Below are 243,793 nucleotides of genomic sequence, written 5' to 3'. Positions count from 1 at the left end.
TTATTAACCTATATCGCGCCATCGATTTTTCGATAGGATTTGGGCTCAGGAAAAAAAAGTTCCATTACGCATACCCAAAAAAAATAATTTTTGAGCCTGCAAAATTTCAACGACTTTTCGATTTTTTATGCATTTTTTCATTTTCAAGGCTCCAAATCAGTTTTTATGTATTTTTTTCATGTCAATTTCTTTTATGGACATTTAGAAGAATTTTGATCGAAAAATCGATTTTCTTTTGCAGACTCAAAAATTATTTTTTTGGGTATGCGTAGTGGAACTTTTTTTCCTGAGCACAAATCCTATCGAAAAATCGATGGCGCGATATAGGTTAACTTGCGTCCATACAAATCGACCCAGGTAGAAAAAGAAAAGAAAAGAAAAAGTAGTTTTGAAAAAGATAAATAGAAATCATATATGCTAACCCAGCAGCTATTTTCTCACTTGGCACAATTTCCGCACTCAAAACAAATTTTTTCTTCTAACTAAGCACTTTTTACTTAATATGTTTCCCCATCACTCCACCCACACCTTTAATGCAGGGATGCACCTTAACGTTAAGCTAATCGTTTATCAAAAAATTTCCACCGTTTCTGTTGAAACACTTCGAAATATTATCGATAAAGAAATTATCAAGATAAATTGTATCTCGTTTTTAAGCGAAACGAAAACCTTTCGTTAACGTTAAAAACTTTAACAAAAACATGATACTTTATGTTTGAATTGTGCTGGCAATGCTATAGCCATGGTGAAGCCGTAAGGTGGTAACAGCGAGCGGACATACACACAAACTGCATGTAATTTGTTTGTGTAATTCGTTGGTTGTAATGTCAAAAATACTCTGAGAAATGTTCGTACTGTTAAAATTCATGAGAAAAGTTGCAATCAGCTTGGCTAATGCTTTCACCTTTAATGACTCCGCCATCAATCAGCTTTGCCAGCATAGCTTGAAATTAATAATCAACATAAACGATTTGATTTCGTTTTGATATGGCAGAAAACGAAACAAAATCATTTCGTTAATTTGACGTTCTTAACGCCAATAAACGAAACGAAATGACTTTGTTTCGTTTATTAACGTTAATTATCGTAACGAAATGATATCGGTTCGTTGGTTAAGCATGCCTGCTTTAATGATTGAAATATAACTACATATATATTTCACAAAAAATATACTATTTATTTTTTAAACTATTTCTAACGGTTCTGATCTGGACTCTTTTGCCGGATGGTGAGCACACAATAATTTATTTTTAACATCAAACAAATGTTGTGTTGTGTCTTATTCCAAAAAGACAACTGCCACATACTTTATCTACACACTATATGATAAATCTATTAATCGTTGTGAAGTGTGTAAAGACCTGGGTGTAGTTTTTGCCTCCAAACTCTCTTTTTCAAGTGTCATTGACATCATTGTTTCAAAATTTGTTGCAATGGTTGGGTTCAGTAGACGTAACACCAGTGACTTTAAGGACCCTATGACGTTGAAGGCACTTTATATATCCTTGGTCAGAAGTGGTCTTGAATATTGCTCAATAATATGGAATCCTTTCTATGAATCTAACTCCTATAAAATTGAGAAAGTTCAAAACATTTTTACAAAAATTGATTTACGTATGCTTCCCTGGCCAGACGGCCTCCCATCATATACCAGCAGGCACAAATTGCTTGGTCTTTAGGCTTTGCATGACAGAAGGGTTTTGTTGCGCAACGGGTAGGTGAGGTAGACAATTGGGTTGGAGAAGCTACCCAATTGTCAACCTCACCTACCAGTTGCGAATCCTGTTTCATTGACAGCCGAGGCTCTGGCTACACCAAGTTCCTCATGGAACTAGGGGGTGGGCAGGGCGGTATGACCGAGATGGTTTAATCTGGTCATATAAATCGTTCCCGAGATGGTCGGACGGATAGTTAGGTTAGGTTAATAGTGCTTTGTTACCGGAACGTACCGGATCTATATCCGGCAAAGGACCATTGTAGGGTTTATAATTCTACTTTACTTATTTCAACTTTGTTAAATTAGAAAAATATAGATTTAAGTTATTTTTGAATTGTTATATCAAAGAAAGACAATTGTTGATTACTTTGATAACTAATATTAAAATATAAAAAAGATATTTAAAATCAAATTTTCATTTGATCATAACATTTCGAATAAATTTCTCGTTTTGGCGTTCCTTTAGAAATAACAACAGATCAGGGCACTCAGTTCGCATCAAATTTGTTCTCGGAACGAACTAAATTACTTGGGAGTCATCATATAACAACATCTGCCTACCATCCTCAAGCTAATGGAATGGTGGAACGTTTTCATAGATAGTTAAAATCATCAATTATGGCTAGAAGTGGGCTCAGAGATTGGTATCAAGAGTTGCCTATAATACTTCTAGGTTTACGGTCAACTTTCAAAGAAGATATTTTGGCTACACCTGCAGAAATCGTTTATGGTCAAAGTCTACGGTTGCCTGGTGAGCTTGTCTCGGTTAATGAAAACATAAGTTCATCAGACAGATATCTTAAATAGTTTGCGTGAACACTTACAAAATTTTAGATCGAATCTAGTCCATCATCAAAATTCTTCTAATATTTTTATTCCAAAGGACTTAAAAGATTGTAAGTTTGTTCTTGTGCGTGTTGTAAACAAACATGCCTTACAACAAACCCTACAACATCGGCAACACTCCACAAAGCCTCTGGGAGTGTCTTAATTGTTAATACAACAACAACCATAACAACAACAAAACATATACTTTTAGGCTGAATGAATTAAATAAATAAATAAAATGCGCGCACAAAGAAATGACTGACTAATGTCAAATTGATATTATTGACAGGTTGACTTAGCACATTTTTTTGTGAACAGTTGACGACTTAGCACATTTACACATCATTGCCCACAGCACGTAAATATGAAAAATAAAAACATTTTTTTTTTGTGATCGATGTATTTTGAATTCAGTTTTAAAACTGCATTAAAATACAATTTTTCAAAAAAAGTGACTTAGCACATTTTCACATTAAGCAAACGATTTGTGCGCGAGAGTCGAACATTTGTTAGGGCCATGATGACTACGATTTAATTATCATAAGAAGAGATTCTTAATCTAGGTTACGCGGATCTCAAGGTTAACAAAGGTATTCCATGTGGGTGCCTTGTAACTATTTGTTGTTAGCTCTAACGTTTACAAGAGATCAACTTCTATACTAATAACTTGGGAACTCGAATAAAATGTTAAAAACCCATTTTCACTTATTAGCTACTTTTTGCAACATCTGTTATTAAAAAGTTGCATAAAAATTTGTTTTTCATACATTTTCGGCAGCGGTAACAGTGATAAATCAATCATCATCTGTGCTTTCACATTTTCCAAGTGAAATTATTTTTCCCACTTTTCTAACATTTTTCACAGTTAAAAACTGCAATTTAACAAATGAATAGGACACAAAATATATAAGCAAGTATTTTCCTTGTTTATTGAGAATGTTTATAACAGTGCTTCGCGAAGTTTTGTATGTGAATGGGCAAGGCGAAATAAACTTCTGTTGCTAAGTCTGAAGTTCCTTTATATTTACAAACGCAACGGCCATGTTACTGGAATGCATAAGCTTGTGTTAAACGCATCTACTTATATGAAAAAAAGGACAAGGAAACAAATACAAGCAGGATAGCCTAGTGGTTAAGCCAACTGCAGTTTCACCGTGTGATTCGCCGTTCGAATTTCAGTGAAACCATTGATAACATTACGAAATTGCCTGATGATGATTATGTGGCGGTTTTCGAAATGGTACCATCGTAATATGCCAGTAAATGTTTCTTTCCTGCTTTTCAGTTTCTCTTAGAAAAACATAATAATTGAATATTCAATTATTATAAGCCGGTGTTAAGCTCATGAATTCTAAATAATAAGTACCTATATGAAAACTTCATTGTGTCTCGGGCTTAATAACATAATTTTCACAGGCAGCAAAGAGGCCATATAGAAAGTCGCTTCGTTGATTGTTTTTTATGCGAAAGTCGTTTTTGCGCGATTGATTAATTTTCATTCTTGTGTGCAGGCCATTAACTTGAAAGTTTGGAAACCCCTGTCCAAGCATACTTACATACTTACTTCCATACATTCATTCTCTCATAAGTATGTGTTCACAGTTTGCCTGCCGAGTGTTAGTGAATACTTAAGTGTGAAAGTTTTTACACTCTTGCGCTGGAGGGGTTATGTTGTTATCGTGATAGTGGGCAGTTAGGCAAGGTTATCAATGTATATGGGAGCGTGAGTTTTTGGTTGTATCATTGGTGTAGTAAATTAATGTGCTATTCTCTGTTGATTGTAGGTACGCATGTATTATTTCTTCTTTATTATTTCGATAAGTTAAACACGCCCCTACCCTTACATACTATGTGTAGATATATCGAGTGAAAGCACGTGGAATATTCGAACAATCGAACAGAATTAGTTCCTCCGGATATATAAAATATATATTTATAAGTGTAATATGTATGAATGCATGTACATATGTACATATATATATTGGTGTAAGAATAAATTTCTTGGGATAATCGTAATTTATGGCGAGAGGGCCGCATAGCATAAACTTCCGCTCCGCATTACTTACCACATTCATACAAACATTTAATTTGTTTTTGTAAAACGCAACTGAAGTGAAATAGTTTTTCAAAAATGCGGAAGAAGTCGAAAACTATTTCTTGTATGTTGCTGCTGATTCATATTAACCCTTATGTTGCGCTGGGGTCAATTTGTGTAACACTTCTTAAACATGTTTTTTTTGTGTGCAGAAAAATGTGTGTTAAAAGTCATGAAAAATCTGACTTTACACATTTTTTAAAAAGCTAGACCAAACCGCTATTTTAGGGCCGATCCAATTTCCTAATTCAAAATAACAACAAAATTCCGTAAAGGGAGGATGTTATGAGTAGAAAAATTGAACTCACCGGGCTTTTCTCGCGACATTTTTTTCTTTTCAACAATATGATCTGCCGTATGAGTTTAAGTGGGGATTACCCTTATTGTTTTAAGTGTATGAAAACATTTATTTGAAGCAATTTTTAATTTATAATTTATTTAATAATTTGGGAAAAATTTAAACAACGTGACATCAGGACGGACTAGGCGTCATCTGTTTCGATTATACCTTGTAAATCTCTTCAAAGCCTTTTCTTCCGGGAGTGTAATTTGAACCCGCAGCCCTACGATGGTTGAAGTGTTACAAACGCATTCATCTACCATTTGCTGTTGTTTCAAGGTTTTGGGGGAGTATTAGTCTTGTTGATGTTCCTTTGCTGGATGTAGATTGGTTACATTCCAGTAACCAGAACCATTAAGGTAGCTGGCCGACCTTCTCGGAAACGAGTTTAAATGAACACTTTGAACCTTCTGGGCCATCTCACCCGCACAAAAACTTGGGGCCGCCAATGCCTTCCCTGCTAAATGTGTGTATTATACATTCATATAGGTAACAAGATTCACCTTAAATAGGTGGGTTTGATAATTGGGTTGGGGAAGCTGTAAAGCTCCAAAGCCTTAAATCCGAATTAATATGGTCTTATTTTCACTACCGCGAATAAGGCAACAATTCTGGTAAGGTTGGATAAAGTTTATATATCATAGAATACGAAACGTGAAGGTGAGGTGTCGTTTCCCCAGGCTTGTGCTCAATGGACTGCTCTGGAACTGTATGTATTACGGATAATTACGCTTCAAAGTGCTGGTTACTTCCAAGCATTTAAACGAAATCGTTGACAGATTCAATGCAAACATGACCAGCATCTGAACGTGGCTTGTGCAACACGTATTATGTCTACAGGCTAATAATATGGTGCGCTTTATATCTATATCAGGCGCTGCAGGACTGGTTATCACAGGAATGTGAGGAAGCACTGGGTACAAACACCATTATAGTCCGCGACGGATACAACTAAGCAGAAATTTGGGTTCAATTGATCCGTAATTCAGTTCATTTCGGTGCACCATTAGTCATGATATTCGCCTACGCTTTTAGTATAGAGATTGATTAGACACTATAGGGTACAGATGCCTTGCATTCGATACAGTAAACAAAAAAAAAAAAAAAATAGTTGAATCTGTTGTAATATCTGGAGCGAAGCTATGCCAGTGTAAATCCTTTTTAATAGAGCAGACTGTGTTCCCTGCGAAGGGTGGTGAGATGGCTCCAATTATAGCATTCAACTGGCTGACTCACATATATCTAGCTTTTTGGTACGCACGCGGATCCTGCTGCTGTTTTATGATTCATCTATTACTGAAATCTCACCAGTAACCCGAAGACGTTTCTAAAGTCTTAGGTTGCGAGAAGGCAACTCGTCCGATTTGAGTGACATCGGTCCCCGTAGCTTCCTGTTGATAAGTTTTCGAAGCTAGCCGCATATCGTATGCCAGTCGGTAGAACAGAACCGCTCACATCCGTCGTGAACATCCTACTCATGGTGTTAGTCGGTGACTCAGTCGAAATTCCCTAGGTGGAAAACTTGTAATAATTTACATATTTTGTAGCAAAGTTCTTCAATATTATTAACTGACACTATTAAAGTTGAATTAGTTGTTAGATCGCTTTACCCTGTTGTTTTACACAAAATTTGGTTAAATTAATATACCTAGATTCTGCTATTTTGAATGCTGATTTTTTACTATAGGGAAGAGTCTGGCCAGATGTAAACTCGAGGAAGATCCAGCAGTGATTCGAGAAATAGGATTTGTCAGACTAGTTCTTGCGCCGGACCCTCTGCTGTTGACAGAGTTAGATCAAGGACTTCCCCCAGCCTTGAAACCTTTGAGAACTAGTGAACATAAATGTGGGCAATGTGCCGGTGTTACAGATACTTAGATTAGTATTTAGGATGTAGTGTTTGCGAAGCCCATATCACATGTCTTGCCTTGGGATCACAACTGATGATCGTTCCATATTCGCCGCAGTTGTTTATGAAGTTTGTCAACTTTGGAGGAGGGGTCATGTAGGCCGAGGCCACGAACTTGGAGTGGTTGGTTTCACCCCAATCGTAAATTGTAGTTCGAATTAAACAAAAACAGCACACACAGTATTTTATCGGTGATACTTCCCAAAAATACTGACTCTTTACTACGAGTTAAAAAATAGGCGTTAGCAGCGTTCGTGCTATAAATGGCTGGAATTATTTATACATTTAGTACATTCATATATCCGCATATATCTACATTTCTACTTTACAAGTTATAAATAAGTGAAGATGAACAATGTGCTACTGCATTTAATCCATAACAAAAACAGCATTTAGAACAACAAAGTGGCCAATAAAATACGAGGGCACTTACATATATAACTAAGTCTTCAGCTGGTCGATCGCAGACACGTGGCTTCAATGAAGAATCGTTCAGCGTGCGACATAACATCACGACTTACCGCCATCCAGGTGTGGATATCGTCGTACGTGCATACACACATGCATGCCTGCGTGCTCCCCTAATTACATATATATAAACATACATAAGTACATACATCTGCTGAAACTATGTCAAGAGGGGAGAACAAGATGAACGCACTTCAATTTGACGAACGCTGCTGAGAAGTAACGAATGAAGTGACTGTTTTCATTATTTTTAGGTTATTCGAGGTTATTGACAGCCTGACAATACTAGGGGCAGCTCTGATTTCTCCAGTTGAAAAATTTTAGCGTACGCAACAACACAAAGAATGTGACAGTAGTTCGAGTTTATGTACGAGGGTGATTCGATTAACATGACGATTTTTCTCTTACCAGTTAAATTTTAAGCTCTAACCACATATTTTTACAGGGAATCCAAGTCAAATAGTTCCACTTACTTATTTAGCGCTTAACGGTTATGGCCGTCCAACAATGCGCACCAGTCGCTTCTTCTTTGGGTTAACTGGCGCCAATTGGTCACACCAAGAAAATTTATATCGATGTATATTGGAATGATTTTCCGCCATCCCTTGTCAAATTTGGTTTGGAGACAAACCGGTATCGGCGTTGCGCCATCATCGAGTGAAAATCGACAGGTATTGGAATATGGTTTGTAAATTCCCGTACCCTTAAAAAAAAAATAAATGTAAGGCGCGATAACCTCCGAAGAGATCTAAGGCCGAGCTTCTCTTCCAATTTGCGTCGTGCTCCTCTTGATTTTCCCTACAAATTGGCCGGACGGCAGATGAGTTTTCACTGAGAGCTTTTCATGGCAGAAATACACCCGGAGTGCTTGCCAAACACTGCCGAGGGGCGACCCCGCTTAGAAAAATTTTCTTCTAATTGAAAAATCTTATTTCTAAAATTTTTGATGTTGCTTTGCCCGGGAGTTGAACCCAGGGCATAGGGTGTGATAGGCGGAGCACGCTACCCATCACACCACGGTGGCCGCCGTACCTTCCCCCTTCCCGTACCCTTATAAGGATAAAAATTTTGTTTCTTTATCTTGACTTAGCTTGTGATTGAAGATCCGATATAAAAATTCCAGAGCTTGCAATGGTATATCGGCGGTAACTTCTATCTGTGTGTTAGTGTGGGTACCTACAAAGGTCTGACCATTTAAATATAAAGTGTGGTTTCCCATTATCGATTATTTGATCGTTATTTGACTAACGTCTATCATATATCGGGACGTCGTCGGCCGTCGGTCATCTTGACACTCGGTCATCTGGACATTCAGCAACTTTTTCGTACCAAGGCAGTGAAAAGCAAAGCGAGCTGGTTTATCAGTAAGCGACGACCGCACCAGCTGGCGACCAGAAACCGCGTTAGACAGCGGAGAGGATAAGGACAGCAACAGTTTGGCAGACGATCGTCAGAATAGATGGAAAACTGAGTGCGGCATAGGATCGAGTAAGTATCGTGAAGTATTTAAACGCAAATTGGGTAACAGCTAAGCGGCGGTGTAATATGAGGTTGCACCATTTGAGTAGTGTGGTTATTAAATCCGATGGTGAGGCTAAGGCGTGCGTACCGGTAGCGAGTTTCACTGATACCTGAGAGGCTACTGAAAGACACTATCCAGAAACATTTTCTGTAATATAGGAACATATACGGAAGAGTGAAACTTTATATTTTTTTATGTAATGTTCACATTCGGGATTCGGTATCGTCTGAACTGTATACTTCAAAATTCTGTAGTTCGGTATTTTGTAAGTTGGAATCTGCACACGGCTAAGAAGATTGGTGTATAAGAGAATTCAGCACCTTTCAGATATTGTTACGAAATTTAAGAATCATTGATGATATTCTATTATAGGTTCGTTCACTGAACTGTCAAATAAATGAACTCGAATACATCGTTTATTAAATCCTCTTTATTCGGTACTAGTTACTATGCTAGTAGATCTTCACAGTTTAATATTTTCGCGTGCTTCACTTACAACGTGTTAAAATCAAAGTGTTTAACTGTTTCTTTAAATTTCGCCGAGTGTTGCCTTGTAATTCTACTCTCCTGGGGCCTGGGCCCCTTGCGAACAGCCTTCCCGAATAGCTGCTTATTTACTGCTAGCTCTCCTGTGGCTATATACTTGTCTGTGTAGTTTATCTAACGTCCTGTTAAGCTGACTGCGCCCGCAGTTGCTGTGTACGTACTAGTAGTGGAATTATTTTCGAATAATATTCGAACATTATTTGATTGCACGAATAGTACTATTCTTTTCAAATAATTCGAATAATGAGATTCGCCACGGGTAGGTGAGGTTTACAATTGGGTTGGAGAAGCTATATATTGCGGCAACCCCTTTGAAAGGGTTGCGCTACACAACCCTTGAATCAATTAGGTATTTTAGTCGCCTCTTACGACAGGCATACATGCGCGGGTATATTCTGCGCCCCCTAACCCGCTGAGCATACATGTGTTCACGTACATATATTTCTGTATATAAGCAATGATCGTTTTTTTGCAAATCATTAATTGAATAGTAAGGTAAGGTATTGGAATAATAAGGTATTCGAATAGTAAGGTAAGGTATTCCAATGAACGATAAAAAGACCGAATAAATAATATTCGAATAACGTTTATTATATAAAGTTCATTCGAATAGTACCACCCCTAGTACATACCCGGTTTTATGAACATCTTTGCTGTGTGTGTAGCTGTTGTGTCTGTTTACATTATCGGTAGGCAGCGTTTACTTACAAGCGGTGTAGTGATGTTTCAAACTTGGTAATATTCGCCGCAATATTGATAACACTGCGGAACAAATTTCCACTTTTCAAATTTTTATCACAATAGATGTAATTTTGTGTGCTGATTTCATAAATCCTTTTACTTTTTTTGTGACAGCTCTAGTTTTCGAGATATTTTCGACTACCCGAAAACTTATGCCACAGGAGTAGAAAAGTGCAAAAACAAAAAATGCAACAATTTACAAAATACTTCATTTGTTATTTGCCTTTGTTCTTTCATTTTAAACTATTGGTTTTTGTATTTGTTGTTTCATTTAACGAAAATTAAAAAAAAAAACATACAAGAATGTCAATAAGAAGGACTCAGCGAAAATGATCGCCATTATTTTGTTTTAGTTCTTAAACTTTCGTTAAATTAAACAACAAGTACACAACAAAGTTTAAAATGAAAATGAAATTGAAGTTTGCGTATTTCGCTTTTGCACTTTTCAATTACTATTCGTTCGTATTGGCTTTGACTAAGAGTATTTATTGTGTTTTCTTATAACATCTCCAAATTTTTTCGTGAATTTTATTTTAAAATTAATACAAATAATTCTGATTCCAACAATGACCACAAGCAGACGGCGTTGTTTGTGGTGATGCAGATAGTTTGTGTGTTGTTTGTGGTGAATATACCTTCAAAAAGTTTCGTAAAGTCATCACGGGTGCCAAAAACTGCGTGCCAAAATTGTGTTGTGTCTCTGCGGCAATGGTCGAATGGAAAAAATCAGCTGTCAAATTTAAGGCACAAATGATTTGGCAGGAACCTACGAATCATCATGATGACTGCTATTTTTGTGTGGTAAACAATACTGGAATAAACTCGGCAACCTAAAACAAATGGTCCTATCCGACACACGTCATCAGCTTTTGAAATAGAAGAGCGATACCAAGGAATATGGACACGCATATGATGGCCGACTACTGCTGGAGTCTTTGTCGGGATCTTGAACAAGACTCACAGACAAGAAAGTCTTATAAAAGGCAATTTTGTGCTGATACGCGGTAAATCATTAAAATTAAGTATGTAAAAATTCTCATTTTTGTAAGAATTTAACACCTATACGAAAATTAAAAACTAGAGCTGTTAGAAAGAAACAAATCATTTCTTCGTAATCAGCACCCTTAAATTGACTTAAGACTAAAAAAAAAGTCTGGAAAATTTTTCGCTGTTGACCAGTGCAATTGGCTGTTGGTCGACAGCTGATGCGTGCTTTTTGAAGGCTACGTTACAAAGTCCAATATAGAAAAAAAATGAAATCTTCTACTAGGGAAGACGAGTCATCGTACTTACTAAACTACCCTCGTTACCAAATAGAGTAAGAGGAAGCGCCTCACACCGGCACAGAAATGTATGTATGTTGCTAAGCGCAAGCAAAGAATGAATGCCGACAAACCAATTGAGCTTGCGGTTGCTACTTTTGCTGTTGCTGTTGGGGGGATAACTTATAATAACCAGTGTCAGTATGAGTACGAGTACAACAATAACTACAATAATATACAAAACAAGCTGTGTGCTTGCGTGACATGCTGCATAACACCGCCGCTGCTGCAGTATTTGTGCTTCATTCAATTTATTTAGTTCCGCAATGTAGTTCGACCGGACTGTCTATTTTCCGTTTGTTTGGGGTGGTGGTGTTGATGTGCTGTGTGGGAATGTTGTTACAACGATTTATTGTTTCTTCTTTAATATGCACTCTAGGTGGTGCTTACAAATGTGCATGCGTTTAAGTGTTGCATTCTTTTGGTTGATTTATCTTAATCGTAGCGTTGCTCTCAGTTTGTCTGGCAACAACATGTTGCATGTCACACCTACATACATACGTAGAGTATGCAGGCAAACAGCATATTTTTCATATATACTTATCAAATTCGCTCACTAATACACTTACACAAATTAACACCATATTCTCATAAATTGATTGATCAAATTTGTTTCTCACAGCTACAAATGCGCCATTTCTATGCATGTGAATGTGCCATACGCCCCACTGTGGGCCGGAAAGAAATGACCGTATAGCCACTGCTGCTATAAATATTACGACTACTTCTGCTGACAACGCTGCTAGACAATTGCTAGACAAGCAAACGAAAAAATTAACAAAAAAAAAAAAAAAAAAAAAATGGGCAACTTGTTGAGGAATTTGTAACCCCGTTTACAGTGTGTAGATATGGCATTATGATTGCTCACACATTTACTAATAACTGTAACTTGTGTCACATACAGCCGTATATATGTACATGCGTATTTAATGAATATGTAGAGTATGTTAGTTATATACCACAAAGAAACATGTGCTTTGGGGAGAGAGAGTATCTAAAAGTGTTTATAATAAATTGGGGATACATACCACATACATATGTACATATATAAATATCAAATATGTACATGGTGTAAATATAAATGTGTATTAGTATATATAGACATGCATACATACATACATACATACATACATACATGTATTTGATTATACTTATGGTAAAAATCGGGTATAAAGATAAGAGTTTTTATTCAAACCCCAAAAAGGTTATTGAACTTTTAAATTTGTTTACCTCCTCAGGGTTACGCAAAATATACACATTTGATACAATAAATTGAAGCTTCAAGGATAAAGTATTTAAATTCAAATTGTCAAGTGTTAGCAAACGCATGATACGTGTAAATATGTATCGAAAAATTCAGGTTCGAAAAAATCTAATGGCGTTTTCTTTTCTGAAAATAATGCCGCCCTGCTGATTTTTCTCCCCTCTCTCGTGAATTTGCGCTTTTCGCACACAAAAGATTTTCCACTGAATAGGAAAATTGATCTCGTTACCTACAAATAAAGTCATTTTGCATCGAGCTAGGTGCCGTAGTTCACAATTTACTTGAAAGACTCAAGGGATTGTGTAGCGGTTACCAGCGTAAATAATAGCTTCTCCCAACCTAACTGTCAACCTCACCTAACCGTAGCGAATCTTTAGCAGGCGAAGCTCTAAACACCCTTTTCTTATACACTAGGAGGTGGCGGGCGGGATGACCCCGAACGTTCAATGTGGTCATTTTAAATCGTTCCCCAGATGGTCGGGCTTGTACTTAATGGTGCTTGTTACCTGAGCGTACCGCATGTATGTACATCAAAGAACCATGATAACACTCCTCAAAACCATCGGGAGTGTCTTTATGGATGCAACAATAACCTAGACCAAAAGTTAGAATACAAACGTGTTTGACAGCAGCTAACGGTGCGGATCAGCTATCAGAGCAGCCCATTCAATGGGTGCCACAATTTGTGACAATTTGTCAGCAAATTCCTCTGCGAGGAGTCCAAGGAAACTAGAAGTTCCAACACAATTCAACTGTAGGGATATAGCTTTTGGAGGCGTAGGTTCCACATTACAATTGAGAATATGGTTGGTGTCATGTAGGGACACATCGCACGCAGAACATACATTACGTATGTCGAGGTTGATTCTGGAGTAGTAAGACTTTAAACTGTTACATAATCCAGAACAAAGTAGGTGTCTGCTTTCTTTGCTAATGGCCTCCTAATAATGCTTATCTGGATCAAACGGCTGAGTAGGCAGATGACGAATCTCATCATAGTGCTTACGGAAATTAAAAGTGTCGTTTAATGTTTCCTGAGCTGAGCTGCGCATTACACCTAATAACTCGTTTGTCATAAGTTAGTAACGGTAAAATGAGTGTGTTTTGTATTCATACCTCATACATGTTATACGGCGATAGTCCCCAGCCGCAGATTAATTTAGAGCCGAGAAATAAGAAAGTGCATTTGGGTTCAGAGGAGATATTTAGGGCTGTGACGTTTAGTTTCGTCAAGTTGGAGTGGACAATTTTTATTTTTATATTTCTGTGGGATTGACTCCAGACCATTTTGCCCGCCAATTGTGAAACATCAAAAAGTTCCAATTCCATGGCTATTATTTTCCTCACCTTTTCCTGATAGCAACATCACGAAAGGCCCAACGAACTATGGTAGCACTTTTGCAAATCCATATGTAAGAATTTACCAAATAAAATAATTTTACCTAAATCGTCAAACTTGCTACATTACTCTTCAGTTAGAGTTGTACATCAAACTTAAGGGTAGTAGCGGTTACGACCCCCGTCTTTACCCAAACTGCTGCACACATCTCGTCCTTTCGTTAGATCGAATGATTCGTTTAAAATGCTAAAAGTTACTCATACGCCCCGTACTAGCAAATGTTAGAGACAGAAAAACATTCTTTTAACTTATATATTTAAGCTTGATGGTTGTAGCGTGCTTCGCCTACGACACCGAATGTCCTGTGGCGGGAAAGCAACATCAAAAATTTAGAAAAAAATATTTTCATTTAGAAATAATTTTTCTAACCGTGGTCGCCCCTCGGCAGTGATTTGGCAAAGACTTCGAATGTATTTCTGTCATGAGAAAAAAAAAACTGAATAAAATGGTTCTTCCCTATCTCGAGCGTTCGACTAAACAAAACAATACTTAATTGTGTTCTCCTATCAACCCTTAACTAAAATATTAATCTTCCTTCAGTGGGGTTTCGTACTAAAAAAAAGTAGCCGGATTTGTATCTTCAGGTAGCAGTCAATCCTAATGTCTTTTAAATGAACAAATGAGACGAAAGCTATATAACTAAGCTAACGCTTTGCCGTCGCGTCAAGCCATAACAAATAATGAACAAATGAAGTACAAGAAAAAAACAACTCACACTCACCAACATACACACATCTCAACACAAGTAATAAGTGAACTACTCATAAGTAAATAAACGCAAATATTGCGAGATGTTGGAAGTACGAGTGTGAGTATTTAGTAAAGTTATATGAGTATAGGTGATAATAAAGAGCGCACCATGGATCACGACAACTTGTAGCGATGGCCAAAAGTCAATTTCGTAAATCGACAAACGGAATATACGTTTTGAACTAGAAATAAGGAGGTGTGGGTTAGATTTAGAAAAACGATGTTTCTTAAGTTTCGAAAAAGATAGTCCTCATCTTGGACTCAAGTGTGATTCTCTAAAAGGCCTCAAACGAAGATACCAACGCAAGGTTCTGGGTTCAAGGGCGGGAAAAAGCCACTTCAAAATCTTTAAAAAAAATTTCGAAGCGGGGTGGTCACTCGGCAGTGGTTTAGCCACTTGCAGATGCCGTTCGGAGTTGGCATAAAGGTCCCATCCCGCAAATTTGCAGGTATAACGCCCCATGTATTTACTCATGTTCGGTGTGTCTGCTTGGAGAACATTTTTAATTTCAGTTTCACCTCAACTCGATATCCAATGTGGGATATCCAACACCGACCTCAGAACTAACTACATATGTATTTCACAAAATTTCTCAATGGTTAATGATGTTGGATATGAATTCGCGAACTATATTTCTTTCGTAGGCTGGAGATATATTTTTTTTGTTTGTTTGTTGCGAAGTTGTAGCGTGCCCAAACAAGAAAGGTTCAACATACTCAAATATCGTTTCGGGAGTAACCACCGTAATGGTGCCAAATTCCGATACATATCGAGTATACACTCTAAGCCTGCGAGATGTGTTGTTATCGCTACGCTATAACAAGAAACTCATTGTTGAAGAACACCAGAGGGAGGTGCGGAAAATCGGTATCAGCCTCGAATATGCATACTAGCTTTCTGAAAAAAATAACCCTTAAAAATTTGAATCTAGTATTTTGGTATTGGAGATAAATTCATAGCTGCTGTAACTATTTGCCAGCTAATTTATTTAACAAAATTTTGATTGAGCAGAAATCATCAAGAGCTACATATGTACCTGAAAGAATTGGTAATCCCATCAACTTCTAACCCAAAATTGGTTTATTAGCCTATAGTGCAGACGAATGTGTGAAACATACGTATGTATGTACATATGTACATATACGATCTCATGCATTCTTAAGTAAAAGTGAGTATAAAATCCATTCATTGAGTATTTGTTTGATGGCGTTGATGGTGGTGGTGGCGTTTTAATACACTCATACATGTAAACATCTCAGCATGAGTAAAGAGCAACTTTCGAAGAGTAGTCACGCCGTGTGATAAGTATAGATTGAATTTTGTGAATGAGTCTGTCTGAGGGGATGGTTGGCTGGCGCTGACAAAACTGTGGAAAACAAACAACAACGAAGTGCTCTTACGATAATTTGAAAAAATTGTGCATATAGATGTATAGTTGAAGGCGCTTTAAGGAGAGTGCGTGCGTATTTGTGTGTGTGTGTTTTCATATTAGATTTTACTCTATATTTGTATGAACTGTGTATGAATTGCATTTGAGCGCTTATATATATATTGTGTGTGTCTAGATTTTTATTATTCACACACAATACAAGATTTTTTGGAGTTCTGACCTTGCACGCTTCGAGACATGAACACTTACAATCAGACGGTAGGCGACTGTGAGTAACAACAGAACGTATAAGACACGACAAAACGCAAAGCCAATAAGCAGTAACTCAGCAGTGAGCTAACCAGCCAGCTATGCGACTATATTTAATAGATACATAGAGGAGATAGCCAGCTGGTCTGTTGTGAGTACACGATGATGGTTGGTGGTGGTATGGTGTTGATTGAGTGCATGATCGGTGGTGTTGGTGGTGGTGATTGGGACTACTCGTACGTTGGCCGTGTGTTTGGTACTAAATAGATGGCGTAGCTACGTTGACGGTTTGAGCGAATCACTTGGGTGTTCAGTTGGTTGGTTGGTCGGTTGATTGCTTGACACGCGCTCGCTTTTCAGCATTTGAATAGATTGTTGTCACTGTTTTTTTTTTTTTTTTAGTTTTAATTGTTTGTGTAGTTGAAAAGTGAATACTATGTACAATGTGCCATGTATTGAAACGACTGCGCATTAGTTTGAATAATTAGCGCATAATTAATTTTCATTGCAACAAAAAGTGCAAAAAAGCGAAAGAATACAAATTTGAAGAAATATTGTGAAGCTCATTTTTGAAACGTTGCAAGTATTTTCAAAATCTTGATTTCATTTGAAATTTTTTTGTGACAAAAAAGTTATTTAAATAAAAAAGTATACACATATTCAGGAAAGTTTGTTTACAACAACAAACGTGCAAACAGAAAACTTAAAAAAATTTATAACATTTTATTGCGTCTGAGAAGTGTAATTTACGCTTTAAGTTTGTAAAAAAAGTCCGACAAAGAACTGCAAAGTAAATAAGAACATTATTAAATTAACAACAACAATTAGCAATCAACACCAACTACAATAAAAAGTTAACAGCAAAAAACATAAATCAACAACAACAAACAGCAAGCAACAAAACCAACAATAGTCAAATAACAACATGAACAATCAACAGTCAACGAAAGTACCAATCAGCAATCAAGTTACCCAGCAACAACAGTGAAAAAGTGAAAAAAAAAAAGTTTTTGCAAACTACGCAGTTTGGCGAGCCATTTACGCCGCTACGCCAAAGCGGCCGTACACTGCAAAGATACCTACAAAGAGCTCAAAAAATTTCCAATTCCAGTGTAAATACAGGCATACATACAAACATAGTGCTGGACAGGAAGACAGCGACGACGACATCGTCCGATGGCTGCGGTTGCAAGATCCAAAGCGCCACAACTCATAACAAGGAAAAACTTTGACTTGAGCCCCTAACGTTCGGTATGCCCATCAGTGAAGTAGCCGGCGATTGCCATAGCTTGTGCGCTTTATGGGTAGGCAGGCAGCACCAGACTCATGAATGACCGAATGGAGGTGGTGTCGGTGGCTGCTATGAATGTAGTTTTTTGGTGGTCGTCGTTGTTCGTGCAATATACGATGATCAGGAGCGGAGCCGAACGTTTCAGTCGTTTGACGAATCCGTCGCTATTTAACGAGACAATACGATCAGCAAACTTGACGATGAACGTGTGGAATGTCGTCAATGAGGGGAGATATCGTTGTTATACTTGTTGTTGTCATGATCAGCTTGGTCGTCAGTGGCGTTGACGGCAGCTACGACTTTATAGCGCCATTTGCGCCACTTGAACAATTAATTTAGGGAAAAGGCAAAAACGGCAACACCAACGACACTAACATGTAACAAGTAATGTTACAACAACAATAGCAAAAAAGAAGAAAAGAAAAGCGAACGAAAAAAATAATAAAAGGAAAATGTGAGCTTTGAAACAAATGATTTTTCTATAACTACACTGTGCTCTACTTAAGCGGAGGCCTGCCATACAAACTTAGAGCAAATAGTCGAGCATTGAGAATAAAAAAAACGAAAAAGTGTCATGTACGAGCATATGTGTATGTAAACGTATGCGTATGTGTATAAATATTGACATCAATGACAATCAAGAAATTGGGACATTGACGACATTTTTTTGGTTTTGTATCTGGTCGGCCCAACGCAATATGGCGCCACACAATACCCATACAACACAACTGAAAATGATCAGTTTTAATTTCCTATTTACAAGTAATAAATATTTATATAGGCACATAAATATTTCCAAAGCAAATGAATGATATTTACATGTGATTTCAGTGGAGCTTGATATGAATTTTTTCACAAAAGACCAAGTATCTGATATTTCCTAGTATTTAAAACACTATCAAGGAGGGTGGACGTGCAAACTTGTCGTTTAAACAGTAAAATGATAATAAAACTGTAAAGAAGGTAAAAAACAGGAACCTGTTAGTTTTAAACTAGTCTCAAACTAGTTCACAACACTTTAAAACGCAGATAACTTTCATATAAAAGTGCTGATACAATAAATGCTGTTGGCATCAGCCGAAAAAGTTTTACCTTTAGACTAGATGCACACTAGTTATTTTGAGTCTAGTTGCAAACTAGTTTGTTTTTAACTCGTCCTTGTCAAAGTATATGCGTGAGAACTAAGTATATATTGTAACTAGTTAATTCCGGCCTTGTTGCACGCTACTTTTTTTGGAATAGTTGTAAACTAGTGCGTTTTAATACTTGACCTGCTCCAATCACATGCGTGACAAACCAGATTTTTATGTGCAAGAAAACCTAGATATTATGGTAGTTCGAAAAAGTGCAACAAATAATTGGACTAGGCGCGAACTAGTTCACCAACTTTGGAATACTGCAAAGTAATTGCTCAACTGACAGATATACATATATGGATATGGGCGCATATTCCTCGAAAGCGCTGTGTACGGCCTTGAAATGAATTTGGAACATAATAAAATAAGACAACTTACCCTTGGACTAGTCTTCAAACAACATTGAAACTTGTTGAATGTAAAATTTTGCTGTAAACAGGCTTAACTACTATATCATCGACAACCTTAATATTTGAAAAAAAAAAACAAGAAAAAAGCGTGAGGAGCTGCTATTGAACTATTAGCGTACTAATATTGCCTCTACCAAAGAATTGTAAATTTATCAGCATCACGGCAGTTTAGGTTGAGCTGGCCGATCAATAAAGACCAAAAAGGTAGCCTACTATATTAAATAATATAAGAAACAAGTACGGTTGTTTAGAAAAAAATTGGTTGAAAATAAAACCAAACATAGCCTCAACACTAGAGGAAAGTAGTTATTTTCGAACTAGTCATAAACTAGTTTAAAATATTGTGTGATGTTCTATATAAATGCTTGAAATTTCACGGATATGCGAAATATATGCAAAAAAGAATATTAAGCGCCGATGGGTATCAACTCAGAAAAGTTAATGAACTAGAAGTTCAAAACTTGTTAGTGAAAACAGATTACGTTTAAAAAATCTGAAGAGAAAAGGGAAGATTTGTAAAATATTATATTTACACTAGCTGTTATTAGACTTGCCGCGAAATATTTACATAATTATACATTGCATATTGGAAATTTGGTCTGTACAAATGCTGATACCAATATACAGTAAAATTCGGAACGAAAAAATTATAGAAAATGGAACTAGTTACTTTTAGACTGGTTTGGGGCAAAGGGAATTTCAGAATTAAGACGTCAAATGGCACATAAATATGATTAAGAGAAGTTAAAAAAATTTGGCAATAACTATTTTGGAGTAGTTGGAAACTACTGCTGTATGTACATAAGAGTCTAACCAACAAGTTTAAAATTTTACAGGAGAAGCAAAAATACATGTTGGTTTACATTCACTATATTCAGAAATAGCTTTTTAAAAGTGACATAACTCCGCTATTATTGGATCTGGGGGTGTATTTAAATATATCATAACAAAATCTGTCGAAAGCGCAGTTTCGAAAAATTTGTCGGTTAGGGGGCCTCTGTGAATTAAGCTAACGATACATAAAAAAATGCTGATAACAAAGCGCAATAAAACCCGGAAATAATAAATGACAAACATGGAACTAGTTACCTTTAGAATAGTCTAGAACTTGGAAACATAACATATTAACAAGCCGAAAAAAGGTGCTAAAACGTTTTTGAGAAAAATCAACAAAATTTGGTGGTAGTTATATTTGGAGTAGTCGGAAACTAGTGCTGGATATGTTAAGTAAATATTTATGTATATTTAAAATTGCGGCATTTTTATAAATTTCTCTAATATTGTACATAGGTATCCCACCGATAAATAAAGCTGCATTTTCTCAAGCTCATAACCTATCTTACTTACTACTGGGCATCTCTAAAGAAATGTAATTTTTAACTATCTAAATAAGATCGATATGTATGCAAAGACAAGAAATACGTACAGAAGGGGCAGCTCAAATACAACTACAACAAACAAACACAAATAAATAACAAAATGAAGCAATCAACAATAACAAATGTACAAATAATGATATTCAACAATAATCAATTAATAAAGAGCACAGCAATAAGGAAAGTAAAAATTTAAATTAAATAAATTTATGAGCAAAAATGAGAGCACCGCACAAAACATATTTAAAACGCCATCACCGCTCTACAAATGAAATGGAAATTGAAAAAGCTCCATTAGCAGCAAAAAAAAAAAAAACAATACCAACAACGATGGCTACGCAAAACACTTCCGTCACAGCAAAATACAAATAACGAATAGTTAGTATCATGATACAAGAAATGGAGGTAGTCCATTTAGTGTGACGTTAGCCACTTGACTTTTGCGGGGACACTGACAATTTCACCAAAAACAAGCTACCAGATTGAAAAATGTTACGAATTTTTCTACTTTTGATGGATTTCATATTAACGAATATGACTAAATTATTTTCGTAGTTATTTTAAATAAAAAATAAAAAACAATGAGCCCCATGCCTTGGAAATATTTTAATACGAAATATCAGCCTAGAAAAGAAGGTTTTTAATAAGTTTTTCGAGCTCCCGAAAATTGTTTTGGTGGAAGAAACATAGATCGAAGTATGCAAATCAAGGGAATATAGCCCGTAGGTTTGCTCAGAACATACACGTTTGCCAATTGCTTGCTCAAAGGAGGTCTTTATAAACCGACACCGAAATTTCTAGATAAATTGGCTACAGGTCCACATTTTATACTTTTTTATTTATTGTATAATTCAAACGTTGCGCTTTAGGAGGGAATTGTTAAACCATTTCTTAGGGAGAACATTACCCTGTAGCTCTCCAGGTTAGCCACTAGTTATGAGAGTGTTTTTGCCCGTTGTACCAGGGGTCATCTTGGGGCATCCCCGCCTATACACATTCTGTGTCGTTTTAGCATTGGAGGTACACTTTTTCTCAACATGCCTTGAGAAATATTCACGGGGGGCATGATAATTGGGCTATGCTAGAACAACAGGATTTTTCGTGTATTTTTTTTGTGTCTAGTGGTCAAGCTGGCATAAAGATATGAGTCATTAACTAATGTATGAGTCATTATCCACTATTTTTCAATAAAATTGCATGTTTTAATGTATTCTCAATCGATATGTATGCACATAAATCGTGCTAAAGCATATTATTATTGTCTCAGATGACCATTGCGTTTTCATCCTAAAGGAAACACCCATCCGGAAAAGCCACAATTTCGCCTTAAACAGTAACGGTATGGCAACGTTTCTGGCAAAACAACAAACATTATGAAACTTCAAAAATCCCCAAATACGTGAGTGGAACTACCTTCTTTTTTGTATCATGGTTAGTATAATAAGCAGACCCAAAAAAAAAATCAAACAAACCGATATCTTGAAAAAGAACTAACTAAGTAAAACAGACTTTGCACACCATTTTTCCAATGGCACGAGCGTCGAGAACATTGAACTATTTTCCACTTTTATTGATGGCACGATTATTTTGTTTTATATGGAAAGTGTTGGAGTACAAGTACCGCAATTCTATATGAATAACTACGTATATCATAGAGCAATCGGCGTTAATTTAAATAAATATATAAATATGTACATACATACACCTGGAGTAATTATAATAACATTTGGAACAAATCGACATTGCAGTATTACACTTACGAAATGAGATGATTTTGTTAAAGTTGGGCTTATCGCTTGAAGACCCGAACTGAAATGAGGTGAGTTTAGACGCTTAAGTAGTTGTATAAAGTTAAACGTTCGAAACATGTATTGATTTATTAGAAATTATTTTAATTTTGCTTAAGTTCTTAAAATGTATCTAAAGTGTAAAATAATTTGAACTATCTGTAATGCTTACTGGGTTGTATTTTAAGATAATAACTGTAGTATATAAAGCTATGAACACGAAAACTCCAGTGACAACTTTTGTAAAATTTGGTCAATTCTTCTTATTTTATTGTCGATAATTGAAGAGAATACTTTGATGAATTTTGTAATTGAAACTATGCAAACCAATTTCAAAAACGTTTTCTAAAATATACGAAAACTCCGAAAAAATATTCACGAAAATTTTGAAATTTTTACTTAGAGTTTTCGGACGTTTTTGGGTATGCAATTTTGAAGCACGAACCAATAAACAGATCCCGCATTAAAAAATGAGAGAGCCAAAAGATCATAGATAGCTGGGAAATAAATTTTATCGGCGTGACGTCACGCTTTTGACAACATGTTTCATTGCTGACGCAGTGTTCAGACTTTATTCCAATCGGATTATTTTGCTCCGCTCTTATCTCCTACTACATTTTTTATCTCAAAGGTTTATTTGGGTCGAGTTGAAAACTAAATAGTATCCCTACCTAAATAGTAATGTAATGTAATGTAATGTATTTATTTATTACGGCTTTTCTAAGCCTAACTTAAATCTATTTTACATGTTTATAATTGTCTTCTGGACTATGCAATCTAGAATAGTTACATCTATGTCCTACCTTGGAGTACTATGGATGGGAGACTTCCAGATCATGCGAACAAAGCGTTGTGCTTGTGTAGTATGTAGGCATTTTACGCATGTTAGTAAAGCGCGAAGGCAACATCTGCACGGCGATGCACTGAGTTAATCGAGTGATGCGCTTCAGTATGTGCTTCGGCAACCTTTTTTGTATGCGTACAAGAGCTTGGAAGTCTTGGCGCTACATAGCAATATAGAGTATAGTTTCGCTGCACTTCTATCGATGCTATGGAAGTCCGCCTGTCCAGCACTAAATTGGTAGTGTTCTGCAATAATTATACAATTTTTGTTTAAATTTATTGAAATGACATGATTTAATATCATTCGGTAGTTCATTATAGGATTTAAGACCTTTATAATACAGATTACATTTGTCTGCTTCAGTTTTATAAGCCGGCAGATTAAAATCATTTTTATTACGAGTATTTACAGAGTGTATATCTTTTACATATTTTATATTCGTCCTCAAATACGCAGGCAAAGTTCCTTCTATTATGTTTTTAATAAATTTTATGGTATAATAAAAAAGTTGCTGTCTAATGCTAAGCCAATTAAGAGAGCATAGCATGTCTCTGATAGGTGTGTCATACCGTTTTTGAGAATGAATCTCATAGCGCGGTTCTGTTGCTTTTGTAGCTTGTATATCTGACTATCTCGCAAGATGAAAAATATAGTTGGGCAATAAATAAAATGAGGTTCGATTATAGATCTGTAGACGATGATTTTATACCTTCTATTTAAATATTTGCAGGTTCGTTGTGTAAAATATAACTTTTTCGCTATTTTTCCTACCGTATAATCCACGTGCTCGTTGAAATTCAGCTTATCATCTATTTTTATTCCCAAGTATTTTAAGGTGCTGACTTTTTCAATTAGTTCGTTATTTATATTTAAGTTTTGTAGCTCACTGTTTTGAAAATTGCGTCTAGATATAACCATAAATTTCGTTTTATTGACATTCACTTTAAGTCTGTTTACGCATAACCAACCATATACGCTGTTAAGATCTTCTTGCAGCTTAGCATATATTTCAGTAATATTGTTCCCACTTATCATCAGCAATGTATCATCAGCAAACAATTTTATTTCACAGTGCTTAATGGAGCTAGTTATATCATTAATATATATATTGAACAGTATGGGTGCCAGCACAGACCCTTGAGGTAGACCAACAGGTACCTCCCTTTTATCCGATACGGACGTTCCAATCACTGTTCTTTGGTATCTGTTAATTAGGAAGTCTTGAAACCATTTTAGTTCTATACCAGAAACGCCAATGCAAGAAAGCTTTTTCAGCATTAAGTTTTGGTCGATCGTCTCGAATGCACGCTTTAAATCCAAAAACACAGCTAATATGTGTTTTTTCCTGCTTAAGTCTTCTTTCCAGTTAGCTACAACCAAATTCAAAGCACTTTCACATGAATGCTTCTTTTGAAAACCAGATTGTTGAGGTATAATAATTACATTATCTTCTAAATATTTTACCAGCTGATTTTTTACCACTGTTTCCAAAATTTTTTCATCACATTGTAACGTGTTAATAGGTCTTATCTCCTCAGCTTTGATGGTATTTTTAACTTTTTCTAATGGCACAACTATAGAAGATTTCCATAAACTAGGAACGAGACCTTTATCTAAGCTCTCATTAACAAGTTGAGAATAGAAGAAACCTGTATACGTTATGGAGTATTTAACGACTCCTTCCGACACAAGTTTCTTCCCTCCATTTTTATTTTTAAACTTACTTACTATATCAACTATCTCTGAAGTGGATACTTTCTGAAACTTAAAAACATTACGGCCATTTTGCTCATCTATAGTACCTTCATTACTAAAAGAAGTAGGAATATTCATGCTAATCTCCAATATACTATCAATGAAATAGTCATTCAAAGACTGCGCTATTTCATTTTCCTCTGTGTAGAGTTGGTCGTTTATTTAAATTTTTTTAATACCATTATTTTCTTTAGCCATGCTTATGGAATTTTTCAAGTTTTTCCACATGACCTTACTATCACCAGCACTATGGTTGATTTTGTTTTCCATGTACTTGGCTTTTTTTATCTTAATTAGCCGTTTATATTGGCGTTTCGCACTATAATATTCACTCCATTCTCCAGTGGATAGGCTGATCTTGTAAAGATTTAGCTTACGTTTATTTAAGTTAGCCAGCTCAAAATCATACCACTTGTTCATAAGTTTGACACTGACTTCTTTAGAGTATGTCAGGGTGGTCACTGCGCTTGATAGCGTATTATATAGGAATGTTGCCTTATTTTCGATGCTCAGATTTTCAAAGTCAGTGTAGTTAAGCTGGCGTAATTCATCAACAAGGCTGTCGCTTGTATAATTTTCCCAGGAAATTATTGTTCTCTTCGTTCTCATCTGAAATAACTTATGTAATTTGATTTTGAATTTAATCGTTTCATGATCTGAAATCTGAAACTCTTCTAATTTTAAACATGATATAGAGCTACTATCTGTAAATAACAAGTCGATCAATGTATCTGTCTTATCGCCCTTTCGTGTATAAAAATCTATTTTCTGATCCATAGCAAAGGATCGAAATAAGTCAACTAACTGTTTACTATAAGTTGTGCTCTTGTAAAGGTTTATATTGAAATCGCCCACGAAGATAATATTATCCTGTGTTACGCAGTTATTATTTAAAATGTCGTATAAGTACGTTATAAATTCTGCATCACTTGAGCTCGGTGAGTGATATATCAGAGCTATTTGATATTGGGGGAAAATATTTTTAACTTTTAGTATAATACACCAGATGTTCTTGTTTAATGTTCTGTTGTAACTTATTGAGTATTCAGTTGTTTCATTTATATATATTAGCACACCGCCTGTGTGCCTACTACTAATACGTAGGAAAAGCTGATTGTTTATAAGTGACGATTGGATGAAATGACGTGAATTCATTGTTCGTGACTTAAGACATGTTTGTTCACATTTTACTCACAGTTTTTGTACTTTTTTCGTATAGAATAATAGAAGGAGTAAAATGTAAGCAAAAAATGTGTCCGGAAGCGATCTGTAAATTCTGCCAAAATTCAACATACAGCAATTCTTGAAGTTTTATATAAAAATGATGTACGTTTAGTCAGTAAGGTCAGATAACCCTGTTCTGCGATAACCATTGGGAGCACCAAGCGAGGTCAAATCTTCCTCCAACTGTCTCTCCTAACTCAGTGAAGATCTTCTTTTTCCTCTATTTACAAACTGTCGGAGCGTATTAGTTCATCCGCATAACATGACCTAGCTTTCCGTTTTTATTCCCTGCACTCTCGTCATATCTGCGAAAAGCTCATATAGCTCATCATTATACCTCCTTCGATACCCGCCGTCGACATCACGGATAGGATTATAAATCTTCCGGAGAACCTTTCTCTTCAATACTCCAAGAGTCATCTTCTCTCGACACCTTCCATGATTCCGAGCCATACATCAGGACAGGTATGATGGATGACTTATAGAGCACGAATTTTGTTCGTCGAGAAAGGACTTTACTTTCCAATTGCTTAAAGAAGCACTTGTTGGCAGGAGTTATTATCCATTCGATTTCTAGGCCGGCATTGTTTTTGATTTTAATGCTGCTTCCCAAATTGACGAAATTCTTCACAGTCTTGAATTTATATCCATCAACGGTGTCGTGACTACAAAGGCCACGATGACAGCAAGTACTTCGTCTTGTCCATATTTACTGCAAGACCCACTTTTTTGCTTCTTTATTTTATACCCACTCTTCGCCTCCATGTTTGATCAGCCCGGCGGGTATCCCGTCATTACTTGGCACCTTGTGATTTTTTAGCCGTGATATTGCTATTCTCACGTCACCATAGTCGGATGTTGGAGCGTATTTTTCATCATCGGCGATCGGGGTATCGGGTTCGTCTTCCCCCACACTGTACGTCAGTTATCATGTCGCCATTATCGTTCCTACAGGAATCTGCCCCGGTCTTGCAACCGACTCCATGTGCACCTGATAAGGCAGATAACCTTTTTGCTGAGAAACATTTCATGGTAAAAACACAATCGAGGGGTTTGCAAAGCCACCAAATCAATTTGATGCTAGTTGTTCGTCCGCTTTCAAAATGGAAAAAAATATACTCCGAAAATTTAATTTTTACTCCGGCGTATTCGTTTACTTTTAGGTAACAGTTTTAAATACTCCGAACACTGGTAGCGAAATGTGAGAGAAATGTAATAAAACGAATAACTTCAAAAACGCTACGTCACCAAACTTTTTTTTTCAAATTCGATTACAAATACAACAATTCCGGAATGCGGGATCTTGGCTCATTTGTTTATGATTTTCAATTGCAATAAATTTTAGTAAAGAATAAGTTTTAAGTCTCGAAATTTCGGATGATTTTAGACAAGTTTTTTCTATAGATTTTAATTGACTTAAGTTAATAATTATTAGACTTAATTTCAGTACAAACGACATACTATGAAACTACTCAAAGATTTTTTCGAACTTCGAATTTTTTCGAACTTGAAATTTTTTGAAAACTTATGAATTGGTTGGTTTTTTTTTAACAGCAAAAATAAAAGAAAGAAGAATACGGCAACTAAAATTTGTTGATATTTTCGTGTGGACAGCTGTATGTTTTTGTTTGCCCACAGATAAGGGGTAGGGTGGGTAAAATTTTTGTGATAATAGCGTAAGTGACATTTTTGCTGTAGTGGTTTGTGTGTGATATCTGATTAAAAAAGCCTGAACAATTTTTTATTACTACATAATTCGCAGTGGGTTTTAAAATTGTAGAATATCGCAAAATAATTGTCCCTAAACATTTCATTTTTAGACTTTGACCCTCCAATATCGAAGCTTTCGAAAATTTTGTGTTCGAGATATAGAGTTGCTTAACAAAACAACATTCGCAATATGACGCTGCAACCTCAATGTCTTCCTGAAAAAAAATCAATAAAATCGTACAAAGAGAAATTTTGAACAAATGTTTCCTAAGGAACCTTAGGCTGAGTTGTTTACTAAATCAAGAATATTTGAAATTCGTCTTGTCCAGCATCTTAGACGTGTTCCAGCTAGAGCCGGAAATTTACACAGAAAGTACTCAACAGTCTCTATGGTAGCTCTGTCTTTACAACTTCTTCAGTGGTCATTACGCGGAATACCCATCCTTCACGCATGTGTATCTAGAGCCCAATGACCGGTTTAGACCGCTTTTAGTTTACGAGTGTCAGCCATAGTTCAACTCAGTAGATTTCTTGTCATTCTTCCATTTAATACTGTTTTCACACAGAAACTTAATGATCTCATTTCATCTGCTAAAGAAATCGTAAATTTTTTGCTTTCACACAGAAGTAACTGCTCGATTAGTATGAAGGATGAGACAGACAATCATGGCGGAACGATACAAGGTGGGAGCATGGTGACATACCTACAAACAAAAAAAATTCCATGTACTTGTAAATTCGATGGACAAATGTCAAAATCGTACTGCGCCGGTAGCTGATGTATCAAATCAAATAAAGAAGGTTATAATCAGCTGTTCGATGCGGCCACCTTTATCGTTCCGCCATGCAGACAATGACATTTGCTTTGAAAACTAAGAAACGGAAACGGAACGCTGCCAACAGAGTTGCATTGTGCTTTTGACTTCATTAGGCATTCGATTAGCTACTAATGAAATAATAATAGATTCGAATTTTGTAGGGAAGATTGAGCTCAATAAGCGTCTTAATGTAGAAAACTGCCTTTATTATTCAATAAGCCGTCTGTGTGAAATTAGTATAAGTCTGGCCAAGTAGCTCTTAGTATTGTGGTAATATAATGTGATATATTTTTCTAGTGCAGCTAATATTGTTTATTAAAATAAAGTTAAGAGAAGCAGAACAATATTTCAATAACCCCAAATACCCAGGGCCCGTAACATCACTTACGATCACGGATCGAAATTTATTTTCACTCAAGCGATAAAAATTAGGCTATCAAACTATTTAAAATAATTATAATATATATTATGGATCTAGTGGGTACGCGTTGTCCTTCGTAAAAAAGGCGTTCGATCACGGATCATATGTCACGATACGGATTCACTTCTTCAGTGCAATTTTAAATATGGTTTAACATTGCCAGCTGGCTCAATTAATTCCCGTGATCCCTTTTATGTCATTGAGGAGCGCTCATCAGGCTGTTCCAATAGTACCATACCGCGCTCGCGTATTGCCTACAATTGACGTGAAAATCTAAAGCATACATTAAGGCGCTTGTTTCGTATAGTCATATCATTGGCATAAAAATAGCCGTGGTATGTAGATACGCTACCATACTGAAGGTTCCAGTTTCAAATCATCATAGGGAGATGTCATCAAAAACACTTCAGAAATAAAAACGGTTTCAGCAGTGGCTTAATATTGCAGGTATCTACCACTAATATGTAAAAAAAAATTTTAATTAACACATTATAAGTTAAATTAGAAGTCTGGCCTTAATCTCCTCGCATATATCTTTCACCAATCTCTTAGTCTGAGCTTATCCATCAAAAAAGTTTTGTATTAATTGCCATTTCACTTCACTTCCATTGTTGCATGTTTTTAGGCGTTATGTTTTAAATGTAAATTTTCAATAAGAGGATTCATGGACAAAAGACCTAAAGAACTAGCATTCATGTGGTTATATTCAATAAATTGGTTGTATTAATTTGTCCAAAAATATATGGAGTATTGTAATAAATGTGTATTAGCAGAGCTTCAAGTAGTAGTTACATATGTATGTATATGTACGTATTGAGTATACATATGTACATACACATGTGTAGTTTATATGTAGAGCATTTAAATATTGCTTAAGGCAACTACTCTCGAAGGTTGATTTCGTTTTGTACGTACATAATAAATACCAACTTACATATGTATGTACATATATATGTACATATGTACCTCTTCCTACATATTGTCGCAGCTTATTTTAATGCGCAATAAAGATTTTGGAGGTTTGTAAATATTCACAATAACAGCCTGATTCTAATGTGATAACAAATTTCTTCACCACGGCAACTTTTTTCATGTGGTATCTTTTGTACCCTTTTGGTATTCTGCCCACGAAAGTAGCCGTATAATTGTTTACCCACTAAAATAGGTGGTAACATCGATGTAACCACACAAAAGCTGTTATTTAGAAAAAGGCAATACTGAAAAATAAAGAATTGTGAGCGCAAATCAGTAAACATAATAGTAAAAAAGTGTTGCCTCTTGCTATATATATTTGTTTCCATGTACTTTCACAGTATATATTACAATATAACTATGTAAAAACGTATGTATGTATGCACATATGGATATACACATCGTCCCGTTTATTCGTTAACGTCGTATCTACGAGTGACACATTTTCGGTAAAGCCATGGCGGAACCATACACGGTGGCAGCATGGTGACATACCTACAAACATAAATAAAAATTCCATGTACTTCGGTTTTTAAATTCGATGGACAAATGTCAAAATCGTACTGCGACGGAAGTTGATGTATCAAATTAAATAAAAAAAGTTTATATTCAGCTGTCCCATGCTGCCACCTTGTATCGTTCCGCCATGGGTAAAGCGAAGAAAACAAACTTTTAAATTTCACCACAGACACTGGTGAGTTTTTCGGTGATGACAGCGTTACCACTTTGGCTAGAATCGCGAATAAAACAACTGGTAACGATTTTCGGTTACATAATGTTCTGGGTACTATTTTACCGGTAACGCTAAGAATCGGGCCGTAAGAAGGAAGCTTTGATGAGTAATCCATTCTATGAATTTTAATATTGGCCTCAGATTAGATTGCTTAGTTTGAAATGGTCGGTGAATAGACTAAATGTGTCTATAGTGTTACCACAATTCGTTTGACGACAAAAACACCCAAATAAGGTACCAGGACTTATGTTAAAAACATTGGCATCAACTTTTGAAAGATTTTTCCATATTTTCCGATGATATAGAAAGTGTTGAACACTTCCTCTGTCTCTGTAGAAGTTCTATCACAATCACAACTGCATTCAACGGTATTAGCATAAGTGAGAAATATGCTCCAATGGCACATTACATCGTTCAGTTGATATCAAAAGCTTCACGTACATCTATGCAGAAACGAAGTCAATAGCGATAGCGTCACGTGTACAACGTAAAAAGGAGCTACCAACCGATTAATCAGTGAAGTATTTGATAATGTCATATGCGAATAATCCAGACGCTCGTAGAATTAAAAAAGTTAGGGAACTCTAGCACACTGACGGGATATATAAGAAGTGTTAAACCAACGCATGATGATCAGTTTGATTTTTAATCTTTTTATGTGGAATACGATAACAAGTAAGCAATAATTATCAAATTCGCTGCTGGCAATAAAAAAATTTAACAGTTGGCGCTTTTATCTCAAATTGATTTTATAGATGACACTGGCTTCGTGACCCCAAGTCGCCCATGTAGCTAATGAAAAGCCGTTTTTAGGCCACAACTCTGAATTATAAAAAACCTTTAGAATCCTTGCTCATCTCAGAAAACATTTGAATTTGTTCGAAGAACGATCGATCTCAGAATCTTCCAAAACGCCGGATTTTTCGATTTCGGAGTTAAGTATGGTCAGAATTTGGTCGAGTCTAGATTACGAAAGGTTAACATTTGGTCATATCTGGATTATGATTGGACGGGATTTGATCAAGTCTGGATTATGTGTTTCGGGATTTTATGCTTTGTAAGTGTGTAAATATACATGGAAGTCGCCTTTTCTAGCGCTAATTCGGACGATTGTCGATCTATAAAATATAGCAGTATTTTTTTGCTTATTTCTCATACATGTGACCACAATGAAATTGGAATGATGCCAAAATATTACAAGGTTTCTTCTTGATCTGCCAGTCATTTTGTATAACAAAAAAGCCAAAAAAGAATTGAAGGGAATACCAATTGCGGGTTTGAATCGAGCTCAAGGCCTAACAATAATTAATTTATCATTATTATTGATATGATACATTTTTTCTTAATTGAAAGATAACAATAAAAATTGTTAATACATACCAGAGCACGGGGAAAAGTGTCAATAAAATATGACACTATGGCCATCATTGCAATGAAACAAGTCCAATTTTCACAGCTATTCTGCAACAGATGTCGCAGTGCTGTGAATATCAATTGGCAAGAACCGAAACGTTGCCGATGAAGGAATTTAACAGTTCCCGAAATGGATCTATACAACGAGTTTTGGCAGTTGTCTAAATTTTTTCTTTCTTCTATTCTAATTTAAAATTTTTTCAATTATCTAAGAAAAATGTATCATAACAATAATAATGGTAAAATAATTATTGTTAGGCCTTGAGCTCGATTCAAACCCGCGATCTTACAACTCAGTAGGCCGATATAACAACAAAAATTGGGAATACCAATTGATTAATGCAAATTTATAAGAATGTACGATAATGAATATTAGAGCGGGTCAAATTGTATGGATGGATTTTTTTCCATCAGGAGTATAGCAAAAACGTAATCTACAGATCATTCCAAGAAAAATTGTTGAAGACACCATAGTTCTAAGTCCGATCTCGAGGTCCCGATTTTTGCAAAATAGATATTTTGCCATATGAATGTAGGGTTTGGCCAAAAGATCTTCATAGCTTCTGATAGAATTACATATAGGAAAATTATCATATTGGGCTTACTTTAAAGGTATTTTACATTAATTTCAGAATCTTTATTGATAACTATAGTGTTTTTGAGTTTTAGTAGAGATATCAGGCTTAACTTATGAGAAATTAGCCTAAAATGAAATTTTAACTACTATATCATCATTTTTAATAAGTTTCTTATAGAATTTTTTTGTTTTCTTTATAGCTTTTTGTATTTAAATTTAAAATGGATGAACCAAATCCTTCTACATCAACTGAATCCACTTTATCACATATACTTGAACACGATATTATCGCATTTGGTTTATCAAGTGAATTAAATAATCTGAATTTACCGTCTATTCGTGAAATTTTAAGATTTTATTTCTTTTTAAGTGATCATGCTAAAATTCAAAGTAAAATGTGTTCGCATAAAAATTTTACTCCTTATGTAATTGATAAATTGGTTGAAAATTGGAATAAACTTAATATTCAACTATTTGATAGACGTATTCTAAGAAAACTAAATTTTTTAATTGAAAAATATCACAAAAGCATTAAAAACAGAGAAAAAGTTCAGGAATTTATAGCAATCGTACTCTTGCAGTTTATATTCACCCCTATTCTGCATTTCGATTACGTTCCCGTTCTACGCTCCGCTTTAATCGAAGTTGGGTATTCTGCATTACGACGGAATCGTAACGAGAAGAGGAAGAGCAAATGATTTTTCGAAATCAGCTGTTTGTACGGAATGTGCGAAAATTGGAACAAAATAAATTAAAGAAAATTTGTAAAAAACACTGAAAAACGTTAATATTTTATTATCCACGCCATTTTGTACAAAAAAAAGCAATAGAATATATTGCCGCAGTGTTATATTTTTTTGAGTGAAGTGCTTTCATAATTGTAAGTGTGTTTTTGTGGTTCTTTTGGCCAATTCCCTGCCGTGGCCACCAAGTTTTGTTAAAACGGATTCCTGCACGAATATAATAGACATTTTCTGAATTTTATGGATGTTAATTTCATTACACTGGCCTAAAATACTTTATAAAGATTTATTTATTCTTTCCGCAAGGATTGTTTACGTTTTCGCTTCACCTTCCTCTACTCCGGCAGCTTGCTTTGGCATATAACTGGACCCAAAAAACAGACACAAATTATAGCTGTCTATTATAATGGAATCAATAGCCGCGGCATTATTTGTGGAGATGGAAAGCAACGCATACGAAAATGGCCAGGCGAGAATGGAAAGGCAAATATTGTGAGATTTGTGTAATCCAATTGAGATGAGTGACGAATTGTAAGAAATTAAACTTAAAAGTGGTAAAGTTTAATGACTTATTTTCTTATTTAGGTTCAAAAAAAACTTTCGACTTAATAAGGATGTTTCAAGTATGTGTTTGATACTTTTGCGGGGCAAATACATACGTCCAAGGAATTCGACATCGACATGTTGTTTTTGACCTGGAAACATGTAAAAAATAATAATCATCAAGCATTCTACGTTTCTTAACAAGTTTTACTTACATTTTTGTTAAAATTCCTTTATAAATTAATAAAAAAATAAAAAGAAAATATCTTTCCGCCAACTAATTTGCAACTTAGAAAAACGGAACTACGATCGAAATGCAGAATACACAAAATCGAACGATTCGAAGTTAGATCGAAAGAGATTGGAACACAGAATATCAAAATTGCCAAATCGAAAAACTTCCAATCCAAGTCGAAATGCAGAATAGGGCTGAATATCAATTTTAATGCTTTAGATTATAGTGATATGATTGATCTGCTTGATGATAATTTACGATCCGAACCGGCATTCACAAGAAATATTCCATACGATCACTTGGTACAATTCTTAGATTATGATGAGCCAGCACTAGATGATCCTAATATTTCAATGCATAAACAAGGAACAGAAAGATATGTACAGCTGTTCACAGCTGTTTCCAAACGTGTTATAGAAAAAAAGGTGAAGGTGTTATGGCTGTTACAGCAGAAAGTCGTGAAAAACAACCTCGAACGGAGCACAAAAACGATTTTAAAAAATAATAACATAACATTACTTTTATTTTGAAAAATACTTTGAAATGGCCAGTTCCATGGTTCAATTATATGTTTGGCTCATCTGTAAAGCAACAAAATATGTCTGTTCAATTTGTCAAAATTGTCAAAATCTGTGTATTGGTGTTGGTGCGAATTATATGGAATGGAAACATAAAATTTAGCAGTTTTTGTATGTGTAAGAAAATGTTGCCAATGTGTTGGTTTCATTTTGAGTTTGCCATCTCCTTTTGACAATTCCTTCGGCCATGCAATGAAATAAATCAGCTGATGAGATGAGCCAACCAAATAATTGAACCATGGGTCAGTTCGAAGTAAAAAATAATTTTTTAAATAAATTACATTAAAATTATAAAAATTGTGTTTTTTGCTTATTACTTGAAAATATAGGTTTTTTTTTTTAATTTTTCTCTACTAAAACGAATTCGACAAAAGAAAAACTGTCTGAATGAAAGTTGTTGGAAATATTCTGAACTTATTTTAGCTGTAAAGAAAAAAAAAATCCATAAGAAATTGTTAAAAATGGATATACATATAATAGTTATCTGATATCTCTACTAAAATTAAAAAACATTATAGATATTAATACAGATTCTGAAATGCGCGTAAAATACCTTTAAAGTAAGCCCAATATGATATTTTTCTTATTATTCTATCAGAAGCTATGAATATTTTTTGGCCAAACCCTACGTTCATATGGCAAAATATCTATTTCGCAAAAATCGGGACCTCGAAATCGGACTTAGAGCTATGGCGTCTTCAGCAATTTTTCTTAGAATCATCTGTAGATTACGTTTTTGCTATACTCCTGATGGAAAACAAATTTGACCCGCTCTAATGTATATTAAAACAGGAAACATGTATGTACTCAATACAAATGTACACTTGGATATTTTACTAAAATCAATATTCGTTCTTTTCCAAAATTTTTCATTATTTTTGCCTCTGGTATTCCCTCAATAGTTCTTATTTTGTATACAAATTGGTTTTCTGTTTTGATGACGCACAGATCAAGCGGCAACCTTGTAATATCTTTTGACGTCCTTTCATTGAGTATTATTTGGGATTTTTTTTTTTTTTTGTATGTGAAATTTCACCTTTTATTACGCTGACCCTGAGACAGTACAAATGCGATGGTGATGGTGATAAAAATATAAAAACGAATAATGAATATAAATTAGTACTTATGCATGCAGCTATTTAGTATGTAAAGAGAGCGAAATTGTACGTATGTACAATGAAAGTATCTACAACGTATCCGCTTTGGCTGAAATTGTTTTTGAGCAGGTGAAAAGCAGCTAAGGTGTGTAATCAACGTTGTCATAAGAGCTGGTAATCAATCTTCCTTTTTTAAGAAAAGATATTCAATTGAAGATTTGAATATAAATAAAAATTTTATTTTTGTGCTAAAATTTTCACTTATTTATTTTTGAGGTAGAGCATTGATGTTGATATTTTAACGATTTTATTTAAAAAATTAATTGGCCACATTGATTAAAATGTTAATTTCGGCCCTAGTATGCAATCCTGTTTCGCTTTTGAGCTAATAAGCTTAACACTTATCGAATCTCCTAACTTTTGCAACGTCGAACATTTTTATATAAATCAAAAGTGGAGCCCATCATGGGGCGCATTAATGTGGCTTTGATAACGATAATTGAGAGGAGTTCTATAGAAAGCCCATCAGAGTAGTAGGATTGGTCACTAATCATCAGATTACTAGGTCATATGATATCCTTTTGTCCCAATTGCATGTGTTTATAAGAGTTAAAGAAAGTAATCGATGATAAGTGCCCCCTAAAGAGGAGAGCTACACCTTCTTGATGACATCCCATAGCGGGGTAAAATCTACTCAGCCTTCCCCCCAGATGTATCTTGATTTTCCTTATCTTTTGCATCGAAAGCAACCAGTGAGTAACCATTGGTCTCATTTTCTTGCCCCTCATAGCAGGATCAAAAGCTTGATGCGGCTTGTTATTGAAAGCCACTGAGATACCATAATAGGTCAGGGTAATTTACCTTTAGACTGAAAAGCACTAAAAACAAGTAGATTGCTCTGCAAAGAAATTCATGTTTATGAGAAAGGAACTGAGGTTTTCGTTTCATAGCAAACCGATGTGTCGTCGATACTAAATCGATAACACGCCGATGACAGATCGATACATTTTCGGTAGTGAATCGGTCACAAATTGGTAGCACTCCGATAACGAATCCTTTTGATAACATATTAATATTTTTTCTAAAAATGACCGAAAACTTGTTGATAAATGAGAGATAGTTTTTTAAAAACAAATCGATAATGTTTCGATAAAACTTTAAATAACATATCGACAAAATCGGTAAATAATTGAACATTTTTTGATACTAAATCGATAAAAAATCGATAACTTTTGTTGTCAATATCAAGTTTGTAATACTTCGATAACAAATTGATAACTCGCCGTTCGATTTCGGTTTTGAATTTTAATATTTACTTTCCTTTCCCCTCCACACAAAACTTGTAACGTGCTCTGATTTTAAAACTTCCTATTACAATTTTATTCCAAACAATGATAGAGATATCTTAATGAAGAATATCGCTAAAAGTGCATCTCTTCTTTAGCACAACAGTCTACTCACCCCTTGATGAAGAGCTTGGTATTCCACATACCTCTTAAACTTACTACTTAACCTACATATGTATATGTATATATGAGTGATACATTTTATCTGCGCTGAAATGCTACAAAAACAGTTTTAAATAATATTTATAACACAATTAAATGATTAATAATGCGCAACTGAACTTTTGGGCCACCTATACATACAAACCTAAATACACGCATATGTGAACTCATTTGTATGTTTATACATAAACACGCTTGTAGGTCAGTCTGACGTCCGGAAGTGATACTTCTAAAAAGCATATTCAAATTAGTAAACGAATAAAAAAATAATAAAAAGTTTTATTGTTACTTTAATCGCAATTCCAATTCAAATTACTACAACAAGCGCATGTTTTAGATGTAGTTGTTGTTATAGTTCTTATGCACAAATGAATGGCACCCATAAGAATTGCCTTTGTTGTTATTGGGCAACTTCCTTCCGGTTAGTCATCTTGCGTTTGGAAAATACTTCAAAGTCTATAAATGTTGGTCTGACTGTTGGGTTTCGATACAATGGACAGTTGTTACCAAGGCAAATTCCTAGCCTAGCGACTGCTGAGTGGAATATCAACCTATCTCGGCTGTCATTTCAAATACGCTCTACTTCAGAGTTTGTTTCAGAAACACCTTATCCGAGCTTAAATTCATCATATTTTGGCGAGATAGGGTATTTTTGGAAGAAATCATGATATAGCGAATATATCGATGTTCCACCAATCCGACGAAATAGTCCGGAATACCTTTAAGAAATTTCAAAATTTAGCTAGGTTTATATTTACCTATATTTAGTTTCCAAAAAATATTATTTGCAAATAGGTAAGTCCATCATTAAACAAAAAATTTGTCAAAATTTGATAACTCATGAATAATAAATGAATGAATAGTGATTATCAATTGCATATGCAATTTATGCAGTTGTATAGCATGGTAGGCCAGTCTTTCCCACTTTACTATGAATTTCGCCAAGTACGAGTACAAAGAGAGATTAAGTCTCAGTGGAGATCTTCCCTTTAAAAACTCTTCTGCCAAATAATTATCAAAGTTCGTACAGATAATCGAAATTATTTACTTCCCGACTAATCCCATTTGATTTAATGATAATTTAGTTAACTTAGTCATCCAGAAACCTTGAGTAATGATTAAGTAATTAATTGTGGTATACTTACTATAGATTACTAAATTTTGGACTAACCATCATGTTATTAATAAAAAAAGTGGTAATAAATATCTGATTAATAGAGGTTTTTATTATTAAATGAATTATGCAAAAAACTATGGAATCATATGATTAATCATTATCGATTAATTTACTGATTGATTTCTTGACTGGTCGTATTTCGCTAACAATCATGATGTTATTCAAAAAACTATGTAATCAAAATATGATAATCACACAATATTATTATTCAGATTAATTATGCAGAAAACAGTAATCATATGATTAATTAGAAACAAATCATTATCGATTAATTAAACGCATTTATTTTTTAACTACTCACATTTTTGACCAATCATAGTTTTAATAAATATTATTACCAGAAAATTGTATTGCTCCGATCAATTAAGCAGAAAACTTCTTAGTATGATTAATCATAGATTAATCAATATGGATTATAAAAAAGGTTTAATATAATGGACCAATTTACTGGCTATTTTGTATCGTAATTATTTCAATATTCACAAAACAAGTTATCATAATATTATTAGTTAGATTAATCTTGTCGCATGTTTGCCAATCAAGATTTTGTTATTCACAAATTTGATTATTCAGATAAACTTGTGCAGGCAACTGAATAATCTTAATTTTAATAATCTGAGTATAATCATGCTTTATTATTCAAAAGGATTACTTTCTGATTACTTGCAGTTGGACTATTTTGTTATTCATAAAACTAAGTTACCTATATCTTAATATTTTAAAAAGATTTTAATTATTTAGATTAGTTATTCTAAAAAAGCAATTTAAAAATAACTAATCATTACGCATATTTTTGCTTTTGTTTTTACTGACTACTGATTTTATTGTCGTAATACCGCGCTATCCGGTTTATCGATACGACACTGTATGCACACATACACATACACACAAATATATTGCGTATTACTGCACAAGCCTCAGTTAAGTACTTCCATTTCCACTTTCATTTCTATTACTCTGCGATTGTTTCTATTTATTGTCGGATTTGCACTTCCACTTCCTATTCAGCATGGGAAAGACTTAAAATGACATGTCTGGAGGAGGTATTTATGTATGTATGCACGTTTCTTCATTTATCTAAGTCCAAAAAAGGAAGCAATGAATTCATGCTCGCAGACATGTAGCTACCGATACGTGTGAGTAGGGTTCCTTATTATCAGACAGCAGCAGCTGCGTATTAAATAAGTGCTGGGACTGCAGGGATTTTACTCAATGGTAATCATTTCTATCATAAAAAAATTGTCTGTGTTGTAGGAACGCGATTCTGCAATGTTCCCGGCTATCTTCAGAGCCCACAGAGTTTCTTTCAAACTGAGGGTAGCCATATTTTCCGACTGCCAGGCGGCTCTGGGTGCACCGGCGAGAGCATGGTTGATCAGTGGAGGGAGTGGGTCTTGAATCTGCCGATTTAATTTATCGACGAAGCTGATAATAAATGAAAACGATTGCATACCTGTTAAGTTTCTGGGAACATGTGGCCGTTAGCTATTTTTAGGCAGAATATAATGCATACATTGGGATCAGTTGCATTATTCACCGGGCAGTGAAAAATTTGGGTTCATCTGGCACGAATGAAATTGGTAGGAATTACCATAAGTCGCAGCTGCATTGTTGTAGAGGCGGCGCAAACGGAGGAGTCTCTACTGTGCGACTGTCAAAGTAGAATGAAGTTTCTTGGAAACCATTTTTAAAAGCCTCCTGGAACTCTACAACGGGATGGATTACGTGGAATACGTGATACCACCGGGGATCTTTAAAAATGTGTCAGTCTTCGTAGAATGTTTTTCATTACAAGCTGAGGGAACAAAGCGTTACCCAAAACTCTAAAATGTAAAAGTAATTGGTAATAAGGCCAATTGACCTTATGTGCGTTGACCTTATGTCACCACACCATCACATTGATGCAATGTCTTCAAGCCTTGACACGTGTGCAAAGTTTCACTCAAGTTTATGGCCATTCAAAATGGTAATAAGGCCAATTGACCTTATGGCCGTTGACCTTATGTCACCACACCATCACATTAATGCATTGTCATCGGTCCTTGATACGTATGCAAAGTTTCAAATTAATCAGACTTCTAGAAACCGGTGAAAATTAAGCTCAAAGATTCCGTTACATACATACATAGTAAAAACTAATTCAAACCGTAGTAATCTGAGCCTTGACCATGAATGTTAAACCTTTGTAACAGCAGTCGAATTGTTTTGATCTTCGTCCTCGTCCTAGCCTAGCCTTACTCCGATTATGTTGTTTCGTCTATGCCCACTCTCTGAGTCTTTCACTTGTCATCTTATTATGTTAACATAAACTCGTCAATATTTGGTCCTAGAGATTTTTTCCCCACAGGGTTCATATTACGCAACTTTCAATGAACTCCAATTGCAAGCCTGCGCTGTCTGTTGCATATTGGCACACACATACATTCATATCAACATATTTGTCATTTGACAATACAACGTGCTTCGACGATCACAACTGAGCCCCTCTATTCCTCGCTAAGTAGGTACTCGCATTATTTTCCTCAAATGTTTGCTATCATCAGTTAGACAGTCGACACAGTCAGTCAGTTGCACCAAAGCAACAAAGCATTGGCCAACCGCATTAAATTTGTGTTCGCATGCATTTGTGGCTCCAATTTATGTGCGCTTCCCACCGTTTACGCAGTTTTGTATCGATATTTTGTGGTTGTTGTAGTTGCATTCTCTTGCCCTGCTAATGCTGTTGGAGGTGGTGACAACATGGTGGAGGAACGGTGGCAACGACAGATCACTTCCTTTCGCGCTTCATTTCACTTTGCTGTTGCTGTAAACAACACAAATAATTTTTCTGTTCTCGGTTTTTTGTTTTGTTTTTGCTTTTGTTGGCATAGCGCCGTTGATGTTGCTGTCGTGGCAGTACCAGCGCACAGAGTTCACTTCCGTTGTCGATTTTTTTGTTGCTGATGTGTTGGTGTTGGCGTTGTCGTTATGCATTGCGATCGTTTTTTCGCTATCATTACGATTTGTTTTATTTTATTTGAATTTTTACATTTTTGTACAATTTTGAATGTTTATGTGTATGTGTGTATGCATGCGCCTTATAAAGATGGCTGTAGGTGTATGCATCTCCTATGTATTTGGGCGAATTTGTGGTTTAATTCATTCATAAATTCATACTTAACTATTTCAATTGATAAAGCGTCGCGACTAGGTCCGCATGAATGTATACATACATATCGCTCATTTACTTCAATAGTGTCATAACTCAAAAAACACAATTTTCCAGGAGAGCCATTGAAAGATTTTAACTGCCATATGTTGCGCATATAAAGGCATATTTTCATTTTTAAGGGATTACAAAGATTTTTTTATTCAACATAGATCATGATATTGGGTACGTTTGTATGGTATTAACTCAAAAGTCATGTTTTTTGAGTTATGACACTATTGAAGTAAATGAGCGATATGTAAGTGTGTGTGAAAAATTTGTATTAGGGTATCCCGTGTTATATGGATCCTTTCTTTAGGGTTTTTTTTTTTACCTACAATGATGAATGATCAGAACTTTGTTACGTCTAATAACAAACAAAACACCGAGTCTATACTCTCCTGATCATTCCAAATTAGTGGAAATCCTCTTCCCCTACTGCCAATAGGGTGGGAAGAACTTCTAAGCCGGAGCAATGTAAGGGACTTTTGATTCCGAGTTCTAAAGATTCGAGGTTAACCTACTATTCACTCGATCTTTCCAACACAGAGGAAGTCACTGCTGCCAAAGGATGTTAAAAACTGCTGAGCCGGAGCTATGTTACGGACTTTCGATCCTGAATCCTAAAGATCAAAGAACAAATCACTCTTATCTTGATCTTGCCAACCCATCTGTAGCCTTACCCTTTCTTTGCTGCCCAAAGCATAGGAAGAACTTCTAATCAGGAGCGATTGTAAGTACTATTGGTTCCCATTCCTAAGGACACATCGCTGATCCCTTGATCTCTCCACCTCAGTGGAAGCTGTCCACTTCCTCGACTGCCAATAAGACAGGAAGACTTTCTAATGCAGCGGTGTTACCGACTTTTGGTTACTTTGCATAAATACTCGAAGACAAATCGCTCTTCACTTGCTCTCTCCGACTCAGTAGAAGCCTTCCATTCCCTATGCTGCCAATTGGACAGGAAGAAGTTCTATGCCGGAGCGAGCAAAGATGTTGGGGTTTTATTCTTTTGTAAAATGGGTTTTGAGGAAAGGCTTTCCTCCCCAATTCTCGGTTGCATTCGATATCAAAGTTGTTTTGTGGGCAGCAGTCTTCCTTTCAGTTGCAATGCAATATTCTTCATTGCATCAGGTGTTTTCTCATGGCCACAATGATCCATTACCTTCCTCAATATATATGGTAGTAGCATGGACTCATGCAAATTGTTGGGTTAAGTCGTGTTCTCAGAAAGCTGGTATTACTAATGATCTGCAGCGAGTGTAGCTTTTCTAAGACTAACATTCTTTGTGGTTTTGTGCGCATGCGCAAAATTTTATTTGCCTATCGCAGCATAGACGGTTTGGTTGCGTGTTTTTCCATCAGCAACAGCCATATAAACTGGTTTTAGATGGACTCTGTTCCTTTTCAACTGACTTACTGAGAATCGTATGTTCTGACTACATATCAAGCCCTGCGAAAACAAATGTTTATAAGTGTCGAAAGAAAAAACTATAGAACTCTTGGTGGGACATTTCAGTTCGCTTAGATTACTTTAGCAAGTTGATCAGGCTACGTGATTTGGGCTATTCGCATTCTGACTCCAGTAACTTTACCATTGGGACGATTAAAGCCTTAAATCCAACTGACGTGCAATCGATAATGGTTTGGGAATACCTTATATCGCTAACGAATTCATCGAACTATTTTAAGATTAAATTTACCTGGGTTCCTGGGCAACTGCTACGCCGATCATATATCCCCGTGAGTAGAACTGAATTTAATGTAGACGTCTGTAGGAAATTTGAAGTCTAACTTGTCATTTGGCCACCATCACTTGTGAGTGAAGCGAGATCCCTCACCAAGGCTTATTTATCAATGGTTATAATACGGGTTTTGATCAATTTCAAATGGGGGCCTTGTGATACACCTTCATATACTGGAAAACGCTTTCAGCTGCAGTTGCATGGAATACCATGAGTTGAAATCATGAAGTCACTTCATGCTATACTATTCAACTTTCGTCAGAACTATGCGAACGTATTTCGGTCCCGGTTCCTTTTGGTACCTGCGGGACCATTCGTTTTTTTGCTTTCACAGTGCTCTCATGTAAGCTTCCCGCTACCGAGGTAGCTATTACTCAATACAACCTGATTATATTCATGTTGTAGCTACTTTTGAAGAGAGAGATTTTTTTTTTAAATGAAAACGCAGTGAAACGAGAAATCAGCATACAAATATGACAGTCTCACATAATCAAATGAATCCGGAAATATAAGAGCCAAACGGCAACGGCAGGTTTGATGTACTGGAGGCTCCAAAATGCTTTTGAAATGTCTCAATTAAAAAAAAAAAAACAAATAAGTGTTATCAGTGTTCGTGTGTCAATATGCCCATATGCACATATTATATGAAAGAAAATATGCATGCTGATTAGGCTGTCTGTTATTTACTAACTTATTTTTTTGATACACTCCTAAACTGATTAAGGTAGTTTTTTTTTAATTTCAAATCGAAATAATTTTTTTCAAATAAATTTACAACACCATTTTTAAATAAAAAAAATATATATACATTTTCCTGTAAAATTAATAATTTTATTTTTGTTGAAATTCAACTGCTCTACAAAATACTTTTGTCTCATGATAAAACAATAAGAGAGTAACTCAATTCTCTCTTGATCGACTCAAGTACATTCATTTGTTCCGGTTGATGGTTTCAGATTGAAACCGAAATATCGACCAATTATATAGATTATAATACCACAAAATATGTGGTGCTTTATTTATCCCTGCGGCCTCGAGCTCAATAATTAACCAAAAAGTTCAAATTTAAAAAAAAAATTTAAAATCACTCCCAAACATACGGACGGACATGGCTCAATCAATTTTTTTTTCGATACTGATGATTTTGATATATGGAAGTCTATATCTATCTCGATTCCTTTATACCTGTACAACCAACCGTTATCCAATCAAAGTTAATATTCTCTGCCTGCAATGCACGCTGAGTATAATAATGTGTCTACTTATCATTTTTTGTTGTGACAACAAAACGTGAGAACTTTACAATTTTTTCAAACGTCATTTGGTTCACACCGGTTTTACCTTGTAATATTTTTATCATGCTTTTGCCCAGCTTTAACTTGGGATAACTTTTGAATCAGCTTGTCGAAAGTTTGTTGAAATTGTAGAGCAATGACATTAGCAATTTCTTATTCTTCAGTCACTCCTCTTTAAATTTTGTAGTTCAAACTATAACAACCAATCTCCAAAACGTCTTTGAAAAAATTCGAAAATTTGAGAAAGTTTTACGAAAACATTTTGTTTAGATTGTATGAGTTAATCGGGGATTGCCTGTATTGCTTTAAATGTATGAAAACATTTATTTAAAGCAATTTTTTATTTTTATAATTTATTTAAAAATTTGGGAAAAATTTAAACAATGTGACTTCAGAACGGACAAGGCGACAGCTGTTTCGATTATACCTTGTAAATCTCTTCAAAGCCTTTTCTGTCGGGAGTGGGATTTGAACCCGCACTCCTACGATAGTAGGAAGTGTTACAAACGCATTCAGCCACGTCATTTTGTTTAGAGTTTTCCGAGATAATTTTGGTGTATGCACTTTTGTAGCCTATATTAATTTTAGTCTAATAAAGAACAAGTTTTTAGTCACTCAAAATTCGCATTTTTTCGAAGGCTTGTTATATGTTTAAAACACTCTTCAAAAAAAATTTCCAAAATCAACACAAGTTTTGACAGACCTTTAACTTGTACTTTGTTATCTCATTTTTCACACACTTTGACACATTAGCACAAACGTTAAGGCACATATTGTCAAAAAACAAACCAAGTTCATACAAAACGTTCACCCTAATGCTCTTATACACGCATGTATATTGAGCGCATTTATGAATTAAATTGTGACTTGCTCAATGAATTCATTCATTAATTTTTCCATTCAAACATACAGTACATTTAGACATACATACATATTTACATGCTTGCAACATAAGTGCAAACACAAACAAAATTATCTACCTACATAGAAACTTATATTTATACACATATCACTTGCCTGGCTTAATTTTTCAATATTATTTATATTTCGTTTTAGTGCGTTCATATTTGTTTACCGTAATCTGCAATCACCATCAATAAAGTACGAAACCACTAAAACTGTATAAGGGCTTATGGTAACATTTTATGGATTCACCCCGTCAAATATTGCGTTTATAATGAACGGGATGAGCACGCCAACGTCAGCAACATCACTGAGAAAAAAGTTACTTAAGGCACACAACTTAAAAATGATTAAAAAAAATACTAATAAAATGAAAACAAATATTGGAAATTATGCGCCGATAAGCAGAAAGTACCCACATGCGGTTATTGCTTGCCCTCGTTTCATCGCCCTACTGCTGCCTTCATGCACACGCGCGCACTCACATTTTTCAACATTCGCGGGTCAATATACGCTTCGATTGCTCCAATGCATCCGCTGGGCCATTCGTTTGACGGAGACCAACTGTGTATGCGTTTTTTCCACGCTGTTGTTTTTGTACTTATTTGCTGGGTGAGTGTGCCACTACTTCCGGTTTAAATATATTTATAGATTCTACACTACACATACATATACACACACAAACAAACTTACCCATGTATATATGCTTTACTTTTAATCTTTTGTAACCGAGTTGCGAAAATGCACTTCTTCGTAATATTCTGAAAATCTTTGGGTACTATACCCATAGTCATAATTAAATTTAAATAATTTTGTCATAGGGGTCTAGTTTCAAGATAATGTAACGAATTTAGTGCAATTCCTCTTATTTGTAACCTTCTGCTAACGTTCGAATCACTAAACTGTTGAATAAATAACTCCAATATTCAATAATGCAAAATGGTCATTATTAGAAAACTTTCACAATAACACTTCTACTTTTCAACAGGTAGCGTGCTTAAATCAAACTGATTAAACTGATTACTGCTTACTCAGCTTTAACTCCTTTTATACTCTGTGATGTCTCGTTCGCGTACTTCTAGGTGTTTCTATTTCTAGAATTTACTACTCGTTTACCAGCTATAACTACAGATGCACGATTTTATAGATTCTCGCATAACCATATGCGCGTGTATATGTGAGTGATACTTCCACAGATGATTGCCTACTTTTGGGAGTATTTCAGATATATGCATGCGTTTGTGCATTTCTCTCCGCTGCTTGTTTGGACATATGTATAGACATAACGATTGATTTGTTGATGTGCATACAAGTCACTGCTTAGTATTGGCTTAACGATGATAGTATCCCTTAGTGTTGCTAATATTCGTCACAATAATATAAATCTATGTTCTATACTTTGTTCATGTCTTTTAAAAATTCAAAAATTATTCGAAAACTTTATCATTTACATCTAAAGTTTGATGGCGCTATGCTGCTATAGCTGTAAGGTCTCAAGCGAAGCTGTCATTGATACTTTGTGTGTCGTTTAATTTGCTAACACTACACAACACTTCGCCACCAGGTCAAGAGGTGGCATGTGTAATATTCCTGCTATTCAACAATTCCCCGATCCATCTTGCTAAGGCTGGACGAACTTCGATGTAATGAACATCCATCCATAGTCCGTTTAGAGACATTTTGAAAGCCGCAGCAATGTCATCTTATTTCTGAAAAGAAAGTCAATCCCAAAGTACCTTAGTAAGAGCGCTCATCTGAATACGCATTGCCAATGTACCACTTAGTATAAAAGGGTTGAAACGCTTGTACCGAAACGGTTTGGCGGTTCAGAGGTACCCAGGAACCGGTTCAAGTTTTGCCTAAGTGGATTGAGGCCCTGGACCGAACCACGGTTTTTCCAAAGTTATTTTTTTTTTATTCAAGGAGATCTTACGCGAGCACTCTGTCTTAATAAATTTGAATATTAAAGAAAACTGTACTTCGTTTTTTGGATTTAAAATTTGACTTTTTTTTTGAAAAATCTTTAAAGTTTTTAAGACGGAATTATTGAATTTATGGTAAATTTACATAAATCTCTGTAATATGTCAATTCTAAGTGGGGTTATATATTTGAATTTGGGTACAGTGTAGAAGAATATTCTCTTATGAATACCAAGGAATTGTGCTGGGTCACCTATGGCGAAACTTCTCCCTTCTGGTAAATAGTATTAGATCATGTTGAACATCCACGTCGACAGTATAACGCTACCGACTGTCTTACCTCCAAAAATATGTAGATATATCCCCTTTCCTCTGCTTTCAAACTGTAGTGTCGAATGAAAAACTTTCTTGGCCGTAGCGTCTTCGTCCATTCGCATAACATGACCCCAGCGCAGCCTTTGGGCTTGTATTCGGTGCACTATCTTCATATGTGCGTAAAGCTCAGCATTTTACCTCTTTTCGCTATTGGCGGTCGACATTACGGACAGGACCATAAATGTTCCAGAGTACTTTTCTCTCGAACACTCCATCTCATCCTCGGCATCATCCATGATTCCAAGCTATACAACAGGACAGGTATTAGCGACTTGTAAATCATCTCAATTGCCTATTCAGTCCAAAGTACTTCGTATTGTCCACTTAAGGGCCACTGTTTGACATGGCGCTTTCCACTGATGGACTGACGTTAAAACTGTGATCCAAAATACTCGGAGGGCAATTGGAATTATAAATAAATAAATGTAAGGCGCGATAACCTCCGAAGAGATCTAAGGCCGAGCTTCTCTTCCAATTTGCGTCGTGCTCCTCTTGATTTTCCCTACAAATTGGCCGGACGGGACCTACATGTTTTATGCCGACTCCGAACGGCATCTGCAAGGCAGATGAGTTTTCACTGAGAGCTTTTCATGGCAGAAATACACCCGGAGCGCTTGCCAAACACTGCCGAGGGGCGACCCCGCTTAGAAAAATTTTCTTCTAATTGAAAAACCTTATTTCTAAAATTTTGATGTTGCTTTGCCCGGGAGTTGAACCCAGGGCATACGGTGTGATAGGCGGAGCACGCTACCATCACATCACGGTGGCCGCCATTGGAATTAGAAGTCTAAATAAATTGAAAGTTTCGGCGCCTTGGAATCGGAAACAAAGCTCCCAAACATCCCTAAAGTGATCGGTATGTTATGTTATGTTTGTATGGTGGCTCACCACAAACAAGTAGGACAAACGTCATTGACGCGACCAATGAAACCCCTCTGACACCACCATCGCTATCTACTGCCGAATATACCGCGACACCTCAGGCCACATACAACAAAAAATATATGTAAAATGGTATGACAAATGGGTGGAATGTCAACACTTGAAAAGAAAAAAGCCAAAATTTAAAACAATTTAAAATTAGCTACAAATGCATAGGGAGTAGGGAGGTGTGGAGGTAGCGCAAGTAGAACGCCGAATGTGATTTCGAGTATTTAATGAATCTGGTCTGTCTATGCTATACGCAGAGCGTAACGTCTTTAGTGGATAGACCTTCGTATCGACAGTTAGAATAGAGCAAAGCTTTGATCTTTTAACGATGTATCTTCTAACGATTTTGTATTCGTGTGCAGAGGGTTTTATGCTTATTTGGAAATGGCTATGGATGGCTAAAGTATCCGATTCCGCGCTGACATTTTCCAGGTATTAGGCATCGCTAATACAAATACTTTGGTTTATGTCTGCTGGGTATGCATGCAGGTTGGGGAAGCGCTGAAGTAAGCTAGTTACTTTTTCTAGTAGCAAACAATTCTCTATTTACGTATTTGTTGGCTTTAATTTCGCAAAGTATGCATAATGTGTCAGCATGTTGAAGTAGCGGTATCACTGCCAACAACACCTTTGATATGACCTCATCGAACCTTTTTGGTATTCAATCCTTCCGAAAAGAAACTGATCTTGGCTGTTGGATCTTACATAAGCTGGATGATACCTTGGCCAAGGTGGGCTCTAAACAGCTTTATGACTCTCTTCTTTGGTCGCCGAAGCCACAGTGAGAAGCTGGGTGAATATGTTACACAATCTTTTTCTCTACGGCGTCTGGGGTTTGCAGGTGGGCTTAACATATTATATCCATATTTTTTTCAGAGGTTCTCGATTGGTATATGATTTCATAAAGGAAACGAGACTGCGGAATCTGAGAAAGAATTTCTCTCGATGCAGGCATATGACTACTGAATCTGTCTAATGTGCTTTCGCTACCCTGAGGAGTTTTAGTTGGGAGTGCCACGAAATCCCAAAAAAAAAAAAAATACCCAAACACAAAATCCCCAAAGAAAAAAAAAATACCCAAACACATAATCCCCAAATTCAAAATCCCCAAAATCAAAATCCCCAAACACATAATCCCAGTGCTATGATAAACATCATGACCGTGTAAAAAATAGCAATATCTCTGTCCTCTTTCATTCATATTTATGTATGTATAACTATATATTCACGTTTTGGCAATACATATTTTTACTTATCCATATATAGGACTGCTAGTAGCGCTATTTCGAACAAGCTAACAGAAGCGTGTACTACGCAGAAGAACATCACCGTGGCGGTAACCACGGTTATACCACACACCCGGCCTTGGCATGTCGTTATTTTTTATTTTTTATAAGCGCGGCCGAAGGCCGCCTATGCAGAAAGTTGGTATGGATTATTAGCCTTTTTTGGTCGCGGCGATTTTATACCTAATTTGAATTTATTTCACACATAAAATGGGGATTTTGTGTTGGGGGTTTTGATTTTGGGGATTTTGTTTTGGGGATTTTGATTTTGGGGATAACGTGGTAGACCCGTTTTAGTTTCCAGACAAATTCAGATTAAATGTTATCCCATATTGATCCTCAGAGGTAGAGGAACCCCCCCCCCCCCCCCCCCCCTCCCCCCACTCCGTTGGAAGGACCCGGTGGAAAACGATTTAAACTCCCTTGGTGTGACCAATTGGCGCCGGTTGGCGGAGCGAAGGAGCGACTGGCGCGCCTTGTTGGACGGCCATAACCGTTTAGACGGTTAAGCGCCAATTAAGTAAGTAAGTAAGTAAGTATTGTTCCTCGGTGATATCCAATGCTGTTTAAGTTTCGGTCGTATTTCAATGAGGGCGGGAGGTAGTCTGATTTTACGTCCATGCCGGGAAGCTATTTGCAGTTGTCAGTTTATTCAAACATGATCCTGTTTCAACAGCCATACAATCTGAGTTTGTGCGCTATGGTTGCTGTGTAGTCCTGACAAACAGAGGTCGAAAATGAGGTTTACAATATTGTCTGCTCTAAATTATGCTTTCCTGATAGCATTCCTGGTAGACGTTGTCCTCCCCGAAGATTATCTCGCCTACATACACTAAATAGACACACATCTCTCTTCATCGCTCTCTTTTACTGTTTTCAGACAGACGGCTTATTGAATAATAAAGGCAGTTTTCTACATTAAGACGCTTATTGAGCTCAATCTTCCCTACAAAATTCGAATGTATAATTATTTCATTAGTGACTAATCGAATGCCTAATGAAGTCAAAAGCACAATGCATCTCTGTTGGGAGCGTTCAGTTTCTTAGTTTTTGGTGTGTTCAGTGCTTAAAAATGTCATTTGTCCAAGTAAATGTCATTGTCTGTCATATAGCATTGTCATTTTATTCGTTTGACATTTCATCCTTCATACTAATCGAGCAGCTACTTCTGTGTGAAAGCAAAAAATTTACGATTTCCTTAGAAGGTGAAATGAGATCATGAAGGTTATTGTCATTTTATTCGCTTGACATGTCATCCTTCATACTAATCGAGCAGTTACTTCTGTGTGAAAGCAAAAAATTTACGATTTCCTTAGAAGGTGAAATGAGATCATTAAATTTCTGTGTGAAAATAGTATTACTCTTTGCCCCCTAAATTGTCATCTCTGTGTTTTTCTTAGTATCTGGCTGCATAATCGTAAAACTTTTCTTCTACTTCGTCTTCTCGTCATCCCGCATCCATCCCTCCGCCCGCTTCCTCGCTGTCTCATCGTTACTTCCTACTATATAGTATATCTAGACTAAATACAATACAATGCACTCAATACTTATCTACAAGTTACTAGCCGACCCGACAATCCTTATCCTGCGCAAACTTTAGTTCTGTGTAAAGGAAAATCTCTCCATTTCTCCGCTTCTCTATTATACTTATCTCTCTTTTTCTTTCGTTCTTCTCCCGTCATCATCTATTCCTCTTTCTCCTTATTTGCAATATTTCATGCAATTCGGATAGTGTCGTAGTAAGTTCGAAAGATTCCAACATTTTTGATGTTAAATAAAGTGGCAAATCCTTTGATTTAACATAACTTTACCATGCCTCCCTCCAAATGCAAGCAATAGGTTGACGAAGTCTCATTGCTTTCCCATTAAAAGTTTAGCAGGAATAATAACGCACTTACAACGGCCTATAAAGGACTAAAATCTATTGAAACACTTATTGTCTAGTCCATTAGTCTTGTTCTCTTTTATATCAAAATTCTGAATAACCAGACGATTGGCGCATAAGCGTGTCACACCGACTACAGACCGCTGAAGTTGTACTGCAACTGAAAACAAACAAAAGATACAAATCAGGAAATGCTTTTAGGTTGCATTAGCAATTAAATGCGACAATTGTCGCTAACACAAATGTGGCACTGATTTGAAATGTTTGTCTTTTTTTCCCAACTGCGTTGCCTCTGAAGTGCAGTCAGCATCGTCATGGATTTAGAACTACGGCAAGTATTTGGCGGCCACCGTGGTGTGATGGTAGCGTGCTCCGCCTATCACACCGTATGCCCTGGGTTCAACTCCCGGGCAAAGCAACATCAAAATTTTAGAAATAAGATTTTTCAATTAGAAGAAAATTTTTCTAAGCGGGGTCGCCCCTCGGCAGTGTCTGGCAAGCGCTCCGATTGTATTTCTGCCATGAAAAGCTCTCAGTGAAAACTCATCTGCCTTGCAGATGCCGTTCGGAGTCGGCATAAAACATGTAGGTCCCGTCCGGCCAATTTGTAGGGAAAAATCAAGAGGAGCACGACGCAAATTGGAAGAGAAGCTCGGCCTTAGATCTCTTCGGAGGTTATCGCGCCTTACATTTATTTTTTTTTTTTTTAAGTATTTGCCATGTATAGCACGACAGATCTGAGTAATGTTGAAGAAGCACAGCTATACAAAGTCTTAGTATAAATGATGGGAGGTGGCATTGGCAAGCGCAGGCGCTAGCAAAGAATGCAATGCTTGATTAGTAGATCGGACGATGGATGATGCGCTACTATAAGATACCTTAGACACTGGCTACTAAATTTTAGCTAAAGTAGACTAAGTGGACAGTGGAGTCGAGCGGCGATCAAAGTTCGATTGAGCAAGGTGGAAGCAGTGGGATGATGCAGTGATGCTGCGGTGAATGAAAAACTGCGTTAATGAGCATCAACAAGGCACCACGCAGCCGGATATATTTAAAAATATTTGTGTTTTTGCTGTTGCATTAGTAAATGTATAATATTTATGTAAGAGTGCACAACCGATACATGTCTGTGTATACACATTTTTTTTATGAATGAAGCAGTCTTCTTAAGTGTGTATGTTTAGTTGGCCACCACAATGCGCCCACAATACAACTCAAATACTATAATTTGTAGATGCTGAAAGGCATTAAGCGCCACCTACATGCATACAAACAAATTACTGTATTTGATGTTGTTGTCATTAATGCGCCTATAGTCTCTTTGAATTATCAGTCTATGTATGGTCCAGTGTATCTCAGCAATGCATATTTTTATATATGCGTGTGTATAAGTGGGATGCTCTTTGCATTGAAATTGATAAAGAGAGCAATCTGCTGCAAGCTAAGAGTAATGATAATTGCGCTTTTGCTCTACGTGCAGCGCTGCCAGATGCGATTTTTTTTAAATAAAGTATTTTTCTAGCGTTTATTAGTAACGATTATTCAAATTTCTTATAAATATTTAAAAAAACTGGTCTATTCAAAATTTGGATTTTTAAATATCTACACCTGCGAGCAAAAAGGAATACTAAAAATGCTTAGCAAATTTAATATGTGAAATTCTTCTTGTATAATTAATTTCGAAATAATTTTTAAAAAAATTTTCGAAAGAATTTGAAAATTTCACAGAATTACATTCTGCATACAAATTTCCAGCTTTGATTTTTTAGAAGAATTTTGGTAATTTTTAATTAAAAAAGCAAAATTTTTAATTGTGTAACGAAAAGTTCTTAGCCGATTTCGAAAACATTTTCATTACATATGCATAAAAAATTCCAGATATAATTTTTTTTTTAGAATTTCAGAAGTTTTTTTTGAGTACGAGTATGCAGCTTTGTAGTCGAAAAAACTTTGTGTGCCAACATTTAAGAAAAAACAGCAACATTTTCTGCAAATCTTAATAACCAAAAAAAAATGTATTAATTCGAACGAAAACTTCGGAAAGATTTCAAACTTTCAACAAGTTTGTAAATTGCAAACTTTTTTTTTTACTTTTCTGAAACTTTTTGACTATAAACTGCACAGTGAAAACAAAAATATGTGTGGTACATATCTGCGAATAAAAAAGTAACAGCAATAAGTATTCGCAAAATTTATCAGAACTATCTACTTTCCTCAACGCAAACGTTTTCCATAAAGCTCGAGAGTTCCTAAAAATCTTCGTTTGTAGTCCAATTATTTTTGGTCCAACAAAGTATAAGTTTAAAGTCTCTCAAAATTCGACAAATTTTTTCCGCAGAGTATACGAAGAAAATAATTTTCGATATTCAAGTGACAATTTTTTAAAATTAAAAAAAGGTAAAAAATTTGATAAAATTGTAAATATTTTTGTTTTCAACTACTAACAGGGTACACATCCTACAGGTCTAAGGTGCTTTCTTTCATTTTCCGCTTCTAGCTTTGAAAATTATTGTTGGACGTAACTTACTGGCGTTTTGCTTGAAAAACTTTAGACGGCATAACAATATTGCTGAATAATACGCCCAAAGTTGTATATTTTGCGTTAAAATTTTTCAAATCACTTTAACTCATTTGCTTTTGCGAAAGTCTAAAAGTCATTGCTTAACAAAGAATAAACTAGTAGCTCCCTAGCACAACTTATATGGGACATATTCTTCTTTGCCCCACGTTGGGCGCCACTTTTTCCACGTAAGTGTAAAACAACGAAAAGGGTTTACAAATGAGTTACTATATGAACATTTCAATTACTATCAAAAAATATATTTTATTTTTAGAAAAAGGTGATAAAATTAATAAAATAAGATTTTCCTTAGAAACCAATATGTGAAAATTTTTTGGAAAAGAGAGAAATTTTTGATGCGGCTATATTCAATCGACGAATCTTCATAAAAATGCGCAGTTTTCTAGACTACTTCCTCTGGCAACGCTGACCATAGCATAGATAATCTAAAGTACATATGCACTTATTGATAACCGTACACCCACCCATTTGAAATATTTTTTTTTCATTCGCTTAAATTACAAGAATGCGGCCATGAGTAAAAAGATACAAAGCCGAAATGAAATACATATTTTTGCTTTTATTAATTTTGTTTAATGTGACTTACAGTGCTAGCGATGGGCGATTTCGAGTGTTTGAAGAACCGGCTTTGTTGACTCCGGTTCCAAGTTGGCACGGACTGCTACTTTTCCAATAAGTAAGTTAGGATTATTTTCGGGTATAATATAGTTGAGTCTCGGTACTTTGAGATCTGCTTTTCGTTTACTTCAGGCTCGAGTTTTTCTGCTTTAGTTCCATTTTTAAACCTTTTGGAACTTTAAGACTCATTCTTCGTGAAGTTTTTTTCTATAGACCAAATTCATGTGCGTTAAATAATATTGATTCATAAATACTCTTAAGTTTTCGGTTCATAATACGCATTCCTTGAGCCCCGAGATAATCTGGAACTGAGTTGCCTTTTATTTAGTCCCCAATTCTTTTCTTTTCAATACCATATTTCATATTTCCAGATTCGGTCTCGGTTTAGTGCATAACTACTACATATATGAATTATTATCTGTATGTATCTATATATATAAAAATGAATTGCTGTTCGTTAGTCTCGCTAAAACTCGAGAACGGCTGAACGGATTTATCTTATCTTGGTCTTGAATTATTCGTGGAGGTCTAGGGAAGGGTTAAAAGGTGAGAAAAATTCGAATACTTGCCGGGAAAATACTCAAAATCTAATATATAAAATTCTTCTGTCACGGTTTTAGAGGCTGAACTCCTCCGAAACGGCTGAACCGATTCTCATGAAATTTTGTGAGCATATTGGGTAGGTCTGAGAATCGGCCAAAGTCTACCTTTTTTTTCGCTACGTGTCTAGGGTCTTGAGATCAAAACGTGGACCCGGGTACCCCTAGAATGTGTTTATACAATATCGATATCAAATGAAAACTGTTGATGAGTGCTATAGTACAGGATAATTTTCATACAACTGGGAGGCTAGGGTCTCGAGATATAGCCCAAAAGGTGGACCCGGATACCCCTAGAATGTGTTTATACAATATGGATATCAGATGAAAGCTGTTGATGAGTGCTAGAGTACAGGATAATTTTCATACAACTGGGAGGGAATGGTCTCGATATATAGCCCAAAACGTGGACTCGGGTACCCCTAGAATGTGTTTATACAGTATGGATATCAAATGAAAGCTGTTGATGAGTGCTAAAGTACAAGATAATTTTAATACAACTGGGAGGCTAGGGTCTCGAGATATAGCCCAAAACGTGGACCCGGGTACCCCTAGAATGTGTTTATACAATATGGATATCAAATGAAAGCTGTTGATGAGTGCTATAGCACAGGATAATTTTCATGCAACTGAGAGGGTAAGGTCTCGAGATATAGCCCAAAACGTGGACCCGGGTACCCCTAGAATGTGTTTATACAATATGGATATCAAATGAAAGCTGTTGATGAGTGCTATAGTACAGGATAATTTTCATACAACTGGGAGGGAATGGTCTCGATATATAGCCCAAAACGTGGACCCGGGTACTCCTAGAATGTGTTTATACAATATGGATATCAAATGAAAGCTGTTGATGAGTGCTATAGTACAGGATAATTTTCATACAACTGGGAGGCTAGGGTCTCGAGATATAGCCCAAAACGTGGACCCGGGTACCCCTAGAATGTGTTTATACAATATGGATATCAAATGAAAACTGTTGATGAGTGCTATAGTACAGGATAATTGTCATACAACTGGGAGTCTAGGGTGTCGAGATATAGCCCAAAACGTGGACCCGGGTACCCCTAGAATGTGTTTATACAATATGGATATCAAATGAAAACTGTTGATGAGTGCTATAGTGCAGGATAATTTTCATACAACTGGGAGGCTACGGTCTCGAGATATAGCCCAAAACGTGGACCTGGGTACCCCTAGAATGTGTTTATACAATATGGATATGAAATGGAAGCTGTTGATGAGTGCTATAGTACAGGATAATTTTCATACAACTGGGAGGATAGGTTCTCGAGATATAGCACAAAACGAGGACCCGGATACACCTAGAATGTGTTTTTACATTATGGGTATCAAATTGAAGCTGTTGATGTATGCTTTAGTACCGGGTAAGTTTTACATCACTGGGTGACTACGGTCTCGAGATATAGGCCAAGACATGGACCCGGATACACCTAGAATGTGTTTTTATATTATGGGTATCAAATTGATGCTGTTGATGTGTGCTATAATACAGAGTAAGTTTTACACCGCTGAGTGACTAGGGTCTCGAAATATAGGCCAAAACATGGACCCGGATACCGCTAGAATGTGTGTGTATTATGGATATCAAATGAAAGCTGTTTCTGAGCGCTCTAAAGTTCATTGTGATTTTCGATTTAGTCGCATCAACCTGGCAAAAGTGATAAATATGCATGCGAAGCCGAAATAAAGACATGAATTAATAATACCCACGTACTTATTTGCACACGTCCTATTCCATTTGCCTGAAATTTCGTATATAAATTTGCCTATATTAGTATTAACGATGCTTTTTTCCGGGAAGTATAATAGAGATGACTGGGACTGGGATTAGGACTAGGACTGGGACTGAGACTCAGACTCGGAGTGGGACTGGCACTGAAACTCGGAATGGGACTGGAACAAAATACATACCACCCTCTGGGACTGGCAATAAGAGATGAAGAAGAAGGAGAAAAACTTGAGAGAAAAGAAAAGAGAGAAGGAGACTGAGAAAGAGATAGAATTAGACGAAGATGGAGATGAAGCGAAAAAGACGGAGGGAGGAGTGAATAAAGAGATTAGGAAAAAGTGTAGAGGGGTAGGGCAGAGTTAGACGGAAAAAGCTTATTAAAATGTATGCAAATAGGTCAAATTTAGGGCAGAAAAACGTCTGCCGGGTCTGCTAGTCATATATAAAAAAGATATTTTAATTGGCGTCATCAATGATTTGAAGTGAAAACTTTGCTTTTAATATCAAATGGGGTGGTTCGAAAAACACGTCTCGTTCTTAAGCCGTACATAATTTTTTTTTGTGCAAAATGATTTATTCTAAATTTTTATGAATTTCTGATACGTACACCGCTATTTAGCTTAAGATAAATATGTACTCCAGCTTAGGAAGTATCATAGTATGATGCACATAGAACAAATTTTTCACAAAAAACATTTTCGGATATAAAAAACTTACTACTTAGTATCACTATCACCTAACGTTTCCGGATTTCCTGAGGTTCAATTAGGTTGACCTAGCCGGTCCCTTAAAATCCTCACATAAATGGTATGGACACATTCAGTTTGGAAATTTGATCAAATTTTTAAACTTTATGAACTAAATTGGAAACCTCTTAACTTACTACTATTTTTTTTATAAGGTTTAAATTTTAAACTTATTTTATAAAATCTCGAAATTGTTTTAAAACTACTAAAATTTAAATAAGTAAGAAATTTTAGACTATTCTGGTCTGAAAACAAAACCAAAAAGTTTCAAAAGTCTAAAAATTGAAATTCCTATCACTTCTGGATTTAAAAAACCCAAAAGTTGAAACACATGAGGTGTTATGATATGTTTTTTTAAACAGATGTGATAACTCAGTTGGTGGAGCGCACTACTGTAATCCGGAGCACGTCTGTTCGAAACCTTGCCCCCGCTCACTAGATTATTATATTTTTCCAAATCCCAGTGTAGACTTCGCTGGTTTAGTAGCCCGTATAAACTAAATTTGGAACCAAATTTGGTTTGGTCATATACATATGTAGTACAAAAAATTTTCAGATTTAGGCTCAATTTTTTAACGCGTGTAGTGTTACTAGATGTTAATCCAATGAACAAACTAAAAAAATAACCTTCAAGATACTCGCCCTATTGGAAAATACTGAAAATTTGATTCGGCATAAGGACAAGGTGTCAGCATGTCAATAAAAAAGTTTACTCGACTGCAGTTTGCGCAGTTTTCTTCCAATATCTTAGCTGCTTTGGTGCCGCGGCTTCCACCTCCACCTGTATGATACTGTAGTGATCTGCCAGCTTGTACTATCTCCTTATTACCGGATCGGTACAGTACATAATAGTCAAAGTTCCAAAAGTTTTGTTTCATCGGCGCATACGTGTATCGTGTCTTCCGACATTTTCGCGCCCTTGCCCTACCTATACTCGGTCTCGAAGGTCATCGCCGAAGTTCATGCTTCCTTACATTTTAGAGCAATATTAAATATATCCACAAAAGTTGGATGAGAGAGTGAAAAAAAATTCTGGAAAATAACTCAAAATATTTAAATTTTTGCCAAAAATTACAAGACTCATTTTTTTTTTCATTAACTTTACAGTTCTTGCGAAGGAGAAAAAAACTTGTACAAAATTACGTAAAATGATTAAAATTTTTTTCAAAAAGTCGAGTAATATTAAAGTTTCAACGAAAAAAAAAAATTCTGAATGGCTTTTTTATAGTTTAGAGCTCCTGCCTTTTTTCAGAAAGTTTGTAAAATAATAAAAATTGCGAAAAAATTTTAAATAAATACTTTTTTTTGATTAAACGAAAACAAATATTCTCACTTTCCAAAAAAGTTTAAAAATTTTAAAATTTAAAAAACTTGTAAAGCTTTTCTAAAAAGTTTTCTTCAAACTACATTAAATAATTAAAAAATTTTCAGAAGGTCGAAAAATGTTAAAGCTTTAAAAAACATTTTCTGCGCAGCTTTTAGTAGTTGTAGACTTCCTAATAAAGTTGCGGTGGATTCACATTACTTCAAAAAGTCGAAAAATATAAACATTTCATAAAATTTTAAATAAAAACCAATTGAAAAAATTTTCAACATTTTTTAAAAAGTCGGATGTTTAGAAAAAAAACTATAAAAACCGTTCTGAGCCGCTTTTTAATGGTTCTAGAGCTCTTGAAAAGAAAAAAAAACTACGTCGAATATTTACAAAAATTCGGAAAATAAAAATATTATATAATTTTTTTTTGAAAACTTCTAAAAAGTAAAAAATTAGAAGAAAACTACGCCAAATATAGAAATTTTGGTGGAATTGTGGAAGAGAGAAAATTTCTATTTCATTTTGTAACAAACTTCTAAGAAATATAAAAAGTAAAATAAGGAGTTTTGCTCAAATAGTTCGGCTGTACAGCATATTTTTTAAAATAGTGTAACATTGGTCTTAAAAAAGCTTTGGGTTCTTTCCAGCATCATATTTAGAATATTCATTCATACACCTTTGACCTCACACCCAATATACCATTCAAAATCACTTGCTTTCAGCCACAACGACCCTCGATCAAATTAAATTGGCGTTTACAGCATCAAACATTTCATATGAAAACATAAACAAATATATTCGAATGTACATACATAAACAAACACGTATATACCACCTGATGTGAAAATTTCGTTAGGCCCTTTGAACTTTCTCAAGTTTAGTACCAAGTTACATCTCCAAAAAAAAAAAAAAAAAAATTGCTTTACATGGGTGCCACTTAAATTTCACTTAATTTATGTCTACTTTTCAAAGATCAAAAGGATTTTCTTTGATTAAAAATTCACAAGACGTTTGTTATGATAAAACTCGTGGATAAACTTTAAAATGTGAAAACTCGACCACCTATAAAGTTTGTTGTGTGCCGGATGCATTGATCTAGTGCAGTGTCGGAATGAGAAATGAGCAATTAACCTCCTGGCAGGTGGGGCATACAAATGTACATACTTACATATATATATACGTGTTGCCTTGAATTGATAAACAAATGTTGCATTGTTGTGCATTCGTATGTTTGTAAATAAAAGTATGTTTATAAATGTATGTGTGTTTGATTTTATATATGTATGGACGTACGTGTAACTACATCAGCTGTCTGCATGCGAAATCAGCTGCTTACTAAATATGTATTATATCGAAATATTTTTGTGTATGTGTAAACGTGTATGTAATACGTCTCTATGAATGTATCAGCAACGGATGATGTGAGTGAAAGCAGTTAAAATTAATTGCGGTAAATGAAAATGGTAATAATAGAAATTGCGCATAACAACACGAAATTTTTCATTGATATCTAGCTATATATATGTATGCACAGTCTCGTGCAGAAAAGCAGCATTATTTCTACTATATATACATAAATCATATCTGCAAATTTTAGTGTCGGCTTAAAATTGCGAAACGTTTTAAAAACTCTTAGAAAAGTAGCTCCTGTAGTCTTATTCATTCTCAATAGTAGAAAGAATCTCCAAGGCATATAAGGTGCGCATTAAAATGTGCAATATAAAAGAAATCCCACTAAATATTGCATGTTTATAGGAACATTTGATACACCTTGCAGCATTTTGGGCGTTGTAGTTCTTGCAGATTGGTTTTCGCATGCGCCCTCTGAAGCAGAGAAAGCATATTTCCTACGCCGTTGAGAACATTATAGAGTTCCTTGTGGTTGGTACAATCACTATTTGCCGTCCCGCTACGAAAAAGGAGGTAACCGAAACTTTGTTCCAAAACGCACACTTGTGATATGGCTTTAACCGGTCGTCAACTGACCATATAACGCATGGAGCGATGGTATTCCCTGCCTTGGACTTGCAGTGCAATTTTAATAAATTTTCTTTTTCATGGTCACATGAACATGGTAGGCAACGGGAACGCAGGCAAACTTGCAAAAGTAGGGGCATTTCTAGAAGCCACTGAGGTGGTCAAGATGCATCTTCCCCACATATAAATCATAAAAACATACATATATAATAGGTTTCAATAGAAGCGGTCTGTAACTGGAACTCTAGTTGCGACTGTATGATCAAATATAGTCGACTATCGATATGAAAACAAAATCTATGTATAGAATTAGTGCTCTAATCACGGGACACTAACCGCTGGGCCAACACGCTGCGAAAACATATGCTGGGCTGCTAAAGAGTTTTGGAACTTAAGCAAATAGCAGAATGAAGCGTAAAGGACCATCGATCTACCCAAAATTCGAAAGAAATGTAACGTAACAGCGGCAACAACAAATATTTTCAGGAAAAAGTGTACCACAATTACTGCCCGTTAGCTACTTGAGCCCAAGCGTTTATGATCGGACATAATTTCAACAAACGTAAAGGACATACTGTGTATACTCCAGCTATAGACAGGAAACCTGGTCCTGGTTCACCGCCCGACTATAGCAAAGTGATAAAAGCAATATCTGCGATTAAATTTAATCAAGCGCAGGCAAGCGACCGAATACTAACATATCTGTATAACAACTGAGGCGAAAAGTTGGTGAATGTGGCTTCAGGTCTGATTAATCTCGTATCGTTAAGATTTTCACGATACGCCAATGGCAACTTAAGTCGACATGTTAAAGGTTGCGGAGTGGCCATATTAAATCGTTCTCCAGATGATTGGGCTATTCGCTTCATTTCACTAGTATCCGGAACGTGCCAGATCAAGAACCAGCAGAGGATGATACTCCGCAAAACCTTCCGATAGTGCCTTTACGCTACAAGATCATTCGATTTTGCTCGTTTCACAGTTTTAACCACTACTGTTGTGAGTAAAGTCACAAACTAAAACTTTTTGTGTGACCAAAGCAAATAAAATGCTGTGTTTACATTCTAGTTTTAAGTCACTTGTTTCCTGCTGTAACCAAATTAACATTGAGAGTAAATTACAAAAATACATATGAGTGTATGTAATCATATAAGTATTCAAAGGCGCGAATAATTTTAACTTGTGTTTGCTCTACGCATCTTTATACGCATTAAAAAGTAACCATAAAATGTTAAATTTAGCTGTGCCTGATCGACATAAAAAATTATTATAACCTTTGCACAGGGTATGACCAGTATTTCCATTAGGAGACGAATGCAGTTTTCCGTTGTATAAATATTTTCTACACGTTCGACCCACGTATTGTCCGGTTAGTTCGCTAAATTAAACATTTTCCTCACTTATTCGCACTAAATTTGTGTACACTGTATTATGGTTGTTTTTTTTTTTGAAAAGGGCTCACCAGTGATTTGGATTCGGCATTTTGTTCACCAATATGCTCGTATTTAATATCAATGCAAACAAAATAATTATTTAATAATTTGGGAAAAATTTAAACAACGTGACATCAGGACGGACAAGGCGACAGCTGTTTCGATTATACCTTGTAAATCTCTTCAAAGCCTTTTCCCCCGGGAGTGGGAGTCGAACTCGCACCCCTACGATGGTTGAAATGGTTGTAAACGCATTCAGCTACGTCATGCCTGTTGTGAAGTCTTTCCCAATTGCCTTCTTTTTGCATATTTTAATCTTTTACACATTGCATACTTCGTATGCAATTATGTGTTAAAGCTATGCTTGGTATGGCGGTTTTCAAAGAAACTTTGGTTTTGTTGCTGTTTTCGTTCTATTTATAGAACTACAACGAATTAACCAATTTTGTCTGTTTTGTTTGTCATTATTAATAACTCTATTTTTATTTTTTTCCTGATTGAAAACAACATTTTTAGTACTAAAGGTTTTGTAAACAAAGCAATGTTTTCAAACTTGTCAGATCTCAAACATTTTTTTCGTAGATTATCCTAGAAATGGTTTTTACATAAGCTGTTCTTTAAAATTTCCGTCTGCAAGGCGGAGAAATTGTTTAAATATTCAATTGTTTATTGAAAATTTATTGCAAACCAACAACAAAAACAATTTTTGCAAAAAAATTTTTGTGCCCTGTACTTTAATGTCTTTTGAATCTATACCTAAAAAATTTTCCCATTTGGACGCTTACTTTCAATAAAAAATAAACAATTAATTTCCCAAAACAATCCAAAAATATTTAATTGCCAATTTAAAAAAAACCATGCAGAATTTTGCAACAAAATTCACACAGTGTTCTTCTCGACGACAAGTCTCGGCGCTGACCAAATAACATCGCCAAATATTGACTTTGGAGAAAACGGTGCTCAGTTGAAAAAGCCTTACCCTATATAAAACTAATGGCGGCCACCGTGGTGTGATGGTAGCGTACTCCGCCTACCACACCGTATGCCCTGGGTTCGCACCCGGGCAAAGCAACATCAAAATTTTAGAAATAAGGTTTTTAAATTAGAAGAAAATTTTTCTAAGCGGGGTCGCCCCTCGGCAGTGTTTGGCAAGCGCTCCGGGTGTATTTCTGCCATGAAAAGATCTCAGTGAAAACTCATCTGCCGTGCAGATGCCGTTCGGAGTCGGCATAAAACATGTAGGTCCCGTCCGGCCAATTTGTAGGGAAAATCAAGAGGAGCACGACGCAAATTGGAAGAGAAGCTCGGCCTTAGATCTCTTCGGAGGTTATCGCGCCTTACATTTATTTTATTTTTTTTATAGAAAACTAATAGCGTTTTCTTTTCTGGCTAAAGTGTTACACTTTTTGTACGCCGCGCAAGGGTTGTTGTCCTATTCTAAAAAACAGGCAACGCCTTTACGGGGTATTTCGTTCTTTTGTGAAAATTGTTGCCTGCTCGCAACGCAAAAGCGTTACACTTTTACCCTGTACAAAATGGCGGTGTGGCAGTGCAGCTCTGTGAAACTTTTAACTCGCTCTTAAGTTCCACATATACTCTGTTAATATGAGTGAATATGGTGAGTTGAAATGTTCTTTGTATGCACTATAAATGTTGAATATCTTCTGGGGTAGGAGTAACTCTATTAAGGCTTTACCATTTACTTAGACAACAATTTATTTCAGAAAAGAAAACGCTATAAATGTTTCCAGCTGTAGTTTGAGTGTACTTTTTGTGTGCAATTCCTTGACTTTTGTTGAAAATTTATTAACTGTTTTATTTTCTTTAAATAATCAGATATTGCTGATATATTTAAATTTATATTTATATTATATTATATTTATATCATATATATATATATATCTTTTTTATTTTTCCGCAAATTAATTGGACACAGTATATCATTATAAAATAAAGAAAAGTTCAATGCAACTGGATGCAGTTTTCTTGTCCATCACTGTAGACAGGGTGCCTACATATATGGAAATACTTTTTTTTTGCTCATTTTACTAACACATGCATATATCTGTGCTTGCCTGCATACATAAATATGTTCATATGTACGAAAGAGTGGGAAGTGCACTTGTTAGAAGGCGAATTATGGAATCAAGTAATAATTTTTATGAATGAAACACATGCGAGTTCATTGAACTAAACATTTTTTATGTATAGCTGCATAGCGAATATTATGTATATAAGTAGAGTATGTATGTACACTAGTTTGTACGTTTTAGCACATTTGCCTTAGGGTATATATGTATGTATATATGCATTTTGCATACATGTTTGTGGCACTGTATATATACATACATATGTAGATATATATGAGTATGTATGCTAGCAGACAGAAGAAATCATTTAGCCTTAGCTAAGACACAATTGTATGCTTTATAGGTGTTATGAGAAATTATTACTGTGCCATAGATGACTGTGAATAATAAAAACTTCAGAATTAGACAACTGAATTGCATTTCACATATACATAAATGCGCATAGTACATGACAGAAGAATCTTTATTTTAATAGTAGCTTCTCCTGAACCGCCGATGTTGAGCATTATTCGCATTAGGGCTTCACTTCTTCTAGAAACTTTCTCTCCCATCGCCCAAAAGTTCTCCTTAAAAAATAATTTTGAGTAAATGTTTAATCCCAAATATTTCAAAAAAGGGATTTATTCAACTTTACTCACCTACAGTCCGCTTTGAGGTCACCAAAACCATTTCTTTTTTATTGCTAGCAATTTCCAGCCCCATGTTCGTCAGCCATTTCTTGATTATTCCTGCGGCGTCATTACATAATGCTTGGAGATACAGTTTCTTGGTCACTGCTACTACGACAATATCATCCGCATAGCCGACAATTTGAGTGCCTCCGGGAAGGTCAATTTGTAGTACACCGTCATACATTGCATTGAGTTGAGTTGCTGTGCTTTCTTGGGCCCCCATTCGTATCAAAGAGGAGTAATCTGTCGCTAAAATATGTATGTATGTAGCTACCAATTATTCTGAACAGGTAGGCAGGTGTGCCAAAGTTTCGTAGCACTGTCATTGTGTGCATCCGCTGTTAAAAGCATTTCTAATATCCAAATTAATCAGTGCACAGAGCTTTCCTTTATTATGACCACTGTTATGGCCGCGCGGGCTATTTTGACAACTGTTTGTATTGCATCTATCGTGGATCTTAAGCTGTATAAGATGACAGAAGAATCTAATACACTGAATATAACTGTAGCTGTATCAAAGTTATCGATTATTTAATAACTCTCAGCAGTCAGGCCTTGAAGGGTTCAGTTTTATTATAAACACTGTAGTAGAGTTTCCTAAATAACAGTTTTACCCAACTGATTTTCTTTAGAAGTTTAGTTCAGACCTGCACTTTTTGCAAACTTTACTGTCTCCAAAAGGGTTTGAATACAAAAACTAATACCTTCTGAAATTCGTCGCTGAAGTTGTTTATACTTTTACATTTATAATAAGGCATAACTTTAGACGATGTGGTTTGCCTATCATTATATGTGCAAGTATGCAATGCTTTTAGGTGTATGTGATTTAAATTTTGAATAACAAAAAGAACCTCTTTTAGATATTAATAATAATATAGTTTACAAAAACTAAAAAACACGCAAATATGGTGCCGTTTTAGTATGTACAATCTACTTAGATATTTGATGTTAATAACACAGAGGCTCGTGTCTGCGCTATTAAGCACAACTCGTTTTGTAGCGAGTTATTTAACCACTGCCGCGAGTCTTCAATAATTGCCGCTAGGTGGGTCTAACTCTATTTTGGCCGCCTAGCCTAAAGAGTTACAAACAAGTATACATACAAGTGAAGCTAATATAAGCGTGCTAAAAATTATGCGCAGTGAAAGTTTCAACTAATTTATTGAATTTGTTTATATTTACAGAAAATATTTACATCGTTTAAAACAGCTACTTGGTGAGATATTGTTTTGAAAATCTTGGAAAACATACTTGTGTATTCCCATAAACGAAACTGAAAATGTGTTTGCCGCTTGAGGATGCTGCAAGGTATGTATAAAAATCTATGTTAAATTGTCGATCAATAAAGACCTTACAAAGAGCGAACGAGTACATAGTGTTGTATGAAAATTTATGTTAAAAAAATTCTTTTATTGGGTCGTGTGAACAAAAAAATAGGTATAAGCTGTTTCTTTAAGATTTCAGAAATTTGACATAAATTTGTATGGAAAATTTCAAAATTTAATTAAAGCCATAAAAAGCAAACAATTATTTATTCACTCAGCCCATTGCGTGAAAAGTAAAAATTTTTCCAGTTTTCAATTATGTGTCCAACAAAAAAGCTTTAAGTCTTCAAATTAATATTTATTCGTTTGCATTTAAAATTAATCAACTAAATAAAATTGCGAAATAATTTTGCAAACAATCAGACTGTAAGATCTCACTAAGTCACAGACGACATTCTCAGCGTCATTGTTGGCGGTCATCATTGCAATCAGCGTCACGAACACAGCCAAGGTGTGCATATATGTATTTGGCGACGTCAACGCTGCCATTGCCATCCATCGGAATCGTTATCGGCAAATCCAGCAACATCAACGTCATCGGCACGCTAATTTGCATCCGTTACATTTACATGCTTGCATATTTCCACATATGTATACAGTAGCGTTCAAAAAATTTCGGCAATATTAAAAAAAAAAAACAAACATAAACATTAGTTTAACTCACAAGTACTTTATTACATATTTTTTTTTGAAGCGAGACAATGATTTTCAAATAACGCTATTTACATATTTCTGTTTTTTTTTCGCTCACAGCTGTACATCTGCCACACAAATGCATAAATGCATTTAGGTGATTTGCTTGGCTTGCTTTTTGCTGCAGTGCCTTGTTGTGCCGTTAGATAAAATTCTCAGAGCTTTTTTAGTTTTTGTGCACGACTATATGTTGCACTAAATGCTTACTTTTTTTTTTTTTTTTTGTAATTTCTGTTGTTAGTTTTTGTAATCGTATGTCTGATAGCCGAGGAAAACTGCATTCATTGAGAAAAAAATGTTAATTTTGCGAGTACATAGTTCATTCATTAACATTTAAAAGTACTTGCTTCTATGTACATATATGTCTATGATGTATGTATGTGTCTTATTGCACATATGTATATTTGTATAAAATATGTATGCAGCTTTTTTGTGACTTGTCAGATATTACATAAAATGCGCATTGGTAATATTCAATTATTTTTACATTTTGAAAAAATAATTCGACTTAGAATATGGTTAAGATTTACTACCAAATTAAGATCAGTTCTATTGAATCCGTTCATAGAATGTCTGCTGCATTAGCATTATCTTGATTCTCATATACATATGTACAAATTTGCTAAGCTCTAAACGTTTGGTAGTACGGTGGAATATTGGAAAGTTTATCGCGTGTGTAACAATTTTTTTAACTTTTTAAAAACAAACAATTTTATTATGAACAAGTAAGGAAGGCTAAGTTCGGGTGTAACCGAACATTACATACTCAGTTGAGAGCTATGGAGACAAAATAAGGAAAATCACCATGTAGGAAAATGAACCTAGGGTAACCCTGGAATGTGGTTGTATGACATGTGTATCAAATGGAAGGTATTAAAGAGTATTTTAAGAGAGAGTAGGCCATAGTTCTATGGATGGACGCCATTTAGGGATATCGCCATAAAGGTGGACCAGGGCTGACTCTAGAATTTGTTTGTACGATATGGGTATCAAATGAAAGGTGTTACTGAGCATTTTAAGAGGGAGTGGGCCTTAGGTCTATCGGTGGACGTCTTTTCGAGATATCGCCATAAAGGTGGACCAGGGGTGACTCTAGAATATGTTTGGACGATATGGGTATCAAATGAAAGCTGTTAATGAGTATTTTGAAAAGGAGTGATACTTAGTTCCATAGGTGGACGCCGTTTCGAGATATCGCCATTAGGGTAGGCCAGGGGTGACTCTAGAATGTTTGTACGATATGGGTATCAAACGAAAGGTGTTACTGAGCATTTTAAGAGGGAGTGGGCATTAGGTCTATAGGTGGACGCCTTTTCGAAATGTCGCCATTAGGGTGGGCCTAGAATGTTGTAGAATGGGTGACTCTAGAATGTTTGTACGATATGGGTATCAAACGAAAAGTGTTACTGAGCATTTTAAGAGGGAGTGGGCATTAGGTCTATAGGTGGACGCCCTTTCGAGATATCGCCATTAGGGTGGGCCAGGGGTGACTCTAGAATGTGTTTGTACGATATGGGTATCAAATGAAAGGTGGTAATGACTATTTTAAAAGGGAGTAATCCTTAGTTCTATAGGTGGACGCCGTTTCGAGATATCGCCATAAAGGTGGACCAATAAATAAAATAAGGGGTGACTCTAGAATGTTTGTACGATATGGGTATCAACCGAAAGGTGTTACTGAGCATTTTAAGAGGGAGTGGGCATTAGGTCTATAGGTGGACGCCTTTTCGAGATATCACCATTAGGGTGGGCCAGGGTGACTCTAGAATGTGTTTGTACGATATGGGTATCTAATGAAAGGTGGTGATGAGTATTTTAAAAGGGAGTAATCCTTAGTTCTATAGGTGGACGCCTTTTCGAGATATCGCCATAAAGGTGGACCAAGGGTGACTCTAGAATGTTTGTACGATATGGGTATCAAACGAAAGGTGTTACTGAGCATTTTAAGAGGGAGTGGGCATTAGGTCTATAGGTGGACGCCTTTTCGAGATATCGCCATTAGGGTGGGCCAGGGGTGACTCTAGAATGTTTGTACGATATGGGTATCAAACGAAAGGTGTTACTGAGCATTTTAAGAGGGAGTGAGCATTAGGTCTATAGGTGGACGCCTTTTCGAGATATCGCCATTAGGGTGGGCCAGGGGTGACTCTAGAATGTTTGTACGATATGGGTATCAAACGAAAGGTGTTACTGAGCATTTTAAGAGGGAGTGGACATTAGGTCTATAGGTGGACGCATTTTCGAGATATCGCCATTAGGGTGGGCCAGGGGTGACTCTAGAATGTTTGTACGATATGGGTATCAAACGAAAGGTGTTCTGAGCATTTTAAGAGGGAGTGAGCATTAGGTCTATAGGTGGACGACTTTTCGAGATATCGCCATTAGGGTGGGCCAGGGGTGACTCTAGAATGTTTGTACGATATGGGTATCAAAAGAAAGGTGTTACTGAGCATTTTAAGAGGGAGTGGGCATTAGGTCTATAGGTGGACGCCTTTTCGAGATATCGCTATTAGGGTGGGCCAGGGGTGACTCTAGAATGTGTTTGTACGATATGGATATCAAATTAAAGGTATTAATGAGGGTTTTAAAAGCGAGTGGCCCTTAGATGTATATGTGAAGGCGTTCTCGCGATATCGAATTTATTTATATATGCAATACCACTAACAGTATTCCTGCCAAGATTCCAAGGGCTGTGACTCTAGAATGTGTTTGTATGGTATGGGTATCAAATGAAAGATGGTAATGCGTATTTTAAAAGGGAGTAATCCTTAGTTCTATAGGTGGACGCCTTTTCGAGATATCGCCATAAAGGTGGACCAAGGGTGACTCTAGAATGTTTGTACGATATGGGTATCAAAGGAAAGGTGTTACTGAGCATTTTAAGAGGGAGTGGGCATGAGGTCTATAGGTGGACGCCTTTTCGAGATATCGTCATTAGGGTGGGCCAGGGGTGACTCTAGAATGTGTTTGTACGATATGGGTATCAAACGAAAGGTGTTACTGAGCATTTTAAGAGGGAGTGGGCATTAGGTCTATAGGTGGACGCCTTTTCGAGATATTGCCACTAGGGTGGGCCAGGGGTGACTCTAGAATGTTTGTACGATATGGGTATCAAACGAAAGGTGTTACTGAGCATTTTAAGAGGGAGTGGGCATTAGGTCTATAGGTGGACGCCCTTTCGAGATATCACCATTAGGGTGGGCCAGGGGTGACTCTAGAATGTGTTTGTACGATATGGGTATCAAATGGAAGGTGGTAATGAGTATTTTAAAAGGGAGTAATCCTTAGTTCTATAGGTCGACGCCTTTTCGAGATATCGCCATAAAGGTGGACCAAGGGTGACTCTAGAATGTTTGTACGATATGGGTATCAACCGAAATGTGTTACTGAGCATTTTAAGAGGGAGTGGGCATTAGGTCTATAGGTGGACGCCTTTTCGAGATATCGGCATTAGGGTGGGCCAGGGGTGACTCTAGAATGTTTGTACAATATGGGTATCAAACGAAAGGTGTTACTGAGCATTTTAAGAGGGAGTGAGCATTAGGTCTATAGGTGGACGCCTTTTCGAGATATCGCCATTAGGGTGGGCCAGGGGTGACTCTAGAATGTTTGTACGATATGGGTATCAAACGAAAGGTGTTACTGAGCATTTTAAGAGGGAGTGGGCATTAGGTCTATAGGTGGACGCCTTTTCGAGATATCGCCATTAGGGTGGGCCAGGGGTGACTCTAGAATGTTTGTACGATATGGGTATCAAACGAAAGGTGTTACTGAGCATTTTAAGAGGGAGTGGACATTAGGTCTATAGGTGGACGCCTTTTCGAGATATCGCCATTAGGGTGGGCCAGGGGTGACTCTAGAATGTTTGTACGATATGGCTATCAAACGAAAGGTGTTACTGAGCATTTTAAGAGGGAGTGGGCATTAGGTCTATAAGTGGACGCCTTTTCGAGATATCGCCATTAGGGTGGGCCAGGGTGACTCTAGAATGTGTTTGTACGATATGGATATCAAATTAAAGGTATTAATGAGGGTTTTAAAAGCGAGTGGCCCTTAGATGTATGTATATGTGAAGGCGTTCTCGCGATATCGAATTTATTTATATATGCAATACCACTAACAGTATTCCTGCAAAGATTCCAAGGGCTGTTGATTTCGGCTTGTAGAACTTTTTCATTTTCTTCTACTTAATATGGTAGGTGTCACACCCATTTTACAAAGTTTTTTTCAAAGTTATATTTTGCGTCAATAAACCAATCCAGTTACCATGTTTCATCCCTTTTTTCGTATTTGGTATAGAATTATGGCATTTTTTTCATTTTTCGTAATTTTCGATATCGATAAAGTGGGCGTGGTTATGGTCGGATTTCGGCCATTTTTTATACCAAGATAAAGTGAGTTCAGATAAGTACGTGGGCTAAGTTTAGTAAGGATATATCGGTTTTTGCTCAAGTTATTGTGTTAACGGCCGAGCGGAAGGACAGACGGTGGACTGTGTATGAAAACTGGGCGTGGCTTCCACCGATTTCGCCCATTTTCACAGAGAACAGTTACCGTCATAGAATCTATGCCCCTACCATTTGAGAAGGATTGGTAAATTTTTGTTCGACTTATGGCATTAAAAGTATTCTAGACAAACTAAATGAAAATGGGCGGAGCCACGTCCATTTTGAAATTTTCTTTTATTTTTGTATTTGGTTGCATCATATCATTACTGGAGTTGAATTTTGACTTAATTTATTTATATACAGTAAAGATATTAAATTTTTTGTTAAGATTTGAATTTTAAAAAATTTTTTTTTAAACAGTGGGCGTGTTCTTCATCCAATTTTGCTAATTTTTATTTAGCACATATATAGTAATAGTAGTAACGTTCCTGCCAAATTTTATCATGATATCTGCAACGACTGCCAAATTACAGCTTGCAAAACTTTTAAATTACTTTCTTGTAAAAGTGGGCGGTGCCACGCCCGTTGTCCAAAATCTTACTAATTTTCTATTCTGCGTCATAACGTCAACCCATCTACCAAGTTTCATCGCTTTAACCGCCTTTGGCAATGAATTATCGCATTTTTTCGGTTTTTCGAAATTTTCGATATCGAAAAAGTGGGCGTGGTTATAGTCCGATATCGTTCATTTTAAATAGCGATCTGAGATGAGTGCCCAGGAATCTACATACCAAGTTTCATCAAGATACCTCAAAATTTACTCAAGTTATCGTGTTAACGGACAGACGGACGGACGGACGGACGGACATACATGGCTCAATCAAATTTTTTTTCGATACTGATGATTTTGATATATGGAAGTCTATATCTATCTCGATTCCTTTATACCTGTACAACCAACCGTTATCCAATCAAAGTTAATATACTCTGTGAGCTCTGCTCAACTGAGTATAAAAAAAAGCTTTGAATCAGCATGATTGTAGATCATGTGGAAATGGCACAACTTTTCTATTGTAACGAATATTAGTGACACTAAGTGATACATAACTAGTCTGATGCTAAGTAAATGAAGCCACAACAACAGTAAAGCAGGCAGTCACTTGTATCTACATAAACGAATCAATCATTATGCCTACCCATATGTACGTGCACGCAGCGGAGAGAAAACGCACAAACGCATGCATATATCTTATCTGAGGTGCGCTCAAAAGTAGGCAATAATTTGTGCAAGTAACACTCACATATACACGCGCATATGAGAAGCTATAAATGTAGTTATAGTTGGTAATTTTATAGCTGCTAACTAACTAGTAAATTCTAAAATATAACCGCCTAGAAATATGTCAACGAGGAAAAGCAGCAACAGTTGAGGCACGAAAATCAGTTTGATTTAAGCACGCTATCTGTCGAGCAATAGAAGTGTTATTTTGAAAGTAGTCTAATAAAGACCATTTTGCACTATCGAATATTAGAGTTATTTATTCAACAGTTTAGTGATTCGAACGCTAGCAGAAGGTTGCAAATAAGCGGAATTGCACTAAATTCGTTACATTAGGGGAACTCATGAAAGCATGTAAACTTATAAGGTGTAAAATTATATCCATTTAAACACGCTGTTATATCTAAATAGTTAGTTCATCTTCATCAGATGAAGACACTACGTATGTGTCGAAACAATTGTTTTGCTCTTGTATTTTTAATTTAATAAAGACAAAAACAATAAATATATTGTTTAAACGACTTTAAGGTGTATCAATTTTATATTGACGCTGTTATATGAACGCACCTAGTAATATTCTTGATAAACTTGATTGTTTATCAGCTGTATTATTGCCAAACAAAATTTTTTTGATTGTTATACAAATTAAAAAATGCTAAGATTAAGTGAAAAATCAAAACTAAAACGTCTTTACTTGCTGATGTTGGAGATTTCTGATGGAAATGCCTGCTGTAATGTCTGCAAGGTTGCATTCCTTTGAGTTTACCGCGTTTACACAATGAAATGTGCGCGTAAATTTATACAAATTGTGTAAATGATTTTTCATACAAAATTTGACAGCTCGTTTACGCACTAGATAAATTTATACGTCTACACACTTTATAAGGCATTTATAAGGTTACATGAGTCCCCCTACTATGTTTTCCCATTTATCGCTTCTGTTTATCCTTTTAAATATGTTTCTCATACGCCATGGTGACTAGATTAGAGACTCATAAGAATTGAGTAAAATCTTGCAAAGAAATTCACTTAAAAAACTTGATATTCTTATTTTGGTGGATTTTTTTTTTGAAGAAAAAGAGAGTTCGATAATAATATGCCAAAAATCGGATGCATTCTTATGATAGTAAGAGCAAGAAACTTAACTGTCTTTTGATAGTAAAAAAAATTATCATAGCTCCCCTTGAGCACAAGTATATGACATTCTCATTTAGTAAGTTTTTTTTGTTTGCAGAAACCAAAGGCTCGATAGCCCACAAATCAGATACAAGTTGTGGTTAAGCGAATATTTTTATGAAAATTGTATTTAACCCTTTCGATCTAGAAAGCCGCTGGAGTGTAAAGTAGAAGAAAGAAAAGCAAGTAGCTTATCAAAATTCGATTCCTTTAGAAAAGGACATATATGTATGTAAGTCCCGTCCGGATTTTTGATGTGGTAGTTGGGCATACTCAACCCGTCAGTGATTTTGTATACGATTTATTTGTCCCGTTTAGTGTTTTATGATCCCAAGCATTTACAGTAAAACGAAGTGTTCCATCCTGACTTGGATGCTATGATTCTGTCATATGTATATAGATAGTTATGACGCATAATGGGATAAAAATGCTAACATAAAATCCAGTATTTACCTACCTCAGCATATACCTAAAGCTCAAGGACATTAAATTATTAAATATTTAGGAAATTTTAAGCTCTAAAATCACGAAAAACCCCGAAAAGCAATGTTATTCACCAAACTAGCGTTCAACCTTGCGTTATTTTTTTGACTAATCAACACTTGTTTAGCATTAAATATAAAATAATGGCTGTAACGTTCGATCAGGATCTACATTTTGGCAAACATGCAGCCGCAGTTGTACCTAAAGTCCAGAGCCACAAAAAAACAAGGTTAAAGAAACGTTCAAAACCACCTATAAAGCAATTTCCCGGCCGCTTGTATGCTACGCGTCCCCAGTATGGTCGCTGAACCCTAACAAAACTCACTCGAGTAAACTGAAAGCCTATCAAAACAGCGCGCTCAGCACTGCCACGGATGTTTTCTTGTGTCCCTAGGAAATGCTGAACAAACAGTTTATCCTGAATACCCAGGAACTTAAGAAGTCATCGCCGAAGAAATCCGGAGCTTAAGAATTCATCCCTATCAAAAAAAAAAAACATGATAAGGACCACAGAAGCATTCATAAAAAGGTGTCGGACTACTATGCTAGTGATAGCCCGGTGAAAACCGGTCTTAAAAACAAATATACTAAACTTGCAGTTGAGGAAATCAACCTCCGCAGCGAGACGTACGCCACTCTAGCTCAACTTCGATATGGATACTATAATAGGTTAAACTCTTACTTATCCAATAATGAGTAATTGTAATGTGGAACAAACGCTTCTTACATTCTTATCTCTGTGGTCCAACCCTATTGAAACTGTAAGTTTCCTCGAACTCCCGTTAGAGGATGTTGATGACAATTTGTGAGTGGTCGCACCACTTGGATGGGGAGAAGCACTGCTGCTACAACAACAACAACGGATACCGGTGCATATGAGTAACTTTTTTATACTCAGCAGAGCAGAGCTCACAGAGTATATCAATTTAAGAGTATATCAATCTAATCGGGATAGATATAGTATATATATATCAAAATCATCTGGGCGAAAAAAGAAATTCATTTAGCCATGTCCGTCCGTCTGTCCGTAAACACGATAACTTGAGTAAATTTTGAGATACCTTAATGAAATTTGGTATATAAATTCCTGAGCACTCATCTCAGATCGCTATGTAAAATGAACGAAATCGTACTATAACCACGCCCATTTTTCCATATCAAAAATTTCGAAAAACCGAAAAAATGCGATAATCATTACCAAAGACGGGTAAAGCGATGAAACTTGGTAGATGGGTTGACCTTATAACGCAGAATAGAAAATTAGTAAAATTTTGGACAACGGGCGTGGCACCGCCTACATTTAAAAGAAGTTAATTTAAAAGTTTTGCAAGCTGTAATTTGGCACTTGTGCAAGATATCATGATGAAATTTGGCAGGAACGTTTATCCTATTACTTTATGTGTTCTAAATAAAAATTAGCAAAATCGGAACGAACAGGCCCACTTTTAAAAAACATTTTTTTTTTAAGTAAAATTTTAACAAAAAATTTAATATCTTTACAGTATATAAGTAAATTATGTCAACATTCAACTCCAGTAATGATATGGTGCTACAAAATACAAAGATAAAAGAACTTTTCAAAATGGGCGTAACTCCGCCCTTTTTCATTTCATTCGTCTAGTATACTTTTAATGCCATAAGTCGAACAAAAATTTACCAATCCTTGTGAAATTTGGCAGGGACATAGATTCTATGACGATAACTGTTATCTGTGAAAATGAGCGAAATCGGTTGAAGCCACGCCCAGTTTTTATACACAGTCGACCGTCTGTCCTTCCTCTCGGCCGTTAACACGATAACTTGCGATAAAAAACGATATATCTTAATTAAACTTAGTTCACGTACTTATCTGAAGTCACTTTATCTTGGTATAAAATATGGCCGAAATCCGACTATGAGCACGCTCACTTTTCCGATATCGAAAATTACGAAAAATAAAAAAAATGCCATAATTCGGTACCAAATATGAAAAAAAGAGATGAAACATGGTAATTGGATTGTTTTATTGACGCAAAATATAACTTTAGAAAAAACTTTGTAAAATGGGTGTGACACCTACCATATTAAGTAGAAGAAAATGAAAAAGTTCTGCAGAGCGAAATCAAAAGCCCTTGGAACATGGCAGGAATACTGTTCGTGGTATTACATATATAAATAAATTAGCGGTACCCGACAGATGATGTTCTGGGTCACCCTGGTCCACAATTTGTTTGATATCACGCCTTCACATATACAACTAAGGGCCACTCCCTTTTAAAAGCCTCATTAATACCTTCAATTTGATACCCATGTCATACAAACACATTCCAGGGTTACCCTAGGTTCATTTTCCTACATGGTGATTTTCCCTTATTTGACAAAGGATTAAGGGAAATCGTTCCAAAAAACGTCACCTTGGTCTACAATTTCGAACTCTATCGGACTCATAATTAAGAGCGCTTCGAAGATATTTCAGGGGTGATTTAAAAAAAAAAGATAAAGAAATTCGTTATTTATTCAAATAAATAAAACGAATGGATAGCTGAAGAAAGATAGTAAAGGCAAGTTTCTCCAATTTTTATTATTACCATTTGTATGTATCCATGAAAAAGACAATTTTGTCTCCAAAACTCTCAGCTGAGTATGTAATGTTCGGTTACACCCGAACGTCCTTACTTGTTTTTATTATTATTTTTTTGTATAAAAGAGCTGCGAACATATATTCAAACATGCAAATGAAGCCAATAAAGGGTGTTAATAATGCATAATTCGGCAGGAGAATTTTATTTGTACTTGCAACCATTTTTCGGTCAGGGATTTAACGACTGAAAAAAAGAAATTGGTATTAAAATAAGTTCCTGATTAAAAAAATAAAGATGTTCCAGTACCAGCTCTTCCGTAACTTCTTATAAAATTTGTTAATGCGCCTAAGTATTGTGTCGGCATATTTCATTAAATTGTGGCACGTTCGCTGGTATGTATGTATGTATGTTGAACATCACAAATGCCGCAAGCTATAGTTTTGTTCAAAGTGAGGTCAAGTAATTGGTAGCAAGACTTTGTACATACAAAATACCAATTTTAGAAATACATAAACTTATGCATTTTCATACATACAAATACGTGTACATACATACTTCATACCATATATTTTCTCCAAGAAGTAGTGGCTATCTGACCCACACATGCATACAAACACCAAACCTGCCATGCATAAAATTGCAGATGGCATAATTGCCTCAATACCTTTTTAGCTTTTTTTCCGCCTGAAAGTGTGGCTTCATTGCGATTGAGCGACCGCCGCTGCATGACCCTAAGCGCATTGTAATTTACAATGTAGCATAACATTTAACCGTTATTTTTGCGTTGTGCTCTTAACGTGCTATTGGTTTTTTTGTAGCGTCAATTTCACATTTCTTTAGTAAAGTCTAAAAAACTTCCTACATAGTAGAATTTCCTACAGAGTTATTTACCATTTTGCGCTTTTGCGTATTTTATTGAGCCAAATCACATGTTGCAACAACAAATTTTGTACAGTCCAAAATCCATATGACCATCTGATCAGAAAGGCCAATTAATAACACACCGTTCATACAAATAATCATTCACACATTTATTTACGACATTTTTGTCATATGAGCAAGCGGTGCACGGTTACGGTGCAAAAAAAAAAAAAAAGAAATTGGTCACTTGACAATGAAGTCTCTCGTCCAAAGTGTTAAAAGTAAAAAACGTGCAGATAAGAAATAATTTTGCCAATTATTTCTCACACATACCGATTGTCGCTCAAATAATTAAATGTAGATATCAGCGTACATACAAACAAACGTGTATGGAAGTTGTGCGCAAACGTTCTTGAAAAAGAAATAAAAAATTGCTCGCTGGCGCCACAGGTGCTTAAGACTTGTGATTACTGTCAGTTAAGTCTATTGACGTGCAAACCTATTCATACAATTTTTATTCATATTATATGTGCGTATGCATGTGAATGTATTGCTTGTTTGGTTTTGTTTTTTAATGTACATAACTGCTGCTTTTTTATTAGTATACTAGAAGACCCGGCAGACGTTGTTCTGACCTAAATTTGGCCTATATTTATACATATTAATAAGCTTTTTCCGTCTGACTCTGCCCTCCCCCCTCTTCACTTTTTCCTAATCCTTTTATTCACTCCTCCCTCCGTCTTCTTCGTTTCATCTATCTCCATCTTCTTCGCTTCATCTATCTCCATCTTCGTCTCATTCTATCACTTCTTTCAATTCCTTCTCAATCTTCTGGTATGTATTTTATTCCAGTCCCAGTCCCACTCTGAGTCTCAGTCCCAGTTTCACTCCGAGTCTCAATCCCAGGCCTAGTCCTAATCCCAGTCCCAGTCCGTCTCTAGATAATATATTACTCTGTACTAAAGCACTCAACAGCTTTCATTTGTTATCCATATTGTATAAACACTGTCTACGCATTCACTGGCCCACGTTTTGGCCTATATCTCGAGACCCTGTCCGTCGATCGCAACCAAACCTATGTAGTAACCACCGCGTGAGGTTTACGCAACCTGTGTGAAAGTTTGAACAAAATCGACCGAAGCATCTCTTCAAACAGCGGCGACCAACTAACACACATTTTAGCCTTTCTTTTTATATATGGGGTATTCCATCCCATTTCGACCAATTTTGAACCCGACCTCTTTAGAATTGGCTGAAAGTTTTTCTTCTTTTTCTAGCTTACGAAAGACGTTTTTCAGAAGTTTTTCAAATTTTTTCATCCAACTCAAAAAAAGTTATGAATTTTTAAAAAAACACCGTTTTTGTTTTCAAAATGCTATAAAGCAACAAAACCAAAGTTTCTTTGAAAACCGCCGTACCAAGCATAGCTTTAACACATAATTGCATACGAAGTATGCAATGTGTAAAAGATTAAAATATGCAAAAAGAAGGCAATTGGGAAAGACTTCACAACAGGCATGACGTAGCTGAATGCGTTTACAACCATTTCAACTATCGTAGGGGTGCGAGTTCGACTCCCACTCCCGGGAGAAAAGGCTTTGAAGAGATTTACAAGGTATAATCGAAAAGCTGTCGCCTTGTCCGTCCTGATGTCACGTTGTTTAAATTTTTCCCAAATTATTAAATAAATTATAAAAATGCTATAACTTTTTCAAAAATTGACCGTTTGGTTTAAATTTGTTTTTAAATGTACTTTTCGGAAAAAATTCAAAAAAATTTTTAAAGTTTTTTTTTTTGTAATTTTTCACTTTTTCGAGATTTTCCCAATTTCGTCATATTTTTTTTTTTTCATAAAAAAACTTCAATCAATTCTGCAATCATCCCCACTAACCCCGGAGTGGGCTGATAATTTTTTTTTTTTATTTAATTGAAAAAATATTCAAATAAAACGAATTGATAGCTGAAGAAAAATAGCAAAGGCAAGTTGCTCCACTTTTTATACCTTTCAGTAAAATGAAATGTTATATTAATTTCGTTACGAAACCCAAAATTGTAAGTCCTTAAAGGAAAAAATATAGACCCACCATTAAGTATACCGAAATAATCACGATGAAGAGCTGAGTTGATTTAGCCATGTCCGTCTGTCCGTCTGTCTGTTTGTATGCAAACTAGTCCCTCAATTTTTGAGATATCTTGATAAAATTTGGTGAGCGGGTGTATTTGGGTGTCCGATTAGACATTTGTCGGAACCGGCGGGATCGGACCACTATAGCATATATCCTCCATACAACCGATTTTTCAGAAAATGAGGATTTTTGTCATATCTTACTCAATTTAACAGATTGAAGCTTCAAACTTCACCATATAATTTCGTATATTGCACATATTGTTGCCTGAAAAAATTGATGAGATCGGTCGTATATATAGTATATATCCCCCACAACCGATTGTTCAGATAACAAACTTTTCGTAATTACTGCCCTATTTTAACAGCTATAAGCTTCAAATTTCAACGAATGCTTACGTATATAGCATATATTGATATCTGAAAAAATCATTGATAGAACTAGTTAAACTCGAACTTTTAAAAATAAAAGTCCGGAAATAAAAGTTAAATCCGGACTTTTATTTTTTAAAGCCAAAATAAAAGTCCCGCTTGATAACAAATAAACGGCATATCCGAAATAAAAAAATTGTTTAGCTCAAATAAGTCGTTTCTTTGTTATCAAGCCGGACTTTCATTTTGGCCTTAAAAAATAAAAGTCCGGATTTAACTTTTATTTCCGGACTTTTATTTTTAAAAGTCCGAGTTTAACTAGTTCTATCGGACTCAAAAAATAAAAATCCGTAAATAATTTTTATCTTGATCCAAATATACTTAGAGTCCAAAATTAATAGTTTTGTTAGGAATTATATTATAAAAGGAATAACAGTTTCATCCCCTGGATTTCGCCCGTTTTCACAGAAAACAGTTATCGTCATAGAAGCTATGCTCTTACCAAATTTCACAAGGATTGCTACATTTTTGTTCGACATATGACATTAAAAGTATTCTAGACAAATTAAATGAAAAAGGGCGGACCCACGCCCATTTTGAAATTTTCTTTTATTTTTGTATTTTGTTGCACCATAACATTACTGGAGGTGAATGTTGACATATTACTTACATACTGTAAAGATATTAAATTTTTTGTTAAAATTTGACTTAAATATATTTTTTTTTTAAGTGGGCGTGTTCGTCATACGATTTTGCTAATCTTTATTCAGAACACAACAGACTGCCAATGATTTCGCAACTCGACTCTCACACCTGCTCTCTGAGGGCACAACTCATCCTGAAGGAATACAGGAGCAGTGGGAGCATATCTCCAAAGCACTTCATACTGCCGCCGAGGAAAAAATTGGTTACCGGCGGCCACGAAAAAACAACTGGTATGATGAAGAATGCCGCGTCGCAACCGAAAGAAAAGACGCTGCCTACAGGGCTACGTTAAAAGCGAGCGCGACAAGAGGAGTGTGTGAACGCTATCGTGAGTTGAAAAGGGAAGCGAGACGCCTTTTCAGGAAGAAAAAAGCAGAAGCAGAAAGGCGTGAGTGCTAGGAGCTTGAGCTGCTAGCCACCAGGAATAACGCCCGAAAATTCTACCAAAAAATACGGCGACAGACGGAAGGTTTTAAGACCGGGGCAAACTCCTGTAGGAATGAAAACGGCGACCTTGTAACTGATGTCCAGAGAGTGCTTAGATTATGGAGGGAACACTTCTCTGCTCTCCTAAATGGAGGCAGCAATTCACCGCGCAGAGATGAAGAACCCGATCCCGCAATCGATGATGATGGAATATATGTCCCCCCGCCCGATTATGACGAAGTTAGAATAGCAATAACCAGATTGAAAAACAACAAGGCCGTGGGCGCTGATGGATTGCCTGCGGAGCTATTCAAGTTCGGCGGCGAGGAGTTGGTAAGGCGCATGCAGCAGCTTCTTAGCAAAATATGGGCGGACGAAAGCATGCCCGACGGTTGGAATCTAAGTGTTCTTTGCCCAGTCCACAAGAAGGGGGATACTGCAAAATGCACCAACTATCGTGGAATCAGCCTTCTTAATATCGCATATAAGGTCCTTTCAAGTGTATTGTGCGAAAGATTGAAGCCCACCGTGAACCGGCTGATTGGACCTTATCAGTGCGGCTTCAGACCTGGTAAATCTACCATCGACCAGATTTTCACAATGCGCCAAATTTTGGAAAAAACCCGTGAAAAGAGAATCGACACACATCACCTCTTCGTCGATTTTAAAGCCGCCTTCGACAGCACGAAAAGGAGCTGCCTATATGCCGCTATGTCTGAATTTGGTTTCCCCGCAAAACTTATACGGCTGTGCAAAATGACGTTGAGCAACACCATCAGCTCAGTCAGAATTGGGAAGGACCTCTCCGAGCCGTTCGAAACTAAACGAGGTTTCAGGCAGGGTGACCCCCTATCGTGCGATTTCTTTAATTTGATGCTGGAGAAAATTATACTAGCTGCAGAACTTAACCGCACTGGAACAATATACTATAAAAGCGTGCAATTACTGGCATATGCTGATGACATTGATATCATTGGCCTAAACACCCGCGCTGTTAGTTCTGCTTACTCCAAGCTGGAAAAAGAAGCGGTAAAGATGGGTTTGATGGTGAATGAGGACAAAACGAAGTACCTGCTGTCATCGAGCAAAGAGTCAGCGCATATGCGCCTTGGCAACCACGCTACTGTTGGCAGCCATAATTTCGAAATAGTAAAAGACTTCGTTTATTTGGGAACCAGCATCAACATTAGCAACAACATCAGCACTGAAATCCAGCGAAGAATCAATCTTGCCAATAAATGCTACTTTGGACTAGGTAGGCAATTGAAAAGTAAAGTCCTCTCTCGGCGAACGAAAATCATACTCTACAAGTCACTTATCGTACCCGTCCTGCTATATGGGGCAGAAGCATGGACCATGACAACAGCAGATGAAGCGGCTTTGGGAGTGTTCGAGAGAAAAGTTCTTCGAAAGATTTATGGACCTCTACGCGTTGGCGATGGCAAGTACCGAAGAAGATTTAATGATGAGCTGTACGAGCTATACGCAGACATCAACATAGTCCAGCGAATTAAAACGCAGCGGCTGCGCTGGCTAGGCCATGTTATGCGAATGAAAGATGATGCTCCGGCCAGGAAAGTGTTTCTATCGGAACCCGCCTATGGAAGCAGAGGTAGAGGGCGGCCCCCACTCCGTTGGAAGGACCAGGTGGAAAACGATTTAAACTCCCTTGGTGTGACCAATTGGCGCCGGTTGGCGGAGCGAAGGAGCGACTGGCGCGCCTTGTTGGACGGCCATAACCGTTTAGACGGTTAAGCGCCAATTAAGTAAGTAAGTAAGTAAGTATTCAGAACACATATAGTAATAGGAGTAACGTTCCTGCCAAATTTCATCGTGATATCTGCAACGACTGCCAAATTACAGCTTGTGAAATTTTTAAATTACCCTCTTTTAAAAGTGGGCGGTGCCACTACCATTGTCCTAAATTTTACTAATTTTCTATTATGCGTCATAAGGTCAACCCACCTACCAAGTTTCATCTCTTTATCCGTCTTTATAATTTTCGATATCGAAAAAGCGGGCGTGGTTTTAGTCCGATTTCCTTCATTTTAAATAGCGATCTGAGATTAGTGCACAGGAACTTACATACCCAATTTCATTAAGATACCTCAAAATTTACTCAAGTTATTGTGTTCACGGATAGATGACGGACGGATGGACATGGCTAAATGAATTTCTTATTGCGCCCAGATCATTTTGATATATAGAAGTCTATATCTAACTCGATTAGTTTATGCCATTACGGGGTACCGTTATGCGAACAAAATTAATATACTCTTTGACATATATGCAATACTCCTATATTGCTAATAGAAAATGTTCGCAATATGTTTTGAATTCGAAATCAAAACAAGACAGCCTATAAAATTTTTGTGATTGTAGCAGCATAAGTGTGACAAGAAAAAATTTAAATTTAGGTACATTCGATTATTGAATACAAAAACAAAAACGTTTAAACAGCAAAATATCGGCACTCTGATGTTTGGGAATGTACCTAGCCATTTGTAGCAATATAGGAGTATTACATATATGCTCTGTGAGCTCTGCTCAGCTGAGTATAAAAAACAAACATACCATTGAAGCCAAAAGTATTGATGAACATTTATAGAATGCCTTAAAATATTGTGAGTGCCATGGCGTATGAGTAATTTTTGGGGCGTGCAGCACAAAGGGTTCAGAGAACACTATTTCTGTTGATATGTTGTAAACATGTTTCCTTCAGTTGAATAATAGCCAGTATAAATAATAATAATGTTTAGATTTAAAGCAAAGGGACTTCTTAAATTATTTTTTACACCTTACCATAATATTGAGATGAAAAATTTTACTCATAACCAACACTTTAAAGTGTCAAAGAACTACCGGAGAGCCGACTAAACACATTAAGTAAATGTAGCAAATTTTGCTCAGTAATTCCAGCCGTTGAGTGGATCGTAACTACTCAACGGTGCGTTCAGAAAGTTATCACGCCACGACTGCCCAACATTTGTGTTTTCCGAAAGCGCCCATTGAATTTCGGATGAAAACACAGGAATTATGGAATTCGTGGACCAGTATCAAAATCTGATTTTAAAACAGAATAACCGTGGTAATTTTGATAAAACGGACTCCTGTTTTGCTTCATGGTTCAACTATATGGTTGGCTCCTCTCTACAGCAACAACATACCTTTGTTTAGATTGTCAAAATCTGCGTGTTGGTGTTAGGCGAACGGAATGGGGAGAAAACATACAACTTTGCAATTATTGTGTCTGGTGAGAAAATAATGCGCTAAATTAGATTCATTCACTAAAAAAAATAACTCAAATTAATGTGAAAATATTTTTTTTTATAAAAAATTGACCCTCACGGCAGAAAATAATTATCAATGTGTTCGTTACATTTTGTGTTTGCCATCTACTTTTGACAATCCCTATACCAGTGAAATGAAAAAATAAAATCAGCTGATGAGATGAGCCAGCCATATAATTGAGCCATGGTTTTGCTTGATGGATCGAAATTTATTGCCAATGTAACAAATGACAATCGAAAATAAATTATTTTCAATGATCTACGAAAAATAAAAAAACATCAAAAAATTTCAAAATTGTACATATGTAGGTTCTCTGCATTTGCAGCAAAAGTTTATATGGCTTTTTGAGAAATAGGCACGTATTTGGTTAGGGGCAACATCTGTGAGTAGATGCCATGTATTTATTTTGATAGTCTTTACAGTTAGGGAGGAAAAGGCTGATATAAATTTTTACTTTTTTTTGTGAAAGCTTAATATTGGTTTGGGCTTGCGAACAAATGTTCGCTTAATGATAGAAGCGATCCTGTGTGAAAAGGAAAACTTAATTATTCAATTCGTTGTTGTTGTTATAAGTCACTAGTTGCTGTGATGTACAGCAACGAACAGAAAAGTGATAGCGGCAATTTTTTTTTTAAGTAAAATTTCGTCAATCAATATCAGCTTTTATTTCCGATATTTAAAGAAAAAACTTTTATGCATTTTGTAATTGAAGTTATCAAAACCAATCTCAGAAACGTATTCGAACAAATTCAAAAATTCGAGAAAATTTTAATCGTTTTATTTAGAGTTCACGTGAACTTTTCTGTATGCCTTTTTGTATCCCAATCAGTATTAGTCTAACCAGGTACAATTATAAGTATCTCTTAATTCCCATTGAATTTTCACAGATTTTTTTCTTAGCATGTTTTAGAATCTAATCCATATACAACGCGCGAAAAACTTTTTTTTGTATGGAATAAAATATAAACACCCTTCGGAAAATTTTTGTTTTTCAAAAATCAATGCGAACTTAAGAAATGTACAATTTGTACTTTGTTGAACTAAAATTATTTGGACTACAAAACTGCGAACTCAAAATTCTGAAAACTCCGAAAAAAATGTGCAAAATTTTCAATTTATTTCAAATAAGTTTTTGGGATTGTTTAACATTGTTTCAGTTACAAAATTCATAGAAGTCTTCTTAAAATATCAAAAATAGCAAAAAAATTTAATCGACTAAGTTTCATAAAAAATTACAACTCTCGTTTTTGTTATTTGTATACTCGTATTTACGCTTTATTATTTTTATTTTTATATATTTGTCCATTCCTATATACGCATTTATCTAAATGTTACACTTTTAATTAATAACTCACTTGCATACATATTTACATGAAATGACTTTTTTGCTAGAAAACAATAAAAATCAATAAAAGTAGCTACATATGTATATGTACATATGTATGTCTTTCCATATTAAGAAACAACTGTGGCAATCAAACCTACCTACATAACATTTAATTTAAGCTAATTTTGAAAGAATTTAAATATGGAAATAAATAAAACATTTTTTGTCGACGTTCAATGACAAATTTCAACATTTGTAAAACAAACATACATACATAGGCTCATGAGTAGGTATGTCAAGAAGAAAAAAAAAATAAAAACAAACCTATAAACTATAAACGATATCAAAATAGATTTACGCACGTACAAAAATATGTCTTCTCTACTAAACCACGTAGACACAGAACTCAAAAATTTTAATATTTCAAGGCATAAACTAAAAATGTTTTAACTCTTTCTGCTATACAAGTTTTCACATTAGGTTGTCATTTTCCTTCGCCTTCTTTCTAAAATTGAACATTTTGAGTTGTGCTTGTTTTGCGGTGCGTTTTGTAAAATGTGCGCTTCTGGTTATATATTGTATCTACTTACGCGTGTATTTGTGTATGTATATGGGTAACAATTAATAACAAAAATGCCCGACAAAAATGTAAAAATGTGATTACAAATTCAGAAATTCCATAATGCTTACGACAACCTCGTCATCGCTTAGATATGTAACATAAATACATACAAGTGAAGATATGTATGTATGTATGTTTGCGTGTGTCCGTTATGTTATTCTATGATATGCTATTTAAATCAGGGATCGTTACAAAACAATAATAAAAAGAGGTGGAAGCGGTGATTGTACATAATTTTTTGGAAAATCCCTACTTGACGACAAAAAAATCCCCATTTTTCCCTACGCTCTTTAAATTTTCCCCTACGAAATTCCCTACTATTTTTTTTTCAGTTATTTCCGAAAACAAACCCAAAAATGTTCAATTAAAAATGCAATGGTCTAATGTTTGGAACATTTATTATAAAAATCAATAATATATACAAACAAAATATTGCGTTTTATGTATGCACATGTACAGACATAGAATAATAAGTGCCATTCAATAAAGTTGTTAACTTTGTCATTTGGTTGAAAAAGCAAAAAATAGAAAACAGAAACTTGTAATTGTTTTAATCATAATACAAACAAAAAACATTAATGATGGTCGTAGAGCTGTGGAGCTGTCATATTTTTAAAATGCGTTTCCTTGCATTGAAAATTGCAACAATTTAGATTTTCATCTTGCAAAAAAGATCGGATTATGCAAATAGAAGTTAAATTTTCATGGCTTAACTTATTTCTTTTCTTCGTACGAACATCTGTAACTATAGGAAAAATTCTTTCGGAGTCTGCATTGGTATGTGGCAGAGTTAAGACATACTTGGCTACTTTTGATATAGTAGGAAAAAGAAAATTGCAATTAGTTTTTCATTTTGATGATATTGCTCCAAAACTCTTCAGTGTCCATTCTCATAAGGTTCTCCTTTTCATAGCTCTTAAAATTAAACTCAAAAGTTCTCCAATCTTGTTGAAGTGCGATAACATCTAAATGTATTTTTTTACAAATATTTTTAAATGTGAAATTATTTTTGGTCCCTTTTACCCCCATTGCAACTTCAGGACATAAAAATTCCATTTCTGTAAATATACCTGTTGCAAAAGGCAATCTTCGTTGTATTTATTTCTAAAGCAATAATGTAAAACTGCAGGCAATCCATTCTGATTTTGTTTGCAGCCTCTTTCGGAATAGCAGATAATAGATCGTTGCATTTACGTCCAAAAAAACTTCCTCTATTGGTAGAGAAACGTGCGGTACAATAAATATTAGGTTCTGACCTTTTAATGAAATTTTGACCAAAACTCAAAAATAGTTTCACCGATTCACGTTGAAGAATGTGTATTAATGGCTTTTTTGACTGAAAAAGTCCATTTAGAGTATTAAAGTAGTTGTGAACATACTTCAGAAAAAGTAAATATGCTCTATTGCAAACGTTATTGAGCTCAAAGAAAATAATTTCTGTAGATTTCAACTTATCTTGCACGACAGCGTGCTTAAAAAACTCTAAAAGCACTTCCCAGTTTTCTAAAATACTTTCGACGCTTCTATGATGTGAAAGCCACCTAGTTGCACAAGTCCTCAAAATTTTATTTTTCCTTCCACCTAACATTTCCTGCAAAACTTCTAACTGCGCACATCTCTTGGGACTTCCAGAGACATACGATCCGATTTGTCGCAAAAGATCTTCCGGTGCTCTTGGAAGAGCTAAGCAATCTTTACTTGCAATGATTGCGGCCGAATGACAAATACCCTTTACAACCACCGCGCTTGCTATATCAGTAATAAATCTGGAAGCGAATGAGTTACATTTTCCGACCATAACACTTGCGCCATCACTGCACATGCCTTATATACACGTAATAAAACTACTTTAAGATTTATGTTCATACGTACATATGTATATTAGATTTTATTTACCAATTATGTTATTAAATGGAATTCCAAGAGTTAAAATTAATTCCGTAAAAGCTTTGTATAGAGCATCAGCAGTGCAATCAGTTCCTAATGGTAGAAGATCCAACAGCTTAACTACGAATAACTACGAATCGTCCTTTTTCTTCGTCGTAAAACCTGGCCAGGATGCACATATGCTTATTGAGGCCGATATCTGTGCTCTCGTCGATCATTACGGAAAACATTTTTGTTTTTAATTTATTTACCAAGTTGTTTCTTTCTTCTTTTGCTATTACATTTTTTATTTTGCTAGTACACTTTTTCCTCCCAAGATCAACATTTTTTATAATTTCAAAATCCGGCACTATTTCCTTTAAAAGAGGAATAAGGTGATCCACCACTGCCAATGCTACGTTGTGTTCAGCAAAAAACATACTCAGTTGTATTTCAAAATTCTTTTTATCTTTTTCCCTTTCCCTATTCAAGGTTTTTTTTTAAATTATTCAAATTGCTTTGTTTGGCTATAGCCTTTACCTTATTCTGGTGCGATTTCGTTTCGGCGTGTCTCAACAAATCGGACTTGCCGCAATTTAAAATTTTGTTGCAGGCAACACATTTGATTTTGAACTCCTCCCCAGCCACAGCTTCTAACCAACCCTTAAACTTCCCGTCTTCGAGCCACTTATTGGTAAACCTTTGCTTGCGATAATTTTTGCTCTTTTCAAAACTTTTGTTTGATTCTTCTGAAGAACTCATTTCTGTTCAAAATTAATATGGTCAATAAATACCAATGCATTTAATTTTTCTTTAAATGTACCTTTATAAAATCAGCAGCGAAAGGCGCCAAACGTATTATAGGAATTGGACGTTTGCTTGAAAAAATTGTGTTTTCATTGAATCAGCTGATTATGGTGTTGCCAATAATAACGTAAAGTAGGAGTTGTTATTGTAATGCCACTTAACCATATTTTTTAATAGAAAGTTGCCAAATGAACGTATTTGTGTTTCGGGCAAAACAAATTTAATACGTAAACAGACAAATATATTTGCACATTTTGCTTCACTTTGTCGAAAAAACCCCTCCATTTACCAAATATATAAAAATCTGTCTTTTATCCCCCACGGTAATTTTTTTCCGACTAAAACCCCCACGAATAGGGAATTTTCCCTACGTGTACCAACACTGGGTGGAAGGTTTAAATATACACTCAAAAAAAAAAAACTTTTAACTAGTAATGTGCGAATAATTATTTAACCGAAATTGCCGATTGATCAAACTTTGATGAATTAATCAATCAGAAATTAATTTGTGACTTTCAATCAACATGACTAACTTCGCGATTAATTTCATTTTGAATAGTCAAAACATAATTAGCTATAAAAAACAGAAACTTAGTAATCACTTTTTCTTTTTTCACTTTTTTTATTTATTTAGTAATCACAAGTAGTCACAATCTGTATAATGACTAAAATATCGTATACCAAAGGCATGCAAAGAAAAAGCGGCCACCGTGGTGTGATGGTAGCGTGCTCCGCCTACCACACAGTATGCCCTGGATTCACACCCCGGGCAAAGCAACATCAGAATTTTAGAAATAAGGTTTTTCAATTAGAAGAAATTTTTTCTAAGCGGGTCGCCCCTCGGCAGTGTTTGGCAAGCGCTCCGGGTGTATTTCTCCCATGAAAAGCTCTCAGTGAAGACTCATCTGCCTTGCAGATGCCGTTCGGAGTCGGCATAAAACATGTAGGTCCCGTCCGGCCAATTTGTAGGGAAAATCAAGAGGAGCACGACCAAATTGGAAGAGAAACTCGGGCTTAGATATCTTCGGAGGTTACTGCGCCTTACATTTATTATTTTTTTAGAGGCATGAAATAAAAACTTCCCGATTAATCTCATTTTCAATAATCAAAACATAATTAGTTTAATTAGTCAGAAACTCAGTAATCACAAGTAGTCGCAATCTGTATGATGCCTGAAATATCATATGCTAACGCCATAAGTTTGACTGGTAATTTAATTAAAATAAAAAATCAGGGTTTTCTTCACTTCACGATTTACCTCGTTTTGCTTATTAAAAACATAATTAGTTATATTAAGCAAAAACTAAGTAACTACAATCGTATGATGACTTAAATATCATATGATAATGCCATAAGTTTAATTGGTCCCGGGTCGAACGTCTAAGCAACTGGTTAATAGCCAGCGTCCACAGCAGCGGTGATGAAAAGGAAATTTGACCAAGCTGCAGAAGCAATCGAGTAAGGTGAGGCTACGAAACGGAGCCTCATCGTTATTATCGTAGCATAAATAAGATTTTTTGTATTCCTCTGCTCGGAAAAGAAGTTTAAAACTAGGCAAAAAGGCAACCATTGTATCGAATTTCGAGAAAATCACTTAATAAAAGTTTAATAGAAATCCGACCGACAGCATGGCTGTCTTAACTGTGATTGATACAAAAGCAATTAATCAATTAGTTGGATTTCTGATTAGTTTAAAAATGAATTATTTGATTAAACCATCGTTTTTGTATATCAAAAATTTTAAATAATCGTTTTGACTAACAAAAGTTGGTGTAAATCACAATATGAAGCTATTCATTACCGCAAAATCCTAAAGATTAAAAATTGAATTATTTAAATAAAAATTATTAAAAAAAAACTATGTTTACAACTTTCGATTCTTCGATAGACTTCTTTATATCAAAATTATTACCATTGAAAAATATTTAGATTAGGCCGGGTCCGTCTGTTAACATGATAACTTCAGTAAAATTGTGATATCTTTTCGAGATGTGGCTTATCTGGACCAAGAATAGGACTCCATTAAAAATGGGCGAAATCGAACATGGTTACCGAAAATTCCGAAAAATGCGAACAAAAAGCGATAAAGTGATGAAACTTGATATCTGAATTAACCTTTTTACGAAAAATAGAAATTTGCTAAAATTTTGGGAAATGGGCGTGACACCGCCCTTACTTAGAAGAAGAAAATTTATAAGTTTTTTAAGACGAAATTCAAAACCTGTTGAAGATATATTGTTAAAATTTGGTATAGGGGTTGCTCTTGCCATAAGACATATACTTTATAGAAAATAACAAAATGATTTGGCGACCACGCCCACTTAAAAAAAAATCGATATCCGAGGTGCGAAAAAGGGATAAAATACGATAATTCTGTACCAAATATAGACAAAGTGATTAAACATAATTCGTGGGTTGAGTTTATGCCGAAAGATAAAAATTTGGTGAAAGTTTGAAATGGGCGTGTAAAAGCCGATGAAGATACATATATTGGAATTTGGTTTGGATGTTACTCTTACTATTATATATACACACCTTGTGAAAATAAACAAAATCGGTTAGCAACCACGCCCATATTGAAAAAAAAATCGATACCGAAATTTCGAAAATACGACGAACAAGTAAGAAAGTGTGAGTTTGGGTGGAACGGCTAGCCGATCTCCTGAGGTACGATTTTGTTAACGATATGAGCGAAGCGGCCTTATTAACAGAATGTCTGAGATACGTCCTTCCCAACAAAAGTTTTAAGTTTAGACCTTTCTATTAGGATAGGTCGATATGTAACGGGGACTTGATGTAAAATCAAAAAAAAAAAAAAAAAAATAATTGTTTAGCCACATATGTACATACATATGTATCAATATATGTGACCCGGCCTATTAAAAGGTGGCTTATGACTCAAAAAAAAAAAAACCATCTTTAACAGCTGTTTCTCGCAATTTCTTTTTTGAGTCAGAAGCCACCTTTTCATAGGCCGGGTCACATATATTAAAGATATTTCAGCAATTAATTCATTAAATCATCAAATACAAAGCATATACATTAGGGCGGGTCGATTTAAAAATCGCTCATTGCTCTGTGAAAATCGTATTCTAGGGATCAAAATAAGAAACTTTGCCGAAGGAACGATACCTCTAAAACGAATTCTGAAAATTTTGAAAAATCCCACTTTGACCCACTTAGAGTGCTCCAATCGAGTCCAAATGTATGACCGATGCCAGTGACACACCCCCTGGAACCCCCTGGGGGTTCACCATAAATATTTGTACAAATTCAAATAGGGGGGGGGGGGGGGGGGGGGGGGCATCAGAATTCGTTTTAGAGGTATGGTTCCTTCGGCAAAGTTTTTTATTTTGACCCCTAGAATATGATTTTCACAGAGCAATGGGCGATTTTTTTGCCTCCCCACAAATCGACCCGCCCTAATATACATCAACTAAATATCTTATAAACTGACATACACACACAAGCACTCACAAATAGCCACTATGTAAATAAAACAATACAACACAAATGCAGAGTCACGCAGAGTTGCACAGTTCGTAATAGAGTCAGCCGCGCAGTCGCAGTCGCCGCAAACGACAATAGTGGCCACCGTTAGTGTGGAATGCAGTTTTGTAACTTCTAGAATGAATTTCTTAAGTAAGTAAAACGACTGGCTACAACAACGAAGGTTATCCACCACCAACAATGCCACAACCATGTATGTACCTCAACCAGCAAAACTCGTAGCAAAGTGGGTGGTGTGTTGGCAACAGGAAGGTGAAGGGAGTAACGAATACTTGAGTGCTAGAATGAGAGCGAACGAGCGAGAAGAGATAAAGAAATTTAGTTTAAGATAGGGAGATAGAGGGGCGCGTATGAAGTTTTGTTTCGTGGGATCGGTTTACATTTTTCAATAGTCTGTACGCTTGACCGCTAGCTGTCACGTTACCAGTTTACAGTTCGATCCATTAGCTACGTATCCGTTATATTGGAATTTTTCTCTATCGTTGTTGACTTTGTTGTTTAAACTCACATACATGTGATTGAAAAAAAAAAAAAAAAAATGGATAAATTATTGTGTACGTGTTTGTATGCCTGCATGTTTTTAGCTACAATCAAAATTCGGTATAATTTAAGGGGGGATGTTAAAGTCTTTACAAAATTATTTGGATGGAGTGATTTGAAAACCAATGAGTTTTAGGTTAATAATTACTTTTGATCCGAAGAACTGGGACATAAGTGTGGAGAAAGTTATTTTCTTATTTAGGAGAGTTATACAAACTAGATTACAAAACTGTTTATTCAAGAAAATTTAGAGATCTCAAAATAAAAGATTAGAAATTTTCGTAAGATTTTTTTGAAGGTTTGCAAAAATGTTTTTAAGATTGGTTTGCATAGTTTCAGTTACAAAATTCATAGAAATTGTTTCTCAAAGTATCGAAAATAAAGAAGCACAAACTGATACTGCTATTTTTCTGTTCGCTGCTGTATACGTACCAGACGAGTGCATAAAAGGTGAAAGTAAAACAAATGACTAACCACCTAAGAACGGGAAGGTTCTTAGGTTTAGAGCTTACGAGCTCACGAATTTGTTTGAAAAGAAATTTTTGCGTGTATCGTTTTCTCGCGAGATTCTCGAATCTCGAAACACCCTCAAGTTATTTCAAGATTTTTGTATATAAAAAGGCCTGTTAAACTATTTTAATCATTATTAACTAATTTATTTCAAAAAAACATTTTCTTTATAACTCTTCTAAGATTATTTTGTTATGACATGTTTTTAGTTCATTGTTTCTTTTTGTTTATTTTTGATAACATTTTTAATTAGTTTTGTCATTTACTTTATTTTTTAATTGATTATTTTTTAACTGATTAGTTATATTAGTAAAACTGAATACTCATTGTCATGTTGTTGTTGCTCTTCTTGTAGCAGTGCAATCATTGTCATTAAAATGTGCAGTAAAATAGAGATTACAAACTATTAATGGAATTTCAATCTTAATACGTGATTAACAACAAAGCATAAGCAATTCGTTTCATTCCTGATTGATCTAAAAATTAATTTTTCGATAAATTGATTAATTAATCGGGTGCTGCATATCAAAGAATTTAAATAATCATTTTATTAACTAAAGCTATTCAATCAGTCCATCAGTTCATCAGTTTTTAGCCGTTGCTAGATACTTTATTTTTGTTTTGAAATTAGTGCTGCGATATTTGGTTAATCTAAAAGCCATTATTTATTTAATTATATTTTTGATCAATCCCAAAATTGATTAGTTCAGTAAACTTCCTTCGTGATTTATAAGAAATAAAAATAATTGTTTTTACAAGTTATGAATAATCAAAATTTGTTACAAGTAAGAAATCGCAAGTCAAGTAAAGTCCTCTCTCGGCGAACGAAAATCATACTCTACCTCTCTCGGCGAACGAAAATCATACTCTACAAGTCACTTGTCGTACCCGTCCTGCTATATGGGTCAGATGCATGGACCATGACATCAGCAGATGAAGCGGCTTTGGGAGTGTTCGAGAGAAAATTTCTTCGAAAGATTTATGGACCTCTACGCGTTGGCGATGGCGAGTAACGAAGAAGATTTAATGATCAGCTGTACGACCTATACGCAGATATCAACATAGTCCAGCGAATTAAAACGCAGCGGCTGCGCTGGCTAGGCCATGTTATGCGAATGAAAGGTGATGCTCCGGCCAAGAAAGTGTTTCTATCGGAACCCGCCTATGGAAGCAGAGGTAGAGGGCGGCCCCCACTCCGTTGGGAAGACCAAGTGGAAAACGATTTAAACTCCCTTGGTGTGACCAATTGGCGCCGGTTGGCGGAGTGAAGGAGCGACTGGCGCGCCTTGTTGGACGGCCATAACCGTTTAGACGGTTAAGCGGCAATTAAGTAAGTAAGTAAGAAATCGCAAAAATCTAAACATCATTCACTAATTACTCGATTTCACAAATAACTTTATTCAAATACGTAATTAATGGAAGTAGCGGTTATTCAGTTATTTAGAATTTTTGAATAATCTTAAATTAGCTAAGTTGAGTAACTGTTTTTCCTACAGCTTATTAAAATTTAAAATAATCATAATCATATAAATAATCATCGAATAAAAAGAGACTAAAAAATTTAAATAAATAATTACCCACGAAGTTGCAAAAATAAAACCCTAATGACCCGATTAGACACGCAAAATAATTAAATAATATAAGGTATAATTATACAAAACTTTAATAAATTAATTAATCGAACAAAACTAAAAATAAATGATTAATATATAAAACGAAATTAATGCGTGCCTATGCACCGCCTTTGAAGGAAAACGATTTTTAGTGAACCAATGGCTTCATCGTACTCTTCTGAGCACCTAGCAATCATTGAGTTCATTTACGTCTGGGGGATTCAAGGGGTTGACGCAAAACAAAGCTTTATAGCTGCAGAACTTCCGCAACCCAGTTGTTAATCTTATATACTCGAGAGGAATCCTGTTACATATAACACATATTTAGCAAGAGAGGCATTGACGACCCAAGTTCGGCATGGAACCACGGGGTAGGGCGGGATGAACTTGAAGGTTTAATGTGGTCATATTAATCTTTCCCGAGATGGTCGGGCTGGTACCTTAATGGCGTTTTTTACCGGAACATACCGGACATATATCCGGCGAAGGATCATCAAGATCGAAAATACTCCCCAAAACCGTTAGGGGAGTGTCTTTATTGTTAACACAACAGCAACATGTCTGCATGTCACCTATTGCATCCACGAAAAAGCATGCTCAAGACGCATATATTTGTAGAGCGTTTCTGGTCCCATTCCGACCATGTTCCCCCACCTAAGCGGCTAATCAGCTAGATTACATCTTGTTTTGCTTGCTTGATCATGGTCTAGGACCTAGAATCCAGAAAAAATATAGTATAGACTGTTGAACCAACTCTTGCAGATATGGGGGCAAGTTAAGCAAGTGTTTAAAATCAACCAAAATGATAAGACGCGTTTCCATGGAAACCGCTAATATCTTCTTGGAAGCTTAGTCAAATATGCGGCGTTTAATAGCGTCAAAAAGGGGCATACTTTTAGGAGTTGTGAAGAACCCTCTTTCCCGCTTTTTTGTTTAATTTCTAGCAAAGAAATGTCCCCATTTCCTTCAGCCTCGTACGTACAGAGAGCTGCAGGGCTCAGAGTGTGGTAGCTTCTCAAATTCCACATTCTAGAATACAACAATTAGTTATGGGAAGGATCAGAGATTGATTTGACAAGTTTTTATTATTCTTAATGAACTCTTCCATTGAAAACTTGTAGTCAAATATTCGGCGATTAAACGCCCCGGAAATGGTATATACTTTTAGGCGTTAGATGGTATACTACTTTTCCTCTTTGTTCCAATTTTGAAGGAAGGAACTTGGGTTAGAAAGCAAAATTACCTGATTCAGAGAGATTGCTAAAACGAAATGGCAAGTATGAACATACTTAATTGAGGCAAAGTAGTTTATAACAAATTAAGTAATTTACGCTCCACTCTACACACAGTGTTACACACATGAATTTATGAATGTCACTCCATTCAGTTGAGGCAACTAAACCGATGCGTCATTTGATAAAAAAAAAATCAGGTTTAGTTACCTGAGCGATTTTTTCGTGGTACACGCACATGGCTTTTGCAGCGAAAAATAAGATGAGAACTAGAGATAGAGAGAGGGTAAGAGTGCAGCAGATTATCTTGTAAGAATTAAGATGGAGAATAAATTGAATAGATTGAGCGGTAGTTTGATAGAAAGTATGTAAGATTTGTATTATACGAATGTGTTTGTAGTTGTGCTACGAAAATAGAGAGAGCCACTAAGGCGTACTCAGTATTTGATCATTACATTTTGTGACAGAGTAGAGACAACGAAAATGAGGACAAAAGCAAAAGCACGACAAAGTAGTGTAGTGTTGATGTTGTTGTTGTTGCTGAACGAAAGAAAACGAAAAGAGCATGAAGAATGATCGACGGTATGAAAGAAAAGACACATTTTCATTCAGTAATTTTTCAGTTGTTGCAGCAGCGTGGAACAAAGTGGGCGCAAGCAAATGCTACCAGCGCTATTTTTTTTAATTAAACCGTTACACATACACATACGTACGTATGTAGAATAAATAGTGTAACGTAACTACAACAATAAAAAACAATCCTCTTAATTTGTAGCGAAATGGTGTTAAGTGATCGTGACGTTTGTAAATTTTGTGAAATTAAAATTTACTCAATGATTTAGTGAAAATATATACTATGTAGAGGTAAAAACATGTACATATGTATGTATAAATTAAGAAATGATATCCGCATGACGTTGACTTTTGAATAAGTAAATGGCAACAGTAAAAATATCTTAAGTATGTATCTATGCAGAGTTGTGACGGATGTGACAATACAGGATGTGTATACACAAACATTTATGTACATATATATGCCTATATATGTACGTGCATGTGTGAATTATGGAATGTAGACCGTTATGTATTTTTTGTGTGTGCTATTAAAAGCATATACGTATATATATACAGTTAACGAGCGCTCAAAGCTCAACAGGAAAAGCACATCATTTCAAACCTATATACAATACCTCAGGGATTATGAAAAATCGATTAGGAATTTCCATATCCTGTTTTATTTCTTATTGGCGCTTAAAACCAAGATAACAGCACTTTCCATTTATTTGTTGTCGGAGGAGATTTTTGAAAAAGTGTGATCTTAATCTCTATGAGGGAGTGTGTGTACTCCTTATGGCATTGAGGATTTCTTGAAAACATATCAAGAAATATATATATCGACATAAGTGCAATATGCTTGTATATATATGTATGTATATGTCTGCAAGTGAATACGTGTACGTGTGTATGTGTGACTGTGTGAACATAAATCTGCGATCTTGTTTGACAGCATTCCACAAAGCGTACAATAAAAACAAACAAGCCAAGTACAACGAGAAAAAACAGGAAAAAACACAACTAACAACAACTGAGAAAGCAAAAACAACAACAACAAACACTGAAAAAGCAACAACAGCTGTACTAATAGCAGCAGCAGCAACTTGATTGCTGAATTGCCAGCGACAAAGTTGGTGAAGGCAGCAATAGCAACAACAATGCACATGAAACATCAGAGTTATCGCTGTTGTAGAAAGGTTAAGGTACCCCGAAGCTACGTTATTCGTACCGCGGCGTTAGCTATGAATAGCTTACGTTGCAGGCAACTTTGAATCATATGATGATGTTGATGATGATGATGATGTTGAATTAGTTTATATCTGCTTTAATGCTGCTATATTGTGTCTGCCTTGGCCTCTTTCTACATATTTTTAGTTTTAAGTGTTTTTTTGTGTGTATTTTTTAGGGTATGTGTGTGTGTGTGTGTGTGTATTTATGCCTGGAGAAATTATTTAATTTGAGCTTTATTGCTGTTTTAGCAATTTAAGATCTGAGACAAAGCGCGGTGAAAGCGAACTTAAAGAATGTGCGGCTGCCAATAAAGAGAGCTGAAAAAATAAGAGCTAAAGAAATTTAAATATCGTTAATTGTATAGTGAAAAAAATTATAAATAACTAAAAAAGAGAAAACGTAACAAAAAACTTTGAAAAGACTGAAGAGTGAAACATTTTGTGTGATAAAAAATGTCTTGCTACATTATTTTCTACAGTTGCATCGAAATAGGTATACAGCCGCAATAGTTCCTTAATCCGCTTTCTTGGCGATTTTTTCCTAAGATTGCCTTAGATTTTATTCCATATGAGCAGCGCATATTTTATGGGACAAAGACTCATAACTTGAACTTTTTTAGGCATACTTACCTTTTTTTGAAAATTCTAAATAAAAAATTCAAAATTTGCATGCAGATTTCGAAATACTTTTTCGAAAACATCTATGAGATTGGTTTGCATAGTTTTAGTTACAGAATTCGTTAAAGTTTTTTGTGAAATTATCGAAAAAATAAAATAAAAAACCAAACACTTTATTAAGTTTGTTAAAGTTTTTAGATATCAACGCGTTCCCGTTAGTTGAAGACTTTTGTTTTGCTCTTTGATGTTCTTTTTGAGTTTTTCATACCTTTCATGACCATGAAATGGTATATTAACTTTGGTCCGATGTTTGTAACGTTGAGAAATATAGAAGATAGACTCACCATTAAGTATACCGGAGTGATCAGGGCGACGAACTGAGTTGATATAGCCATGTCCGTCTGTCCGTCCGTCCGTCCGTCTGTCTCTTTGAACGCAAACTAGTCCTCAAATTTTGAGATATCTCAATGAAATTTGGCACAAGGATGTATTTGTGTATTATATTAGACATTTGTCGGATCCGGTAGGATCGGACCACTATAACATATATCATCCATACAACCGATCGTTCAGATAGAAAGATTTTTGGTCATTTCTCCCTTAATTTAGAAAGTATAAACGTGAAACTCGGTGATATATATTTTAATATATCATAGAAGATTTTCTGAAAAGATCACTTTGATCGGAGCTATATATAGTATATATCACATACAACCGATCGTTCAGATAGAAAAATTTTTGGCAATTTCTCTCTTAATTTCCAATATAAAAACGTTACACTTCGTGATATTTATTCTAATATATCATAGAAGATTTCATGAAAAAATCATATCGATCGGAGCTATATATAATATATATCCCATACAACCGATCGTTTAGTTTCCAATATAAAAACGTGAAACTTTGTGATATATATTCTAATATATCATAGAAGATTTCCTGTAAAAATCATTTCGATCGGAGCTATATATAACATACATCCCATACAACGGATCGTTCAGATAAGGGGTTTTTTTTGCCATTTTTTTATATTTATCTTAAAATCGTTTAGGTATGTACATCTGTTCACTATATATTTCTTATCTTATACAGCACATTATTTGGAGATTACGAATAGGATAAGATTATTGTTAATCCCCATTCATGAAAGGTATGAAGTCTTCGGCACAGCCGAAGACAGTCCCGTACTTACTTGTTTTTAATTTAATTTGTTTTATTTTTATTGCATACAATTTTTTTAAACACTGTTTTTGCAAAAAGCCTAGTCGCGCGGAAATATCAGTAAAATTTCCATTTTTTTTGTTTTTTGCTCAAATCTCTGTATTGTTTTTGTATTGGTTCCCTAATATTTCTTTTTTATACTTTCTTTGTTTTTCTTTCGTTTTCTTAACTTTGTCTAAATTTCTTTGCAGTTTTTTATTTGAGTTTTTAAAGTTTTTATACATTCTTAGTTTTTGGATTCAATAATTTTTTTCGTTTCTTTATTTAATATTTTTTTTAACTTCATTTTGATTTTGTAAATATTTTTAGCTTTTTTTTTGATTTTGTTTTATCTCTTATTTATTTTATTAGGTTTAATATTGTTTCTTTGGTTCAATCCATTTAACCTGTTTTTCAATAAAAAGTCTGTGTTATTTTTCTAATTTTTGTATTAAAAGCTTTATGTTATTTTGCAATTTAATAAATTCTTGCCAAATTTTAAGATATATACATATTTTTTTTTTATTTAAATTGTTTATTTTGTATTTAATATATTTTTTTTTATTAAAAGTCAAATAATTTTGTTTTAATTATTTACCTGATTTTTACCAAGCTTTCCTTTTATTTTATAATAAAATTTTTATTAATTTATTTTCCTTACTAATGTTAGTTATAGTGTATTAGTGTGCTCCGAACTTTGTTAGCTCATTTGCGTTTTGTCAATAAATTCTTATCTAGGATAATTTTTGTTATGGCTTTTTTAAGATTTGATAGATTTTTGTAAATTTTTTTAAAATTTTTAAATATAATGTACATTTTTCTTTAAACTTTTTAATTTTTTTTTAATTTTTTAATAAATTTTATTTTTATTTAAATAAGTAATTTTTTTTTGTTCTAGTATTCAAAGTTTTTTCTCAATTTTATTATTTGATTTAAGTTTTTACATATATTTCGCCCTTTTATTTTTGAAATAAAAATTTTTAAATTAGAAAAATGAAGGGTTTCAACCTTCGCTCTTAAACATCTTTAAAATTAAAAATAAATATTTCAGATTTAACTAGCTTTGGAATTAAGATAATATAAAGTATATACCGTTCGCTTCAAATGGAATGACAATAATCGCATATTTTACCATACATGTTCATAATGTAATCACAAACACACACACAAATACATATATATGTATGTGTATGTGTATATATATACATTAAACTAGCCAAACCAAAGTCTCAGCACAAAACGCAAAGCTGCATAATGAAAATTTTAATTCAATTGACTTCATCATCATCATCGTTAACGACATCAGCATCTGAAGCATTTGCCGCAGCAGCACCAATTCAGTAATATGAATATCAACAGCAACAATACAGACCTACAAATCAAACATTAACCACATCCTATTATTTACATACATATCTACAATATCACATTGATTGCTTTGTGCTGCTTCATTGTGCTTAGGTCCGAATGCATACAAACACACATACATACATACATAAATATTGCGTTGAGACCTTTCTTTATAGCTATGCTTAGCTAGATTGTTCGCTAGCTGACTGATTGGCTGGTTGGCTGACGAGCTCGCTTACGACTTGGATGTTGGTGACTCACGCGTTTGGCATTTTCAATCAATTACATTTCTTAATTCACATCACGCACACTCACACGAACTCACGCATACATACACGTATAGCCAGCGATTTAAAATTCATATCCATATATATTTCCTAAGTAACTGGAAATCTGCTTGATACTAACTGCTAGCAGAACTGGCTAGTCAACAAAAAATGCTAGTTAGTATTATAAAAATCTGTTGTTGAGCTGTATTATGCCAGCCTTACTGTCTACATATGTATATACTCTTGTGTACATTTTTCTGAATGTTTGTATGTGGGTATAAGCGTTTGGCCATTAACTTTATTTGTCTGTTTCATGCGACAGCTAACCTGTGACTATTTGACTTTGTACAAGTTAATGTGGCATGATCTTTTATGTATGTGTGCATTTTTATGTGCAAAAATATGCGTGCAGTTGTTGTTATAAGTATCGTTTTTCAGTCGTTGTGCTCTCAAGAATGCAACCAGTTCAAGTCACTCAAGCAACACATAAACAAACAACTACAACACATATGTATTTGCAACAACTGGCTTTGGTCAATGAATGCCACCGCGTCTATATTAATTTACATATTCACATACATAAATACATTAAAGAATTTTTATATATGTTTATTCACTCACACTCACAATACATAGTACATAAATGTAAACTGCAATGAAAATTGCAAGATCAGCAACAAACAAACAAGAAACGACAACAAACAATGCGCGCTGTGCTGCTCCCGGAGCGAATGTTGCTTTAAGTTTTTGTTGTTTTTATGTACATGGAGCACCAACAGCAGTCATCCAGCCAGCCACAAGTGAATGAGATCAGTTGAGGCAGCAGCATTGCCACAACACAAAATTTAAATCAAGCAGCCGGAACAGCAGCAACAGTAAGCTCAGAATGTATATGTGCCGGAGATGGTGGAGTTGGTGGCATTCTAGCAGCAGCGCCGGAGCAACATTCCAATGTTTTATAGCCATTGAATGTGTCTGGCAACAAAAAACGTAGGGTGGGGCATGAAGATGATGGTGTTGCTGTATTAGGATGGATCATAATTTTACTTTGAAACACACACAAATTTGAGAGGCTGAGTTTATTTGAAACTTGCTGATGGATGAAAGTCCACTTCTGCCGTGGAGTGAACGAGGTGTAGTGGCTTGATTTGATTTTTGTTGTTAATTAAACTCATAATACGCAACAGAAGAAAAAGGGGATTTGGAATAATGGTTTAACCAAGAACCCAAGACCTTAAATTGTTAATATAATTTGAGATGAAGAAAAGAGTTCGATTATGTAGTAGAAAAAGTGAACATAGTTAAGGAAAAGTAGAGGAGGAACTGGAGATGAACAAAAGGGAAGCATCTTCTTCCGTTAGGTAAGGGAAAAGATGAAGCAAGGAGAAGGAAAATGAGGACGAGATAGAACAAGAAATTGAAAAGTTCTAAGAAATATATTGCCAAAGGGTGAGATTGTAACAAACTGCAACGAAATGGTTGATAAAAAAAGGAATAACAAATAAAAAGAAAAGTAAAACGGGAAGGAAAAGAAGAAAAAAGTAAAACAACATCTCAAGGAAAGAAACGTATAAAAACAAAAAGAAAGGCACAGGTAAAACGGAACATAAAAAGTGGAAGTAAAGGAAAAGGAAAGGAAAAAGAGGTAAACAGAAAACAAACAAAAAAAAAAAAATAGGAAAAGAAAATGGGAAGGTCAAAGTAAAAGGATAAGCAAAGTAATGAGAAGAGGAAAAGTTCAGTAAAGGGGAGGAAAAATTACAAAGAATAAACAAGTATAAAAAAACACAGAATTAAAAAAGTAAAAGGTGAAGCAAAAGTAAAGAAAAAAGTAGTAGGAAAGAAAAACAAAAAGAAAAGACAAAAGGTAAACGGAAAAAACAGAAAAGGAAAAAAACGCAAAAAATTTAATACAAGTAGAAAACGAGAAGGAAAGAAAAATAAAAGGTAAAATAAAAGAAGGAAGAAGGCCAGCAAAATAAGAAACAAGTGCCGAAAATCGAATAGTAATATAAACGAAAAGGAAAAATAATTAATAAGGAAAAAAACCAAAACGAAAAGTAAAAACAAAAGGAAAAAACGGAAAGAATGGAAAAAGGAATAGAAAGTAGAAGAGGAATATGTAATAGAAAGGTAAACGGAAATTAAAAAACGGGAAAGAGAAAAGAAAATATTAATTGTAAATGAAATATTGAAAAAGTTAAGGGAAAAAAAGAGAAAGAAAGAAGAAGAATTTTTTTAACGGTTACATTTTTATGGAAACGCGAGTGGTTTATAAAGAAGATAGCAAGCAATCTCCTTTATCACCATACATATACATTTTTATACTCAGCTGAGCAGAGCTCACAGAGTATATTAATTTTGTTCGCATAACGGTACTTTTTAATGGCATAAACTAATCGAGATAGACATATATCTATATATCAAAATGATCTGGACGAAAAAAAAATTATTTAGCCATGTCCGTCCGTCCGAAACACGATAACTTGAGTAAATTTTGATATATCGTAATAAAATTTGGTATGTAAGTTCCTGGCCACTCACCTCAGATCGCTATTTAAAATGAACGGACTATAACCACGCCCACTTTTTCGATATCGAAAATTTCGAAAAACCGAAAAAGTGCAATAATTCATTACCAAAGACTGATAAAGCGATGAAACTTGTTGGTGGGTTGACCTTACGAAGCAGAATAGAAAATTAGTAAAATTTAGGACAATGGGCATGGCACCGCCCACTTTTAAAAGAAGGTAATTTAAAAGTTTTGCAAGCTGTAATTTGGCAGCTGAGTATGTAATGTTCGGTGACACCCGAACTTAGCCTTCCTTACTTGTTAGAAATAGCGATAGCTTGACATTCCCTACTATACTCACGATGGTCTTAAATAAAATATTATACAAAATAATTTGAGCAAGTTAATCGTTTTGTTTCGTGAACATCGATAAAGTATGCGCCGAATCGACTGAACTGCCTCGACATCGTGATCGAACGCCCTTGGAAGAAGTGGTATATTTTCCTTCTTTAACTGTAGTTCATACCAACAGTAATTTTGTCGCTCCAGTTAGACAACTGTCAAAATATTGCTCACGTTGTACATTTCCAGAAATATGATTAAGCTTTGCTAAGGTTCGTACTTGTCGCTTTGTGTACATCTTCAATTGACTCTCTGAACAGGGCTTCACATTATAAAAATTCACAAAGAAAAAAATAACAACTTCGTTCGCCTCTCTCCGTCGGCATGCTAATTAGTTCCATGTATGCATGCATGCTTTTGATCCTCTCTTTCAATTGTTGGACAATATCATTGTTTTATATCTCTCTCTTTCGCTTTCGTTATTGGGTTATTGTGAATTCGATAAAGTGACGTATCTACGAAAAACATAAAAATTATTGTTTGCTGTTAGTTCGATCTTAATTTTATGGGTTCTGATGTGTGACAGGCACTATAATACTAATCATAAACTGCAGTTTCTAAGTTGATGATTCATTCTGATTCCTAGAATCTTAAATATTTGCTCATACTTCCTGTAACATATTTATTTTAACACTTGCAATTCATAAATTAGTCAGCAATGTTATTTGTATTTAAAATTTTCAGAAAATTTAATAACGAGGTGAGGGTTAATACATCGAAAACAAAAAATACAGTAAAATTTATGCAGAGACCTTGAAAACTAGACGATTTTTTAAGTTTAGTTAAAATGAGAAAGTGCAAATAAAAATTATTCATAAAAGTTTGAATCATAAAATTACACTGAAGAACAATGCCACTTACATAAGAAGTACAACAATAGGGCAAGTAGATCGACTTTTATTTTTTTTTTTCGAGTTTTTATACTCAGTTGAGCAGAGCTCACAGAGTATATTAAGTTTGATTGCATAACGGTTGGTTGTACAGGTATAAAGGAATCGAGATAGATATAGACTTCCATATACCAAAATCATCAGGATCGAAAAAAAATTTGATTTAGCCATGTCCGTCCGTTAACACGATAACTTGAGTAAATTTTGAGGTATCTTGATGAAATTTGGTATGTAGGTTCCTCAGCACTCATCTCAGATCGCTATTTAAAATGAACTATATCGGACTATAACCACGCCCACTTTTTCGATATCGAAAATTTCGAAAAACCGAAAAAGTGCAATAATTCATTACCAAAGACAGATAAAGCGATGAAATTTGGTAGGTGAGTTGAACTTATGACGCAAAATTGAAAATTAGTAAAATTTTGGACAATGGGCGTGGCACCGCCGACTTTTAAAAGAAGGTAATTTAAAACTTTTGCAAGCTGTAATTTGGCAGTCGTTGAAGATATCATGATGAAATTTGGCAGGAGCGTTACTCTTATTACTATATGTACGCTTAATAAAAATTAGCAAAATCGGAGAAGGACCACGCCCACTTTAAAAAAAAAAATTTTTTTAAAGTAAAATTTTAACAAAAGATTTAATATCTTTACAGTATATAAGTAAATTATGTCAACATTCAGCTCCAGTAATGATATGGTGCAACAAAATACAAAAATAAAAGAAAATTTCAAAATGGGCGTGGCTCCGACCTTTTTCATTTAATTTGTCTAGGATACTTTTAATGCCATAAGTCGAACAAAAATTTACCAATCCTTTTGATTTGGTAGGGGCATAGACTTTATGACGTTAACTGCTTTCTGTGAAAATGGGCGAAATCGGTTGAAGCCACGCCCATTTTTTATACACGGTCGTCCGTCTGTCCTTCCGCATGGCCGTTAACACGATAACTACAGCAAAAATCGACATATCTTTACTGAACTTAGTTCACGTACTTATCTGAACGCACTTTATCTTGGTGTAAAAAATGAACGAGATCCGACTATGACCACGCCCACTTTTTCGATATCGAAAATTCCGAAAAATGAAAAAATGCCATAATTCTATACCAAATACGAAAAAAGGGATGAAGCATGGTAATTGGATTGGTTTATTGACGCGAAATATAACTTTGGAAAAAACTTTGTAAAATGGTTGTGACACCTACCATATTAAGTAGAAGAAAATGAAAATGTTCTGCAGGGCGAAATAAAAAACCCTTGAAATCTTTGCAGGTATTACATATATAAATAAATTAGCGGTATCCAACAGATGATGTTCTGGGTCACCCTGGTCCACATTTTGGTCGATATCTGGAAAACGCCTTCACATATACAACTACCACCACTCCCTTTTAAAACTCTCATTAATACCTTTAATTTGATACCAGTATCGTACAAACATATTCTAGAGTCACCCCTGGTCCACCTTTATGGCGATATCTCGAAAAGGCGTCCACCTGTAGAACTAAGGCCCACTCCCTTTTAAAATACTCATTAACACCTTTCGTTTGATACCCATATTGTACAAACGCATTCTAGAGTCACCCCTGGTCCACCTTTATGGCGATATCTCGAAACGGCGTCCACCTATAGAACTAAGGCCCACTGCCTTTTAAAATACTCATTAACACCTTTCGTTTGATACCCATATTGTACAAACGCATTCTAGAGTCACCCCTGGTCCACCTTTATGGCGATATTTCGAAACGGCGTCCACCTATAGAACTAAGGCCCACTCCCTTTTAAAATACTCATTAACACCTTTCGTTTGATACCCATATCGTACAAACACATCCCAGAGTCACTCCTGGTCCACCTTTATGGCGATATTTCGAAACGGCGTCCACCTATAGAACTAAGGCCCACTGCCTTTTAAAATACTCATTAACACCTTTCGTTTGATACCCATATCGTACAAACACATCCTAGAGTCACTCCTGGTCCACCTTTATGGCGATATTTCGAAACGGCGTCCACCTATAGAACTAAGGCCCACTCCCTTTTAAAATACTCATTAACACCTTTCGTTTCATACCCATATTGTACAAACGCATTCTAGAGTCACCCCTGGTCCACCTTTATGGCGATATCTCGAAAAAGCGACCACCTATACAACTACCACCACTCCCTTTTAAACCCCTCATTAATACCTTTAATTTGATACCCATATTGTACAAACAAATTCTAGGGTCACCCCTGGTCCACCTTTATGGCGATATCTCGAAACGGCGTCCACCTATGGAACTAAGGATCACTCCCTTTTAAAATACTCATTAGCACCGTTTTTTTTTGATACCCATATTGTACAAACAAATTCTAGGGTCATCCCTGGTCCACCTTTATGGCGATATCTCGAAACGGCGTCCACCTATAGAACTAAGGCCCACTGCCTTTTAAAATACTCATTAACACCTTTCGTTTGATACCCATATTGTACAAACGCATTCTAGAGTCACCCCTGGTCCACCTTTATGGCGATATTTCGAAACGGCGTCCACCTATAGAACTAAGGCCAACTCCCTTTTAAAATACTCATTAACACCTTTCGTTTGATACCCATATCGTACAAACACATCCCAGAGTCACTCCTGGTCCACCTTTATAGCGATATTTCGAAACGGCGTCCACCTATAGAACTAAGGCCCACTGCCTTTTAAAATACTCATTAACACCTTTCGTTTGATACCCATATCGTACAAACACATCCTAGAGTCACTCCTGGTCCACCTTTATGGCGATATTTCGAAACGGCGTCCACCTATAGAACTAAGGCCCACTCCCTTTTAAAATACTCATTAACACATTTCGTTTCATACCCATATTGTACAAACGCATTCTAGAATCACCCCTGGTCCACCTTTATGGCGATATCTCGAAAAAGCGACCACCTATACAACTACCACCACTCCCTTTTAAACCCCTCATTAATACCTTTAATTTGATACCCATATTGTACAAACAAATTCTAGGGCCATCCCTGGTCCATCTTTATGGCGATATCTCGAAACGGCGTCCACCTATGGAACTAAGGATCACTCCCTTTTAAAATACTCATTAGCACCGTTTTTTTTTTGATACCCATATTGTACAAACAAATTCTAGGTTCACCTGGTCCACTTTTATGGCGATATCTCGAAACGGCGTACACCTATGGAACTAAGGATCACTCCCTTTTAAAATACTCATTAGCACCGTTTTTTTTTGATACCCATATTGTACAAACAAATTCTAGGGTCACCCCTGGTCCACCTTTATGGCGATATTTCGAAACGGCGTCCACCTATAGAACTATGGCCCACTGCCTTTTAAAATACTCATTAACACCTTTCGTTTGATACCCATATTGTACAAACGCATTCTAGAGTCACCCCTGGTCCACCCTTATGGCAATATCTCGAAAAAGCGACCACCTATACAACTACCACCACTCCCTTTTAAAACCCTCATTAATACCTTTAATTTGATACCCATATTGTACACACAAATTCTAGGGTCATCCCTGGTCCATCTTTATGGCGATATCTCGAAACGGCGTCCACCTATGGAACTAAGGATCACTCCCTTTTAAAATACTCATTAGCACCGTTTTTTTTGATACCCATATTGTACAAACAAATTCTAGGGTAATAATCTTAATATATCAAAATCACGTGTCACTATGTGTGGCGCAAATGGACTCCTAAACTACTGAACCGATTTTGAATTTGTTTTACACCCCGTGTGTAGTTTGATCTAACTTGAAATATAGGTTAGGTTATATCTCAGTTTATAGTCGCAATATTATTTTATTGCAATTTTTTTATTTATTTATACCTAATATTAAAATGTTACGTATACGCAGTGGTACTCATATTTTCAGGTGGTGCGGATATACTTCCGTGTAATTGCTTGGTATTTAATTAAACAACCAGCTTATCAATAAAAAATATTATAGCGAATGATATCAAGTATAGCACATCACCAGGCCCGCCGAGAGGGTGGAGGTTTCTGAGGGGGCCCCCGATTTAGAGGTACTATGACATTTTTTTTTAATTCAGGAGAGTCTTTAGTTGTTCCATGTGCAATGTTAAGCCGAATTTCAAAAGCAACGAAAATCTGCATTTCGTTTTAATATTATAGTGAAGTGTGAAAAATAAAAATCTATGTATATAAAAAGAAAGGCTAAAATGTGTGTTAGCTGGTCGCCGGTGTTTGAAGAGATGCGTCGGTCGATTTTGTTCAAACTTTGACACAAGTTGCGTAAACCTCACGCGGTGGTTACTACATAGGTTTGGTTGCGATCGACGTACATGGTCTCGAGATATAGGCCGAAACGTGGACCCGAGTACCCCTAGAATGTGTTTATAGAATATGGATATCAAATGAAAGCTTTTGAGTGCTTTATTACAGAGTAATATATTATCCAGAGACGGACTAGAACGTGGATTAGGACTAGGACTGGGACTGAGACTCCCACTCCGTGACTGGAGTAAAATACATACCACCCTCTGGGACAGGCAATAAGAGATGCAGAAGAATGAGAAGGAATTGAGAGAAGAGAAAAAAGAGAAGGAGATTGGGAAAGAGATAGAATGAGACGAAGATGGAGATAGATGAAGCGAAAAAGACGGAGGGAGGAGTGAATAAAAGGATTAGGAAAAAGTGAAGAGGGGGGAGGGCAGAGTCAGACGGAAAAAGCTTATTAAAATGTATGCAGATAGGCCAAATTTAGGGCAGGACAACGTCTGCCGGGTCTTTTAGTAATAAATAAAACTCACATTAAAAAATATTAAAAAGTCTTTCGATCCCTGTTTATAAAAAATCGTCTCTTTTCTAAAAATATTTAAAAATATTTAAAAAATAATAAGAAATACTGTCTCAGAAATGATGTCTCATTATTCACTAACACCAACTCATATATAATAATCTGTATTAAACATAAGTACATTCATCGGGTATCGATTACAAAGATATCAAACTAATCGATATGTCTGCACCACAAAATAACAGTTCACAACAATGTATGTATGTATATACAAATTGACCGAAAAGCAACATAGAAACAGAAATAGCAAAAGTCAATCACCAGCATGGAATGCCACCGCTTTGAATTGAAAGTCAAGTCGTATCCCTAAGCACACAACATTGAGTCAAGGCGAATAACTTCTAAAGTTGTCGGCGAGGGGGGAGGGGAAGGGGGGTTAATACATATAAGGTTGCACATAGCCGCACAAATGGATGAGATATGAGACTCGGTAACGCAAGTCAATAAGAGCCAACAAACGGTCTCGTTTACGCGTCACAAGCGAAAAAGAACAACACATATTATCACACACACACTTGCATGCAAACTAAATTTTTGTACCATTTATGTACATACATATCAGAAAACCCGATTACAAAATCACAAAAATATGACGCTAGAAGAATGAAAGCCAATAGCAGGCATGAAAGCGTTTACCCATCAAATGAAAATAAAAAATAATTTCAACAAACTAAAAAAACATCAAGCAGAACATTCCAAGATTGACCACTGAACTGCAAATGCGAATTGAAAAACGAAAAAACAAACCTTGCTGAAGTTTTGCAATGCAACATCAAAGCCATTTATGTATTGGAATCAGGGGCGTAGCCAGAAAATTGCCATGGGGGGAGGCAGGTTAAAAAAAAATTTTTTTTTTTTTTCAGTTAAATAAATAAAAAAAAAAAATGTTATCTTTAGCTTTAACATTAAAGTACGTGTATTTAGAATATGATATAAAAAAGGTTACATTAAAAACTCAAGCGCATGCGTCGGCTTTTCTTTGCCATTTCATCTAAAACTTCATCAACGGTAACAATTTGATCACGGTGGATGCTTAGTGATGCACAGCCTTTCAATCGATTTTCACTCATCGTGTTTCTCAAATAGTTTTTAATCAGCCTAAGAGTTGAAAAATATCTCTCGTTCGTTGCCGTTGTTACTGGAAGCGTACACAAGATTTTCAACGACATGTGAACATTAGGAAAAGCCACAGAATCGCATTCCTGTAATATTAATCATAGATAAATTGATAAAAAAAAAAAACCGAAGTACCTCCTTCAGGAATAAGTAGTATAAAATTCAAAAGAAAGAAACTGATCGAATAGAAAAAAATTTAATTTAAAAAAGTCATATCTACACGGAAAAAACACCAATGTGTTTTTTACATTTTAAAATGTGAAAAAAACATTATTTTTTCATTTATCAAATAATTTGAATTTTACATTTTTGAAATGTGTTTTTGAAATGAAAAAAATGTAGATATTATATTATAATAATGTGTCTTCCACATGGAAAATAATGTCAAATTTGCATTATATTTCAAAATAGGAAATGTGTACTTCGAAAAAATGCTGTGAATTTAACGTTATTTAAATGTGGAGAATAAAATCAAAGCACGAGAATTAGTATCGTTTAGTTCGGCAAACAAACAGAATCGTAAGCAATGTTTATATGTAGCTTGTCGCCGTGACGTAATGGCAGAAGAATCATGCAAATATTCAGACGCATGGAGTTTTCAAATTGCCTTTTCATTCCGATGAATTTAATCGCGGTTGAGGCAAACGAGCAAACGCCTGAATTGATTATATTCACGCATGCAATAAGTTGGTTGATTTTAAATCAATGTCGATTATGTTCGTTTAAGCAAGTTGGATCAATGAACACGATCATGTTGCCGAATGTAATCGAACGTTGTTGTTTTCGATTTTTGCTGATCTCTGATAATTATGTAGGTGATCGTTAGGCTAATTTACAAAGAAACTTCTTTATGAAATTATAGTAAAAGTTAACATGTACATTTGTATATTTAATAAATTGCAGAATTATTATGAAACAGAATATGATTAAAATATAAGCGTTCACTTCGTACATACATATGCTTGCATATTAAAAATATAATATCACCAACAAAGTAAATACGTAGCTGAATTATGAATTTATTAACATAGACATAAAAACATCAAATATTTGAATTGTAACGACCTTAAAAAATCAAATGATCCTTAGGCCAGGGGGGTTTAAACCCCCAATTCTCCCCCCCCCCCTCCCCCCCGTCTCTACGCCCCTGATTGGAATGTTTGAAGAACAAACTTACACAAGTTTTGTGCTTTCATGGGTTAATGAATATGAACTAACCAATAAATAAATTGGTACACAAAACGAAATAGAGTGAATCAAAATGCACAGTTATAAAGATATAAATACAGAAAAAGAGAAAAAATAAAAATTAAATAAAAGAGAAAACTAAAAAAATATTTAATTGAATGTTGGCGTTGTAAGCCACAACAAATAAGTCATGGCATTATAAAATTAATTGATGTAACAACAACAAATCATACATAAGAAAAATCGATTGAATGTAACTTGATGAGTAGCGAAATGGGCAATAAAAAAAGAGACAAACTCTTTAAAAATGAGAGACATTTACTGAATTTTTCGAGCAAAAAAGCAATTTAAAACATACTATGTTGGACATTTTTTTATCTGATGAAGGCACTGTAATAAAAAAGACCGTATATCCCAAATAAGTGTTTTTCAGATATTTCGAATTTTAGTCATGACCCTCAGTACGACGTCTACAGTAAAGAAGTTTTTTTGAAAATCATTAAAGATCTCCCCTTAGGTAGGATGAAGGGCGGTGATCGTTACTTAACTTTCATTAAATTCTCTGAGCACCTTATTACATATTACACGGCGAATTCAGCTAACTGCCAAATGAAATAATTATTATTAAATTTTAAGGAAAAGAACTTAAGTTATTCTACACATCTCCCTACAATATTAAGAGGTAGCATTGCATTAATATTAGCAACTTAATAATTAACACATTAAACTGTCAGCCAGCCTAATTAACATTTTGAATGCAGCATAAAGAATGAATACGCAGTAATTCGACGATAAATCCATACCATTGAGCAAGTGATTACTCAACGGTTGATCAACTTTTATATTTGCTGAAAGCACCTAATAATGACAAGTATTAGATCAATAGCAACGTCGAAAACACGCCTGCCCTAATATTTTTTTGGTTATTTCGAAAAAATCAAAAGGTTCTGTATGGGCGTTATGTGGTCCTGTAGTTTTTCCGTTCTACAGCTTTGCACAAGTTCATGATATTTTACTTGTACTATATACATACATACGTTCTAGGATAGGTCTTATAAGGCTTTTAGTATTTGCCAAAAAGACGAAGCTATTTTATAACAAAAGTCCTAATTTTAATAGGCGTTTTCAGTTTGGTTGTCGTAAAACGTGCTAACACAATGGACACATTTAGTCTACGTGAGCTCCTAACGAACCGTTCAGTGCAACCTAAAATAACAGAGCAAGTATACTGGATATATGTATAAATACAATATTTAGCATAGACCCGGCTAGGCAGCAAGCTTACTGAACATTTTACTTTTTCTCAGAACATTTTTCTGGCCGTAGCTAATACGTATGTTGCAGCTGTTGCAACGGGATAAACACTCCCATAAAGGTTTGGAGAGTCTTACAAAAATCCAATACGTTCGGTTACTAGCAATTTCAGGGCTTCGGGTGCTAACACTAATCCGTATGTTGAGTCAACATTTTGCTTTGACTGCTTTGAAAATTCGAGGTTGCCACCACTTTATGATGTGTACTTCAAATAAAAGTTTGGAGTTTAACAGTGCCACATAACGTGAAGGAACAGGAATTGCTTGGTCATTAAGAACTGAAAAGAGTCCTATCGGCAATTCAACGATCGATATCTATTTCAGTACAACGTATGGCGTAATTTCTTGAATATTGTCAAGATCTTATAAATGAACTGAGACTCAAAAACAAGATTTTGTTAAGGTGGGTTTACGGGCATCAGTGATATGAAGATAATGAAGCAAGCCAAGCAGGGTGCTGTAGCAGCATTCTATGGTCCAGGCCTTTCTGGAGACTGACAAAGGCACATACTAGGGAAACCATAAGTAACTAGGAAACAAAGCAGCTCAGACAAAACTGAATTGAATGCTCAGGCTGTGTAGGCCAAATTATGTATGCTCCCAGCAACAAGGGTATCAGTCAAACTCATTAACATAAGCAGAGCAGACCCACTAACTCACTGGGACGTTGTAGTCTGCGACATCACCTAAGTAAGTTAAACCTATCCGATACACAAATCGGTCCCTTTCTTGAGCTGTATGAAACTCCGGCCACATTCTCTGTAAATGCGACGCCCTGGTCGCCATCAACATGGCGTGGCTCTTAATCTCCTCGTGATATTGAGTAAAAAGCCTGAAGAGGTAAGAATGTAGAAGGCGTTTTTGAAGACACTCGTTTACGTAAATTACAGTTTCGAATCAATACAAAAACAATTTTTACTATTTGCCTTAAGAAATTTTCAATGGGACTATTTATATAATCTTCCACCTTATACTAATCGATTAAAGCTTATCAATCTTCCAACTTTTGCTAGTCGAAGAGAAATGCTTGTTCTAATATTTATTACAAAACTTTTAAATGGCTCAATTTCAAGTCCATTCCTTCTGAATGAAGTGAGCTTTTGTGTTCCCTCTCGGACTTCGAGACACTTCAAACCTCTCCTGCTGAAACAATGTAGAACGAATTTCGAACTAAATGAACCTTTTCGGTATTCATGCCAAGATTATAACTCACACATTTGATAGCTCGGACTCCCTTTTTTCTATAAAAAGGATTGTTCTCACCACTCTTAATAATTAATGTATAAAACGATTGCTTCTGTTTTCTTTAAGCATTACGCTTGGCTGTTGATATCTCTTCTGTAGCTGAGCAGTCTCAGATCTCGACGCTTGACAAACCGCTGCCCATCAAAGATTCCGGAAAAAAAAATTAAGTTATGATATAGATATATATGTAAATCGATCGCATGAACAGGATTAGCCTGGTTTCATTGGGCCACTTGAGGGCAGCGTGCTTTCCATTAAAAAAAAAAAATGTTTCCCATCGTAGATAACGGCGTAGATTTACATTCACAATTAGCTTGCCAAATCAGACCTCTCTGCCAAAACTTTTCTATCAAGGTGTATTTTTCCGAATAGGAATGTTCTCTCCAGCCTGCAAACAGTAGAACTGGGTACTTAGCAACTTTCTTAGGTTCATTTTCTATAATAACAAAAAAAAGTAGTTTGCCAATTTGGTCTCTTAGAGCTTACGTGCAAGGGAAATGCTTTATGACGTTTGTTTTTCTCTTCGTTTCTTTTGTAGGGGTTCTCTGCGTGATTTGTACAAGTGTTTTCTGACTACTTGGCAGCATCTCTTGTTGACACGGGTCGGTTTTGATCCCTTTGGGTCGTCTAATGATCCCTTTGGGCGGCCACTTCTTTACTTGTCCTTCACTAAGCCATCATTGTTGTGCAAAGCAGTTCTTAGGATAATCCAGTTATTTCCAATTTTCAAATTATAAGAAAGTGTATACAATATTCACTCTAATTATGGCAAATTAAGCTTCATGACTGCCAAACTAACACAAATTAAATGAGCAGCGCTGCTGCACCGCCGCTCCATGTTTACCTCGTCTCTCGTTTAATTCTAATAATGTACTATGCGTAATAAAATGCGTGTGTTCTTAAATATTTTGACGAGCATTCAAATACTAACTGAAATGCATACATATTAGAGGTTGACGCCGATCACTTTATCGGCGACGGCGGCGCAGGCACTATTATATGTCGGCGGCGGCGTGGGCGGCGCGCCGAATACGCCATCTTTCTTACTTTAAAAAGCTTGATTTTTCTATTTAAAAAAATAATATTTAGAAAAGGGTTTATTTGTTTGCATTTAAGGAAATGAAAGTTTTGGCCATTTCGTAAATATCCAGGGTTTTTGCCTCAAAGTCTCGCGGATCGTTCAAAAATTTTTAGGAGTAGCTCCTTGCGGAGGGACTGTCCTCTGCGCACTTACTCCAGGAAGGTTTCGAACCTAACCCCGGTATAAGGGACTGGTATTGCTGCGTCTGCGGAAAAAATTGTAAGTACCTAAAGTGGTCACACTTTTGTCTTTATCTCCCGTACAAAGCGTAGTTTCACCGCAGGAGATGTTCTGGGCTAACTCCTAATACTCGTTGTCGACACGATTTCTTTAAATCATTTATGGCTCCTTGCTGGTCACGCACAAAGGCGACTTACAGTTGCTATTAATGGTCTTTTAATACTTATTACTCTCGTCGCACAGTTTTAACGATTAGCACTGCTGGCCTATTGTTAAACGAGAGGCATCTAGTTTTTTCGGCTGTTTTTAGAGCTATAATTCCCGATGTGCGATCCAGCACAAAAGCGATAGGACTGTAACTTCCAACTCATACTTTGGTGAACGTCACTAGAAGCTCCAGGGGTGTAGCTTCGAAGACTTTCTAACGTTTTTTTTTGTCGCGCCATACTGCCGAGCACTACCGGAGAAACGCCTTGAAGGTTGGTGAGTAGCTGTTTGGCCAAGGATGCCGCCCTCGAAATCATAAGCAGTCCACGTGGCTATTGTTGCTTAACTCATGGGTGAAAATGGTACATTCCTACATCTCTTAAACTTTATAAGGGCCCTAGATAAATTTTTTTAAATGTAGATCATAATTTACAGACGTTTGTGTTCGAAACATTGCTTCAATAGTCTTCGTTAAAGCAAAACGATATTTTAGAATGAAATTCGACCAATTAAAAATTGAAAGATGTTAACTGCCGTTTTCCGGCCTTATAATATAAAAGCTCATTATGGATGACCGCGTAGTTTCAGTTTTCAGACTAGTTCGACTGTCCACTACGTTAGGGTAGTAGCACATACGGTCATTAGTTCGACTGTCTTGGGAAAGCTTTTGCTTCACCATTTTGAGTGTTCTTGCGAAGGACAAAGCCTCACCTGGTAAATATGTATATGTGCCTACGTATTCACATTTTTAAAATTGGCCGTTACGTGTAGGTGATATTTAAACTAGGTTGATAAACAATGTGATTCACTCCAAGGGACTAATTGGGATAGGCCGCCAACTTTAGGAAATGTGAAACCGGGAGACTTGGGTGTTGAATGATGAAGGTTGAAAATCAAAATTATAACATCAGATGCTATTTTAAAGTTTCGCAAATAAACAACAGATGTTTGAATATAAGGCCAAGTAATTTTTCAAACCCTTCTCTTATGTACATATACATATCTTCAACTTAAGTATGAGGTGAGGAGAATCATTTTAAAGGACAGCTTTAACCTCTGGAACCTACTAAAGGATTTTGCATAACTGATTGCTTATTATTTACGCCAATCAGAGTATAGAATATTTAAAAAAATCGGCACTTTTCGACCATAACCGTCCAATTTTCGACCATAACCGTCCAATTTTCGACATGAACAATAACAGAGTCTTAAATGAGTAGAAAATATAGTACCGCGACGGACGCCGCCATCGCCGCGCCAATATTTTTGACACTCGGCGGCGGCGGCGGCGTTTATCGGCGGCATATATCTCTAATACATACACACATGTATTTACAAATGCATGTGAAAGCTAATGTCAAATCCCCGTCACATAAGCAGTTTTTCATATAGATGCGTTTTACTCAATCTTATGCATTATGAGTAGATTGCACGTATTTCTATGGGAAACCGTAGATTGAGCGACACTGGCGCCATCTGACATGAAAAAGTAGCCATCTTGTAAACTTTTGTTGCAAGCAAAGCATAAGAAGAAGAATTTGACATTTGCTTTAGCTAAGGCACACTTTGCAAGTGAAATTATTATTCCCACTCGTTGATAACTTTTCTAAAATTTGTTTTCGCAATTAAAAACTGCAATATAACAATCGAATACGACACAAAAATGTTAGCAAGTATTTTTGTTGAGGAGGGAGAATGTTTATAACAGTGCTTCACGATATTTTGTATGTGAATAGGCAAGGCGAACTAAACTTCAATTGCCAAGTCTGAAGTTCCTTAATTTTTATAAACGCAACATCTTGGTTGATTATGCCGATGTTGCTGGAATGCATAATCTTGTGTTTAACGCATCTATTTATATGAAAAATTTCATTGTGCCACGGCCTTCAGCTTTTGTGACCGCACTGCGCAATAATAAAATGAAATACATTTGTATATACATTGGTGTGTATGTGTGCATGTATTTATCTATACAAGTCAAACGAATAGATAGATTGTTTGTATGTATGTATGTAGGTATATAGATGGGTGAATGAATAAATGAATGAAAGAATGTTGACCTAATTTTATTTATGTGTTTATTTTACACACATTTCTTCTTTCATTTTTAGTTTCATCATTCGTTGTGGCTTGTTGGCTTCCCTCATTATTATTGCTGTTTAGCGCCTTCTTGTTGTTAAATACGGTGTTGTCATATACGGTGGCCGTATCTCATCGATTTGGTAGGTAAGCTTCACACATCCATACATATATTATATGGTAGACAATAGTCGTACATATGACTGTACATATATTCGTATATTAAAGAAAAAAAATGCACTAAGTTCTCTCACCCCTACATGATCGCGACGCAGATTTTCACAGATACTTGCAACAAATACGTAAATACGCAACAAAAAATTGCGCAAGCGCAAATAACGAGTACAGCTTCAAAGTTAATTACTCTGCTAACTGATAAACCTTAAAATAAGGTAACGCCCTGAAGATGACACAAAATAATCACAACTCCAACGATGTTGGGATCATGAACATAAAAATCGAACTTTCAATACATTTCTGTCTCTCACTCTCCTTTTTATACATTTTCCTTATGTTTCCCGCCCATCCGTACTTCCTCTAACTTAACATCTCTCTCTCTCTTTTCTTCAATCACTTCTCCTACATGCACTTCTACTTCAACCGTAAACTCCACCTCGACTTTATGTTCATATTTCCACCTTCCTCTTCCTCTTTTATTTCTGGTCCTACTTCTTACTAATTCTCTCCCATTTTTTCCTGTTTCCATATTACCTGAACTATCAACCTTACACTGCATTTACTAGTACTTTTAATGTCTTTACCGAACTTCGGTTTTCCTGGAGGTATTTTACAACTTTCAGAACTAAAAAAGACACTGAAGATGACGCAAAGTAGTTAAAATTCCAATTTTGTCGGAAACATTGGTATTGAATCAAAACATCCCACTCTCTTACTATTCTTCTTTTTCTACCTTTTTGTGGTTCTCTTCCTTGCTTTCTACCTCTCACCATCTTTTCCCACTCTCTCTTTTCTTATTTGAATACATGTATTGCGTGCAAAAACAAAAGCTACCTCTTCTATTTCTGACTTTACCGCTTTCTTCCCTTTGACTGTTTTTCTTCCACTCGATGGCTAGGATAAATTTTCATACTTTGCACAATTGCGATTTTTGGAAAGAGAATAAATTCATTTATTTAATGCAAATACTAAAATAAACACAAATACGCTACGAAAATGTATAGAAGACACTTTTATAAATATATTTGACAACAAAAACCAGCGACTACCTTGAGAAAACAATCGAGTAAATTGCCAAAGTATTGAGTGACGGCTCTTAACAAATAAAAACACTTTGACCATACTTGCAGATCTAAGTTGCCTTTAGATTTTAAGTAGTAGACTTTGATTTTAGAAACACTAAGCCCAGAAACCTTTCCGGATGATAACCCTGACTTCTGGATCAGCACCACATAGAATGAACCCTCTTTAAGAAGCATGAGAAGTTTGCTTGAAGTCACTTTACTGTGTTAAATCTTAATTTACAGTACCTCCAGGGCATCTTCGTCCTCCTCTATCAACATTACGGCGTTCATCCCTACCTTATTCTCTTGGCCGAAAAATTTAGGGTATCTAGGTATGTATATTTCCAAATTCTCTTGATTCTAAAAAAAAAATAAAAATAAATGTAAGACGCGATAACGTCCGAAGAGATCTAAGGCCGAGCTTCTCTTCCAATTTGCGTCGTGCTCCTCTCGATTTTCCCCACAAATTGGCCGGACGGAACCTACATGTTTTATGCCGACTCCGAACGGCATCTGCAAGGCAGATGAGTTTTCACAGAGAGCTTTTCATGGCAGAAATACACCCGGAGCGCTTGCCAAACACTGCCGAGGGGCGACCCCGTTTAGAGAAATTTTCTTCTAATTGAAAAATCTTATTTCTAAAATTTTGATGTTGCTTTGCCCGGGGTGTGAACCCAGGGCCTACGGTGTGGTAGGCGGAGCACGCTACCATCACACCACGGTGGCCTTGTATTTATTATTGTATTTTGTATTTTTCTTCATGAGCGCGCATAAGTACGGCTCATGATGCAGAACATTTTCCCATAGTCCGGCTGTGGTATTTTTCCTGCCTCCTTGTTGCCTTGCCTTTGAAGGGTAGGAACTAACTTATCTTTTCTAGACTTTTATTATTGTTACACCGAAGTACTTTAAGTCCGAACCGATAGACGGAAGCTCACAGTTTACCTCATCCCCCACCATTCTGATCATTATACTGCGCATATCACACCGGGTTTGTTGCGATCAAGCAGCGTGACAGTCAGGACCTGCTTCATCTCCTTTTCTCGCGGTACGTGTATATCACCTTTGTACCCTAAATATACATCTCATTGACTTTTCAATGACTACCTAAACCTTCTATGTATATTAGTGAGATATGTGTTTTATGGCTGTTTTGTCCCTCTACCAGCTTTGCAGTTATCGATGTGCAGGATTTATCACTATTGCGACTTCCTCGCTAACTCGCCCTCGTGTCTGAAAATGTTTCTCATAAAAGGTGCACTTTTTTTGTTTGGTATGTATGTATGTAAAGGTATTTGTGTGTCTGAGCCAAATTCAAACACACAGGCACACGAGTAATAAAAAGTAAAATATCAAGATAGGAAATGAACTAAATAATCTTTCAGTAAATAGAGAGTACATTCATGTTGTTTGAGAAGAAGAGGCAGCGGCAGCAGCAACAACCGCAGCTAAGGCAACAGCAACGACATACTTAAAATGAAATAAAAAAAATGAAATGTTTTCATTAGACACATTTTTATTTTTATTAGATTGACATGATCCACAGTCGGAGCTGTGCTTTCGTACGTTGCGAGCGATTTGTTGTACTGTGACAATATCGTGTAAATATTTATTTCAACAAATGTGAGCTACTATTGCAATTAATATCTATATTACAGATTTAATAAAATTTAAAATTTTTTAATTTTACAAAAATTTTGTCAAAGTATTTTGCTAAGTGATTTTATGAATTATTTGCCCAGGTACTGTGTGATAGAAGCCAACATGCAATTTTATGATATACCTACAATATTTATTTAAACAAAAAAGAAACAATATGTTTGCAAAAATAAAAAAAATATTAACAATATAAATAAAATATGGCAACAATCACGCACACACACACAAGCACACTCGAACGCTGTATGGAATGAGCTACACGTGCCAACGACTAACGAGTGACCTACTTAAACTTTTTACTGATGCGCATTCAACTATTTAATGCACACACACACACACACACACATGCTAAACATATGCGTGAGAAATTGTGTACGCACATGTGTGTATTTCTATTGGGCGTTTTTTATGAAATCGCTTATGAAGGTACACTATGTAAAGCGGTACGCATTAAATAATATTCATTTTCAAACCGCTCGGCGCTTTTTTTTATATAACAACAACAAATTGCGTTGTGGGAAAATTAGTTTTGTAGCTTTCCGTATAATGGCTCAGCAAACATTTTGGAATTTATAGATTTTACGTTGAATTTTTTTTGTTCACATTTTTAATAACAAAAATTTTTCTGAAAATACCATTAGCCGTGTTTTTTAACACGCGTATATCCGTTTACGCTTAAGCTTTATATGGACTGCTAAGCGACAAACTTTAAATACACCTCTGAAATTGCTGCGCATAAATTTTGTCCTACTAAATTTCAATACGCATTATACTCAGATGTAACTGAAATATGTGTCTTTGTTTCACCCTCTACACTAATTCTATGTATTCTATGTGTGTCCACAATTCAACGCAACTGATTCAGCTATATGTTATACCCTATGGCCATCAGAGCGTTGTGTCTCCGCTTTTCGGTACACCCTGTTGCTGTAGCTAGTTGTTGAACCACAGCGGCTAGATGGGTCTCCTAAGCATTATCTAAGCGAGGATAGGCTTTTTTTCACGCGCAAGCAAAACGTATACGCGTGTAAAAAAAAACACGGCTATTGTTGCAATGCTGAGCAAAATTTGAATGCGTTTTGTAGAAATAAAAGTTTATTTAAAAATTTCATAGTAATTTTGATAAAAATATGTAAAAAAAAAAAGAACTAAATAATAAAGATAATGCTTAATGAAATTTGTAAAATTTAGTATAAACAGAAATATTTTCCTTATTGATATTAGAGAAAAATACTCAGCTCCCGAGAAGCTAGCTGATGAAGAAGTGAAATTCAGAAACATGTCCTAGTAACCATCGCCGTTTGTAAACTTTGCAATTTTTCTCTAACATCAATAACAAAAACCATTGTATAAAGCAATATAGGCTAAATTAAATATTTTCCAAAAATATTTAAAAGATAGTAGAGAACTGTTAGAACTGGAAAAACGCGCTCGGGCCATGAATTAAATTCTAATACTAATCTTCTAAGCTTGTACTAAAAATATTAGACACTGAAAGAAAAATACTGGTAAAATCAACCGAAATACGGGTCAATTCAACCGAAATTTCTGTAAATTTTTATCCATCGCAACAAGATGTTGAATCAGCTGCGCACAAATCATTGATTCGTAATTGACCGTTTTAGTAGTTAAATGAACAAAAAAAAAGTTGCTGCGACAGCTTTGTACGAAAGTACCTATGTTGCGGAATTTGCAAGGCAGATGAGTTTTCACTGAAATATTTTCATGGCAGAAATACAGTCGGAACGCTTGCCGAACAGTGCCGAGGGGCGACCCCGCTTAGGAAAATTTTCTTCTAATTGAAAAACCTTATTTCTAAAATTTTTATGTTGCTTTGCCCGGGGTGTGAACCCAGGGTCTTCGGTGTGGTAGGCGGAGCACACTACCATCACACCACGGCGGCCGCCATATAAATAAATAAATAAATGTAAGGCGCGATAACCTCCGAAGAGATCTAAGGCCGAGCTTCTCTTCCAATTTGCGTTGTGCTTGTCTTGATTTTCGCTACAAATTGGCCGGACGGTACCTACATGTTTTATGCCGACTCCGAACGGCATCTGCAAGGCAGATGAGTTTTCACTGAGAGCTTTTCATGGCAGAAATACACCCGGAGCGCTTGCCAAACACTGCCGAGGGGCGACCCCGCTTAGAAAAATTTTCTTCTAATTAAAAACCTTATTTATAAAGTTTTGATGTTGCTTTGTCCGGGGTGTGAACCCAGGGCATACGGTGTGGCAGGCGGAGCACGCTACCATCACACCACGGCGGCCGCCATATACATACGTAAATATGTGCATACATGTAGTACACAGCATACATAAGTACAAAGTAGAGAGTGCAGTGAGCGTAAAATTCTCTTTGAAATTTTCTCATGTATTGACTGTTCATCGCTGTTGAAATGACCTGTAAGATCAGTTGTTTTAACAAAAAAATCAATTAGATTGATTAGAAATCTATCAATTTCACAGAATTTTGTTAACTAAGGAGCGACAATTTCTCTTCTGTTGAAATGACTAAACTAATTTTTTCGCTTCACAAAGAACTCGGTCGAATTAACCATAATTGGATCAATTTCACCGAATCTCCGTTAAGTCAAGAACAGCAGAACTGATTTGTTGATTTAACTAGCACCATTTCTTTCAGTGAACAAGTAATTTACTTTTGTCAAAACTATCCAAAATTAGAAGGTATGTAGGTACTAAATTACCACAAAATAGTATCCATGTACCAGGGATGCACCTTAACGTTAAGCTAATCGTTTATCAAAAAATTTCCACCGTTTCCGTTGAAACACTTCGAAATATTATCGATAAAGAAATTATCAAGATAAATTGTATCTCGTTTTTAACCGAAACGAAAAGCTTTCGTTAGCGTTAAAAACGTTAACAGAAACGTGATACTTTATGTTTGAATTGTGCTGGCAATGCTATAGCCATGGTGAAGCCGTAAGGTGGCAACAACGAGCGCACATACACACACAAACTCTATGTAATTTGTTTGTGTAATTCGTTGGTGGTAATGTCAAAAATACTCTGAGAAATGTTCGTACTGTCAAAATTCATGAGAAAAGTTGCAATCAGCTTGGATAATGCTTTCACCTTTAATGACTCCGCCATCAATCAGCTTTGCCAGCATAGTTTGAAATTAATAATCAACATAAACGATTTGATTTCGTTTTGATATGGCAGAAAACGAAACGAAATCATTTCGTTAATTTGACGATCTTAACGTTAATAGACGAAACGAAATGACTTCGTTTCGTTTATTAACGTTGATTATCGTAACGAAATGATATCGTTTCGTTGGTTAAGCATGCCTGCCATGTACAGCAGTACTAAAAGTTAAGTAAAAATTTCATGTAATTGTTTTCGAAAAATATAAATAAAAGCTTGAAAAAGGGGATGTGTTAAGTACTCAAATCTAATACAAGATTACTAAGTTTGTAAAAAAATATTTAAAAAATAATTTATTACTGCCAAAAATTTAAAATGCATATACTAAAAACTTGTATTAAATTACAACAAAAGTGCATCTGTTCACCACAGCCTTAAAACAAGGTTAAAGTTTTGTTAAACTACTTTCGATTTAAAGTTCTTCCAAAAGTAAAATTTTAGACTTGAAACATTCTGTCCTGGTTTCGAAGTTTTACTAAAAATATAAAAATAATCAAGCATCAATTTCTTGCCAAAAATCAAAAAGCATGTACTAAAAGATTTTACTAAATTACCACAAAGGTATATCTACTGTACTGCTGTCCATTAAATTTTTTGGAAAAATTTAAACGACTTGAATAACCGGTCTAGTACTAAAATCCTAAGTTTGTGCGAAATATTTTGAAACGATTATTGCATTTTGGCAAAATTAAAAATTCATGTACTAAAAGTTATTACTAATATACCAAAAATCATGCAAACTGTACTAAACAGCAAGATACAGTTTTTTGAACTGATTTCTATTAGATTTCTTCGAAAAATTAAAACAACTTGAAAACCCGTCCTTGTCTGGAACTAAAAGTTATAAAAATTTAAGCTTGCGCTAAAAGTGTTAAAACAATCACTGACTTGCCAAAAGTTAATGCTTTAAAAGTTTTTACTTTAATATCACAAAAGAGTGTCTGTTTATCCAAGCAGCTCTAAAAACGAAGTTGAGACCTCGTCGCAAAATAAAATCTTTTTTTTTTTAACCAGGCTAGCCGTATAAAGAATTTTTTAAGATTTACTTAAAAATTTGAAATAAGTATTGATGTTAGCTAAAATTAAAAGTTTATGAACTAAATTTAGTGCTCAATTACCCCAATCGAGTATCCTTCCATATCTTCAGTACTGAAAACGAAGTTACAATTTGCTGAACTACTTTCCATGTAGATTTCGTCGGTACAAAACTTATAAGAACAAGCTGGGCTAAGTGGCTCTTGCCAAAACTTAAAACTCCTAGCTCTTGTTAAAATAAAAAACAATAAAAAAAATGTACTAAATTTATGTGTACTAAAAGTTTTATGTAACTCGAACTCATGTTGGAACTTTATAATTACTAGTTGTTCTAACTTTTTAACTGAAAATTTTCCTGAAATGCAGAAATCACTGAACGTCGATTACATTTGAAATAGAATAACAGTTAAATTCGTACTTTTGTTTTTTTAGTTTAGTCCGTATTCCAAATTAGTGCTGCCTCGATGAAAAATTTTTTAGCAATAATAACGCCATCTTCAGTTTAGACTAATTTAACATGACAAAATATTTTAGACAAATAATCAAATGAATTCAAAGAAAAAACTTAAAGGCTTTGATTTTGAGTAAAATTTCAATCACAATCATAATATCCACAGGTATTACAGTCGGAGCTATATTGCAATCAAGTACTGTCAAATAATATCGGATTTTAGTTTTAATCAATTGAACAAACAATTACAAAATGTGATTGCAATCAAAATAATTGTAGATCTACAAAGCAAGTTTTCGATCAATTATTTTAAAATCTAATTTCCACAATCGAACAATAAGCAGTCAATTTTAATTCCAATTAAAATATGCTTATGGCAACTCTTGCGGCGCTGCTGTGCACTGCTAAAAAACATTTAAATTTTTTTATAATTTCCATACGCTTCTCTATCCCATAACAGAGTAGGGTACGAGAAGATAAAATATATTCAAAAATAATTTATCTGGCGCTAAAAGCCCATTCATTACATTCGAAACAAAAGCCATATAATAAATAAATGTAAAAATTAATAGCACGGAATGTTAAGAAGAAGAACAAAAAAAAAAAAAAAAAACAGAACAGCTGCATCAACAATACGATGCGTCTCAGCTGTAAATAGCATATTCATAGAAGTTCTATGGCGCTACCACCAACATAGCCCTCCACCATTTAAACACAAACATCGAATTAACATACAGAAAGGGACTCTATGCTAGCATATATATGAACATACACACATAAACATGCAATCTTATTTACCCTCATATAAGCATGCTCACACTCTTACAACCTCTGGCAACAACAAAAGCGGCAACAGCAGCAGCAACAATTGCCCCCCAAACGACGAGGCAGTGTTGCATGCAATATTAAGTGATTCACGGAAACAGCATTTAAGCATCGAATATAAATAACAATAACAAATGCATTAAATGAAATTTACAATAACAATACAAAAGTAAGGCAGTCTGAAATCGGGCGAAATGGAATATTATATTGAGCACGCGTATAACGTTTTTCAGGATTTTTTGCTTTTCGGGAATTTTTCGATTTCAAAGTCCAATACCGGCATCTCGGGATAACAGAGTAACCATGACATTTTTTGAGAAAAGCTTAACATCTTATATTTACAGCCTCATCAATTAGCTTTTCTGTAAATTTGTCCGAAAAGTAGAATAGAAAAACAGTCTTAAGCAACATGTTGCATTAACACATAGACACTTGAAGACAGCCTTCAGGAAAATTTTGCAAAATAGATAAGATACGAAATGGTGACACTTCGAAGTGTGTATATAAAATGTTACTAGTTTTATAGCGACCGCTGTGGTTCTCCGCCTACCACACCGAAGATCCTGGGTTCACGCCACGGGCAAAGCAACAACAAATGTTTTCAATTGAAGACAATTTTTCTAACCATGGTCACCCCACGACAGTGTTTGGCAAGCATTCCGAGTGTATTTCTGCCATGAAAAGCTTTTCAGTGAAAGCACATTTGCCCTGCAGATGCCGTTCCGAGTCGGCATTAAACAAGTAGGTTCCGTCCCTCCAATTTGTGGGAAAACCTTAAAGGAGAAAATTGGAAGAGAAGTTCTTCGGAGGTTATCGCGCCTTATTTTTATTTTTAATATTTCCTAAGACAACAGAGCTAAGTCTCCATGACTAGCTTAGCATTAAAATGTGAACTTAAAAAAATATGACGTTCTGTACCAAGGAATACTCACGCAATGGCTGTACTGGCTCTGTGTTGCTCACAACAACAATTATCGTTTTTGGTTGAGTATCACGGAAAATTCTACACCATGCTCCGAAAGTCAAAATTAATCGCCAAGTGGTACACTCAAAGCTCATGGTAAAATATGAGGTCGACATTGATTCACTGGTGGGCAGCCAAAAAAAAAAAAAAAACAAAAACTTGACGTGTTATACCAAGAATGCCAACGAAACTGCTCAACTGACTCTGAACCACTCACAACAACATCACATTGGCTCCGTTTGGCTCCCAACAATAATTAAATCGAGTTTGTCCGATTAACACGGAAAATTAATATGTCATGTGCACGCTTTAACCTTTAGCTCTTCTTCGTGGAAAGTATCTACGTTACGCGTTCTTCGGTAAAGCGTTCATCCTCCCTGGGTGTTTGGGTGGGAAACGAAACGCCTCGTTAGCACAACAACAACAACAACATGTTGTCCTCATCCATTACCTGAATCGGTGGGTAGTTCGGGTCGGTAATTTCCGCATACTCTTGATTTATCTCATAAAAAAACGAGAATACGTCTGTGTGTACTGTGACCGTCCACAGTTCTTCACCGATCTTGACGCGATTTTCACAGTAGTTTCTCGAGGTCACTTGCTGTTTTTGTGGCGGGGCCACACCTCAGGCAATTTAAATTTAATTTTTCTAAAAACCCGAAGCGATTAAACCTATAATAACTTGTATTCTAAGCGCAGCTGAGTATAAAACCACCAACACAGTCAACGGCTACTTAGTACAATATTAACAAGAAAAATAATGAGAAGCAACATTATGAAGTACGATGCCGCCAATGCAATATTTAGTTACTAGCAGCAATGTAAATTACAACAACTAGAGGGTGAGAGAGAGCTAATAAATCAAAAACAAAAACAAGCACAAACACATACATATACAAATATTTTAATTGAGTGCAATTTTGAGAAGTTCATGCACTCACATATACAAACAAACACCCAAACGTACAGCGCTAAAAGATGTGAACCACCAGCGAAGTTCAGCTAAAAAAAATTGTTGACTGCTGCTGCGGCTATGGCTGTTGCTGCTCGGTATATTGAAGGTGAGAAACTGGATTTGCCACATTCCAACACGCGCCCCATTTCTGCAGTTGCAATCAACTTAAAATATGCGGCAAGAACAACAAACGCTAGCAGCAACAGCAACAACATCAGCAAAAATACATTGAGTAGTGGACTGACTGGCGATAAGAATCTATTACTCTGTTGGCGGGTTCGGGTTGGTGAATGCCTTACATGCAATCGCTAATATGAAGTTTGAACTTTAATTTTAGAGAATGTCTTCAAAAACCGAGGGGAGAATCTAAAAAGTGCTCATATTAAGTGTGATATAGAAGTAATAAATTTGTAAATTGAAAATATATTTCTATGATAAATTAATCGCATGGGGGAATAGCCTACTGTAATATGTTGTTATGGACTTGCAACCGAAACAAGGACAATTTCTCTATATTTGATTGAAAAATGTCACCCCAGCAGCATTTTCCAGAACTTGAAGAACAAAAATATTACACAGTGATTGTGTATAAAATATATCTCGCCATCTTTCGAAACAAAACTCCGCGAAGAGTCGCATATTAAATTATGATGTACTAACCAACCTACAATTTTCAGTCTTGATAAACTTAATTCCTATCGATTCATTGTTAGCAAAAATTACTCAGGCTTAACCAAAATGTTTTTGATTTTGGGGTTGTAGTACCTAAACAGGCAGATCTTACTTTGAAACTTGAGATATTGATGTTAAAAGTTCTTATTGCGATTTTTTTTCACACATAAACACTCGAAATAAATCATACAAACATTTTTTCACATATTACATTTTTCGATTTTTTTGAGAACGTTTTTAAGATTTGTACGCATAATTTCAATTACTAAATTCATAGAAGTTTTTTCTTAAAATATCAAAAATAAAAAAATTATATGCCCCTATTACCGTTTACAACTCAACTCTGATTGGGTTGAAATTTCGCAATTTGGTATTACGGATTACAACTCAACCTGTCAAAAAAAAATGTCGGTTGAGTTGTCTAGTCTAACAACTTTTTGTGGCATTACCGTTTACAACCTTGTGTTGGTGTAGTTGTCAAAGACTTCAAAATCTTACAACTGATTACTAGCAGTTGTCTCATACAATTTTGCAGTTGTTTTGAAAAAATGTTAAGTTTTAGAAGACGGTTCACCACCTAATTTTTAACAAAAATTTTCAAAGTTGGTATCAAAAGACACGTTTCGACCTCCGATTTAAGAATCCGAAAACAAAAATTAAAAATTTTATTTCTGTCATATCATTTCGGTTCAAATTTTCATGTGGTTGTTGTATTTTGCCGGATTTTTTGTACACACTAATGCAGAAAGGCGTTTGATCCACCCTGGGTTATTTTTACAAATCGCGGGCAAAGGCCGCCAACGCAGTAAGATGTTCTGTGCAAAAAAACTGTGCATCGGACCTCATATTTCGGAGCCTCTCGGGCCATTTTGTGAGTTTTTGTAAATATCTTTCCACAGAAATAAAATTTTTAATTTCCGCTTTCGAATCTTAAAAACGGAGATCGAAACACGTCTTTGGTACCACCTTTGATAAGAGTTAAATGGTGCACGGTCTCATAAAACGTTACCTAATAAAAACAAAAAATTGAAAACCGGTAGTTAAACCTTTTTTAATCAAACAAAAAACAACAATTTTGTATGGAAAAAACCACGTTTAAATGAAGGATTACATTGAATAATTTTTTGACTCTATGGACGACATTCCTAAGTTGGACGAGGCTGGCCGCAGTTCGGATGCAGCCAAAATAGGTGAAATAATGCGAACATGAGTCCCATTGATACTAATTACTACTCCTGGGAATCCTGTTTTAGAGTAAAATACAATTGTTGCTGGTGGGTTTTAATCCACTTCGCACAAATATGCTCCTCAATAATATCTAAAACCAGTCCAACACCAAAATCATTTCCACAGCATATTTGATAGCTGCCGTCAGCAAGGAATCGGAGTGTGGCGCATAATTTTTAAATACGAAGGCGTATGCAGAAATGGTCCTTAATTTTGTTTAGTAATGAGCAAAATGCTTCCTTTCAAATCTGCAAAATAACTTCATGAGAAGCTGATCATTTGTCACTTAAACATTTTCTTACTTGGTGCTTGGTAGTTCCAAGGGATTGGAATGATCACGCGAATGTTTTCCGCATTCGCGACATGTCAATCACCAACATTTTCGCCATTATAAAATAGATTTTCATATAATTTCCGTTTTGCTTTTATTTCGTAAATGCTTAAATTTCCTGCACAAATTGATCAGCTGTTCATTTATCTGTCAAATCATCACTTTCTGAAGTTGGCAACTCAATTCAACTTCAACTGAAATAAGTTGTAATTCGTAATACCAAACAGGAGTTGAGTTGTCTAAAAGTTGAGTTGTTTTAATTACAACCCAACTAAGTTGAGTTGTTCACCGTAATAGTGGCAATAATTTCATATACGAAATTTGATAAAAAATTGCCACAGCTATTTTTCTGATCGCTGGAGTATATAAAATTTAAATTTGGTATGTATGTAGATATAGATCGAGTTGCGTCCAAGGCGGATTGAGCGATCATAACTGGATATCTGCCGACGTAGTCGGTGGCTTAAAATCATCAATACAAAGGGGGCGTGGCACCTCCCATACAAATGGGCGTTTCATATCTCGAAGAATATTCATGGCAGAAATGTAAAAATTGGTAAGAAGAAGATCGTGAGTGGGAATGATAGATGAAGCTGAAGCAGTAGTGGAGGCGGAGAGATTGCATATAAATAATAGTGTTATTGGAGTTCATCGGCAGTGTGATTGGAAGTTGGAATGGAAGTGGGTTTGGAAGCGCGATAATTGGTAATGGAAGAAAAAAAGGGGAGGGGGTTGGAAATCTGTTTGGAGCACAATGCAATAGATGAAATACTCAACGACATATTTTGAGCGATGGCTTATCTACGAATTTGACGCCTTTCACTTCTCACTATCGATAAACTAAAATATCTTTTGAAGAGCAAAAAAGCAAGTTCAGAGGATCGACGGATTCAAAAAGGTTTTGTTTTACTCTGCTTGTATCGATAAGGCGGCTCCCCGAAGGTTTTAGGGAGTTTTATCGATGTTGTTGACCCTTTGCGTAATATAGTTCGGGTATGATGCGGAAAGTAGCACCATTAAGGTACTTGAATAACCATCTCAGTAATGGTTTGATGTGACCTCGTTGCTACTTCTGGGTCATTCATTCCCTCCTTACGTGTCCTTCTACGTCACGTAATGGTGAGGTTTATAATGGGTTTTGCGAAGCTATAAAGTACGCTGGCAACCGCTGAAAATCATGATGCTACACAATCCTTTGAATTCTGATTCAAGCGCTCCTAGATATCGCTTATTGGTAACACTCGTCTTAATCTATGGGTATGGTTTTTAACGTTGCAACAACAACATCAGCCATGTCTTCTTCATGGAATTTTTTCTTAGAGTGGTGAAAAATTTCAGTTTGTCAGGAAACAAATCTATTTTGAAAGTTGATTTTGGGCTACAGCTATTGCTTTTTTCTGGAATGGCTTCGTATGCTTAGGAGACTAGTTCGGAATCGTTTCAGAATAACTTTAGCTCTACTTAGGCATGAGTTTGGAATAACTTTGGGGTTATGCCAAAGAGGATAAATACAATAAGAGCCGTCACTCGTTATTTTGTGGCGAGTATCTCGCTGGAAATTGAAAAAATTGATGCCGAATGTTTTTTGAGAGGGACATTTTTAATTGTCTCGCATTTATCCATGCCGTGTAGGCCTCTTGTGCAACTGTGATTTTTGGAAAGAGAATTAAATAAATTAATTAAATACAGTCGAAAAATAAACACAAATACCCCACGAAAATGTATGGAAGACATTTATAAACATCTCGCCCAAAAAAAAAAGTAGCGACTACCTCTCAGTATACATCGAGTAAATGCCAGAAAGATAACGAGTGACGGCTCTTAATGTATTTATCCTCTTTGGTTATGCTCCATTCTGCATTCATTTTCGGTATTTGTCAAACAAAATTTGTTAGCATAACGATATTATTTCTAGAAGTGAATTTTACTTTATTTTCAGCTATTTTTGAAATTATTTCTGAATCCTTCAAAGATCAGCTCGCAATTTTTGTGGAATAATTCCGTACCATGTAAAATTGGTTCTGTTATAAAAACAGTTGTGATTTGTTCAGAATAGTTTTACCAAAGTTTAGCGAGATCGCTTTGAAAGACTTCGAAATTATTTCTTCGTTTCCAAATCATTTTCAGTATTTTTTTAGAACTGTTTCTAATATTTTCAGAAGCATCATTTAAGGATAGAAATTTAAAAGAATTTATGAATAATACGATGAATGGGTTTAAAATAATCAAATTTCTTAGTAAATAAAAAAAAAATTTAACATATCCGGTTTTAAGAACAAAAATGCTGGCCCTGCCTGACTCAACGTATGAAATTTGAAGAATAAATGTGTGGTGTTTAGATTTGACACATTTTAGATCTCAAATTTTAAAAATCTCACTGCTGTGAAACAAATAATTTACAAATTATAATACAAACATAACAATCAATTATGAATTACATACATATATACGTACCGAAACATACAGAAACACAAAAGAAGCATCGTGAAAAAAAAAAAAATAAACAATAATAAAAAACTTAAAATCAAACAAATCTTGCGTTAAAAACACATAAATTAACAAAATAAAACAAATAAAAGACATGATAAAATTAATTTAAATTTATTATAATTGAAAGTTGAAAAGTGCGAACAACAATGTGTCCGATAAAAATCACAAACCAAATAAATTTACGCATGCATACCGAAATTTGTGTGAATATTTGAGGTGAAGACATTTTCGTTTTGTTTCGATGTGCCTCATTTAAACGAACTTTTATACACGGAAGCTGTGTTAGCCTGGTTGGCCCTACCAAACGAATTTCACCCTAAAACTACGTAACAATAATAAATTGTATTCTTAAAAATTTATAAACTTATTAATTGCTGTGATTTGAACTGATTTTGTGAAATTTTTGATTTGAACACAAAACCGGTTTTCGATTTGATTTGGCTGTTTGTTCAACAAGTGAGATCATTTTGAAAGCTGATTTTGTCAATGAATTCAACATAAACAAATTTGTTTTTCTTTTCTTTTTCTTCCATAAACCAAATCAAATAAAACTAATCGAAGCCATTATATATTATATGATTGTAAAAAATTAATTGGGTGCTACATTTATGTGAATATATATGGGGTATTCCATCCCATTTCGACCAATTTTGAACCCGACCCCTTTAGAATTCGCTGAAAGTTTTTCTTCTTTTTCTAGCTTACGAAAGACGTTTTTCAGAATTTTTTCAAATTTTTTCATCCAACTCAAAAAAAGTTATGAATTTTAAAAAACACACCGTTTTTGTTTTCAAAATGCTATAACTTTTTCAAAAATTGACCGTTTGGGATATTTCTTTTTTAAAAAATTTGTTTTTAAATGTACTTTTCAGAAAAAATACAAAAAAATTTTTAAAGTTTTTTTTTAATTTTTCAGTTTTTCGAGATTTTTCGAATTTCGCCATTTTTTTTCTCATAAAAAACTTCAATCAATTCTGCAATCATCCCCACTAATCCCGGAGTGGGCCGATTATTTTTTATATTTTTTTTTGATTTAATTGAAAAAAAAAATTTACAAAGATTACAATTTTTTTTTTATCAATTTTATTTATATAATAAAAAAATGTAAGAAAATGATTTTTAAGTATTCTTTTCTTTATACATATATTATGGTAATCTACGATTAAAATGACTCATTTTCGCTGTCCAGCAACTGCATTAGGCCGGTATACACATACATTCGTATTCAATACTTATCTACGTTTATTAAAAATCATTTTCTTACATTTTTTTGTTATATAAATAAAATTGATAAAAAAAAATTTTAATTTTTGAAATTTTTTTTTTCAATTAAATAAAAAAAATATAAAAAATAATCGGCCCACTCTGGGATTATTGCAGAATTGATTGAAGTTTTTTATGAGAAAAAAAAAATGGCGAAATTCGAAAAATCTCGAAAAACTGAAAAATTAAAAAAAAAACTTTGAACACTTTTTTGTATTTTTTCCGAAAAGTACATTTAAAAACAAATTAAAAAAAAAGATCCCAAACGGTCAATTTTTGAAAAAGTTATAGCATTTTGAAAACAAAAACGGTGTTTTTTTTAAAATTCATAACTTTTTTTGAGTTGGATGAAAAAATTTGAAAAAACTCTGAAAAACGTCTTTCGTAAGCTAGAAAAAGAAGAAAAACTTTCAGCCAATTCTAAAGGGGTCGGGTTCAAAATTGGTCGAAATGGGATGGAATACCCCATATACATACATATATGTATATGTATGTATGTAACAAATTAGTAATAAAAAATGTTAATATGTCTGCGCGTGTGTGTGTGGTCGCCTTTTCTCTTGAAAAACCAAATAGTATTCATTGAATATACAAAAAAATATTTGCGTATGAATAAAACGAAAATCGGTAACAGAGAAATTTAACCAAATTCCACGTATTCAACACGTTATAACGGTACAACAATAACTGCTAATCATTGTTAGCATTATTTATTTATTGGTCGAGAGCAGCCAGCAGCAGCAGCATCAAAAGCTACTTTCAACGTAAAGACAAAAAAAAAACCAAATTACTATCGAGTAACTTTGAACTTCAGCCGACAAATTTCGAAACTTATTTTATAGTTCGGTACATGGACACGGTTGAAAATTTTGGTTTAAATCTTAAATTTTGTTTGTTTATATATGCGTACATATACATATATGACCCTATGGTTTGCCCGCTAAACTTATACGGCTGGGCAAAATGACGTTGAGCAACACCATCAGTTCACTCAGAATTGGGAAGGACCTCTCCGAGCCGTTCGAAACTAAACGAGATTTCAGACAGGGTGACCCCCTATCGTGGGATTTCTCTAATTTGATGTTGTATGAGGACGCAACGAAGTACCTGCTGTCATCGAGCAAAGTGTCAGCGCATATGCGCCTTGGCCACGCTACTGTTGGCAGCCATAATTTCGAAATAGTAAATGACTTCGTTTATTTTGGAACCAACATCAATACTAGCAACAACATCAGCTCTGAAATCCAACGAAGAATCACTGTTGCCAATAAATGCTACTTTGGACTAGGTAAGCAATTGAAAAGTAAAGTCCTCTCTCGGCAAACGAAAATCATTCTCTACAAGTCACTTATCGTTTCCGTCCTGATATATGGTGCAGAAGCATGGACCATGACAACATCAGATGAAACGGCTCTGGGAGTGTTCGAGAAAAAAGTTCTTCGAAAGATTTATGGACCTCTACGCGTTGACGATGGCGAGTACCGAAGAAGATTTAAAGATGAACTGTACGAGCTATACACAGACATCAATTCGAAAGATTTATGGACCTCTACGCGTTGACGATGGCGAGTACCGAAGAAGATTTACCGATGAGCTGATGATGAGCAGGCATCATATAGTTGAGCGAATTAAAACGCAGCGGCTGCGCTGACAAGGCCATGTTATGCAAATGAAAGATGACGCTCCGGCCAAAAAAGTGTTTCTATCGGAACCCGCCTATGGAAGCAGAGGAAGGACCAGGTGGAAAACGACTTAAACTCCCTTGGTGTGACCAATTGGCGCCGGTTTGCAGAGAGAAGGAGCGACTGGCACGGCTTGTTGGACGACCATAACCGTTAAACGGTTATGCGCCAATTAAGTAAATAATATATGACCAAACTTTTTTTGGTTTTGAATGTAGACCTGGCAAAGTTTAAAACGAAACGAGGTCATATGACAGGTTTTGATATGAAACATTTTGGTTTAAATTTTAGTACATAAATTTCCATTTTTCAAAGTTCTGGACTAAAATTTAAACCCATATATATTAAAAATTGAATTTGTCCACTCATGGTATATAATGTAGACCAAAAAAGTTCAAAAACTATGTACGGGTAAAACTTTTTGGTTTTAATTTTAAACTGTTTATCGAAAATTATATTTTTCAGGTGTCTGGACTAAAATTAAAACCAAGATATCTTAAAAATTGTTTAAAACTATTTAGTGGCTTTAAGAAAAGCTTAAAATCAGTAATAAACTTGCTAGTTTTAAAAAATAACTAAAATTTGTGACCGTGTACATATGTATGGACATTGGGGGTCTCACCAAAAAAAGTTGCGATTTTCCGACGGAATTATAATATTTAAAATATTTTAAGACCAAAGTTTATCTTTTGCGTTTTGAAGACAAATTTTAATGGTAAAGGAGGAGAAGGCTGCTATCCATTTTGACAATTTTTTCAAAAAGAGTAATATTTTTGGGGCTGCTAACAAATGTTCGCTTCATAAAGCAAGTGGCCCTGTGTGAAAAAGAAAACTTAATTATTTTATTAAACAAAGTTGTGTTTATATAAAATCGTTTAAGCTACCATTACAGTGAATATTCCCCAGAAAAAGAAACGACTTCGTTTAAGGACCACAACCTCTTCTTTGTAGAACAAATTTCGAAGGGGCGTACACGAGTTTGCCGTTTTTTTTTAGACCCATACAAAAGCAAAATTTTCTAGCACACCAAAATTATAATTCTTTCACATTTGTTGCAACTTGACCAGAGGCCTCATGCGACCTCTTAATCTTTAAGTGCAAATAAAAAATGGTTCGGACGTGCTGAACTATAAGTATACTCTGCGAAATTGACCTGTACGAAGTTCGCTCTGTAGTAAGAAAAATCTCGAAATTTGTTGTATTGTGTTATTATTCCTGGACGAAGATCAAGAAATGAACGAGGAGAATTGCTCTTATCTATGAGCCGAAAAAGTCAAGCATTTCGCAGACTGCATGAGCCGTCGTCGTAACGCAAAGTCTGTTTAGCACTAGGTCATGAGATATATACGCTACCTAAAGAAAGCGAGAGCGTAAGACCTGCTATGGAATCATAACATTTGATCGCGAATCGAAAACTAGTTTCACTCAAGCGATAACAATTAGGCTATCCTAGTATTTAAAAAAATAATAATATATTACGGATCTAGTGAGTACGCGTTGTCCCTGGTTCACATATTTCTTTAATCCGATACACCATTTCGGAGCTATTGTAATTTTGAAATCGGCATTCGATCGCGGATCGGCAACCATAAGAAAGAAAATTAGGTGATACGTCTAACGTATGAACAAAATGGGATTATAACATACGATTGCAAACGGAACGTAATTTATTTTCAATTCACAATGAGTTTTACGATCCACATTAGGTTGGATTGTATTTTCAGCTCACAATAGATTTTTAACTGTCAAATTGGTTGCCAAAAATATAAAAAATAAAGTAAATAACTGCGATGGATCCAATTTTATTGTTTTGTTTGAGCTCCATTAATAGCGAAGGGTCCCGAAGGCGGTTAAGAGAGCGGAGTAACCCTTTGGACTTATAGAACAAAGCGTAAGCATATCATTTATGTATTATTTCTTTGTAACAAAAAATTATTGCAGTCTCTTGAAGAGATTTCGCTTAACTTAAGAAGCTTTTAGTTGGGCTAAATTTGAAGAAAGCCGATACCAAAGTGGGTGTCTCGCCACGAATTCCACCAAAGTTTCCTCTTGGCTTGGATTAAGCTTGTTTGAATTCGACCTTTGTTAATAACAAGAGTTTGAAATTTGTTATTATATTTAATTTATTCTTCTATTTTAACAATTTTCTTACATTTTCAATGACATTCATGTATATACGATCGCCAGTTTATGTTCGAATGAAAGTAGAACAGAACGTGTACGTTCAGTCACTCTTCACGTATGTTGCGATCCAAAATTACGATCGAAGTAGTACGTTCACGTATGTATAATCCGAAAACCATGTTTTTACGTGACGAGTTATACGATCACGAATGTTACGATTTGGCCCCTGTTTAATTTTGCAACGTGGGAGCTGCAATGGTCACAGGGAAGCCGAAGGTATATAACCAGATAAATCAGACTATGTATTGCCCGTATTCGACACAGAAATTTGCAGAATACTTAATTCTCAAAGCTGGTCCAGTCAAGAATACTCTTCAATGCAGTGACGTAGTGGGTGGGAGGGTGTGAAGAGGGCATATTGCCCCGGGCGTAACTCACAGGGGACGCCAAATGGTCCGCAAAACAGAACTTCCTGAATAATTTTTATTTTTATACCTTTCATGAAAATGAAATGGTATATTAATTTCGTCACGAAACCCAAAATTGTAAGTCCTTAAAGGAAAATAGATAGACCCTCCATTAAGTATACCGAAATAATCACGATGAAGAGCTGAGTTGATTTAGCCATGTCCGTCTGTCTGTTTGTATGCAAACTAGTCCCTCAATTTTTGAGATATCTTGATAAAATTTGGTGAGCGGGTGTATTTGGGTGTCCGATTATACATTTGTCGGAACCGGCCGGATCGGACCACTATAGCATATATCCTCCATACAACCGATTTTTCAGAAAATGAGGATTTTTGTCATATCTTACTTAATTTAACAGATTGAAGCTTCAAACTCCACCATATAATTTCGTATATTGCACATATTGTTGCCTGAAAAAATTGATGAGATCGGTCATATATATAGTATATATCCCCCACAACCGATGGTTCAGATAAGAAACTTTGCGCAATTTCTTCCCCATTTTAACAGCTAGAAGCTTCAAATTTCACCAAATGCTTACGTGTATAGTATATATTGTTGTCTGAAAAAATCATAGAGATCGGTTGTATATATAGTATATATCTCATACAACCGATTGTTCAGATAAGAAACTTTTCGCTATTTCTACCCCATTTTAACAGCTATAAGCTTCAAATTTCACCGATTGCTTACGTATATAGCATATATTGATGTCTGAAAAAATCATTGAGATCGGTGGTATACATAGTATATATCTCATACAACCGATTGTTCAGATAAGAAACTTTGCGCTATTTCTGCCCCGTTTTAACAGCTAGAAGCTTCAAATTTCACCAAATGCTTACGTATATAGCATATATTGTTGTCTGAAAAAATCATAGAGATCGGTGGAATATATATTATATACTTCATATAAACTGTCATTTTTGCCCCTTTTTTACGGTTAGAAGCTTCAAATTTCATCAAATAGTTACGTTTACGTCATATGTTTTTGAAATACGTGATTCGTAGTCATATTTTTTACAAGCAGACCACAAAAAACCTGAAACTTTGCATCCTCACACAAAGTATCTACCTGTTTTTTATTTTATATTTATCTTATAAACGTTTAGGTATGTAGATCTGTTCACTATATATTTCTTATCTTATACATCCGATTATTCGGAGATTACGAACGAGATAAGATTATTGTTCAGCCCCATTCATGAAAGGTATGAAGTCTTCGGCACAGCCGAAGACAGTCCCGTTCTTACTTGTTTTTGTAGTTGATTCTGTACTCAAAAATTCATCCATATATCCGTAACACTTGCGACACAGGTTGTGGAATAATTGAGAGCATATATATTTTCCTCTCACGTTCAACGTTACGATGGGAATTATTAAAAAATGCTTTAACAAAAACTGTCAAACGTGAAACTGAAACACGATGGAGCTCCAGAATACAAGCGGTTAGGGTTATCGTCGATGGGCTAGAGAATGTAGAAGAAGACTTAGAACAATTAGCGGGCGGAGGACACTAGCACCACAAGTGACACCAGAATCGAAGCTACAGTTCTGTTGAAAATATTAGTTCATTTCTGGTATGAAATCTTAAGGAGGATTGATCGTGTGCAGCTCAGATTACGAGATCAGATGATGAATTTTAGAGAAGCGTATCATGATCTTAAATCATTAGCGACTGAACTATCCGAAATTCGAGACACTCTCTGTAAAGAAGCAATAGAAAAAGCGAAGTCGCTTTGTGAAAAATGGGATATTGTAAAATAGGTTTCCCCGGGCACAAGAAAACCCCCACAACGCCACTGCTTCAATGAACTATGTAACAACAGTTAATTGCAGATACGATTCAGCAATACCGGAACCTAAGCTTGCTTAAACTCGTAGCTCCCTAACTTTCACATTAACAGGCAATATCACATAGTACTTAGTTCTGCAGTGACTTGAGTACAAAGAAGCTCTAAAAATAATTGATAAAGCGAGAAACATACTTTAAAAGTAGATCCCCGGCCATATGAAAATATATTGCGGTGCCATACGAAAACTAGCACTGCAGTTATAGTGTCTGACGGAAACTAGAAATTTTACTTTGCTGTTGACGAAAACTAACACTCAAACTGAGTTTTTTTATAAGGTGTTCGATAATATTCATAGGATCTTTAATTATCGCAAATTGATTTCGGAGTTTTTGTTGATCATGTGAATTAAAAGAAGTCTTGCTTTCGTAACTAAAGCTTTCAGATCTAACAATCCGGTTTTAATGCACAATGTGTTCACTAGTGTTTATGACATAAATGGTCAAGGGAAAGAGACCAATTTAAAAAGTTGGCAAACTGTAGGCATAGCCCTCAGATGTATTTATACGGTATGGAAAATTTGATGTGCAAGATAAGCTTATAGATGTATCTATATATACCAACCAGTTTCAAAGTTATCACCCAAAGCCATTGATAACCTGGAATCGTTTAAGATAAATTACGTGTACATAAAAAGGTTTGATTCTGAGCTAAACTAGCGCGGCGTAAGGTCAAAATACTTTCGGCGGTTAAAAGCTCAATTATTATAATTAATAATGATGCCTGGGATGACAGCTACTCAATTTCTGTAGAGTCGCCAGATTCAGTTGCTGCAATACATTTTCATTACATAAAGTTCCTTTGCAATTATAGGCCTTTTAAATAAGCAGGGAAACAAAAATAATTGCTAGTTTCCGTTTGCCAGAGACCGAAAGTGTTAGTCTTTGTATTGTACGTCGATATAAATAAAAGGGCGGTTGAAGATACACAGCCTCGATCAGATTATATGAGATGTAAAAAGGCAAGGGTTGCATTGGATCAGCCAAGGCATGGAACGAAATGTGGGCCAGTTAAAGTTTCGATTATCATTCTGCGTCATTGGAATAACAAAGTAATCCGTAACTAACAAATTGGCCTTGTCGAAAGCGGATGCGAAATAAAAAATATAAGTAGGGTATCAGAGACACATGCACATTTGTATATGTGGCCGGTCTATGAAAAGGTGGCTTATGACTCAAAAAAAAGAAGAGCACAAACGTCCTGCAGAAATGCATTGTTTATCTTAACAGCTGTTTCGCGCAATTTCTTTTTTGAGTCATAAGCCACCTTTTCATAGACCGGATCACATATATTAAATTTAAGAGGATGGCAAATAAAATAATGCAAATAAGGTAATACTAAAAATGTATTTAAATCATTGGGTAATGCTAGTATTTATTGGCTAACTAATTAAGAAATTGAATAGGCGAAACATACTGGCCTAAGCTCTATATCCTTTTCTATTCACCCTTTCTACGGCGCGGTTCAAAATCTAGTTCTTAACATTTGGAAGCAAAATCGGAATCGAGGCTCTGTTACATCGGCAATAAATATATGGGGTATTCCATCCCATTTCGACCAATTTTGAACCCGACCCCTTTAGAATTGGCTGAAAGTTTTTCTTCTTTTTCTAGCTTACGAAAGCCGTTTTTCAGAATTTTTTCATCCAACTCAAAAAAAGTTATGAATTTTTAATAATACACCGTTTTTGTTTTCAAAATGCTATAACTTTTTCAAAAATTAGCCGTTTGGGATCTTTGTTTTTTTTTTTTAATTTGTTGTTAAATGTACTTTTCGGAAAAAATACAAAAAAATGTTTAAAGTTTTTTTTGTAATTTTTCAGTTTCGAGATTTTTCGAAAAAAAAAAAGATCCCAAACGGTCAATTTTTGAAAAAGTTATAGCATTTTGAAAACAAAAACCGTGTCCAACTCAAAATAAGTTATGAATTAAAAAAAAAAAACGGTGTTTTTTTCAAAATGCTATAACTTTTTCAAAAATTGACCGCTAGAGATCTTTTTTTGTTTTTTAATTTGTTTTTAAATGTACTTTTCGGAAAAAATACAAAAAAAATTTTAAAGTTTTTTTTTCAATTAAATAAAAAAAAATAATCGGCCCACTCCGGGATTAGTGGGGATGATTGCAGAATTGTTTGAAGTTTTTTATGAGAAAAAAAAATGGCGAAATTCGAAAAATCTCGAAAAACTAAAAATTACAAAAAAAAAAAAAAAAAAAAACTAAAAATTTTTTTGTATTTTTTCCGAAAAGTACAATTAAAAACAAATTTAAAAAAAAAAAAGATCCCAAACGGTCAATTTTTGAAAACGTTATAGCATTTTGAAAAAAAACACGGTTTTTTTTTAAATTCATAACTTTTTTTGAGTTGGATGAAAAAATTTGAAAAAATTCTGAAAAACGTCTATCGTAAGCTAGAAACAGAAGAAAAACTTTCAGCCACTTCTAAAGGGGTCGGGTTCAAAATTGGTCGAAATGGGATGGAATACCCCATATATAGATTTGTTTTAACTTTCTGATTAATCAAATTAATTAGATTGTCATTAAAAATGTGATTAATTGTGGCTAATTAGGTTTCAATAAAACCAGATATACACTGTTAATTCATAAATTGACATATTAATTTGTTTTATTAAACACTAGAAAATACGGTAAGATTTTTAAATTATAGTTCGAATGCTTTTGATATTGTTTTTGCTAAGAAATATTTAAAATTTATTATATTATCTTTATTATTAAGAATTCATGAGCATTAACACCGGTTTATGATAATTGAATATTCATATAATAATTGAATATTCAATTTTTATGTTTTTCTAAGAGAAACTGAAAAGAAAGAAAGAAATATTTACTGGCATATTGCGATGGTACATTATCGTAATGTTATCAAAGGTTTCACCGAGATTCGAACCGCGAATCACACGATGAAACTGCGGTTCGAATCTCGATTAAACCTTTGATAACATTACGAAATTGCCTGATGATGAATTCGTGGCGGTTTTCGAAATGGTACCATCGCAATATGCCAGTAAATGTTTCTTTCTTTTCAGTTTCTCTTAGAAAAACATAATAATTGAATATTCAAGTATTATAAGCCGGTGTTAAGCCCATGAATTCTTAATAATAAGTATAAATTGAACACACCATTAAAACAAACAAACTTTATTATATTATCTACCATATATGTATATAAAAATCATCACTGAGACTGTAAGTAAAGTTAGCCCTATTTTTTTCGCCCCTTCAGCGGCCTGTACCGGGAAAATTACCCATTGCTAGCGATAGAACTTTTAGAAAAAGTTTCGATACCGGTACTCACTCATATAAACTACTCTGATCAAAGTATCGATGTTAGTACTCATACTCAAATGGTATCGAGTATGCTCGATCCAAGTGAGTACTTCGAGTTTTAACCAAAAGTGAAGACATTTTTATAAAATGATGTCGTACGTTTTGAATTTAGCAGAAAACGCCTAAGGGAGTTTAAGTTTGGACGAAACCGAACATTATATACCCGTTTATGTGCTCTTACATATATTCTAGGCATACATTTAAAGAGAAACGTGACGGACATTAAATGATTTAAAAAATTTTTGATCGACTTAAGGCATTTAAAAAAAGTTTTTACAGTTAGACAAAGCAAGCATTTCGAGTGTATTTTTCCCATGAAAAGTTCCCCTTCGGAATCGATATAAGATGTGTGGGTCTCGTCCTCTCAATTTGTAAGGAAAATTAAAAATGGCACGATGCAAATTGAAAGAGAAGCTCGATCTGAATCTCATCGGAGGAAACAAGCGTCAAGTATTTTTTTATGGCATTAAACGTTTTGTGGAGAGATTAACTAAATTGAAGGGGATCAGAACGATTTCCCTTTTTTTTAAACTTTTGTACTTTGCACTACCATATCTCTACTGGTAGTATTGTTACGTACCGTATATATATGTATGTATTGGAAATTTTGTTAAAAGTGAAACTGTAAACCTCTTTTTTTTAAGTAGGCGTGGTCCCTACCCGCTTTTGATTGGATATATACATAATACCAAGGACCTTATTTCCGCCAAATTGCAAAATGAAATCAACGGCTTGCAAAACTTTTAAATTTACGTCTGCTTAATGCGGGCGGCGCCGCACCCATTTTACAAAATGTTAATAAGTTGATATTGTACAACGTCACTTTTTATTATCCACTCGTCAAGTTTCACCACTTTTGATAGTGGGCGTGATTATTATCGGATTTTCAACATTTTACCAAGAGTCGATGATCTACATGTTTAAGATCAACAAAGTTCGGTCCATTAACACCATAACTTGAGCATGAACTGAGATCGTCGACGATGCGGGAAAATCTAGGCAGTTAACTTAAACCGACTTTTTGATAATGGTGGAGTGGGAAACGATTTCTGCATATGGTAAAGAAAAGTATATGTTCAAAAAAATGTATGAAAAGCTACTAACTCTATAAAATTTCAATACATACCTGTCATGCAATAAAGCTTTTTCGATCTACTGTGATTCTTTGGTGGATGAAGTTAACAACTTTTACAGCATCGTCGACGATATATTCGTATTGAAAGTATGGAGGTAAAGCATCGATACTTTACTCAGTACTTGGAAAAAAGCATCGAGTACAAAATACTGGAGTATTTTTTTGGAAAAGTATCGATACTACTCACTCAGTACTCGCGTCGTTCTATCACTAACCTCGGCCCAAACTAGCGTGTGTACATACATACCTTCATAGTACATGCTAACACTACTCATTCGGGCAAATTTTGTTTGTCAGAATATAAGTAACGTTTGGCAGCTCTGGGATCTTGCTCTAATGTGAATGTCTTCTCACTAATCACTATCTACTAAAATTTTTTATAACTGTGCATTCGGTTAACATAGTCATTTTATGATCAAGGTTTTCTAAATAAACAAAACAACATTCCAAACATACCAACCGTTTATTACGTTCATACAATCACCCTTAAAGCAAACAGCAATAAAGCTACATATGGGTCCCATTTCGACCAATTTTGAACCCGACCCCTTTAGAATTGGCTGAAAGTTTTTCTTCTTTTTCTAGCTTACGAAAGACGTTTTTCAGAATTTTTTCAAATTTTTTCATGCAACTCAAAAAAAGTTATGAATTTTTAAAAAAAACACCGTTTTTGTATTCAAAATGCTATAACTTTTTCAAAGTTGACCGTTTGGGATCTTTTTTTTTTTAATTTGTTTTTAAATGTACTTTTCGGAAAAAATACAAAAAAAAATTTTAAAGTTTTTTTTTCAATTAAATAAAAAAAAAAAAAATATATTCGGCCCACTCCGGGATTAGTGGTGATGATTGCAGAATTGATTGAAGTTTTTATGAGAAAAAAAAAAAAGAAATGGCGAAATTCGAAAAATCTCGAAAAACTGAAAAATTACAAAAAAAAAAACTTTAAAATTTTTTTTGCATTTTTTCCGAAAAGTATATTTAAAAACAAAATTTAAAAAAAAAAGGATCCCACACGGTGAATTTTTGAAAAAGTTATAGCATTTTGAATACAAAAACGGTGTTTTTTTAAAAATTCATAACTTTTTTTGAGTTGGATGAAAAAATTTGAAAAAATTCTGAAAAACGTATTTCGTAAGCTAGAAAAAGAAGAAAAACTTTCAGCCAATTCTAAAGGGGTCGGGTTCAAAATTGGTCGAAAAGGGATGGAATACCCCATATGTACATATGCCTAAGGGAATGAAGGGAAGGTACTTGTAAAAAAAACTTGTAAAAAAAAAACAAAAATGTACGTAAAATTCAAGAAATGCTTTTTATTTGACTGTCAGTGCTAATGCGCATGCGTAAAGATTTCACTTGAAGTAAACATTATATTGTATTGCAATTGTAGGATATGTGTGTATTTATATATGTTTATTTGAGGTATGCATACCAAAGTATTTTTTTTTTTCTTTTCTTCGTTTTATTATTAATCACTCAAAAGCCCACCATATTAAGCATTTAAATGTTAAGTGTTAATTTAAAATTATGTGAGAAATCTAGATAATGCGTACACATCAACATATTACATGCACATAAATATCTGTACATATGTATGTATGTAGAAGACGTGTAACACTTTGCATGTGCCACGGTATCTTTATGGTCTACAAACTTCGTTGAGTTAATCAAAATTAAAAAGCAATTGGTAGCTACGGTTTGCATGATGAGTGAAGTTTCATCATCGAAATGAAGTCTTTTTTATCTGCTCATCGCAACAAATTTTCAAATGAAGATGGCTTGGGGGTCCAAAAATGTTATTGAGAAAAGTAGCTCCCTAAAGCTGCTTTCAAACGTTTCAAATCAAAACTTAAATTTTATTATGTACATATGTATGTACATATGTGCAGTACAGAAATCGAGAATTTCGAAAGGGATGCCGTTCTTCTGTAGGACCATGAGCACGCAAGGATATAAACAGCACCAGTAAAAGATCTATGTAGCTGAACAGCAACCAGATCGTCAATTTTCCAATAGGTGGACAGCTTGCCTACAGTGTGAAGAGCTTGAGCTACTAGTAGACAGGAATAGCGCCAGATATAATCTTTATTTTTGGAGAAAAGCTGATAATATTAATCTCGGAGAGATCTCCTATAGAAAGCGGTGATCTGATAACCCATGGTCGAGTGCTAACATGATGAAGGGAACACTCTGTGCGCCCTTAGACGAAGGTAACAATAACGCAACCAGAGAAGTTGTCGACTATCGTGGCATGAGCCTCCCAACTGATTGGATCTTTTGAGTATGGCTTCAGGCGTGCTAAATCCCTCACGGATCAGAATTCGCTATGCCACAAATTGGGAAAAGCCCACGCAAGGAAAAATCACACATCACCTCGTGATAGATTTTGAAGCCGCCGTCGATAGCACGAGAATTTGTGCCTATATACCACTATGTGTGAATTTATTTTCCATAAAAACGCGAAATGACGTTTTGTAACACCACCGAGCCGTTTCCGACAGGATGTACCGAGATAGTAAAGGGCTTCGTTTAAGGCAGGAATGCTTAACCAACGAACCGATATCATTTCGTTACGATAATTAACGTTAATAAATGAAACAAAGTTATTTCGTTTCGTTTATTAACGTTAAGAACGTCAAATTAACGAATCGATTTTGTTTCGTTTTCTGCCATATCAAAACGAAATCAAATCGTTTATGTTGATTATTAATTTCAAACTATGCTGGCAATGCGGAGTCATTAAAGGTGAAAGCATTAGCCAAGCTGATTGCAACTTTTCTCATGAATTTTGATAGTACGAACATTTCTCAGACTATTTTTGACATTACCACCAAGGAATTACACAAACAAATTACATGGAGTTTGTGTGTATGTCCGGTCGCTGTTACCACCTGACGGCTTCACCATGGCTATAGCATTGCCAGCACAATTCAAACATAAAGTATCACGTTTCTGTTAACGTTTTTAACGCTAACGAAAGCTTTTCGTTTCGGTTAAAAACGAGATACAATTTATCTTGATAATTTCTTTATCGATTATATTTCGAAGTGTTTCAACGGAAACGGTGGAAATTTTTTGATAAACGATTAGCTTAACGTTAAGGTGCATCCCTGGTTTAAGGGTCACTTTTACTTACATAGCATAGCAGGGCACAGCAACATTGCTCTCACAAACAATAAGTATCTGTTCAATGGGATTTGCGTGTACTTGATTAGGCTACGCATTGCATTGCATGAAAATCTGTTGAGTTTTGATTTCCATGTATGCGCTATGCGCACGACTCTCTCACTTTTCGTGCTGTTAACATTGTTATTGGAAAGAGTGGAAAAATGAGCATCACTCTCAGCGTAAACCATATTGCTTGCTTGTGTTTGCGTATATTGCATGTTACTGATTACTCGAAACTTGGCAACACTTAAAGGTCAGTGCATTGCATGACAAATCAGTACACAGCATGTGAAACATAGAGCTAGTTATACTTTACGTAGCGTACATAGACCATCGCTAACAAGAAACACACACACAAATAAAGTTAGTATGTAAAATACATAAAAACCCAATCAAGCAATCTGAGAGTGTTGCTCATTTTTCCAATCTTTACAAACAACTGCGAAGTGAGCCTAAAGGTCCAAAGAATAAACAACATCCTTAATGACGTAATGGCCACTTTAACATATAAAAAGCGAGTTCAAGTTAAATTGATTAATAAATGGTACGACCATGAACTAACAGAGTTGAATAAGCTGAAGTATGAACAATTTAAAATAGCAGAGAGAACCAATATTTGGGATAACTATATTACAATAAAACGATATTACAAAAAAGCAGTTAAAATAAAAAAGAAAACATTTATGGAAAACAAAATCTCAAGAAATACTAATAACCAAAAGTTAATGTGGAAATGTCTAAAAGACGCCATAAATTTGAGTAGTGAGGTAGCACAAATTCAAAAAATTTCTATAAATGGTGCTCTTATTGAAGATGACTATGAAATAGCAACTGAATTAAACCGTTACTTTAATGAGAGCATAATCGGAATCAGAGATAGCATTGAAATCTTCGAAGCAGGTGGAAATCAAATGGAGATAAGCAGAAGTGTGTTTAAATTGAAGGAAATAGATGTTGAAGAAATTATGAGAGTTACAACGAAATTAAAAAACAAGTACGGAGGAAAAAAATTAGTAACGGAAGGTGTATTAAAAGACAGCATGGAGTACTTAGGATATACCTACACATGTGTAATTAATGAAAGTTTCCAATTTGGTGTATTTCCAGACTGCTGGAAGACCTCAGTAATTGTACCTGTGGAAAAAGTAAAGGGAACAATTAAACCAGAGGAGATACGACCCATAAATACCTTACCTAGCGATGAGAAAATAATAGAAACTGTAGTTAAGAACCAATTGCTGGATTACTTAAATAAAAACGAAATTATTATAAAGGAGCAGTCGGGGTTTAGATCAAAACACTCGTGTGAAACTGCACTTAACCTGGTAATTGCAGAATGGAAAGAAAGTAGAACGAAGAAACAATTTACAATTTCAGTTTTCCTCGACCTAAAAAGAGCTTTCGAAACAGTAGACAGAGATATTCTTATAAGAAAACTGTATAAAATTGGCATAAGAAACATAGCGCTTAACTGGTTCAAAAGTTACCTTAGTGGAAGAAAACAGAAAACTGTAATAAGAAATAAGATTTCCCCCGAAGTGGACATTGAAATAGGATTGCCACAGGGATCGGTGCTTGCAGCAATTCTTTTTATAATTTACATAAATGATATCAAAAACTGTATCAAATACTGCAAAATAAGATTATTCGCTGATGATGCACTTTTGACTATAAGCGGTAACACAATTGATGAGGCAGCCTCAAAAATACAATCGGACCTACAGGCAATATATAAGTGGTTGTGCCAAAATATGCTTAAAATAAACATAGAAAAGACAAAATGGATGATAATGGGGTCTAGAGTGACTCAAGATGATGTATCGCTAAAAATAGCAAATACCCCTATAGAAAGAGTAACCCGAATAAAATACCTGGGAATAATTATAGATGACAAATTAAAATTTGATGAACATCTTAAATACATCGAAGGGAAAATTTCCAAAAAAATAGGGTTCATGTTTCGTTCATGCAGGCATATTAGTATGCAATACAAAATAATGGTCTATAGATCCATTATCGAGCCGCATTTTATTTACTGTCCTACAATCCTATTCGCATTAGCTGATTCGCAAAAATCCAGGCTACAAATTAAACAAAACAAAGTTATGCGTTTCATATTAAGAAAACGGTATGATACCCCAATTAAGGATTTACTAGACAGCTTAAACTGGCTTAGTGTAAAACAGAACATCACTTACTACACATTGAAGTTTATACACAACATAAAGTTGGGAAACTTGCCGAATTACCTAAGTGAACGTGTCAGACTAAACAGAGAGGTCCATAGCTATCAAACAAGACACAATAACAACTTTTACTTGCCGGTAGTGAGATCTGAATTCGATAAAAAAAGTATATACTACGAAGGAATTAGAGAATATAATGATCTGCCAATTGATATTAAAAACTGTAATAATACCAAAAAATTCAGAAAGTTATTATACAGCTACTGTAAAGCGCTACCTGTAAAGTAGTTAAATTTATTTAGTAAATATTTTATAGATTATTATATAGTTGAAGTCAAAGAAATTCAATGAATTGAAACAAATATGTAAACATTAAAAATACTTTGTACCTTATTAAATTATATAGATCTTCAAGATCGTAAATAAATAAATAAATAAATAAATAAATAAAAACAATAACAATGTTAACAGCACGAATAGTGAAAGAGTCACGCGCATAGCGCATACATGGAAATCAAAATCCAACAGATTTCCATGCAATGCAATGCAATGCACTGCGTAGTATAATCAAGAACACGCAAATCTCATTGAACAGATGTTAAGCGTGAGAGCAATGTTGCTGTGCCCTGCTATGCTATGCAAGTATAATTGGCCCTTAACTTGACTTAGAAGTCTGTTGAATTTTGATTTTCTATGTAAGTTCTAAGTGACGTTTACATTTTGAGATGACATTTGTTTGTTTCCATTTCATTTTGACATTTTGTCATACAAATTGACATTTATTTAAAAATAAATTTCAAAGCTGATTATGATGCCAGCTTGTATGCGCTAAGTGGAGTATAATCGTGGCTAAGTTGCCAGGTTTACGCCAAGTGAAGTCAAGTCTATGCTAAGTATCTAATGGGCCCTTTAGCGTTGAAAAGTGACATTAGCTACTCTAGGCTAAATGGGCAGCTGCGAAATATTGTTCTATTTCCGCAAACACAAATAAGCGTGTTAAAGCACTTCATACTCGGAGTGTTTATCGCAGCTACGTTGATTTTACGCCGCTGCCAAATACTGTCGTAGTATGGTGAGAAGGTGAAGCGACGTCGAGTATTTGGCTGTTTACAACGCCTGCCAGCAAGTAATTGATTAAGAAAATATCTCGTTACTCACAGCAGTTGTAGGATTAAGCACGTTCTGTTCAAGGCATGTTCTAGGTCGCGGCTACTAGAGGCGACAAAACTATCTGAGGCCGGGTTAAGCTGATTATTTCAAAACTTCTGGTATACGCGAAGTGGACAGAATTATTTTATAATATAACTCCTTAATAATGTTTTTAATCTGGGTCGTCAAGTAAATTCTGGTAACCCCCTGGGCAAGCGGCGCCAGAATGATAAAGTAGGAAAAGGCTGGAATATGGGAAAGCTAATAGCAACTCAGGAGACGGATTGGAGACAAGGCCTCTCCAACCCTTCTAAGACGGATTCAGGTGAACGAATATAGCACGGATTGGAGGCCTCTCTAAGTCTGTGATCAGAAGCAGTTTAGATACATTTGCGAAATAAGAAGAGAAACCGTAACGACAAAGCTACGGATTGGAGACAAATCCCTTCCATAGAAATAACGACCTAGGATTGTAGCGCGGTAACTCCAAATGTAATCAGTGAGGCAACGCCTCTTCAACTGGCGGTAACTACATCTGATTGGAAAACCGTCGACAAATATTGTGGACAAAAAAAAAGTTAATCAAAAAATAAACATTTATAAAAAATTATTAAAAAAATTACAAAAACAAATATTGAAAAAAAATTTGAATAATTTAAACAATTAAATAAAATAAAAAAACCTACAATACCAGAAGGCGTAAGTACCAAACATTCAACAAGCTCCGCATGTACATATTCGTAGATGTAGTGTGTCAACACATTGATATAGAGAGTAGGGGTGGAATTAAAGCGACATATACGGAAGCGTGTTCCAGCTTAAACTGTGAATATGGTGCGACTGTGAAAGTATAGCAACGTGACCCAGACAAACGAAGATATTAGTGCTCAACCTACCACCCGACGGAATACTTTACGGTTAGTATGGTTAAAGTCCCACACTGTCTTTATGGCTTTCGATGATTCCTTCTCGTAAAAAAAACTCCATGAACAAATTCAGTCTATGCGAAGTCTATGCAACTCATGTAATAAATTTCAATTCGGCATCAAATTCCAATGTGGCATAAATAAACTGCCGCATTCCAGCGCGTATCCGGCATTGTAAAGTATTTTCATTATACTTTAAATTAGGTTTCGTGTTGTTGTATGCAGTACTTAATTGGTGTCTTCAGTATTGCTTCTAGTACCGCAAACATGTATTTTTATACCTTTCATGAACATGAAATGGTATATTAAATTTGGTCCGATGTTTGTAACGTTGAGAAATATAGAAGATAGACTCACCATTAAGTATACCGAATTGATCAGGGCGACGAACTGAGTTGATATAGCCATGTCCGTCCGTCCGTCTGTCTGCTTGAACGCAAACTAGTCCCTCAAATTTTGAGATATCTCAATGAAATTTGGCACAAGGATGTATTTTTGTATTAGATTAGACATTTGTCGGATGCGGTAAGATCGGACCACTATAACATATATCTCCCATACAACCGATCGTTCAGATAAGACGATTTGGTCATTCCTGCCGCAATTTAGAAAGTATAAACGTGACATATATTCTAATATATCATAGAAGATATCCTGAAAAAATTACTTTGATCGGAGCTATATATAGTTATATCCCATACAACCGATCGTTCAGATAGAAAGATTTTTGGCCATTTCTCCTTTAATTTAGAAAGTATAAACGTGAAACTCGGGAATATATATTTTAATATATCATAGAAGATTTTCTGAAAAAATCACTTTGATCGGAGCTATGTATACTATATATCCCATACAACAGATCGTTCAGATAGAGCGATTTTTGGCAATTTCTCCCTTAATTTCCAATATAAAAACGTTAAACTTGGTGATACTTATTCTAATATATCATAGAAGATTTCCTGAAAAAATCACTTTGATCGGAGCTATATCTATATAGTATATACCTATCCCATACAACCAATCGTTCAGATAGAAAGATTTTTGGCAATTTCTCCCTTAATTTCCAATATAAAAACGTTAAACTTGGTGATAAATATTCTAATATATCATAGAAGATTTCCTGTAAAAATCATTTCGATCGGAGCTATATATAATATATATCCCATACAACCGATCGTACCGATTTCTTATTTTATATTTACCTTAAAAATCGTTTAGGTATGTACATCTGTTCACTATATATTTCTTATCTTATACATCCGATTATTTGGAGATTACGAACGGGATAAGATTATTGTTCAGTCCCATTCATGAAAGGTATGAAGCCTTCGGCACAGCCGAAGACAGTCCCGTCCTTACTTGTTAATAATTTAATATCTATATATTATGCTACTATTTGAGAAACATAATTTTTGTTGGGGTTATTCGAGTTTAAGAAATATTTCATATGCATAAGCTAAGCTCTATCCTGAGTCGGGTAGAGTGCATATGAATAAGTTGTTATCTATGTATACACATAATGCAATGCCGGTAGATTGTGTTTAGGGTTAAAGTTATTGCATTTAATTAGCTAATCGTAGTGCTAAACTGATGACTTTAAGTTCCGGTTAGCGATAGTTTTTAATGCATTTTCGATGTTCACTGTGCCGTAATTGTTTTTGTTACCACTTTATTTTAACTGGGGGAAATATAGTCGCTGAAAATTATTATAACACATACATACATATTGTAACGAATTTACTTGCAAATCCTATTATTTGCAATCCTCTGCTAAGTTCGAATCACTAAACTGTTGAATAAATAACTCCAATATTGAATGATGGAAAAATGGCCTTTATTAAGTACTTCACAATAACACTCAAACTGTGCAACGAATAGCTTAATAACCAAACTGATATCTTAAAGGAAACTGACTTTCAAAATAATAGTGCTATTGCTCGCTAGATATCGTCTTACTCGTAACTGCTTGACAATTCAAATCAAACTGAATTCCTTCTTACTCGCTGGCGCCGCTTTTATAGTTTACGCTGCATACTTCTAGGCTCTTCGATTTCCAGAAGTTACTAGTTGTTTCGGCTACAAAATCGCCAGCCACAACTACGTGCACAAATTATTGCTCTCTCTTGTGACAACTCAGATAAGGTATATGCATGTGTTTGTAGTTTACAGTCTCCCTCACACACATAAGCGTATAAGTAAATTCATCTGTGTGTGACATCTCATCTCTTGCTGCCTTGTATGTAAATGTTGCTCGTCGGAATGTGTACATATGTGTAGACGCAATTATTTATTCGTTTATGTAGATACATAATGATTGAATTATTGATGTGCATTCACGTCACTGCTTAGATCGGCTTAGAGCTGGCAGCACTCCTTAGTTTTGCTAATATTCGTAACACTGCCCTCCACCTAAGTCTGATCGTCCCGATCAGACAAATCTCTCGATCTAAACGCTGCTAGCATCGCCAAATGTACCACTCTTCTACTCCGTGGTTTCTCAATGCTTTGTATGCGGTAGATGGTATCACTGAGCTTCTTCACAATCTTGTACGGGCCTTCCCAACTGCACCGAAATTTGGATGGAACAACTTTCCGCCGGTGAGGGTTGTATAACAGTACCAAATCTCCCGCCAAGAAACTTTTCGAATTATTGTTCTCATGGTACCTGTGTTTCATCGTACCACTCAATACCCTGGTTCGTTCCTTTACACTCTGTTGTTTGGCCGATAAACTACTTCGTAGAGCTTGCGCTGGACGGATTTGCTTTGCATAATCAGTATCGTTCCCACGTTTCCCCACAGTAGTGCGCTCTGGATTGAAACTACCCTCGCATTCCTTCTCGAAAATTCGTTGCTTCATTTTCCTGCGTCTTTTAGGTTTTGTCAATGCCAGTGTTTCTCTCGCAGGCACTTTTGATTTTGATTTATTTGGCCCATTCGATCTATCAACCTTTGCCTTCGACTTTCGTGGTCTTTGTCGAGTCTTTTCCACCAGTACCCGATTACTGCTGAACCCTTTTTCCAAACTACAGTTAAGTGGTATGTCCTGGTTCTTATAGCGCATAATTTTTCTCCGCATATCGATCCTGATGTCATGGTCAACCAAGAAGTCCACTCCCAATATGACTTCATCAACGATCTCCGCCACAACGAATTTGTGTAGAACCATGACCTTCCCAATTAGGACTTCACATATTACTTCTCCCTGAACTTGGTTATATTCGCCTGTGACCGTACGCAATCTCGCTCCAGGTAATGACTTTATTCCCCTGTAGACCAAATCAGATCGAATCAAGGAATGAGATGCCCCCGTATCTACAGTCAGTACACGCTCTTTACCATCCACATTCCCTCTGATGGTAAGACTGCTTGATTTCCTTCCAATCTGCGACACAGATATCACAGGACATTCAACAGCCGGGGCAAGTTTTCGTTCTTTACTTTCGACACGCTCTTGCTCATTTTCGCCAGCTTTGCGTTTACGGCCACCCACATTGTTGGAACTATTAGGACCAAGATCGCAATGACGTGCAATGTGACCTGGGTTGCCGCACTTGAAACATTTAATAACTCCGGCATTCTTCTGTTGAGATCCCCTTAGTGCTTCCAAAATTGTGTCTACCCACTCCGGCCTTTCTACTTCCACACGATGAGCTTTGTATGCTGGTTTACTCAATAGTGAGGCCGTTTCCTGGGTCAATGCATGTGATACCGTTTCAGCAAATTTCAGCTTTGGGTTTGCGTATGTAGCTCGTTTCGTTTCAACGTCCCGTATGCCATTTATGAAACTCTGGATTTTTACCCTCTCGGTGTATTCCACGGGTGCGTCCGCATTTGCGAGATGAGCTAACCTTTCAACATCCGAGGCAAACTCCTGCAAAGTCTCATTCGCTCTTTGGTGACGGTTTTGCAACTCAATTTGGAATATCTGTTTCCTATGCTCGCTTCCATAACGTCGTTCTACAGCAGCCATCTATGCTTCATAATTGTTCCGCTCTCCTTCGGGAATCGTCTGTAGAATTTCCGCTGCTGGCCCCTTCAATGCCACGAATAGTGCAGCAACTTTATCTTCCGCATTCCAGTTGTTCACTGCTGCGGTCTTCTCAAACTGTAGCTTGAAGACCTGGAAAGGAAGAGAACCGTCAAAAGATGGAGTTTTTACCTTCGTATTGCTCGCTGAAGCAGTCGGCCGATTAAGTTGCAATTCCTGTATACGACCTCTCAATGCATCCACCTCTGCCTCGAATTTTTCTTCAAACTGCGTTATTTCTCGTCCATACGCGCTTCGAGTTTTGATGATATACGCGCCTCTTGCTCTTTCAGTTGTGTTTCCATCATTGATGTAATCTGTGTCGACATTTCTGAAATACGTGTCTCATGTGTTTCCAGCTGGGATGCCATATATGCCTTTTGCTCTTCCAATTGTGATGTTATACGGGTTTCCTGCGATTCCAGTTGGGATATCATATACGTCTTCTGTTCTTCCATCTGTGATGACATATTGGTGGATATTTGTGATGACATTTCTGTTATACGTGCCTCTTGCGCTTCCATCTTAGATGTTACTGTCGATGTTTGAGCAGTTATTGCAGCCAATATCATGTTCAAGGCTGTGCTGGTAATTGTCTGTGATGATTCGTTTTTTTCTTCAATTCTTGTTGTCTCCTCGCCATCAAGATGAAAGACATACTCTTCCACATCAATTCCTTCTAATTCCATTGCCTCTCGTAGTCGTGCCTGAAGTTCGAGTTTAATGCCAGTTGTATTCAATCCACGGTTCTCCAACTCCTTCTTCAGTTGCGGGATCTTCAATTCACTTAACTTTGCCATGTCCTTGTTGTCCTCTGGAATTTATTCAACAATTCCTCTTCTGACACCAATTGTAACGAATTTACTTGCAAATCCTCTTATTTGCAATCCTCTGCTAAGTTCGAATCACTAAACTGTTGAATAAATAACTCCAATATTGAATGATGGAAAAATGGCCTTTATTAAGTACTTCACAATAACACTCAAACTGTGCAACGAATAGCTTAATAACCAAACTGATATCTTAAAGGAAACTGACTTTCAAAATAATAGTGCTATTGCTCGCTAGATATCGTCTTACTCGTAACTGCTTGACAATTCAAATCAAACTGAATTCCTTCTTACTCGCTGGCGCCGCTTTTATAGTTTACGCTGCATACTTCTAGGCTCTTCGATTTCCAGAAGTTACTAGTTGTTTCGGCTACAAAATCGCCAGCCACAACTACGTGCTCAAATTATTGCTCTCTCTTGTGACTACTCAGATAAGGTATATGCATGTGTTTGTAGTTTACAGTCTCCCTCACACACATAAGCGTATAAGTAAATTCATCTGTGTGTGACATCTCATCTCTTGCTGCCTTGTATGTAAATGTTGCTCGTCGGAATGTGTACATATGTGTAGACGCAATTATTTATTCGTTTATGTAGATACATAATGATTGAATTATTGATGTGCATTCACGTCACTGCTTAGATCGGCTTAGAGCTGGCAGCACTCCTTAGTTTTGCTAATATTCGTAACAATATGTATATAACCAGTATGTGTGTAGGAAAAAAATGCACATATCCCAATAAGCATTTAAAGCTTGGCTACAGCTAACGTTATATAGCAAATGTACCCCAAGAGGTGGTCGAATTGCTAACGGCATTACCTATTCTAGAATCGTTCTAGACCCGTACAGAGTCAGGATCTAATATGTGAGTCTATATTTCAGTAGGATTTCTATAAGTAATAGAGACAAGCGAAGACTTATTCGTACGAAGGACATGTGTAATAGTGTTAATGGAACTAGAGTCAATTGACATTAAGAGAACTAATGTCAATGATATTAACTCCAAATCCAAAAGAGAATTAAAGTCAAAATCATGTTGGAAACAACGTCATTAACATTAATTATCATTAAAAAAAGCGAATTGATGTCAATTCGAATAAATTTCCAGAGTTAAAGAAAAACGATTTTTCCAAAAATTTTTAATTCCAAATTTTCATTTCATGTTATGATACGAGATATTTATTAGCATTAGTTCCAAAATATGCAAAATAATGGAAAAAGAGCTTTTTTTAAACTTCCGAAATCAATTCGAAAATATATCTTAATATCGCCAGGATATTAAAATCATGCTGGGTGACTTTACGGCAGAGTGTGCAGAAAGGTGTTTTTGGATCCTCAGTCGGAAATTTAGCGTCCATGATGTAACATCTCCCAGCGTGTCGGGGCTGATTGACTTCGCCGCGCTGCGAAATATGGTCATTTGCAGTTCCAGGCTCCAGCATAAAAAGATACTCAAAAGTACTCAGCTGTCTCCTGTTCGAAGAACAAGAAACCAAATCGATCACATTGTGATTGACGGCAGTAAAAATTCCAATGTCTTGAATGTGCAAACTCTACGAGGTCCAAATATCGACTCGGAGCACTGTTTTGTGGCAGCCAAGATATATACGTACACGCCCCTGTGCAGCACAGAAAATGCGCACAGTCAGACAAAGCCGTCGAAAATCTGCTTATGAAATAGGCAGCTGATGCTGTCTGATTGGAATAATGCTAGAAAATTTTGCCGAAACATTTGATAGATGAGAGAAGATTTCGAGATTGGGGCAGATTCCGACAGGAATGATAATGGCGACCTGGTAACTGACGTACAGAGTGTGCTTAAGATGTGGAGGGAGCACTTTTCCTCATTGCTAGCTAGCGAGAGAGAAAACGAACCCGATACCCTAAACGCCGATGACGGAAACACGAATGGCAATATCCCGGCTAAAGAATAACAAGGCACTGGGTAACGACAGATTACCCTACGAGCCGCTCAAATTCGGAGGCAATGAATGGGTAAAACACATGCCTGTATTCCTATGCAAAATAGGGTCGGGTGAGCATATGCTTACTGAGTGGAATTTAAGTGTGGTCTAGCCAATTCACAAGAAAGGGGGAGCCTCCACCGTGTTGGGAGAGGCAGGCGGAGGAAAACTTAAACTCCCTTGGGGCTTCCCAATCTGCGTGCGATAACCCCACTAAACAGGGATAGCTGACGTGACTTGTTACGAAATGGCTAAAATCACTTAGGCGACTAAGCACTAATTAATAATTATGATGATGTGGTCTCTAGATGGATTGCTAACTCAATGAATGGTAAAATAATCGTTGTTCCAAGTAAAGTGTGTTCCTGTCCGGCCAAGTCAGTTCTGTTAATGTGAAGCCTTGCTTTGGCACGTACCCTTAATATGCTCTCTACGGCAACAACAAGACGGAAATGTTGTACTCGGCGGCAGGTATGCATATCTTAGGAGGCGACTAAAACACCCAAATGATTGGAGGGGTTTTGTAGCGCAACTCCGTCAAAGGGTTGCCAGGCCAATTTATAGCTTCTCAACCTCACCTGCCTGTGGCGAATCCGCTTTCTTTAGCAGGCGAGACTATGGTGACCCCAAGTACCTGTCGTTCCAGAAATGGTCGTGCTTGTACCTTACTTGTTGCCGGAACGTACCGGGTCTAAATCCGACAAAGGCTCATAAACATCGATAATAATTCCGAAAACCTTCGGGGAGTGTGTTTAGAGCAACAACACGGAAAGAAAAAGACTGGTAAAATCAACCGAAATACGGGCAATTCAACTGAAATTTCTGTCAATTTTAATCCATCGCAACAAGATGTTGAATCAACTGCGCAGAAATCGTTGATTCGTAATTGATCGTTTTAATAGTCAGGATAGGATAGGTTAGGTGGTAGCTGCCCTGATCAGGATAGCTCACTTGGACAACACGAAGGTCCGTTGTGATACCACATACACCAAAAATAACGGTGACTTAGATCTAGCTACTTAGAGAATCTTTGGGTAGCAACGATAAAGCTCCGAATGATACCGATCTCAACTTTGGATAAATCCTCGGGAGATCCAAGTGAGTCGCGACCGAAGTACTTTCGCCTAGTTCTGGCAAAAGCTGGGCAATCAAGCATAAAGTGATTTGGTGGTTCCACCTCATCATCCTCCATACAGCTTCAGCAGGATGGAGTTTCCAGTATATTGAAACGTACCGCATGGATACCCATGGGACAGTGCCCTGTCAAAACCCCAATGACCATTGATAGGCGAGCCTTAGTGAACCCAATTATTTAAGCAGACCTCCTGCCATCCACTTTCGGCCAGAAAGATCTTGCTACCCTGCAAGACGTGGTGTCCGCCCAACGTTTGCTGAGCTGATTCGAGGCCCAGCGGGATCCCGAAATCCCTACAGCCATCTTCATCCGGTTCAGTTGTACCGGTGTGGGCTAAGAGATCCGCTTGACAGTTACCCGGGATATCACTATGGCCTGGGACCCAGATTCGATGCAATCGCAAGCGAGGTCAGGTACTCCCAGACCACCCTCGATCGCACTGTAGTTGAGCTCAAGGCCATGATAGCCGCTTGGCTACCAGAGTAGATGTTAAATTCCCTAACCGTAGTAGCACTGGATAGCATTCCATCCACCGCATCCTTAATCGCAGCAACTTCCGCTTGGAATACAGTGATCAGCCAACTTAAACTTACGGCTTAAATTTAGCTCTTGACAAAAGCGGCGGCCTTCTTGGCCTGATCTTCCACATTGGGTCCCCAGGACAGTTTCTTGTCCAAAACAATCCCCAAATATTTAACCCTATCAGAAAGTACCAACGGTACCCCTCCAATCGAGGGAGTTCTGAAATCGGGCAACTTATATCTCCTTGTGAAAAGAACCAATTCCGTTTTTCCCGGGTTGACCGCCAATCCACATGATTCAGCTCACCTAGCCACAGTATCCAGGTAGCCCTGCAGAACATCGCGCACGGTGCCCAGAAATTTGCCTCTGACTAGGATAGCGAGGTCATCTGCATAGGCAACCACCCGACAACCATTGGCTTCCAGCTCCACAAGAAGCTCGTTGACTACCACAACCCAGAGGAGAGGAGATAAGACACCCCCCTGTGGCGTACCCCTGCACACCTTCCTCTTAATTAAGGCCCCTCCCCACTCCGCTGCGACAATTCTGCCGCATAGAAGTTTGCTAAAAAATTCAACCAGAGCCACATCGACTCCTAAACCCACCAGAGCTCTTTCGATTGCCCCCGGTAAGACATTGTTAAAAGCCCCCTCGATATCTAGAAAGGCACCCAGAGCATACTATTTGTGTTCTAGGGACCCCTCTATTTGCTTTACAATCGAATGGAGAGCCGTTTCCGTCGATCTGCCCTTGCAGTGCGCATGCTGTGAAGCCGACAGTAACCCCCGAGGTATCCTTTCCCGTAGGTACAGTTCAATCAACCGCTCAAAAGTCTTAAGAAGAAACGACGAGAGACTGATTGGCCTGAAATCCTTAGGTGGTACATGAGAGCTTCTGCCGGCCTTCGGAATGAAAATAACCCCAACCGTGTGCCAAGACTTCGGGATATAGTTAAGCCTGAGGCAGTTAGTATAGATGATGGCCAACCAGCGGCAGGAAATCCCCAAAGACTTTTGAAGTTGCGCAGGAATGATTCCATCCGGGCCCGGAGACTTTCCCGTATTGACTTTCCCGTATTGGAATGGCAGGCACTTCTGCATGACCAACGACCGCCGACCATGCAGGCGAAGATCCCTGCGCAACTGAGACATCGGAAAAATGATTGTCCAGTAAAAGCTTTAGGGACTCCTCGCTACTCATAGACCAGTCCCCACCATCATCTCGCAGATACCCCAGAGGAGCGGGATTCCTAGAGAGTATTTTTCTAAGCCTCGCGGATTCATTGCATCCTTCTACGTTTTCGCAGAAGCTTCGCCATGCATCTCGCTTGGCTATCCTTATTTCATATTTATAAATCCCCAGACTCACCTTATAGAGCTCCCAGTCCGAGGGTAATTTACTCCTCCTGGCTCTGTTGAAGAGCCGGCGACTGGACGCTCTTAGGTCGTCAAGAGAATCCGACCACCAGGGCAGATTGCCCTTCACCCTGTAAACTTTCAATGGGTAGGACAGCTGAAAGGCGCTATTGCTTGCCGAGGTGAAGTTTTCCACCAGAACGTCTATCTCAGATTCGGACAGGTCCGAAATAACGGTAGGCGCCGCAGGCAATAGCTCACCCAGCTTCCTACAATACAAGTCCCAGTTAGTACTTTTAGGGTTCCTAAAAGATATTTTACCGGGACGTTCTTCGTTCACCGAGAACTGAATATATCGGTGATCAGAGAAGGAGTGCTCGTTAAGAACCCTCCAGCCATATATCCGACCTTCCAGTTCTCTACTAACCAGGGTGAGGTCCAGGACCTCCTCCCTTACCGCAGTAATAAAAGTCGGGTCATCCCCCTATTCCATATACAAAGTCCCTCATCTACAATAAAAGTAAATAAAGACTCACCTCTAGTGTTGGTATCCGAGCTTCCCCAGATGCTATGATGGGCATTAGCATCGGCACCGATGATCACGCCAACACCTCTCCGCCTTGCTTCAGCGGTGATTTCACCCAGTATCGCAGGTGGTGGTCCCGCTACGTCCCCGTGGGGTATGTACGCTGAGACCACCCACATTTCATTACTTCCTCGCTCGAGGCAGACCGTGGTTACGTCAGCATTGCTGACATTAGAGAGAATAAAAGCTATAATCTCTTTTTTAACAAGCACACAGGATCTAGGCCTACTTGCACCAAGGTATTGAATTTTCCATTCCTTTATCCGGAAATCTTACTGCCGTTACTCAGCCTCGGCTCCTGGACAAGGACTATATCCACTCCGCCTTTTTCAAGGCAGAGCAACAAATTTGCGGAAGCCTCCTTAGAGTGCTGAAGATTGATTTGACGGATTTCCATCAAAACCGCTCTTCTTCCGCACCCCATCCTTGGCGGATTCGTTTTAGTCGTGTCCATTCTAAAAAGTCCCCCCTCAAGGCCGCTATCCGGAGTCAATTGTGTAGTCGCCCTTCAACGGTCTCGTGGTTATCTATGCTACACAGGGAGGCCACGCGAGGGTTGACGCATTACCTTATGAGCAATGCGTTCATAGCCAGACCGGACGCAAAGCAGGAAAATCTTCAACCGCACCTACACCACCAACTTAACGGCGACGGAGCCGGAACGTACCTTGAGGCCCGCCACGGTTTTAACGGGACGTGGGCAGGTACAGCATTAGCCTACCAGCCGTTTCGATAGGGTTTCACCCCGACCTACTAAGGTGGCAGAATACCGCACCTACCAGCCCAAAGTCATCAATTCCTAAACATTATCAAAATCAAAGTCCCTAACAATCCAGTTCGTCACCGTTGTGTACCGATCTTGACCCTTAACAGGGTCCTCCCTCCCCTGAGCTCGGTACAATGACTCAGGGGTGCGGGTTTTATCGAGTTGTCCTCTCTAGATCCGCCATTATCAGTAGAAGCAGGGGCACCTCGTGCAGGACGTGATAACTTATCACGCGTGACATTCGTCACTATGGCCGGTCTAAGACTGATAACAGTCCCTGATCCAGAGCCTGGAACCACTTATGATATCCAAGCCAAGTATCTTAGTAGTCAAATGAACAAAAAAAGTTGTTGGGACAGCTTTGTACGAAAGTACCTATATTGCCATATACATACATGCATACGTAAATATGTGAATACAAAAATACGCATGCTTGCTATATATACATACATATGTACGCACTTACTAACCGAACTTCAATTGGGCGTGCATTTAATATGCCGGCACACATTAAACATTATACACTTTATTATTTTGTTTTATTAAATTTTATATTTTATAATTTATTTAATATATAGTTTTGAACTTCGCTTTGCAAATAGAAATGAAAATATTAGTCACAAAACTGATTCTCAATTCTTTCAGTTGCAGCTCAGCTCATTCTCAATTTCTTCTCTCGCATGTAGTTGCCACACTTGATTGTTTTGAACAAAACTTGTAGTATAAATATTTGACATAACATTTTAAATAGAGAACTTGTAAGTTATAGAAATGTAAAGAATCAAATCGCAGGAAGGTAATTCACAACTGGAGTAACTTTACATGTAATTCGGCAAGTTTAATTTTCGTAACACTTTAAGTTGAAACAATTCCGAAACAACTCAAACTTTTATGTTGTCGGAAACATCAAAATTAAAAAAGGATGTTTTTTATTATCTTATTAAATTCGTTCGCGTGAGTGAGAATTCGTAAAAACTTAAACAAAATGTTACTAACTTTGAAAAAATCCTGTTCGTTCAAACAAAACTTTTGCAACAAGAGGGCGCAATTTTGCATTTCGCTTGGAGGAGAAGTTGTAAAATTGTACTGGATAAATAGGTGTCCCGGTATCTCATAATTTTTTCCACAGTAAATTCAAAAAAGGGTTTCTCGTTTTGTATTGATAACTGAAATACTAGTTTTTTGTTGTTTTCCCATTTTGTGTGTTTTTTCGATTTGGTGGTTTTCTTTTTTTTGTGTTTTTTTTTTAACAAGTGGCACAATCGTCATAAGTACAAAGTAGGGAGCGCAGTGAGCGTAAAATTCTCTTTTGAAATTTGCTCATGTTTTGACTGTTGATCGCTGTTGAAATGACCAGTGAGTTCAGTTGTGTTAACAGAAAAACCAGTTAGATTGATTAGGAATCTGTCAAATTTTACAGAATTTTGTTAACTTAAGAGCGACATGTTCTCTTTTGTTGAAATGACTAAACTAATTTTTTCGCTTGACAAAGAACTCGGTCGAATTAACCATAATTCGATCAATTTCACCGATCCTCCGTGAAGTCAAGAACAACAGAACCGATTTGTTGATTTTACTAGCACCATTTCTTTCAGTGAACAATAATAGTTTTCCAGCTTTGCCGTGAGTTCCACAGATTCCGGAATCTCGCGCCGGTATCTAATATATATGTAGGTATGTATGTAAGTAAATATATACTTCTACTTATATAGATATTTATGTGTAATATTAGGGAACACTCATCTTTACTTCTGTCTGCCTGTTTTTTCATCCACACAAAGTTCATAGACACAGTTATTCGCGAAGGCATTCAGACAACCTATTTTTATTTAAATTCTTTTATTTTCTACTTCCTCGCAACAACCCTCTCCTATTCCCATAAGCGATGTTGGTGTCGCTCCCAGCAACAACAAACAAATAGACAAATACGAAACGAGTATACTTTGAGTATTGCCTTTGCTAAATTAGTGGCTGGCATGGGATTTTTTTCTTGACTTTTTCTCCCTTCTTTAATTTTGCGTTATACTTCCTTGTATGTACATACATATGTACATATGTTTGTATGTACTTTACATTAGGTTTACTACTCGACACATTTGCAAAAAAGCAGCTGTTCAGAATTTCTTCTTACGTTCAGGTTTTGTAATTTGAAAGTCGCTGAAGATGCGTTTCAGCTGCAAACATTTTTCCTCAGCCAGTCAAAAATTGTTTGTTACTAGGCCAATTAAACGATGGGCGATAATAAAAAAAATTTCATACTTGTTGTTCATATGCATATTTATCTATGTATGTATATATATATGTATGAAAATAAAGCACCCTAAAACTGCCTATAAACGATGGACGATACAATAACAACAATGTGAATGTATCCGTTCGTAATGAATGTTGAGCGTCGTAATATGAAGTGTACATTTATAATTTTTCTACAGACTATATAAATGGGAGATACAAGGAAAAACTATTTTTTTTTTAAATACTATGGATGGGTTTTATTTTCTTTGAGGAATATTCCATTGATGTATATTGGAACGATTTTCCGTCATCCCTTGCCAAGTTTGGTTTCGAGACAAACCGGTTTCGGCGTTGTGCCACCATCAGTGTCGATTTTCGTTCTTATCTGTTGTTGTCGTTTGTCTTGTATTTATAGTTCGTAGGTACATAAGCTGGTATTGTCAAAATTTACCTGCTCATGTACTTACGAACTATAAATACAAGACACACGAAAACAACGGATCAGAACGAAAATCGACACTGATGATGGCACACCGCCGAAACGGGTTTGTCTCGAAACCAAATTTGGCAAGGGATGACGGAAAATCATTCCAATATACCCTGTCAGAAAATCAACAAACATAAGGCAGAACTAGGAAGATTGAAGGGAAAGGAAGAGGGTGAGGGAGAATTGGAGGAAGAAGAAACGATAAAGGTAAGGATGAAGATAAAGATAAGGATAAAAATAAGGATAAAGATAGAGATAGAGGTAAAGATGAAGAAAAAGATAAAATTGAAGATAAAGATAACCATAAAGATAGAGATAAATATAAAGATAAAGATAAAAAAAGATAAAAATAAAGATAGAGATATAGGTAAAGATGAAGGTGAAGATAAAGGTAAAGGTAAAAACAAATATAAAGATAAGGAAATAGATAAAGGTAAAAAAAAATAAAACTAAGAAAAAGGAAGAAGGATAGGAATAGAAATAGTTACTGACCCAAAATTTGAGACGCTAATTAAAAAAATTATCAATAAAAGTCAACATTCCATTGCAATAAGACAGAACTAGGAAGAAAGATAAAAGATAAAGATTAAGATAAAGGTAAAGATAAAGAAAAAGATAAAATTGAAGATAAAGATAAAGACAAAGGTAAAGATAAAGATAAATATAAAGATAGAGTTAAATTTAAAGATAAAGATTAAGATTGTGCACAATGTTGGAGCAACGATTCCATATATTTACATACCTGTTGTTTTTGTTGTTGTTGTAGCGATAAGGACACTCCCCGAAGGCCTTGGGGGTATTATCGATGATGCTGGTCCTTTGCCGGATGCAGATCCGGTACGTCCCGGTACCAAGCCCTACCATCACGGGAACGATTTGTTCTGATCATATGCAACCTTCTAGGCCATCACGCCCTCCCACCCCCTAGATCCATGAGGAGTTCGGGGTCGCCAGAGCCTTGGATGTTAATGAAACAGGATTCACCACGAATAGATGAGGTCTTCAATTGCGTTTGGAGAAGCTATACTATATTGCGCTGGCAACCTGAAAGGGTTGCGCTACACAGCCCCTTGAATCTATTTAGTATTTTAGTCGCCTCTTACGACAGGTAGACCTACCGCGGATATATTCAAACCCCCTAATCCGCTGCGGCTACTTACATACTTCGGATCATCCAATTCCATCCAAATGTAGTGAGTGAAAACATTTTGCATGCTTTTAGGCGGATCGCAAGTGAATGTTCTTTTTTCAAGCCGTATTTCGAATTTATTTCCTATATTTCCGAATTCCATATGTACATATTAGGGCGGGTCGATTTAAAAATCGCTCATTGCTCTATGAAAATCGTATTCTCGGGATCAAAATAAGAAACTTTGCCGAAGGAACCATACCTCTAAAACGAATTCTGATGTCCCCCCCTTTGGGTCGAACTTTTGGGTAGGGGCAATTTCAATTCTACCTGCTATGTCTTGTGGTGGCTTAAAAAAACAACACAAGCAATTTTATGATCTGCAATTGTGTCAAAGTGATACCTTCATTTTTTAGAACGGTTGAATAAAAAACCCACACAGCTATGTTTACGACATGCAAATGCATCACAGTGATGCCTTGGTTTTAAAAGGGGGTTGTAGAAACGATAATTTCTAATAATTTTTTTTAATTTCTTTTCTATTACTAAGATAAATTCATTTTTTCATTTACATATGTTCTGACTAAATAAATTTCTAAAGAGAAAAATAAACTCCAAAAATAAAAAACATAGGCATTTCAAAGTGGGATTTTTCAAAATATGCCCCTACGACCCAAATGGGGGCACATCAGAATTCGTTTTAGAGGTATGGTTCCTTCGGCAAAGTTTCTTATTTTGATCCCTAGAATATGATTTTCACAGAGCAATGGGCGATTTTTTTGCCTCCCCACAAATCGACCCGGCATAGTATATATATATCTGTTTATGTATATTTCCTTGTATGATATATAGATATTTGTTTTATCAGAAGATGTTATGCGTGACTTCTCATGTCATATGAAAGCGACCCTAAAAGTATGCGCGTAAATGAATAAATTCGTGGATTTGTGAGTGCAATCATTGTCGTCTTTTTCACTTTCTGTATAAATTTTCACATGGCTTACCGGCAGCTGATGAGAGACATGCGACTCATGTTTCAAGTAAGTGCATACAACATACATACATATACACACAAAGGCATTTGTACTACCAATAATTGCTGCCACTTTGATCTATTTAAACTAAGAAATGGTTCTTTGGTTTACGTTATATTCGCTGGGGTCCTTTATTCACTTAATTTTTTTTTTTTTGTAATGAGCTTAAAGAGAGATATGTATAAACTTGTCGCAATATTGAACGGAGGAGATTTAGGCCGAGTTTCTCTTCCAATCTGCGTCGCATTTCCTTTAAGTTTCGATAAAAATACCTTTTTTGCCAGAACATCATATTTCGTTCGCATAACATGGCCTGGTTTGTTTAACCACTACCGGGACTCCGAACTAAGACCTCGGCATGATACGACCTCGCGTACCTCACAGCTGCCGCGATTTGCCATATCACCCTCATCTTAATCACTGCTTGACTTTTGATTTGATTATTATATTACAATTTTGGTCGTTTCTCACCATAAACTGTTGAACAAAATTAGAAGTAGATATGGCAGCCCTGCTGCCTATACGCTATATACATACATATATCTAGTAGTGTTCCTTCTACTTACATATATATAATATATTTGATGTGCACAATGTTATTGGCATACAAGTTTAATTCAGGGATGCACCTTAACGTTAAGCTAATCGTTTATCAAAAAATTTCCACCGTTTCCGTTGAAACACTTCGAAATATTATCGATAAAGAAATTATCAAGATAAATTGTATCTCGTTTTTAACCGAAACGAAAAGCTTTCGTTAGCGTTAAAAACGTTAACAGAAACCTGATACTTTATGTTTGAATTGTGCTGGCAATGCTATAGCCATGGTGAAGCCGTAAGGTGGCAACAACGAGCGCACATACACACACAAACTCTATGTAATTTGTTTGTGTAATTCGTTGGTGGTAATGTCAAAAATACTCTGAGAAATGTTCGTACTGTCAAAATTCATGAGAAAAGTTGCAATCAGTTTGGATAATGCTTTCACCTTTAATGACTCCGCCATCAATCAGCTTTGCCAGCATAGTTTGAAATTAATAATCAACATAAACGATTTGATTTCGTTTTGATATGGCAGAAAACGAAATGACTTCGTTTCGTTTATTAACGTTGATTATCGTAACGAAATGATATCGTTTCGTTGGTTAAGCATGCCTGGTTTAATTACTTAATTATGAAATATGAATTTTTCATTATTTAATTAAAAATTGAAAAGCCTCATCAAACTAACATAAATAAACTTTAAACAACTCTAGGCGTTCAAATACACAAACATTTATAAAAAATCTATATACATATGTGTGTGTTAGAGTAGCAAAATATGCCCATCAGCCTTTACAAGATCGCTTACATTTAGGCATTATGTTTGAGTATAATGCCCTTTTATGTGCTAATTAAAATAAGTTCAATTTGGAAAAATTATGAAAGTGAGCCCCGATCTTTATTATTTCCAGCTGAGTTGCGGCGTGAGCTTTGTTTTCTAATAAATTCATATTTCCTTATATCTACATATGGGATATTCCATCCCATTTCGACCAATTTTGAACCCGACCCCTTTAGAATTAATTGGCTGAAAGTTTTTCTTCTTTTTCTGGCTTACGAAAAACATTTTTCAGAATTTTTTCAAATTTTTTCATCCAACTCAAAAAAAGTTATGAATTTTGAAAAAAACGCCGTTTTTGTTTTCAAAATGCTATAACTTTTTCAAAAATTAACCGTTTGGAATCTTTTTTTTTTTAATTTGTTTTTAAATGTACTTTTCAGAAAAAATACAAAAGAATGTTTAAAGTTTTTTTTTTTAATTTTTCAGTTTTTCGAGATTTTTCGTATTTCGACATTTTTTTTCTCATAAAAAACTTTAATCAATTCTGCAATCATCCCCACTAATCCCGGAGTGGGCCGATTTTTTTTTAATATTTTTTTTTATTTAATTGAAAAAAAAATTTCAAAAATAAAATTTTTTTTTTATCAATTTTATTTATATAACAAAAAAATGTATGAACATGATTTTAAGTATTCTTTTCTTTACATATTATGGTAATTTCCGATTAAAATAACCAGGATTAATGACTGACACAGTAAACATGTAAGTTTTCTAAAAATAATGTAACAAATTATGAATTTATTTTCTGGCGTTTAAATATTTTACAAATTCTTTGTTCTTCTGAATTTGAAAAGTTTTTAACATACAAACAACTATTTTTGTCAGGAAGTATGCAATGTAATTGTTGAGTTCCTGTAATCGATTTTGTTTTCAAAAATCTTTCATTCAAATCTTTTACTGCTGTATTATAATCATTTTCTTGGGAAAACTTGACTGTAATGTTTGGCAAGTTGTCCGGATCAGAAGTCCATTTAAAAAGTCCTTCAGGTGTCGTTATTTGAGTATCAACCGCGAGTTGGAGACTTGCTCTTGCTGCATATCGTTTGATAATGCCACCAATACCATCACACGGACCTTTGCCATGAGCAGTCGCAAAAAAGTGCCATTCGGCAGGAATGTCAAAATCATCTTCATGATAATATAAATTTACAAAGTTTTTGAAGTTTTTAAATTGTTGAGGAGCTCCATCAGAAAAATAATAAATCTTGTCACAACGTTCAGGAAAACTCTTCACATAATCAGTAATTATTTTAATAAAAACATGAACAGCAATGGCATCATGATTATTACAATCTGAAATAATTGCTAAGCTTTTGTGTTCAAGTTTGCCATTTATTTTATAATAAATTACTACCGGAAAAATTGTTGCCTGGTTATTGTTCCAGTGAAAACCAGATGCCGCATTTTGCACTACGAATGCGTAATTTTCTGCAAAATCACAAATAATAATAAATTCATTTGGTTTTAATGTTTCTTTCAACGTTTTTAAAAATTTAGCTTGTTCTTTGGCGATGAATGAGTGAGGTAGAAGAGTTTTTAATTCACCACAAAAATCTTCAACAAATTCTTCTTTAGGCTTAATAAAAGTTTCTAAACTGCTTCTCGGCTTTGATATCCAATACTTATAGGTAATATTCTCAATTTCGTTGTTCTCAAAACATGTTAGTAAAATATTAATCAATTCATCTACCCTTGGACAGTTATTACATCTACCCAAATAACATTGAAACGATGGAGTTTCACATATAACCTTGCTCAAGCAATCGCTATAGTGTTGAACGGGCTTTTCTGCATTTCTCGTTAAAGTATTAATATTTGGACCTGAAATGATTAAGTTAAATGAAAATTTACGCATTTATAATTATTACTAAATTTGATATTTACCAAGCATCATCAATTTAACGTTTTGATGGATCGTACATACACAGATGGTGTGTGTTCCACTTGCCCCTCCTAACACACAATGTTTAGGTCGCAAAGAAGCAAATCGAATCTTCTCTGCAGCGTTTACTTCCCGAAAACTTTGGTATAATTCTTTTAAGTTAGACAGGACAAGCCTTTTTTGGACGTGTACTCGATTACCATCGCCACTTCGAACTGAAACAAAGTCTTTCATACCTGGCATCAGAGCACTGTACTCATCATCGTTATAAAAATTTTGAACTTTAAATTTTACTTCATCTTCAATTTTTCTCCCTATAAAAAATATGTAATTGAATTTTCAATTGTATTTCAAATATTAATTTTACGTTATATATACCTAATTTCCATTCAGGTGTCGAAAGTATACCTTTTTCTTCAACCAACATTTTCGCTAGCCTTGTCATATGTCTTGATGAATTCATAGTTTCACAATTACGCCTTTCAGTCCATTTTTCTGGTAATAATGTTAATATTTTTATTTTCAAAGACTTTTCCGTTTCTTTATCGTTGAATTTGTCACACAGCATTTTAATTAAAGCACGAAAATTTTCACCATCATCATCGATTGATTCTTCATCAGTAGAAGAGAGTAAATCCTTTTTCAAGTTCTCAGATATATTATTTATTTTGTTGTACAAAAATTGATTGTCTTTTGACCTTCTTGATGGAATTGGTGATTGATTCAACAGTTGTAAAGCACGGTTTATTACAGGTAATTGAGTTGCAGCGCTAACTTGGGATGCTGTGGTTGATTGTAAATCATCTGTGCTACTTGTCACTATCAATCTGATAATTGTTTTCATAACTGTTACCTGCGGGCTGCTTAACTATTTTCTAAGCTTCTTTACGACATGAACTGCATAATAAATAATAATCACCTAATCCTAACACTACTTTCATAGCGTCAGTCGCTGGACGCACACCAATTTTTTTATAATGAGACTCAAACTCAAAAGGATTGCAACATCGATCGAATTGTTTATTTGATGCCATGATATTTCAATGAACTTATTTTAATAAACGTAGATAAGTATTGAATACGAATGTATGTGTATACCGGCCTAATGCAGTTGCTGGACAGCGAAAGCGAGTCATTTTAATCGTAGATTACCATAATATATGTATAAAGAAAAGAATACTTAAAAATCATTTTATTACATTTTTTTGTTATATCAATAAAATTGATAAAAAAAATTTTTATTTTTGAAAATTTTTTTTCAATTAAATAAAAAAAAAAAATAAAAAAAAAAATCGGCCCACTCCGGGATTAGTGGGGATGATTGCAGAATTGATTGAAGTTTTTTATGAGAAAAAAAATGGCGAAATTCGAAAAATCTCGAAAAACTGAAGAATTAAAAATAAAAAAGAACTTTAAAAATTTTTTGTATTTTTTCCAAAAAGTAAATTTAAAAACAAATTTTTCAAAAAAAAAAAAAAAAACAGATCCCAAACGGTCAATTTTTGAAAAAGTTATAGCATTTTGAAAACAAACACGGTGTTCTTTTAAAAATTCATAACTATTTTTGAGTTGGATGAAAAAATTTGAAAAAATTCTGAAAAACGTCTTTCGTAAGCTAGAAAAAGAAGAAAAACTTTCAGCCAATTCTAAAGGCGTCGGGTTCAAAATTGGTCGAAATGGGATGGAATACCCCATATACATTTAAATATACCCTCACCAATGTATAGCAAATAAAAGGGCATATGGAAGGAGGTGGCCTGTATGACTTATATTTCTTCGTCCGGCTTAATCATGTTGGAAATTTTTGATGAGTGAAACCAATTTGTCAATTAAAAACACAAAGCGACGACATGTTTTCATATTCAAGGAAAGGTTTTTTTCGGGTATGTATGTGAATGAAAGCTATACTAGAGTAAAATTTTCCCACTGAATCCAAATTTGTGTGCCCTCTTCTGTTCACAGTACCTCGTCGAAACCGAGCACCTTCAGAAAATCTAGTATGGCATTCGGTTTCATGGAGTGTATGTGTTTTTCGCAAGCTTAAATGAGCCGAATATTTTAAGTCTTATTCTCGCAGTGGCATCACAGTCGAAAAGTATCTACTGTGCAGCCTCATCCGCGTTGTCGCAGAACCGACAGATGCCCAACTTGTGCATGTGACATTTAAGTCTGCAGTAACCTGTAAGTATCCCCGTTAGCATTTCAAATTTACTTTCGGAGAGGTTTGTAGTAGCTCGATATCGCTTTGCCTTGTATCCGGATTCAGTGTTGAGTTTAGTGTTGGCCTCTCACATATGCCTCTTCTCTCCTGACCTAATCGTTCAATGTGGGAGGTTTGGGAACTCGCGCAGATACTTCAAAATCAAATTTGGATGGACAGAGTCTGTGAAGTTGTAGTGCAACTCTTTTGCAACGGCCGTATCAACTTATGTCACTCTAGGGTTTAGCAGGAGTGTTAATATCCGAAGCATTCGCTATTCAGGAGACATGTTGCAGATCACTGTCTATTCGTAGCGCCGCTAGTGGTTGAACCAGTTTATATAGAGTTGATCGGTTTTTGAGAAGGTTTCTGAGGGACTGTAAGTTATATATCGTATCGATTGCAGCTATGCGGAGTGCCTAAAAGTATACTTCCTTTATACAATGATATGTATAGAAGCGGAATATTTACCAGGCAAAGTGCCATTAAGGCTAATGTGGACGGAAAGAATTGAAATTATGTAATACGGGATATCGCAGCTGCAGTCTTCTGTGGACGGAGGAAATGTGCTATCGTCCAGAACACTGCCAAAGTGGAATTTGGAAAGTATTGAAAAAGAAAAAATTAAAAATATTGATCCTGGGGAGTTTCGCAAGTATTCCAGATTGAATGCTTCCAGGCAATCAAACAAAATGGGAAAACACTTCACATGACAAAGAAATTCAATAAATAAAATTTTGGAAAATTGTAATTTCTAGGTAACCAGCTCGAAACGGCTTATTGCAGCCAAATATTCAAAAACGCTCCATCTTAGGTTTTTTTTAAATCTTTCCATCTCTGCTAGGAATGTATTGAATTTTTATTTTTCATTTCAATTCACTTAAGATTAAGAATTCATTACATAAATTTTTCACACTGGCGGGCGAGATATTTACCCCAAAAACGAAAATGCCGGTGAACTCGAAAAAAAAGTAAGCGATCGACTCTTCCGACAAATACTAAATAAATATGAAAGCGTGTGTGTTCAAATTTACAAAATCTTTTCAAATCTCTTATTAATTCCTAGTATTTAAGTTGACGCATAGCAATTCGTCATCTTTGCTAAATCTGTCATTCCAGAAATTGATTTTAAGAACTAAGTAATTATAATCATAAGTATATACAGCCATAGATATGTACATATGTACACATATGTACTTTCATATAAAAATATGTGTATGTATGAGTAACGCTGTTCAAATGAATTTAGAACGGAAATACAAAATATTAAGTAATACATATTAGGAAATAGCCGTCAGGCCTTACATTTCGCATGGACCCATTCGACAACAATATATACATATGTATGTATGAACATATATAAGAACTATTTGTATGTACACAAGAGTCAATTATTTGTTGATCATACTGTGTAAAAAAGGGCAAATTTGAATCATCGCATATGTCTTACATTTTTATTATACATAGGTTGCTTCTTGTCCACTTTCCTAAATTTGTTTGGACTCCGATCTATCCCACATGCCAAATATTATTCGTCTGGGTCGAATAGACTCACGTCTCTAAGATTTGATTAATCAATAGTTTTCCCAGGAATGGGATGAATGATCTTGCAATAGTACCGATATGATACTTGAAACAATAACGAACGATGATGATATTATTGCCGATTACATTCAACACGGCGTCTACAGACCACAACCACAATAAACCCTAGAATATCATACTTATTTTTAATACGTAAACATCATACTTCGTCGAATCGACTACGATAATATTTAAAAGGGTACAAAGGATATCTCCTGTTTAAAAAAGATGTTTAAATTTGTATAAAAAAATTCTTTTTAATGTATTTTAATGAAATAAGACAAAAACAGTTTAGCTTTTTAATATTATCTATACAAAAAATCAGCAAAAAAAAACATATAATTTAAGGAGAAAAACCAAAAACAAAAATATGCGTCGTCGTTTCGACGAAGTATGGTATTCTAGGGTAAAGCGAAGCTTGACGACAACCGTAGCCAAGCATTGCCTACACCATTACTTTGAACGCTGCAGCCACAAATATAAATTACAGCAAAGAGGAGCAAAAAATGTAGAAAAATATATTAGTTATGTATAAAAAAACGCCAAAAAGAATGATTTTTATTATTTTATTATCTGTTATTTACGATCATTTAGTTTTTATTGACAAAAAAAAAGGAAGCCAATCACTGTCGCTACCCAAAAATATAATTAGGTTTAATCTGGCGACAACGGCATTCGTGATTGATTGTCGTGCAGAAAATAACGGCCCTCATAAGAACATATCGCTCATTTGCTGCAACGTCGTCATAACTCAAAAAACATGACTTTTGAGTTAATAATATTGTAACGAATTTACTGCAAATCCTATTATTTGCAACCTTCTGCTAAGTTCGAATCACTAAACTGTTGAATAAATAACTCCAATATTTAATAATGCAAAATAGCCTTTATTAAAGTACTTCACAATAAAGAACTCTACTATTGCTCGACAGATAGCGTGCTTAATCAAAACTGATTGTAGCGCCTCTACTGGTGTCGCCTTTTATACTGTTTGGTTTACTCGTTGACATTTCTAGGCGGTTCTGTTGTAGAATCTACTAGTTGGTTATCTGCTATAAGTTTCTCAGCTATAACTACAGATGTACAATTTTTATAGCTTCTCTCACAGCTCATGCGCGTGGGTTTGTGAGCGACACTTCCACAATTATATTGCATATCTCAGATAAGATATCTGCATGTGTTTGTGCGTTGCTTCTCCCTGCGTGTACGTACATATGTGTAGACAGAATGATTGAATTATTGATGTGCATCAAGTCACTGCTTAGCATCGGCTTAGAGATGGCAGTACCCCTTAGTGTTGATAATATTCGTAACAATATATAAACATACCCAATATCATGATCTATGTTGTATAAAAAAATCTTCGTGATCAGTTAAAGATTTAGCACGTGTTATAAAAATGAAAATATGCCTTTATATGCGCAACAAATGAGCAATATGTAAAAATAATTTGACAGATGTTTTTAGCCGCCATCGTGAACGTAATCAGGCCTATAGTCAATAAAGGTAAATGGAGATAGTTCCGAAATGATCTTTCAAACAATCCCGAAAATACACTGGAAACCATCCTGAAATAATGTTTTTCGGGAAAAAATTTCGAAATTTTCCGAAAGAATCTCGAAATAATGCCGAAACATTCTCGAAATGATATCGAAAAATTAAAAAGTATTCCTAAAAGCAATCCCAAAGCTATCGATGCACTTTCGATACTATCCCTAAATTTTGAAATGGTGCAACGATAAAGCAATAGCTCTGAATTGATCCCAAAATGGTTTTCAAAGAATCCTAAGATGATCACCAAAGCATTGCCGTAATGATCCCATAAAGAAGGTCAAATTATCCACAGATAATTTCTAAACTATCGACAAATAATGCCGAAGTCATACCAGAATCTATACCCAAACTATTCGTATTATGATCCCGAATACAATGACGAGCTGGTTCTGAAAACAATGTCGAGAGTATACACAGCTGGTATTACACAGAAATATTTCCCAAACAGTTACAAATAGATCTCGAAAGCCATCCCGACATATTCGATGAATTATCGCAAAAAGTTGTGTACGTATACCAAAAACAATGCCTAAATATTCGGGAGATCGTTTCAAATAAAACCTTAAATGCTCTCGAAACTATCCGGATATAAATAACAAGCCTGAAATAATTCAGAAAAACAGTTCCGAGATAATTTTGAAATGGTTCTAACATAGTCTCCAATCAATCACGAATTACTTGAGAGCATCACATTCTAAATTATTTGGCGTATTGACGTATCGAATCAAGTAAAAAAGCATCCAATCAGCTCTGTGCTTGCAACAACAAAACAAACAACAACTATACAACTGCTGCACCTTGTTTACTCTTTTTTGAAACATTTTTAGGAATGCATTTAAATAAATGATTTGATTTTATGAAGTGCATTGCAACAATGTGCCCACATCTTTTGCAAATGCAATGTTTTGTGGGAATCTGCTCCCTCTGCCTCTCTGCATCTTGCCGTGTGACGCGTCTGCCGCAGCAAAACACAAGAGATCCAACACAAGAATTCTGTTATTTAACTCATTGCAACAACATGGTTGAAATCATGATGATTAATTTCCTCTGTCAAAACACAAAAAATTCTGTTATTACTCAACAACCCGACAATTACCCGATAGAGGCCGCCCAAACACGTTGCTAGCACATCTCACAACCTTGTCGAAATTTTCATACGGCGTAATCTGTCGTTCAATAGCAACGAACCGGTTATGAACATAAAAAGATGAACGGAAAAATTTCAGTCCGAATATATAGTCAGAGAATTTAAACACAATGAGAAGGCGTTATTTTGGCATCCACTGCTTACGATCCATTTGCATGTGACACGTCTTGCACTTCACCACTATTCCCTAAATTCATGTTAACTTAACAGGGTGCAAGACGTAACAGAAAATTCTCTTAACGATTTCCTCTGTTCGTCTGTTACCAAAAAATCTCTGATCAGAGCAAATATATTGGAAATTTGAATTCTCTGATTTTTTGTAAATAAATTATGATGGTTGGAAGGTTGAAGTCTTCGGCACAGCCGAAGACAGTCCTGTCCTTACTTGTTTTTTTTTATATTCAAAGTGTGAATTTGAATCTGTGCCTATGATTCAGGGAAAAACAAAAACAAAAGTGCTACAAGTGTATAGGGGTTGAGCAGCTCCGATGTAAAGAAATATTTTGACAAGTATAAAATACATTATTCAGTCAACAAATATAGTCAAAAAAGATTCAGAAAGCTGAATTAAAAATTAAAAATTAAATTAAAAATTATTATAAATTTTTGATCTCCTAAAGTAAACACATTTGATTCAAATATGATTCCAAAATGTGGTTGAAAAAATAAATTCAGTGTTTGATCATCTAAAGTATTCATATTTGATTATTTCTTTTGTTCAATTGTATGGTAACTCATTATTTTGTCAGAAAGAGTAATCAAATTATATTGATATGTAGGGAAATTGAAAATTTAATCACCTAAATGGTGAGTGGGTATAAACAAACCTAGATTGATATATATGTACACACATATATTCCTAAACTAAAGATCAGCCTACACCCCCATTTCCCACCCACTTTATTGATACCAATATATCCATGCATAAGCTAACAAATGTTTGTACATTCTCATGTTCAAATAAAAGACAAACCGTTTCAATCAACCACTTCCTACAAAAACTATTCTTACGCACAAGCATATGTACAAATCTATGTATGTTCATATGTAAGCTAAGAAATATTTTTATATTCGCATGTTGACAAACAAAACAAAATTCACTTCAACCATCCAACCATACGCACAAGCACACATACATATGTACATATGTATGCTCATGTTTTGTATGTAAATCGCAAAATCCTGAAAACTAGCTTCCTCTTTATTTTTCATTCATAAATGCTTCTTCTTAAGTTGTCCGAATTGGTGATAGAATTCGGCAACATGGCATTTGATAAAATCGTCAAAAGACAAATTTTTGCGATTTTATAAATTCCAACTTCGATGCATATTGGGGGTATTCATTATGACGAGCATAACTACTTTCATAACCCCGCACTTTTCCTATGAAATAATACCAAACTATTTATAAGCCTGTATGAAAGTACTAATATGGTAGTAAAAAATGCAAATAAACATGCACAGATATTGCCTAGTAAATGTCCTCTAACATATTAGCAATATAATCTAAAAATTTCCATCCATTGTTCATATGAATTATTGCAAATAATTTTCTCATATCTTGAATTGCCGAGTCGTCACAGCTTATGGACATTTTTATTTGCTATTTGAAACCCCCTATCATATTCTGCCGAAAAATTGTTCGCGCAGTCACGCAGCCAAATTTGCAGCAACTGTGTTGCAGTTGCTACATAAGAGTGGTGTTTTACCCGTTTCTGGCCCGAATTCGCACTGTGACGTCATACTGTATATGCTGACTTGTTTATCACATATCAGTACAAAGTAAGAATTTTACATTATTTTCATAGATAAAAATTAATATATGGGAGCGGCGAAATAAAGTAATTTTGCGAAGAAATATAACATTATTTCGCAAAAGAGCAATAAATTCGTTTATTTTAATTTTATAACAAATTCCCCTTTTAGCTGTGAGTTATTAAAGGTATAAACGCAATACTTTTAACCACCGACGACACATAATTTGGCTCGTGCTTATTGTATTTCGTCGGCTAATTGCTACGAGCATTGATATTTACATATCCATAGCCGTATACGCGGATTGCCATAATTAATTTGGTCGCTTCATAACGTGGAAAGCGACAAGTTGTTTTATTAATAACTTAAGACACTGCCACATCATCAAAGCGACCAAGCTTTTTATACATGTCTGCCTTTAATTGGAGTATTATTGAATATGTATATATGTATGTACATTTGTATTTTTTTGCTTTGGTTTGTACTTTCATACATATATGTATATTCAATGATACAATGCTCAACATCTGATCAACAGGCACATGTCTTTTGTGTATTGTTGGTCTTATTTACATATTTAAGGGTTGATTTGAGGCAGGTCAAATGTATTTAAGTTTGACTTGGCTTATCAAACCTGCCTTTGAAAATATTCAAGTACATATGTAGGTACTTACATCATTGTACTGAATAACACATATAAAATGCTTTAGGAAATTTCTTTATAGGTACCTCCCCTCCCACCCATAGTCCAAATAATAACTAAATATTTTTTTATTTATTCAATTGTTATCAAATATTTTATTTATTTCAATTTTTCAATTTATTAATAATTCATACTTCATGGTTAATATGCATACATTTTATGCAAATTAACATTTTATAAATATGCAATGGATTTCGTGTGCACAGAAATTCCAAGTGTGCAAATGCCGTCGGCAAAACACTATTTGCATGCATATTTCAATTTGCATACATTTTCCTAACATTTTAATTTATTAACAAAAAGGGATGGGATAATTCATAAATGTATGATTAATTTACATACATTTCATGAAAGGGCATATTTTGGGTATATGAATAGGTTTTTGTTTGTAAAGAAATAAGCAAAATTTCTGCAATTTTCATCAACATAAAACAAGCAAATATATTGCTACAAGTAATAAAATTTAAATTTAATTAATCCTACTAAATACCTATATTCCCACAAAGAAATCATATTAAGAGAAAATCCAGAGAATTTATACACCAGCTGAAACTGTTGACAGAGAATTTTTGCTGTTAACTGGTTAACATTGAAATTGGATTGTGTGTGGTGAAGTGCAAGACGTGTTCACATGCAAAAAAGTTGGAATCTAGCAAAAACGCCTTCTCATTGTGTTTAAATTCTCTGTCATTATGTTTAAATTCTCTGTTATTGTGTTTAAATTCTCTGACATAACTATATCAGAGAATTTAAACACAATGAGAAGGCGTTTTTGCTAGATTCCAACTTTTTTGCATGTGAACACGTCTTGCACTTCACCACACACAATCCAATTTCAATGTTAACCAGTTAACAGCAAAAATTCTCTGTCAACAGTTTCAGCTGGTGTATAAATTCTCTGGATTTTCTCTTAATATGATTTCTTTGTGGGAATATAGGTATTTAGTAGGATTAATTAAATTTAAATTTTATTACTTGTAGCAATATATTTGCTTGTTTTATGTTGATGCAAATTGCAGAAATTTTGCTTATTTCTTTACAAACAAAAACCTATTCATATACCCAAAATATACCCTTTCATGAAATGTATGTAAATTAATCATACATTTATGAATTATCCCATCCCTTTTTGTTAATAAATTAAAATGTTAGGAAAATGTATGCAAATTGAAATATGCATGCAAATAGTGTTTTGCCGACGGCATTTGCACACTTGGAATTTCTGTGCACACGAAATCCATTGCATATTTATAAAATGTTAATTTGCATAAAATGTATGCATATTAACCATGAAGTATGAATTATTAATAAATTGAAAAATTGAAATAAATAAAATATTTGATAACAATTGAATAAATAAAAAAATATTTAGTTATTATTTGGACTATGGGTGGGAGGGGAGGTACCTATAAAGAAATTTCCTAAAGCATTTTATATGTGTTATTCAGTACAATGATGTAAGTACCTACATATGTACTTGAATATTTTCAAAGGCAGGTTTGATAAGCCAAGTCAAACTTAAATACATTTGACCTGCCTCAAATCAACCCTTAAATATGTAAATAAGACCAACAATACACAAAAGACATGTGCCTGTTGATCAGATGTTGAGCATTGTATCATTGAATATACATATATGTATGAAAGTACAAACCAAAGCAAAAAAATACAAATGTACATACATATATACATATTCAATAATACTCCAATTAAAGGCAGACATGTATAAAAAGCTTGGTCGCTTTGATGCTGTGGCAGTGTCTTAAGTTATTAATAAAACAACTTGTCGCTTTCCACGTTATGAAGCGACCAAATTAATTATGGCAATCCGCGTATACGGCTATGGATATGTAAATATCAATGCTCGTAGCAATTAGCCGACGAAATACAATAAGCACGAGCCAAATTATGTGTCGTCGGTGGTTAAAAGTATTGCGTTTATACCTTTAATAACTCACAGCTAAAAGGGGAATTTGTTATAAAATTAAAATAAACGAATTTATTGCTCTTTTGCGAAATAATGTTATATTTCTTCACAAAATTACTTTAATTTATTTCGCCGCTCCCATATATTAATTTTTATCTATGAAAATAATGTAAAATTCTTACTTTGTACTGATATGTGATAAACAAGTCAGCATATACAGTATGACGTCACAGTGCGAATTCGGGCCAGAAACGGGTAAAACACCACTCTTATGTAGCAACTGCAACACAGTTGCTGCAAATTTGGCTGCGTGACTGCGCGAACAATTTTTCGGCAGAATATGATAGGGGGTTTCAAATAGCAAATAAAAATGTCCATAAGCTGTGACGACTCGGCAATTCAAGATATGAGAAAATTATTTGCAATAATTCATATGAACAATGGATGGAAATTTTTAGATTATATTGCTAATATGTTAGAGGACATTTACTAGGCAATATCTGTGCATGTTTATTTGCATTTTTTACTACCATATTAGTACTTTCATACAGGCTTATAAATAGTTTGGTATTATTTCATAGGAAAAGTGCGGGGTTATGAAAGTAGTTATGCTCGTCATAATGAATACCCCCAATATGCATCGAAGTTGGAATTTATAAAATCGCAAAAATTTGTCTTTTGACGATTTTATCAAATGCCATGTTGCCGAATTCTATCACCAATTCGGACAACTTAAGAAGAAGCATTTATGAATGAAAAATAAAGAGGAAGCTAGTTTTCAGGATTTTGCGATTTACATACAAAACATGAGCATACATATGTACATATGTATGTGTGCTTGTGCGTATAGTTGGATGGTTGAAGTGAATTTTGTTTTGTTTGTCAACATGCGAATATAAAAATATTTCTTAGCTTACATATGAACATACATAGATTTGTACATATGCTTGTGCGTAAGAATAGTTTTTGTAGGAAGTGGTTGATTGAAACGGTTTGTCTTTTATTTGAACATGTGAATGTACAAACATTTGTTAGCTTATGCATGGATATATTGGTATCAATAAAGTGGGTGGGAAATGGGGGTGTAGGCTGATCTTTAGTTTAGGAATATATGTGTGTACATATATATCAATCTAGGTTTGTTTATACCCACTCACCATTTAGGTGATTAAATTTTCAATTTCCCTACATATCAATATAATTTGATTACTCTTTCTGACAAAATAATGAGTTACCATACAATTGAACAAAAGAAATAATCAAATATGAATACTTTAGATGATCAAACACTGAATTTATTTTTTCAACCACATTTTGGAATCATATTTGAATCAAATGTGTTTACTTTAGGAGATCAAAAATTTATAATAATTTTTAATTTAATTTTTAATTTTTAATTCAGCTTTCTGAATCTTTTTTGACTATATTTGTTGACTGAATAATGTATTTTATACTTGTCAAAATATTTCTTTACATCGGAGCTGCTCAACCCCTATACACTTGTAGCACTTTTGTTTTTGTTTTTCCCTGAATCATAGGCACAGATTCAAATTCACACTTTGAATATAAAAAAAAAACAAGTAAGGACAGGACTGTCTTCGGCTGTGCCGAAGACTTCAACCTTCCAACCATCATAATTTATTTACAAAAAATCAGAGAATTCAAATTTCCAATATATTTGCTCTGATCAGAGATTTTTTGGTAACAGACGAACAGAGGAAATCGTTAAGAGAATTTTCTGTTACGTCTTGCACCCTGTTAAGTTAACATGAATTTGGGGAATAGTGGTGAAGTGCAAGACGTGTCACATGCAAATGGATCGTAAGCAGTGGATGCCAAAATAACGCCTTCTCATTGTGTTTAAATTCTCTGATTAAATACAACCAAAGTGTTTTTTTTAGTCGCAATTATATTACTTATTATTTATTTGTATATAACACAAAAAGAAATATTGCCATTTGGACTGCTTATTTAAATATCACCATATCTCAGCCGCCGTTCCGAAAACGCTCTAATTTAGCATAAATTCTTTGTTTCAGCCGAGCTAGCTTTTATCGCACTTGTTATAAAGCTTCGAACATAAACATTCCTCAAACTTGTATACACAGTCGGATAATTTAGGAACCCACCCGATAGCACCGCACAAAGTTTTCCATCGTTAACGGCCGGTGCACCAGGATCTCCCCAACACGTATGCCTTGCCTTCTCCGGATCTTTTAAACAAATTGCTGTTGTTGGGAAAGTTTTCCCTGTCTCCGCATAATGAGCCGCATAATCATCTTTACATTCGTTGGTTGGGATTACTTCAAATTCTGCAGATTGGAGTATATGCGTAACTTCAAAATCGTTTCCAGTTTTCGAACCCCATGAACTCACTAACAATTTTACGCCCGGGTTTAATGCAATTTCGCAAAGTGATATTGGACTGCTTTGCCTGATACGATCATTCAATAAAATTACAGCTAAATCCATTTCTACCGGTCTCTCAGTAAAATCACTTGGATGAAATATACACAACGCAGTGCGAACTGTTTTTGCTTTCCGTAAATCGGTTGCACAAGCTTTAACAGTGATTCGTGACGGGTTGAAATTACCCAAGCAAAAGTTAGATGTAAGCACCTTTCTCGAAGAGATAAAAGAACCCATGCAACTATATTGATCGTCAATAAATATTCCCACCGCATATGGGCTATCCTTTATATCGCAATCACTGCCACCCACAACGCGATATTCCGACTGCGTATTAGTAAAAATACAGCTAAAGAAGACAAACATTATTGCGAAGGAATTGCCTAAATCCATTTTATTTTAAGATTTTGCGTCGATTTTTAATTTTAAAGTGAAGGAACTTGAAATTTGTGGGTGCTATTTATACAAAATTTTGTTGTGTAAATAAAAACGAGTTTTGAATTGGAAAAAAGGCAGCCTACTAAATTTTTGTGATTGTAGCAGCATAAGTGTGACAATAAAAATTTTAATTTAGGTGCATTCGATTATTGAATACGAAAACAAAAACATTAACACGATGTTTGTGAATGTACCCAGCCTTTATGTGCAATATAGAAGCATGAAATATATAGTAATTGGTGGCCACCGTGGTGTGGTGGGTGGTAGGGTGCTCCGCCTATCACGCCGAGGGTTTTGGGCTCAACTCCCGGGCAATGCATATTTAAAAATTTAGAAAAAAGGTTTTTCTTAGTGGGGCCACCCCTCGGAAGTGATTCGTTACACACTCCGGGTGTATTTCTGTCATGAAAAGCTTCTCAGTGAAAATGCAGATGCCGCTCGGAGTCGGCATAAAACATGTAGGCCCAGTCCCGCCAATTTTTAGGAAAAATTAAAAGCGAAGTTCGGCCTTAAACCTCTTCGGAGGTTATCACACCTTGCATTTATTTATTTAATTGTTTATTTATATACAATGATGGAAAAAATAATAGAGACAACTTTGTGCGAAATACGAAATAAATTATATAAACAGCACTTCAATATCTCTCTTGGAATAGTGCACCCTATAAAAATAGTATTATAAGGTTGTTCGTTTATGAAAAAGTGAACCAGAAGAAGTTGGGTTTGGAAAAAATAATAGGGGCAAAATATGTTAATTGATATTTTTGCATTATAAATGGTAAAAGCTTCGTTGTTGAAACTTTTTATAAAGCCCTATAAAATTGCACTTGTATGGGGCATGGAGCACTAAGAAAATATTTAAGGGAAAATATGGGCACTTCACTTTTAGAAATGAAGAGGCGCCACAACTTTTGTTTTAATTGTAAATAAGTGTAAACTTTATTAATTATAATTATTGTATATATGTATTAAGAATGTCGCTTTTACTTATTTTAAAGTTTTATTTGAGAGGCATATATTCTTAACTTAAAAAAAGGAAATGTTTTGTTGTATTTTCTTGAATATGCAAAGTGAAGGAAACGATAGGTTACTTTAATTGGTACAGGGTTCATGTAAGAATCTTTATACAATGCAAATAAATAAACGCCAGTTATTTGGGTGGTGTAGGTCGTCTTTAACCATATCTCCTTCGCGAACGTTCTGTTGGGAATGTTTCCATGTATATATCTTGCGTAATTCTTTCATCGTGAGTTAGATTGGTGATACAGAACCTTCAACCTTTGCCATTTTGTAGTCGGAGATAAATTTTTTGGCAAGGGTGCTAAGGGGGCTCCTGGAAGGAAGCGCATTGGAGTGAGGGCTAATAAATCACTTGGGTCCTGTGACATAGGATAGAGAGGGCGAGAATTAAGCACCGCTTCTATTCGAAAGAGGAGTGTTGTCAATTCTTCGAACGTAAACCTTTGACTTCCTGCTACTTTGGTAAAATGTGTCTTGAAGATTTTTACCGCGGCTTCCTATAGGTCGCCTATGCGTGAGGCATAAGGGGGTATAAACTGTCAAGAAAAACATACAAATACGCAAACGTATGCTTTTTCGCAGGAAGCTCGTCTCAAGGGGGACGTCTTCACTATAAATGGTCCAGCGAAGTCAACGCCGGTTACGTTCAAGGATACCGAGTAAGTAACACGTTCGAACCATAGCGGCCATTACTTGCGAACGCATTCGTTGCTTATATACCGTGCACGTCTCGCAGTTGAATATGCATTTTTTTACTTTCTGCTTGAGTCCGGAGATGTAGTATTCCTTCTGTATCATTAGTTGCTTTTCGGGTCAGCATGGAGCTTTTCTTGCTGATAGGGTTTGATTCTTCTCACTGAGTGATGAGAAATGATGGCGTTGCATTATCATTATGAGTTTCATTTTAGCGTCTTACCCGTGAGTGAGGGCTATCGAATTGGGAATCGGGTGGTTTTGAGTGTGACGAATGAAATGGCCTTAATGTGTTTTTTCTCCGGAGGAGATGAATTGGAAGGGGTGTATCTTGGCCAGAATGTGTTCGGCTGATAGAGCTATTAGAATCCATTACACCATAACGAGCAGTCAACTAAATCTTGTTGTTTGCATCCTAGAGTTCCTATATCGGCGGGGTTGTCATCGCTACGTACGTGGCGCCAAAGTGTGTTGCTGACGTTCTGGGTTTTTCTAGCCAGGCCAACACATTGGAGGAATCTGACCACAGTGTCAGTTCGTGTGGTGGCAACTTCAATTGAAATTGAGTTTGAGTTCTAGTCGTGGCAAGTTAACTGTTTGCAGGGGTGCGACTTTGGTGTTTGCCATAAAGAAGTAGGTTGAGGCAGAGTTCCTCCTGTCTTTGTAGCAGGTGATAAAGTTTTTCGGCTTGATTTAATCGGGGATGATAACCATAGACCGCCGTAAACATATCTCTAAATGCTGGCCAGTCTTCAAAACTACCGTGGAATATTTCGGTGTCGCGGTTGAGGTGAGTTAGTAGGGTTGTTGTAGGTTTAGTTGGGTTTTTACCTTAGGGAGTAATTCCATTTAGAGTAAAAATCCTCCATTCTATTACTTTCGGAAATGAAAGTGTGAAGATTTGAGTCGGGTCCACCAGCGGGAGAGATTCATTTTTATTTTCAATCCCATTTTTTGTTTTAAGTAAGTGCAAAAATATTACGATTAGTATTTGTGAGGAAAATTAAACTTAAGCTAATTGCTGCTTGACTGTCAATATAAAAGTTAACACGGTTGCAGCTTAAGCTATTCTCTTCCAAGGTTTCTACTGCTTTGGTTGCGGCTAATATTTCCACTTGGAAAACGCTACAGTAATCCGGCAGCCTTTAGGATCTGCTTATTTCCGGATCAGCGCAGTATACCGCAGACCCTACTCCTTCCACTACTTTGGAACCATCGGTGTACACATGTATCGCCTCGTCCGCCATTTGCGCACCCTTGCGCCAACCGTTCACCTCTATTGTGGCCTTAAGATCTCCCTCGAAGCGTAGACAGGGAATATGTAGTCTGTTCGTCTTGCGATTGATGACGCTATACTACTGTGGCCATATGGTCGGCGCTCAAGCTGCTCCGAAGCACCGAACCTGGTTGCGGTCGTTAACGCTTTGTTCTTTGCTACCAGGTCTACAGGTGAGATGTGCAGAATGGCATACAGTGCAGTCGTCGGGGTTGTTTTCAGGGCTCCCTTAATGCTAAGCATCGATAGTCTGCATACCCCCTCTAATTTTTTGAGGTATGTTGTTTTTTGTGTGGCTTTCCACCAAACAAGAACTCCATAGTAAAGAATAGGGCTTACAATCGCTATAAAAACCTAATGAGAAAGAGAGGGCGATAGGCCCCACGTACAACCCAGCATTCGTTGAGCTTCCATGACAGCTTACTTCTAGGATGATTCCTAGATATTTTGTGCAAGGTTTCTCCTGTAAGGTCACCCCTCCTAACTTAGGCCTTGTCCAATTTGGGACCTTGTGATTCTTTGTAAACAAGACCATATCCGTCTTCTCCGCATTGACTTTCAACCCGACATTAGATGCCCAGGTATGAATATCCCGAAGCGCCCGATCCATTAAAGAACTAATCGTTGGAAGGCACTTTCCACGTATGACATTTGCAACGTCATCTGCGTAAGCGGTAAGTTTTACGGGTCCCTCATCGAATTGTCTGAGCAGTTGGTTGATGACCAGCGTCCACAGCAGAGGTGATAGCACGTAATGTATTATCATCGCACTTTTTCGGTTTTTCGAAATTTTCGATATCGAAAAAGTGGGCGTGGTTATAGTCCGATTTCGTTCATTTTAAATATCGACCTGAGATGAGTGCCCAGGAACTTACATACCAAATTTCATTAAGATACCTCAAAATTTACTCAAGTTATCGTGTTTGCGGACGGACGGACGGACGGATATGGCTAAATGAATTTCTTTTTTCGCCCAGATCATTTTGATATATAGAACTCTATATCTATCTCGATTAGTTTATGCCGTTACGGATTACCCTTATGCGAACAAAGTTATTATACTCTGTGAGCTCTGCTCAGCTGAGTATAAATATGTAGTAATATACGTTATTGAGTCATAAAATGTAATTTAATGAAACAACCTTTAAATGTTATTTTTATAGGCTGCACTATTCCAAGGAAGATATCGAAGTTCTGTTGATTTAATTAATTTAGCATTTTGCAGTCAATTGTCCCTATTCTTTTTTCCATCACTGTAAGTATTTGCACAACTGAATTGATATATTAACTTGAGAACGATCATGTGATATGTGTACAATAACTGTATTTTTAATGAGTAAATAGAGAAAAGTACAAGGGGTATACTTATATAATTAGTTCTATTTGTTTTCAAACTGCTAATTAGTTCTATTGTATTCTCCTGTCACAAAACCATAGTTGGGGGCAGTGCACTAAATTTTGAGCAACAACATCATTCAAAAATACTTTTTAATTGCACGCAAATGATTAGTTTTAATAAAACAATAAGTGGACTGGAAAAAAGATCCCGAAAAATGAAAAAGACTTCTAAAATTTTCTTACAAACATAAAATTCTATAGAGTGAAAGAAAAATATAATCAGAATTGAAAATAATTTTTACTCAAATAAATAAAACTCAATTGACCGCATTCAAAAGGCGACGACCGACGAACTAGACAAGGTTCCTAAATAGCACATTTCCGACTCATTTGGCAAATTGTATTAGCGTGCAAAGAAGTGTATCGAAGTGAAAGGAGAGTATATTGAATAATAAAAAAGAATTACCTCAAAATGTACACTGGTTGTTTTTATTTTGAACAAGTAAGGAAGGTTAAGTTCGGGTGTAACCGAACATTACATACTCAGTTGAGAGCTATGGTGACAACACAAGGGAAAATAACTATGTAGGAAAATGAACCGAGGTTAACCCTGGAATGTGTTTGTATGACATGTGTATCAAATGAAAGGTATTAAAGAGTATTTTATGAAGGAGTGGGTCATATCTCTATAGGTGGACGCCATTTAGGGATATAGCCATAAAGGTGGATCAGGGTTTACTCTAGAATTTTTTTGTATGATATACGTATCGAATGAAAGGGGTTAATGAACATTTTAAAAGGGAGTGGGCCTTAGTTCTATAGGTGGACGCCTTTTCGAGATATCGCCATAAAGGTGGACCATGGGTGACTCTAGAATGTGTTTGTACGATATGGGTATCTAATGAAAGGTGGTGATGAGTATTTTAAAAGGGAGTAATCCTTAGTTCTATAGGTGGACGCCTTTTCGAGATATCGCCATAAAGGTGGACCATGGGTGACTCTAGAATGTGTTTGTACGGTATGGGTATCAAATTAAAGGTACTAATGAGGGTTTTAAAAGGGAGTGGTGGTAGTTGTATAGGTGGTCGCTTTTCGCGATATGGGCATAAAGGTGGACCAGGGGTGACTCTAGAATTTGTTTGTACGATATGGGTATCAAATGAAAGGCGGTAATGAGTATTTTAAAAGGGAGTGATCCTTAGTTCCATAGGTGGACGCCGTTTCGAGATATCGTCATAAAGGTGGACCAGGGGTGACCCTAGAATTTGTTTGTACGATATGGGTATCAAATGAAAGGGGTTAATGAGCATTTTAAAAGGGAGTGGGCCTTAGTTCTATAGGTAGACGCCTTTTCGAAATATCGCCATAAAGGTGGACCAGGGGTGACTCTAGAATGCGTTTGTACAATATGGGTATCAAACGAAAGGTGTTAATGAGTATTTCAAAAGGGCGTGGGGCTTAGTTCTATAGGTGGACGCCTTTTCGAGATATCGCCATAAAGGTGGACCAGGGGTGACTCTAGAAAGGGGTTTGTACGATATCGGTATCAAATTAAAGGTATTAATGAGGGTTTTAAAAGGGAGTGGTGGTAGTTTTATAGGTGGTCGCCTTTTCGAGATATATCCATAAATGTGGACCACGGGTGACTCTAGACTTTGTTTGTTCGATATGGGTATCAAATGAAAGGTGTTAATGAGTATTTTTAAAAGGGAGTGGGCCTTAGTTCTATAGGTGGTCGCCTTTTCGAGATATCGCCACAAAGGTGGACCAGGGGTGACTCTAGAATGTGTTTGTACGATATGGGTATACAATTTTTTTTTATTTTAATGAGGCTTTTAAAAGGGAGTGGTGGTAGTTGTATATGTGAAGGCATTTTCCAGATATCGACGAAAATGTGGACCAGGGTTACCCAGAACATCATCTGTTGGATACCGCTAATTTATTTATATATGTAATACCTGCCAAGATTTCAAGGGTTTTCATTTCGCCCTGCAGAACTTTTTCATTTCATTCTACTTAATATGGTAGGCGTCACACCCATTTTACAAAGTTTTTTTCTAAAGTTATATTTTGCGTCAATAAACCTATCCAAATACCATGTTTCATCCCTTTTTTCGTATTTGGTATAGAATTATGGCATTTTTTTCGTTTTTGGTAATTTTCGATATCGAAAAAGTGGGCGTGGTCATAGTCGGATTTCGGCCATTTTTTACACCAATACAAAGTGAGTTCAGATAAGTACGTGAACTGAGTTTAGTAAAGATATATCGATTTTTGCTCAAGTTATCGTGTTAACGGCCATGCGGAAGGACAGACGGACGACTGTGTATAAAAACTGGGCGTGGCATCAACCGATTTCGCCCATTTTCACAGAAAACAGTTAACGCCATAAAATCTATGCCCCCACCAAATTTCAAAACGATTGGTTAATGTTTGTTCGACTTATGGCATTAAAAGCATCCTAGACAAATTAAATGAAAAAGGGCGCAGCCACGCCCATTTTGAAATTTTCTTTTATTTTTGTATTTTGTTGCACCATATCACTACTGGAGTTGAATGTTGGCATAATTTACTTTTATACTGTAAAGATATTAAATTTTTTGTTAAAATTTGACTTTAAAAAAATTTTGTTTAAAGTGGGCGTGGTCGTTCTCCGATTTTGCTAATTTTTATTAAGCATATATATAGTAATAGGAGTAACGTTCCTGCCAAATTTCATCATGATATCCTCAACGACTGCCAAATTACAGCTTGCAAAACTTTGAAATTACCTTCTTTTGAAAGTGGGCGGTGCCACGCCCGTTGTCCGAAATTTTACTAATTTTCTATTCTGTGTCATAAGTTCAACTCACCTACCAAGTTTCATCGCTTTATCCGCATTTGGTAATGAATTATCGCACTTTTTCTGTTTTTCGAAATTTTCGATATCGAAAAAGTGGGCGTGGTCCGATATCGTTCATTTTAAAAGCCATTTGAGATGAGTGCCCCAGAACCTACATACCAAATTTCATCAAGATATCTCAAAATTTACTCAAGTTATCGTCTTAACGGACAGACGGAAGGACGGACGGACGGACATGGTTCAATAAAATTTTTTTTCGATAATATGATTTTGATATACGGAAGTCTATATCTATCTCGATTCCTTTATACCTATACAACGAACCGTTATCCAATCAAAGTTAATATACTCTGTGAGCTCTGCTCAACTGAGTATAATTATGCGTAGTGAGCATTTAAATCTTAATATATAAAAAACAGGTGTCACACAATTGGAGCCAATGGACTCCTAAACTACTGAACCGATTTTGAATTTGTTTTGCACGCCGTGAAATATAGGATAGGTGACTGGGTGACTAGGGTCTCGAGATATAGGCCAAAACGTGGGCCCGGGTACCCCTAGAGTGTGTTTATACAATATGGTTATCAAATGAAAGCTGTTGATGAGTGCTTTAGTACAGGATAATTTTCATACAACTGGGAGACTAGGGTCTCGAGATATAGCCCAAAAGGTGGACCCGGGTACCCCTAGAATGTGTTTATACAATATGGTTATCAAATGAAAACTGTTGATGAGTGCTAATTTTCATACAACTGGGACGCTAGGGTCTCGAGATATTGCCCAAAACGTGGACCCAGGTACCCCTAGAATGTGTTTAGACAATATGGATATCAAATGAAAGCTGTTGATGAATGCTATATTACAGGATAATTTTCATACAACTAGGAGGCTAGGCTCCCGAGATATAGCCCAAAACGTGGACCCGGGTACCCCTAAAATGTGTTTGTACAATATGGATAACAAATGAAAGCTGTTGATGAGTGCTATAGGATATTTTTCATACAACTGGGAGGCTAGGGTCTCGAGATATAGCCCAAAACGTGGACCCGGTTACCCCTAGAATGTGTTTATACAATATGGTTATCAAATGAAAGCTTTTGATGAGCGCTATAGTACAGGATAATTTTCATACAACTGGGAGGCTAGGGTCTCGAGATATAGCCCAAAACGTGGACCCGGGTACCCCTAGAATGCGTTTATACAATATGGTTATCAAATGAAAGCTCTTGATGAGTGCTATAGTACAGGATAATTTTCATACAACTGGGAGGCTAGGGTCTCGAGATATAGCCCAAAAGGTGGACCCGGGTACCCCTAGAATGTGTTTATACAATATGGTTATCAAATGAAAACTGTTGATGAGTGCTAATTTTCATACAACTGGGACGCTAGGGTCTCGAGATATTGCCCAAAACGTGGACCCAGGTACCCCTAGAATGTGTTTAGACAATATGGATATCAAATGAAAGCGGTTGATGAATGCTATATTACAGGGTAATTTTCATACAACTGGGAGGCTAGGGTCCCGAGATATAGCCCAAAACGTGTTCCCGGGTACCCCTAGAATGTGTTTATACAATATGGATATCAAATGAAAGCGGTTGATGAATGCTATATTACAGGGTAATTTTCATACAACTGGGAGGCTAGGGTCCCGAGATATAGCCCAAAACGTGGACCCGGTTACCCCTAGAATGTGTTTATACAATATGGTTATCAAATGAAAGCTTTTGATGAGTGCTATAGTACAGGATAATTTTCATACAACTGGGAGGCTAGGGTCTCGAGATATAGCCCAAAACGTGGACCCTGGTACCCCTAGAATTCGTTTATACAATATGGTTATCAAATGAAAGCTCTTGATGAGTGCTATAGTACAGGATAATTTTCATACAACTGGGAGGCTAGGGTCTCGAGATATAGCCCAAAAGGTGGACCCGGGTACCCCTAGAATGTGTTTATACAATATGGTTATCAAATGAAAACTGTTGATGAGTGCTAATTTTCATACAACTGGGACGCTAGGGTCTCGAGATATTGCCCAAAACGTGGACCCAGGTACCCCTAGAATGTGTTTAGACAATATGGATATCAAATGAAAGCGGTTGATGAATGCTATATTACAGGGTAATTTTCATACAACTGGGAGGCTAGGGTCCCGAGATATAGCCCAAAACGTGGACCCGGGTACCCCTAAAATGTGTTTATACAATATGAATAACAAATGAAAGCTGTTGATGAGTGCTATAGGATATTTTTCATACAACTGGGAGGCTAGGGTCTCGAGACATTGCCCAAAACGTGGACCCTGGTACCCCTAGAATGCGTTTATACAATATGGTTATCAAATGAAAGCTCTTGATGAGTGCTATAGTACAGGATAATTTTCATACAACTGGGAGGCTAGGGTCTCGAGATATAGCCCAAAAGGTGGACCCGGGTACCCCTAGAATGTGTTTATACAATATGGTTATCAAATGAAAACTGTTGATGAGTGCTAATTTTCATACAACTGGGACGCTAGGGTCTCGAGATATTGCCCAAAACGTGGACCCAGGTACCCCTAGAATGTGTTTAGACAATATGGATATCAAATGAAAGCGGTTGATGAATGCTATATTACAGGGTAATTTTCATACAACTGGGAGGCTAGGGTCCCGAGATATAGCCCAAAACGTGGACCCGGGTACCCCTAAAATGTGTTTATACAATATGAATAACAAATGAAAGCTGTTGATGAGTGCTATAGGATATTTTTCATACAACTGGGAGGCTAGGGTCTCGAGACATTGCCCAAAACGTGGACCCTGGTACCCCTAGAATGCGTTTATACAATATGGTTATCAAATGAAAGCTCTTGATGAGTGCTATAGTACAGGATAATTTTCATACAACTGGGAGGCTAGGGTCTCGAGATATAGCCCAAAAGGTGGACCCGGGTACCCCTAGAATGTGTTTATACAATATGGTTATCAAATGAAAACTGTTGATGAGTGCTAATTTTCATACAACTGGGAGGCTAGGGTCTCGAGATATAGCCCAAAACGTGGACCCTGGTACCCCTAGAATGCGTTTATACAATATGGTTATCAAATGAAAGCTCTTGATGAGTGCTATAGTACAGGATAATTTTCATACAACTGGGAGGCTAGGGTCTCGAGATATAGCCCAAAAGGTGGACCCGGGTACCCCTAGAATGTGTTTATACAATATGGTTATCAAATGAAAACTGTTGATGAGTGCTAATTTTCATACAACTGGGACGCTAGGGTCTCGAGATATTGCCCAAAACGTGGACCCAGGTACCCCTAGAATGTGTTTAGACAATATGGATATCAAATGAAAGCGGTTGATGAATGCTATATTACAGGGTAATTTTCATACAACTGGGAGGCTAGGGTCCCGAGATATAGCCCAAAACGTGGACCCGGGTACCCCTAAAATGTGTTTATACAATATGAATAACAAATGAAAGCTGTTGATGAGTGCTATAGGATATTTTTCATACAACTGGGAGGCTAGGGTCTCGAGACATTGCCCAAAACGTGGACCCAGGTACCCCTAGAATGTGTTTAGACAATATGGATATCAAATGAAAGCGGTTGATGAATGCTATATTACAGGGTGATTTTCATACAACTGGGAGGCTAGGGTCCCGAGATATAGCCCAAAACGTGGACCCGGGTACCCCTAAAATGTGTTTATACAATATGGATAACAAATGAAAGCTGTTGATGAGTGCTATAGGATATTTTTCATACAACTGGGAGGCTAGGGTCTCGAGATATAGCCCAAAACGTGGACCCGGTTACCCCTAGAATGTGTTTATACAATATGGTTATCAAATGAAAGCTTTTGATGAGTGATTTAGTAGAGGATAATTTTCATACCCCTGGGTGACTAGGGTCTGGAGATATAGGCCAAACGTGGGCCCGAGAACTCCTAGACAATGTTTTTACACTGTGGGTATCAAATTGAAGCTGTTGATGAGTACAGGGTAGTTTTCATACCTATTGCTGACTAGGGTCTCGAGATATAGGCCAACACGTGGATCAGGGTAACACTAGGATGTGTTTTTATATTATGGGTATCAAATTGAAGCTGTTGATGTGTGCTTTAGTACAGAGTAAATTTTACACCGCTAGGTGACTACGGTCTCGAGATATAGGCCAAAACATGGACCCGGATACACCTAGAATGTGTTTTTATATTATGGATATCTAATTGAAGCTGTTGATGTGTGCTTTAGAACAGAGTAAATTTTATGCCGCTGGGTGACTAGGGTCTCGAGATGTAGGCCAAAACGTGGACCTGGATACACCTAGAATGTGTTTTTACATTATGGGTATCAAATTGAAGCTGTTGATGTATGCTTTAGTACAGAGTAAATTTTACACCGCTAGGTGACTACGGTCTCGAGATATAGGCCAAAACATGGACCCGGATACACCTAGAATGTGTTTTTATATTATGGATATCTAATTGAAGCTGTTGATGTGTGCTTTAGAACAGAGTAAGTTTTATGCCGCTGGGTGACTAGGGTCTCGAGATGTAGGCCAAAACGTGGACCTGGATACACCTAAAATGTGTTTTTACATTATGGGTATCAAATTGAAGCTGTTGATGTATGCTTTAGTACAGAGTAAGTTTTACACCGCTGGGTGACTACGGTCTCGAGATAGGGGCCAAAACATGGACCCGGATACACCTAAAATGTGTTTTTATATTATGGGTATCAAATTGAAGCTGTGGATGTGTGCTATAATACAGAGTAAGTTGTACACCGCTGAGTGACTAGGGTCTCAAGATATAGGCCAAAACATGGACCCGGATACCCCTAGAATGTGTGTGTATTATGGATATCAAATGAAAGCTGTTTCTGAGCGCTCTAAAGTTCATTGTGATTTTCGATTTAGTCGCATCAACCTGGCAAAAGTGATAAATATGCATGCAAAGCCGAAATGGAGACAAGAATTAATAATACCCACATACCTATTTACATACGTCCTATTCGATTTGCCTGAAATTTCGTATATAAATTTGCTTATATTAGTATTTACGATGCTTTTTTCCGGAAAGTAAACCAGAGACGGACTGGGATTAGAATTAGGACTGGGACTGAGACTGAGACTCGGAGTGGGACTTGGACTGAGACTCGGAATGGGACTGGAACTAAATACATACCACCCTCTGGGACTGGCGATAAGAGATGAAGAAGAAGGAGAAAAACTTGAGAGAAGAGAAAAGAGAGAAGGAGACTGAGAAAGAGATAGAATGAGACGAATATGGAGATGAAGCGCAAAAGACGGAGGGAGGAGTGAATAAAAAGATTAGGAAAAAGTGTAGAGGGTTAGGGCAGAGTTAGACGGAAAAAGCTTATTAAAATGTGTGCAGATAGGCCAAATTTAGAGCAGAACAACGTCTGCCGGGTTAAAATTCTTCTGTCACGGTTTTAGAGGCTGAACTTCTCCGAAACGGCTGAACCGATTCTCATGAAATTTTGTGAGCATATTGTGTAGGTCTGAGAATCGGCCAACGTCTACCTTTTTTTGCTACGTGTCTAGGGTCTTGAGATCAAAACGTGGACCCGGGTACCCCTAGAATGTGTTTATACAATATGGATATCAAATGAAAGCTGTTGATGAGTGCTATAGTACAGGATAATTTTCATACAACTGGGAGGCTAGGGTCTCGAGATATAGCCCAAAACGTAGACCCGGGTACCCCTAGAATGTGCTTATACAATATGGATATCAAATGAAAGCTGTCGATGAGTGCTATAGTACAGGATAATTTTCATACCCCTAGGTAACTAGGGTCTCGAGATATAGGCCAAAACGTGGACCCGGATACCCCTAGAATGTGTTTATACAATATGGATGTCAGCTGAAAGCTGTTGATGAGTGCTATAGTACAGGATAATTTTCATACAACTGGGAGGCTAGGGTCTCGAGATATAGCCCAAAACGTAGACCCGGGTACCCCTAGAATGTGCTTATACAATATGGATATCAAATGAAAGCTGTTGATGAGTGCTATAGTACAGGATAATTTGCATACAACTGGGTGACTAGGGTCTCGAGATATAGCCCAAAAAGTGGACCCGGGTACCCCTAGAATGTGTTTATACAATATGGATGTCAAATGAAAGCTCTTTATGAGTGCTATAGTACAGGATAATTTTCATACAACTGGGTGACTAGGGTCTCGAGATATTGCCCAAAACGTGGACCCAGGTACCCCTAGAATGTGTTTATACAATATGGTTATCAAATGAAAGCTGTCGATGAGTGCTATAGTACAGGATAATTTTCATACAACTGGGAGGCTAGGGTCTCGAGATATAGCCCAAAACGTGGACCCCGGTAACCCTAGAATGTGTTGATACAATATGGATCTCAAATGAAAGCTCTTGATGAGTGCTACAGTAGAGGATATTTTTCATACAACTGTGAGGCTAGGGTCTCGAGATATAGCCCAAAACGTGGACCCGGGTACCCCTAGAATGTGTTTATACAATATGGATGTCAAATGAAAGCTCTTTATGAGTGCTATAGTACAGGATAATTTTCATACAACTGGGTGACTAGGGTCTCGAGATATTGCCCAAAACGTGGACCCAGGTACCCCTAGAATGTGTTTATACAATATGGTTATCAAATGAAAGCTGTTGATGAGTGCTATAGTACAGGATAATTTTCATACAACTGGGACGCTAGGGTCTCGAGATATAGCCCAAAACGTGGACCCGGGTACCCCTAGAATGTGTTTATACAATATGGCTATCAAATGAAAGATCTTGATGAGTGCTATAGTACAGGATCATTTTCATACAACTGGGAGGCTGGGGTCTCGAGATATAGCCCAAAACGTGGACCAGGGTACCCCTAGAATGTGTTTATACAATATGGATCTCAAATGAAAGCTCTTGATGAGTGCTATAGAAGAGGATATTTTTCATACAACTGGGAGGATAGGGTCTCGAGATATAGCCCAAAACGTGGACCCGGGTACCCCTAGAATGTGTTTATACAATATGGTTATCAAATGAAAGCTGTTGATGAGTGCTATAGTACAGGATAATTTTCATACAACTGTGAGGCTAGGGTCTCGAGATATAGCCCAAAACGTGTTCCCGGGTACCCCTAGAATGTGTTTATACAATATGGATATCAAATGAAAGCTGATGATGTGAGCTAAAGTACAGGATATTTTTCATACAACTGGGAGGCTAGGGTCTCGAGATATAGCCCAAAACGTGGACCCGGGTACCCCTAGAATGTGTTTATACAATATGGTTATCAAATGAAAGCTGTTGATGAGTGCTATAGTACAGGATAATTTTCATACAACTGTGAGGCTAGGGTCTCGAGATATAGCCCAAAACGTGTTCCCGGGTACCCCTAGAATGTGTTTATACAATATGGATATCAAATGAAAGCTGATGATGTGAGCTAAAGTACAGGATAATTTTCATACAACTGGGAGGCTAGGGTCTAGAGATATTGCCCAAAACGTGGACCCAGGTACCCCTAGAATGTGTTTAGACAATATGGATATCAAATGAAAGCTGTTGATGAATGCTATATTTTTTGTTTTTTTTTTTTTTTTTTGTTTTTTTTTTAATGGACGTTGTGGCAGCGCGCTGCCCTCAAGTGGCCCAATGAAACCAGGCTAATCCTGTTCACGCGATCGATTTATATATATATATAATAACTTTTTTTTTTTTTTTTATTTTGCCGAGTCTTTGATGGGCAGCGGTTTGTCAAGCGCCACGATCTGAGACTGCTCAGCTACAGAAGAAATTTCATCAGCCAAGCGTAATACTTAAAGAGAACAGAAGCAAACGTATTATACATTAATTTAGAGAGGTGAGAACAATCTTTTTTATAGAAAAAAGGGAGTCCGAGCTATCAAATGTGTTTGAGTGAGAGTTATAATCTTGGCATAAACGCCGAAAAGGTTCATTTTGTTCGAAATTCGTTCTACATTGTTTCAGCAGAAGAGGTTTGAAGTGTCTCGATGTCCGAGAGGGAACGTAAAAGTTCACTTCATTCAGAAGGAATGGGCTCGAAATTGATCCATTTAAAAGTTTTGTCATAAATATTACACCAAGCATCTCCCTTCGACTAGCAAGAGTTGGAAGATTGATAAGCTTTAATCGATTAGTATAAGGTGGATGATTAGTTAAAGAGTCCCATTGGAAATTTCTTAAGGCAAATAGTAAAAATTGTTTTTGTATTGATTCGAGACTGTCTGTATGGACTTGATAACGCGGATTCCAAATTATCGAGCCGTATTCTAATATTGGCCTAACTAATGTTGTAAAAAGTGCTTTAGTTATGTAAGGGTCGTTAAATTCTTTTGACCACCGTTTAACAAATGCAAAAACACCTTTGCCTTTATTCACTGTAGCATTAATATGAAGATTGAAACTAAGTTTGGAATCCATCATGACTCCCAAGTCAATAAAATTATTTACAGTTTCTAGACTATAGTTGTTAATTGTATATGAAGCTGGTGGCGAAACTCTCCGAGAAAAACACATGAATTTACATTTTTTGAGATTGAGCGGCATATAATTTACATTGCACCAGGTAACCAAGTGATTTAAATCCATTTGAAGCAAGGAATGTTCCTCAACCGAGGCACATGATTTGAAAAGTTTTACATCGTCTGCGTACATCAAGATTTTTGAGTATTTAATTGTACTAGATATATCGTTTATGAACAACAAGAACAGAATCGGACCAAGATGGCTGCCCTGAGGAACACCAGAAGAAACATTGATGACCCCAGAAAGTGTATTTTTAAAGATTACTTTTTGCGTACGATAACCAAGATACGAAGAAATCCAACATATAAGACGGGGTTGAAAAACGAGTTGACTGAGCTTATGAATAAGAAATAGGTGTGATACTTTGTCGAAAGCTTTACTGAAATCGGTGTAAATTACATCAGTGTGAAGGCATTTTCTAAATCCATTAGAAACGTGGGTGGTAAATTCTAGTAAATTGGTGATAGGTGATTTGCCCTTACAGAACCCATGCTGCGAGCTTGCAATTATGGGGGAAATAGAGAATGTTAGGTGGTAGGTAACAATAGCCTTAAATAACTTTGGGATAGCGGATAACTTTGCTATGCCCCGGTAGTTTTCTATTGAAGACCTGCTTCCATTTTTATGAAGCGGAATAAGAAAAGATTCCTTCCATATTGTTGGGAAAACGCCATAAATTAAAGATAAATTAAATAAATCTGTTAGCGGCTGATAGATGTTTGCAGCACATTTTTTAAGAAAGTGTGTCGGGATCCTGTCGGGGCCGTATGAATATGATACTTTTAAAGTTTTTAAATAAGATAATACATCTTCTGAAGATATAAATGGAGCTCTGATTGAATAACATGAATCAATATGGTATGGGTATTCATTAGGTGAAACGTTGGTCTCAATAGAGTGATTTGATTTGAAAAATTCCGCAAAGAAGTCGGCGATCTCTTGATCATCGCTGGAAATATTATCTTGGAATTTCATTGATGATGGAAACCCTTTCACCCTGCGTTTAGAGTTTACGAATCCGTAAAATGCCTTCGGGTTGCAAGTTATATTTCTTTTCATTTTACAAAGATAAGCTTTGTAACACTTTTTGTTCAATTGAAAATACTTGCAGCGTAGAATCGAGTACTGTAAGTAATGGTTATGTAAACCCGTCTTTTTGAACAACTTGAAAGATCGAGACTTTTTATTCTTTAAAATTTTCAGCTCTTTAGTGAACCATACTTGGCTTGTATCGGAATGTACACAAATCCGCTTAGGTACGTATTTTTCAAAAAGACAGTAAATGGTATTGTAAAAGTGAGAAACGCTTTGCTCCACATCAGCATTAAATATTGGCCACACTATTCGAGATAGATCACGATTTAATTTTTTAAAATTGGCCTTCGCAAAGTCGATGCGATAACTGGAGTTGTATCGTTTATTTCAGGCATGCTTAACCAACGAAACGATATCATTTCGTTACGATAATCAACGTTAATAAACGAAACGAAGTCATTTCGTTTCGTTTATTAACGTTAAGATCGTCAAATTAACAAAATGATTTCGTTTCGTTTTCTGCCATATCAAAACGAAATCAAATCGTTTATGTTGATTATTAATTTCAAACTATGCTGGCAAAGCTGATTGATGGCGGAGTCATTAAATGTGAAAGCATTAGCCAAGCTGATTGCAACTTTTCTCATGAATTTTGACAGTACAAACATTTCTCAGAGTATTTTTGACATTACCACCAACGAATTACACAAACAAATTACATAGAGTTTGTGTGTGTATGTGCGCTCGTTGTTGCCACCTTACGGCTTCACCATGGCTATAGCATTGCCAGCACAATTCAAACATAAAGTATCACGTTTTTGTTAACGTTTTTAACGTTAACGAAAGCTTTTCGTTTCGGTTAAAAACGAGATACAATTTATCTTGATAATTTCTTTATCGATAATATTTCGAAGTGTTTCAACGGAAACGGTGGAAATTTTTTGATAAACGATTAGCTTAACGTTAAGGTGCATCCCTGGTTTATTTCCGCTGTTACAAGCATAATTTACAACTTCGTAAACTATTTTGAGGGAAGGGTGGTAAGCCACTTCAGGTTCAATAATGGGTTCGCATCGACTAATGGAATATTTAGATTCATCATCCACAAAGGCTAAATCTAACACTCTTCCGAATTTATTCGACTGGATGTTGATTTGTTGAAGGCACAGCTCAGACATTCCGTCTAGAAATTCATTGTTGGAAGACTGACGAAACTGGTACGATATTAAAGTCAGATATGCACCATGATATGTGTGGCATATTGAAGTCACCCAAGACAATAATGGAATCGGAAGGCTTTAGCATCGAATTAACAGTTCTTAGCAAGGAAATGTGATGCATATAAACGGACAGTTCAGAAGATGGCGGGATATAACAGATGGCCAAATAAATGTGGATATTTGCTAGTTGTGTGCGTATGCACAAGAACTCAGTTGTATAGGTGGCGGTTACGCAAATCTCTTCAGATGGTATTGAAGAGTGTACAGCAAGCAGAACCCCACCTCCAACCCTGTTCAGGCGGTCATTTCGATATATCTGGTAGTCATTACAGAGGATCTCTGAGTTAAAAACATGAGGTTTCAGCCAGGTTTCGGTTAAAGCAATTATATCGTAGCTTGAGTTAAATGATTTTAAAAACAGTTATGTTAACTTGGTGTTTAAGCCTTTAACATTTTGGTAAAGTATATCTAAAGCAGATTTTTCGTTCAGTTTTTTGACTCAGTGTTATTAACAGGGATCTTTGCTAAGTTTGGAACACTCTTATTCCGCCTATATTCAAATTCCCGCACAAGTGCAGGATAATTTTCATACAACTGGGAGGCTAGGGTCCCGAGATATAGCCCAAAACGTGGACCCGGGTACCCCTAAAATGTGTTTATACAATGTGGATAACAAATGAAAGCTGTTGATGAGTGCTATAGTAGAGGATATTTTTCATACAACTGGGAGGCTAGGGTCTCGAGATATGGCCCAGAACGTGGACCCGGGTACCCCTAGAATGTGTTTATACAATATGGTTATCAAATGAAAGCTGTTGATGAGTGCTATAGTACAGGATAATTTTCATACAACTGGGAGGCTAGGGTCTCGAGATATAGCCCAAAACGTGGACCCGGGTACCCCTAGAATGTGTTTATACAATATGGATATAAAATGAAAGCTGTTGATGTGAGCTATAGTACAGGATAATTTTCATACAACTGGGTGACTAGGGTCTCGAGATATAGGCCAAAACGTGGACCCGAGTACCCCTAGAATGTGTTTAGACAATATGGATATCAAATGAAAGCTGTTGATGAGTGCTAATTTTCATACAACTGGGAGGCTAGGGTCTCGAGATATTGCCCAAAACGTGGACCCGGATACACCTAGAATGTGTTTTTATATTATGGGTATCAAATTGATGCTGTTGATGTTTGCTATAATAGAGAGTAAGTTTTACACCGCTGAGTGACTAGGGTCTCGAAATATAGGCCAAAACATTGACCCGGATACCGCTAGAATGTGTGTGTATTATGGATATCAAATGACAGCTGTTGCTGAGAGCTCTGAAGTTCATTGTGATACTCGATTTAGTCGCATCAACCTGGCAAAACTGATAAATATGCATGCGAAGCCGAAATAAAGACAAGAATTAATAATACCCACATACTTATTGGCATAAGTCCTATTCGATTTGCCTGAAATTTCGTATAAAAATTTGCCTATATTTTTATTTTCGATGCTTTTTTCCGGGAAGTATAATAGAGACGGACTGGAACTGGGATTAGGGCTAGGACTGGGACTGATACTGAGACTCGGAGTGGGACTGGGACTGAGACTCGGAATGGAACTGGAACAAAATACATATCACCCTCTGGGACTTGCAATAGGAGATTAAGAAGAAGGAGAAATACTTGAGAGAAGAGAAAAGAGAGAAGGAGACTGAGAAAGAGATAGAATGTGACGAATATGGAGATGAAGCGAAAAAGACGGAGGGAGGAGTGAATAAAGAGATTAGGAAAAAGTGTAGAGGGGTAGGGCAGAGTTAGACGGAAAAAGCTTATTAAAATATATGCAGATAGGCCAAATTTAGGGCAGAACAACGTCTGCCGGGTCTGCTAGTATACTGTAAAGATATTAAATTTTTTGTTAAAATTTGACTTAAAAAATTTTTTTTTTAAAGTGGGCGTGGTCGTTCTCCGATTTTGCTAATTTTTATTAAGCATACATATAGTAATAGGAGTAACGTTCCTGCAAAATTTCATCATGATATCTTTAACGACTGCCAATTACAGCTTGCAAAAGTTTTAAATTACCTTCTTTTAAAAGTGGGCGGTGCCACCCCCATTGTCCAAAATTTTACTAATTTTCTATTCTGTGACATAAGTTCAACTCACCTATCAAGTTTCATTGCTTTATCCGTCTTCGGTAATGAATTATCGCACTTTTTCGGTTTTTCGAAATTTTCGATATCGACAAAGTGGGCGTGGTTATAGTCCGATATTGTTCATTTTAAATAGCGATCTGAGATGAGTGCTCAGGAACCTACATACCAAATTTCATCAAGATACCTCAAAAGTTACTCAAGTTATCGTGTTAACGGGCGGACGGAGGGACATGGCTCAATCAAATTTTTTTTTGATCGTGATGATTTGATATATGGAAGTCTATATCTATCTCGATTCCTTTATACCTGTACAACCAACCGTTATCCAATCAAAGTTAATATACTATGTGAGCTCTGCTCAACTGAGTATAAAAATTTCGGTTATTTTTGGTACAGAGGTTGTAGAAGCCTTCAACTCTATTTTGACTGCTACGCGTTCAGTGAGTAAGTGATTGCAAAGTGAAGAAGCAGATTTGCAAGGGAGCGTGTCATTATTCTATATTACAAAATTCTGGGTGACAAAATTCTGTAAATTGCAAAAAAATTCTGCTTTATAAAATTCTGCTTTTTCAAAATTCTGCATCTTTAATTCTGGAAGTCAAAATTCCGGAATCATGGCATGGCGTAGCCGGTGTTGGATCGGCTAAGGGTTATTTTTTTAATGTGCGGCCAAAGGCCGCCTACGCAGAAGGGTATACTACGCAGAAGGACATCACCGTGGCGGTAGCCACGGTTATACCACACACCCGGACTTGGCATGGCGTAGCCCAGAGTTATTTTTTATAAGCGCGGCAGAAGGCCGCCTATGCAGAAACGTGTTCTACGCAGAATTACTGTGCATGGCGCACTTTTTCAAAATAATTACATGACCTCTTTAACATTGTTAACATTATATTTTAATACAGAATTTTGTAATACAGAATTTTGAAAGCAGAATTTTAGAAAGCAGAATTTTAAAAAAGCAGAATTTTAAAAAGCAGAATTTTGTTTTTAGAATTTTGTACATACAGAATTTCGACACCAACCCGATTTGCAAACATGTGATTTTTTGTACGGATCGTTAAAAGAGAGTTTAGTTTCATTCCGTGAAAAGTTCAATGCTTTGGAGGAAAAACAAAGAAATTATTACCTGGTGTAAGTTATACAGAAATCGTAAAACGTACTCGCCGTAGAAAAAGTAACCTAATGACGGAAGTGCTCCAGAAGTAGAATTTTCGCCTCGCGATGATTTAGGACAAAAGGTTTCATCGACTATCTTCACAGTGAAAGTATATGGAAGTTTCAGAGAGATTTGCATTTCTCATCAACTTTTCTCTAAGTGATGGAGACCTCCACGAAGCTATAAATAACTTAGTTAAATTTTATTGTAGAGATTTGGAAGAATTTTTCATTGAAATGAAACAATTCGACAATTTAAAATGTAAATAGTAATTTCATTGATATTGTTACATTGTGACAATAAATTTTTTATGAAAGATATAAGTTTATACTTTGTAATCGAAAAAAAAGTGAACGGACGTGAAAAAAGGGCCCCCAATTGATGGTTGCCTAGGGTTATCGAGGGTTAATTCGGCCCTGTATACATATATCTATTAGTGTTCTTTATACATACATACATATATATAATATATTTAATGTGCATAATGATTAGGCATTAAATTAAACTAACTGTTCTTGGCATACGAGTTTAATTAAGTACTTAATTATGAAATATGATTTTCCATTATTTAATTAAAAATTGAAAAACCTCATCAAATATAAATAAAGTTTAAACAACTCAAGGCGTTCGAATACACAAACATTTATAAACAAATCTATATATGTGTGTGCTAGAGTAGCAAAATATGCACATCAGCCTTTACAAGATCGCTTACATTCAGGCATTATGTTTGAGTATAATGCCCTTTTATGTGCCAATTAAAATAAGTGCAATTTGAAAAAATTATGGAAGTGAGTCCCGATATTTATTATTTCCATCTGAGTTGTGGAGTGAGCTTTCTTTTCTAATAAATTCATATTTCCTTATATCTACATATACATTTAAATATACCCTCGCCAATGTATAGAAAATAAAAGGGCATATGGAAGGAGGTGGCCTGTATGACTAATACTTCTCCGCCCGGCTTAATCATGTTGGAAATTTTTGATGAGTGAAACCAATTTCTTCTTATGGCTAGCAGCCGTCATTTAAAAATACCAAGCGACGACACGTTTTCATATTCAAGGAAAGGTTTTTTTCGAGTAGGCATGTGAATGAAAACTATACTAGAGTAAAAATTCCCCGCTGAATCCAAATTTGTGTGCGCTCTTCTCTTCACAGTACTTCGTCGAATCCGAGCACCTCCACAAAATCGAGTATGGCATTCGGTTTCATGGAGTGTATGTGTTTTTCGCAAGACTAAATGAGCCGAATATTTTTAGTCTTGTTCTCGCAGTGGCATCACAGTCGAAAATTATCTACTGTGCAGTCTCATTTGCGTTGTCGCAGAACCGACAGATGTGCAACTTGTGCATGTGACATTTAAGTCTGCATTAACCTGTAAGTATCCCTGTTAGCATTTTAAATTTACTTTTGGAGAGGTTTATAGTAGCTCTATATCGCTTTGCCTTGTATCCGCTCAGTAATATCTTTGCCTGTCACCAGCGTTGCCATATATTTTTTTCCAAGTCGTCCAATCATCAAAAATCGTCATATCTTTGGCAACAACCAATAACAACCAAAGTTGAGTTAGGACGAAGTTCGGTTATTACCAGGGGACGTACGATTGTATTCGCCGGAAACCAAAATGAGATCGCCGGATTTCATTCAACAATATTAACGTTAAAAGCGCTTTTCTGAAAATTGTTTTTGATTGTTATTTTTTGTTGCCACATACAATACATAAAATAGTTTTCAATTCATTTCATTTTATTAACGTCTTAAAAGATAAATTTTGTATTACATACAAAAGGTACTTCTTTTCAGTCAATTTAACAATTATTAATAGATAGGGGGCATGTTTTGTTTGACGTCTTGGACAGTGCGGGAGCACTCCCACGCTCCCTATTTAGCGATCCATAATCGCTCATAGTATGATACCCTTTTCTACTGGGAAGCGATCGACTCTTCCGATAAAGAACAAATTAATATGAAAGTGTGTGTGTTCAAATTTACAAAATCTTTTCAAATCTCATATTAATTCCTAGTATTTAAGTTGACGCATATTAACTCGTCATCTTTGCTAAATCAAATTGATTTTAAGAACTAAGTAATTATAATCATAAGTATATACAGCCATATATATGTATGTACATATGTGTGCATGTGTACCTTCATGTAAAAATATTTGTATGTATGAGTAACGCAGTTCAAATGAATTTAGAATGGAAATACCAAACACAAGAATTCTGTTATTACTCAACGATATGTCTATTACCCGATAGAGGTCGCCCCAACACGTCGCTAGCACATCTCACAACCTCGTCCAAATTTTCATCGGGCGTCATCAATCGTTCAATAACAACGAACCGGTTATGAAATTCAAACCGATTTATTTACTCCCAAACAAGTGCTGAGTAACGCCATAGAAAGATGAACAGAAATATTTCAGTCCGAAAGTATGTAGCATACAGGATTAACAACCAAACTTAGTGTTTATAATCAGAGAATGTACACATAATTACACTGCACTGCAATCACATTTAATTTTTGAGTTTTAACACGTTGGCTGCCTAAAGCCTTTTTAGAATTTTTAAATTGATCGTTCAGTGGCAATGTCATTTAACAATTTTGGTCACCTGAGGCAAACACCTTATTTTTGTTCTTTTTTGTTCTTTGTGCCTAAAAATAAGTTTTGACTACTCGCGTCTTAATTTTGGTCCTTAATTTTGCAGTTATAAGGGTTTTTTGTGTCGCACATTTTCTTGCGACATGGCATGGGAGAACATAACACTTGTTGTGGCCCCACGAAAATGTGCGACACAAAAAAACCGTTGTAACTGCAAAATTAGGGACCATAATAATGTCGCGATTAGTCAAAACTTATTGTTGCTCTTTCGGAACCGATTCGGGACTCAATCAAAATTATTTTGGGATCGTATTGGAAATATCGCAGGAGCCTTTTGGAAAGCATTAAGAAACAACTCGAAATTGTTTTCGAATCATTTGAGGAGCAATGCTAGGACTCTTTTAGTAACTTTTTAATATTATTTACATAACATTGCAGGAGTATTCTCAAGTCATTTCGTGATCGATTGGAGACTATGTTTGAACCATTTCAAAATTATCTCGGAAGTGTTTTTCGGAATTATTTCAGGAATACATCCGGCTTGTTATTTATATTCGGAAAGTTTCGGGCACATTTAAGGTTTTATTTTAAACGATCTCCGGACTATTTGTAACTGTTTGGGAAATATTTCGGAACCACCTGTGTATACTCTCGACATTGTTTTCGGAACCAGTTCGTCATTGAATTCGGGATCATAGTTTCCGTATATCTTCTGGTATGACTTCGGTATTATTTGTCGATGGTTTAGAAACTAGCTGTGGATAATTTTGACATTATTTACGGGACCGTTACGGCAATGTTTTCGGGATCATCTTAAGATTCTTTGAAGACTATTTTGGAGACTATTGGACTGTCGTTGCAGCATTTCAAAATTTAGAAATAATATCGAAACTGTTTCGATGGTTTTGGGTTGCTTTTGGGAATACTTTTTGATTTTCGGTATCATTTCGAGAATGTTTCGGCATTATTTCGAGACTCTTTGGGAAAATTTCGAAATTTTCTCCCGAGAAACATTATTTCAGGATGTTTTCCATTGTATTTTCGGGATTGTTTGAAAGATAATTTCGGGACTATCTCCATTTACCTTTATTGACTATAGGCTTGATCACGATAGCGCCTACAAAGCGACATCTGTCAAATTATTTTTACATATGGTCTTATGAGGGCCGTTATTTTTTGCACGACAATAAATCACGAATGCCGTTGTCGCCAGATTAAACCTAATTATATTTTTGAGTAGCGACAGGACTGGCTTCCTTTTTTTTTTGTCAATAAAAACTAAATAATCGTAAATAACAGATAATAAAATAATTTTTAAATTTTTTGGGCATTTTTTAAACATAACTAATATATTTATCTAAATTTTTTGCTCCTCTTTGCTGTAATTTATATTTGTGGCTGCAGCGTTCAAAGTAATCAAGTAGCCAATACTTGGCTACGGTTGTCGTCAAGCTTTGCTCTATTGTGGTTGTTGTCTGTAGACGCCCATATTGAATGTACCTAATCGGCAATAATATCAGAATCGTTCGTTATTGTTTCAAGTATCATATCGGTACTATTGCAAAATCATTCATCCCATTCCTGGGAAAACAATTGATTAATCAAATCTTACAGATGTAAGTCTATTCGACCCAGACGAATAATATTTGGAATGTGGGATAGATCGGGGTCCAAGCAAATTTAGGAAAGTGGACAAGAAGCAACCTATGTATAATAAAAATTTAAGACATATGCGATGATTCATATGCAAATTGCCCTTTTTTGCACAGTATGATCAACAAATAATTGACTCTTGTGTACATACAAATAGTTCTTATATATTTTCATACATACATACATATATATTGTTGTCGAATGGGTCCATGTGAAATGTAAGGCCTCATCGCTATTTTACTTAACCTTCCTGACTATTTTCATTTTTGTGCTACACATTCACATTTCTCGCTCTTTTAGACCGATTTCAAGTATTTCTCGGTATCTCAAAACTATTCTAAATTTTTCAAAACCTGTGCAGTGGACATATTTAACAAACTAATCTGAAATAACTGAAGTGAGAAGAAAACAAAATTAACTTCACTTATATTTAGGCACTGAGAAACAAAAAAGAATAAAAATATTAATAATAAATAAATATGGACACCCTTTTGGGCCAACAAAAAGAATTGTCCGGCTGAAGTTATGAAAGCTAATCTGAAAAGAGGCGAGATGGTAGCCCGTGAGGAGGAAAATGGGGTGGTTGCGTTAAAGTGGAAGAACACCAGATATGTTAGGTTTCTTCCGACGAAACATCTCCCTGTAATGGTAGCCACGTCGAGCCATCCAAATGTAGACAGTAATGAACCATCCACCTGAACCAACAATTCACCAGGAAGCGAAGGCAACGAGCTATTGAAAAACCCCTTGCTGTTATTGATTACAATAAAGCCAAATTAGGTGTTGATATATACGATCAAATGACCTTCTACGCCACCACTCTCAGAAGAGGTGTTAAGTGGTACCGCAAAGTGGCTTTTGTACTGTTACATTGAATGTCTGTGGTAAATGTCTTTATAATATATAAAAATGATACAAACAAACAAATTTCAATAACCAAGTTTCGGCAGGAGATTTCAAATGCTTCGTTGGACTTCATGTCTCCAGAACCCGTGCTTGCGTATTGTGTTATGCAATGTCAAAAAAATATGCTGGTAGGGTAACAGCCAGGAAGAGCTTAAAAAGGACCACCACCTATTGCCCAATAAGTCCCAATAAACCGGAACTATGTGTAGAATGTTTCCCTAAATATTCCCACCAGAAGAATTAACTTTGCTAAATTAACAAATTTAATTTCTAATTTTAAGTTTATTGTTTTTCTAGTTATCTCCATTTGAATTTACATACATATGTAAATATTTTTATATTTTTTGCTCATAAATAAATTGATTTTTAAAAGAATTAGTAAAAAGTAAAACTTAAATTTCCAACTTTTTTTTATTCAAAAAATTACCATTAAAAATACACAGCGGCCATGGGAAATACACCAAAATGCTTACCACAGGCCAGAGAATCCAAATTCCATGTAAAATTCCATATTAAAATGTACGAAAATATACAAATTGGATCCACTTTGTTTTAGGGTGATTCTAATTTCTGAAAAATTCAAATTCCTGGACTTTTTTATTTGTATAAAACCTTAAAAATTAAGTCAATTAAATATACATACATATATGCATATATACGCTAAATCAAAAAGTTATCCAAAAAACAAAAACTCCAATTACAATAAATATATATTTTCATTAAAATAACATAAAAGATCGATAGAAATACATTAAAAAAGCCAAAAATTAATCGAAAACTTCATACATATATTCAGCGATATGCAATGATTTTTTGTTCATGATAAGTATTAGAAACAGCGTTTAAAATTGATGATTTATTCGATGTGATTTAGCTGATTGCTACATCAAATTCTAGGGCTAGCCGCTTCCCTTGAACACTTTTGTCAAGCTTTTCCAAGATCTGAACTTTGGTTTTCAAGGACAAAGTATTTTCCTTACGTTTATTTGGCATTTCCGCGTATGACTTTTACTTTTAAACACACAATGCCAAAACACATGCACACATATCGAATTTCACACGAAAACTGTACAGAACCACGACGAAAATCCAACCACTACCTAGCGTAACATGAATAAATTAAGGATTCTCCCTTTTTTATATCTATTTTGCAACAAAAAAAAAAAAAGAAAAAAAAAAACAAAATACGCTCAGAAATTAAAATTTTCAATACTAATTTCAGATCGTGTAATGTATTGAAAAAGTTGATTCTAATTTCTGCACAGTCTAAGGTTCTAATTTGTGAGCCACTACTGTACTATATATATCACGTGTCTATACAATTTTTTCGGACAACAACTCTATACGTAAGCATTCGGTGAAGTTTGAAGCTTCTAGCTGTTAAAATGGGACTGAAATTACGAAAAGTTCCTTATCTGATCAATCGGTTGTGGGGGATATATGCTATATACACGACCAATCTCATCAATTTTTTCAAACAACAATATGTGCAATATACGAAAGCATATGGTGAAGTTTGAAGCTTCAATCTGATAAATTGAGGAATATATGACAAAAATCCTCTTTTCTGAAAAATCGGTTGTATGGGGGCTATCTGTTATAGTGGTTCGATCTGGCCGGTTCCGAAAAATGTCAAATCGGACACCTTAATATACCCGCTCTCCAAATTTTATCAAGCTATCTCAAAAATTGAGGGACTAGTTTGCATACAAACAGACAGACGGACATGGTTAAATCAACTCAGCTCTTCATCCTGATCATTTCGGTATACTTATTGGTGGGTCTGCATATTTTCCATTAAGAACTTACAATTTTGACATTCGTTATCAAGTTAATATACCATTAAATTTTCATGAAAGGTACAAAAATAGGTATGTAGGTAAACTGTGTGAGGATGCACAGCTTCACGTTTTTGTGGTTATGACAATGAATCACTTATCATAACAATATATAATGTAAACTTAAGTTTTTGATGAAATTTGAAGCTTATAGCCGTCAAAAGGGGGCAAAAATTACAGTTTATATGGGGTATATAATATTGTAACGAATTTAGTGAAATTCCGCTTATTTGCAACCTTCTACTAACGTTCGTATCGCTAAACTGTTGAATAAATAACTCTAATATTCAATAATGCAAAATGTACTTTATTAAAGTACTTCAAAATAACACAGATACTTCACAACCAATAGCTTGCTTAAATGAAACTGATTGCCATGCCTCAGCTGGCGCTGCTTTTATACTCTTCGGTTTCCTCGTTTGCATATTTCTAGGCGTTTCTAGAATTTACTATTTTTTTACCAGCTATAAACTCACCAGCTATAACTACAGATGCACTATTATAGCTTCTCGCATAGCCATATGCGCGTGTATATGTGAGTGATAATTCCATCGATGATTGCCTACTTTTGGGAGTATCTCAGATATATGCATGTGTTTGTGCGTTTCTCTCCGCTGCTTGTATGGTCATAATGATTGATTTGTTTATGTGCATACAAGTCACTGCTCAGTATCGGCTTAGAGATGACAGTATCCTTAGTGTTGCTAATATTCGTCGCACTGCCCTCCACCTAAGTCTGATCGTCTCGATCAGACAAATTTCCCGATCTAAATGCCGCCAGCCTTTCCAGATAAACCACTTTAATTTTGGTTCGTGGTTTACCAATGGTTTGTATGCGGTAATCTACATCGTTGATCCGTTTTACAACTTTGTATGGGCCTTCCCAGTTACACTGAAATTTCGGGGACAAACCTTTTTTCCGTTGTGGGTTGTATAACAGCACCAAATCTTCTTCCTGAAAACCTTCCGAATTAAGTGCTTTATCGTATCTGGCTTTCATTGTGTAACTCATAACCTTTGTTCGTTGCCTTATCAGATCGTGTATTTCTCTCTGCTCTTCTTCCAAAACACCAGTGGATTTCTTGACATTTCTCTCCGCATCGGCATCTATCCCAAACTTCAAATCAGCTGGCAGTCGAAGGTCATTGCCAAAAATTACTTTTGCAGGGGTTTTGCCTGTTGTCTCATGCACTGATGATCGGTAAGCCATCAAGAATAATGGTATGCGGGTATCCCACTCCTTTAGGAACTTGTCCACTACTTTCCTTAAGTGCTCCTCCAATGTTCTATTGAATCGTTCCACCATACCATCGGACTGAGGATGCAATGCAGTTGTCCGTGTTTTTCGAATGCCCAATGATTTGCACATTTCCTGGAACACAGCTGATCCGAAATTCCTGCCTTGGTCAGAATGTAAATCTATTGGTACGCCATACCTTGCAACCCAATTGTTTATAAACACTTCTGTTACTGTTTCCGCTTCTTGATTTGGGATTGGGTATACCTCTGGCCATTTGCTGAAATAATCCATAACCACCAGTACATATTTGTTTCCGCAGTTGCTAATAGGATATGGACCTGCGACATCCATAGCGATCCTTTCAAATGGCGCACCTGAGTTATATTGCTTCATCTGGCCATGACTTCGGGTTTTGGGTCCTTTCGCTCTGCTGCAAACCTCGCAGTTCGTAATCCACTCAGTGACCGACTGACGGCAAACAACCCAATAGGATCTCTGTTTAATCTTCTCGAGCGTCTTCGTGATTCCAAGATGACCACCGCTAGGACCATTATGCAGCTCGCTGAGCACGTCAGCAATCCTCTTTCTGGGAACAACTATCAGTTTCTTCTTGCATTGACCATCCCCACTCTCCCAAACTCGATGCAAGCAACCGGATATCAATTCTAAACTGTTCCACTGTGCCCAATATGACTTCGCAATGGCACTATCTGCTGAATCTCCTCTCTACTTGGTCTTTCGTTTCGTTCCAGCCCTTGCATAACATGTGACAGATCAGTATCTTCTAGCTGACACTTCCTTAGTTGTTCCTTGTCCCATTTATCCGTTCATATTATAGTCATTAGCCGGACATCTATAATGTCTTATTTAGCCTCCGCCTTTGAACAGTGCTTGCATTCCAAACTACATGGTCTTCGTGACATAGCATCAGGATTTCCATGGGTACTACCTTTTCGATGCTCAATGGAAAAGTCATAGCTTTGCAGTCGCTCGATCCACCGTGCTAATTGTCTTTCCGGATTACGGAACTGCAGAAGCCATTTCAACGATGCGTGATCTGTCCTGACGCGGAATCGCTGGCCGTAGAGGTATTTGTGAAAATGTTTAATGTACTCTACCAATGCCAACAGCTCTCTCCATGTAACTCTCTGGTTTTCCAATGGAACGGCTGTAATATGCAACTACCTTCTCCTGTCCATCGAAAAGTTGTGATAAAACGCCTCCTATAGCATATCCACTCGCATCTGTATCTAGAATAAATGTTGCTCCCGGAATCGGATATGCCAACATTGAGGCAGTGCACAAACGCTCCTTCAATGTATGGAAAGCCACTTTTTGCTCCTTCTTAGATTCAAAAGCTTTATTTTTTCTCGTAAGCTCATGGAGGCTATGGGCTACGCTGGAAAAGTTTGGTACAAATCGGCGGTAATATGTGCACAGCCCAAGGAAATTTCTTAATTCATGCAAGTTCTGTGGTCTTGGCCAATCCTTTACTGCCTCTATCTTTTCATTCGCTGTATACTCAGAAAAAATCGTTCTAATACGAACGATACAAGTTCAAAATTAAGAACATACGTTGACAAAAGTCTGTTAAATACATTTTTTCTTAACTCGTGACCGATGGGCTTGTTTTAAGAACAGTTTTTCCAAGCACACCGTTCGTATTTTATGACCACTTTGGTATTGATCAGTGCTCATTTCAAACACTTCTTGGGCTTGATTTAAGAATTTTCTTTCTCACGCTTCGAGAACGATTTGTGGTCGATTTAACATTTTTCGGTCTCAATTCAAGAACAGTTTGTTCTTGATCTTTGGGGACCGGGAGGGGGGTGTGGTTTGGGAAGGTGATTTTTCTAATTAGTACCCATTTAATTATTTATTTTATTAATAATAATTTTTTTGTAACTAATAAAAAATATTAATAACAAAAAAGTTATTATTAAGGACCAAAAGATGAAAAAAAAAACACATAACATGCATTTTTTCATGTCCTTCTCTTATTGAGAAACTTTTCTTTTTATTGATGCAATCTGAATATATACTTAAAACATTTCATAAAAAGTTTGAGAATTAGCTGTGAATATATGAGTGGAACTGAACGAAAAATAAGAGTTAAAAAAATAGAATATAAAAAACTTCAGAGTTTGACGGTGATCGAACTCGCAACCGCAACATCGTAGCCGCTGGCCCACAACACCTGCTTAATAGCTTCTGTCAAATGTTGTATTTAACATTTTAGTGCACACGAATTATACCGTTTCTTTTTTCTTGAACTTAATTTAAGAACATTGTTCTTAATTTAAGAACATTTTTCTCATTAATAGAACATTTGTTCATATTATAAGACCAGCCGTTCTCTTTTCAAGAAAACGGTTGTCAGTTCAAGAACAATGTTGTTGTTTTGAGAACAGGTCGTTCGTTTTTCAAGAACAAAAAAGTAAGAACATGAAAAGCTTGAATTGAGTCGGTGGTGCTGGATTTTAGAACGGCGTTTTTCTCTGAGTGTACAGATGCCTTCTTTCGTTACCTTGTGACCCAAATAATTTACTTCCTTTTTAAACAGCGAAGACTTTTTGGGACTTAGTTTCAGACCAGCGCCAGCTATTCTCTGGAAAACTTCCTCCAAGTTCTTAAGATGTTCATCAAAGTTCTTGCCCAATACGATGATGTCGTCCAGGTACACCAAGCATGTTTTCCAATGTAGTCCTTTCAGTACCTGGTCCATGAGTCTCTCAAAAGTAGCTGGTGCATTACAAAATCCAAAAGGCATCACTGTAAATTGCCAAAGATAATCACCGACACTGAATTCTGTTTTCTTTTTATCTTCCTCCTTCACGTCAACTTGCCAGTAGCCGATTTTCAATTCCAATGTGGAAAACCATTTAATACCAGATAGCGAGTCCAGAGTATCGTCAATTCTTGGCAATGGGTAGCTATCCTTTTTCGCGACATCGTTCAACTTGCGGTAGTCCACACAAAACCTCATTTTCCCATCCTTCTTCTCCACAAGTACCACCGGTGAGCTCCATGGACTAGCTGATGGTTCGATGACGCCGCTGTCGCTCATTTCTTGTACGATTTGACTCACAACTTCCCGCTTCGCCAGTAGAACACTACGAGGAGCTTGACGTATCGGCCCCGCGTCTCCAGTGTCAATTTGATGTTTCACAACATTGGTACCGCCTGGTTGGGAACCATCCTGGTCAAATATGTTTGCGTACTTTAGGAGAAGTTGCTTTCCCTTACTCTGATAATCTTGATCTAGCCCCTCCGTCCATGCCGTGATGTCATTTGAAAGATCAGTCTTGCTAGTTGAAACGTGTTCCTGGAGCTGTTCACAGTTAATAACTACTTCAGCCTCTTGGCATCTTCCAAATATAGCTCCTTTTGTCCGTTTGAGTGGTGACTTGAACTCATTTAGTACTCTTACCGGAATACGTCCATCCTGTCATAGCCAGTGTTTTTCCAACAAGTACGTTCGGTGTTGATCTGTTTGCTGCCTCGACAACCCACAATTTGTTTGTCCCACAATCTCAATCAACCTTTGCCCAGATGACTGGTTCTGATTTTAGTGGTATTTGCTGACTTTCTTCCACCAGCACACGTTTACTGCTGTAGCGTTTCTCGTAGCCTAAATTAAGTGGCACATTCATGTTCTTATATCGCATCGTCTTGCTTTGCGTGTCGATCTTGATGCCTTGGTCGATTAAGAAGTCCACTCCAATTATGATTTCATCAACAATCTCTGCCACTATAAAATTGTGTAGTACCATGACGTTCCCAATTGCCACTTCACATGCTACTTCTCCAATTACCTGGGTGTCCTCTCCCGTGGCTGTACGTAATATTGCTCCAGGCAATGGTCTTATCTTCTTGTTGACTAAATCTGATCGAATGATGGAATGAGATGCACCCGTATCTACGGTCAGTAAACGTTCCTTTCCATCCACGTGTCCTCCGACATTAAGATTGTTTGACTTTTCCAATTTGCGAGATAGAGATTGTGGGGCATTCAGTTGAGGGAGCCAGCTGCCGCCCCTTGCGGCTGACTCGCTTTAGTTTAACGAGAGAACTTGGAGATTTGCTCATCTCCTTCAGCTCTGCGTTTACGGCCACCCACATTGTTGGAACTGTTGGGACCGGTGCTGCAATGTCGTGCAATGTGACCTGGGTTGCCGCACTTTCATAACTACGGCATTTTTCTGTTGTGATCCCTTCAGTGCTTCCAAAATTGTGTCTACCCAATCTGGTCTTTCCACTTCCACACAATGAGCTTTGTATGCTGGTTTACTCAATAGTGAGGCAGTTTCCTGAGTCAATGCATGTGATACCGCTTTTGCAAATGTTGGCTTTGGGTTTGCGTATGTCGACGTCCCGTATGCCATTTATAAAGATCTGAATTTTTACCCTTTCGGTGTATTCCACGGGTGCGTCGGCATTCGCCAAATGTGCAAGCCTTTCGATATCTGACGCAAACTCCTGCAAAGTCTCATTAGCTTTTTGGTAGCGGTTTTGCAACTCTATTTGGTATATCTGTTTCCTGTGTTCGCTTCCGTATCGCTTCTCTAGAGCGCTCATCAATGTTTCGTAGTTGTTCCGCTCTCCCTCGGGAATAGTCTGTAAGATTTCAGCAGCAGATCCTTTCAATGCCACGAATAGTGCAGCAAATTTATCTTCAGCACACCAGTTGTTCACTGCTGTGGTCTTCTCAAACTGAATCTTAAACACCTGGAAAGGAACAGAACCGTCAAAAGATGGATTTTTTACCTTCGTATTGCTTGCTGAAACAACTGGGCGATTTAGTTGCAGCTCCTGTATACGACCTTTTAAAGCATCTCAGACTGCATTATTTTTTCGTCCATTCGGGCTTCCAGTTGTGCAGAGATCTGCGATGATACTTGTGCTGAAATTTGTGGCGACATTTCTGATATACGTGCCTCTTGTGTTTCAATTTTAGATGTTATTTCTGACGACATCTCTGAGATACGTGTTTCCTGTGATTCCAGTTGGGATGATATTTGCGACGACATTTCTGAAATACGCGTTTCTTGTGCTTCAATCTTGGATGTTATACGTATCTCCTGGGATTCCAGATGGGATACCATATACGTCTTCTGTTCTTCCAATTGAGATGACATATATGTCTTCTGTTGTGTCAGTTGAGATGACACTACCGATGTTTGGGCAGATATTGCAGCCAAAATCGGGTTCAAGTCTGTGCTCGTAACTGTCTGTGATGTTTCGCTTTTCTCTTCAATTTTTGTTGTTGATTCTTTCACATCAGGATAAAAGACATACTCATCCACATCAATTCCTTGCGACTCCATTACCTCTCGTAGCCGTGCTTGAAGTTCGATCTTATTGCCGGTTGTATTCAATCCACGGTTCTCCAAATCCTTTTTCAGTTGCTGGATCTTTAATTCACTCAACTTTGCCAGGTCCAAGTTGTATTAAAACTCTTCGGAATTTATTCAACAATTTCTCTTCTGACACCAATTGTAACGAATTTAGTGCAATTCCGCTTATTTGCAACCTTCTCCTAACGTTCGTATCGCTAAACTGTTGAATAAATAACTCTAATGTGTGTCTGCGCGTTTCTCTCCGCTGCTTGTATGTACATAATGATTGATTTGTTTATATGAATGCAAGTCACTGCTTAGTATCGGCATAGAGATGATAGTATCCCTTAAAAAAAAAAAAAATAAATGTAAGGCGCGATAACCTCCGAAGAGATCTAAGGCCGAGCTTCTCTTCCAATTTGCGTCGTGCTCCTCTTGATTTTTCCCTACAAATTGGCCGGACGGGACCTACATGTTTTATGCCGACTCCGAACGGCATCTGCAAGGCAGATGAGTTTTCACTGAGAGCTTTTCATGGCAGAAATACAATCGGAGCGCTTGCCAGACACTGCCGAGGGGCGACCCCGCTTAGAAAAATTTTCTTCTAATTGAAAAATCTTATTTCTAAAATTTTGATGTTGCTATGCCCGGGAGTTGAACCCAGGGCATACGGTGTGATAGGCGGAGCACGCTACCATCGCACCACGGTGGCCCTTAGTGTTACTAATATTCGTCACAATATATACATATACAACCGATCTCTATGATTTTTTAAGGCAAAAATGTATGCTATATACGTAAGCATTTGCTGAAATTTGCAGTTTCTGGCTGTTCAAATGGTGTAGAAATTGCAAAAAGTTTCTTATCTGAACAATCGGTTGTAGGGGGCATATGCTATATATAATACCGATCTCTCGAATTTTTCATACAACAATATCTGCGAAGGTACTTGATGAAATTTGTAGCTTCTAACTGTTAAAGTGGGGCAGAAATTACGAAAAGTTTCTTATCTGAACAATGAGTTGTGTGAGATATATACTATATATACCATCTATCTATAAAATTTTTTCAGACAACAATGAATGTTCTATACGTAAGCATTCGGTGAAATTTGAAGCCTCTAGCTATTAAAATGGGGCAGTAATTACCAAAAACTTCTTATCTGAACAATCGGTTGTGGGGGATATATGCCTTATACCCGACCGATCTCATCAATTTTTTCAAACAACAATTTGTGCAACATGCGAACGCATATGGTGAAGTTTGAAGCTTCAATCTGATAAATTGAGGAAGATATGACAAAATTCCTCTTTTCTGCTATAGTGGTCCGATCCAGCCGGTTCCGACAAATAATCGGACACATAAAATTGAAGGACTACTTTGCAAACATACAGACAGACGGACATGGCTAAATCAACTCAGCTCTTCATCCTGGTCATTTCGGTATACTTATTGGTTTGTCTATCTATTTTCCTTTAAGGGCTTACAATTTTGAGATTCGTGACGAAGTTAATATACCATTTCATTTTCATGAAAAGTATAAAAATAGGTAGGTAAATTGTGTGAGGATGCAAAGTTTCACGTTTTTTGTGGTCTGCATGAAATATCTATGACAATGAATCACTCTTTTTAACAATATATAATGTAAACGTAAGTATTTGATGAAATTTGAAGCTTCTAGCTGTTAAAATGGTGTATAAATTGCGAAAATTTTCTTATCTGAACAATTGGTTGTAGGGGACATATGCTATATATACGACCGATCTCTTCGAATTTCTCAGACAACAATATCTGCTATATACGAAGGCATTTGGTGAAATTTGAAACTTCTAGCTGTTAAAACATGGGGCAGAAATTACGAAAAGTTTCTTATCTGAACAATCGGTTGTATGAGATATACGAGTATACTATAGATATATACTGTAGTATGTCTTGAAATTCATTCATTCCTACATACATATTCATTAATTTCTACATACATAGGTATATTTTGACTCCTGCTATGCAATTCCACTCAAGGCCGCGGCACAATGACATTTTTCATATAGATGCGTTTAACACAAGCTTATGCATTCCAATAACATCGCCACAATCAACCAAGATGTTGCGTTTGTAAATATGAAGGAACTTAAGACTTGGCAATTGAAGTTTATTACGCCTTGCCCATGCACATACAAAATTTCGCGAAGCACTGTTATAAACATTCTCCCTATACATACAACAAAATTACTTGCTAACATATTTTGTGTCGTATTCGAGTGTTATATTGCAGTTTTTAATTGCGAAAAATGTTAGAAAATTTATTTTTTCACTTGCAAAATGTGCAAACACCCTTAGCCAAAGCAAATGTCAAGTTCTTCTTCTTATGATTTGCTTGCAACAAAATTTGGCAGTTGGCTACTTTTCAATATCAGATGGCGCCAGTGTCGCTCTTTCTATCGTTCTCCATAAAAATGCGTGCAATCTACTCATAATGCATAATCTTGTGTTAAACTCATATATATGAAAAACTGCTTATGTGTCGGGGCTTTAAATATTTAAAGAAACCCGCATGAGGTTACGTTAAACAGTCAGTGAAACAAATTTGTCAATGGACCATAACTGCGCGCGCAGATTAACGCCAGCAACAACAATAAAGTTAAAGAAGTAGGTAGCCATAACAGCGTCAATACCTATGAAAGACATGCATTTAAAAATTAATACTTGCTGTTCAAGATGACTGCCGCTCTGTAACTGCTCCTGCTGATGTAGCCATGCCATGACTACGGACGACGCGCCTGCGCAAGCAAAGTTGCAAATCGCAAAATATCACCATCGACACAAGGCACGGCGCAGAGCTAAAGCTTTGGGAAATAATTTATGATTTAACAGTGAGATGGTGAACAGGGGGTCAATTCCCTAACTGTGAAAAACTGAAAAATGTACACTCATTGAAAACTCATTTGCACACACAATTTACACTTTAAATTTTCATGCGATTCTGTAAATTATTGTGCACATTGTTTTGTTGAATGAGCGCTGAATGTAAAAGTCTTCATCATCAAACGCCATGAAAACAAAAAAGTCATTCTGGAACAGTGCGTATGAGTTTTGTATGTCAAAATAGTGTACACTGGCTGTGAAGAAAACTCACGAAGTTTTTATCAGTGAGTTTTTTGTTCAAAGTTTTGCTTTACAGAATCAGAATTTCAAAGTTTACACAATTTCTTGTGTACACTTTAAAACTCACAGTTAGCGAATAGGGCCCCAGGAGTAGAAATAGCAACATGTAGCTGAACTTAGCAACCAGCAATGTGAAATCGTTAAATCAAGCACCAACTAACCGTAGGACGGCGACCCCCTTAATGTGCTTGTATGTGTGCGTGTGTGAGCACTCACCTGTTTAGAAAAGAGGAAATTGTACTCACCGCTGAAAGTATCACAAACCTTAATTGATTATTACAAAACCAAAAAGGGTTGCAAAATCAAATCCACACAATCATATACCTGCATAAGTGGTACACCTAAAACCAAAAAAAAAAAACACCTGCTGATATAATTGATTTAGGATTTTGCAGTCAATTGTCCCTATTCTTTTTTCCATCACTGTAAGTATTTGCACAACTGAATTGATATATTAACTTGAGAACGATCATGTGATATGTGTACAATAACTGTATTGTTAGTGAATAAATAGATAAAAGTACAAAGGGTATACTTAATTAGTTCTATCTGTTTTCAAACTGCTAATTAGTTACATATATTGTATTCTCCTGCCACAAAATCATAGTTGGGGGGGGGGGGGCAGGAAACTAAATTTTGAGCAACAACACTGCTCGAAACATAGTGGGTTGACATAATCAACATATTGTATTAAGTGCTAATGCGACGTTTATTTAAGCCGATTTAAACGTCTGTTCATCTTTAACATACAGATTCATTAAATATAATGTGGTTAGGACGGCATCTATAGGAATATAGAAATTGGGGCAGGCGATCGATTTACAAAAATAAGCGCCCACGTTTTTTTTGACAATAATACTAGTATTTTTCGTTCGTTATTGTTTTAAACTTATTTTGAAAATTATTTTTAAATTTTAGGTTGCAGTATATTTTAAGTTTTAAAGTATATATTTATTTGTTTGTAACTCTCCTTTGCGCGCCTAGCCTAGAGAGTTACACACATGCATACAAGTGAAGTTATTATAAGCGTGTTAAAAAAAGAGCCGCGTGTACTTATGTATGCGCGTGAGAAGTTATACTTCTTTGTCATCATTAAAAATATCTTTTAATTCCCTGCAAATAATTCATTTCTTCAAAGTATGGTTGAGCTCTAGGCCCATATATACATAAGTTTAATAAAAGACAGGAAATGTGTTTAAACAATATATATATATATATATATATATATATATATATTAACCTGGGTCGAGTTGTATGCACGAAAGTGAACCTATATCGCGTCATCGATTTTTCGATAGGATTTGGGCTCAGGAAAAAAAGTTCCACTAAGCATACCCAAAAAAATAATTTTCGAGCCTGCCAAATTTTTGTTTTTTTGTTGGTTTTTGATTTTTAAGGTTTTTTTCATGACCTACTAAAAAAATTTTCATGTGTACCCTGTCCGACCCAAAAATGTCCGCTTAAAACGTTGGCGATAACAGTTTTTTGCAAAACAAGCAAAAAAAAAATAAAAAATGAAAATTTTTTAGTAGGTAATGAAGAAAACCTTAAAAATCAAAAACCAACAAAAAAACAAAAAAAATTTCGCAGGCTGGAAAATTATTTTTTTGGGTGTGCGTAGTGGAGCTTTTTTCCTGAGCCCAAATCCTATCGAAAAATCGATGGCGCGATATCGGTTAATAAATCGACCCAGTCTAATATATATTGTGACGAATATTAGCATCAAGAAGCTGATATTAAATAAATAATCATGCAACAATAAAAAAAACATGAAGCAGCCACTCGTATACACATGAACACATCAATCAACATTTACACACATATATAAGAGGCCACGAAGAGATAACTCACACACTGATGTAACAATTGCATAAGTGTGTGTAAAAATTGAGTGACAACTCCCCACAGTGTGCTAAAAGAAAATGTGGACTGTGAAGTTCGAAATTAAAAAGGACTCTGGTTATTTGTTTTCAAGCTAATCCTAAAAATATTTTTTTATATTCATATAACTAAGGACGCGGAGGTCGAGCTAGCCAGATAAAACTTATTTTATAAAAGAAGGTATGGTGTTTCTTCAATGCAAAATTTACTTTAAAAAATCACTTTTTCATTAAGAAAGAACTATAAAACAAAGTAAATGTAAAGATAGAAACATATATTTTCAAAACATAAAGTTATTCAATAAAAAAAATGTATAAAAATTAATAAAACTAAGTAGAATGTATAAAAAGTTACTTGTATTAAATTGTCAATATTTATTAATAATTAATTAATTATTATTAATTATTAACATTTAAATTGTCAATATTAATATGTATGTTCAAAGGAACTTAATAATACTAACTAAAACGTATTAAAACTCACTTTAACCTTGCAGCATATTGTTTTTATTATGTGCCCAAAAAGTAGCATGGACTTTTCCTTTTGCATTCACTGTTGATTTTAGTGTGTGACAAGCGAAAGCAAACGATCGTGATCGCACATCGTTAGTGTCTGTGTGAAAATACGAACTCAAATTGCACAATGTGCAACTTTTGGCCGGCTCTGGTATAGACTTTAGTCGAGGTATGCGAGTGAAGCAACGGAGAGTATAAAAGCAACGCAAGCTGAGCAATCAGAAGTATAATTGTACTACTCACAAAGTAGTCTAATAAATACCATTTTGCAATATAGAATATTGGAGAGATGTATTCAACAGTTTAGCGAGTCGAACGTTAGCAGAAGGTTGCAATTAAGCGTAATTTCCCTAAATTCATTACAATATATTTGCCGAATTGTTTGTATTGCCGATATTTCGACTTCAATCTGAAGTCATCTTCAGGAGTGAAAAACCAAAAACATTCATTGATTATACACCAGACTCAGTGCTTCGGGCACCTTGAGCGCCGACCATACAGCCACAGTAGTATAGCGTCATCAATCACAAGAAGAACAGACTACCTGATTGTCTATCTGCGCTTCGAGGGCGATCTTAAGGCCACAAAGAAGTGGACGGTTGGCGCAAGGCTGCTCAAATGGCGGACGAGGCGATATATGTGTACACAGATGGTTCCAAAGTAGTGGAAGAAGTAGGGTCTGCGATATGCTGTGCTGATCCGGAAATAAACAGATCCTACAGACTGCCGGATTGCTGTGGCGTTTTCCAAGCGATAATATTAGCCGTAACAAAAGCAGTAGAAACCCTGGAAGAGAATAGCTTAAGCTGGAACCGTGTTAACTTTTATATTGAAAGTCAAGCAGCAGTTAAGGCAATAATCTCGCATAGCACAGCATCTAAATGCGTGTTAGAGTGTAAGCAGTCTCTGGAGAGAATTCGGACAGGGAGAAGCATACATCTATATTGGGTCCCAGGGCATATGAGAATAGATGGGAATGAAAAAGCGGATGAACTAGCTAAAAAGGGTGCATTCCTTGAAGCTTGCTCCGTACACGTCCCAATTAGACTGGGAGAGATTAAGCGAAGACGAGATTTGCACATGATCGACCAAGCGGAAAAGGCGTGAGTTCAAGCGCGGGGCTGCACAGTGTCGAAGATTATGTGTAGGTCTTACACTAACAAAGTTGCTTCTATCATTAAAAAGAGAAGAATGTAGCCTCATGACGGGTATTCTGATTGGACACTGCCTTCTGGCATCACATGCCTTTAAATTAGGCTTGGTCAGTGATAGCAGATGTAAGAAGTGCGGGTTGGAGGAGGAGACGATCGAGCATGGTCTGTGCTCGTGCCCTGCGCTTGCCAGGCTAAGACTCCAGCTATTAGGAGTGACACAGCTGTCAGATTTAGAAGCAGCAAGTGGCTGAAGTCCTAGGGTGCTTCTGGTATTTGCGAAAAGGACGGAGTTAATTTATAACATAGGTCTTGGTTTTTGATAGGGTTTTTCAGTTTGGTCGTTAAAACAAAATTCTGGTAACACTACGGACTCATTCAGTCTATGTGAGATCCTCATGGACCGGCCAGTTCAACCTAACCTAACCTCACACCTTTTTGTTTAAATGGGAACCAATCCGGTCTAATGTACATCCCACTTAAAACAATTCTGCGCGTGCAATTCACAGCGAACATACACACAAACTCACTTTTATGCCACATTCGTTAAAATTTCACTCACCTATTTTTCATAACGCGCATAAAGAAGTATAACTTCAAAAATGTAATAACTTAATAAAAATAGGCCAAAACATTTCAGAACAAAAAATAATAACGCCAAAATGTGAATAAATTCGCGAAAGCAAAAATTTATATATTATGGATATGGCTGAAAACCAAAAACTAATTAATTGGCTATGATAAGGTTATGACAAAGGCGGTATGCTAAGATATCAATAACGAATACATTGATTTCCATTAGGTTGGTTGGATCAACTGTTTTATAACGACATCGGTCAAGTTTGCCTCACTTATTTCGTTATTTTCTTTTCGTCTCGTGTTCCATTCATAAACGATGGAACTCTAAAGCTATGTTTAAAATTTGATTTCACAACCTAAGGCATTTGCATGCGTCACACTTTAATTAAATACAACCGAAGTTTTTTTTTTTTTAATCGCAATTACATTTTTTATTATTTATTTGTAAATAACACAAAAAGAAATATTGCCATTTGGACTGCTTATTGAAATATCACCATATCTCAGCTGCCGTTCCGAAAACGCTCTATCTTAGCATAAATTCTATGTTTTGACGTGAGCTAGAATGTTTATTAACAAAGTTCTGAGATGGGGCGTTCAGCCGAGTTAGGTAAACTCAGCAGTCGATTTAAAAAAACACCTTGCAATTAAGAATTTTTCGCACTTTCTATAAAATCTCGAACATCAATATTCCTCAAACTTGTATACACAGTCGGATAATTTAGGAACCCACCCGATAGCACCGCACAAAGTTTTCCATCGTTAACGGCCGGTGCACCAGGATCTCCCCAACACGTATGCCTTGCCTTCTCCGGATCTCTTAAACAAATTGCTGTTGATGGGAAAGTTTTCCATCTCGCCGCATAATAAGCCGCATAATGATGTTTACATTCGTTGGTTGGGATTACTTCAAATTCTGCAGATTGGAGTATATGCGAAACTTCCAAATCGTTTCCAGTTTTCGAACCCCATGAACTCATTTGCAATTTTACGCCCGGGTTTAATGCAATTTCGCAAAGTGATATTGTTTGTATGTTTTCTTTGTTGGTGATAAGATCATTAAAAAAAATCACAGCTAAATCCATTTCTACCGGTCTCGTAAAAAAATCACTTGGGTGAATTATACGCTCCGCAGTGCGAACTGTTTTTGCCTTATTTAAATCGGTTGCACCAGCTTTAATAGTGATGCGAGAAGGGTGGAAATTATCCAAGCAAAATGCAGATGTAAGCACCTTTTTCTTAGTGATAAAAGCACCCATGCATCTATATTTCTCGTCAATAAATATTCCCACCGCATATGGGCTATTCCTTATATCGCAATCACTTCCACCCACAACGCGATATTCCGAATTCGTATTAGTAAAAACGCAGCTAAGGAAGGCAAACATTATTGCGAAAGAACTGCCTAAATTCATTTTACTTAAAGATTTTCTGTCGATTTTTAAGTTTAAAGTGAACGAAGTTGAAATTTGTGGGTGCTATTTATACAAAATTGTGTTGTGTAAATAAAAACGAGTTTTGAATTGGAAAAAAGACGGCCTACTAAATTTGTGTGATTGTAGCAGCATAAGTGTGACAAGAAAAAATTTTAATTTAGGTGTATTCGATTATTGAATACGAAAACAAAAACATTAACACGATGTTTGTGAATGTACCCAGCCTTTATTTGCAATATAGAAGCATGAAATATATAGTAATTGGCGGCCGCCGTGGTGTGGTAGGTGGTAGGGTGATCCACCTATCACACCGAGGGTTCTGGGTTCAACTCCCGGGCAAAGTAACATCAAAAATGTAGGAAAACGGTTTTTATAACTGGGGTCACCCCTCGAAAGTGATTCGGGTATATTTCTACCATGAAAAGATTCTTAGTGAAAATGCATCTGCCATGCATAAAACATGTAGGCCCAGTCCCGCCAATTTTTAGGAAAAATTAAAGGGAGCACTACGCAAATTTAAAGAGAAGCTCGGCCTTAAATCTCTTCGGAGGTTATCGCGCCTTGCATTTATTTATTTATTTGTGTATTTATATACAATGATGGTAAAAATAATAGGGATAACTAGTGCAAAATACTAAATACCCTGCAGTCAAAAGCCAAAGTAGTCAGCAAACATTCTAGTTCATTGGCTAGAATTTTGTGGGTTTATTCATACTAGTCAGCTTTTGAATAGTTCATTGACTATAATTTTGTGGTGTTATTAATACTAGTTAGTATTTAAATAATTCATTTGACTAGAATTTCGTCTGTCGGCTCGAGGAAATGCGCGAGTGCTTTCTGTAGCCAATTTGCAATGCGTACTTCAGGTGACAATGCTAGATATCGTCCAAATCAACGGGCACATAAATACAAGCATGACGAGTCAACCCTCACCGTTACCTCAACAGAGATTAAAGTAGTTATTGAAAAGGCCAAGCCATCCATATCAATAGTCCCAGATGGAGGACCTATACCGATGCCAAAACACCTGTGCCATGAGGGCATCAGTAGCCTAGGACATTTGTTCTACTTGTCGTTAAAAGCCTATGCCTTTCCAGAATAACAGAGAAAGACCGGAAACCCAGCCAGTATCTACCGATATTATCCCTTTAGTCAGTAACGAAAACGTTTAAAACCGTTATGATTCCCTCAATTAAATGAAATTGTTCGGTTATCCAGCCATAAGCATGACTTCCGTAAAGTGCATATCACTATCACAATTCTGAACTCCATTAACGCTCATAACAGGACGGCGCTAGTGCAGCTTGGCCTGTTTTTACACAGTCAACCACTACTGGTTCGTCCCTTCTCCGTTAGATAGATAGATAATTTATTGAGGATTGCACTGCGACCTTTGGTTAGCACCTCATCCCATCCGACTTCCATGATGAGCCCTAGCAGTTCTCTTGGCTTGAGGGATTCAATGTGGGAATGTTCTGGCCATGGTGAACCCATAAACTTAGCCCTGCGTCTTGAGATTGCGTCACATTCGTATGTTATTCCGTTACTTTTTAGTTTTCATATAAATGTACGTATTTTTATTAAAATTTATTCCAAAGTATAATGTATTGAAGTGATAAATTTTAAAGTTATATACATATGTATATATATACATACCTTTTATATATATGAAATATAGTGAATAACATAAATTTGAGCTAATTTATCAATTTTCAAGTAATTTTTCAACCCAACTGAGACTAGTATATTAAATAGTAGGATGCTGATGCAAATATCGACTAGTATGTCAACTGTTATTACATTGATGCATAGACTGAGTAGTATGCCAACTGGTGATGCAAACTGATGTTGAATACACTGACTAGTAGACTGGGTCGAAAAAAAAATTTGCAACTGTCCGCCCCTAAATTTGAAGATTATGTTGAGAGGGTTTCGGAAAACATTTTTTTAAGTTTTTTTTGATCCTTCGAAATACAGCCAAAAAGGTTTTTTCGTTGTAACTTGTTTATTTGACGACCGATTCTTAAAATTGATATGTCATTATTTTGGCCTTGAGAAGCTTCCCATTTCCGTTTAATGTCCTTTTAAGCTATGAAGTTGTTTGCACATGATTAGGTCAGCTAACAAAATTTGCAGGGTTTGCATTGAAAAGTTAATAAAGATATGCCAAATATCATGAATAGGGGAAGTCAAAGTAAATAAGTGAGTCAAAACTGTTGTTTCGTATTTATAATAATAACACTATGCGACAAAATCAACTTTTTTTCTGGGTACTTTTTCGTAGAGACTGAGGCTTAAGTAAACAAAGTACTATCTCCGTTTTTCGAACATAGCCTCCAAAAAATAGATATCGGCTTACGAAATTTGAAGTTCGAAATTTTACATTTCGAAATTTTATTTAATTTTTTTGTTAACGCGTTCAGCAAATTGAACAAGTAAAAATGTGGGCGTGGTCCGCCCTTTTCCCTTATTAGAAGAGCTGGATTCTTTTTTTGAGAAATTTAGTATAACAGCTGTTATACGAGGAGAAAAGTCAGACTCTGACTTCTGAATACGACTTCTGACTTCTAACTTTTCACCTTTACCTTTTCAATTTGCTGAACGCGTTAACAAAAAAATTAAATTTCGGTTCGAAAAACGGAGATAGTACTTTGTTTACTTAAGCCTCAATCTCTACAAAAAAGTGGGTTTTGTCCAATACCCAGAAAAAAATTGATTTTGTCGCATAGCGTTATTATTATAAATACGAAACCACAGGTTTGACTCACTTATTTACTTTGACTTCCCCTATTCCTGATATTTGGCATATCTTTATTAACTTTTCAATCCAAACCCTGCAATTTTTCCTACAAAAATATCATGAGTTTCAGGTCTAAGTATAATAAGAATCAGGTAAAATAACAGTTGCAATAAATATTGAAAGTGCTATAACTTCTTTGTTTATTATTTTAGTAATATGGTTTCAAAGCAATGTTTTCTTGAATTTTTAAGTACTTTCGTTTGGTAAGGAAAAAACATACATTAGGGGGGGTAAAAGTTTGTTAGCTGACCTAATCATGTTAAAACGGCTTCATAGCTTAAAAGGACATTAAACGGAAATGTGGAGCTTCTCAAGGCCAAAATAATGACATATCAAAATTAAAAATCGGTCGTCAAATAACCAAGTTACAACGAAAAAACCTTTTTGGCTGTATTTCGAAAGATCAAAAAAATTAAAAAAAAATTTTCCGAAACCCTCTCAACATAATCTTCAAATTTAGGGGCGGACATTAGCAACTTTTTTTTTGTATGGGGACCAACCCAGTCTACTGACTAGTATGTCAATTGGTATGATATTGGTGTATATAATAGCTAGTATGCCATCTGGTATAATACTGGCGCAAAGGCTGACTAGTATGTTAACTGGTATGAGTCTGATGGGTATGCTGAATAGTATGTCATCTGGTATGATGTTGGTGTATATAATGACTAGTTTGTCAATTGGTATGATGCTGATGCAGAGGCTGGCAATTGATATTTCGTAGGACATCGCCGTGTTAAAACTACCAGTTGGTAATATGGAAAAAAGACAGAACTCATACTAGTTGAGATTTTTTGCAAACTAGTATTCTTCTAGTATACAACTAGTTGGTTTGACTGCAGGGTACATACATTACTTTGTGGGGTAATCTGCATCGTCCAACGAAGCGAGAGAAGGCTGCTCTGAAGACCTAACTTGTGCAAGATTCGAGATGGACCGTTTTAGTAGAGAAGCATACAAATACGCAAACGTATGCTTTTGAGTAGGAAGTTCGTGGCAAGGGGGACGTCTTCACCATAACTGGGCCAGCGAAGTCAACGCCGATTACGTTAAAGGACACCGAGTAAATGACACGTTCGAAGCATAGCGGCTATTATTTGCGAACGCATTCGTTGCTTATATATCGTGCACGTCTTGCAGTTGAATATGCATTTTTTTACTTTCTGCTTGAGTCCGGAGATGTAGTATTCCTTCTGTATCATTAGTTGCTTTTCGGGTCAGCATGGAGCTTTTCTTGCTGATAGGGTTTGATTCTTCTAACTGAGTGATGAGAAATGATGGCGTTGCATTATCATTATGAGTTTCATTTTAGCGTCTTACCCGTGAGTGAGGGCTATCGAATTGGGAATCGGGTGATTTTGAGTGTGACGAATGAACGGCCTTATTGTGTTTTTTTTCCGGAGGAGATGAATTGGAAGGGGTGTATCTTGGCCAGAATGTGTTCGGCTGAGAGAGCTATTAGAATCCAATACATCATAACGAGCAGTCAAATAAATCTTGTTGTTTGCATCCCCGAGTTCCTAAATCGGCGGGGTTGTCATCGCTACGTACGTGGCGCCAAAGTGTGTTGCTTATGTTCAGGGTTTTTCTAGCCAGGCCAACACATTGGAGGAATCTGACCACAGTTTCAGTTCGTGCGGTGGCAACTTCAATTGAAATTGAGTTTGAGTTATTTATTTCGACAATAAAACGGCTCCGAAGAGTTCTAGTCGTGGCAAGTTAACTGCTTGCAGGGGTGCGACTTTGGTGTTTGCCATAAAGAGGCAGAGTTCTTCTTGTCTTTGTAGCAGGTGATACAGTTTTTCGGCTTGATCGGGGATGATAACCATAGACCGCGGTAAACATATCTCTAAATGCTGGCCAGTCTTCATAAATACCGTGGACTATTTCGGTGTCGCGGTTGAGGTGATTTAGTAAGGGGTCTCAACAGTTGGTGTCGATAATTTGCGACATGCAACTTCCATAACTTTCAGAGCATTTTTGATATTTCTGCTCTATCGAACCTGTATACATCTTATGGAATTGGGAAAGCGATACGTTTTAAAGGAATCTACTACAGCTGTTGTGTTTTTACCTTAGGGAGTAATTCCATTTACAGTAAAAATCCTCCATTCTATTACTTTCGAAAGTGAAAGTGTGACGACTTGAATCGGGTCCACCAGCGGGGAGAGATTCAGTTTATTTTCCAATCCCACTTTTTGGTTTTTTTTTTAATTTATTAGAAAACAAAAACAAAAATTATGACCTTAAAAATCCCTGTGAAAAGAGTTGCAAAAGCAAATATATAGATGGACGTGTTTATATCCACAGTAGAGCGTGCAAAATTTAAAAAAAAAAACCAAAAAAAAACCCCAAGGCGATCATGCATGTAAAGTAAATTAAAATATGTAGTAAAATAGGTTGGTCAGTCATAAAATGTAATTTATTGCAACAACCTTTTAATATTATTTTTATAGGGTTGCAGACAAAAATGCCCACAAAGAAAACGAACCAAATAAAAAGTTATTGATCAATTTATTCAATTTGAATTCCGTGTGCGTGTTAAAGAAATTTGGTGTTCTCTTCTGTGAAACTTTTCCTTGAATGGACATTTCGTTTCATAGAATGTTCGTTTCAGTGGATACATATTGTAACGAATTTACTGCAATTCCCCTTATTTGCCATCTTCTGTCAACGTCCGTAACGCTAAACTGTTGAATAAATACTCCAATATTTAATAATGGAAAAATGGCCTTTATTAAAGTACTTCACAATAACACTTATACTTTGCAACGAATAGCTTGCTTAATAACCAAACTGATTGATAGTTCAAATGAAACTGACTTCTCGCCTCCACGGTTGTCGCCTTTTTATACTGTCTGATATCCTCGTTGCATATTTCTAGGCTTTTCTAATTCGAGAACTTAATAGTTAGTTATAAATTTCTCAGCTACAACTACAGATGTATAATTTTTATAGATTCGCACATACCCCATGCGCTTGTATGTGTGAGCGACACTTCCACACTTATAATTGCATACCTTTAGGAGCATCTCAGATAAGATATCTGCATGTGTTTGTGCATCTCTTCTCCGCTGCGTGTACGTACATAGGTGTAGACAAAATGATTAAATTATTGATGTGCATTCACGTCACTGCTTAGCATCGGCATAGAGATGGCAGTACCACTTAGTGCCGCCAACATTCGTAACACTGCCCTCAACCTTAGTCTGATCGTCCCGATCAGACAAATCTCTCGATCTAAACGTTGCCAGCCTTTCCAAATGGCCCACTTTCATTTTGGTTCGTGGTTTACCGATGGTTTGTATGCGGTACACTACATCGTTGATCCCTTTTACAACTTTGTATAGGCCTTCCCAATTACACTGCAATTTCGGGGACAAACCTTTTTTACGTTGTGGGTTGTATAACAGCACCAAATCTCCTTCCTAATTGCTTTATCGTATCTGGCTTTCATCTTGTCGCTCATAATCTTTGTTCGTTGCCTTATCAGATCATGTATTTCTCTTAGCTCTTCTTCCAAATCACCAGTGGATTTCTTGACATTTCTCTCCGCATTGGCATCTATCCCAAACTTCAAATCAGCTGGCAGTCTAAGGTCATTTCCAAAAATTACTTTTGCAGGGGTTTGGCCCGTTGTCTCATGCACTGCTGATCGGTAAGCCATCAAGAATAATGGTATGCGAGTATCCCACTCTTTATGGTACTTGTCTACTTCTTTCCTTAAGTGCTCCTCCAATGTTCTATTGAATCGTTCTACAATACCATCTGATTGAGGATGCAATGCAGTTGTCCGTGTTTTTCGAATGACCCATGATTTACACATTTCCTGGAACACAGCTGATTCGAAATTCCTTCCTTGGTCATAATGTAACTCCTTTGGTACACCATACCTTGCAACCCAATTCTTTATAAACACTTCTGCTACTGTTTCCGCTTCTTGATTTGGGATTGGGTATACCTCTGGCCATATGCTGAAATAATCCATAACTACCAGTACATATTTGTTTCCGCCGTTGCTAGTAGGAAATGGACCGGCGACATCCATAGCGATCCTTTCAAATGGCGCACCTGAGTTATATTGCTTCATCTGGCCATGACTTCGAGTTTTGTCCCTTTCGCTCGGCTGCAAACCTCGCAGTTCGCAATTCACTCAGTGACCTACTGACGGCAACCAACCCAATAGAATCTCTGTTTAATCTTCTCGAGCGTCTTCGTGATTCCAAGATGACCTCCGCTTGGACCATTATGCAGCTCGCTGAGCACATCAGGAATCCTCTTTCTTGCATAACATGTGACAGATCAGTATCTTCTAGCTGACACTTCCTTAGTTGTTCCTTGTCCCATTTATCCGTTCATGTTATAGTCATTAGCCGGACATCTATAATGTCTTCTTTAGCCTCGGCCTTTGAACAGTGCTTGCATTCCAAACTCCATGGTCTTCGTGACATTGCAGCAGGATTTCCATGGGTACTACCTTTTCGATGCTCAATGGAAAAGTCATAGCTTTGCAGTCGCTCGATCCACCGTGCCAATTGTCCTTCCGGATTACGGAACTGCAGAAGCCATTTCAACGCTGCGTGATCTGTCCTGACGCGGAATCGCTGGCCGTAGATGTATTTGTGAAAATGTTTAATGCACTCTACCAATGCCAATAGTTCCTCTCTGGTTTTCCAATCGAACGGCTGTAATATGCAACTACCTTCTCCTGTCCAACGAACAGTTGTGATAAAACGCCTCCTATAGCATATCCACTCGCATTTGTATCTAGAATAAATGTTGCTCCTGGAATCGGACATGCCAATATTGGGGCAGTGCACAAACGCTCCTTCAATGTTTGGAAAGCCACTTCATGCTCCTTCTTCCATTCAAAAGCTTTATTTTTTCTTGTAAGCTCATGGAGGCTATAGGCTACGCCGGAAAAGTTTGGTACAAATCGGCGGTAATATATGCACAGCCCAAGGAAATTTCTTAATTCATGCAAGTTCTGTGGTCTTGGCCAATCCCTTACTGCCTCTATCTATTCATTCGCTGTACAGATGCCTTCTGTCATTACCTTGTGACCCAAATAATTGACTTCCTTTTTAAACAGCGAACACTTTTTGGGACTTAGTTTCAGACCAGCGCCAGCTATTCTCTGGAAAACTTCCTCCAAGTTCTTCAAAAGTGAGGCTGTTTTCTGATTCAGTGCATGCGATACGGTTTCAGCAAATGTTAGTTTTGGATTCGCATATGTAGCCCGCTTCGTTTCCACATCTCGTATGCCATTTATGAAGCTCTGGATTTTTACCCTTTCAGTGTATTCTACGGGTGCGTCCGCATTTGCAAGATGAGCCAATCTTTCAATATCTGAAGCAAACTCCTGCAATGTCACATTTGCTTTTTGGTAGCGGGTTTGCAACTCAATTTGGAATATCTGTTTTCTATGCTCGCTTCCATAACGTCGTTCTACAGCAGCCATCAATGCTTCATAATTGTTCCGCTCTCCTTCGTCTGTAGGATTTCGGCTGCTGGCCCCTTCAATGCCACGACCAGTGCAGCAACTTTATCATATATGTCTTCTGTTCTGCCAGTTGAGAGGTTATATTTGTCTTTTGTTCTTCCAGTTGAGTTTCCATCTTTGATGTAATACGTGTCTCCTGTGATTCCAGTTGGGATGCCATATATGTTTTCTGTCCTTCCAGTTGAGATGACACCGTCGATGTTTGAGCAGATATTGCAGCCAAAATCATGTTCAAGTCTGTGCTCGTAACTGTATGCGATGTTTCTTCCATTTTTGTTGTTTCCTCGCAATCAAGATGAAAGTCATACTCTTCCACGTCAATTCCTTCTAATTCCATTGCCTGTCGTAGTCGTTCCTGAAGTTCTAGTTTAATGCACGTCGTATTCAATCTGCGGCTCTCCAACTCCTTCTTCAGTTGCTGGATCTTCAATTCACTTAACTTTGGCATGTCCAAGTTGTATTCGAAGTCTTCGGAATTTATTCAACAATTCCTCTTCTGACATCAATTGTAACGAATTTACTGCAATTCCCCTTATTTGTAATCTTTTGCCAACGTTCGCTAAACAGTTGAATAAATAACTCCAATATTGAATAATGGAAAAATGGCCTTTATTAAAGTACTTCACAATAACACCTATACTTTGCAACGAACAGCTTGCTTAATAACCAAACTGATTGATAGCTCAAATGAAACTGACTTCTCGCCTCCATGGTTGTCGCCTTTTTATACTGTCTGATTTCCTCGTTGCATATTTCTAGGCTTTTTTAATTCCAGAACTTACTAGTTAGTTATAAATTTCTCAGCTACAACTACAGATGTATAATTTTTATAGATTCTCTCATACCCCATGCGCTTGTATGTGTGAGCGACACTTCCACTCTTATAATTGCATACCTTTAGGAGCATCTCAGATAAAATATCTGCATGTGTTTGTGCATCTCTTCTCCGCTGCGTGTACGTACATAGGTGTAGACAAAATGATTAAATTATTGATGTGCATTCACGTCACTGCTTAGCATCGGCATACAGATGGCAGTACCCCTTAGTGCCGCCAACATTCGTAACAATATGTATAATTTGAATTTCATTTATGTGTTTTTACATGTATTGTAAGTATAAAAAGATTAATTGCAAGTATTCGAAGTTGACATATAAAACTAAAGTATATATTGAGAGTATTCGAACAAACATTTTATTATTTGATCAAAGAGAGAATTCGAACAAGAATACTCAAATTTGTGTAGAGTTGTATTTCATTTTACAATTTGGGATTAATAGTATTGCGACAATATTCCACCTCCAGGTGAATCATTAGCCGTGTTTGTTTTTATAAGTTTCATTTGGGCGTGAAAAAAAACGCCTATCCTCGATTATATAATGCTTAGGAGACCCATCTAGCGGCTGTGGTTAAACAACTAGGTACAGCACAGGGTGTACCGAAAAGCGGAGACAAAACCCTCTGTTGTATTTCTGTGTATAACATATAGTATAACGCGTATTGAAATTTAGTGGTACTAATTTTATGCGTAGCAATTTCAGAGGTGTATTTAAAGTTTGTCGCTTAGCAGTCCATATAAAGTTTAAGCGTAAACGTATATAGATAAGAAAAAAAACACAGCTATTATGGAGATTCACAAACGTTTAAAGCGGCTAGCTTGCTGGTTGTTCTTCGTAACTCACCGTGACTAGTTTTGACTACTGCAGATCGCACTTGCCCATCATTTGCTGTTATTACTTCTTTTATACGTCCTTTTATCCATTGACTACGAGGTAGACTAGCGGCGTATATTTTTACTACATCGCCACATTTCAATGGCTCGACGGGTTCCCTCCATTTGGAACGACACAATAATGTCGGCAAATATTCAGAAGTCCATCTTTTCCAAAGGCGGTCTTTTAGTGCTTGCGCTATTCGATAATGTTTTCTAAAACAAACGTTTTCGTCGCCATTAGTCGGCGTTTGGGTTGAATTTAGGCAACCAAATAAAAAGTGGTTTGGTGTTATGGGCTCTTTATCCGTGGGTGAAATTTGGACGTCTGTGAGTGGTCGACTGTTAATAACGTTTTCGGCCTCGATCAATGTGCTTCTAAAGGTTTCGAGACGTGGAGCTTCCTCTTTTAAGACTCTCTGCAAAAGCCGTTTCACACACTGGACCAATCTTTCCCAGCATCCTCCAGCGGACGGATGTGCAGGACAATTAAAAATCCATTCGATGCCACGTTTGGCACATTCTTTCGCAATATGGGTAAAATCCCATAAATGTTCTTCATCTTTTAACATTTTCTGTGCACCAATAAAGTTTGTCCCGTTGTCGCTCCGTAGTCGAATTGGTATACTTCGGCGGTTGACAAAAAATCCTCTTTTGATAGGTCTTTTGCCACCTCCAGATGAACGGCTCTGACTGTTAAACACGTGAAATATGCGACCCAACGTTTTTCACGACGACGACCAATTGATATTTGAAATGGACCACAATAGTCGACACCTACGTAGCTAAACGGACGGACGAAAGGCGTCAAACGATTAGCTGGCAGCTGATCCATCATTGGCGTGTTTGGCTTGGCGGCATTGGCTTGGCATATAAGGCACGAACGCTTGACGGAACTCAATACTGAACGAATATGTGGTACCTAGAACTTTTGGCGAACTTCATTTATCGAAAGGGTTTCATCTTGACGGTGAAGTTTCTCAGACCAATATTGGACGACTAAACGTGTAAAATAGTGATGTTGTGGCAAAATGATGGGGCGACGTACTGAAACAGGAAGGCAGTATGCTGGGTCGATTCTAATATTAACCTTTAGAAGACCATCATCATCGACGAAAGGCGTTAAAGCATATATGTGACTGGACTTAGATACGTTTGGTTTTAAGCTTAGTTCGGCGAATTTGCTGGCGAAACATTCCTCCTGTACGCGGCGACACAGTGCTTTTTCTGCTTCTGCTATTTCTGAGGCTTTGAGTTCTCCGATACGTCGGCACCGGTGTCTGCCATTGGAAATGAAGCGTTGTACTCAGCTCATGACTCTGAGAACCTTCCAATAAGAAGAAAATTTTTAAAATTAATTATATACTCATCTTTTGGCAATATCAGGACTAGGCAGGTCCTCTTCTCCTCTGCGGCACAATCATTTGATACGAAATCTGCTAGTTCTTGTGTCCATAGCAGCGTGGGACAGAGAAAATCGATACCTTTTGGAAAAACTCCCCCCATGACGTGCATTTAATGTTAAGCTGTTATGGCAGTGGTTCGTCCCATTCGATTTAACACCTCCAGAGTGACTGTTGCAAAAGTGTGATGTATATTGTTATCTTTGCGAGAATCCCAAACGGATCGTAAATGGACATAACGTTACCGAGAAGTTCTCTTTTCGTAGGCGGTCGTTTGCAATTTAGTACATCACGTGAAATTTTGTGAAATTTAACGTGGAATTCGAAAGTGTCGCTAAGGGTATTCCAAAAGATGCCCAAAACTTTATCGGAAGCTGATTTATGTTCCTTATCAACATATGTTACTGATGTGTCACCTTCTCCCCCCAGTTTGGATTGTAAAGATTTGTCATTTGACACGAAGTTTCGCAATTTGAAACCTGCTGCTGAGTTGATGCATTTAACTTCTCTTGCGTCTTCCTCAGTTTCGACTGAGTTCGCAAAACTAACTACCAAATCGTCGACATACATATTATTAACAACGACGGTGTCTCCTCGTGGCATGACAGACTCATATTTCTTGGCGTTTTAGTTTTTAATATGTTCTGAACAGCATGGCGAGCACACGGTTCCGAAAATCAGGGATTGCATTACGCATACTCGAACGGGCTCTGACGGATCCCCATCACGCCACAAAAATCGCTGTGAGTTCTGATCGACATCTCTTATGGCTAATTGGGAAAATATCTCTTGTATATCGGCCGCTACTGCTACAGAGCCTTGACGGAATTTGTATATTACGGCGATAAGTGACTGTGCATGTTTACGCCCTTTGAGCAAAGCCGAATTAAGTGAAATATTGGATGTGTCAGCGGCTGCGTCAAACACAATTCGAAGCTTGTTGGGCTTATGTGGATTTACTACCCCAAAATGTGGCAAATACCATGTGGTTGGACTTGTTTGAGCAACCTTATCTCGCGACAATAACCTAGCATACCCTTTTTGAACATACTTCTCAATTTCGCTTCTATATCTTGTGTTGAAATGACTATCTTTTGACATACGCGACTTTAGGTTTCTCAAGCGCTGATATGCCATGTCAAAACTAAATGGAAGTGTTGTGTGATCACTGCGCCACAACAATCCAACTTCGTATTTTTGATCCAACTCTTT

At 36.1% G+C, this 243,793-nt stretch overlaps 2 long non-coding RNA genes across 4 annotated transcripts; one reads left to right on the top strand and one right to left on the bottom strand.

Annotated features, from left to right (window-relative positions):
* Positions 1-16,300: 16,300 nt before the first annotated feature.
* On the top strand, positions 16,301-120,341 carry LOC137253339 (uncharacterized). 3 transcript variants are annotated; one of them, XR_010953773.1, is made up of 4 exons: positions 16,301-22,573; positions 46,173-46,631; positions 67,383-67,506; positions 120,225-120,341. It is a non-coding gene; the product is annotated as an uncharacterized lncRNA (long non-coding RNA). The 3 variants fall into 3 exon arrangements; XR_010953774.1 differs by lacking the exon at positions 120,225-120,341 and having other exon boundaries at positions 16,302-20,605; positions 20,669-22,573; positions 67,383-68,345; XR_010953772.1 differs by lacking the exon at positions 120,225-120,341 and having other exon boundaries at positions 16,302-22,573; positions 67,383-68,363.
* Positions 106,219-117,381, bottom strand: LOC137253336 (uncharacterized). Its single transcript, XR_010953771.1, has 2 exons — positions 117,132-117,381; positions 106,219-106,500 (listed from the first exon to the last, which is right to left on the bottom strand). It is a non-coding gene; the product is annotated as an uncharacterized lncRNA (long non-coding RNA).
* Positions 120,342-243,793: the final 123,452 nt, after the last annotated feature.

This window comes from Eurosta solidaginis, chromosome 5 (genome assembly GCF_040869045.1).
Source record: "Eurosta solidaginis isolate ZX-2024a chromosome 5, ASM4086904v1, whole genome shotgun sequence".
NCBI lineage: Eukaryota > Metazoa > Arthropoda > Insecta > Diptera > Tephritidae > Eurosta > Eurosta solidaginis.
The sequence above is the reverse complement of the archived record's forward strand: the minus strand, read 5'-3'. Positions and strand labels throughout refer to the sequence as shown.